This window comes from Bos indicus, chromosome 25, assembly GCF_029378745.1.
Source record: "Bos indicus isolate NIAB-ARS_2022 breed Sahiwal x Tharparkar chromosome 25, NIAB-ARS_B.indTharparkar_mat_pri_1.0, whole genome shotgun sequence".
Lineage (NCBI taxonomy): Eukaryota > Metazoa > Chordata > Mammalia > Artiodactyla > Bovidae > Bos > Bos indicus.
Genome location: NC_091784.1, coordinates 19,032,311 through 19,299,209, shown reverse-complemented (window position 1 = coordinate 19,299,209; position 266,899 = coordinate 19,032,311). Strand labels below are relative to the sequence as shown.

At 42.8% G+C, this 266,899-nt stretch overlaps 5 protein-coding genes across 15 annotated transcripts; 3 read left to right on the top strand and 2 right to left on the bottom strand.

Moving 5' to 3' along the window:
- Positions 1–22,292: 22,292 nt before the first annotated feature.
- LOC109578666 (acyl-CoA synthetase medium chain family member 2B) lies at positions 22,293–71,147 on the bottom strand. Of its 5 annotated transcripts, XM_070779755.1 has the most exons (15): positions 70,998–71,147; positions 69,398–69,582; positions 65,722–65,932; positions 62,888–63,095; positions 61,282–61,425; positions 58,446–58,602; positions 53,018–53,097; positions 52,680–52,803; positions 50,745–50,825; positions 49,492–49,593; positions 47,888–48,015; positions 47,666–47,765; positions 46,549–46,668; positions 31,456–31,503; positions 22,293–23,333 (listed from the first exon to the last, which is right to left on the bottom strand). In XM_070779755.1, the coding sequence occupies exons 2-15, from the start codon at positions 69,572–69,574 to the stop codon at positions 23,232–23,234; spliced, it is 1,782 nt and encodes a 593-aa protein (XP_070635856.1). In that variant the 5' UTR covers positions 69,575–69,582; positions 70,998–71,147; the 3' UTR covers positions 22,293–23,231. The 5 variants fall into 5 exon arrangements, with proteins under 5 accessions (XP_070635856.1, XP_019843639.2, XP_070635855.1 ...); XM_019988080.2 differs by lacking the exon at positions 31,456–31,503; XM_070779754.1 differs by lacking the exon at positions 22,293–23,333 and having other exon boundaries at positions 30,374–31,503.
- Positions 71,148–113,625: 42,478 nt separating this feature from the next.
- ACSM5 (acyl-CoA synthetase medium chain family member 5) lies at positions 113,626–142,617 on the bottom strand. Of its 6 annotated transcripts, none has more exons than XM_070779750.1 (14): positions 142,500–142,617; positions 138,918–139,133; positions 134,916–135,126; positions 131,804–132,059; positions 129,131–129,274; positions 127,541–127,694; positions 124,050–124,129; positions 122,566–122,689; positions 121,623–121,703; positions 121,383–121,484; positions 117,378–117,505; positions 117,193–117,292; positions 114,756–114,875; positions 113,626–114,345 (listed from the first exon to the last, which is right to left on the bottom strand). In XM_070779750.1, exons 2-14 carry the CDS (start codon positions 139,119–139,121, stop codon positions 114,229–114,231), a joined length of 1,821 nt encoding a protein of 606 aa, XP_070635851.1. In that variant the 5' UTR covers positions 139,122–139,133; positions 142,500–142,617; the 3' UTR covers positions 113,626–114,228. The 6 variants fall into 6 exon arrangements, with proteins under 6 accessions (XP_070635851.1, XP_070635849.1, XP_070635852.1 ...); XM_070779748.1 differs by lacking the exon at positions 142,500–142,617 and adding an exon at positions 141,730–141,883; XM_070779751.1 differs by lacking the exon at positions 142,500–142,617 and adding an exon at positions 141,730–141,883 and having other exon boundaries at positions 131,804–132,011.
- Positions 142,618–149,278: 6,661 nt separating this feature from the next.
- Positions 149,279–200,521, top strand: PDILT (protein disulfide isomerase like, testis expressed). The gene is made up of 12 exons (XM_019987378.2): positions 149,279–149,517; positions 155,827–156,035; positions 168,095–168,301; positions 179,064–179,197; positions 180,686–180,823; positions 184,095–184,205; positions 184,287–184,412; positions 189,821–190,018; positions 193,316–193,436; positions 195,922–196,100; positions 199,242–199,331; positions 200,165–200,521. Exons 2-12 carry the CDS (start codon positions 155,834–155,836, stop codon positions 200,393–200,395), a joined length of 1,737 nt encoding a protein of 578 aa, XP_019842937.2. The 5' UTR covers positions 149,279–149,517; positions 155,827–155,833; the 3' UTR covers positions 200,396–200,521.
- Positions 200,522–206,270: 5,749 nt separating this feature from the next.
- UMOD (uromodulin) lies at positions 206,271–223,320 on the top strand. The gene is made up of 10 exons (XM_019987293.2): positions 206,271–206,403; positions 207,539–208,315; positions 208,415–208,522; positions 209,992–210,200; positions 214,114–214,262; positions 216,542–216,787; positions 219,870–220,032; positions 220,620–220,701; positions 221,871–221,912; positions 222,990–223,320. Exons 1-10 carry the CDS (start codon positions 206,310–206,312, stop codon positions 223,049–223,051), a joined length of 1,932 nt encoding a protein of 643 aa, XP_019842852.1. The 5' UTR covers positions 206,271–206,309; the 3' UTR covers positions 223,052–223,320.
- Positions 223,321–228,386: 5,066 nt separating this feature from the next.
- Positions 228,387–244,938, top strand: GP2 (glycoprotein 2). Of its 2 annotated transcripts, none has more exons than XM_019988377.2 (11): positions 228,387–228,534; positions 229,686–229,861; positions 232,388–232,828; positions 233,298–233,408; positions 234,589–234,806; positions 235,302–235,450; positions 236,603–236,848; positions 237,719–237,881; positions 239,514–239,598; positions 241,072–241,116; positions 244,450–244,938. In XM_019988377.2, exons 2-11 carry the CDS (start codon positions 229,774–229,776, stop codon positions 244,506–244,508), a joined length of 1,605 nt encoding a protein of 534 aa, XP_019843936.1. In that variant the 5' UTR covers positions 228,387–228,534; positions 229,686–229,773; the 3' UTR covers positions 244,509–244,938. The 2 variants fall into 2 exon arrangements, with proteins under 2 accessions (XP_019843936.1, XP_019843937.1); XM_019988378.2 differs by having other exon boundaries at positions 228,402–228,534; positions 229,666–229,861.
- Positions 244,939–266,899: the final 21,961 nt, after the last annotated feature.

The window sequence follows — 266,899 nt, the reverse complement described above, 5'->3', positions numbered from 1 at the left end:
TGATTTGCATTGATGTATGGCAGAAACCATGACAACATTGTAAAGCAATTATCCTCCAATAAAAGATAAATACATTTTAAGAAAGCCTGTGCTTGGAGGCGGAGAGATTGGCTTAAGGGTTGGGTCTGCCTCTTACCCTTTCTCTTACCTTTTTGGACATCCTTTTCCTACACTTCGGTTTCCTTATCTATGAAATGGGAGTGCTAACGGTGACCCCTGTCTCCTATGGTTTCTCTTTGTGGTTGTCATTATTAGTATTAGGTGAAATAATTCATGAAATGTACATAGCACAGTGCTTGGCATAATCAATGTTGGCTGTTCTTATGAACTTAGGACTCTGACAGAAATAGCTTAGTGTGCTAGCAAGATGTAAGGTCTTTGGAACCCCAAAGTCTTGAGCTTAAATCCTGGCACAGCCACTTTTAAGATGGTCCATGGCAGCACTTTATCTCTAACCTCTCAAAGGTAGAGGAGTCAGGGGTTGTCAGTAAGATTTATCCCACGAAATCTTCAAAAGTTTTGCACAATGTAAAGTGTGTAGAGTGCCTGGTCCAGGGATGTAGACCGTGGGTTGATACTGATGTTGCACTAGATAAGCATGGATTGTCACAGGTAGTGTCTTGTTCTGTTAGTTTTCCTCTAGAGCCATTTTGCGGTGTCATTAGGGAACAAGGGATGTCTAATATCCTGGCCCAAATTTCCCAGCACTTTTTCCCTCCCAACCTCCATTGAACCAGGGGGGGAAAACCTCTGCTCAAAGCCACCGCCAAAGACTGCCAGAGACAGCTAGAACACCCTGATAGGCCTGAGGGGAAAGCCTGGCTTCTGTGAGGTGGGTCTTGCTCTTCCTGGCCGATGCATTGATGATGAATCCTTGCTCAGGATTAACTCTTATTTTATGGAGAGGAGGAAATAACTCTGGCCATAGTAAGCTAAATATTATGAAATAAAAAATACCCTATTACTCAAGCAGAAGAGGCAGTCACTTTTGAGGATAGAATGGGGACAGGAGGATCAGTGCACAAGGCAATCTCTGGATCTCAGTACATCTCCCTTGTGAAACTATAACACTAGTGTTGTGGTCAAAAAGACAGGTTCTGGGGCCAGGCAGTCTCAGTTTGCATCTAGCTTTTACCAGTTACCAGCTCTGGGAAACTGAGTGGGTTTATTAATCCCTTTGTACCTCAGTTTTCTCATCCTAACAATGGGTGAGTGGCAGAAACAGTAGAATTCTCAAAAGATTCCATGTGCACATCTGTCCTTCTCAAGTTTCCTCTGTAGTTAGGGTGAGGTGATTGAATTCCACTTTAGGACAATGAACTCCAAGTGGAAGTGACAAAAGTCACTTCTGGTCTAGGGCATTTAAGAACTGGTTTGAGTTCTCTTCTCTGTAAGCGTCTCCTGACTCAGTAGTCCTGGGAACCATGTGGGGAGATAGTATTAACAGCATCAAAATATGGCAGAAATTCTATCAGCCTAGTTCTCTGTAAGGTTCTTTCTGCATTACAGGTTTCAGATATCACATTCTCTCATTGCTTTTGTGGGGCTTTTTCTGGGCTATCTGGACCTCCCAAATCAATTGTGGGCCAGGCTCTAGATCCAGTTCACAGCCTCAGGGTCTGCCACTTACCCTCTTACTTACTTGCCTATTTCTCTTCTCTCAGGACCCTCTTGCTTTCAGAGTACCTGGGCCCTGGAGGGACATGGACAGTAGAAGAGTACTCATGAGTGGGTAGAGAAGAATGACTGAAAAAAATCATGACTTCATCAAAAAGCTAGATGTTAGATTCAGAAAATAGTTTTGCTCTTCTGAGCAAGTGCCCTTTCTCTGCTCTCTTCTTCCCTCTCTCTCTTCTTCTGTAGGCAGACTGGTTCTTTTGGTGGACTGAAGATTTAGTTGCTGTTTAGTTGTGAAATCGTGTCTGAATCGGTGTCCCCATGGGGTTGCTAGGCTCCTCTGGCCATGGGATTGTCCTGGCAAGAATACTGCAGTGCGTTGACATTTTCTCTAGGGCATCTTTCTGACCCAGAGATCAAACTCATGTCTCCTGCATTGCAGGCTGATTTTTTACCACTGAGCCGCCTGGGAAGCCCAAAGATTTAGTTAAAGATAGTTAAAATTAAACACTAATGCTAATCAGTTCTTGCATTACTCTCTTCTAACTTTTGTTATCATATCCTACCTTTTCTGAGTCTTCTTTCTCAATATTGATCATAGGATTCTCTCCCTTTTCTTCTCTTAATATATTATTGTTCTCCAAGGACTCATCCACAGCTAATAGCTCTTCTCATTCCATTTATTCTCTCTCTGTCTCGCTGTCTCTCAATAATTTCCTAAACACATTAAAAATGCTTACTTCCCTCTAGTTCAAATTTACATATCCAGCTGATTACTAAAATATGTCGTAACCCCCGTATTTCATAGATAGCATGGATAAATTAATATGACCACAACTGAATTCTGTGTCCCCACCTTCAAACCATTCCTCTCAGAAAACCTTACAATCACCTACCCCAGTTTACTTAATCAAAAGCTTAGACATCATCCTTCTGTGCTCCCTTACCCTTAACCTGATCTGCCTTATTTAGTCACTACGTTACCAAGTTCCGTGAAGAAGGAACTTTTTTCCTAAGCATGTCTCAAATTCTCCTTTGATACACTTACCATTCAGCTACCAAGGTAATCATTTAGAAATAAATTGCTGACTGAGTTCATTACTGGCAAGATAAAGTCCAAACTTTTTATCATGTGATATAATGACCATCCCTTCTGATATTTTGCAACCTGAACCTGATGTTGAAATAATATTGAATTTAAGTGATGTGACCCTGTCCTTTTTCAGGTAAGTTCTTTCTTCTATCCACAGAACAGATAATTGCCACAATCTGGGGGCAACTTATGCCATCAACACATACACAAGAATACTCTGTGTATTCTCTAAGGCTAATGATTGTCCAGGAAAGTTATGCACAAGCTGTACTGGGTAACAGGGACTTGACAGTCATTACTTCTTGGTTCTGAGGGTTACTGGGGCATCTAAGGACTTTGACTAGACAAAGACATGAAGGATGAGGTAGTGTATTTTTATCTCATCTTGAACAAAACAAAAGACAGTGATGTCCTTGTGCAGGCACATCTTGAAGATATTGCAAGTTCAGTTCCAGACTGCTGCAATAAAGTAAATATTGTGATAAAGTGAGTCACACAACTTTTTCTTGGTTTCCAAGTCCATATAAAAGTTACATTTATAATACACTGTAAGCTATTGTGTGCAGTATCAATATGTCTTTAAAAAGTACATAATTTATAAAAATGTGTGTGTGGGTATGTGTGTGCTCAGTTGTGTCCAACTGTTTGCAACCCCATGGACTGTTGCCCACTAGGCTCTTCTGCTAATGGAATTTTCCAGGCAAGAGTACTAGAGTGGATTACTATTTCCTCCTCCAGGGGATCATCCCAACTCAGGGATCAAACCCGCATCTTTTGTGTCTCCTGCATTGACAGGTGGATTCTTTACCACTATGCCACCAGGGAAGATCCAGTTTAAAAATACTTTATTGCTAAAACAGCTAACCATCATCTGACAATTCAGAGTTGCCCAATCCCCTCAATTTTAAAAACCATAATATCTGTGAAGCACAGTGAAGTGAAACAATAAAATGAGATATGCTTGTAGTTACAGTGAGCCAATCTGAAAGTACTGGCTTAATATTGCGATTTCTATATACAAGCCAAATGGAGAAGATGATGTGGAAGGAAGAGAGGCAGATTCTGTACTTTGGGTAAGTCGTAGATTTTCCCTAAAAGTAGGAGATCTCAACATCACTTATTCCAGAGCCTGGAGAAGCATGGGACATGCACTGAGTAAGGAGATATGATCAAAATCATTCTCACAATAGGATAAAGAACAGCGAAAGTGTCAGAATGATCAATCTACCGGATTTAAAATTTTTGAAAGCTAAATGATATTCCCTTTTGCTCTTTGATTAGCAGGTTGTGTTTCTGTATTAGGGCAAACATAAAACTGGTGAATTTTGGGGCACTCTAGGAAAGGAGTAAGTCACAGTATATTCACATTCTGGTGAATGTTTTATTATTGAGTTGTAATTAAAATATAATATTATATTAGTTTCAGGTGTACAACAGTGAATTGATATTTTTATACATTATAAAATGATCAATGGAATAAGACCAGTTAACATCATCAACGTACCACACTGTTACAATATATTGACTCTGTTTCCTATATGTACATTACATCCTTGTGACTTATTTATTTTATACCTGGAAGTTTGTACCTATAATTCTCTTGACCTGTTTTATTCATCCCCCACCAATCCCCATCCCCTCTGGCAGCCATCATTTTCTTTGTATGTATGAGTCTGTTTCTGCTTTACTTTGTTTGTTCATTTGTTTTGTTTTCTAGTTTCCACATATAAGTGAGATCATGGGAAGTCTGTTTTTCTCTGATTTATTTCACTTAGCATAATACCCTCTAGATCCATCCATGTTGCCACAAATGGCATGCTTTTGTGCTTTTTATGGCAAGTAATATTCCATTGTGTATATATATGTATATATATATACACCACATCCACTTTATCTATTCATCTATCAGTGGATATTTAGGTTGCTTCCATATCTTGGCTATTGTAAATAATGCTGCAAAGAACATAGGGAGTACATATATCCAAGGAGCGGTGGCTGCGCGAGTACAGGAGGGCTGAGAGGAGCTACTCCATGTTCAAGGTCAGGAGGGGCAGCTGCAAAGAGATACCCCTCGTCCAAGGTAACGAGCAGTGGCTACGCTTTGCTGGAGCAGCCGTGAAGAGATACTCCACGTCCAAGGTAAGAGAAACCCAAGTAAGACGGTAGGTGTTGTGAGAGGCATCAGAGGGCAGACATACAAACCATAATCACAGAAAATGAGTCAGTCTAATCACATGGACCACAGACTTGTCTAACTCAATGAAACTAAGCCATGCCATGTGGGGCCACCCAAGACGGGTGGGTCATGGTGGAGAGGTCTGGCAGAATGTGGTTCCCTGGAGAAGGGAATGGCAAACCACTTCAGTGTTCTTGACTTGAGAACCCCATGAACAGTATGAAAAGGCAAAATGATAGGGTACTGAAAGAGGAACTCCCCAGGTCAGTAGGTGCCCAATATGCTACTTGAGATCAGTGGAGAAATACCTCCAAAAAGAATGAAGGGATGGATCCAAAGCAAAAACAATATGCAGTTGTGGATGTGATTGGTGACAGAAGCAAGGACTGATGCTGTAAAGAGCTATATTGCATAGGAACCTGGAATGTTAGGTCCACGAATCAAGGCAAATTGGAAGTGGTCAAACAGGAGACGGCAAGAGTGAACGTCGACATTCTAGGAATCAGCGAACTAAAATGCACTGGAATGGGTGAATTTAACTCAGATGACCGTTATATCTACTACTGTGGGCAGAAGAAATGGAGTAGCCATCATGGTCAACAAAAGAGTCCAAAATGCAGTACTTGGATGCAATCTCAAAAACGACAGAATGATCTCTGTTCGTTTCCAAGGCAAACCATTCAATGTCACAGTAGTCCAAGTCTATGCCCCAACCAGTAATGCTGAAGAAGATGAAGTTGAACGGTTCTATGAAGACCTACAAGACCTTTTAGAACTAACACCCAAAAAAGATGTCTTTTTCATTATAGGGGACTGGAATGCAAAAGTAGGAAGTCAAGAAACACCTAGGGTAACAGGCAAATTTGGCCTTGGAATACGGAATGAAGCAGGGCAAAGGCTAATTGAGTTTTGGCAAGAAAATGCACTGGTCATAGCAAATACCCTCTTCCAACAACACAAAAGAAGACTCTACACATGGACATCACCAGATGGTCAACACCGAAATCAGATTGATTATATTCTTTGCAGCCAAAGATGGAGAAGCTCTATACAGTCAGCAAAAACAAGAATGGGAGCTGACTGTGGCTCAGATCATGAGCTCCTTATTGCCAAGTCCAGACTTAAATTGAAGAAAGTAGGGAAACCACTAGACCATTCAGGTATGACTGAAATCAAATCCCTTATGATTATACAGTGGAAGTGAGAAATAGATTTAAGGGACTAGATCTGATAGATAGAGTGCCTGATGAACTATGGACAGGGGTTCGTGACATTGTACAGGAGACAGGGATCAAGACCATCCCCATGGAAAAGAAATGCAAAAAAGCAAAATGGCTGTCTGGGGAGGCCTTACAAATAGCTGTGAAAAGAAGAGAAGCAAAAAGCAAAGGAGAAAAGGAAAGATATAAGCATCTGAATGCAGAGTTCCAAAAAATAGCAAGGAGAGAAAAGAAAGCCTTCCTCAGCAATCAATGCAAAGAAATAGAGGAAAACAACAGAACGGGAAAGACTAGAGATCTCTTCAAGAAAATTAGAGATACCAAGGGGAGATTTCATGCAAAGATGGGCTCGATAAAGGACAGAAATGATATGGACCTAACAGAAGCAGAAGATATTAAGAAGAGGTGGCAAGAATACACAGAAGAACTGTACAAAAAAGATCTTCATGACCCAGATAATCACGATAGTGTGATCACTCAACTATAGCCAGACATCCTGGGATGTAAAGTCAAGTGGGCCTTAGAAAGCATCACTACGAACAAAGCTAGTGGAGGTGATGGAATTCCAGTGGAGTTTTTCAAATCCTGGAAGATGATGCTGTGAAAGTGCTGCACTCAAAATGCCAGCACATTTGGAAAACTCAGCAGTGGCCACAGGACTGGAAAAGGTCAGTTTTCATTCCAATCCCAAAGAAAGGCAATGCCAAAGAATGCTCAAACTACCGCACAATTGCACTCATCTCACACGCTAGTAAATAATGCTCAAAATTCTCCAAGCCAGGCTTCAGCAATACATGAACCATAAAATTCCAGATGTTCAAGCTGGTTTTAGAAAAGGCAGAGGAACCAGAGATCAAATTGCCAACATCCTCTGGATCATGGAAAAAGCAAGAGAGTTCCAGAAAAACATCGATTTCTGCTTTATTGACTATGCCAAAGCCTTTGACTGTGTGGATCACAATAAACTGTGGAAAATTCTGAAAGAGATGGGAATACCAGACCACCTGACCTGCCTATTGAGAAACCTATATGCAGGTCAGGAAGCAACAGTTAGAACTGGACATGGTACAACAGACTGGTTCCAAGTAGGAAAAGGAGTACGTTAAGGCTGTATATTGTCACCCTGCTTATTTAACTTCTATGCAGAGTACATCATGAGAAACGCTGGGTTGGAAGAAGCACAAACTGGAATCAAGATTGCTGGGGGAAATATCAATAACCTCAGATATGTGGATGACACCACCCTTATGGCAGAAAGTGAAGAGGAACTCAATAGCCTCTTGATGAAAGTGAAAGAGGAGCGTGATAAAGTTGGCTTAAAGCTCAACATTCAAAAAACGAAGATCATGGCATCCGGTCCCATCACTTCATGGGAAATAGATGGGGAAACAGTGGAAACAGTGTTCCATTATTTATATATAATAACAGTTTCTTTTTTTTTTGGCTCCGCTGCAGATGGTGATTGCAGCCATGAAATTAAAAGAGGCTTACTCCTTGGAAGGCAAGTTATGACCAACCTAGATAACATATTCAAAAGCAGAGACATTACTTTGCCAACAAAGGTCCATCTAGTCAAGGCTATGGTTTTTCCAGTGGTCATGTATGGATGTGAGAGTTGGACTGTGAAGAAAGCTGAGCACCAAAGAATTGATACTTTTGAACTGTGGTGTTGGAGAAGACTCTTGAGAGTCCCTTGGACTGCAAGGAGATGGAACCAGTCTATTCTAAAGGAGATCAGTCCTGGGTGTTCATTGGAAGGACTGGTGCTAAAGCTCAAATTCCAATACTTTGGCCACCTCATGCGAAGAGTTGCCTCATTGGAAAAGACTCTGATGCTGGGAGGGATTGGGGGCTGGAGGAGAAAGGGACGATAGAGGATGAGATGGCTGGATGGCATCACCGACTCAATGGACATGAGTTTGAGTGAACTCCAGGAGTTGGTGATGACAGGGAAGCCTGGCGTGCTGCACTTCATGGGTTGCAAAGAGTCAGACATGACTGAGCGACTGAATTGAACTAAACTGATATCTTTTAAAAAATGAATTAATGCACTTCAATTGGAAGATAATTATTTAACAATATTGTGATGGTTTTTGCCATACATCAACATGAGTCAGTCACAGGTATGCATGTGTCCTTTGCATCCTGAACCCCCTTTCCACCTCCCTCCAGACCCTATCCCTCTGGGTTGTCCTAGAGCATGGGCTTTGGGTGCCCTACTTCATGCATTGAATTTGCACTGGTCATCTATTTTATATGTGGTAATGCACATGTTTCAATGCTATTCTCTCAAATCATCCCACACTTGCATTCTCCTGATGAGTCCAAAAGTCTGTTCTTTACATCTGTGTCTCCTTTGCTGCCCTGTATGTAGTATCATCAGTACCATCTTTCTAAATTCCATATATATGGAGTTAATATACAGTATTTGTCTTTCTCTTTCTGACTTACTTCAGTCTATAAAAGAGGCTCCAGGTTCATCCACCTTATTGGAACTGACTCAAATATGTTCCTTTTTATAGCTGAGTAATATTCCATTGTGTCAACATCCTTGTCTATTCATCTGCTGGTGGACATCTAGGTTGCTTCCATGTCCTAGCTATTGTAAATAGCTGCAATGAACATTGGGGTACATGTGTCTTTCAATTCTGGTTTCTTCTGGGTGTATGCCCAACACTGGAGTTGCTGTGTCATATGGCAGTTCTATTCCCAGTTTCTTAAGGAATCACCACACTGTTCTCCATGCTGCTGCTGCTGCTAAGTCGCTTCAGTCGTGTCCGACTCTGTGCGACCCCATAGACGGCAGCCCACCAGGCTCCCCCATCCCTGGGATTCTCCAGGCAAGAACAATGGAGTGGGTTGCCATTTCCTTCTTCAATGCATGAAAGTGAAAAGTGAAAGTGAAGTCGCTCAGTCGTGTCTGACCCTCAGCGACCCCATGGACTGCAGCCCACCAGGCTCCTCCATCCATGGGATTTGCCGGGCAAGAGTACTTCTCCGTAGTGGCTGTACAAGTTTGCATTCCAACCAACAGTGTAAAACAGGGTTCCCTTTTCTCCATAACCTCTCCAGCATTTATTGTTTGTAGGCTTTTTGATGCTGGCCATTCTGGCTGGTGTGAGATGATACCTCATCATGGTTTTGATTTGCATTTCCCTAGTAATGAGTGATGTTAAGAATGTTTTTGAGTTTATTAGCCATCTGTATATCTTCTTTGGAGAAACGTCTGTTTAGATCTTTTACCCACTTTTTCATTGGGTTTGTTTTCTGATATTGAGTTGTATGAGCTGTTTGTATATTTTGGAGATTAAGTCTTTGTCCGTTGTTTCATTTGGTATTATTATTTTTTTTTCCATTCTGAGAGCTGTCTTTTCACCTTGCTTCTAGTTTCCTTCATTGTGCAAAAGCTTTTATGTTTAATTAGGCCCCATATGTTTATTTTTGTTTTTATTTCCAATCCTCTGGGAGTTGGGTCATAGAGGATCTTGCTGTGATTTATGTCAGAGATTGTTCTGCCTGTGTTTTCCTCTAAGAGTTTTATAGTTTCTGGTCTTACATGTAGGTCTTTAATCCATTTTGAGTTTATTTTTGTGTATGGTGTTAGAAAATGTTCTGATTTCATTCTTTTACATCTAGTTGACCAGTTTTCTCAGCACCACTTGTTGAAGACACTATCTTGTCTCCATTGTATATTTTTACTTCCTTTATCAAAGATAAGGTGTCCATAGGTGCATGGATTTATCTGTGAACATTCTGTTTTGTTCCATTGATCTATATTTCTGTCTTTGTAGCAGCACTATACTCTTGATGATTGTGGCTTTGTAGTATAGTCGGAAATCAGGAAGGTTGATTCCTCCAGTTCCATTCTTCTTTCTCAAGATTGCTTTGGCTATTTGGGGTCTTTTATGTTTCCATACAAATTGTGAAATTATTTGTTCTAATTGTGTGAAAAATACCGTTTGTTGTTTGGAAGGGATTGCATTTACTCTATAGATTGCTTTGGCTAGTATACTCATTTTCACTATATTGATTCTTCCAATCCAAGAACATAATATTTGTGTTCTCCATCGTTTCTCTATCTATTTGTGTCATCTTTGATTTCTTTCATCAGTGTTTTATAGTTTTCTGTATACAGTTCTTTAGTTTCTTTAGGCAAATTTATTCCTAAGTATTTTATTCTTTTCATTGCCATGGTGAATGGGATTGTTTCTTTAATCTTGCTTTCTGATTTTTTATTGTTGATGTATAAGAATGCAAGGAATTTCTGTGTATTAATTTTTATATCCTGCAACTTTACTATATTTATTGATCGATGAATATTCATTGATTAGTTCCAGCAATTTTCTGGTGGCATCTTTAGGGTTTTCTATATAAAGGATCATGCCATCTGCAGTGAGAGTGTTACTTCTTCTTTTCCAATCTGGATTCCTTTTATTTCTTTTTTTTCTCTGATTGCTGTGGCTAGGACTTCCAAAACTATGTTGAATAGTAGTGATAGGAGTGGGCATCCTTGTCTTGTTTTTGATTTTAGAGGAAATGTTTTCAATTTTTCACCATTGAGGATAATGTTTGTGTGGGTTTGTTGTAAATGATTTTTATTGTGTTGAGGCATGTTACTTCTATGCCCACTTTCTGGAATTATTGTCATAAATGGGTGTTGAAATTTGTCAATGGCTTTCTCTGCATCTATTGAAATAATCATATGGTTTTTATCTTTCAATTTGTTACTATGGTGTATCACATGGACTGATTTGCAAATATTGAGGAATCCTTGCATCCCTGGAATAAAGCTCACTTGATCATGCTGTATAATCTTTTTAATATGTTGTTGGATTAGGTTTGCTAGAATTTTGTTGAGGATTTTTGTATCCGTCTTCTTGAATCAGTGTTGTTTTCTTCAGATAAATACCCAGAAGTGGAATTGTTAGGTTGCATGGTCATTCTCCTGGCAATCTTGATTCTAGCTTGTGATTCACCAAGCCCAGCATTTTGCATGATGTACTATGCATATAAGTTAAATAAGTAGGGTGACAATATACAGCCTTGATGTACTCCTTTCCCAATTTTGAACAAGTCATTTGTTCTACAGCCAGTTCTAACTGTTGCTTCTTGACCTGCATACAGGTTTCTCAAAAAACAGGTAAGATGGTCTGGTATTCCTATCTCTTTAAGAATTTTCTACAGTTTGTTGTGATTCACACAAAGGCCTTAGCACAGTCAATGAAGTAGAAGTAGATGTTTTTCTGGAATTCCCTTGATTTTTCTATGACCCAATGAATGTTGGATGCCAGGCTGGATGAATCACAAGGTAGAATCAAGATTGCCAGGAGAAATATCAATAACCTCAGATATGTAGATGATACCACCTTTATGGCAGAAAGTGAACAGGAACTAAAGAGCTTCTTCATGGGGGTGAAAGAGAAGAGTTAAAAAGCTGGCTTAAAATTCAACATTCAAAAAATGAAGGTCGTGGCCTCTTGTCTCATCACTTCCTGGCAAACAGACGGGAAAACAAACAATGGAAACAGTGATAAACTTTATTTTCTTGGGCTCCAAAATCACTGTGAATGCTGGATGCTGCCATGAAATTAAAGGTCCTTGCTCCTTGGAGGAAAAGCTATGACCAACCTAGATAGCATCTTAAAAAGCAGAGACATTGCTTTGTTGGCAAAGGTCCATCTAGTCAAAGTTATAGTTTTTCCAGTAGTCATGTATGGATGTGAGAGTTGGACCATAAGATGTCTGAGCGCTAAAGAATTGATGCTTTCAAACTGTGGTGTTGGAGGAGACTTTAAGAGTCCCTTGGACTGCAAGGAGATCCTATCAGTACATCCTAAAGGAAATCAGTCCTGAATATGCATTGGAAGGACTGATGCTGAAGCTGAAGCTCCAGTACTTTGGCCACCTGATTCATAGAGCTGACTCATAAGAAAAAACCCTGAAGCTGGAAAAGATTGAAGCAGGAGAAAAAGGGGATGACAGCAGATGAGGTGGTTGGATGGCATCACCAACTCAATGGACATGAGTTTGAGCAAGCTCTGGGAGACAGTGAAGCACAGGGAAACCTAGTGGGCTTCAGTCCACGGGGTCCCAAAGAGTCAGACATAACTGAGAGACTGAACAATATCAACAGCAATGGTCTTTCTATTTTTGGCTCATTGGGGAACCACCATGTTGCTTTTCTGTAGTGGCTCTACCAATTTACTTTCCCACCAGCAGTTCCTGAACGTACACTTTTCTCCACATTTTTGTCTGTTTCTTGTTTATTTGAAAATAGCCATTGTGACAGGTGTTAGGTGATATTTCATTGGAGAACTGATTTTCATTTCCCTCATGATTAGTGATACTGAGTACCTATTCATGTGACTGTTGAACATCTTTAAGTCTTCTTTGAAAAGATGTATATTAAAGTCTTCATCCCATTTAAAATTCAGGTTTAAAGTTTTTTTATATTGAGTTTTATGAATTCTTTATATATTTTGTTTGTTAACCCTTTACTGCATATATCATTTGCAAATATTTTCTCCCATTCAGTAAATTACCTTTCTAATTTTCCTGGTGGTTTCCTTTTCTGTGCAGAAGTTTTATAGTTTGATGTAGTCCCAGTTATTTGTTTTTCCTTCTATTGCACTTGCCTGAGGAGACAGGTGCTAAAAATATTGCTAAGGCCAAAGTCAAAGAGGCTATTTCCTATGTTTTCTTCTAAGACTTTTATGGTTTCTGATCTTACATTTGAGACTTCAATATATTTTGAGTATATTTTTCTATTACGGTGTAGGAAAGCTATTGAGTTTATTCTTTTGTTCAGTCCAGCTTTCCCAATGTCATTTATTGAAGATTGTCTTTTCCTATATTGTATATTCTTGCCTCCTTTGTCATAAATTAATTGATCACATGATGGTGGCTTTATTTCTTGACTCTATGTCTCTTCCATTGACCTCTCTTTTTGTGCCAGTATCATACTGTCTTGATTACTGTAGCTCTGCAATAAAATTTCAAGTCTTGGAGTATAATGTCTGTAGCAACTTTTTTTCCTCAAGATTGCTCTGGCTAGTTGGGGTCTTTTGTGTTTCCATAAACATTTTAACTTATTTATTCTAGATCTGTGAAAAATGCCATTGGTATTTTGGTAAGGATTGTATTGAATCTGTTGATTGCTCTGGATAGCATAGACTTTTTAACAACAATGATACTTTCAATCAATGAGCACAGCATATCTTTCTATTTTTTCAGACATCTTTAATTTCTTTGTAAAACATAATAGTTTTCAGAAAACAGGTCTTTCACCTACTTTATGAAATTTATTAAATAAATTTAATATAATTTAATGAATTTATTATATTTATAAATATATAATATTATATTATAATATAAATTCATGAAATTATAAGCAAGATTGCTTTTTTTTTTGCTGAGACTTTGTTATTAGTGTATAGAAAATCAAGAGATTTTGGTGTATTGTTTGTATGTTGCAACCACTGAATTCATTTATTAGTTCTAATAGTTTTTTGATGGCATCTTTGAAGTTTTCTACATTCAGTTTCATCATCCACAAGTGGTTAAGTTTTATTTCTCCCTTTCCAGTTTGGATATTTTTATTCCTTTTATTTTCCTAATTGTTGCAGCTAGGACTTTCAATACTATGTTGAATACAAATGGTGGGTATATGTATGTTTGTCTTGTTCCTGATCTTAAGCTTTTCCTTTAAAGGAAACACTTTCAGATTTTCACCATTGCATCCTATATAGCTGTGTACCACATATGGCCTTTATTATGTTAAGGTATGCTCCTTCTGTTAGTTAGGAAGTTAGGCATGAGCAATGAAGGGTACCCTAGCTGAAAAGAATGCAAACGGATCTCTAAAACCCATTCCAGACACACCTGGGAGAGATCACAGATATGCTACAAAATAACCACAGAGACTTTTCCAAATCCTGCACATGTGCCCTTGGCACACAGTGGATACAAAATAACCACAGGGCCTTCTTCAAGTAACTTTAGGCATCTAGGAGCCCATTTCAGTTCAGTTCAGTTCAGTCCCTCAGCTGTGTCCGACTCTGTGACCCCATGGACTGCAGCATGCCAGGCCTCCTTATCCATCACCAGCTCCCGGTTTACTCAAACTCATGTCCGTTGAGTCGGTGATGCCATCCAACCATCTCATCTCCTGTTGTCCCCTTCTCCCGCCTTCAATCTTTCCCAGCATCAGGGTCTTTTCCAGTGAGTCAGTTCTTCACATCAGGTGGCCAAAGTATTGGAGTTTCAACTTTAGTATCAGCCCTTCCAATGAATATTCAGGACTGATTTCCTTTAGGGTGGACTGATTGGATCTCCTTGCTGTCTGAGGGACTCTCAAGAGTCTTCTCCAACACCACAGTTCAAAGGCATCAGTTTTTCAGCACTCAGCTTTCTTTACAATCCAACTCTCATATCCATACATGCCTACTGGAAAAACCATAGCTTTGACTAGATGGACCTTTATTTTAATGTCTCTGCTTTTTAAGATGCTGTCTAGGTTGGTCATATCTTTTTCCCAAGGAGCAAGGACCTTTTAATTTCATGGCTGCATTCACCATTCACAGTGATTTTGGAGCCCCCCAAAATAAAGTCTGTCATTGTTTCCACTGTTTCCCCATCTATTTGCCATGAAGTAATGGGACCAGATGCCATAATCTTAGTTTTCTGAACGTTGAGCTTTAAGCCAACTTTTTCACTCTCCTCTTTCACTTTCATCAAGAGGCTCTTTAGTTCTTCACTTTCTGCCATAAGGGTGGTGTCACCTACATATCTGAGATTATTGATATAATTTCTCCTGGCAATCTAGATTCCAGTTTGTGCTTCATCCAGCTCAGCATTTCTCATGATGTACTCTGCATATAAGTTAAATAAGCAGGGTGACAATATACAGCCTAAGTACTCCTTTCCTTATTTGAAACCAGTCTGTTGTTCCATGTCCAGTTCTATCTGTTGCTTCCTGACCTGCATACAGATTTCTCAGGAGGCAGGTCAGGTGGTCTGGTATTCCCATGTCTTTCAGAATTTTTCACAGTTTGTTGAGATCCACACAGTCAAAGGCTTTGGCATAGTCAATAAAGCAAAAGCAGATGTTTTTCTGGAACTCTCTTGCTTTTTTGATGATCCAACAGATGTTGGCAATTTGATCTCTGGCTCCTCTGCCTTTTCTAAATCTAGCTCAAACATCTGGAAGTTCACGATTCACATACTGTTGAAGCCTGGCTTGGAGAATTTTGAGCATTACTTTGCTAGCCTATGAGATGTGTGCAATTGTGTGGTAGTTTGAGTATTCTTTGGCATTGCCTTTCTTAGGGATTAGGACTTCCCTGGTGGCTCAGAGGGTAAAGCGTCTGTCTACAATGCGGGAGACCCTGGGTAGATCCCTGGGTCAGGAAGATCCCCTGGAGAAGGAAATAGCAATTCACTCCAGTACTATTGCCTGGAAAATCCCATGGACACAGGAGCCTGGTAGGCTACACCAGCCCCACCCATCAACAGAAAATTGAATTAGAGATTTACTGAGCATAGCCCCACCCATTAGAACAAGACCCAGTTTCCCCCTCAGTCAGTCTCTCCCATCTGGAAGCTTCCATAAACCTCTTATCCTTCTCCATCAGAGGATGCTGCTGCTGCTGCTAAGTCGCTTCAGTCATGTCCGACTCTGTGCGACCCCATAGACAGCAGCCCACCAGGCTCCCCTGTCCCTGGGATTCTCCAGGCAAGAACACCGAAGTGGGTTGCCATTTCCTTCTCCAATGCATGAAAGTGAAAAGTGAAAGTGAAGTCGCTCAGTCGTGTCCGACTCTTCGCGACCCCCTGGACTGCAGCATAGCAGGCTCCTTGGTCCATGGGATTTTCTAGGAAAGAGTACTGGAGTGGGGTGCCATCGCCTTCTCCGCTATCAGAGGATAGACAGACTGAAAAACCACAATCACAGGAGCCCATTAGGGGTTCACAAATATTCTAGATCTGATTATAACAGACTGAATTATGGGAAGACATAAACAACACAGCCTGCTGTTATATACAGAGAAGGCAATGGCACCCCACTCCAGTACTCTTGCCTGGAAAATCCCATGGACAGAGGAGCCTTGTGGGCTGCAGTCCATGGGGTCACGACTGAGCAACTTCATTTTCACTTTTCACTTTCATGCATTGGAGAAGGAAATGGCAACCCACTCCAGTGTTCTTGCCTGGAGAATCCCAGGGACGGGGGAGCCTGGTAGGCTGCTGTCTATGGGGTCGCACAGAGTCAGAAACGACTGAAGCAACTTAGCAGCAGCAGCAGCAGCAGCAGCAGCTGTTATATAACTTGTCAATCAGCCTTGAGCCTACGCCCATTTGCATTCTTTTTCATTGATTGGTGGTGGGTACAAGGCCTATTTTGCACAGGACACAACCAAAAGGAGGAGACTGGAAATATATAAACGTGGAAGGTAAGAGAGAGAGGGAGGACTTCTTTGGGGTCAGCCTGCTCCCATGTCTTGGCGGTATCAGTCTAATAAAAGATCTGTCTGCTTGAGCTGAGTTGAGCTGAGCTGAGCTGTATCTTGTCCATTGTTTTAAACCCTTTATTCCATCACTCCAATTTTTTATTGTGATGAGGCAAGAACTGAGAAGAGAAATAAACCAACCTGAGACTTCTATACCCATTTTCTGAAAAAATTTTTTATTATAAATGAATGTTGAATTTTGCTGGATGCCTTTTTTACATCTTTTGAGATAATTATATAATTTTTATTCTCAATTCATTAACATGTTTTATCACATGGATGGACTTATGCATGTTAAACTACCTTTGCATTGCGGAATGAATCTCCCTTGATCATGGGCTGTTGAATTCTGCCCACTAATATTTTGTTGAGGATTTTGTGTCTCTGTTTATCAGGGATTTGGGCCTGTAATTTTCTTTTTCTTTCTGATATATATATATGTATATTTCAAAAGAATTTCACTTGTTTATTTTTTGGCTGTGCTGGGGCTTCATTGTTGCATGGGCTTTTTTTCTAGTTGGGGCGAGAGTGGGGGCTACCCGTAGTTACAGTGCATGGGTTTCTTGTTGCGATGGCGTCTCTTGTACAGCATGGGCTGCAATGCTCATAGGCTTCTGTAGTTGTGGCATGGTGGTTCAGTAGTTGCAGCTCCCAGGCTCTTAGAGCACAGGTTCAATAGTTGTACAGTTGCATGCAGACTTAGTTGCTCCAGCATGTGGCATCTTCCCAGACCAGGGATTGAACCTGTGTTTCCTGCATTGGCAGATGGATTCTTTACCACTGAGCCACCGGCGAAATCCTCTTTGAGAGGTTTTTGTTTTAGGGTAATGTTGGCCTCATAAAATGAGCTTGGAATTATGCCTTCCTCTTCAATTTTTTGTAATAATATGAGAAAAGTAGGCTTTAACCCTTCTTTAAAGAGTTTATAAAATTCCCCTTGATGTCATCTACACCTGAACTTTTGTTTTTGGATTTTTATAAAATTACTGACTCAATTTTGTTATTAATAATCAGCCTAATCAGTTTTTCTATTTCATCATGATTTAATCTTGGAAAATTGAATGTTTCTAGGAATTTATACATTTCTTCTAGACTGTCTAATCTGTTGGCATATGATTATTTTAGCATTCTTTTATGATCCTTTGTATTTCTGTGGTGTCAGTTGTAATTTCTCCTCTTTCATTTCTAATATTATTTATTTGGGCTCTCTTTCTTTTTTTCTTAATAAGTCTGGCTAAAGATTTTTTGAGTTTGTTTATCTTTTCCAAGAATCAACTTGTAGTTTCATTGACCATTTCTATTGTGTTTTTAGTCTCTATTGCATTTATTACTATTCTAATCTTTCTTAGGAGAAGGCAATGGCACCCCACTCCAGTGTTCTTGCCTGGAGAATCCCATGGACAGAGGAGCCTGGTGGGCTGCTGTCTATGGGGTCACACAGAGTCAGACATGACTGAAGCGACTTAGCAGCAGCAGCAGCAGCAATCTTTCTTAATTCCTTCCTTCTACTGACTTTGGTCTTTGTTTCTTATTTTTCTATTCCTTCAAATGTATATTTACATTCCTTATTCAGCATTTTTATTTCTTGAAGCAGTCCAGTATCACTGTGAACTTCTTTTACTGTTTCTATTTTCATTTATCTCCAGGTTTTTTTGGTTCATTTAGATCTCTTCATTAACACATTGATTGTTTATAAGCATGTCATTTATTGTGGTTATTTTTTTCCCCCCAATATTTTCTGTAGTTGATATCTAGTTTCATACATTTATAGCCAACAAATATGCTTGATATGATTTCAATCTTCTTAAAAATAGTGGGTTTTTGTGTGTGTGTGTGTCTGTGTGGTCTATCATGTCCTTGAGAATGTTCCATGTGCACTTGAATATGTATTTTTCTAATTTTAGAAGGAATGTTTTATATATATATGTGTGTGTGTGTGTATACACACACACACACACACACACACAAAACAAGGTCCAATATGTCATTTAAAACCAGTATTTACTTACTTATTTTCTATATTACTATACACATTATTACTATATATAATGTGTATATATATATATATACACACACACAACAAGGTCTAATGTGTCATTTAAAACCAGTATTTACTTACTTATTTTCTGTATGAATGATCTACCCATTGATGTATGTTGGATATTAAAATCCCCACTATTATTGCATTGTTGTCTGTTTCTCCCTTATTGCTATTAATTTTTTTTATTTATTAATTACAATATTGTGATGGTTTTTGCCATACATCAACATGAGTTGGCCCTAGGCATACATGCATCCCTTCCCTTCTGAACATCCCTCCCCCTTCTTCCCCCCACCTCATTCCTCTAGATTGTCACAGGGCACCGGTTTTGGGCACCCTGTGTCATATACCAAACTCCCACTGGCTATCTATTTTACATACGGAAGTGTATATGCTTCAGTGCTATTCTCTCAAATCATCCCACCCTCTCCTTGTCCCACTGAGTCCAAAAGTCTGTTTATTATGTCTCAGTGTTCCCATGTTAGATGCATGAAGATTTATAAAGGTTACATCCTTTTGTTGGACTGACCTCTTTATCATCATTAATGCCCTTTCTTGTTCCTATTACAGTCTTGTTTTAAAGTCTATTTCATTTAACCTGAGTATTGTTATCCCAGTTTCCTTTTATTTTCCGTATACATAGAATATCTTTTTCTATACCTTCACTTTCAGTCTATGTGTATCTTTATATCTGAGAGGTGAGGTTCTCATAGTCAGTATATACATGGCTCTTATTTTTTGTTTTTGTTTTGTTTTTAATATCCTTCCAGCTACCCTATGTCTTTTGATTAGAGCATTTAGTCTATTTACATTTAAAGTAATTATTGATAGATATGTACTTATTGCAATTTTGCTAATTGTCTCTCAGTTGTTTAGTAATTTCTGTTTCCTTCTCTTGGTCTCTTCCTTGTGGTTTGATGGATTCCTTTAGTCTTCTGTTTGGATTCCTTTCTCTTTATTTTTGTATATCAATTGTAGGTTTTTTTGTTTGTGGTTACCATGAGATTCATCTGGATCAACCTGCATATTTAACCTTCTGTTTTAAGCTGACAGTTGGTTAAACTCAAAAGCGTTCTAAAAGCACTACATTTTTATCCCCCTCGCATACTTTATGTTTTTGATGTCATATTTTATATCTTTTTATTTTGTATATCCCTGAATTACTTACTGTAGTTATAGTTGATTGTACCACATTTTTGTCTTTTAAACTTCGTACTAGATTTTTAAGTGGCTGATACATTGCTTTTACTATATATTTGCCTTTACCAGCAATTTTTTCCTTTTATATATTTTCTTATTTCTAGTTGTGATCTTTCTTTTCTGTTTATAGAAAACCTTTTAACACTTTTATAAGGCCAGTTTAGTGGTAATAAACTCCTTTAGTTTTTGCTTCTCTGGAAAACTCTTTATCTCTCCTTTAATTTTTAGTGCCAACCTTGCCAGATAGAGTATGCTAGGTTGAGTTTTTCCCTTTCAGTACTTTAAATATATCTTGCCTATAAAGTTTCTTCTGAAGAATCCACTGATAGTCATGAGGTTTCCTTGTATGTGATTAGTTGTTTTTCTTTTACTGCCTTTTAGATTCTCTCTTTATGTTTGATTTTTGCCATTTTAATATGTCTTGCTATGGATCTCTTTGGATTCATTTTGTTTGGGACGCTCTGCTCTTCCTGTATCTGGATGTCTATTTCCTTCCCCAGGTTATGAAAACTTTCAGTCATTATCTCTTCACATAAGTTTTCTGTCCCTTTCTCTTTCTCTTCTTCTGGGACCCCTATAACACAAATGTTAGAATGCTTGAAGCTATCTCAGAGATCCCTTAAACTCTCATCATTTAAAAATTTTATTTCTCCTTTTTCATGTTCGAATTGAGGGATTTCTACTATTCCATCTTCCTGATTTTTCATTCATTCTTTTGTATTATCTACTTTGCTATAGATGATCTTTAGTATATTTTAAATTTCAGTTATTATATTCTTTGTTTCTGATTGGTTCTTTCTTATATTTTCTAAGTCTTTGTTGAAGTTCTCACTGAGGTTCTGCAATCTTTCCTAAGTTCAGTGAACATCTTCATGATGATTTCTTTGAACACTTTATCAGGTGAATAACTCATCTCTGTTTTATTTAAGTTTTTCTAGGGTTTTATTTTGTTCTTTCATCTGGGACATATTCCTGTCTCCTCATTTTGTTTGACTTTTGTTTCTGTGAATTAATCAAAAGACACACCTCTCTTTTTCTTTAAGGAGTGGCCTCATGTGGGAACATCTCTTGTGTGGACTACTTTCACCTGGCCCCTTTCACAGGTCCGCTGGAGCTATATTTGACCTAGGTCAGAAAAGTCACTGGGGAATGCTAAACCCAAGGGCACCTTGGTAAGGTGACTAGAGCTGCAGCAGAGCATGGTTAGGTATAGTTCCTGGGTCAAGGCTGCCTTGGCAAGTGGCTGGAGCTGGAACAAGCATGGGTTACAGGGAGTCATAGGAGCAGTGGTGCTTATCAGCACCTCTGACCCTGGAGAGGGCTCCAGCTATTTCCTGTCATTTTGGCTGGTGGCTCAGATGGTAAAGAATCCACCTGCAATAAAGGAGACTCAGGTTCAATCCCTGGATCAGGAAGATCCCCTGGAGAAGGGAATGGCTACCCACTCCAGTATTCTTGCCTGGAGAATTCCATGAACAGAGGAGCCTGGTGGGCTACATTCCATGGGGTCACTAAGAGTCAGACATGATTGAGATATTAACACTTTCACTTTTCACTAGGGTTAGCAAATGGGTTTCCTTCTTGTATGGTCTAGGAGGCCTTTAAACTATTTTCACTATGTCCCAGGGAGGATAAGTTTGCACTCGGACCCTTCAGCAATATTGCTTCCTACTGAAGATTGCTGTAATAGGGGTGGGATTCTCATGTATGCCATGTCTCCATCTCTCTTATCTATATCTATGTGGTCTGCCTATGTGCAGTAGTTATTCAATCCGTCCTGAAGTATTCTTCAAGAGGAATTGTTATATATGTAGGTATATATTTGGTGTGTCCCTGGGAGGATGTGAGCTCAAGATCTTCCTACACTGCTACCCCCTCTCTCTAGGGAATATTTAAAACATTACTTTAAGAGTAGTAAGGGTTAGAGAAGAAGGCAAGCAAAGGGATGCATAGACATTGTAAGCAGACAGGTCTGTGTTTGAACCTGATGCTGTCATTTACCAGCTACGTGACTTTGCAGAATATCACTGAATCTCTCCAAATCTTAGGTTTTTTCCACATAAAATGGGAAAAAATAATAGAACTTGAATTGAAAAGTGAGATTAATATATGTGTATCTTGCCATAGGGCCTGACACTTAGCAAGTACTTTATAAATAATTGATATTCTTATTAAAGCTGTTGTTATTATTACTAAGCATTCTTAAGAAGAAGAGTCATAGACTCTCAGAGACCCTTTGCTTTTTTCTTCAACTCACTTTAAACTTTAATCTGCTAGGAAGATTCACCTTCCATCTCTTAGTTATAGGTAAAGCCCTCATAGTCCTTACCCCTCTCCTGGATCCCTGGCTCTGGGATCCAGAAGTCTTAGGAACTGACTCTGTGGTTTATTCTTCAACAAAACTTCTTTGTTTTCCCCAAAGATAACCCTTAGGGTCTTAACTTTAAAATTATTTTATTATTGATACTAGGAAGAGTAGATAACAAAAAAATAGAAACAAAAGCCATGGGAGAAGGGCCACCCTTTTCAGGTGCCTGCACTATTCTCATAGCCATGATCTGAAATCTGTAGATGCCACGTTGAGATAAGACATAATAGTATTTGTGAAATGGCTTGCATGGACAGTGCTTTGCATGTGGCAAATGCTCAATAAATGGTGTTTCCCCTCCTCTGGTCATGATTTCCCCCAAATCTGAAGTTACTTGAGGGTGATTCTAATTTTCCAACCACACTCACAAGCCTCTCTGTATGGAGATTTTGTTCTAGGGGTGTGATGGGGTGTTATAGCCTTTTGTTTCCTAGATAAGATTCAGTTTTCTTCATGATTCTTGTCACTATCTATTTGTGGGAGAAAACTAAAAATTTCCTTCTCTCTTCCCTTTTTCCCCTTCTTCCTGTCTCCCATCATTTTTCTTTATCATTTTCTCTTACTATTGATATTTTATTGAGTTCTGTCTTTTCTTTTTCCCCCTTTCTACCTTCCCACCTTCTTTCTTTCCTTCATTTCTTCCTTTCTCCTCTTTCTTTTTTTCTTCTTCCCTCTAATTATTTCCATCTTTCCTCCTGGCCTCCATCTTATGTCCCTCCCTCCTTTTCTTATTTCTCAATTTCTTTTTATTGCTATTTTAATTTCTCTTTCTTCTTTCCCCACCTTTTTTTCTGTTTCCTTTCCTTTCCTCTCTTTCTAATTCCTCCTTTCTTTTTCTTTTTTCAATATCTAACATGGTAAGATTTTGAAATAATAACCAAGGAAAGACAAAAATCAGATCATGTTTTGTCATAAAGAATCTCATATCCCCAGAGGAAGGCAGATGACTCAAATGGATTTAAAGGGGAAGAAGGGCAGGATCTAAGGTAAAGCACGTTGCAGGTATCACTAGACTCCAACCTGCTCAGACTTTTTCCACTCCTTGTCTCGAAGCTTTGACCGCTGAATTTTCCCTGTGTTGGTCTTGGGCAGATCTAAGACGAACTCTATCTGTTGAGAAAAGATCAGTCCAAAGTGGGTTATTTGTGACCCCAATGGGTTGGATTTTTCAGAGGGATTGCTATAGAGTGAGAGGAAACTCTTGAGGCCAAACGTTCCAGGTGAGTGAGGACAGATCCTGGTAAGTCCCTTGGGAAACCCCTTGTGTGATACAAATCTTCAGAAAATGTTCTAGGATGAGGACAAGAGATTAAACATAAAGATTAATGAGCTGGTCTCTGACATTCTCTAGAAGAGTGAAGATGCAGCATGATGAATGCAACACGACACAGTAAACAGCCATCTGAGTTTTTACCTCAGACGCTCTGGGCTCCAGCCTTTCCTTTACCATGTGCCTGGCTTTGGTCAGGTCACTTAGTTTTTCTGAGACTCAGTATTCCCACTGAGCAGACTGAAGGATAACAACTTTGTTGAGTTGTTGTGATAAAAAAGTGCAATTACATAGACTAAATTCTTGCATGAGGTTATAGGGGAAGAAAATTTGCCAGCTCAAAATGTGCCTCTTGGGCGTGAGGATTAATTTAGGCTTATTATTTTTAAGAAATAGAAGACTCAGGATGCTTTTCTTGTTCCTTACTCCATAACTGCTTAAAATGTTTAAATAGTTTGTTCCTGAGATATCTCTGCAAAGAATATGGTCTAGGGTGTGGGGAAGATTCAACAGGGCCTAGACATCAATGTCCATCTGTGACCCATTGTATCTATACAGCTCAGAAAACATTTATTTACCAAATATTTGCTTTTCCATTTCCATTAGAATTGCCTAACACCCTTTTGAGGTTCCCTAAACCACTACTCCCAACATCATGTTTTGTCTTCAGCTGAATGTGGTATTTAAGGTTAGGGTTCTGACTCTTTTGGTGAGTTATTGAGTTTTCCTGAGTCTCTCCCAAGAATACATGACTAAATTTGTGTTTGATTTCTCCTATTAATCTGTCTCATACTGATTTAATACTTAGACCAGCAGGAAGAACCTAGAAAGGTAGAGGAAAATTTCTTCCTCTCCAACAGTGTAAACACTCAAAAATATTAGGTATGGCTATTAATGTAGAACAGATAGATAGATATCTAAGAGTTACAAGGTCTGGTTTTGAATTCCATCTCAATCATTTCCTATTTGTCTGTCCTTGAAAAAGCAAAATGGTTGTCTGAGGAGGGCTTACAAATAGCTGTGAATAGAAGAGAAGGCAAAGGAGAAAAGGAAAGACATAAGAGATAAGGCCATATGAGATAAGATGAAGATAAGAGATAGGAGATAAGAAAGCCTTCCTCAGTGATCAATGCAAAGAATAGAGGAAAACAATAGAATGGGAAAGTCGAGAGATCTCTTCAAGAAAATTAGAGATACCAAGGGAATATTTCATGCAAAGATGGGCACAAAAAAGGACAGAAATGATATGGAGCTAACAGAAGCAGAAGATATTAAGAAGAGGTGGCAAGACTACACAGGACTGTACAAAAAAGTTCTTCACAATCCAGATAATCATGATTGTATGATCACTCACCTCCTGGAATGTGAAGTCAAGTGGGCCTTTGAAGCATCACTATTAATAAAGCTAGTGGAGGTGATAGAACACCAGTTGAGCTATTTCAAATCCTAAAAGATGATGCTGTGAAGGTGCTGCACTCAATATGCCAGCAAATTTGAAAAACTCAGCAGTGGCCACAGGACTGGAAAAGGTCAGTTTTCATCCCAATGGCAATGCCAAAGAATGCTCAAGCTACTGCACAATTGCACTCATCTTACAGGCTAGTAAAGTAATGCTCAAAATTCTCCAAGCCAGGCTTCAACAGTACATGAACCGTGAACTTCCAGATGTTCAAGCTGGATTTAGAAAAGGCAGAGGAGCCAGAGATCAAATTGCCAACATCTGTTGGATCATCAAAAAAGCAAGAGAGTTCCAGAAAAACATCTACTTCTGCTTTATTGATTATGCCAAAGCTGTTGACTGTGTGGATTACAATAAACTGTGGAAAATTCTGAAAGAGATAGGAATACAAGACCATCTGACTTGCCTCCTGAGAAATCTGTATGCAGGTCAGGAGGCAACAGTAGACCCGGACATGGAACAACAGACTGGTTCCAAATAGGAAAAGGAGTACATCAAGGCTGTATATTGTCACTCTGTTTATTTAACTTATATGCAGAGCACATCATGAGAAATGCCAGGCTGGGTGAACAAAAAGCTGGAATCAGGATTGCCGGGAAAAATATCAATAACCTTAGATATGTAGGTGACATCACGATAATGGCAGAAAGAAAATAAGAACTAAAGAGCCTCTTGATGAAAGTGAAAGAGGCGAGTGAAAAAGTTGGCTTAAAACTCAACATTCAAAAAACAAAGATCATGGCATCCAATCCCATCACTTCATGGTAAATAGATGGGGAAACAATGGAAACTGTGAGAGACTTTATTTTCTTGGGCTCCAAAATCACTGGAGATGGTGACTGCAGCCATGAAATTAAAAGGTGCTTGCTCCTTAGAAGAAAAGTTATGACCAACCTATACAGCATATTCAAAAGCAGAGACATTACTTTGCCAACAAAGGTCCATCTAGTCAAAGCTGTGGTTTTTCCAGTAGTCATGTATGGATGTGAGAGTTGGACTATAAAGAAAACTGAGCAACGAAGAATTCATGCTTTTGAACTGTGGTGTTGGAGAAGACTCTTGAGAGTCCCTTGGACTGCAAAAAGATCAAACTATTCAACCCTAAAATAGATCATCCCTGAATATTCATTGGAAGGACTGATGCTGAAGCTGAAACTCCAACACTTTGGCCACCTGATGCGAAGAACTGACTCACTGGAAAAGACCCTGATTCTGGGAAAGATTGAAGGCTGGAGGAGAAGGGGATGACAGAGGATGAGATCATTGGATGGCATCACCAACTCTATGGACATGAGTTTGAGCAAGTTCCAGGAGCTGATGATGGACAGGAAGCCTGGCGTGCTGCAGTTCATGGGGTCTCAAAGGGTTGGACACGACTGAGAGACTGAACTGAACTGAACTGACCTCCCACTATATGGATCAGCTTGCCAGGGCTTTGGTCTAGGAGTTGAATGGTCTTGGGTTTAATGCAAAGAATAACAAAAGGGATTGGTGTTTAGTCTCTAAGTTGTGTCTAACTGTTTTGCAACCCCATGGACTGTAGCCCACCAGGCTCCTCTGTCCATGGAATTTCCCAGGCAAGGATACTGGAGTCGCTTGCCGTTTTCTTCTCCACGTGCTCTTTCTGACCCAGGGATGAACCCATCTCTTGCATTGGCGGGTGGATTCTTTACCACTGAGCCACCAGAGAAGCCCCAACAGCAGGGATACAGATAAAGAAAAAGTATCATAGAAGCTGGTATGGGAATCTTCCATAAAGTAAGACTGACTTTGTTGAAGGAGTTTGTTAAAATCACAATGGAATAGAGCAGGAGCTGGCAAACAATAGTCTTTGGGCAAAATTCAACCTTCCTCTGTTTTTGTAAATGAAGTTTTGTTTAAACACATCCCCACCCATTCATTGACAATCGTCTCTGGCTGCTTTCATAGTATCAGGGCAGAGTTGCAATAAAGACAGTATGACCTAAAATATTTAATGTTTGGCCACTTGGATGTAGATGGGGTAGAACGAAGTCTCAGGGGAGATCAGGGTTTAACGGTAAGAGGAAAACCACTCTGCATATCATGAAGAAGGAAGCAGAAAGATATAGTTACTGGAAGGAGGGAAGAAGTGGAAAAAGTCTACTGCCCAGGGCATTCTAGATGTGAAACTTGAAAAAGGAGACATATCTATTGAATAATATAGTGTTATACTGTGGGATAGTACCACCCCACCTGATCCTCCAAGATACTGTTACAATTCAAAATTTATATTATGATTGGATTTCTAATCTCCTTTTAAAAATACTTATGAAATGTTTACTAATGTGCTGGTCACTCTTCCAAATGCATTATGCCTTACAAATATTAATGTTAACTCATATTAACAACTGTGAAGGTGTAACGCCACTAGCCCACTTTACAGATAAGGAATTTGAAGCACAGAGTAATTGTTCAGAAATGTAATGGAGATGAATTTTGAATGGAACAGTCTGATTTCAGAGACTCGGCGTAATGCCTCACTATCAGTTTGAGGTTGAAATTCTGTGTGGTGGATTCTTTGATGTGCTACTCAGATCCCTTTGCCGGAATGAAAGACTTACTCCCCCACTGCCAAACCACCTTGGGGAGTGCAGCAGTAAAGGAGAGTTATCTCTTTCCAGGGCAGCCTGTATCCAAACCCAACCTACATGAGCATAGAGACCCTTCTCCCTGTCTTCCCCTGGGAAAAGTTGTCCTAGCTTCAGAACTCCTCATGGGGTTGGCTGAAGCCCTTATTAAGACTACATAACAGTGCATCTCACGGAGAAGGCGATGGCACCCCACTCTAGTACTCTTGCCTGGAAAATCCAATAGATGGAGGAGCCTGGTAGGCTGCAGTTCATGGGGTTGCTACGAGTCAGACACGACTGAGCGAATTCACTTTCATTTTTCACTTTCATGCATTGGAGAAGGAAATGGCAACCCACTCCAGTGTTCTTGCCTGGAGAATCCCAGGGATGGGGGAGCCTGGTGGGCTGCCGTCTATGGGGTCACACAGAGTCGGACAAGACTGAAGCGACTTAGCAGCTGCAGCAGCAACAGTGCATCTCCACATTCTGCCCTGGAGTTTGAGGATAAGTCTTTCTCTCAGGTTTGAGCTTCTACCCTCTTTGTGTTTTGAAGCTCCTCAGGTTTTATTCAGGTTCTACTTAAAGGTTTCATCCTTGCTAGTTAAGGCCTTGTTCTGTGTGTGGGTGCTCCATTGAAACTTTAGCCTGATACTAAAATCAGGCTGTCCCAGTTGGAACGTGCTAACCTTTGACATGATTCTCTTTGAAACCAGGACTGTTCCTCCTAGAACTGACTGGACTTGAGCCTAGTTCCTTGGGAACAGGGGTTAGTTAATCAGAATTGTACAGACTCAGCCTTTGACCCAATCCTTTTGGAATAGAGATTGTTCTATTGGAATTGCACTGAGCTGCTTTTGATGTACCTCCTCTGGGACCAGATAATTCAGTTCGGGGGCCAAACTGTTCCTTAAAACTGGCTGGCATTAGGCCTCCGGGCAATTAAGATTGCTTGAGTTGTTCCAACTGTTTGAAAATTATTCTTTCTTAGAGAAAAACCTCTGGGAAATAGAATTCCCAGTTATCTAAGTATTTCCACCTTGCCCCTCCCACACATCAAGGACCCTGGTCTAGTTTATGTTTGAAAACCACAGTCTTCATTCATGCCAATTTCTAACTATATAAATTGACTTGATCAAAGACAATTTAGAATATCAATGGTTATTATGGGGAACTTTTGAAAACCCCAAACTTATTTTTCTTTAAACCAAATTGGACAAATACAGCTTTAAAATTTCCAAAACTGAATGGAACATCTCTTTCAACTGGTGTTTTAAGACTTTCAAATGTTATCAGGAGTCTCAAATTGCCTCTTTGCAAAATCTGATTTTAAAATTAACTGAAGCAAGTAAACAAAGAAAGACAAAGTCCCCTTTGAAGCCTAAGGCTCTTCTTCCTTGGCTTTTTGCCTCAGTCTCAGTCTCTGGGACTGTCTTATTGCTCTAACACAGCCCCTCCTCCTCTGGCCCCACTTACAGCACCATCTTCCTCTTTCCCTTCTATGCCTCCCACACCTTCTCCATATCCTCAGTTCCTCCTTGCTAATTCTCTCACCAAACTTTCCTTTCCCCCTAAAATTCTCCCCACCCTATTTTCCTCTGAATAAATCAATATCTGCTCCTTCAAAATTAAGCCTTCTGAGGATCCAGAAGCTAAACCCTTAATTTTTTATATTCCTTGAACTAAAGCAGAACTATAAGCCATAGTCAAAGATTTTCCCAAAATAACCAAAGATCCTCACAAATTCGCTGAGTAATTTAATATAGTCACTCAAACTTAATGTGGTTTCTCCAACTTATATCAGCTCATCACTAAATGCCAAGCTCAGTATTGGATGAAAACTGTTAATAGGGAAAAGCTTGAATGATCTCTGGGTTGGGAAGATCCCCTGGAGAAGGGAGCTGCTACTCACTCCAGTATTCTGGCCTGGAGAATTCCATAGACAGTGGAGCCTGGCAGGCTAAAATCCATGGGGTTGCAAAGAGTTGGACATGACTGAGCGACTAACACTTCCAGTCCTAACTGACACAGGAGCCATACTCTCAGTGCTCAATCACACTACTATAAAGCGTCCCCTGTCTTGGAGTATTAAAAGGGATCTCTAATGAATGTCAAGAGATTATTCTCTCTGAATCCATTTCCTTTTGTTCAGGCTGGTTGAGAAATAACATACACTTTTCCCCTTAGTGCCTCTGCCCCTACCCATTTATTAGGCTGATACTTCTTAGAAAACTATCATGTCAGAATTTCTTTCTCAAAAAAGGGAACCAATAATTCTAGAATTTAACAGTAGTCATCAAAGCAGCCAACTATGTGAATGATTTATTTGCTCTGTGTCTCATGGTACTACAGCTAATTCTAGAAACACAGATCATCTCTCCCTGTTGCATTGGTTCCCAACTTCCTAATGAGCAAAATCTCCACCTGATATTGGCAAAATTCACAGTGCACCTCCCATCAAGATTCTAATAGATCCTTCAAATCCTCTTCTCAGAAGTAATCAATATCTAAAAGTAAAGAAGCTCTGCAAGACATAACGTCTGAATAGAAGATTAAAAGGTTCAAAGTCACATTATCCTTGGACTGCTGCTGCTGCTGCTGCTAAGTCACTTCAGTCGTGTCCAACTCTGCACCACCCCATAGATGGCAGCCCACCAGGCTTCCCTGGGATTCTCAGGGGATTCCCTGAGATTCTCCAGGCAAGAACACTAGAGTGGGTTGCCATTTCCTTCTCCATATACTTGGACTAACCCTTGCATATTTCTATTTTACCAGTGGAAAAACCTGAAAGTGGAGGGCAGAGATTTGTCCAGGACCTCTGAATAATAAACAATCATTATCCCAATACTTTATTGTCCTTAACCCTCATCACTACTAATATCCATTCCCACTGGAAGCAAATTCTTCAATATTTCTTCAATATTTATGCAGTCCATTCTTTAGTATTCTGGTTGATGAAGCCAGCCAACACCTTTTGCCTTACCTGGGAATAAAAGCAATTTACCTGGACCATAATGACTCAGGGTTTTACTTAGGATTTGTCACAAATCCTGAAGGCTGATGTGGATGATATCAAGTTCTCTAGATGTTCTGCTGTTGTGGTTTAACAGTCTTGTCCAACTTTTTGTGACCCCATGGACTGCAGCATGCCAGGCTCCTCTGTCCTGCAGTATCTCCCAGAGTTTGCACAAATTCATGTCCCTTGAGTTGGTGATGCTATCTAACCATTTCATCCTCTGCCATCCCCTTCTCCTCTCGCCTTCAATCTTTTCCAGAATCAAGATCTTTTCCAATGAGTTGGCTCTTCATGTCAAATGGCCAAAGTACTGGAGCAGTCCTTCCAATGAACATTCAGTCCCTCCAATGATATCATTTAGGATTGACTGGTTTGATCTCCTTGAAGTCCAAAGGAGTCTCAAGTCTTCTCCAGAATCACAATTTGAAAGCATCAGTTCTTCACCATGCAACCTTCCTTGGGCTTCCCTTGTGGCACAGATGGTAAAGAATCTTCCTGTCATGCAGGAAACCTGGGTTTGATTCCTGGGTTAAGAAGATCCTCTGGAGAAGGGAATGGCAACCCACTCCAGTATTCTTGCCTGGAGAATTCCACAGAGGAGCCTGACTGGTTACAGTCCATGGGGTTGCAAAGAGTCAGACACGATTGAGCAACTTGCACACACATAGCCTTCTTTACGGTCCAACTCTCACATCCATACATGACTAAGGGAAAAACCATAGCTTGGACTATATGGACCTTTGTCAGTAAAGTGATGTCTCTGCTTATTAATATGCTATCTAGGTTTGTCATGGGCTTCCTGGGTAGCTCAGCTGATAAAGAATTTGCCTGCAATACAGGAGACCTTGGTTCAATTCCTGGGTTTGGAAGTTCCCCTGGAGAATGGATAGGCTACCCACTTCAGTATTCTTGGGCTTCCCTGGTGGCTCAGCTGGTGAAGAATCCACCTGCAATAAAGGAGACCCTGGTTCAATTTCTGGATTGGGAAGATCCCCTGGGGGAGGGCATAACCACCCATTCTAGTATTCTCACCTGGTGGACAGAGGAGCCTGGCAGGCTACAGTCCATGAGGTCTCAAAGAGTTGAACACAACTGAGTGACTAAGCACAGCACAGGTTTGTCACAATTTTTCTTCCAAGGAGCAGTCATCTTTTAATTTCATGGCTGCAGTCACTGTCTGCAGTGATTTTGGAGCCTAAGAAAATTAAATCTGTCACTATTTCCACTATCCCCCATCTATTTGCCATTAGGTGATGGGACTGGATGCCATGATCTTACTTTTTTGACTGTTGAGTTTTAAGCCAGCTTTTTCACACTCCTCAAGAGACTCTTTAGTTCCTCTTCCCTTTCCACCATTAGAGGGGTATCGTCTGCATATCTTAATTTGTTGCTATTGTTCCTAGCAACCTTTATTCCAGCTTATGATTCATCCAGCCCAGGATTTCACATGATGTATTTTGCATATAAGTTAAATAAGCTGGGTGACAATATACAGCCTTGGCATACTCCTTCCCCAGTTTTGAACCAGTCTATTGTTCCATGTCCAGTACTAACTGTTTCTGCTTGACTAGCAAACAAGTTTCTCAGGAGACAGGTGAGGTGGTCTGGTACTCCCATCTCTTTAAGAATTTTTCACAGTTTGTTGTGATCCACACAAAGTCTTTAGCATAGTCAATGAAGCAGAAGTAGTGTTTTTCTGGAACTCCCTTGTTTTCTCCATGTTCCAACAAATGTTGGCAATTTAATCTCTGGTTCTTCTGCTTTTTCTAAACCCAGATTGTACATTTGAAAGCTCTTGGTTCACGTACTGTTGAAGCCTTGTCTGAAGGTTTTTGAGCATAAACTTGCTAGGATGTGAAATGAGAGCAATCGTACAGTAGTTTAAACATTCTTTGGCATTGCGCTTCTTTGGGACTGGAATGAAAACTGAACTTTTCCAGTCCTGTGGCCACTGCTGAGTTTTCCAAATTTGTTGGCATATTGAGTGCAGCACTTTTGCAGCATCATCTTTTAGAATTTTAAATAGTTCAGCTGAAGTTCCATCACCTCCACTAGCTTTGTTTGTAGTGATGCTTCCTAAGGCCCACCCGACTTCACATTCGAGGGTGACTGGCTCTAGGTGAGTGACCATCATTGTGGTTATCTGGGTCATTATGACCTTTTTAGTATAGTTCTGTGTATTCTTGTCACCTTTTCTTAATCTCCTCTGCTGCTTCTGTTAAGTCCCTACCATTTCTGTCCTTTATCATGGACATCCTTGCATGAAATGTTCCCTTGATCTCTCCAATTTTCTTGAAGAGATCTCTAGTCTTTCCCATTCTGTTTTCCTCTGTTTCTTTGCATTGTTCACTTAAGAAGGCTTTCTTATCTCTCCTTGTTATTCTCCCAAAGTCTGCATTCAATCTACATTTGTCTTTCCCTTCTCCCTTGCCTTTCACTTCTCTTCTTTCCTCAGCTATTTGTAAAGCCTCCTCAGACAACCACTGTGCCTTCCTGCATTTCAATTGCTTTGGGATGCTTTTGGTCACTGCCTCCTGTACAATGTAACAAGCCTCTGTCCATAGTTCTTCAGGCATTCTGTGTATGAGATCTAGTCCCCTGAATCTATTCATCACCTCCACTTAGAATCATAAGGGATTTGATTTAGGTCACACCTGAATGGCCTAAATGTTCCCTACTTTCTTCAATTTAAGCCTGAATTTTGCAATAAGGAGCTCATGATCTGAGTCACAGTCAGCTTCAGGTCTTGTTTTTTGATTGTATAGAGCTTCTCCACTTTTGGATGCAAAGAATATTATTAATCTGATTTCAGTATTGGACATTAGGTGATATCTTTGTGCAGATTTGGCTCATGTGTTGGAAATTGGTATTTTCCATGACCAACATGTTTTCATGCTAAAACCCTGTTAACCTTTTCCCTGCTTCATTTTGTTCTCCAAGGCCATACTTGGCTGTTACTCCAGGTATCTCACAACTTCCTACTTTTGCATTCCAACCCCCTATGATGAAAAGGACATCTTTTTTGGTATCATTTCTAGAAGGTGTTGTAGGTATTCATAGAACTGTTCAACTTCAGCTTCTTTGGCATAGAGGTTGGGACATAAACTTGGTTACTGTGACGTTGAATGGTTTGCTTTGGAAATGAAAGAAGATCATTCTGTTGTTTTTTGAGACTGCACCCAAGTGCTGCATTTCGGGCTCTTCTGTTGACTATGAGTGCTACCCCATTTCTTCTAAGGGATTTTTGCCCACAGTGATAGATATAATGTTCATCTGATTTAAATTCATTCATTCCCATCTATTTTATTTCACTCATTCATAAGATGTCAATGTTCAATCTTACTGACTCCTGATTGACCATGTCCAATTTACCTTGATTCATGGACATAACATTCCAGTTTCTTATGTAATATTATCCTTTAAAGCATCAGACTTAACTTTCACCACCAGACACATCCAGAGCTGAGCATCATTTCTTTTTTTTGGACCAGTCATTTCTTTCTTACTGGAGCTACTAGTAATTGCCCTCTCCTCTTCCCCAGTAGCACATTGGACACCTTCCAATCTGGGGGTGCTCATCTTCTGGTGTCATATCTTTCTGCCTTTTCATACTGTTCATGGGGTTCTCCAGGCAAGAATATTGGAGTGAGTTGCCATTTCCTCTTCCAGTGGGCCACGTTTTGTTAGAACACTTCATTATGACCCGCCCATCTTGGTGTCCCCACATGGCTCATAGCTTCATTGAGTTACATAAGCCCCTTCACCATGACATGGCTGTCATGGTCCAAAGAGTATTTCCCCAAACGATAATTTAGAAAACTTGCTACAGAAACCAAATAATTGGCCTCATAAAAGGAAAATAAGATCAAAAATTCAAGAATTATTGGTTTGATAAATAGTGATAGCTCTGATTTGAACTAAATAACAACTCAGTCCTACCAGAGCCTCTAAAGCTCTCATAATAGCTTCCCTTTCTGGTCCTTCAATTCTATTTTAATTGAGGTTTCTGTTTATTAAATTCATATGTTGGGAGGCGGTCCTGAGATGGCAGAGGAATAGGATGGGGAGACCACTTTCTTCCTGACAAATTCATCAAAAGAGCATTTGAACGCTGAGCAAATTCCACAAAACAACTTCTGAATGCTGGCAGAGGACATCAGGCACCCAGAAAGGCAGCCCATTGTCATCAAAAGGAGGTAGGACAAAATATAAAAGATAAAAAGAGAGACAGAAGGGGTAGGGATGGAGATCCGTCCCAGGAAAGGAGTCTTAAAAGAGATGTTTCCAAACACCAGGAAACACTCTTAATGGTGGCTCGGTGGGGAATCTTGGAATCTCAGAGGGCAACATAACCAGAAGGAAAAATAAATAAATAAATAATTTAAACCCACAGATTATATGCCTAACGGCAACTTCCAGCACTTGCAGCTGCCACCAGCAAGAGGGGGCTGAACAGGGAGGCGAGGGCTGCATTGCTTAGGGTAAGGACCGGACTGGAATGCCCTGAGGGCAATCTGAGGGAACTAACGTGAGATAGCAACTCAAACTGTGGGATAGCCAGAGAGAGAAAAAAATAAAAAAAGAGAGAGAGAACTATCCTGTGAAAAGCCCTAACCTGAGGCACTGCCAGGTCCGCTCACAGAACAAAGGACTGAACAAATACCAGAGGAGAGCTAGCAGATTGTGGACCGGCCCATCCCTGCTGGAGACAAGCAGGTGGGTGGTGGTGGGGCAGCCAGAGCTGGAAAAGGGCAATCACAACCCCAGAGAGGCATACTTTACCAAACTGCAAACAGGCTCCATTGCTAACCAAGAGTTCTTGGGATTCTGAATGGTTGACATCTGCCCGGAGGGTCACAGCCAGAGATCAGCTCCCCAGAAGAGACACATGGCACACCTGAGAAGGCACACCCATTGTACACCCAGAAAACCTAGCGGCTGGGATGGGGGAGGCGATAAGACCCACTGCCCACCTGGGGGTGACTGTGCTCAGCAAGCACCTGGTCACCTGAGCTGCTCGGACCTGGGAAGGATACAAAATGCAGGCCCAACTGAATCTAAGCCTTTGGGGAGTACTCGAGAACCTGAACCTGAGTGGCTTAGACCTGGGAAATGCACACAACCCAGGGCCTGCCTCAGACAGTTTCTGGCAGAGCAACCTGGAGCCTGAGCAGTGTAGACTGGGAAAGCACACATGCCGTGAGTGGGGGCAACAGTGCAGCTGAAACACTGGGAGCACTCCCCACACACGCCAATGATATTTGTTTGCAGTGTTCCTCCCTCCCCACAGCGTGACTGAAAAAGTGAGCCTAAATAAGTGACCACCTTCACCCCCGTGTGTCAGGGTGGAAATTAAACACTGAAGAGACCAGCAAACAGAAGAAGCTAAAATAAAGAGGGAACCACTTTGGAAGTGACAGGTGCAACAGATTAAAACCCTGTAGTTAGCACTGACTACATTAGAAGGGGCCTATAGATCTTGAGACGGAAAAGGCAATGGCACCCCACTCCAGTACTCTTGCCTGGAAAATCCCATGGATGGAGGAGCCTGGTAGGCTGCAGTCCATGGGGTTGCTAAGAGTTGGACACGACTGAGCGTCTTCACTTTCACTTTTCATTTTCATGCATTGGAGAAGGAAATGGCAATCCACTCAGGTGTTCTTGCCTGGAGAATCCCAGGGACGGAGGAGCCTGGTGGGCTGCCATCTATGGGGTTGCACAGAGTTGAACATGACTGAAGCGACTTAGCAGCAGCAGCAGCAGCAGCATAAATCTTGAGAAGTATAAGCCAGATTAAGGAACTATCTGAAACTGAACTGACCCCACAATGTCCACAACAGCTCCAGAGAAATTCCTATATATATTTTTGCTACTGTCATTTTTTAAATTAAAATTTAAAAAAAATTTTTAAGTCCTCTATTACTCCTTTAATTTTCATTTTTATAATCTACCATTACCTTGCAAAAAAAGACCCTAATTTTTAAAGAAAACTTCATATATATATATATATATATATTTTATAATGTTTGTGACTTTGTTTTGTTTTTTTAATATTGTATTTTTGAGAGTCTAACCTCTACTCTAGATTTTTAATCTTTGCCTTTTGGCATTTGTTATCAATTTTGTACCTTTAAGAACCCAGTCTTCAGTACCCATTTTTACTTGGGAGTGTGATTACTGGCTTGATTGCTCTCTCCATGGGTCGCCTCCACCTCCTTCCTCCCCCTTCTCTTCTCTACCCAACTCTGTGAATCTCTTTGTGTGTTCCAGAATGTGGAAACACTTAGGGAACTGATTACTGGCTGGATCTGTCTCTCTCCTTTTGATTCCCCCTTTTTCTCCTCCTGGTCACCTCTATCTCCCTTCTCCCTCTTCTCTTCTCCATGTAACTCTGAATCTCTCCAGTGTCCCTCACTGTGGAGAAACTTTTCATCATTAACCTAGATGTTTTATCATCGGTGCTGTATAGATGGAGAAGTCTTGAGGCTACTGTAAGAATAAGACTGAAATCCAGAGGCAGGAGGCTTAAGTTCAAAACCTGAGACCACCAGAGAACTTCTGACTCCAGGGAACATTAATTGATAAGAGCTCATCCAAAAGCCTCCATACTTACACTGAAACCAAGCACCATCCAACAGCCAACAAGTTCCAGAGCAAGACATACCACACAAATTCACCAGCAACCCAGGAGCATAGACCTGAGCCTCAATATACAGGCTGCCCAAAGTCACACCAAATCCACTGACATGTCAAAACTCACTACTGGACACTTCATTGCACTCCAGAGAGAAGAAATCCAGCTCCACCCACCAGAACACCGACACAAGCTTCCCTAACCAGGAAACCTTGACAAGCCACCTGTTCAACCCCACCCACAATGAGGAACCTCCACAATAAAGAGGAACCACAAACTGCCAGAATATGGAAAGCCCCCCACCCCCAAACACAGCAATATAAACAAGATGAAAAGGCAGAGAAATACTCAGCAGGTAAAGGAACAGGATAAATGCCCACCAAACCAAACAAAAGAGGAAGAGATAGGGAATCTACCTGAAAAAGAATTCAGAATAATGGTAGTGAAAATGATCCAAAATCTTGAAAACAAAAATGGAGTTACAGATAAATAGCCTGGAGACAAGGATTGAGAAGATGCAAGAAATGTTTAACAAGGACCTAGAAGGAATAAAAAAGAGTCAATATATAATGAATAATGCAATAAATGAGATAAAAAACACTCTGGAGGGAACCAACAGTAGAATAACAGAGGCAGATAGGATAAGTGAGGTAGAAGATAGAATGGTAGAAATAAATGAGCAGAGAGGAAAAAATAAAAAAGAATTAAAAGAAATGAGGATCACCTCAGAGGCCTCTGGGACAATGTTAAATGCCTCAACATTCGAATCATAGGAGTCCCAGAAGAAGAAGACACAAAGAAAGACCATGAGAAAATACTTGAGGAGATAATAGTTGAAAACTTCCCTCAAATGGGGAAGGAAACAATCACCCAAGTCCAAGAAACCCAGAGACTCCCAAACAGGATAAACCCAAGGCAAAACACCCCAAAACACATATTAATCAAATTAACAAAGATCAAACACAAATAACAAATATTAAAAGCAGCAAGAGAAAAACAACAAATAACACACAAGGGGATTCCCATAAGGATAACAGCTGATCTTTCAATAGAATCTCTTCAGGCCAGAAGGGAATGGCAGGACATACTTAAAGTGATGAAAGATAAAAACCTACAATCCAGATTATTGTACCCATCAAGGATTTCATTCAAATATGAAGGAGAAATCAAAAGCTTTACAGACAAGCAAAAGCTGAGAGAATTCAACACCATCAAACCAGCTCTCCAACAAATGCTAAAGGATCTTCTCTAGACAGGAAAGGGTATACAAACTCAAACCCAAAACAAAAAAGCAAACAGCAATGGGATCATACTTATCAGTAATTACCTTAAATGTAAATGGGTTGAATGCCCCAACTAAAACACAAAGACTGGCTGAATGGATACAAAAACAAGACCCCTACATATGTTGCCTACAAGAGACCCACCTTGAAACAAAGGGCACATACAGACTGAAAGTGAAGGACTGGAAAAAGATATTCCATGCAAATAGAGACCAAAAAAAAGCAGGAGCAGCAATATTCATATCAGATAAAATAGACTTTAAAATAAAGGCTGTGAAAAGAGACAAAGAAGGACACTACCTAATGATCAAAGGATCAATCCAAGAAGAAGATATAACAATTATAAATATATATACACCCAACATAGGAGCACCATGATATGTAAGGCAAATGCTTACAAGTATGAAAGGGGAAATTAACAACAACACAATAATAGTGGGAGACTTTCATACCCCACTCACACCTTTGGATATATCAACTAAACAGAAAATTAACAAGGAAACACAAACTTTAAATGATACAATAGACCAGTTAGACCTAACTGATATCTATAGGACATTTCAGAGAAGGAAATAGCAACCCACTCCCGTATTCTTGCCTAGAGAATCCTGTGGACAGAGGAGCCTGGTAGGCTGCTGTCCATAGGGTCGCATAGAGTTGGACACAACTGAAGCGACTTAGCGTGCAAGCATGCATTGGAGAAGCAAATGGCAACCCAGTCCAGTATTCTTACTTGGAGAATCCCAGGGATGGTGGAACTTGGTGGGCTGCTGCCTATGTGGTCACACAGTCAGACACGACTAAAGTGACTTAGCAGCAGCAGCAGCATAGGACATTTCACTCCAAAACAATAAATTTCACCTCTTTCTCAAGTGCACATGAAACCTTCTCCAGGATAGATCACATCCTGGGCCATAAATCTAGCCTTGGTAAATTCAAAAACATTGAAATCATTCCAAGCATCTTTTCTGACCACAGTGCAGTAAGAATAGATGTCAATTACAGGAGAAAAACTATTAAAAATTTCAACATATGGAGGCTGAACAACAAGCTGCTGAATAACCAACAAATCACAGAAGAAATCAAAAAAGAAATCAAAATATGCATAGAAATGAATGAAAATGAAAACACAACAACCCAAAACCTATGGGACACTGTAAAAGTGACGCTAAAGGAAAGGTTCATAGCAATACAGGCTTACCTCAAGAAACAAGAAAAAAGTCAAATAAATAACCTAACTCTACACCTAAAGCAATTAGAAAAGGAAGAAATGAAGAACCCCAGGGTTAGTTCAGTTCAGTTCATTCGCTCAGTCGTGTCCAACTCTTTGCAACTTCACAAACCACAATACTCAAGGCATCCCTGTCCATCACCAACTCCCAGAGTCCACCCAAACCCATGTCCATTGTATCAGTGATGCCATCCAACCATCTCATCCTCTGTCGTCCCTTTCTCCTCCTGCCCTCAATCTTTCCCATCATCGGGGTCTTTTAAAATGAGTCAGCTCTCTACATCAAGTGGCCAAAGTATTGGAGTTTCAGCTTCAACATCAGTCCCTCCAATGAACACCCAGGAATGATTTCCTTTTGGATGGACTGGTTGGATTAGTAGAAGGAAAGAAATCTTAAAATTAGTGCAGAAATAAATGCAAAAGAAACAAAAGAGACCATAGCAAAAATCAACAAAGCTAAAAGCTGGTTCCTTGAGAAGATAAATAAAATTGACAAACCATTAGCCAGACTCATCAAGAAACAGAGAAGAATGAAATCAACAAAATTAGAAATGAAAATTGGGAGATCACAACAGACAACACAGAAATACATAGGATCATAAGAGACTACTATCAGCAACTATATGCCAATAAAATGCACAACTTGGAAGAAATGGACAAATTCTTAGAAAAGTACAACTTTCCAAAACTGAATGAAGACGAAATAGAAAATCATAACAGACACATCACAAGCACAGAAATTGAAACTGTAATCAGAAATCTTCCAGCAAACAAAAGCCCAGGACCAAACAGCTTCACAGCTGAATTCCACCAAAATTTTAGAGAAGGGCTAACACCTATCCTACTCAAACTCTTACAGGAAATTGCAGAGGAAGATAAACTTCCAAACTCAGTCTATGAGGCCACCATCACCCTAATACCAAAACCAGACAAAGATGCTACAAAAATAGAAAACTACAGGCCAATATCACTGATGAACATAGATGCAAAAATCCTTAACAAAATTCTAGCAAACAGAATCCAACAACATTTTAAAAAGATCATACATCATGTCCAAGTGGGCTTTATCCCAGGGATGCAAGGATTCTTCAATATCCACAAATCAATCAACACAGTACACCACACTAACAAATTGAAAGATAAAAACCATATGATTATCTCAATTGATGCAGAGAAAGCCTTTGACAAAATTCAATATCCATTTATGATTAAAAACAACAATAACAACAACAACAACCCGGAAAGCAGGAATAGAAGGAACTTACCTCAACATAATAAAAGCTATATATGACAAAACCACAGCAAACATTATCCTCAATGGTGAAAAATTGAAAGCATTTCCCCTAAAGCCAGGAATAAGACAAGGGTGCCCACTCTCACTACTACTATTCAACATAGTTTTGGAAGTTTTGGCCACAGCAATCAGAGCAGAAAAAGAAATAAAAGGAATCCAGATTGGAAAAGAAGAAGTAAAACTTTCACTGTTTGCAGATGACATGATCCTCTACATAGAAAACCCTAAAGACTCCACCAGAAAATTACTAGAGCTAATCAATGAATATAGTAAAGTTGCAGGATATAAAATTAACACACAGAAATCCCTTCCATTTATACACTAACAATGAGAAAACAGAAAGAGAAGTTAAGGAAACAATCCCATTCACCATTGCAATGAAAAGAATAAAATACTTAGGAATATATCTACCTAAAGAAACAAAATACCTATATATAGAAACTATAAAACACTGGTGAAAGAAAACAGGACACAAATAGATGGAGAAATATATCATGTTCATGGATTGGAAGAATCAATATAATGAAAATGAGTATACTACCCAAAGAAATCTATAGATTCAATACAATCCCTATCAAGCTACCAGCAGTATTTTTCACAGAACTAGAAAAATAATTTCAAAATTTGTATGGAAATACAAAAAACCTTGAATAGCCAAAGCAATCTTGAGAAAGAAGAATGGAACTGGAGAAATCAACCTGCCTGACTTCAGGCTCTACTACAAAGTTACAGTCATCAAGACAGTATGGTACTGGCACAAAGACAGAAATATAGATCAATGGAACAAAGTAGAAAGCCCAGAGATAAATCCACGCACCTATGGACACCTTATCTACGACAAAGGAGGCAAGAATATACAATGGAGAAAAGACTATCTCTTTAACAAGTGGTGCTGGGAAAACTGGTCAAGCACTTGTAAAAGAATGAAACTAAAATACTTTCTAACACCATACACAAAAATAAACTCAAAATGGATTAAAGATATAAACATAAGACCAGAAACTATAAAACTCCTAGAGGAAAACATAGGCAAAACACTCTCCGACATACACCACAGCAGGATCCTCTCTGACCCACCTCCCAGAATATTGGAAGTAAAAGCAAAAATAAACAAGTGGGACCTAATTAAACTTAAAAGCTTTTGCACAACAAAGGAAACTATAAGCCAGGTGAAAAGACAGACTTCAGAATGGGAGAAAATAATAGCAAATGAAGCAACTGACAAAGAATTAATCTCAAAAATATACAAGCAATTCCTGCAGCTCAATTCTAGAAAAATAAACGACCCAATCAAAAAATGGGCCAAAGAACTAAACAGACATTTCTCCAAAGAAGACATACAGATGGCTAACAACACATGAAAAGATGCTCAACCTCACTTATTATCAGAGAAATGCAAATCAAAACCACAGTGAGGTACCATTTCATGCCAGTCAGAATGGCTGCTATCTAAAAGTATACAAACAATAAATGCTGGATAGGGTGTGGAGATCTTCTTACACTGTTGGTGGGAATGCAAACTAGTACAGCCACTATGGAGAACAGTGTGGAGATTCCTTAAAAAACTGGAAATGGAACTGTCATACGACCTAGCAATCCCACTGCTGGACATACACACAGAGGAAACCAGAATTGAAAGAGAACATGTACCCCAATGCTCATCGCAGCACTGTTTATAATAGCCAGGACATGGAAGCAACCTAGATGTCCATCAGCAGACAATGGATAAGAAAGCTGTGGTACATATACACAATGGAGTATTACTCAGCCATTAAAAAGAATACATTTGAATCAGTTCTAATGAGGTAGATGAAACTGGAGCCTATTATACAGAGTGAAGTAAGTCAGAAAGAAAAACATCAATACAGTATACTAACACATATATATGGAGTTTAGAAAGATGGTAAGAATAACCCTATATGTGAGACAGCAAAAGAGACACAGATGTATAGAACAGTCTTTTAAACTCTGTGAGAGAGGGAGAGGGTGGGATGATTTGGGAGAATGGCATTGAAACATGTATATTATCATATGTGTAATGGATCGCCAGTTCAGGTTCAATGCATGGGACAGGGTGCTCGGGGCTGGTGCACTGGGATGACCCAGAGGGATGGGATGGGGAGGGAGGTGGGAGGGGGTTTCAGGATGGGGAACACATGTACACCCATGGCTGATTCATGGCAACATATGGCAAAACCACTACAATATTGTAAAGTAATTAGCCTCCAATTGAAATGAATAAATTTATAAAAATAAATAAATCCATATGTTATCAAGTTCATAGAAACTGAGGCTCATTTGAAATGATATGTCATCATCAAATATTTGGTGACAATCTTCTACCAGACCTGGTCCAAATATCTTGGGAAAGCTTTCTTATCAGATTGTCACAACTCAGCCAATGAAAAGACACTATACTTTGAACTTTCAGTTTCTCCCCTGGATACTCTGTTTACTATAGCCTTGCCAACTTCCCTTTCTTCTCTTCAAAAGAGACCTCCTTTCCTTACACATGGCTTGCCATAGTTCAAGACTCTGAATTTCAATCTTTGCTGCTGTCAAATAAACCCATTTTTGCTGGACAGTCTGGGGTAAAAAATGGGAAAAAGTAGAGATCTCTTCAAGAAAACCAGAGATGCCAAGGGAACATTTCTTGCCAGGGTTGACAAAATAAAGGACAGAAACAATATGGACCTAACAGAAGCAGAAGATATTAAGAAGAGGTGGCAAGAATACACAGAAGAACTATACAATAAAGATCTTCATGACCCAGATAGCCATGATGGTGTGATCACTCACCTAGAGCCAGAAATCCTGGAGTGTGAAGTCAAGTGGCCTTAGGAAGCATTAGTACAAACAAAGCTAGTCGAGGTGATGGAATTCTAGCCGAGCTATTTCAAATCTTAAAAGATGATGCTGTGAAAAGGCTGCACTCAATATTCCAGCAAATCAACACCTCAGCAGTAGCCACAGGACTGGAAAAGATCAGTTTTCATTTCAATCCCAAAGAAGGGCAATGCCAAGAAATGGTCAAACTATCACATGATTGCTCTTATTTCTCATGCCAGGAGGGTAATGCTCAAAAGCCTTCAAGCTAGGCTTCAGCAGTACGTGAGCTGAGATGTTCCAGACGTATAAGTTAAGTTTAGTAAGGGCAGAAGAACCAGAGGTCAAATTGGCAACATCTGTTGGATCATAGAAAAAGCAAGAGAATTCTGGAAAAAATCTACTTCTGCTTCATTAACTACACTAAAGACTTCGACTGTGTAGATCACAACAAACTCGAAAATCCTTAAAGAAACAGGAATACCAGACCACCCAACCTGCCTCCTGAGAAACCTGAATGTGGGTCAAGAAGCAACAGTTAGAACTGGACATGGAACAATGGACTGGTTCAAAATTGGGAAAGGAGTATGACAAGGCTGTGTATTGTCACCCTGTTTATTTCACTTATATGCAAAGTACATCATGTGAAATGCTGAGCTGGATGAAGCTCAAGCTGGAATCAAGATTGCCAGGAGAAATATCAATAATCTCAGATATGCAGATGACACCACCATAATGGCAGAAAGCAAAGAGGAACTAAGAGCCTCTTGATGAAGGTGGAAGAGGAGAGTGAAAAAGCTGGCTTAAAACTCAACATTCAAAAAGCAAAGATCATGGTATCTGGTCCCATCACTTCAGGGCAAATAGATGGAGGTAAAATGGAAACAGTAAGAGACTTTATTTACTTGGGCTCCAAAATCACTGCAGGTGGGGACCGCAGCCATGAAATTAAAAAAACACTTGCTCCTTGGAAGAAAAGCTATAACAAACTTAGCCAGTGTCTTAAAAAGCAGAGACATCACTTTGCCGACAAAGATCCATATAGTCAAAGCTATGATTTTTCCAGTAGTCATGTATGGATGTGAGAGTTGGACCATAAAGAAGGCTGAGTGAGTAAAAATTGAGGCTTTTGAATCGTGGTGCTAGAGAAGACTCTTGAGAGTCCCTTGGACAGCAAGGAGATCAAACCAGTCAATCCTAAAGGAAATAAATACTGAATATCCATTGGAAGGATTGATGCTGAAGCTAAAGTTCCAATACTTTGCCCACTTGATGTGAAGACTCATTGGACTCATTGGAAAAGACCCTGATTCTGGGAAAGATTGAAGGCAATGGAGAAGGGGATATCAGAGGATGAGGTGGTTGGATGGCATCACTGACTCGATGGACATGAGTTCGAGCAAACTCTGGGAGATGGTGAAGGACAGGGAAGCCTGGTGTGCTGCAGTCCATGGGATCATAAAGAGTCGGACATGGCTGAGCAAATGAACAACAACAGCAAACACCTCTCTCTTCCCTTCTGTTTCCTTCCCCTTGTGTTGATCCCAAAGCACTCCCTAATAAACCTCGGCATGTTAAGTTCCTTCCCAGAGTTTGCCTCTCAGAAAACCCACCCATGATAATTAGCCTGTGTTGACAAAGCATCATTAAAAATCTGGGTTACCTAAGTATCTGACATGTGTAAAGCTTACCACTTAAAAAGTATAGTGTGTGTGTGTGTGTGTGTGTGTGTGTGTGTCTACCCCAGACACAAAAATGTGTTTTTCATTTCCTCCAGCAAGCTTCTATCTTGTACCCACCTCCAAAACCTGGGATATCCATTTCTACATCAATCTCCAAGCCTTAGTTTCTTGCCCCAGTGTAAAAATAGCTGAAAACAGGGAGAGTGTTTTTATGTTATTTGTTATTGTTCTATGTTATTTACCTTTTCTGGTAAGAGCAGTTCCTTTTTATTGTGGTGAGCTCACTGAGTCCGTGTCAGGGGTGTAGGGCAGCCCTCTCTCCCATCCTTCTTGTACTTGCTCAGGTCTGATTACATAACTCAGAACTGGCAAATCAGAGTGCCCATTCCTCTGGTTACAAAGATTGGTTTAATCATGGGTACATAACCTAAACTGGTCCAATGAGAATGAACTTGAAGACTTTTGCTGGTGCCTTTGAGGGGAAAGATGATTTTTTTTTTTTTTTACTGAGATTATCTAAGCTGCTAAAACTGTTTTTTTTGGAGCTCCTGGGGACTATCTCACAGGGAGCACAATTCAAGAAATGAAGCCAATACAGAAAGAAGGAGAGTTAAGGGATGAAAAAAGACATCCCTGACCACACCATCTGAATGTTTGGTATCAGCCACAACAAAGCTTCCCCAACCTTGGACTTTACAACTGTGTGAGCAATACACTTCAGATTGAATTTCTGTCACTTGCAAATGAGAGAATCTTGAATAATATAGCAAGACCTCAATGCCAAGAGGGGGGATATGGGCCAGATATTGGCTAGAACTTGTTTCCATGGGAGAATCTGAGTTTCAGTTCAGAGTGAATTAAAGGCCAATTTTCAGGCATCTAGGCAGTTACTGGATTGTCCTTTTGGATTTTCTTGGTCATAATCAGGCAGAACTTTAGAGTAAAGGCTTGGTCCTCACCCTGAAAAAGAGAACTACAAGAGAAAAACCATATCTCCATCCCTGAGTAAAGGGGGAAGGACATGGGAATCCAGAGGCCTTACCTTCCTCGGGTACTTGTATGGTGCTGTCACCAGCTTCACATGCTGCTGCAGCTCCTTGGTGAGCTCGTCTGGGTCACGGGACAGAAAGTGTGGGGCCAAGACCACAAATGCCTTCACTACCTGCAGCAAGGATGAGGGCCCAGAGAAAGATCAGAGTGCATTGTCATGCCCTGGGATAATCAGTGTCAAGACTTCCACCACAGCCACCACCTTTATATCCCCTCATTTGCACCTCCAGATATCTGGGGCTAGGGAAAAGTAGGACCTGGGGACAATCATGGCCAAGATTCCAACTTTCTCTCAAGTTGTTTATTGATGAGCAGGTAGGACTGTAGATTGAGACCAGGATTACCTCATATCCCAGGGACAATAGAGTGTGATGGGAAAAAGTTAGTTAGAAGAGAGGAAAATAAAGGCTGGGAACAATAAACCTAAAAGATTTGTTTAACCTCTCCAAGCTAGTTTGCCAACCTATAAAATAGAGATCCAACTTCCATATTTAATTCATGGGAAATAAAAGGAAATCATATACAGTATGGCTTAGCTCAGTGCTTGGCACCCAGGGTTTTGAGCCTATGATATTTCCCACACCTGCCAGGTGTATGATATTATCAATTTTCACCCTGGACATCAACCCACGTCTTTCCACCTTAAATTTTCCTTCACATACACAAGCTCTTCTAGATTTCATCTGGGCTTATTTCATTAACCTTGGCATTACAGGGGCCTTTCTTCCTCTCTTCCTCTCACTAAAAACCACATGCCTCAAAGACTCTATCTTGGCTTAAATTCCTCCTCTGTTCTAGTCAGGGAATAGATTCTGATTCAAATGCCAAACAGGATAGAATATCTGCAGCCCCAAAAGACAGACTTTGTGTAGTACTTATTACAGGTCAGACTTTGTTTCAAGCACATTACAAATATTAACACATTTAATCCTCACAACAGCTTTGCATCTTGCATATGGTTAAACTGAGACAGAAAGGCTAAATAACTTGTCCAGGGACACACAGCTAGTAAGCAGCAGGACTAAGGTTTGGGCCCAGACTGTCTAGCCCCAGAGTTCATACTCTTAACTACCATCTGTACACCCCCCAGGCCACAGTTCCCCCATCACCTCTCCTCGAATGGGATCCGGGCTGCTTACTACAGCTGTCTCAACCACAGCAGGGTGCTCCATTAGTGCGTTCTCCACTTCTGAGGGCCCAATCCGGTACCTGTAGAAAAACCTGTCTTTCAGAGAAGACTGGACACTCAACCTCTAGCTCAGCTCAGAAGTCTAGAATTAGACAGAATAAAGAACTGGATTACCCTTTTCCTGCCCAGAAACCAAGCTTACCCACTGGAGTTAATGATATCATCTGTTCTTCCCATGAATCGGAAATATCCTTCTTGATCCTTGATTGCCCGGTCTCCCAGGACCCAAAAATCCCCTCTGATGTTGGCTTCTGTCTTCTCAAGATTGTCCTGGTGACCACAGAAAGAAAGTCATTATACCTGCAAAGCCTAAATCCTCTGCCCTAGGCCTGCCATCACCAGATGTGCAGATTGTTTACTTTACAACTTGAATTACTACACATGGTAGAACTTCCCTGAATAGGTGGAATTGGCACTTCCCCTTTTATTTATTCCACCCAGAGTCTCTCACTTACTCCTCTGGGGTCCAGTTTGATGGATAATATTAATGAATCCATTCGCCCATGCTCTCGGGCCTTTCCCCCATTGGATTCAACCTTTCCTTTACTGGTCAGCCTAACCCCTGCTCCACCCCATGACACTGTTCAAGGGCATCATGATTTATGAGACATTTTTCTTGGGTCCAGATTGTTAGATATGAAAGTTCTAGAGATACACCAGCAAGCTGTCTGGGGCTTGGGTCAATGTGCATATTTCTGTAATGGCTGAACCCCTCTGTTCAACTGAAGTGCCTGTTTATAAGCAGAATGATTGAGGTTTGCCCCTTGTCAGAGGATCTCTATCTCTATATTTTGTTCAAGGGTAGGGGTGTGAGCTTTAGAGTAGATGCTCCATCTCTGGGTTAAAAGGTGGCATAGGGAATTCATACCCTAGCTCCTTCATTTGGAAGTTAGGGGTATTGAAGATCTGAAAAAGCAAGAGGAATCTGAGGAAACTGAGGTGTGAGAGAGGAAACGGAGGTATGAGAGATCAGTAACTTGCCCAAGATCACACAGCAATTAGTAGAGCAGGATTTTAAACTCAAGTAATTTGGGCCCAAGGACTCAAGGGGTAATTGAAAGGATTAAACAAGTTTAAAGCATATAAACTGCTTTAGGAGAGTGCTTACCATGTGGTAAGCTTACAATAAATGGCAGCAACTGTAACTATTGGATTATTTACTTTATTCTTTAATCATCTTGGTGTCAGAGGTCCCAGCCCATTGTTCACTGTGGTGGACTTGAATGAGTCTTGTAAACTCTGACTTCACCATTCTCACCCATAGAGTGGGGCAGTTGGATCTGAGGGTCACCTATTTTTAATATTCCAAGATCTGAAGATAGGAATGCTTTTAACTTATGGTGAAGTCTTAGTGTAAAGCATCTTGCATGGCTCTAGAGGAGATCAGTGGCATAGAGCAGCGGCATGGTACTTGAGAGAGGGGGCAGTACTGCCCTTGGAAGAATGCTGCTCTATATAATTCGGGGGCAATAAACTTTCTGTCGTAAAACAGCTCTTGGAAGTGGAAAAGGGTTACTGTGAGAAAGACAATTAATCAACTGGAATCTTAACCATAGGCTAAGAAAAGCAGGAGTGAATAACCAGGCTTTTTGCAAGGCAAAGTGCCCGTTCCTAGACACTTTTTTCCTTTGTCCCTTTGTCCCTATTTCTTACCAATGCTTCTTGGGAGGTGGGAACTCCCCTCATGCCTCTCAGAACCCACTATTTCCACTAGGATACAGAGGGGGATAAGTAAGCTTTCCTCACCACATAGCCAGAAAAGATGCCTATAGGTCTGATGGGTTTGACTCGAATGCCCACATCTCCTTCTGTGCCAGGTGGCAGGACATTGCCCTTGTCATCTATTACCTGCAGAAAGAAGCAGATTGGAAGAATGGTCTGCATAACAGTAGACAGCTTGAATGGCAACATGAAAGAGCTGATCAAATAGAAGATCATCTTACTCTAGTGGTGACTGAAAAGAGTTGGAAACCAAGAGAAGCCAAGAGCTTTAAGTCCAAATTTTTAATCCATTTGTCTGAAATGGTTTAGGTGCAACCCCTTAGTGAGACTGGACCAGATGATCTTGGGAAGATACTTGTAGTTTTAGGAATTCATGAAGTATAATAGCACCCTATTATTTTTGAGGCTCACAGACTTGGACATCAGATAGATTAAAGTTCAAATTATGACTCTGATACTTTATTAGTTGACTTTGTGTTACCTAAGTTCTATGTCTCAGTGTCTTCATCTGTGAAACAGAGATAATAATAGCTTATTTCACCAAATTATGTGAGAATTAATTAATATACTAAAAATCAGTCTTCATAAATGATTATCATAGATATAAGGGATCAGGTAATTACACATAACACTGACTAGAATGTAAATTGTTATACTTTAAATACATATGCTTATATATATATATATATATATATATATATATAAACATAGACACATATAGATAAGTTCTATATCTTGGAATTTAGCCCAAAGAAATAATAAGGAATAGGAGCAAAATTTTAGCTATGGCATATTCATTGTAGTGTTGATTTTACTGGTGAAAATTTTAGAAATCATCTATTAACTAACAAAAGGCATAAAGAGTGGTGGAACCATACTATCTATTGCTATGTAGTAATTAAAAATTCTGCTGTAGATAGGTATTAATTGACCTGAAAAGATGGCCACCCAAGATTATACAGTGATAAAATTAAGTTACAGAATTGTATGTCAAAATTCACCCCATTTTTGTTTTAAAATGTGTATATTTATATAATTAACTAGCTAACCAATTTTCCATTAACTAGCTAACCAATTTTCCACCTATTCAAAGTGGTTTTTCCTGGATGATTAGAATATGAATAACGTTCTTTCTCCCCCATCCATCCCTCCTCCTACCCTCCTTTTTAAATATTATTTTAATATCTTTATTATTTTTGTACAATGTAATAAGTAAATTGCTGAAAAAAAAAATATATATATATATGTACCCTCACTCCTTAATACCCCTAACAAACCTGCACATCATAATGGGGAATTGCAGTTCCCAGGTACCCAGGTTTGATTTTCATTGTCTTGGAAACTCTGCAAGTGAGTCCCTGTGGAAAGTAGTAGACAGATTGGTAAAAAAGATTCAACAGAGCAGGTCCTGACACAGTCCTGTAGTTGGTTCATGTTTGGTAGCTCCGTCTCTCCTTTTTGCCTGGCTTGTTCCCTTTTCCTGGAACCTCCATCCTAGAGGTTTCACTAAAGTATTTGAAAAGCTTCTGATTGACCTTGCCCCAGGGAAGAGGAACTAACAACTCGTAATTAAAGCATTGCAATCGCTTTAGAGGGGCCAAACTTTAATAAGGGACTATGGATACCAAAAGTCCTTTAATACAGTGTGGGATTAAATTCTCTCCCATAAGAAGGAGAGCGCTGTTTGAATCCTGAGATGAATTCTCCTATGGAGATCTTGGTGTCCAAAGGAGCATCCCTAGACATGGTCTCCTGTGAATGGCTAGAAGCCCAGCCGTAATTCCATTGTCCTCACCCACACTTGCAATGTTCTTCCACATCACAGTGCTGCCATGAGCCCTCTCAGGAGCTCTAATGGGTCAGGGGACCAATTAACTATAAAAGGATGTGGATAGAAGTGTATAGAGGAGGAGGCAATAAGTACTGAGAGTCAAAGTAAGAACGCTGGGGAAAAGAGTTGGGGGGAGTATTCCCCAGGTTGTTTTGATAACATGAGTCCACATTGTGCTCAGTTCAGTTCAGTTCAGTTGCTCAGTCATGTCTGGCTCTTTGCGACCCCATGAATTGCAGCACGCCAGGCTTCCCTGTCCGTCACCAACTCCCACAGTTCACTCAGACTCACGTCCATCGAGTCGTGATGGACTCTAGCCATCTCATCCTCTGTCGTCCCCTTCTCCGCCTGCCCCCAATCCCTCCCAGCATCAGAGTCTTTTCCAATGAGTCAACTCTTCGCATGAGGTGGCCAAAGTACTGGAGTTTCAGCTTTAGCATCATTCCTTCCAAAGAACACCCAGGACTGATCTCCTTTAGAATGGACTGGTTGGATCTTCTTGCAGTCCAAGGGACTCTCAGGAGTCTTCTCCAACACCACAGTTCAAAAGCATCAATTCTTCGGCACTCAGCTTTCTTCACAGTCCAACTCTCACATGCATACATGACTACTGGAAAAACCATAGCCTTGACTAGATGGACCTTTGTTGGCAAAGTAATGTCTCTGCTCTTCAATATGCTATCTAGGTTGGTCATAGCTTTCCTTCCAAGGAGTAAACGTCTTTTAATTTCATGGCTGCAGTCACCATCTGCAGTGATTTTGAAGCCCAAAAAAATAAAGTCTGACACTGTTTCCCCTGTATCCCCATCTATTTCCCATGAAGTGATGGGACCAGATGCCATGATCTTAGTTTCAAGGGACCCCAAAAGTTCCAAGAAGATATCTCAGCAGATGAAGTGGTGGTGGTGGTGGTTGTGGGGGGGGGGGGTCTTAGTGGTTTCTCTTCTCCATCCCTTACTTCAATCTGAGCAGCTTGACATGTGCCCAATACATGTAATAAACTCAGATCTCTGGCAAAACATTCCCCCACTACAGAGGACTCTCCTGATGACACCACCTGAAATACTAGGCCATTATCCCACCTATCTTCACCTTATCTGCTTCACTTGTCTTTGTAGAACTTTTCACCATCTGGCATGTCATTTATTTGTTTATATGTTTCTCCCCCATGATGGCTAGAATGTAATCTCCATGAGAGCAGGATCTTTGTCTGTTTTAGTTCTGCTGAATTGCCAATATCTCCCCCATAGTAGGTGCTTAATAAATATTTATATTTATTGAATAAGTATATGATAAATGGTAACTCATATCTTTATTATCAAAGAGCCTTTGAAACCCACGAGTTTCACCAGCCCATGCTTTCCTAGAGCAAGTTTCCTACCGTTTCTGTCTGGCCATAGAATTCTAGGATGTCCAGTCCTGTTTGGGCCTTCCATTTTTCCAGAGTGTCTGGAAGGAGGGTCTCCCCACCACTGAAGCAACACTTTAGATGTGGGAACTTGTAACTGAGGAAGAGAAGAGAAATCAGTGTTCTCCTGGGCCTCTCTTGAACCAGACTCTGCTTAAGCCTAGAGCTGGATTCTAGGTGCTTTGACAATGAGGTTGACTTTATGGGGGCTATGCATGCTCAGAGGGCCACATAAATAAGCACATGTGTATGTCACAGAGGCAAGGTATGGCCAATAGACCAGAGGCTCTTAACCCCAAAATCCCCATCACCTGGAAAGGTCCTGTAGTAGCAACATCCGGTAAACAATGGGTGCGCCTACCATGTAGTTAATTGGATAGCTGGACAGAACCTGGAAGAAGAGAGTTGAACTTAATCAGTAGCACAGTGGTTATGGGTATGGGCTATGAAGCTGTAGACTTAAACCTTGGCTTCTTTACTGGGTCTACTTCAGGCCAAATGAGCCCAATTTTCATGAACCTTCAAACCAAAAATGACAGATGAATGATTGCAGTTTTTATTACGGAAAAACGTCGAGGACAGTTTTTTTTTTTTTCTTTTTGGTCAAATCAGGCTGCTTCTTCCTGCCAATTGACTGACTTGTCCCTATGAACTCACCTCTAGAATTACATAAACTTCCAGTCACCAATGGGAGATCAGCTGCTATTGCAAACCAACCGTGTGGTCTTAACTGGTGGAGGTTAAGTCTTTAACCTCCTTAGACCAGTTTTACAATAGGTTAATGATCTCTGTTTGTTTCCAAGGCAAACCATTCAATATCACAGTAATCCATGTCTATGCCCTGATCAGTAACGCTGAAGAAGCTGAAGTTGAACATTTCTATGAAGACCTACAAGACCGTCCAGAATTAACAACCCCAAAAGATGTCCTTTTCATTATAGGGGACTGGAATGCAAAAGTAGGAAGTCAAGAAACACCTGGAGTAACAGGCAAATTTGGCTTTGGAGTATAGAATGAAGCAAGGCAAAGGCTAATAGAGTGCTGCCAAGAGAACGCACTGGTCATAGCAAACACTCTTTTCCAACAACACAAGAGAAGACTCTACACATGGACATCACCAGATGGTCAACACTGAAATCAGATTGATTATATTCTTTGCAGCCAAAGATGGAGAAGCTCTATACAGTCAGCAAAAACAAGACAGGGAGCTGACTGTGGCTCAGATTATGAACTCCTTATTGTCAAATTCAGAATTAAAATGAAGAAAGTATGGAAAACCACTAGACCATTCAGGTATGGCCTAAATCAAATCCATTATACAGTGGAAGTGAGAAATAGATTTAAGTGACTAGATGTGATAGACAGAGTGCCTGATGAACTATGGACTGAGGTTCGTGACATTGTATAGAGACAGGGATCAAGACCATCCCCAGGAAAAAGAAATGTAAAAAAAGCAAAATGGCTGTCTGAGGAGGCCTTACAAATAGCTGTAAATAGAAAAGAAGCCAAAAGCAAAGAAGAAAAGGAAAGATATACCCATTTGAATGCAGAGTTCCAAAGAACAGCAAGGAGAGATAAGAAAGCCTTCCTCAGTGATCAGTGCAAAGAAATAGAAGAAAACAATAGAATGGGAAAGACTAGAGATCTCTTCAAGAAAATTGGAGATACCAAGGGAACATTTCATGCAAAAATGGGATCAATAAAGGACAGAAATGGTATGGACCTAACAGAAGCAGAAGAGATTAAGAAGAGGTGGCAAGAATACACAGAAGAACTGTACAAAAAAGGTCTTCAAAACCCAGATAATCATGATGGTGTGATCACTCACCTGGAGCCAGATATCCTGGAATGTGAAGTCAAGTGGGCCTTAGGAAGCATCACTATGAACAAAGCTAGTGGATGTAATGGAATACCAGTTGAGCTATTTCAAATCCTGAAAGATGATGCTGTGAAAGTGCTGCACTCAATATGCCAGCAAATTTGGAAAACTCAGCAGTGGCCACAGGACTGAAAAAGTCAGTTTTCATACTAATCCCAAAGAAAGGCAATGCCAAAGAATACACAAGCTACTGCACAATTTCATTCATCTCACACACTAGTAAAGTAATGCTCAAAATTCTTCAAGCCAGGCTTCAACAATATGTGAACCATGAACTTCCAGATGCTCAAAGTGGTTTTAGAAAAGGCAGAGGAACCAGAGATGAAATTGCTAACATCCGCTGGATCGTCAAAAAAGCAAGAGAGTTCAGAAACTTCTGCTTTATTGATTATGCCAAAGTAGATTTATTGATCTACTTCTGCTTTATTGATTATGCCAAAGCCTTTGACTGAGTGGATCACAATAAACTGTGGAAAATTCTGAAACAGATGGGAATACCAGACCACATGACCTGCCTCTTGAGAAACCTATATGCAGGTCAGGAAGCAACAGTTAGAACTGAACATGGAACAACAGACTGGTTCCAAATAGGAAAAGGAGTACGTCGAGGCTATATATTGTCACCCTGCTTATTTAGCTTATATGCAGAGTACATCATGAGAAAGCCTGGGCTGGAAGAAGCACAAGATGGAATCAAGATTGCCGGGAGAAATATCAATAACCTCAGATATGCAGATGACACCACCCTTATGGCAGAAAGTGAAGAATTAAAGAGCCTCTTGATGAAAGTGAAATAAGAGTGAAAAAGTTGGCTTAAAGCTCAACATTCAGAAAAGTAAAATCATGGCATCTGGTCCCATCACTTCATGGCAAATAGATGGAAAAATAGTAGACACAGTCCCAGACTTTATTTTTCTGGGCTCCAAAATCACTGCAGATGGTGACTGCAGCCATGAAATTAAAAGATGCTTACTCCTTGGAAGAAAAGTTATGACCAACCTAGACAGCACATTAAAAAGCAGAGACATTACTTTGTCAACAAAGGTCCATCTAGTCAAAGCTATGGTTTCTCCAGTAGTCATGTTTGGATGTGAGAGTTGGACAATAAAGAAAGCTGAGCGTGAGGAATTGATGCTTTTGAACTGTGGTGTTGGAGAAGACTCTTGAGAGTTCCTTGAACTGCAGGGAGGTATAACCAGTCCATCCTAAAGGAGATCAGTCCAGGGTATTCATTGGAAGGACTGATGCTAAAGCTGAAACTCCAATATTTTGGACACCTGATGTGAAGAGCTGACTCATTTGAAAATACCCTGATGCTGGGAAAGATTGAGGGCAGGAGGAGAAGGGGACGATAGAGGATGAGATGGTTGGATGGCATCACCGACTCAATGGACATGAGTTTAAGTAATCTCTGGGAGTTGGTAACGGACAGGGAAGCCTGGCTTGCTGCAGTCAGTGTAGTCGCAAAGAGTCGGACACGACTGAACAACTAAACTGCACTGAATCCCAACCGTATTTTCCCCAAAATATTTTTGGGACATAATTCAGGTAGAAAGTGCTTTTAAAAGTTAAAAGCACCTATAGACTTTACAGAAGTGCTACAAAAAATAAGGTACTACTGAGTACTTGCCAGGCTCTGTGCTCTCTCATTTAATTCCCACTATAACCTGATGGAGTTTGTATTATCATCCCCATTTTACAGAGGGTTGAGCAACTTGCCCGAAGTCACACAATCAGCAAATAGCAGCACTGTCATTTGCAGCCTATACTTTTTAGTAATACCACCTTCATGGACTTCCCTGGTGGCTTAATGGTAAAAAATCTACCTGCCAATGTAGGAGACACAGGTTTGATCCCTGGGTCTGGAAGATACCCTGAAGAAGGAAGTGTCAACCCACTCCAGAATACTTGTCTGGGAAATCCCATGGACAGAGGACCCTGGTAGGCTAGAGTCCGTGGGGTTGGAAAAGAGTTAGACACAACGGAGAGACTAAACAACAGCAATAATATCACCTTCATTCCATGCTTTGCTTTGTACAGAATTTACTACAAAGAATGGTTTAGACAGAACATCTAAAAAAATTACTAATGTTAACACACCATGTAATTATTTCCTCTGAGTGCTTTTGACATATTGGTATAAGAGATGAAAATTATCTCACTTCCCTTATTGCCTTGCCTTACAGGAAGCTCAACATGCAATTATCTACTTATTTGCTTTACCCACTTATTTGCAATTACCTACTTATTTGCTTCCTTTCCTTAGTCTTCCCACTCACTCACCCAAATCTTCAGCCTATATTTCCCTAATAGGCTTTATAATTTTACATTTGTTCCATACTTTTTTTCTATTTGTGACTCTTTACAAAAGCCACTTCAAATCTTTTTGTGGAAGGAGACAGAATAAGAATTTGTTTAAAACAGAAAATGACAGAATCATATAAAGAGAATCTCTTGAGAGACTGCAGAACTTGCCCTTGGAAGATGTCATCTATGCTTCAGTTTGCTCCTGGTATCTCTACTGCCAGCCAAACAGAAATCTGAGTCATTAACTGCTACAGAGATCTGGAGGCCCCAGGGTGTTAATTGCCCACTCTCTATCACAAATGAAGTACAAATTGGGTGTGCCTTTGCAAGCAAAATGAGCCTATTTCCATTGCTTTGTTGCTCCAGGATCCTGCAGTTTGTAGATTTTATTTAATGGTTACTCCATCAAGTTCCACAGGAAGAACTCTTATTTATTCTTCAAAATTCCTCATAGATGATAATCTCAGACTGAAAATGACCCTAATGTCCACCAACAATAGGATGGTAAGAGAAACTGTGATAGACCCACAGAATGGAACACTATACAGACTTCTAATATGTGCAGTAATATGGACAGTATTCACAGAGAATATATTGAATGAAAGAAGCCTGACACAAAAGATTACATGACGTTCAAGAAGAGGCAAAGTAAATCTATGGTGATAGAGGTTAACAATGAATAATCTATGGAGTGTGAACAATGACATGAGGGGTATGGCCTGTTTCTGCAATGCAAGTAACATTTTATATCTTGATCTGATGGTGATTACATGGCTATGTGTTGTGGACTGAATGTTGTGTCCCCCCACAATCCATACACTGAAGCCCTAAGCCCCAGTGTGATGGTATTTAGAAGTAAGTCCTTCAGAAGACAATTGGGTTTAGATGCAGTCATGAGGGCGGGTCCCTCATTGTGAGATTATTGTCCTTATAAGATAAAGAAGGAATACCAGGGCTCACTCTCTTTACTGTATGAGGATATAGCAAGAAGGCAGCCCAGAAGAGAGTTCTTACCAAGAACCCAACTATACCGGCAGCTTGAGCTCAGATTGCCAGGATAATGAGGAAATAATTGTTTGTTGTTTAAGCCACCCATTCTATGGAATTCTGTATAGCAGATGAGCGATTAATAAAAGGTCTAATGCAGGTAAATCATTTTCAAGCTACACACTTAAAATGGTTACACTATAGACACACACATACACACACATGCACAAGACAGCATCATCTCTAGTAGTCCATTCCTCTGTATTACACTCAGTTCACTGTCATCTATCTGATACTTGATACCAGAGCAAGGGCCCATTAAATGAAGGAATGTTAAATGAAGGAATGACCCATGATGCTTGTCTCCTGAATATAGTCCTTTTAATTGTGTATGTGTCTGTCTCCTTTCCCAGACCATGAATTGCATGAGGGCAGGAACCATTTCCATCTTGCTTACTGAACACTTTCTATCCGCATGGCTAAGCTTAGTAAAAATTAGATGAATTGAAAGAAACTTCAAGATGGGCTCCCTCTGACCATCCGGTGCAAACTGGATCTTCTCTTACCTTCAGAATGATCACTGGATCAAACTTTGGCAAGAGATGGATAAATGTGCATGCTCCTGACGTCCAGGGTTCCAGAAGTGAGCCCAAAATGTTCACTATCCAAGCTGTGTCTGATATAGGCCATATTATGTCAGAGGCTTGCAGGTCTGTCCATTTTCTGAGAACACAGAGGAAAAACATATATGAGTGCATGTGGGTGTGGATGGAGCATGAGTATGTGTATACGTGGGTAGAGGTAGGTATGTGTGCAGAGGAGTGTGTGTACCTGAATGTTTGCATATGTGTATAGGTATATTAAGGTATAAGCAAGCAGGGGGAAGGAGAGTTGTTCTATCCACATGTCCTATCTCAAGAGCAGGTGCCTGTTCAGAAGGTGTGACTCCAGCTCCCATGACTCAACAGCTAACTGGGTCTCATTTCCACTTTAACTCCAGTACTGAGTACAGCTTGTGGCCTGTGATAACCACTTAGGAAATGTTTACTAAAAAAAGACACCTAAGTGGATATTCTAAAAAGTGGCCTTGCCTGCAAGTTGAACTTTGGCTGCATAGACCTTGGTTGGTTCTCTTTTTTTTTTTTTTTGAGCATCATGAATTTCCTGAGCACAACTGAGGGTCTCATGCAGAGTGACACTTGTAACCTTTCTCTTTTTAGGCCAGAATTTAAAGTATTAAGCTTGTCTTAAAGCAAAAATACATGAACCATGAACTTCCAGATGCTCAAGCTGGATTTAGAAAAGGCAGAGGAACCAGATATCAAATTGCCAACATCCACTGGATCATTGAAAAAGCAAGAGAGTTCCAGAAAAACATCTATTTCTGCTTTATTGACTATTCCAAAGCCTTTGACTGTGTGGATCACAATAAACTGTGGAAAATTCTGAAAGAGATGGGCATACCAGACCATCTGACCTGCCTCTTGAGAAACCTATATGCAGGTCCGGAAGCAACAGTTAGAACTGTACGTGGAACAACACACTGGTTCAAAATAGGAAAAGGAGTATGTCAAGGCTGTATATTGTCACCCTGCTTATTTAACTTATATGCAGAGTACATCATGAGAAACACTGGGCTGGAAGAAGCACAAGCTGGAATGAAGACTGCTGGGAGAAATATCAATAACCTCAGATATGCAGATGACACCACCCTTATGGCAGAAAGTGAAGAGGAACTCAAAAGCCTCTTGATGAAAGTGAAAGTGGAGAGTGAAAAAGTTGGCTTAAAGCTCAATGTTCAGAAAACTAAGATCATGGCATCCGGTCCCATCACTTCATGGGAAATAGATGGGGAAACAGTGGAAACAGACTTTATTTTTCTGGGCTCCAAAATCACTGCAGATGGTGACTGCAGCCATGAAATTAAAAGATGCTTACTCCTTGGAAGGAAAGTTATGACCAACCTAGATAGCATATTCAAAAGCAGAGATATTACTTGACAACAAAGGTCCATCTAGTCGAGGCTATGATTTTTCCAGTGGTCATGTATGGATGTGAGAGTTGGACTGCGAAGAAAGCTGAGCGCCGAAAAATTGATGCTTTTGAACTGTGGTGTTGGAGAAGACTCTTGAGAGTCCTTTGGACTGCAAGGAGATCTAACCAGTCCACTCTAAAGGAGATCAGTCCTGGGTGTTCTTTGGAAGGATTGATGCTAAAGCTGAAACTCAAATACTTTGGCAACTTCATGCGAAGGGTTGACTCACTGGAAAAGACTCTGATGATGGGAGGGATTGGGGGCAGGAGGAGAAGGGGATGACAGAGGATGAGATGGTTGGATGGCATCACCGACTCAATGGACATGAGTTTGAGTAGACTCTGGGAGTTGGTGATGGACAGGGAGGCCTGGTGTGCTGCGATTCATGGGGTCACAAATAGTTGGACACGACTGAGCAACTGAACTGAACTGAACTGAAAGCAAAAATAATTTAAGCTGCATAGAAAGAACTTCCTTGTGGCTGGGAATTACCATAGAATATGTCCCGTCCTAAAGATGATTGCTACTTTCACCCACAGCCAGCTCTGTAGAGAAATTAGGTCATAGCCAAATGGAATCAAATTTTCGAGGGTGAGTGGGAATTTAATATATTAGCTACATTTATTTATCTTTCCATCTTTTGAAACTGTTTTTCTTACTGTAGCTCTTCTATTAAATAATTTCTATGAAATTTAATTTTCTGATGCCATAGGCTCATAGATAGGACATTTAAGTTTTTGAGGTCTTTTGCATTAAAGCATTTTCTAGTTCTAATAAAATTAGCATGGCAAGCAGGATCAACTGAAAAAATCAAGATCTCTTGTTATCATTGCATGACAATCTTAACACACTATTTTCTGACTCCACTGATGAGGTTGATGTAGAGTGAAAGAAAAGACTAAATTATGAGATCCAAGATACAGAAATTCTGAGATCTCAGTTCATATTATTAATCCAATTACAGATCCCTATTTAATGAATTTGAAAAGTAATTTGCTACTGACAAAAACAGCCTCTTGGAATGTGGACAGCATCAAAGAAAATTACTAACATTCCAAAGGACAAGCTACAGGTCAGTCTTGGGAAAAAATGCATATCAACCTTGTGCTAAGCACTCAAGCTAATAGATACACTGCTCAAAGCACTGAAGAGGTTTTGTGATCTCTTGTTATCGATGACAGAAATGTTCTACCACGGGTCACTGGATACCCAGCTTGCTAAGCCATGTTCCCCCTTGCCCTCCTTCCCAACTCTGTTTCTCAGAAGTGCCACATGGTAACCTATTTATTTCAAGAGAATTGAATTTGAGTTCAGAAACATCTCAAGGTCTAGTCACATAGTTTCCAGAGAGAAAGGACTCTTCTTACCCAGCATCCATCTTGGCCTTTATTCCTAGGCTTGAGTGGGAGTGTTCTGCCATCTTAGGAAGGCCACTTGTTCCACTGGTGAAGTAGATGGCAGCTGCTTCTTGGCTCCCAGTCTCCACAAAGCAATGGGTAGTAGATGCTTTCCTGACAACAGTGACAGATTGTCACCTAGTAAGATCTGCCCTGGACCCCAGATGTCTTGGTGACTCATGCCTTCCCATCTTCCCTCATACTGGAGAGGCAAGTCAGCTGACACACTCTAGAAGGGAGGCTTATGAGTGGATAAGATTTTGAGACTTTGAGTCAGTCAGACTTGGGTTTGAACACCACTCAAGTTTGATACTTTGTTAACCATGTCACTCTAGATTATTTATTTAACTTCTCGGAGTCTCATTTTCCATATCTGAAATATGGGATCAATATAACACCCAACTCAGAGCTATTGAGAAAGTTAACTTTAACACAAAGGAAATGGCAACTTGCTTTGAGAACTCAGTGAATGTTAATTTGCTTGTTGTTGGAAGCCACAGCATGACAGCAGGTGCACAGGAGATGCTCAGTTAGTGTAAATTTTCCCAATCTACCCTTTTGTAGTCCCTAGAAGCATTTACTCCTCTTTGGAGTCTCTCAAAGCTGCTGTTATGTTGTCTATTTCCCTGACAGTTATATTAAAGACTGTAACACTAGAAAGAAAAAGCTTACACCCTCCCTAGGAATTTCCTAAGGTATTGACTCTAGTGTGGAGATTTCAGACATATGAAAGGGAGACTTTTCTGGCCAATCATGTTATAGACGGCTGGCAGCCTCATTTAGGGATGCAGAAGATGGGAAAAGGAGTCTAGAAACCCTGTGTACCAGCCATCTCCTGTGTTTTACCACATACCCTCTCAGCTTTACCTCTTATTCAACACAGTCAAAAGCTCTGGGTGAGTTCCAACTTGCTGTTGCTTCTACTGCGAGCCACAGTGAGGTGAGGCACTCTGTGCCTCCGGCCTTCATTCTCTGTCACCACCATGGCATGGGACTCTGAGCCTATCCTGCACGCATGTATGTGCAGCCCGGAGTGTGGGGTAAATAACATCTCTGGGCAGCCCTCTATGAATGCAGGTTAAGGGCTGATGGGTCAGTGTTTGTCAGTCCTTCAGTAGATAATCCTGAGAGGCATTCTGTGTGCTCCTCAAAAGGTCCCTGCAGATCAAGGCCCACTTATGCTGTGCAGTGACTCAATAATAAAGATAATAAACTCTGTATTAACTCTTACTTCTTTCCTGCTTAACTCTCCCCCATCATACACACTGCTCCTCAGACTTCCCAAATAAAGAACCTGCACATAAGTGCAGGTTTCCATCTTTGGTAAAAGCTCAGGCTAAGACATGTTGATGGGCTTCCCTGGTGCCTCAGTGGTAAAGAATCCACCTGCCAATGCAGGAGACGTGGGTTCGATCCCTGGCCTGGGAAGATCCCCTGGAGAAGGAAATGGCAACCCACTGCTGTGTTTTTGCCTGGGAAATCCAATGGACAGAGGAACCTGATGGGCTATAGTCCATGGGGTCACAAAAGAATTGGACAAAACAGTGACTAAACAACAAGACACATAGATACTCACCACAGTAGTGTCTTGAAGTCCAGCCACCCATCCCGTTTTTTCTCAGACACCAATAGTTTCGTTTTCAGAGAAGGGCACTCAGGTGCCACAGTGTCCACTATCTCAGCCACCTCATCCCCAGCCACAATGGCCTTGGCCTTAGACACCTGCAGCCTATAGAGAATGTCTTTGGCTTTCATCTGGATGGTCCCAGGCATGAAGACAAGGCCTGGAAAAAGTCAAATGGCTTAAAGACAGAACTGGAAGGGATGCTTAATTTCTCCCCTAGAGAATCCTAATATGAACAGCCAGTGGGGAGCAGCTGGGTTAGGGGAGGTTGGGGTGGTGATAACCAATGGGGAGTATCAATAATAAAGGAACTGGGGACCAGAGAGTGATTTAAACACAGATGTCCCTGGGGTTGTCAGAGCTGTAAGGAGTCTACTGAGACTGAGAGAAACCGAATTGCCTGCTGTTACAACATTGGTAGTCTAAGGCCACTAACACACACATACACACACACACACACTGCCCTATAGAAGTTTGCTATATCCAAACAATCATATATAGTAACTAAAATATTAGAGCCTTAAAAGAACTTGCAATTGTCCATGCGATTCCACGGTGCTCAAGGTCCTGACTATCTCAAGCATGGGACACTGAATTTTCTTTGGGAAGAGCACTCCTAGGTTTTTGTTTTCTATCTTGATGAGACTTTTGTGACTTTGCTTTATTCTTCTGGATAATAATTAGACTGTTTCTCACCTGTCATAAAGCTGCTTTCACATGCTCTTCCTGGTTATTAGTCTCCACCTCTGGCTTGCTCTCTCCCGCTCTCAACACTTCAGGATCCACACTGCAGACCCATTACCACCTCAACTGTCCCTCCATCTCCTGCTCTGAGTTCTCCTTCCCTTCAGACCATTATCTCTCAGTGTGTCACTTTGGGTGACTTTTCTCTCATGGCCTGCTCACTCCTCCCATGGGCTACCTGCTTCTCTAGCTGTGTTCAGATTCCTCTGATAACTCTTACTTTCTTTTTTTTTTTTTTACCACACTCACATTTTCCTCCTTATTGATGAGAATGCTTGTTGTGTGTGAAGAAGACCAGGAAAGATAAGTTGTAAATGAGGGATACTGGTGTTTCTTGAGGCTCTTTCACTTCTCATCTCTTATATCTAAAAATTGATAATTTTTAAATTTTTGTCTGCATCTCAGATGTTATGCCCTTAAATCCCAGCTATTCACTTCTCATCACTTCCTTTTTATCCATATATTTAAAAAATTGAGATATAACTGACATACAATAATTTATTTATTTGAAGTATACAGATTAATTATTTGATATACCTATATACTAGAAATGAATACCACAATAAATAAATAAATATTAAATAAAAATAGATAATTAATAAATACTACCTTATGTCATCTATCACTATACATGACTACACTTATTTTTTATCTTGTGATGAGAATGTTTAGAATTTACTCTCTACAATACATATTGTTAACTATAGTGATCATGTTTTATATTATACACCTAGGACATGTTCATCTTATAACTAGACCGTCTCCCCCCTTCTTGAACATTACTTGGGTGCGCCTAACTCAACAGCTTCCAAATTGAAATCGTCATCTTTCCCTGATTTCCCATAGCTGCTTCTCACTGTGAAAAAGACTACTGCATCCACCCAGTTGCCTGAGTGACTCTGACTTCTCCATCTCACACGATTTCTTCCTCTACCTAATGTCATTCATCAAAAAAAATCTTGCGATCAGTTTTCTCAAATCCAACCACTTAACTTCATTTCTACTTCCCCATCCAAATTGAAATCACTATCATTCTTTGTCTCCTATTTGAATTCCTCAACCCCATTCTTTCCCTCCTCCATCCCATTCTCCATGCACCATCCAGAGTCACCATCTATACATAGAAAACAATCATGACATGTAATCAGTTTATGGTTTCCATTCCTCACTGCATAAGGACCCAGTACCCTTCCCTTGCCATGGCTTACAAGATTCTGCCAGTTTAGCACCTGTCCATCTTTCCAGACCCATTTGCCATTACTTTCTCTTTGCTGCCTGGGCTGTAGGCACACAAATCATCACTCCAGGTTCGTTCATGATTTTCAGGCTTCCCTCCCCTCTACTGTTCCCTCTGCTTGGAGCACTCCTCCTCTCTTCCTCCTTTCCTGGTTCAATCCAACTTGTCCTTCAGCTCTCAGACTAAATACTACTTCTACTAAGACTTTTGTAAACCTCTCAGATTAGTCTGTTTGGGTCTCCTTTTATAGCAAAGATCAGCAATTTTTTTCTACAAAAGGCCAAGCAAATGTCAAATATCTTAGGCTTTATGTGCCAGAGGCTCTCTGTCCAAATTATGTTAGTCTGTTATTATAGTTCAAAAGCAATCACAGATAATATACAAAAAGGGCATGACTGGGTTCTAATAAAACTTCTTATTTATGAAAACAAGCTGTGGGCTGGATTTGCCCTATAGGTAATAGTTTGACAAATATTTTGTATAGGTTCTTATAGAACCTCATGCCACTTATCAAAACTGTGATTCAATAGTTGTATATGCAATTAATAATTTAAAGCAGCTGTCTTTCTCCAGAGATCTGTGAGTCCCATAGACTCTGTTTTGTTTACTCTGTATTAGCAACCAATTAGTATAGTGCTTAGGGCATAGTTGGCTTAAATAAATGGGAGAACAGTGGTGTCTCTATATGACGAGGGACCACATGATAGGTGGAGGGGGCATCTTTTGGGAGGAATGATTGCATTTCTCTGCCACCACTTTCCTTCACAAGGGAGATGGTGCCCCGCTCAGATGGTCAATCACCAACCTGCCCGCATGCAGCCAAGGATCACCAGCCACCACTCAGGCACTCGGGGCAGCACCACTGTCACACGGTCCCCACGCTGCAGACCACATGGCCCTGCGAAGACGTTGGCTGTTTGTTGACTGAGTTCACTCAGTTGGCTGAAGTTCCACATTACCTCATCTCCGTTGCCATTCACCCACCACAGGGCTGGGCCAGGGGGTCGCTTGCCAGCCTGAAGAAAGAAAAGGCCTAATGATTAAGGTGGGCTGGTACACAAGCATGTGAAATAAATTCCCATCTTGGAACTGCCGCAGTGGTGCTTAATAAGCGTTTTGATCCCAGGACTCCTATACACTCTTAAGAAGTATTACAATCCTAAAAAGCTTTATTTATAAGCCTTTTATTAATATCTCTCAATGTTTGTTAGAAATTAAACTGAGAAATTATATACATGTGTGAATAAATCCATTATTGTTGTTGTTTTTGCTCAGTCGCTAAGTCATGTCCAACTCTTGGCGACCCCATGGACTGCAGCACGCCAGGCTTCCCTGTCCTTCATATCTCCTGAAGTTTGCTCAAAGTCATGTCCAGAGTTGGTGATGCCATCCAACCATCTCACCCGCTGTCATCCCCTTCTCCTTCTGCCCTCAATCTTTCCCTGTATCAAGATTTTTTCCAATGAATTGGCTCTTCACATTTGGTGGCCAAAATATTGAAACTTCAGCTTTTAAATATAACAGTAATAAGTCCATCATATATTAACACAAATAAGATATGTTTTATTGAAGAAGTAAGTATACTTTCTGAAACAAACAAAATATAATGAGAAGAGTGGCATTATTTTATATTTTTGCAAATCTTATTAATATCTTCCTTAATAGAAGACATTTGGATTCCTTTATTTTTCTGTATTTACTTCGTTGTAGCCTCTGGAAAATGACACAGTATACTTCCGAGAGAATAAGAATTAAAAAGGCAAATATTACCTTAGATTTATCTATCTATCTCTATGTATTTATTTTTTATTGTGGTAAAATATGCTGTGCTTAGTTGCTCAGTCATGTCCAACTCTTGCAACCCCATAGATTGTAGCCTGCCAGGATCTTCTGTCCATGGGGATTCTCCAGGCAAGAATACTAGAGTGAGTTGCCATGCCCTTCTCCAGGGGATCTTCCTGACCCAGGGATCCAACCAGGGTCTTCTACATTGCAGGTGGATTCTTTACCAACCAAGCTACCAGGGAAGCCCATGGTAAAATATACATCACATAAAATTTACCATTGTAGCCATTTATAAAGTACACGGTTTGGTGGCATGCATTTATACTGCTGTGTAATCACAACCATCATTTGTCTCCAGAACTTTTTCATTGTCTAAAACTGAATCTGTGTATTCATTATACAATGACTCCCCAGTCCCTCATCTCCCAAGTCCCTGGTAGCTACTATTCTACTTTTTGTCTCTGAATTTGACTACTCTGCTGCTGCTGCTGCTAAATCACTTCAGTCGTGTCCGACTCTGTGCGACCCCATAGACAGCAGCCCACCAGGTTCCCCCGTCCCTGGGATTCTCCAGGCAAGAACACTGGAGTGGGTTGCCATTTCCTTCTCCAATGCATGAAAGTGAAAAGTGAAAGTGAAGTCCCTCAGTCGTGTCCGACTCTTAGCGACCCCATGGACTGCAGTCTACCAGGCTCCTCCATCCATGGGATTTTCCAGTCAAGAGTACTGGAGTGGGGTGCCATTGCCTTCTCCATTGACTACTCTAGGTACCTCATATAAATGGACTCACACATTATTTTTCCTTCTGTATCTGGCTTATTTCACTTGTCTATAATGTTCATCTATGGTGTATCATATATCAGAATTTCGTTCTTTTTAAAAAATGTTGTGTAGATATGCCAATTTTATTTATCCACTAGTCCATTGATAGACATTGGATTGTTCCTACATTTTGGCTACTGTGACTAATACTACCATAAACATGGTGTATAAATATCTCTTCAAAACCCTGCTTCTGATTCTTTGGGGTACATACACAACAATGGAAAAACTGGATTATACAGTAACTATTTTTAATTTTTTGAGGAAATATATTGTTTTCCACAATGGCTGGACCATTTTACATTCCCACCAGTGTTGCAAAAGAGTTCCAATTCTTCTTAGTTTTGTTTTGAATTGTTTTCATTTTACATATTCCCCGGGGAAAAGTCTCAGGAATCCTCAGGGTCTCCATATCATAGTTTGAAAGCACTAATGTCAAGTCAAAGAGAAAAAATTTATTTGTAATTGTATTAGATATTTCAAAATTCCTCTTTATAAGGGTTGACTCATTTTGCACTTTGATCAGTACCTGTGTCTATTTCCTCATAGTTTTGTCAACAGAGTATGTTGACAAAATTTTTATGTAACTAGTAGGTAAGATATATTATTTCAGTGAAGTTTTCATTTGTGTAACTATTACTATGAGTGAAGTTGAGCATTTTTTCTTATATTTAAGGGCCTTGTGAGTTCACTTTTCTGTGAACTGTTTATATATTTGCCCATATCTATTTTTGATTGCATCTTTTTATTCTTGATTTCTAGGAGCTCTTTTTGCATTAGAGATATTAACTTTTGGCTCTTTTATGAGATGCATATCTTTACTCTGATTGTCATTATTTTAAATTTTGCTGACAGTGTTTGTCAATGGAAATTTGTTTTTTTGAAATGTACATATATTTAGTAAATCACTTATTTTATGAATTCAGGATTTTGAGTCATGGTAGTAAAGACCTCCTTCATTATTCTAAAGAAGTATAACTTCAAAATAAAAGCCAGAAATCTAAATTTTTATTTGAAAAGTTTCAACTTTAAAATGTTTACCAATTTTTTTTTTTTTTTTTTAGAGAGCCCTGCACCATGGGCTATGTTTAGCCTAGAGGCCTGGCATTTGCCATTTCTGTACTAAAGTTATGTCATGGTGTTGAGACATCACAACTATGATTCCTTCTGATCATCATTCTTTTAAGCCCATGCTAATAGAACCACCTCTTCTGCTACCCTAGCCAGAATGAATCCTTTCATCTTCCATAAAGGTCCACTGAACTCAGGTAAAGTCAATCATTGTGTCAGCAATGAATGGAGCAGAATTCTGGAAGTCCAGGCTAGGAAAGAAAATTTAGGAATTTTTGTATCACTCTCTTCTCTGATGCCTCATGTTGGAATCCTTTTGACACTCCCTGCCTAAAAATCATTCTACTTGTGTATCCCTAATGACAAGGACACATAGCTTTCTGAGAAAACTGACTCAGTCTTTCGTTGATGCTGGTTTAACAAGAGAATGCTGATTTTTCTTTTATTAAATACAAATTTACTTCCTCTATGACTCCAACTCGCTAGTCCTTGTTTCACCCTGGGAGGTCACAAGAGAGAATGTGGAGGAGTATGTTCAGGTCAGCTGTGCGTTTCAGCTGTCTGAGGTGTGGCAGTTCCCAGATTGCTCCACCCTGCATCAGTTTCCTGAACCCTTCTTTCAGCCAAGCTCATGTTCTCTTGTTCCTACCCTATGCACCTTAATGGAAGATGGACATCTTGTTCACAGCTCATTATAGTGCCTGACACATAATAAGTACTCAACAAATACTTATTGAATGAATGGATGAACTAGTGAACTCAGCCAAATTTTCCAACTGTGTGCCTCTTTTCCACCCCATTACCTTCTCCATGCCAGCCCAGTGATCTATCACATCAGTAGCAAAGTTAAATTTGGCAGGAACTTCCTGGTGTCCCCACTGCAGCGATGCCAGTTGCCTAGTATGAATGCGGATAGTGTGATTGGACATCTGAGACCTCCATAGGATGCAAAGTGCCTGGAGTTGCCGCCCCCAATGCATGTTCAAACCTATGAAGGAAAGAAAAGACAGAGGTGAGTCTGTAGAGTCAGCAGTTGCTTAAGGAGCCCCATTCCAACCTTACAGGATTCTTCCAGAAATTAATTTGCTGTGATTATAAGTGAACTGGAAGTCAGCATCTATCTTAGTCACCTTCTGATGTACCATTCTCTGAAAACACAGCACCTGCTCTAAATCCTATTTTTCCAGCACCTCTGACAGTTTTGTGAACACCCAATTCCACACAATAAATCCTTTTGTGCTTAAAACACAGTAGTGTGGTAGATTGAATTGTGATTACCAAAAACTCCGTGTGCATTCTGGAGAAGAGTGTGTATGCACCTCTCGTTGACTTTGGCTTGTCCATAGGACATGCTTTGGAGAATGAGATATGAGTGGATGTGCTTGTGTACTTGGTCAGAGACTCTTGCATTTATGCCCTCTGCCATGAAAATGGCCTCCCTGGTGGCTCAGATGGTAAAGAATCCTCCTGCCAATGCCGTGAGAACAGCATATCCCAAGTGAGCCGACCTCCAGCCTGGGTCCCAGAACGCATGTTGACTTGAGCTGAGCCTAGTAGAGCCACAGATAATTTCCAGACTCACAGGAAAATATTTTTGGATATAAGCATCTGAGATGTTCAGGATGATTGCTATCATGGCAAAAACTGACTAATACAAGCAGCATTTGTTTTCTTTAACTGATACTTGACTGAGATATCTTGAGTACTATGTATTCAGCACACAGGACCTGACAAATAGCATTACTTTAGAAATTATAACTGTTGGGATTTTCATTTCTGTCTCTGCATTGGCTTCAGGCAAAGTAGTTCAAAATCTACTGGTCTCTGATTTCCAACATGTGCACCTTGATGAGGATTGCAGAATTTAAGTGTAATGACCTTTGACGCAAGGAATCCAGCCAGTAGTTCCTCCAGCTGGTCAGATTCCCACTTCCTGTTGTTTGGGCAGTAGCGGTCAGAATGCTTAAGGTCTCTTAAAGACCTTCCTGTCTTTTCTAAATGAACAAAAAGTGAAGATTTCCTTACCAGCTCCCAGGCAGGAAATTCTTTTGCCTTTCTACATGCTGATTCCTCTCTCTTTCCATACCTGGCTCATTCTCATTCTTCCGGCCTCACCTTCTCTTAGAGCCCTCCTTCCCTGACTACCACCCAACTTCCATCCCAATTTGACCACCTTTCTCTCAGTCACCCCAGTCCTTCCCTTTTGCTGTGCTAAACACTCCCTTTTCCTTTGCCCACTGCTGCCTCCTCACTAAGACCTGGCAGACCTTTCTTGGTCCCTAGAGATTGCAGACTACTTTTCCCTGTGGATTGTCATTCTCCTCACCAGTCATGACTTCTAAAGATTGGATAGTGCCATCATGAAGCATGACTCCATCTGTTCATTCCTCACAACGTGCTTACCTGCCAAGTCCTTTCAAGGAAGTCTCTCTGGAGATCTCTTGGTCTCCGTCCTGAACAGACAGCACCAGAACCCCTGTCGCCTTGGAGGATGGCACAGCTAATCAGGCAGATAGCTCGAGAATCCCTACAGCATTCAAAGAGGGCACAGCTAATCATTAACTGAGGCTAACTCAGGATAACACCAGTCCTCCTAGTTATGTTTATGGATTTCACAGTCCTAGAGCCTTGGATCCAGCCAGGAACTAGTCTTTCAATCCAGGAGATCAAAAGGAGATTTATGCACAAGACTGACAGCAGGTTCATCCAACATGAACAGGAGCTCCTGACAGGAAGGCAGGAACAGAACTCACACAGAGTTGATGTACATCCTGTCCTCTCATTTCCTTCAGCCCTTTCCTTCACCTGATTTTCCTCTTATTCTTGGTGTCTATTAATAATTCCTCCTCATCTCCTTTATTCACACTTGGTGCATGATTCTATCCACTATCATAGCTTGAAACCCAATTGCCTCGCTGATGACCATTCATGTGTCTCCAGCCTAGATCTCTCTCCTGCACACTAATCAGCTTGACCTCTCTCCCCAGATGTCTAACAGGCCTGTCAAACATGCTTTGTTCAGAGCTGAGCACCTCATCTTCTCTGTTTCAGTGAAGTATCCCACTCTGCCTGCCACCTTGTCCATCTCAGTGAATGTTAGTGCTTATGCAGCTGTGTTCAAGTCAGAGGGTCAGAAAAACAAAGACCTTTCCACATCATTGAGTAGATAATATAAAAACTCGGAATGGAACAGTAACTTGCTTAAAGCTATGCAGAAAATCAGTCTCGGGCACAGGTAGAACCCTAAACTCAAACACACCCAGGCTGCTGACTCCCAGTGAATCCTCAGGGCCCGAGATTAGACCTGGAAAATGGGGGGCTCTGAGATGCTGAGACAGTCTGTTTTCCAGGAATACCCTCCGAAGGAAAATATCTCCAGCCACCTTGGCTTCTGTATCTTCTCGGATCTTCCCTGATGCCACAGAGCTTTCTCATCTGCTCCCCTGTATCCTATGCCCACTCTGAGTTATTTCTCCAATGTGCTGGCCACCCGCCACCCATCTACTAAAAGAGCCCCATGATAGGCAGGGATGGGAGTTCCCTGAACATAGATGTCTCTGTTGGAGGCTAACAGGCCAGGGGCAAGACTAGGGTGCCAGTTACCTGGCAATGGTGAGGGCACAAGTGACAGAGACCCAAATCAGGGGACAACTAGGGGAGCCAGAGGGGCTTAAATACCCTTGAAGCTAGGGTATAGGATCTGGGGAGCCTTGTGTGCTGTGCTTAGTTGCTTAGTCATGTCCAACTCTTTACCACTTTACAGACTATAGCCCACCAGGCTCCTCTGTCCATGGGGATTCTCCAGACAAGAATGCTGGAGTGGGTTGTCATGCCCTCCTCCAGGGGATCTTCCCAACATAGGGATCGAACCCAGGTCTCCCACATTGAAGGCAGATTCTTTACTCTCTGAGCCACCAGGGGAGTGTTAGGGAAATCAAATTGAAGTAGTCTTATTCAGGCTTCAGAGGCAAAACAGCAGAGCAGGCCTCTGACCTTGCTTCTGACTAACCTGGCCACGGCCCTGACTACTGCTGTGGGTGTCAGCCACACCTGCTGTGAGTGTCAGAAGAGAGGCACAATAGAGAGATAGGAAGCGGATCATGCAATTTGTTTAGTTCCTGCTGGAGGTCTGGACAACCATTCCTTGGATTTAGCAACATTCCAAGATTTACAGAACAAAACAAACAACATTAACATGAAACTAGAGCTGCAATTTGCTCACAGATTGATGATGATACCAGTTGGCATCCTGGGATTATACGTGGGAAGCCAGAACTACAATCTTTGAGATCTCACCCAGGGAGCAGACACGCTGCCTAGGACCTTTGCTCAACTGGGATTCCAGATGTGCTGTGACACGGGATTTCCCGGTGCTGTTTGAGTCTGAATGTTGTCAAAACCCAATTTGGTGATGTGTCCTCTGCTGTTTCTGTTTCTCTTTTCTTTTAATGCTAGTAATATTGAAAGTAAGCTAGATAAGTCTCTAATAAATATTGGTATTATTTGTCTATAACAAATGGCTTATTTTGTTAACAAATTTTTTTATGAATGTGAAATGTGATGAATGTGATGATGAATGTGAAAACTTTTAGCAAAACAGGGAGAGAAGAGGAGATATACCTTGAGAGGATACCCAAAGCACTTTGCTTTTCTCTGGGAAAGCCTAGAAATAATTCACATAGAAAAACCTTCTAATGTAGAGAAGCAGCTGTGTCCTGGGAAGAGATACATTTTTTGGAAAAATTCATAGAATTGCACCACCTAGCCCCCAAACCCAGTCCTGAAAGTGTCAACCCTTTCTTAAATACCCTGCAAAACGTATTTCTGAATGTCTCAGCATCACAGTCATGAGACTCAGTTCTCTTCCAGGAATTCTCATCACTGTATGCCCTAAATCCCTCTTACTGTCACTGTTCTGTGTCCTCTCACTACCTACCAACAGAGAAGTTTCACAGCACCAAGACTATGAGGACAGCTGTGCATGTCCTTCCTTTCTTTCCAGTCACTCCCTTTATTTTGACTTATTTGCTATAAAGAGTAGGAAAATACTTGGAGTGGAGACCTAGGTCTTGCAGAGTAAGACACCTGAGTTGCTGTCCCTGCTTAGGCTCTGTAAAGCAATAAGTGAATCTGCTTAGAAAGGGAGATAAGGCTTTCTGAAGGAATTTGATGGCAAGACATACAAATTACCTTGTCATCAGTGCTGGAAGTCTTCTGAGAATGTCAGGCTCTCTCTAGCCACCCAGAGTCTCAAAATTATCAGCTATTTCTCCTGTTGTCTTCTCTCTTTTTAAAGGCTCCCCACTCTGTCTTAAGTGTCTATCAGAGACATCGAGGCCTCTCACCTCTGCCTCATTTACTTCCAAGGATTGGGAAGGGGATGCAGACTTCACTGTAGTCCCAGTCCATTCCTGCTCACTGCTGCTTTCAGTGCCTTAAATTCCTCTCTTCCTGAGACCAGATTCGTGCTTTCTTCTGTACCAGTCAAACTTTCTTCTGTGTGCAAATACTCTCTGGCTCTTTATCTCCAGTGGTTGGTAATCTTTTCATTCATGACTATACAGTAAGATTCAAGATTAGGGATCAGGGGCCTAAAGTATGTCTAGATTAGGCCCAATTCCTGAACTGTGTGCTCTTGAAGAAGTTATGTTACCCTTGCCTCACCACAAGACTCAGTCTTCTCATCTGAAAACTGGGGATAAGGCTAAAGTACCTTTAAGGATTGAACTTGATAATGCACATCAAGCACCTAGCACATGACCATGTTTACAAAACTTCTAGTACCAGAAACTGCTAGCCTGAGCTGCTTCTGGAGAGGAGAGCTAGTCTGATTTGAAACAGGTCTAAGAGGGCCTTTAAAAAAATTATTCAAATTTGAGTTTTTATTAAAATGTTCCAACAGCTAAAAAATGAACCAAATGCATAGCACATAGTATGCACTTAGTAAATCACAATGGGAGTAATTTGAAGAGGTCTTTAAATTCACACAGCAGCCTGGGCAGGGGACCTGGGTGCCTTAACTTTCCTGCTGAACACATGGATGCAGCACAATTGAAGAATGAGAGTTGTGATCCTGGGAACAATGATTGTTTTTGTTCAGTCCCTGAGTCATATCTGCCTTTTTGTGATCTCATGGATTGCAGCATGCCAGGCTTCTCTGTCCTTCCCTATCTCCTAAAGTTTGTTCAAACTCATGCCCATTGAATTGGTGATGCCATCCAACCATCTCGTCCTCTGTCATCCCCTTCTCTTCTTGCCTTCAATCTTTCCCATAATCAGGGTCTTTTCCAATGAATCAGCTCTTCACATCAGGTGGCCAAAGTATTGGAGCTTCAGCTTCAGCACCAGTCCTTCCAATGTATATTTGGGGTTGATCTCCTTTAGAATTGACTGGTTTGATCTCCCTGAAGTCCAAGGGACTCTCAAGAGTCTTCTCCAGCACCACAGTTCAAAAGTATCAATTTTTTGATGCTCAGCCTTCTTTTATGGTACAACTCTCATATCTGTACATGACGACTGGAAAAACCATTGCTTTGACTATATAAACTTTTATCAGTAAAGTAATGTCTCTGCTCTTTAATATGGTGTCTAGTTTTGTCATAGGTTTTCTTCTAAGGAGCAAGCTTCTTTTAATTTCATGGCTGTAGTCACCGTCTGCAGTGATTTTGGAGGCTAAGAAAATAAAATCTGTCACTATTTCCACTTTTCCCCCTTTTATTTGCCATGAAATGATGGGAATGGATGCCATGATTTTAGTTTTTTGAATGTTGAGTTTTAAGCCAGCTTTTTCACTCTCTTCTTTCACCTTCATCAAGAGGCTCTTTATTTCGTCCTCACTTTTTGCCATAAGAGTGATATCATTGGCATGTTTGATGTTATTGATATTTCTGCTGGCAATCCTGATTCCAGCTTGAGCTTCCTCTAGCCTGGCAGTTCACACGATGTACTCTGCCTCAAGTTAAAATAAACAGGGTGATAATATACAGCCTTGATGTACTCCTTTTCCTATTATGAATCAGTCCATTGTTCTATGCCTGGTTCTAACTGCTGCTTCTTGACCTGCATACAGATTTCTCAGGAACTGTAAGAAAAGTCATTTGTCTTCCCAGAAATAGAGGCAAAAGGGCCTATAGGATCATTTGGTTTAGACATTTGTGAAACCAAATTACCCAAGATAAGCCATTCAAACCCTGTCTTCCCCAGAAATATCTGTCCCTGTCAATTAATCAACAAATATTTATTAACTGCTGCTCTCAGATGGACACAGAGTAACCTAGACAGATCCCTCCCAGTGTGGATGTTAAACAACTAACAACATGTAAAATGATTAGGTTCATTTTAAATACTGTTAAAGGTAGGTCAGAAGTCAGATAAGCCACAGGTCTACTCAGCACTTGCCAGTGATTTCCGATTTCATGCAGAAGAAATTCATGTCAGTATTTACTACACCATCCATCAGGAAACCCTCCCCCTCTGCCTGATGATTAAACTAAAGTGCTTTTGCTCAGCTCACAAAGAGGCAATTTGACCCTGCCCACTTGTGAATGCAGAAAAGAAGAAATTAACACATCCGCATTCCCAGTGCTAACTAAGCAATGAAATATTTTGCAAGATAAATGGTCTTTCCATTTTCTCATTGCTTCTCCCTCTCTGATTCTATGAAAGAAACTGACATCCAGACCCCAATGAAATGGTTATTTTTAGACACTAGTCTGCCATCTTCTCAGTCAGCCAGCTTTCTGAATAGTTGGTATGAAACCATTCACCTCAGATTGGTACTTGAACCCATGTACCAGGATGCAAACCTGGTCAAAATCCAGCTTGGGACTCTAACCCATGTAGCTGGTCTTGAACCCAGCCAAAACCCATGATCTTCCAACTGAGCTTGAGTCTAGTTCAGTTCAGTCACTCCATCATGTCCGACTCTCTATGATCCCATGAATTGCAGCACGCAAGGCCTCCCTGTCCATCACCAACTCCCAGAGTTCACTCAGACTCATGTCCATCGAGTCAGTGATGCATTCCAGCCATCTCATCCTCTGTCGTCCCCTTCTCCTCCTGCCCTCAATCCCTCCCAGCATCAGAGTCTTTTCCAATGGTCAACTCTTCGCATGAGGTGGCCAAAGTACTGGAGTTTCAGCTTTAGCATCATTCCTTCCAAAGAAATCCCAGGGCTGATCTCCTTCAGAATGGACTGGTTGGATCTCCTTGCAGTCCAAGGGACTCTCAAGAGTCTTCTCCAACACTACAGTTCAAAAGCATCAATTCTTCAGCACTCAGCTTTCTTCATAGTTCAACTCTCACATCCATACATGACCACTGGAAAAACCATATCCTTGACTAGACCTTTGTTGGCAAAGTAATGTCTCTGCTTTTGAATATGCTATCTAGGTTGGTCATAACTTTCCTTCCAAGGAGTAAGCGTCTTTTAACTTCATGGCTGCAGTCACCCTCTGCAGTGATTTTGGAGCCCCCCAAAATAAAGGCTGACACTGTTTCCACTGTTTCCCCATTTATTTCCCACACATATCTGTTATTAAAAGCAATCTTTCAATAAAACTCTGGAAGGAAGCAAATCTAGTCTTATTTCAGCCCAGTCCCAACAAAATCCCTTTACCCAAATAAATTTAACCCAATCTTAGAAAATCCTGATCATTTACAACTTTTTTTTTTTTTTGGTATTTTTTAGAATTCCTCCCACCTTCATTTATTGAAAACATACATCTTACTGAGGTAGACTTTATTAGGCAGTTACTGTAGGAACTCGGCCTGTTTCAATAAAAATCCTACTCCATTAACCTAAAATCAATACCCTTTGTCCCAATTTTCTGTCTCTCAGAGGAATGTGTCCATGATCTGATAAATCAACAGCATTCAAATCCTGGAATGGGTAGTAATTAACTCTGTTCCATACGCCTGCGGGAAAAACAACTAGTGATCTTTAATCTTTACCCCATACATCTGGTCCATTGTAAAATGGCTGGGGGGGGGGGGGGCGGTCATGAGAAAAGGTCATGGGATGGTCACTTAATGTCTAAGAAAACTAAGAATCCAAGGATTAGAAGAAGCTGTAAAAATGTCTAGTTAAATACTGTGACTTTTAAGCTGATTGGTTACAAATGACGTATGTTGAAAGTAAGAACAAAACAAAAGTATACTAATCATTACTAGTAAGGATATAAACTGCTGCAACTCCCACCTTTTTGGGCACTTCACCCTCTCTCAGTGTCTATGCTGAGAGTTTTGTACATTTCTCTGTCTGAAATAAACTCTGTTTGCTGGCTACCATGAGTGTTTGTGTATTTGTGAAGTTTATTCTTCAGCTCTGTAAACAAGAACTCAGATGCCAATTTCATCACTTTTCTAAAGAGCTTATTTTTTTCATTTCAAATTACTTTTCTTGCCAACAGTTTTTCAATGGACATAATAAAGTATTATTTGACTTCTAGAAAACCTAGGTACTGTGGAAGTAACTTAACATTAGTGAATCCATATTAACCAAACCAGTAAGCTTAAGCCACCTTCAACATCAGATATTAGTTTAATGTTGAATATCTCCTAGTTCTGGTTGACTGTAAACTTATACTGGCTAGTATTATATTTCTGAGTATTTATATAAGTATTTGGCAGTAAGGAGTTCATGATCTGAGCCACAGTCAGCTCCTGGTCTTGTTTTTGCTGACTGTATAGAGCTTCTCCATCTTTGCCTGCAAGGAATATAATCAATCTGATTTCAGTGTTAACCATCTGGTGATGTCCATGTGTAGAGTCTTCTCTTGTGTTGTTGTAAGAGGGTGTTTGCTATGACCAGTGCATTTTCTTGGCAAAACTCTATTAGTCTTTGTCTGCTTCATTCCGTATTCCAAGGCCAAATTTGCCTGTTACTCCAGGTGTTTCTTGACTTCCTACTTTTGCATTGCAGTCCCCTATAATGAAAAGGACATCTTTTTTGGGTGTTAGTTCTAAAAGGTCTTGTAGGTCTTCATAGAACCGTTCAACTTCAGCTTTTTCAGCATTACTGGTTGGGGCATAGACTTGGATTACTGTGATATTGAATGGTTTGCCTTGGAAACGAATAGAGATTATTCTGTCGTTTTTGAGATTGCATCCAAGTACTGCATTTTGGGCTCTTTTGTTGACCATGATGGCTACTCCATTTCTTCTAAGGGATTCCTGCCCACAGTAATAGATATAATGGTAATCTGAGTTAAATTCACCCATTCCCGTCCATTTTAGTTCGCTTATTCCTAGAATGTCTATGTTCACTCTTGCCGTCTCTTGTTTGACCACTTCCAATTTGACTTGATTCATGGACCTGACATTCCAGGTTCCTATGCAATATTTCTCTTACAGCATCGGATCTTGCTTCTATCACCAGTCACATCCACAGCTGGGTATTGTTTTTGCTTTGGCTCCATCCCTTCATTCTTTCTGGAGTTATTTCTCCACTGATCTCCAGTAGCATATTGGGCACTTACTGACCTGGGGAGTTCCTATTTCAGTATCCTATCATTTTGCCTTTTCATAGTGTTCATGGGTTTCTCAAGGCAAGAATACTGAAGTGGTTTGCCATTCCCTCCTCCACTGGACCACATTCTGTCAGATGTCTCCACCATGACCCGCTCATCTTGGGTTGCCCCACAGGCATGGTTTAGTTTCATTGAGTTAGACAAGGCTGTGGTCCTAGTGTGATTAGATTGACTAGTTTTCTGTGAGTATGGTTTCAGTGTGTCTGCCCTCTGATGCCCTCTTGCAACACCTACCATCTTACTTGGGTTTCTCTTACCTTGGACGTGGGGTATCTCTTCACGGCTGCTCCAGCAACGTGCAGCTGCTGCTCCTTACCTTGGACGAGGGGTACCACGACTGGTCCCTATGAAATGTCCAGTCCAAGTCCCAAGATTTTCTGTGCTCTGGTGCTTGCAGCAAGCTTCCAAATGTTCCATTGTTCAGGCCCACTCTGTTTATCAAGGATGATCCTAGGACGAGGTGGGGCTAACCCACCATCAAGCCACTCAAGAAGTCCTTTGTCATAGTAATGTTCCATCGTAGTGTCAGTTACCTTCCATATCACACAGTGTTGTTAATATCATCTGAGCAGTCAGATAACCACATATCATGGGATCCCCAATCAACAGTTGTATGATTAGCCACAAACATTGATTTTCTTGATTTGGTTTGACATTTGTCCCAACGAACAGGAATATAAGTAAAGTTTTTATAAGTAAACCCTTTGCATAATGTTTTTTTGTTCTTTCCCTAACTCTTTCCCTAAAGTCTCAGTAGTATAAACATGGTTTACAGACAAAGAAAGGGCAGTAAATAATCCTAGCAATGTCTGAAAGTCTTCTTTTGGAGGCAGGACGAAAGCCCAAGTTTGTCAGCTGACGTTTATACACAATTTTGTTGGACCCATGCACAAGGTAAGGACTTCATAGCCTAAAGAAATGTTAATTAGTTTTCTTTCCTGCCCAGGGTGTGAGGGCCCTTTCGTGTACTAGGGAGAAGGCATATGTATAGAGTCATTAGTTGAAACGATTGGTCTTCTCTCTGTCCATTCGACCACCTGTAATAGAGGGGGTTGGATATTAGTCTGAGCTCGAGCGGGGGAAGGTACAGGCCAAAAGACTGAGCATTGCCAGGAGAATGTATTCAGGATTCGGAGGCGATCCCTGTTGACAGACCAAATTTTCAGCTTGATTAGTAAGGGTTTTTATTTGTCCCCAAGTGGGGAGATCATCGGGGTGATGCCGCCAAGGGCGGTGCTTTCTGGAGATCTTTAGAGCAGACATAGCCTGTATTGGAATTTCTTCTTCCTGGGGTTCTTGTTTCATCTCCATTTTGAATGCTGGGGGCCCCCTTGGGTTGAATCTTAAGAAGAGGTTAAAAAATTTAAAACAAATAAAGCTGTATTAATAGTTATAGGTTTAGAAAATACGTTGGAATCTAGTAAAGTCTGCTTTAGATAAGAAAGACAGTAGTGTACCTGTGTATTCCCCCTTTTTTAATCTTTTTATTTGTAACTTTAGTGTGTGATGTGTTTGTCTGACTATGTCTTGTGTAAAGTGTCTAGAAATATAGGCAGGGTATAACGTGTTGTGTGGCTTCACCAGGAAGAGGTGTGGCCCAGATAAAAGAGGAATTTATGCCTATATAAATGTGTAGGAAAGAAAATGGAGAAAGTTCAGGGCAATGAGTTACATCCATTTGTCATCGTTCATTAGGTTGTAAACCGTGAGGATTGATACCTTGTGCGATGGGTTGAAGATGTAGGGGTCTACAAGTAGAGCAATTACTAATAATTTCTTTAGCCTGGCGGTATGGGATTTTCCCTAGCTGGTGTAGGGAGCCAGCATAGTTATGCAACAGAGCATGCTGTTCCTCTGGAGTAGCAAAGGAAACCAGTTTATCAGCTTGCTCATTACCATAGCCATCGGGCCTGGAAGACAAGAATGTACTCGAATATGTGTAATATAAATGGGAGAATTGCGGTTGCTAACAACAGGTTGTAGTTTGAAAAAGAGTTGTTGAATAATAGGTTGATTGGAGTTTATGGTGGAGGTGTCTATACTTTTTAATACAAAAACAGAATATATAGAGTCAGAGACTATATTAATGGGGTAAGGATGTAGGCAAATAACTTGAATAAGAGCATATAATTTATTTTGTTGAGCAGAATTAAATTTAGTATAAAAGACTTGATATTCTTTAAGAGACCAGAATGAAGCTTTGGTGTTTTTAGTCCCATCTATATAAAAATCCTTGGCCTGTGGTATAGGCTGTGAGCTGATAATGTGAGAAATAATAAATTCAGTATTTTTGAAGAAATTTCAGAGCTTACCAGTTGGATAATGAAATGAAAAATTTCCAAAATATTTCAAAAAAGCTATTTGAAAATCAGGAGAAGTTTGTAAAGCATTCTCAAATTGAGATTTTTTTGATAGGTATTACAATTTTATGAGGATCAGAGCCAATTAGAGTTTTATTCCTATTTCTTTTATTGATAATGATTAGAGCAATTAAATCAAGGTAGGATGTAAATGACTTTAATTCCCTAAAATGGGTATAGATCCATTCTACTGGGTGTTTTTGTTGGGCAAGAAGTCCTGTGGGAGAATGAGGAGAGGGGAGTATAAAAAATTCTAGAGGTAAATCTAGTTTGATGTGAGTAAGAAATTGTTTTTGTAATTTATTTTGCACCAAAGAGAGTTCCTCTCGTGCCTCTTGAGAAAGTGAACGAGGGTTATTTAAATCAGGATCACCTTTTAAAGTATTAAATAGGTTATTCAGTTGATAATTAGCAATGCCTAAAGAAGGTCTCGGAGAAGGCAATGGCACCCCACTCCAGTACTCTTGCCTGGAAAATTCCATGGACAGAGGAGCCTGCTGCGCTGCAGTCCGTGGGGTCGCTAGGAGTTGGACACGACTGAGCGACTTCACTTTCACTTTTAACTTTCACGCATTGGAGAAGGAAATGGCAACCCACTCCAGTGTTCTTGCCTGGAATCTCAGGGACAGGGGAGCCTGGTGGGCGGCCGTCTATGGGGTCGCACAGAGTCGGACACGACAGAAGCGACTTAGCAGCAGCAGCAAAGAAGGTCTAATCCAATTAATATCACCTAAGAGCTTTTGAAAATCATTTAAAGTTGATAAATACAACCTGTACAGGACTGGTTGAGTACAGATCTGAGTTGGCTGGGAAGTAATGCGTTGCCTATTAACAACAAACCCCAAGTAATGGTAAGGTGTAGAGGTTTGAATTTTTTCAGGGGCAATGATTAGAGTTTTTAAAGCATCAGTTCAGTTCAGCTGCTCAGTCATCTCCGACTCTTTAGGACCCCATGAATCGCAGCACGCCAGGCCTCCCTGTCCATCACCAACTCCCAGAGTTCACTCAGACTCATGTCCATCGAGTCAGTGATGCCATCCAGCCATCTCATCCTCTGTCGTCCCTTTCTCCTCCTGCCCCCAATCCCTCCCAGCCTCAGAGTCTTTTCCAATGAGTCAACTCTTCGCATGAGGTGGCCAAAGTACTGGAGTTTCAGCTTTAGCATCGTTCCTTCTAAAGAAATCCCAGGGCTGATCTCCTTCAGAATGGACTGGTTGGATCTCCTTGCAGTCCAAGGGACTCTCAAGAGTCTTCTCCAACACCACAGTTTAAAAGCATCAATTCTTTGGCACTCAGCCTTCTTCACAGTCCAACTCTCACATCCATACATGACCACAGGAAAAACCATAGCCTTGAGTAGACGAACCTTTGTTGGCAAAGTAATGTCTCTGCTTTTGAATAATGCTATCTAGGTTGGTCGTAACTTTCCTTCCAAGGAGTAAGCGTCTTTTAATGTCATGGCTGAAGTCACCCTCTGCAGTGATTTTGGAGCCCCCCAAAATAAAGTCTGACATGGTTTCCACTGTTTCCCCATCTATTTCCCATGAAGTGATGGGACCAGATGCCATGATCTTCGTTTTCTGAATGTTGAGCTTTAAGCCAACTTTTTCACTCTCCACTTTCACTTTCATCAAGAGGCTTTATAGTTTCTCTTCACTTTCTGCCATAAGGGTGGTGTCATCTGCATATCTGAGGTTATTGATATTTCTCCTGGCAATCTTGATTCCAGCTTGTGTTTTAAAGCATAGTTGAGTTATATCAAACATGTGTTCAGTTTTTAAGCCAGATGGAGCCGAAAACAATATACCATCTATATAGTGAATAACAAGAAAGTTAGGAAACTGCTTTCTCACAGGCTCAAGGGCTTTGACTATGTAGTACTGACACATGGTGGGAGAATTCATCATCTCTTGTGGCAGTACAGTCTATTGGTACCATTTATAAGGTCCAATATGATTAGGATAAGGGAGAGAGAAAGTTGAATCTCTCTCGGTCTAAAGGGTGTAAAGGTATATTAAAAAAAATCTTGTAAATCAATAATAATAATATGCCCGTTTTAAGGAATAGTGGTAGGTGATAGGATTTCTGGTTGTAATGTACCCATAGGTTTTATAGATGCATTAACTTTTCTAAAGTCTGTTAGGAGACGCCATTTGTTAGATTTTTTTTTTTAATGACAAAAATAGGAGAGTTCCAAGGAGAACAAGATTCCTCAATATGCTTTAATTTTAGTTGTGTATCTATAAGTTTTTTAGCCACCTGTAATTTCTCTTTTGTGAGAGGCCACTGCTCTGTCCAAATAGGCTTGTCATATTTCCAGGTTATTTTAATAATTGTATTGTTTGTTAAATGAGCAGTGGCCCCCAGGAAAAATGTGGAATGTATATCTGAGTTTGTCATATCTTATATCTTTTTATTAAAAGCATATATCTTACTTTTCCTTAGCAACTATGAAGTCTCTTGTATATTAGCATTTTATAGATTGGTGAATATATTCATTATATCATATTATAATATATAATTTATTATATATATAAATATATGTTTATATTTATATATATCAATATATTATACATTATATATTTATTAATAGTTTAAAATCTCTTTAGTTTTTCTGCAAGAAAAACTTTTTGTAAGAGGAAGTTAATGTTTAGTAATTAATGTTTTAAAATCTTATTTTATTTGAAAATGACCTAGCTATTTAATAAACTTTTATTATTTAGTTTAGTACAACTCTAGAAATTTAAGTTATCCCAATCTTAAGAGATTATTTTAGATTATAATAACAGATTATAATAATAGATTATTCTATTAAAAATATAATTATTTTTAATAGAGTTTATCTAAAAGTTTTTATCTCATTTATATATTTCTATATATATATATAAGGAGTTACCTTTTTGTTGACAAATTTAGTTTACCTTAAACCTAGGCATAATAAAAGTATTATATAATGTTGATGACTTAAGACATGTCTTAATTAGATTAGCAATTATATTTAAATTATATTTATATTTAAATAAACATTATACATATATTTAATATTTTTCAGTTCATGTGAATTTGATTTTAAATAGACCTCATTAACTTCATATTATCTAAAAACAAAGCTGGTATATCGATGGCAGCACTGCCAGATGTTGAGAGTTTTAGGTAAAAGATGGAATTTGCCCCAGGTTTTTGTTGAAGGGGACCTGGGTGGGGGTGGGGGGGGTCCCTGCTTGGAGTTTTCTGGAATAGGTTTTCTTTCAACGTCAAATTTAGACTTACAATCTTTGGCCCAATGCATTCCTCTATGGCAGCGAGGGCAGATTTTTGGAGGTTTTTTATTTTTATATATTTTTTTCTTTTTTTTTTAGCTTTCTTAGGGCCACCCCTTTTTAAATGATTCTTATTTCCACATGTAAAGCATTCTTTATTTCCCTTTCTTAAGGCAGCAGCTATTGTTTCAGCTACCATTTGCATCTTTTGAGTTTCTAATCCTAGATTGTGACAAGCCTTCAAATAATCAATAACAGTCCCTGTCTCACGAATTGGAGCTATAGCTTTTTGACATTCCTGAATTGCATTTTCATAAGCAAGTAATTTCTCTAGTTGCCTTTTGGCTTCTTCTCCAATTACAGTACAGGAAATAGCAGTTTCTAATCTAGCTAAAAAATCAGCATACATTTCATTAGATCCCTGAACTTTAAATAAGTGATGAAGTAAAGTAGAAAAGTGATGAGGCTTTCCAGCTGTTTTACCCATGTCTTAGTACTTACCGGCCTCAATAGGCCCTGGGGTCACTCCGTCCAAGAATCTGCCTATGTGTACCAAGTCCTGTTCTGGGCGCCACTTGTTGAGGTCCTTTAATGGACCAGAACCTGGTGGTCTGGAGTCGATGATAAGAAAGTAAAGGAGAGAAAGAGGCTGATATTCCTTAGTTTACACAGAAAGCCAATAAAGCCCCTGGCACAGGGCTTGCTCTGTTCACGGAGGCCTCAGGCACCTTCTTGATGGGGTGAAGGTGCAGAGTGCCTTCTCAAGAGGGTCTTAGAAGCCCGGGCAGGAAAGTGCACTCAGAGGGCCTCTGCACTCCAGGGGATCAGCCTGAAAAAGAGAGAGGGAGAGAGAGAGACAGAGAGAAAGAGAAAGAAAGACATGGGGACCTGAGTTCTGATGGAGCAAAGGTGTTTTAATCAACATGGTGTGGGCATATATACTGTCTTACAAGGTAGTTACTCTCAGCAAAGATAAAGATTAAAATTCCGGACTTACAAAACATAGGCGATCCATATTAAAGAGAGAGAGAGTTGTAAACAATCACTTTTACCGTATGGTTCACAAGAAGGAAGAGGGTACTTATCACCATATAGAAACACTAATGAAGGAAATGCCTGGATTCCTCAGTCCCGGGAGAGGCTTGCCTCTCCTCTTAATTCCTGAACATTCAGGAATTAATAAGGAACAGAGAATTCCTGACAGATCCAAAACAGCACACAGGAAGCCTCCTGTTAAATGCTTCCTGACACTCTTAGTTGAAAACTACAAAATAAATTACCAATAAAATACGTGCTCAGCCTGAGTTCTCGTGGAGTTGCTTCTCTGGGAGCTTTCCCTGTGCTGTCCGTCATAATCCTGTGTTTGTGAGAATTATTCAGTGTCAAACGGCCACAATTGGTGCCCAAACAGGGACCTGAACAGGGACCACCTGAAGGTTTGCTTCTCACCTGTCCCTCAAGCCCGAGCAAGGGAGAAAAAGGACATCCGCTCATCCAGGTAGGAACTATGGTCTTTAAAGCTAGCAACAGAAGAAGCCTTCTAGATGGCACAGTACTTTCACTTTCTCTTTCTGTTATGGTTAATTCTCTTTTTCCTCAACAGCTTGCACGTAAGTATCAGCTTTCCTTTCTGCTTACTCCTGCTGGGTGTAAGGTTTCTGACTCAGACTTAACTAAACTTCTTAAGGTGATTTATACTTGTTGTCCTTGGTATCCACAAGAAGGTTTTTTGAAAATGTCTGATTGGAAACTAGTAGATCATTGGTTAAGAATTGGTGTGGGTATTGTAAATGTACTGCATGTAAACACTTGGAATTTATGCTGTTTCTGCCACAGAAGAGCGAGAAACTCCTTCAGTTCAGTTCAGTTCAATTGCTCAGTCGTGTCCACTCTTGTGACCCCATGAATCACAGCACACCAGGCCTCCTTGTCCATCACCAACTTCCAGAGTTCACTCAAACTCATGTCCATTGAGTCGATGATGGCATCCAGCCATTTCATCCTCTGTCGTCCCCCTCTCCTCCTTCCCCCAATCCCTTCCATCATCAGGGTCTTTTCCAATGAGTCAACTCTTCGCATGAGGTGGCCAAAATATTGGAGTTTCAGCATCAGTCCTTCTAAAGAACACCCAGGACTGATCTCCTTTAGGATGGACTGGTTGGCTCTCCTTGCAGTCCAAGGGACTCTCAAGAGTCTTCTCCAACACCACAGTTCAAAAGCATCAATTCTTAAGCACTCAGCTTTCTTCACAGTCCAACTCTCACATGACTACTGGAAAAACCATAGCCTTGACTAGACGGACATTTGTTGCCAAAGTAATATCTCTGCTTTTCAATATACTGTCTAGGTTGGTCATGACTTTCCTTCCAAGGAGTAAGCGTCTTTAAATATTATGGCTGCAGCCACCATCTGCAGTGATTTTGGAGCCCCACAAAAATAAAGTCTGACACTGTTTCCCCATCTATTTCCCATGAAGTAATGGGACCAGATGCCATGATTTCAGTTTTCTGAATATTGGGCTTTAAGCCAACTTTTTCACTCTCCTCTTTCACTTTCATCAAGAGGCTTTTTAGTTCCTCTTCCCTTTCTGCCATAAGAGTGGTGTCATCTGCATATCTGAGGTTATTGATATTTCTCCTGGCAGTCTTGATTCCAGCTTGTGCTTCTTCCAGCTCTTGGGCTGATCTTATTCCTCTGCCAGAGGCATCTCCACCACCTCCTCATATTATGTCTAAACCTAACTCTATAGAATCAACAAAGACTACTTTACCAGTTCATGAATTTACTCAAGGACTTGCTTGATGACTTCCTAACCTTTCCCAATGTTCTCTGGTAGAAAACGTGGTTAGCAAAGGTGTAGAGATGTAAGGGACTATTGATGCTTTCCCTGTCCTTATCAGGACAGGGCAACCTCCTCATCATGAATCTCTTCCCTTTACTGTTTTTAAGGAACTGAAATGCAGTATTCATGACAATGGTATCTCTAGTTCATTTACTAAGGGATTATAGAAAGTACAGGTGGTGGATACCAAATGACTCCCTGGGATTGGTAGGCACTTGTAAAAATGACTTTACCTACTGCTCAATGCTCCTTATAATTACAAGGATATAGAGATTATTGTACTACTCTTGTTTTAAATAATCTTCAAAATGGCATCCCTATTAATGTAGATATGCTTATGGGAGAAGGACAATACAGTGACTGTGGCTATGAAATCCCATGAGCTGAGGAGCCTGGTAGGCTACAATCCATGGAGTCACAAAGAGTCAGACATAACTAAACAGAAGCAGCAGTGATAAAGAGGAAAAGAAACAGAAAAACAGATTTTGAGGCTATTATGTGGACCTAGCATATTCAATGGAGAAGGCAATGGCACCCCACTCCAGTACTTTTGCCTAGAAAATCCCATGGAAGGAGGAGCCTGGTAGGCTGAAGTCCATGGGGTCGCTAGAGTCGGACATGACTGAGCGACTTCACTTTCACTTTTCACTTTCATGCATTGGAGAGAAAATGGCCACCCACTCCAGTGTTCTTGCCTAGAGAATTCCAAGGACGGGGAAGCCTGGTGGGCTGCTGTCTATGGGGTCGCACAGAGTTGGACATGACTGAAGCGACTTAGCAGCAGCAGCATATTGAAAAGCAGAGACATTACTTTGCCAACAAAGGTCCGTCTAATCAAAGCTATGGTTTTTCCTGTGGTCATGTATGGATGTGAGAGTTGGACTGTGAAGAAGGCTGAGCGCTGAAGAATTGATGCTTTTGAACTGTGGTGTTGGAGAAGACTCTTGAGAGTCCCTTGGACTGCAAGGAGATCCAAACAGTCCATTCTGAAGGAGATCAGCCCTGGGATTTCTTTGGAAGGAATGATGCTAAAGCTGAAACTCCAGTACTTTGGCCACCTCATGCGAAGAGTTGACTCATTGGAAAAGACTCTGATGCTGGGAGGGATTGGGGGCAGGAGGAGAAGGGGGCGCCAGAGGAGGAGATGGCTGGATGGCATCACTGACTTGACAGACATGAGTCTGAGTGAACTCCGGGAGTTGGTGATGGACAGGGAGGCCTGGTGTGCTGCGATTCATGGGGTCGCAAAGAGTCGGACATGACTGAGCGACTGAACTGAACTACTGTTAACCATTCTCATCTGTTTTTTTCTAATAAAAGTGGAACTTTATTTGCAGGAAGGTCTGCCCTCTTCCCCAGTAACTCAGTTGGTAAAGAATCCACCTGCCATGCAGGAGATCCCGGTTAGGTTCCTTGGTCAGGAAGATCCCCTGGAAAAGGGATAGGCTACCTACTCCAGTACTCTTGGGCTTCCCTTGTGGCTCAGTGGGTAAAGAATCTGCCTGCAATGCGGGAGTCTTGGGTTCAATCCCAGGGTTGGAAAGATCCTTCCTGGAGAAGGGAATGGCTACCCACCCCAGTATTCTGGCCTGGAGAATTCTATAGACTGTATATAGTCCATGGGGTCGCAAAGAGACTGTATATAGTCCATGGGGTCGTAAAGACTGAGCGACTTTCACTTTCACTTTTCAAGCTAATTGCAGTGTTAATACATTCTGAGCCTCCAAATTTTCAATTTGTCAGTCAATAGCATTTTGTAATTTTCCTACAAAGTTCATGTAAGGTTCATTTGCTCCTTGTTTTATAGTAGAAAAGGATCTCTGTGGGACGGTAAGATTGGGTAAACAAAGCCAAGCTTTATGAGCAGCTTCAGAGGTTTGTGTAAAAGTTGGAGCATCCACATTAGTTTGAACAGCCACAGTCATGTATTGTCCTCCCATAAGCATATCTACATTAACAGGTATGTCATTTTGAAGATTATTTAAAGCAAGAGTAGTACAATTAGCTTATGAGATTGCAAATGAAGATTGTAAATGAGACTTTCAGCCCATTTGTAATTTGCCAACAACTAATATAGCAGAAATGTTAAAAGCTTGTGAAAATATAGGAACAGAATCCCATAAAGCTTCTATGCTGGCCACTGCATTAATTTCTCAAAAATGTTTTAACTGTGGCAAACCTAGACATATGCAAAAAAACTGCCATTCTGGTCCAAAAAAAACCTTCTCAAAAATGTCCTCATTGCAATAAGGGTTTCCATTAGGCTAATCAATGCCATTCCACATAATAAGGGGCAGCCTTTGTCGGGAAACTACTGGATGTGGCCAACCCTGTGCCCACAGCAAAAACAGGGGACAAACAAAGAAGAGACTTGAAACATGAATGCCCCAGAATGGAATCCCAACAATCCCTTTCTGAACACCAAGATGGCTCAAAACAAAAACTAATCTCAGATTTAAATGCTGCCACAACTGGCAGTACAGAATTGGACCTTGTTATTACTGAAAGTTGTCTTTTTGATATTATCGATGAAGTTAAATGTATTCCTACAGAAGCTAAAGGTATAGTTGAAATTATTTTAGGCTGCTCCAGCATAACTATGAAAGATATTCATATTTTGCCAGGAGTTTGATTCTGATTACACAGGCAATAGGCAAATTATGGCTCTCTCACATACTTATCAGACAGTAGAGAAAGGGGCAAAACTTGCACAATTATTATTCTTGCCTTGTTTTGTGCCCTCAACAGAAAAGAAGTCCTTTCCTGGATGTTTTAAATCTATGAATGTGGCTTACTGGACTATGCTAATTGACTCAAACCACCTCATATTAACTCTAAAAATTCAAGACCTTTCTTTCAAGGGTTTAATAGACACAGGAGCTGATGTAACTATCATCACAAGACAGGAATGGCCCTCCCACTGGCCTTTAAAAAAGGTCCATGGACAAATGTTAGGTATTGGGGGATTCCAAGAAGATTATCAAAGCACCTTTCCAAAAATCTGTACAGATCCAGAAGGGCATGTTGTTATTAACCATCCTTATGTCATGAATATTCTTACAACTTTATGGGGATGAGATATATTACAAGAGTATCAACTGAAACTGCAAACAAATTTATCCTAAGGGCCACTGCTATTATACCACATTACTCATTATCTGGACTGATGGCCCCTCTGTCTGGATAGAGCAGTGGCCCATGACTAAAGAAAAAAATAGGCATATAGAACAATTGGTTAAAGAACAGTTAGATGCAGGACATATAGAGCCTTTCATGAGTCCATGGAATACTCCCATCTTTATTATCCCCCCAAATCAGGAAAATGGCTTTTAATTCATGATTTAAGAGCAATTAATGCTCAGATGCAACCGATGGGCTCATTACAACCAGGTATTCTAAATCCCTCTCTAATTCCAGAAGATCATGCTATAATAATTATAGATTTTAAGGACTGCTTTTTTTTTTTTTTTTTACCATATCCTTATTTCTTGAAGATAAACAGAAATTTGCATTTTCAGTTCCTAATATAAAGGTAATATATATATATAATATATATATATTATATATATATATATATATATAATATAATAATATAAATGTAAAGGTATCAATGGAAATACTTGCCTTTAGGTATGGTGAATAGCCCCATAATGTGTCAAAGATTTGTAGATCTAATTCTTCAACCATTACAACAACAATTTCTTGATGCCTATACTTATCATTATCTGGAGGACATTCTTTTAGCTCACTCTTCACCACAAAAATTAACAGAAATTCTTTCTTCATTACAGACATATTTGAATTCACAGGAATTAATTATAGCTCCAGAGAAAATCCAAAGTCTGCCCCCATGGAAATATCTTGGCTTTCAAATGTTACAGAAAACAATTACTCCTTTATAATTTTCTTTCATGGTTCCAGAAGCATTAACAGTTTATTCTTTACAGCAATTCTTGGGTCACTTAAATTGGGTACAACCTAGCTCAGGCATCCCAGCATATGCAATGTTTCCTTTATTTCAATTATCTCAGGGGAATGAAGACCCTACTTCACCCTGCTGTTTTTCTCCTCAACATTATGCTTATTACAGTTCAGCACTGCTTATGCCAAACATTTTCTTGACAGGTGTGTTCCTTCACATCCTTTTTCACAGATTCTTCTTTCACAAAACATACTCTTACAGCAATACTTGCTCAAATCTTACCTAAAGAGATAAACATCATTGAATGGATACATTAATCAACCAAAATACTGTATCCTTCCTTATCTGCAGGCAAGACTACATCTATTACAGCAAAGATGCTTACATCTCCGTCGCCTTACTGGCTCAGATCCACAATTTATATGGGATTATCTAGAGAAAATGTGGAATCATTACATCAAACTAACGAACAATTTCAAATTTCCATATCAGATTTTACAGGGGAAGTTATTTACAACTTGCTGATGGATAAAATAATTTCTATTTTATCATTAGTCCCCTTTTCTTTACATCCTATTATTTCTAAGCATCCTATTCCTAACACTCTATACAAATGGTGGTCAAACTCACTTACCCTCTATACAGATGGCAATCAAGCTCGAGGAACAGTAACCTGGAAGGAAACCTCAGGATGAAAAAAGATCTTTACCAGCCCCCAAGCTTCCCCACAACCTTCTGAATTAGTGGCTGTCTTGCTTGTTTTACAAACCTTGCAAACTTCCTTTAATCTCTCAACAGATTCCTTTTATGTTGTCAATATCATTCGACAAGATGCCCAATTCTATTTTAAATACTTCAATAGATAAACCATTACTCTCCCTCTTTGTTTCTGTTCAAACTCTTTTAACTAAATGACAACATCCTTTCTTTACAGCTTATATTGAGGACATACACAATTTCCTGGAGTTCTTGTTTGGGAGATCAGCAAGCCGATTCTTCTCTTCACCTTGTAGAATCATTGTTTACTGAGGCCTTTCAATCACATCAATTCTTCCACTAGGGTGCCAAGGCACTACATAAACCATTTGCTCTAACCCTAATGCTGCTGCTGCTGCTAAGTCGCATCAGTTGTGTCCGACTCTGTGCAGCCCCATAGACGGCAGCCCACCAGGCTCCTCCGTCCCTGGGATTTTCCAGGCAAGAGTACTGGAGTGGGTTGCCATTGCCTTCTCCAATGCATGAAAGTGAAAAGTTAAAGTGAAGTCTCTCAGTCATGTCCGATTCTTCCAGACCCATGGACTGCAGCCTACCAGGCTCCTCCATCCATGGGATTTTCCAGGCAAGAGTACTGGAGTCGGGTACCATTGCCTTCTCCACTCTAACCCTACAGGAAGCCAAAGAGAGAAGAGAAGCCTGTCCCACATGTCAATTATTAACTCGTTCTCTCCATGAAGCTGGCATTAACCCTCACGGTCTTTCTTCTAATGAGTTATGGCAAATGGATGTAACTCATTATCTTCCATTTAAACCATTTCACTTTGTCTGTGTAACTGCTGATAACATTTTCAGGCTTTTTGTGGGCTACTGTACATCGAGGAGAACAAGCACATCATGTGCGAGCTCACCTTCTTGAATGTTTTGCTATTCTAGGACATCCTCAAACCATTAAAACTGATATGCTCCATCATATACATCTCATAAACTTCAGGATTTCTTTTGTCTGTGGGATATTAAACACATCACAGGTATTCCTCACAACTCTATTGGGCAAACCATTATTGAACGTGTAAATGGACTACTGAAATTATCTTTAAATAAACAGAAAAGGAAAGAATTAACTCCTCCTAGGGAATGATTATATTTGCCTTATTCGCTCAATCACTTGTCAGTATCCAAAAATTCTTCATAATCAGCTGCTGCTAGACATTTTGCTCCTCCACATTCTCAAGAATACCCTCTGATACTTTCTAAACAACTACCCTCTCCTATTTGGCAAGGACCTGTTAAGTTACTAACATGGGGAAAAGGATATGCTGCTGTTTTGTCTTCATTAAGTTCACTTTGGATCCCTGTCTGTTGTGTGAAATCCTATCATGAGTTGGTGCCAAGGACTTCAAGATCCATTACCAGAGTTTTGTCTATTGACACCCAGATGACTCCTTCTGGCATGCCTCCTCTGAAAAGACTGAGGGATAATCATCCACCAGCCGCTGACATTACTTAGGGGTGATATTAAACATCTTACTTAAAGAGCTGAAATAGCTCTTGTTAATACTGGCACACCTATTATTCCTGAAAATACGTTGCTTTCCCTTCTAGCCACTATAGCTGCTCACTCTGCCCACAAGGTATGGCTGTTTTGGGTTAGTTTTTTACTTCTGTTTTTCACTAGATTTCCTGCTCATATACTACCTAATAATAACTATACATACTGGGCTCACTTAATGAACCCCCCTTTAATTCTCTATTGTCACATGGGAAGATCCAGAAATTCCTATTTCTAACAATGACTCCACCATTACTGGGGGAGAATGGCTTTCTCCCACATCTCCTTTACCTATGCACACCTTAGATTCTCCTTGGACCATCAATGCATCACATCTACCCTTAGGCATAACTAATTCAACAAATGCACAGATGTGTGCTTACGCCAGCACTCAACAGTATATGAATAATATGATAAGACCCCCCAAAACAGGATCTCAAATCCTTACCATTAAACATGAGACATTTATGTTTACTGCTGGCTTCTTAGGAAACTTAACATCTGGAATGTCTCACCCTAAACCATCAATCCCATTATGTACTCAAGCCTGGGTTGATATGGGACAGTTTGACAGATTTAACTGGTACGTCTGCCGATCTAGCAATATTTCCACACAGCTCCTCCTGACTGATAGTTATACTATAGAAAATTGGGGTCCACAAGGATTATTAGTTTGAGATAGTAGCAGAACTTGGCATGGTCAGATTTGGAATTGTTTCTTCCCTTTTACTATAACAAATCTGATCCTTCATGGAAAGAAGGAAGGAAAGAAAGAAAGCGAGCAGGAATGAACAACAATGCAAGAATGTAAGAGAAAAATCTGAGAGTCAAGTAGAAGAGTATAGAAAGTAACAGTTGTGTCCTGGACATGCTGTTGGATATGCATAAGCATATGGAGTTGACCCACTGGTCAAAAGTGAGCAGACACTGGCAGAGTGTCCCCCCCCAGTACACCTGGTTCATGGCATCCCACAGGCCTGTTAAGGACCGAGACCTAACTCTACACCTTTGCTAACCTTATCAAGTCCCTTTGTGGTCATCAGCTGAAACTGTTCACCTCAGATTGGAACTTGAACCCACTTGACAGGGACTCAAACTCAGCTAAGACCATCTTTCAACTGAGATCACACACTTGGTTTAAGGACTTAATGAAGCTCAGATTCTTGATGTCTCATCACTGAAAGAATTCAGACACTCCACAGACAGAATGTGGGCCATCTCAGAAGGTAAGAGTGGCCTTGAAATATGGCATGATTAACTTTTATGGGCTGGGTAACTTATAGGCTAATGTGTGAGAGAATTATTCCAGTTATTTTGGGGAGAGGATGGAGATTTCCAGGAATTGGGCCACCCACTGCCTGTTTTGGGTCTTTGATAGCCTTGGAAATGTCATGGTGCAGATGGCTGTGTCACTTAGCTTGCTGATGTTTATGATGAGAGTATACTGAGATTCAAAGTGTAGTGGAAGTAGACTAATTGTCGCCTTTGACTGATTTGGTTCTAGTCACTTTATGTCATGTCCTCAGGCTCTGTCATTCTTGTAAAGTGTGTCCGCTGCCTTCTTCCCTCCTGTTTCAGTTATTTCTTGCCTCAAAATCTTATCTCCAAATTTATTGGCCTGTTGTGTGGCAAGCAGAGCAAGCTTGGACTTGATCATAATTTCTGCCACCATCAGGTTAGGTAGGGTCCTCTGGGATGCCCAGAAGATTCCTACAGGGGCTGGTCCAGGGGAGCTTTTCAAAAGGAATGACTTTAAAAGCTGAACCACATGTTCAGTTGAGCTCTCAGTAGAGGGAGAGGAAAAGTGGAGAACAAAGGGAATTTTAGTAGGAAAAAGGCAGGGGCAGACTCTGAGAGGGAGGAAGAGGCTGTTAAAGGGAAAAACCACAGGCCCCAAATGGCATCACTTGTTTTAAATCCATGATGCCAAACCTAAATTTAATACCTGGGTTAATTATAGTTTCAGCCTTTACCAGAAATGTAATCTTAACCAATGAGTTTTGAATTTTTTTATCAGCACCAATGAGATAATTTGATGGGCCTTCTATACCTGTCAGAGAAAGAAGAGCCTCTACAGATAAAACTGAAAGGTTGCTGCCACAAGCCATGAACACTTGGATTCGTGGCCTAAGGAGGAGAGGAATTCAATCTGGGGCCAGAGACAAGGCTCGATTACTCAAAACTTTTTGTGTAATAAAGTTTTATTAAAGTATAAAAGAGATGGTGAAAACTTCTGACGTAGACATCAGAAGGGGACAGAAAGAGTGCCCCCTTGCTAATTTTTAGCAAGGAGTTATATACCTATTAGCAAGCTGCTACTTAGAGAAAAGAAATGCCTCAAAACTGAGAGACTGGCACCGGGCCTCTCACCTCCAACATGCATTTTAAGATAGCATTGACTCACTCAAGGTGAGTCATCCGGAGCCAAAAAGCCATTGATGTGAATCTTGAAGAAAGGCAGATTTCCAAGCAAACACATAGTTCATTAACAGAGCTTAAGGAAGACATTTCCATCAGAAAAATGCATTGGTTAGCTCAAGGTTTGAGATAAAGTTAAGTTCAGGTGGACCAGGTGTCACCATGACAACACAGGATTAGAAAAGAGAAAAAAAAAGAAGTCTTCCACTTGCAGTTTATTTCCTCCTGTCACTTGGGGACCTCTGTCTGGCCTTCCTACTGAGGCTATTAACACTCTCAAAACCCTTGCTCTTGCCTTTCCTTCTCCACTAAAAGCTGTCCTGGTCTAAAAATAATCCTTTCTTTTCTTTCGCTAATAGCTCCCTTGCTCCTCCATTTTTCCTATAAAAACCTGTTTCGTGCTACCCTGGGAGCACCTTCCAGATTGCTAGATGAGATTGTGCCCTGTTCATGAATCATTGAATAAAGCCAATTAGATCTTCAAATGTATCTGGTTAAACTTTGTATTTTAACAAGAATCTTAAAAAGTTTTGTTTTCCCGCTGGAAAGTTTTGAAGGGATCTTGGCAGGGTTTCCCAATTCCTTACAGGAAAAGGGGTGGGAACAGTGAGGGGCTGCTATGCAACTACAGGTTGCAATCCCTGATGCTGGGAAAGGTTGAGGGCTTGAGGAGGAGAGGGTGAAAGAGGATGAGATGGTTGGATGGCATCACCAACTCAATGGACATGAGTTTGGGCAAACTCTGGGAGATAACGAAAGACAGGGAAGCCTGGCATGCTGAAGTCCATGGGGGTGGCAAAGAGTTGGACACGACTGAGTCACTGAACAACTGGGTTCTGGTGGCTCAGCTGGTAAAGAATCCCCCCACAGTGCAGGAGACCTGTGTTCAACCCCTGGGTTGGGAAGATCCTATGGAGAAGGGGAAGGCTACCCACTCCAGTATTCGGGCCTGGAGAATTTCACGCACTGTATAGTCCATGGGGTCACAGAGTCAGACACGACTGAACAACTTTCACTTTTACATTTTGGTCTCTTTACCTGTTAAATGGAGATTATAATACTTTCTTCTTAGGAGATTATAATACTTTTCTTTCTTTCTTCTTATAATAGTTCAAATTGGATTGGATCAGTTTTCTCAAAAGTGGGTTTCACAATGGGATTTTAGATGAGCAATTTTCATGGTCATGATTATTTTGTTGTTATTGTCAACTAGCGACAAATTGGCACTTGCTAAGGGCATTTGCCATCTGCCCCTGTGGAGATTGAACCCTGTGCTCTTGCAGCTATTGACCTTCAACAAGACCTAGAGGGAGTTCAAAGTGGAGAATGAGGCAACTAATCCTTTTGTCTTCTTACATCTAGAAAGGTTGCAGAAACCAGTAATCGAGAAACCAAGCACCACACTCAGAGAGTTGGAGAACTCAGGTTTATTATGCCGGTGGGCCCAGAGGAGTTAACACTCCAAGCTCTGAGCCCTGAGCAAAGGAGTTACAGAGTTTTTATAGACAGACTCTAGTGGGCCACACTAGTTGCTAATAGGCTGGTTTAAATTCAGGGGTTTTGAGCGCAGGAGCAGCAGTCAAGATGGGGAGGGGGATGCCTGAGCTTTACACAGACAGGTATGATCAAGCATGTTTGCAGGGGCCAGGCAATTGCAAAGAGCAGGACAAGGGTAAGTGAGATAAGCTCCAGTTCCTAGTATTGTAAGTCCCCACTTTCTGAGACTATTTGACCTACCTATGTGATCCAGACCTTGCAAGGAGCAGGCTGAGTTACAGAGGCAGAACGAGCAGGAGGTTATGTAAAATTTTAACTTTTCCTCTGCATTTCCCTCTCTTGATGCTTCTATCACTCTTTGTAGAAAACATCATCTCATGTTTTGGTAGGACGTTCAGAGTGCCCCATTATTTCGGGGTCTATTGAGGTATTACCATTTGTAACTTTATGGATTCAATCTGAGAGGTTATGAACTGGGTAATAGCATTGAGAATACAAGGGCCAAACAAGAGCGTCGCAAAGAGCATGAAGAGAGGACCTGTTAAAGGGAGAAATCACGATGCCCAGCTCCAGACATTGTTCCAGTCACCCCAGGAATTAGCTAGTTTCTCTCTCTTTTTTATGATTTGTTCCCTTAGCTGTTGGACCATGTCCCTGACTATTTCTGATTGGTTTACATAAAAGCAGCATTCTTCATTCAAGAAGAGGCAGAGTCCTCTCCTGTCAGCTGTCAGTAGGTCTACTAGTAGGTTGACTAGTCAACTTCTGGAGTGACTAGAGTAGGGCTCAACATCCTTTGTGTATGAGGGCCATTGTCTTTGGAACCGGAACTTGAGGAGGTTTTGGGGGTCCCAAACTGCTTTCCAGGTGTCCTCATCACAGGAAGTAGCTGCCTTCTTGACTCTGACATGGTGGATCCCAGGGATGACACCTATAACTTTAACAGCAGTAGGGGTTGCCAGGATGGCCATGTGAGAGCCTGTTCAAACTTGCTGAAGTGTTTTTTTTTTTCCCCTAATCTTTAACCCTCATCAGACCTTTAACCCTCTCATCAGACCTCATCTCCTGGCTGATAGGGATGAACCCAATTGCCCAAAGGACTGGGTGTCCTTTCTAAGTTTTCTCAGGTGATATGGCAGAAGACTTTTCCAGGGCCTGGAGATGTTGGGACACCTCCAGTTCAGCTGGTTGTTGGTGGTCTCCCTTGAGCATTTTTATCATTAGGGGTGGTCTCCCATGTAAGATCTCAAAGGGACAAATAGCCTGAGGACCTTGGGGTGCATTTACAGAAGGAGATGAGAGTCCACAGAATAAGGCAGCTTGTCCTAGCACTGTCTGGGTGTTGGCCAGGGGTACTCTTGTCGTACTGCTACTTGGAGAAACATAAGAAAGATTAATAGAAGTAGTAAAGCTGCTAGGGGGGTTAGCCAGGAGAACCAGGTCCAGACATTGGTTTGTGACATTCGTGTTTCTCTATATACGGGAAGATGCAAGAATTTGGACTCATAAAAATCTTTACCTGAAAACATCTGACTATCTGAAGGCCTGTTTTTCCAGGGTTTTCCCAGAGCACAGAGTGCCTTATTTTTTGTCTTCACCCTGAACTCCTTTCAAGGGGGTGTTGAAGGTCAGCATCTTATAGTGGTCCTATTTAATCTTTGTAGAGGCAGCTGGCAAGGGCCAACTTCCAGTCAGAAGGGCCCCTTCATAGCTACATATTTGACCATGTTTTGGGGCATTTCATAGTCATTGTGTCCCATGGTGCTGGGAAGGCTCATTCCCAGGTCTAAGAAAGATTCCATTGACAGGCCACTCAATGTCTTGTCACTAGACCAGGCCTTGTAAGCAGCAAAAGTCTCTGGACCATACCTGTCTTAAACTAGCCTCTTGGAGTAAGAAAATATTTCCTCTCGTTGTTTCTTCCCATATCTAGAGATACATTATTATAATTATTGGTCCCATATGGAACTTCATATCAACATTTTATCACAGGCTCAGTCACACATTTGGTAACATAAGAAATAATCTTTGGAAGCAAGCTACATAGAAAATAATATAGCTAGCATTTATTAGTAAAGTCAAAAGCAAGAATTTAAGTCAAGAACTTTCACTGGATATAGCCCAGTATGCCCCAGGTCATCTGACTCAGTTAAATGATTATAGACAAGTGTCAAACACCTGGCTGTACATCATGGAACATCTGACCTTTATCCAAAGATTGGTTACTGAGATAAGCTTTAGAAAAAAATCTGATTGTCCTTTTTAATAACTTAATTAAGCCTTTTAGCAATATAACATAACAAAGAACTATCTCAGAAGTGAGTCTTAGTAAGTACAGGCCTTAATTAACAAAACTAGAATTTAATATTCAGTGAAACATAATTTTTTCTTTTCTTGGAGAGTTCATTGTGAGGCCATTAACACTGTAGCCAGGTAAGGCTTTAACCCATCAAATAAAAATGCAGTCTGTCAGGGAGCCAGGAAAAGCCAAGCAGTTGTCTTGGATTTCCCATAGCCCTGGCTCTTTGATTTTCAGCTGTTGTTCATCCATTTTTAATTTCCTGATATAGGACCAGACTATTGCCATGTTTTAAGGACACCAGGATAGCAAAAGTCTAACTGTGACGGGTTATTTTTGTTGTTGTTGAAGCAGAATGGGCTTTGTCTACATGTACCATAATCTTATATAATGTTTATTTACTTTGCCAACATAACAAAAAGATTTTAAAAACAAATATAGCTCACTTAAAGGCAAAGAAATTCATAATCTGTTATTGAAAGCTGTATTTTAAGAAAACTTTGTTTTCTAAACAGAAAGAAGACCAAATCTCAGTCTGGTACACTTACTATTAATAACAAAATTTGTTTATCTGCTTAATCTTAGAAAGTATTTTTCATAAATCTTGAAGAACTAACAGTATTTTTCTAAAGGCATGAGAGTAAAACCATAGAAGGCATGTTTAAAACCTGATTCTATTGCAATTGGCAGAGAAACCTGGTCACAACCCTTTAACATGATAACTAGAATTATAATTGACCATACTTTATCAGGGCATATCAGATCTATATGAATTTCACATAATTTTAGGATATCTATATTAGTAACATCAACCATACAGTATAACATGAAAAGATTTATCACCCATTTAACAGTACTTACCATGTAATTTAACATGTCCAGTGAACCAAGCTAGCTTAATAGCTCTTTGGGATGTCTCAGGGGCCCCCTGAAGCATCCCAAAGCTAGCTAGAAGTCAAGTTATTTAGGAAGTTTTGTCAATAAATGTCAAAAGGGTTTATAACAGTCAGGTTGGATCATATAAGTTACTGCAAAATAATAGTTATTTACTTAACCAAAGTTAACAAAAGATTTTAAAGGTAAATATAGAACAGATCAATTAAGAGATAAAGAAACTTAAATCTATTATTAAAAGCTGTTCAACATCTGAAGAAAGTATATCTTTTTAACAGAGACAGGCCAAATTAAAGTTTTGCACCCACTTACTTTAAACTCATTTAGGTAAACTTAATTAAATTTATTTTAAACTTAGTTAGTCCTAACCACGCACAAACTTTTTTAGGGTCCATTTTCCACAAACATTTTAATTACTTTCTGTAACACCCACCTGTAAGTCAGACCTACTTTCTTTTCCCTTTATAAAATGTAATTTTGTTTTTTATATCTTTATTAAAAACATGCATCTTATTTCCTTATTAGATTAGCAAACAAACATTAATACTAGATATTTAATATTGAATATTTCCCAGTTTACTTTAGCCTGAAATTTATTTAGGTTAATTATTTGTGTATTTAGAATTGTTCGATTTGTAAGCGCTTACTTTTCTTTAGGCCAATTAAATTAGAACTCATTTACAACTTCAACAATATTATCAGAAAAAAAAAAAAAAAAACATACACTGAGACATACATAAATACAGACAGACAGACAGAGATCTTATAGTTTTCTGTTTGAAATTTAAAATATCTCTTTGACTCCTTTTTTTTCTTTGCTTGAAGTTCTCCTTTGCCCAAGGCTGAGGTCTCAGGCAAAGCGGGCTGTGTATTTCAAGGATACGGAAAGGGTTAACTTCAAGCTTTTTCCTAGGCAGGCCTTTTAACAAGCTAGTTGTTTTTAATTGCATATGCAAAAAGAATTGGTTTTGCAGTTTACAAAAGGAAAAATTTCTCTCACTCTGTTCAATCAGCAATCGTGCACTCACAATCATTCAGTGGCTATCACAATGCCTCCCTTCTCCCAAGTCCCCAGGTTTCCTTAACTGTTGCTCCCTTCCTGGGAGCTCCACGGAGGTTATCAGTCACAATGCCTCCCTTCTCCTGAGCCCCCAGGTTTCTTTAACTGTTGCTCCTTTCCTGGGAGCTCCAAAGAGGTTATCAGTCACAATGCCTCCCTTCTCCTGAGCCCCCAGGTTTCTTTAACTGTTGCTCCTTTCCTGGGAGCTCCACGGAGGTTATCAGTCACAATGCCTCCCTTCTCCTCAGCCCCTAGGTTTCCTTAACTGTTGCTCCTTTCCTGGGAGCTCCAAAGAAGTTATCAGTCACAGTGCCTCCCTTGTCCTGAGTCCTCAGTTCTCCCTATCTGATGCCCCTTTCCTGGGAGCTCAGTCTCTCTGGGAGGTACCTCCTGGGAGGTATCAGTCTCCTCTTCTACCCGTTGAGGTAGGACCTAACTGGGAACTGGCCCCGGGGCCTTACCTGATCCTGTGGCCATTCCTGGTGAGTTGGTCTGCCCCTCCAACGAGTCCAGTCAGGGCTCAGCCTTCTAGAGAGTCAGAACACCGACCCGAAAGAGAACCCAGAATACTGTCAGGTGGTGGGTCTCCTTGTTTGTCTCGGGTTCCTTCGCTGCAGCCTGGCCGAGCGACCAATTTGGCGGCTCAAGGGGCTGGCGTGGTTGTAATCTCACTGGGGCCTCCAGAAATGTTGCAGAAACCAGTAATCGAGAAACCAAGCACCACACTTGGAGAGTTGGAGAACTCGGATTTATTATGCTGGTGGGCCCAGAGGAGTTAACACTCCAAGCTCTGAGCCCTGAACCAAGCGTTTTTATAGACAGACTATAGTGGGCAACACTAGCTGCTAATAGGCTGGTTTAAACTAAGGGGTTTCTCCCACAGTCAAGATGGGGAGAGGGATGCCTGACCTTTACACAGACAGGGATGATTACACAGGTTTGCAGGGGCCAGCAATTGCAAAGAGCAAGACAAGGGTGAAGAAGATAAGCTTCAGTTCCTAGTATTCTAAGTCCCCACTTTCTGAGACTGTGACCTGTGTGATCCAGACAGGAGCAAGCTGAGTTACAGAGGCAGAACAAGTGGGAAGTTATGTAAAATTTTAACTTTTCCTCTTCAGAAAAGCACTAAATCATTTCACGGTGACACCAGCTCCTCTTGACTAACATAAAAGTTTTTGTAAAAGAAACACTTGATTGCATGGAACTCCCTCACCTCTTTGTGTTACAGAGTCCAAGCTCACTCTTTTCACCACATTGTAGGCCAATAAATCTGAGGGATGAGAGGTTGAGGCAAGGAAGAGACTTTATTCAGGGAGTCACTGACTGAGAAATAGCAGGCTAGTGCCTCAAAATACCCATCTTGCTGGGGTCTGGATGCCAAGTCCTTTGGTAGAGTCAGAGAGAAAGAAGCAGTATGGAACTAAAGTCCAAAGGCAGAAGAGAGAGGGAGAGGCAGTGGGGAAGTAAAGTGAAAGGGTCTTCAGTCTTGCAAAACATCTCCAAGGGAATGGCCCGTCTTTGGAAGGGGTGTGTTAAGTTCCTATATTCAAAGTTTGTTTGGCAGGGTCACTTTATCTCCCTATAAGGTGAACATAAGCACTTTAGTTTACACATAGGCAGAGGGGTAAGGTCCTTTTAAGCAAGCCTCTATGTATGATTATCCACTCCAGTACTATTGCCTGGAAAACCCCATGGACAGAGGAGCCTGGTAGGCTACAGTTCATGGGGTTGCGAAGAGTCGGACACGACTGAGCAACTTCACTTCACTTCACATGTATGATTATAAAACCACAAAAGCAACAAAAAGCAAGCCAAAGAAACAGGTTCCAACATGAAGTCATAATTGGCTTCTTCTCTGCAACATTTGGAACAGTTTCTCAGACAGCTCTGAGAAACTGCTCCAAAGAGGTAAGCATGGAAAGGTCGATATATATATGTGATTTTGGTGAAGAAGAAGTTCATGTAATCAAGCACACATTTTTGCAAAAGATTTAGTTAGTCCTGAGGAGCTGATGTCACCATGGAAGTGCTACCAAGTCCAAGCTCACTCTGCTTGCCGCATGAATCTGAGACACAAGGTATTGGGGCAAGGAAGATGACTTTGGAAAGCCCCTGAATGAGAAGATTGAAGAGTGGTATCTCAAAATCGCCATCTTACTAGAGGCTGGATACCAGATTCTGTTATAGAACAGAGATGGGGGGAGGTGAGAAAATAAAGCAAAAAGGCAAAATAGAGAGACAATGAGAAAGTAAAAAGGGTCGTGTGTGTGTGTGAAGTCGCTCAGTTTTGTCTCACTCTGCGACCCCGTGGACTGTAGCCCGCCAGGCTCCTCTGTCCATGGGATTCTCCAGGCAAGAATACTGGAGTGGGTTGCCATTTCCTTCTCCAGGGGATCTTCTCAACCCAGGGATCAAACCCTGGTCTTGTGGATTGCAGGCAGACGCTTTATCCTCTGAGCCACCAGGGAAGTCAATAAGTCTCGTGAAACGTGTCTGGGAACAGCCGGCCTCAGGGAAGGGATGTGTTAATCTCTTCTTTCTTGCAGCTATTCACAGGTGGCAGGGTCAGATTATTTCTCTGTGAGCTGAAAAAAGGCACTTTAGTTCCACAGTCAGGCAGAGGGGCAGGATTCTCTGAGGCAGGACATTTTGTATGATTATAATAACAAAAGCAAAGGAAAACAAGTCAATGAAACAGTTCCAACATGGAGCCAGAATGGGGTTTTCCCTGCAACAAAGGAATTTAGTGCTTTTCCAGATAAGAGGAGATGCAAGAATTGGGCTCATTAAAATCTCCTAAAAATATCAAACTATCTGAAGGCCTATTCTGTCAGTTTTCCAAAGCACAGAGTGTCTCAGTCTTCATCTCCACTCTAAACTCCCTCCTGGGCTTGTTGAAGGTCATCAGCCACAGCAGCACATGATTTAACCCTTGTAGAAGTAGACAGCAAATGCCAATTTGTAGTTGACAATCCGCATTAGAAAAAAAGCTAACAGAACTACAGACTCCTCTTTTAATGCATAGTATATTGCTTAGGGTTTAGATGTGGGCATTGAAAGGTGAGTTTCTTTCCAGCACAGACGGTGTGTGGCTAAAGCTACAATCCTGATGGTAGAATAGGAATGAGTAAAGATTGAGGTGAGGATTTCAGCAGAGCCTCTAGCACAATGCTCAGCAAGGAATAAATTGCTGATAAAGTGATAAAATTTGCTATTGCGTCACTACCAATGATTTCTGAGTCAGTGTGCTGGTGGCTCCCTATGTAAGGCAGTTGAGAGCTTTGCTTCTTATTTTTTGGAGCTGAACTGGGCTGAGGCTACTGTGAGAGAATTAACTGAGGGGCTCATTGTGTTGGAGGAGGGGGAGGGCAAGTGGTCCTAAGGGGAAGGGAAGGGAACTGGGTTTCCTCCACCCTTTATTATCTTTGCCTAGTTAAGACTGAAGTCTGAAAAAGGGCCGTGGGTGGAGAGCTTTGAATACAAGTGAAGAACACATTGCTTCAGCCCAGGGTGTAGGGAAGTGGAGCCCAGAGAACATCAGCCCGGAATGCAAGGCAGCTGAGGCTTAGAGAAGAAAGCCGTGTAACTACAGTGACAGAAATGATAGGTGCTGCCTCCCCAGGTGTGATTCCCAGGCTTTCAGGGAACTGACATTTTGGAGCTTATTAGGAATTCCAGGAGCACCCAACCAAGACCACAAGCCTCAGTACTAGAGCACTGGTGATGTGAGTTGGACATGCATGTTTTCTTTGCCTCTGGTGACCCCTCCTGTTAGCTGTTGTGCAAATTGCCAGTCCTCTGAACTTCCACCTTCATACAATAATAAAGCAAATTTGCCCAGTTCAGGAATGTCATAAAGAAAAGATATAAAAACAAGTTTTTTCTTTTTTAAGGACTACTGAAATGGTGGGAGGTATGTTTCTCTGATGTAAACCTTCAGTGTCTCCCTAGCACTCATAGAAGAACAAAATTCCTAAACCAGGCTATCCCGAATCAATAGTGAATCAGTAACTGAGATATTTTTCCCTCATGACTAGCAGCAATCTTATGCTGACATGTGCACTTGTGTGCACATACCCTTTCACAAAAATCGTATATATACTGACTCGCCCCCTACCTCTTCTGAGCAGTTCCTCAGAACAATCTGAGAGACTGCCCCTGAGCTATAGTCCTCAGTAAGCCTCCAAATAAAACTGAAATTTACACTTTTACATGTATTTTTATTTCAATTGACATATCTATAAAATGAGAGTATTAACAATACCTGCCCGACAGGATGGTTGAGAATTTAAAAATTTAGAATTGAGCTGAGTGTGAGCTGTTATTAGAAACACGAAACCTGTCTTTTCCAAACCAAGCTCTTTGCACATGCTGTATCCTGTGTTCAGAAAGCTTGTTCCTAATTTTCTTAGTTTACTTCCACTTTTCCTTTGATACCAGCTCACTGGGAACTTCCTTATGGAAATTCATCTCAGAACCCTGAGTCCTCTCTATCCTTGATCAGTCTCCCAATCTGTGTTTTAACAGTACTCTTTGCTTCATGACATTTTTCACATCCATGCCTTATTTGCATTATTCTTCGATGGGTAACATCAACCTCACCATTAGACTGTAAACTCCACAAGGGTAGTGTTGAAGAGGGAAACAGAACAGGCTCCATCTTGAAAGCACGACTCCATCTTGGGCCAGACAGTGGACTTTGAGCTGTATGTCCAGTATCTAGGGAAAGGACATACCAACTGGAAAACCAGAGCCCCCTGGATGGAAGAGCCCCAGGGCTCGTACCTAGACTCTCTGTCGCCTTAAAGAATACCCTAATTGTCTGTGTAACCGAATAGAATCATAAATTCTATTATGTTTTTTTGGGTATGACCACAGGCCTATTGATAATTGTCCACTGTTAACCACCTAGGCCTAAGGCATATGAATCACGGGTTATCTTTGACTGTATCTTTCTTTTCCTTTGTTCAGACTAGTTTCAGGGACTTTGGGGAGGTGGGTTTGGACAGGTACACTTAGAGTATATAAGGTTTTCAGAAAAACTGGTCGAGGTCCTTGGCTAGGAAGAGACTCTGGCTTGGGCCCGCCGGTGTAATAAACTGCACTCCACTATCCACATTGTCCTTCTGAGTGAGTGTTTCCCAGAAGGTGTGGCTACAACATTTGGTGCACTGGCTGGGAAATTCCTCACTTTGAGGAGACAACTCCCATTTGGGAGTACTCCGAGGCCTTGTGGCTCGAATCTTCTAGAAGGGGGATGGCGCCTCGTCCCTCTGGAAGGATTCTGCTTCTCAACGCCCAGACCTTTCATGTTAGCAGGTAGTGGATGGCAGCAGGGGAACTGAGCGCTCAGGTGAGGAGGAACCCACCCATCAAGGAGGAAGAGGGGGCCTGATCACCCCCCTGGGAGGAACTAGAAGGGGCACAGACCCACAGGAGACTGGAAGAGGCAGGTGGCGGCAATTGCTTGGTACACAGGTTGATGAGTTGGTTAGGGCTTAGGAAGGAAATTTGTGAATGTCATTTAGGAGGCGGTATCCATGCCGTCTTAGGAAAAATTATTACCAAGCGATCACCAGGGGATTGTTAGGGGGAGAAACTTGGTCTTTGTGTGTTTGTATTCTGCCCTCCCTCAGGAGGTGTCCCATCTGCTGTGAAACTCTTCACCCCCTCGGAATCGTCAGGCTAGAAGGTGGGGGATACATAAGTGAGTACGAATTGGCTTTTCTGGACATGGCCTGGGATGTGGGATATTTAACCCATCTATGTTTTCATCCGCACCTGATCAAACCTACCAAGGCAGAACAGACTTTAAAAGTTAAGGGAGAAACAGTCTTGGACCACGTGGTGTTCTGGTTCGGCTGTGCCAACTGGAAGGTGAAGACATGCCAATCCCCCTTCGCCCTCTGGGATCTGGCAGGTAAGGCTCTTCTCACCCCAGTCACCGCCCAGTGCTCCACCAGGACTGGAGGCCACCTTAATGCCCGATCCAGGGCCAGGTGAAGTTCCTGCAGCAGCTGCTGCTCCTCCACCAGCTCTCCCAGAGACTGTAGACCCACCATTTCAGCAGGCTCTGAGCCCAGCGATGGAGACCTCTGGTCAACACCCCTAGGATTCCACCTCAGCCAGACCTCCTAGATTGTATCCATCTCTCCCGGTGAGTATTGATGGGAAGGGGGAAGAAAACACAGGAATTAGACAGAGGCTGCACTCCACCAAGGAAAAGGGGGAAAGAACCCCACTACAGATGTCCCTCGGAGATCTACAGCAGCTCCAGTTCAGGATGCATGTGGGGCACTACCATCAGCCCCCTGTAGCCTATTATTGCCAGCATTTTCCTCTACGGATGTATTAAACTGGCAGACACATACTCCACCATACTCGGGGGAGCCACAAGCCATGATTAGACTAATGCAGACTATTTTTCGAACCCACCGCCCTACATGGGATGATATAATCCAACTACTAGTCTCCCTTTTCAGCACTGAGGAAAGATACAGGATCCTAACTGAGGCCAGAAAATGGTTAAGAGAAATGGCATCAGGGGTACTGTGAACCCACAGTGGTGGGCAGAACTAGCCACCCCCAATGAGAGGCCTAATTGGGATTGTAAAACAGAGGAAGGGAGGGACCACCTGGAGAGATAACAGGCGGTTATTTTACAAGGCCTCAAGAGGGGGGCCCGAAAACCTATGAATATGGCAAAACCCTCTGAAGTGATTCAAAGGGAAACTGAATCACCCTCTGAATTCTACGAAAGACTGTGCAAGGCCTATAGACTTTATATGCCAATAGATCCAGAGGCCGCTGGGTCTCAGATGGTGAAAATGTAGCCTTTGTGTTTCAAGCCTACCCCAAAAATGTCAGATGGGGGGACACCAAGTGACTTATGAATTTTTATACATCCCTGAATGTCCAGTACCTTTGTTGGGAAGAGACTTGCTGTCTAAACTGGGGGGGCACAAGTGACCTCCCCCCACCCAGTGAAACATCCACTCTTCGAGGGGGCTCTACCACCTATTTACTCTCCCTCTCAGTAGCCCCTCAAGATGAATGGAGGTTGCACAATCTCCCGGAAGGGAAACCGGACTGGCTAAACAGTTGAGAAAGAGAGAGGGAGAGTTAACTCAACAATTCCCTGAGGTCAGGGTGGAAAACAACCCCCCTGGGCTTGCAGAACAACAAGTCCCAGTGGTACTAGAACTCAAGCCCAGTACAATTGCATCAGTACTTGCCTTGGGCCTGCCAGAACTTGCTAAGCCATTTACTGTTTATGTGACTGAAAAGGACAAGGTGGCTATGGGAATGTTGTCGCAGACTATGGGGACATGGGACAGACCCATGGCTTATCTGTCAAATAGGCTGGACAATGTTGCCACTGGGTGGCCAGGATGGTGGGCAGTTGCTGTGGTTGCCTTACTGGTCCGGGAGGCAACCAAGCTGACTTTGGGCCAAGATTTGATTGTAAAAATCCTGCATGAGGTCAACACTCCCTTGTGAGGGGACCCTCCCTAAATGGCTGTTGACATCCTGGATTACTCAATACCAGGGACTGTTATGTGAGAACCCCCACGTTACTATTGAGCCTTGTCAGGCCCTGAAGCTGGCCACTCTCCTTCCTGTGGAAGGCCCTCACATGATTGCAAGGAAATCCTAGAAGTTTATGCCAGCAGACCTGACTTGAGAGACCAGCCAATCCAAGACCCAGATTTGGTCCTGTGCACCAATGGCACCAGCCTGGTGAAACAAGAACAGTGACTGTCAGGATATGCTGTAGTCATGGAAGAAACCATCGTTGAGGCTAGCTCTCTGCCATCACACTGGTCTGCTCAATGGGCCGAACTATATGCTCTAATCTGGGCCCTCCAGCTGTCAAAAGGTAAGAAGACAAACATTTACACAGACTCCAGATATGCTTTTGCCACTCTATATGTACATGGGGCTCTGTGTAAGGAGAGAAGCCTTTTGACATCTACTGAAAAAAGATATTAAAAACAAAGAAGAAATCTTGACTCTGTTAGATGCTGTATGGGAACCTGTAAAGGTAGCAGTGATGCATTCATTGTTGGGGTCACCAAAAGGAAGACACCCCACAAACACGGGGAAACTGACTAGCAGATAAAGCTGCAAAACATACGGTTGAGAAATTTGGGGCTTCTAGTGGGAGATCTATTAGAACCTTTGTACTCTCAACAATGCCTGAGTTAATTCTGACTCTCCCACAGTATACCCCGGCCCAAGACCAGCTGGCTGAAGCAGAAAGGGCCACCAAAAATGAAAAATGTTGGTGGGAACTGCCGGATGGCAGGTTACTGGTACCCAAGGCATTAGCCCCCACACTGGTATCTCAGGTACACCAGGAAACTCACTTGGGACATGAAAGAATGGAAGAATTAATTTAAAAATATTTCTTAATTCTACGACGTTCCTCCTTATGTAGAATTGAATCCTGGAGCTGTTCTGCTGTCCAGGTCAATGCTGCCCCTGGACATAAACAAAAGCCTCCAGGAATACAGTTAAAAGGCACTCTCCCCTTTGAACATTTAGAAGTGGACTTTACTGAGATGAAACCCTGCAGACACTATCGTTATTTACTGGTCATGGTATTTACCTTCTCAGGATGGATGGAGGCCTTCCCCACCTGAACTGAAAAAGCAAATGAAGTGGCTCGCTGTCTGCTTCAAGAAATAATCCCCAAATTCGGGTTCCCAACCAGTATGCTGCTAAGTCGCTTCAGTCGTGTCCGACTCTGTGCGACCCCATAGACGGCAGCCCACCAGGCTGCCCCATCCCTGGGATTCTCCAGGCAAGAACACTGGAGAGGGTTGCCATTTCCTTCTCCAATGCATGAAAGTGAAAAGTGAAAGTGAAGTCGCTCAGTCGTGTCTGACTCTTAGCGACCCCATGGACTGCAGCCTACCAGGCTGTTCCATCCATGGGATTTTCCAGGCAAGAGTACTGGAGTGGGGTGCCATTGCCTTCTCCACCCAACCAGTATAGGAGAGCGTCTCTTTAAGTGTCTGGTTGGTTCATTCCACCATCCCAGAACTCTGGGGCCTATATGCAGTGTGTAGTTTCCATTTGATATTTAGAGTTTACATACCTGTTGAATTAAGTCAGCAACTAAGGCAGGGCCATTGTCTGGTCCCAACAGTAGCTGACTTAATTCAACAGGTATGTAAACTCTAAATATCAAATGGAAACTACACATTGCATATAGGCCCCAGAGTTCTGGGATGGTGGAATGAACCAACCCGACACTTAAAGAGACGCTCTCCAAATGTATCATAGAGACTGCTACTAGGTGGACTTGCTTCCAATGGCTCTGCTTAGACTCAGGATGACCCCATGGTCCCATGGCTATTCTCCATACGAAATTGTGTATGGGAGATCCCCTCCCATAATAAAAGAGGTGTCAACAAATTTGCCTCAGGTAAGGGGGGATGAGATTTCACAGCAGATGGAACAACTGGGTAAGGTAATAAATCAGGTAACTAAGTTTGTACAAGAAAATGTGCCATTCCCCCTTGGGGAACAGATTCATGAATTTGTGCCTGGTGAGCAGGTGGCCCAAAATGGAAGGGTCCATATACTGTTGTTCTAACCACCCCTACAGCAAGTAAAGTTGCAGGTGTCACTCCCTGGATCCACCACGTGAGGGTGTAGAGAGAGCATACCATGCAGACACAGAGGATGCCAAGTGGACTATACAAAAGGACCCCACTGACCCCTGTGAAACCAAGATCATCTTAAAGAAGAAAAAGAGATGAAGCTCTACAATCAACTGCTGCTACAAGGACTTGCCGGTATCATCTTGAGACTAACCATAGTTTTGGCACAAGGAAGGACCTGTGCTATAATTAAAGTTGAATGTTGTGTATATATTCCTGATTTATCTGGCAATATATCAGCCACCCTAGATGACATGAAAGGTCAGGTAAAAGCTACGTCTGATGATAATATTCCTTTTTGAACTTCGGTCCTATCTTGGGTGAAGGGTGATGTGGAAAACTATATTTACCATTGTTATAGTTGCCTTGATAGTTTCTGCTTTGTGGACCCTGCATTTTACGATGTATTATGAACTTTGTAATCCAAAGGTTGGTATCATTCTCCCAAATTGGCGGTTGAAGAGCTAGGGTGCAGTATATACCTATGAATGATGCTCATACTATGAGTTAAGAGCATCAAGAGAGGGGAATGAAGGAGGAAACAGACAGAACAGGCTCTGTCTTGAAAGCAGGACTCCATCTTGGGCTGGACTATGGACTTTGATCTTTATGCTCAGTATCTATGGAAATGACATACCAACTGGAAAACCAGACCCCCGGATGGAAGAGCCCCAGGGCTCATACCTAGACTCCCCATCACTTAAAAGAATACCCTAATTATCTGTGTAACCAAATAGAATCATAAAGTCTATTATGCTTATTGGGATATGACCACAGGCCTATTGATAATTGTCCACTATTAACCACCTAGGCCTAAGGCATATGAATCACGGGTTATCTTTGACTGTATCTTTCTTTTCCTTTGTTCAGACTAGTTTCAGGGACTTTGGGGGAGGTGGGTTTGGGCATGTACACTTAGGGTATATAAGGTTTTCACAAAAACTGGTCAGGGTCCTTGGCTAAGAGGAGACTCTGCCTTGGGCCCACCAGTGTAATAAACTGCACTCCACTATCTGCATTGTCCTTCTGACTGAGTTTGTTTCCTGGAACGTGTGGCTACAACAGTGTCATGGGCCAAATTATATCCCCTTAAAATTTATAGGCTGAAGTCCTAACCCCCAGACCTCTGAAGGTAGTTGTATTCACAGATGGGGGCCTAAAAAGGTGATTAAGCTAAAATGAAGTCGTAAATTTGGGTCCTTAATCCAATACAACTATTGTTCTTACAAGAAGAGATTGGGATACACATGAACAAAGAAGGGGCTATGTGAAGACCCATGAGAAGGTAGCCATCTACAAACCAAGGAGAGAGGCCTCAGACTGAAACCAGTCCTACCAACACCTTGATCTGGGATTTACAGGATGAAGAACTGAGGAAATAAATCTCTTTCATTAAAGCTGCCCAGCTCATGGTACTTTGTTATTAAAGCCCAAGCAGACTAATACAGATGACGACCAGTTGGCTTTGCTTATCCTTGTGTGTCCCCAGTCCAGGACTGAGTAGGCACTCAATAAACATTGGTCAATGAGTGAATGAAAGTGCTGAGAGTCAGGCAGCAGCACTAGGATCAGTTTCCACCTGCTTATTCTCTGCATGGTTGGTTTCAGCTGCCCAGAGCCACGCTTTTCATTTCTGGGCTTCTGAGACATGACTTAAGGTCCCTGTATTTTTCCTGGATGAGACAGCATGCTAGCACTTGGAATTGATGTGTTTGTATATGGAGGAAGAACAAGATATGAGGCAGAGTGTGATATTCAGTGATCATTTCTGTAAAATAATTTTTTTTCATTAAAAGATTTAAATATACTCACTGAAAAACTTGGAAAATAAAGAAATGTAGGGAAAGGAAAAATCTATCACCCATTATTTTCAATACTGAAGAAAATTTCTGTTAACATTTAGTGTATCTTCCTCCAGACTTTTTTCTTCTGTAGATTTTCCTTTATCATAGAAAGTTGTGGTTCCCCACTATACATATATTATTTTTATTGACAAAATGAATGTAGCCCAAGTTTTTCCCAACACATATTTTTAATGGCCAGCTATAAAACATGTTATTGAGTTAATCTACCACAATTTAGTTAATCATTACCCTATTACTTAGGCATTAATTACCCCCCCCCAATTTGTCACTGTCTTAAACAATTCTACAGTAACTATCTCTTGAATATTTTGTTTTGTAGTGATTTCCAAAGATGGAGTTTCTGAACTAAAGGTATGATTAAATTTTGTGGCCCTGGATATGATTACCAAATAGCTTTATCAAAAGGTTCAAGTGGTTACACTGCCCCTGGCAGTAAGGTCACAAGTGCTCCCAATACTCTGGTGACCTGTCCTTTGGAGGGCTAGCTAAAAGCTTATTAGGAAGTAAGACCAGTGGGCAGCTACTGAGGATACCTCCAGACAGATGAGGAAGTTAAGCCACTGAACAGTTGCTAGACAGGGCAGTGGCTCTGAATTGGTGGTTAATGATGTTCTTTGCTTTCTTCCAGGGTCATCCAATGATGCTAAGGATGCCCACTTGGAGACTGCAAGCCTTTGATTTCAGTAGGGTTGAAAGGATGTTGCTCCAAGTGGGGTTTAACCAGTGATCCCACCACTTCCTCTTGGAAGTTTCAGTGACTTATGGGGCCTTTCTGGGGTTGCTTCTCATTTTTCCACTCTTGACTTCTCAATTTACTCCTTTGAATCTTTCCAGAAACCGTCTTTGGAAGTTCGGAAACGAAGGCCATCTAGTGACCATAAAAAAAAAAAAACAAAAAAAAAAACTCTTTACAGTTATCATTTCACAGCAAGACTTTTGTCCTGAAAGAATCATTACCCTCTGACATGTCATTGGAAAGCATCCATGATTCTTGGTTTTCCCCAAATGGCAACAATAAAAACAGCTGGCCTGGAATACAGGCACTTTCCAGAAGCATTTCAGTACCACCCATTGAATCTTGTTTATGCCAATTTTTAGGGCGGCCACACAGTGTGCTAAAAGGAAGGCCCAGTGAAGAAACAGGGAGAAATGGATGAAGCAGCAGCTAGAGTTACTCAGTCTTCACACTCCTAGTGCCTGGCCCTGAGTAGGAGTGCATGGAGCACATACCCATTTGATTTCCCAGCTTTTCAAGTCCTAGAACTTCCAGATGTTTACCTTCCTGGGGTACTTGTATGGAGCAGTCACCCTTTTCACATGCTCCTGGAGTTCTTGGGTTAGTTTCTCTGGGTCATGCGAGGAATAGGCTGGAGAAAGAACTATAAATGCCTTTACCACCTGTTGAAAAAACCAAAACCAAACAAACGAAAAAACAAAGAATCAGTCCCCATATAACAACTCTTTTCTGTTTAACCTAGCTTTGTGAATAAGTGCTTACATTTACCAGCTCAACATGAAACTTTTACCAGTGCCTTGGAGTGGGCCAGCAAATTGGACACCAATTTTTTTCTGTTGTCTGCCTTTTTAGGATCAATTATTGGGAGTAATTATTGGGAATTATGGCTTTTATAGAGTGATTTAGAATCCTATTTACAAAACTCTTCCCCATACATGAAATGACACTGTTAGAAGCCAACATGCTTCTCTTAAGATGACAATACTTTGGAGAGAGGAGTTTCACAGACTCCTTAGGGCTCATAGTGCACCTGTGTGTGCTTAGTTACTCAGTTATGGCTGACTCTTTGTGACTCCGTGGACTGTAGTCCACCAGGATACTCTGTCCCTGGAATTTTCCAGGCAAGGGTCCTGGAGTGGATAGCCATTCCCCTTTCCAGGAATCTTTCCAACTCAGGGATTGAACCCATGTCTCTTGCATTGCAGGCAGATTTGTTTTACCATCTGAGCCACCAGGGAAGTCTTTTCCTAACTAGGAAGGCAGCTAGGAATAGGGTTGGAGAGGCAGGACTGGGGGAAAATTTATACCATTTTCAAGGGGTGGTGGGTCTTTCTGAGACTGCATGTATGAGTATTTGCAATCAGCAAGCATTTTGCTGCACAGCTGTTTCAGGCATCCTGAAACATCCTGGACATTCTGCACCTTGGCTCTCTCTGCCCATATCTTTCTTGCAGGTTGCCTCTTGCTAAGGACAAGAAACAGTCCCAGACTCAGACACAACAGAACATGGTTTCTGATGGAAACCATGGAAGAGTTCATGGAAGAGTTCAAAGGCCAGCATACAACTCTGCCAACAATACCCTCAGCAGTGGTTCATTGTCTTTATACACATTCCAGTGGTGGGCATCTCATACCATTTCAGGTGCAGATAGATCTGGCTTTTAGGAAGGGCCTTCTCTTACTGTTAAAACTACCCAGCATTTATCAAACAGTTTCTATGTGCCAGGTTCTAGTCTGAGCACTATTCTTGGCTTAACTTTGAACATACAGGGATTTGTCACAGCTCCAGTTAATTTGGGGCATGCAGGACTAGGCATACTTTTCCAGGTACAATTTCTGTACCTCATAGATGGGACTCTCATCTCCTTCACTGTTTATTAGTGGTCTCAGATTTTGGTGGGTATCAGAATCACTTGGCTAGGGGCTTCTGGTCAAAATGAAGACTCCTTAAGGTTGCATCCCCAATCACTTTGATTCAGCAAGTCTCACTTTAAGTCTAGAAATCTGTATTTTAAACAAAACTCCCAGAAGATGCAGCTGTGAGCAGTCCAGGGTCCAGACTTTGCAAATCACTCCTCTCTCCTGAGGCTTCTGAGGATGTAGCTTGATCTTGTACCAACTTTCATAAAGTAACTACATTATACTTTAGGATTATGCTGGATTTATAGCCACTGAAAAGTTCATAGGTCTGCCTATGAGTTTATTTCTCTCATACTGTCCCTTCTTCTGGCACCCATTGGAAGGTATTTGCATATTTCCTGAGAAAGGCCAGCTTATTAAAATTGGCTCATCTTTCTGATATATCATGGACTTCCCAGATGGTACTACTGGTAAAGAATCTGCTTGCCAATGCAGGAGACACAAGAAATGCAGGTTTGGTCCCTGGGTTGGGACGATCTCTTGAAGTAGGAAAGGGTGCCCCACTCCAGTGTTCTTGCCTGGAAAATTCCATTGTCAGAGGAATCTGACAGGCTACAGTCTATGGGGCTGCAAAGAGTTGGACATGACTGAGTGACTGAGCACATCTGACATATCAAGGTCACTTGGGATACTTAGTTTGTCATCCCTCAAGTTGGCTATCCCTACCAGGTCACAGCCAGCAGTGACCATGTTTGGCATGCTCACTATACTCTCATCTGCAAATAGAAAAGGACCTTTTATTGGACAGGGTGAATGACAAAGCCCACACCTGCCACCAACATCTCCATCTAATAGCCCCTTTTGGATCCAGTTCCATGTCCAGTTGACACCAAAGTGTTTATATTTTCCCATGGTGTCCCTCTGGAGAGTATTTGTATCCTCAAAGACATGAAGGCAATGCTTAGCCAAAAGACATGTGTATTTGTCTGATAATGGGATTTCAGGCTTTGTGGTACCTGGATGGAGTGAGATATGGGGGAACCTGGGCCTTCCAGGTTACTCTGCTGGGTGCTGGTAGGTACAGAACCAGGAGGGAATGCTCTTGGTTGGACTAGTTACCTCCCCTCTAATGGGGTCCGGGCTGCTGACCACAGCAGACTCCAGGACAGCTGGGTGCTCAGCAAGTGCACTCTCCACCTCAACAGGCCCAATCCGGTAGCTGGAAGAGAAAAACAAACTCTTTCAAGGGTCCTCCTCTGTCCTATGAAGCTTCAAAGGAAGAAGGAAAGTATAGACAACTTGACCTTGAGGAATTGATCACGTCATCATTTCTTCCCATGAACCAAAAGTAGCCATCCTTATCCATGTAGGCTCGGTCCCCTGTGATGTAGAAGTCTCCTCGTTCTGATGCTGCTGTCTTCTCAGGGTTGTCCTGAAAGACACAGTGAGTCCATTAAGGGCCATCTGAACACAGTCATTCAGTACATAAGGCCTAAGCAGTCCCTTGCAGATGTCTGAGGACCCCTCAACAGGAAATCCAGTGACCAGATCCCCACTGGACAAGGAGCTGTGAATCTGTGGGTTTTCCCTTTTTTAACTGAAAGGAAGCTGCCAGAAAATGATTAAGGACAGATACTCACTACCATCCTTAGAAGTGTCTAGGCAGCATACTTGTGGGCAGGGGGGTGGGCACAGGGTTGTTAGCTCTTTTTTTTTTTTGTAATGAATTAATTTTTTAATTGAAGGATAACTGCCTTACAGAATTTTGTTGGTTTCTGTCAAACATCGACATGAATCAGCCATAGGTATACATATGTCCCCTTCCTCTTGAATCTCCTTCCCACCTTCCTCCCCATTCCACTCCTCTAGGTTGTTTCAAAGCCCTGGTTTGAGCTCCGTGTTTTTCAGGATAAAAGAGCACACTGATACTCTTTGTGCTCAGCAATCACTGAAAATAGAAAGGGGATGGTTGGCAAAAGCAAGGGTAGAGGAAAGAAATAAAACATCAGATTCTGATTCTCAAAGCTTTAAAGTAAAAGCTACTGCTCAGCAGGAAAAAGGAACAAGTTATTGACACATGCAGATGAATCTCAAAAACATGTGCTGAAAAAAAGAAAGCAGACACACACAAATTAATACTTTGATTCTATTTACATAAAGTTCTTTTTTTAAAAAAGGGGAAAATTATTCTTCAATGATGACAAGCAATTTAGCAATTGCCTGGATTCTAGGAGTCGACTGCAAAAGGGCACAACAGAACTTTTGGGGGAAATAAACAATGTTCTGTATCTTAATTGCCATGGTGGTTATACAGGTGAATACACGTGTCAAAAGTCATTGAATACACATGTCAAAATTCATTGATCTGTACATGTAACACAGGGACATTTCATTGTATGTAAATTATACTTTAATTTAAAAAATGCATTCTGAAAAATAAAGAAAAGCTAAACTATCAATACCTAAAACTGAATCTAACACAAAATCTGTAAGAAGCATATACAGAAAAGATAAAACTCTATAGAACATCAAAGAAGATATGCATAACTAGAAAGATACACTTAATATCATAAAGATGTTAATTATCCACAGATTAATCTATAAACAATGCAACTCCAACTAAAATGCTAACAGTTTACAGAGAAACTGACAAGTTGATTCTAAACTGACCATGAAAGAAAAGAGAAATAAGAGTAAGTAGGTAAAACATTTCTAAAGAAATTAAGTAAGAAGGAGAAATTTATTCTATTAGATATTGAGACTTATGATAATGTTTTTGTGAATAAGTCTCTTTCTCAGGGTAATGATGCTTGTTGTCAGGCTGGGCATAGAGATGTATTCAATGTGCTGCCGTCAGAGCCAAGGCCCTCAGGAGGGAATGTGCTACACAAAGCTTAATAATCATATTACTCCCAAAGTGGGGGACCTCTAAATAGTCATTAAAAAAATGAATTTTTCCAAAAATATTGAGTGCCACAAAAAAGGCTCATGACATAATGTTAAAAAGTACATAGTACAAAGTTGTGGTATGGTGTGGTACCAATTATATGTGAAACTGTACTTGAGGACCCTTTCATTTAAAAAAATTTATCATTTCTATATTAATAATCATATATTTCTTATAGAATAAATACAAAATAAAGATGAAGGATGACAAAAGATCAGTCTCACTATTCAGATAACTAAGGCTAAAAATTTGATCTTGTGTATGGGACCTTTTCATGGCTTATCTGTGATTCTATGCATATACACGTTTGTGTGAATACAAAACATTCTGTTCTATGTATTTCTAAAATCCAATTTTACTTTAGTTAACAATATATCATGAATATCTCCTCAGAAGAATAAAAAGTCAAATATAAATATGAAATATAAAATAGTTGCATAATATTCCCGTGTGACTGCAATATTAATTATTTAAACAATTTCATGTTATTAGAAATTGGATTCATTTTCTTTTTAGTCCTTTCCCTTTCTTTTTTCTTCTTTTTCTTTCTTTCTATCTCTTCTTCTTTTTTTAATATGGAGGGCTATAATATCATTTATGTAACTAATTTCCCACTGTTAGAAATTCAGATAGTACGTCCACATTTTTTTGTCTGTTATAAACAACTCTCTAATGAACATCTGGCATTTGACAGTTTGCTTACCCATAGGAAAATAAGTAAATTCCTTACCCTGGGCATAAAATTGATGTGGGCACATTGGTTTAATTGACAAGTACAATCTCAGCTATTTGGAATGTACGCACTAATGAAGGGGGATGAGCTTACCTGGTCAGTCCTACTGACAACTCAGCATTCACAGAGCAACTCTGGCCTGACAACCTCTATTAATTTTCAATGCTCCATGATTCTCATGAAGAGATTAAATGCCTTAAGAATTTTCTTTGCTAAAAATCACCCAGAAACAAAACTAACAGCTAGTGCCAGGATGAAATGAAAAAGTTGAAGAAAGGAAATGTTCTTGTTAGGAAAAACTTTACATTGACTCTCAATGGCATGATCACAGACTCACAAAGGTCCTATATGGAAGCCCTATGAGGACAAGGGTCTTATCTTTCCTGTCCAGTGCTGAATGCTTAGTGGCATGAAGTCGGTACTCAGTGAATACAGAATAAATTCTTCAGGAAAGTCAAGGATTTACTTTTGTTTACAAAAGTGATTAGAAGGAAATACATTTAAATTTTCACATCATCTCTGCTTGATGGAATTACTATCTTGTTGTTGTTGTTATGTAGGTAGCTTGTGTGGCCTCCTGGTGGCTCAGAGGTTAAAGCGTCTGCCTGCAATGTGGGTAGACCTGGGTTCGATCCCTGGGTTGGGAAGACCCCCTGGAGAACGAAATGGCAGCCCACTCCAGTATTCTTGCCTGGAGAATCCCATGGACGGAGGAGCCTGGTAGGCTGCAGTCCATGGGGTTGCAAAGAGTCGGACACGACTGAGCAACTTCATTTTCTATGACTTTAAATGGAATATCATGAAAGATTTTCCTCTTGTAATCACAGAAAAGTCACAAAATACATGTACAGCATTTCAAAAACAAATGGACTGTTTTTCATCTGCTTCTTCCAATATTGCTGCTGACTGAGGCCTAGTATACACAGCAGATGGAGTTCCTATAAATTTGGGCCACACATATGGATCACCTGGGAGCTGAGGCCCATTCTCAGAAAAGTTGCCTCTCACTGACTTGGAAGTTGAGTATCAGTAATGGATGAAGCTTCCAAGCTGCTACTAATGAGCATCCAGGATTGAGAACCAGGTCAGCAGAGTTTTGTAGAGAAGAGTTTGGAGAAAACAATCCATTATAAATACCACCCAAGGTAGGTATAAGGGAGAATTTATTACTGGATTATCACATAAACTTGGACTGGAAACCCAGGACACAAGCCCTGACAGCAAACCCTTATCCACACAAGACTGAAGGCAACGAGTCCTGAAAACTAGGCTCTTATAAGAAATTTTAATTTGACCTTCGATAAGTCCCTTCCCTTCTCTGAACCTTGATTTTATCATCATTAAAATGATTGAGTTGCCCTTATCTCATCATTAAAATGATGGCATGTGCCCTTAGACACACCACATTTAAATCCCATGTACTGTACATATTAATAGTAAGTGATTGATATTGGATAAGTCACTTCATCTTTCTATAACAGCTTCCTTATTGATAATAACATCTTATCAATATTAGTGCCAACTCATGCAGTTATTGCAAAAGTTAAACAAATAAATACTTATAAAGCATGGAGCACCATGCTTGAGACAGTGCAATTGCTGTGAAAATGGCCATTCCCTGTTACTTACCAAATAGCAAGTGAAGAAACAGAAGGGTCTGGTGGGTCTGACACGGATGGCAACATTCCCTTCTTCTCCAGGAGGTAAGATATTGCCCTCCTCATCTACAACCTGGCAGAGAGATCACAGGAGGGTGTCTTGATGTCTGTACAGCCAGGCCACCCTGCCGGATGTCTGCTATTGCTAATACAGATATGTATGTTTGCTCTCTTCTTCAAGCCTTATCAACAGTTGGGAGAGGCTGCCTACCTGCACATCATATGGTGGGGACGCTTTCCCCATGGATCCTGACTTGATTTTCATCCCTTTTGGATTGGCACAGATTACAACCTGAAGAGAAACCAGAACCAATAAGGAGGAGGCTTTTCTCCTTAGTCTCCTTCCTGGTCCGTGCCTTTCCTTTCACCCTGCCTTCAAACTCTGTCTCCTTCTTTCTTCTTCTTCCTCTCTCCTTCCTTTCATCTTTCCTTTCTTCCTTCCCTCCCTTTGCTTCCTTTCTTCCTTCAATTCTTTCCATAGAGAACAAACCCTTATTGAACACTCAAATGGACACTCACACATAAAGAGCTTAAGCGGTCACGAAGCTAAATGACTCAATTAATCACCAAGTCTGTGCCCAGGTGGCTGTAGAGAATGCTGTTTAAGACTGGGCGCTGACCAGAGACTGACATGGGCTGTCCTGGTGGAGACAAATACCTCAGCCATGAGCGTTAGTTCGCTGGCTATGGTGTCATTGTGAAATTAAATTACCTTTAAAACAAAAGAGAAGAAAGGCCGATTGTGTTTCTAACAAAAGCTAGTGTTTTGTTACTAGCTTCTCCTCCTTGTGAATGGAGAATGGATTTCCCTGGTGGCTCAGATGGTAAAGCGTCTGCCTGCAATGTGGGAGACCCGGTTTCGATCTCTGGGTCGGGAAGATCCTCTGGAGAAGGCAATGGCAACCCGTTCCAGTACTCTTGCCTGGAAAATCCCATGGACGGAGGAGCCTGGTAGGCTACAGTCCATGGGGTCTCAAAGAGTTGAACATGACTAAGCGACTTCACTCTCTTCCTTGCGGACAGGGCAGTCCCTGAAGGTGTCACAGAGACAATAGCCAGAAATGCAGGAGGCCCTGCAGACCAGCTATCCCTATTGACTGGCAGAGGGCTCAAATGGAGGTGACCTGGGCAGGGACTGGCCTGGCAGCACTCACGGTTTCAGACTGGCCATAGCCTTCGTGCAGCTCCAGGCCCGTCTGGCTCTTCCACTTTTCCCTCACATCAGGAGTCAGGGCCTCCCCTCCGGTCACACAGTGTCTCAAGCTCTGAAACTGGTACCTTTCTCAACCAAAAAACAAGGCCACATGTGTCAGAATCCCCATGCCCAACCCCATACTCTAGCACTGCTGGAAGACACCTTGAGGCACTAAAGCATAGGCGCCCATACTTATAAAGATTTATAAATCTGCCCCAAGTGCCCTGACCTTGCACGCATGGACAGAAAAATTTTTTTTTAATCTTATCTGAGTTTAAAATAAAATCAGAACCTCACACAGTAGGTTTTGGCATAACAATGGTGAATTCCACATGAACTGGTCAAAATGATTTAGTTGCAAACAAACTGATTGATAATAAGTTGGTTAGGACAACCACCTGTGAAAAAGAGAAATCAATTAACAACTAAGAAGATAGAAAGTAGCCCTTTAGAAACCCCCAAATTCTGACAGATATTAAGTCTTTTGCAAAAGTATTCAACAAATTATTCAACATGTGAAAGATCAGAGACTGTAAATAAATTTATGATCATTTTCCCCTTTGGATTAAATTGGTTTGGCTATTACCTAATATCTTTCAATCACTTTCTGCTTAAACAAATCATTCTAAGCCTGCTTTTGATCAAATCATGCTGTGTAAATATTCACAATATATTGACAGATAGGAAGAATTCTTACATCATAGAAGAATTAACCTTGAGAATCATGGAAGAACTCACTCTCTTAGGCACTTTATGACCAGATATATGGGATTAGGGAAGATAAGGGGGTTGGGGCAACTCCCATTACTTGGGAGAGAATAGGCAAAGGGAGACAGAGATGAGGGTCAGTAGGTTACCAATGGGGATGGGCCTCTCTCTTCCTGACCCAGCAGTGAAACTTGCCCCATCAGAAGATGTTGCCTTGGATTCACCCGAGATGGGACCCATCTGCAAGGTCTTGTCACCCTCTGTTGGGTGGCATTCACTTGAGAATGGCTGGCTGGAGTTGGTATGGGATGGATGGAGCTTCTATTGTGGTGGACTTGTTAGTCCCACCAGACCTAAGGCTCTGGCCACAAACCTATTCCACAGGTGATTAACAATTATCCGTCATTTTTTCTAATCTCGTTGCTGAGGGAATGGCCTACGGGTATATGGGTGTAAGCACCAAAATTTCAGACTGTTTAGTTCTACTCGGTTCAGTTCCATTTGGTTGCAAATTCCTGGGGGCCAGAAGTTCATTCCTAAGAGGTGTCTACAAAGGATATGGGTATATATGCTTGTGAGTATGTGTGTACATGTGTGTGAGAGAGAGAGAAAGAGAGACACTGAGAGAAAGAAAATTGGAATAAGAGGGGACATGTGTTATAAGGGGTACCTGTGCTATATATTTAGATACTTGGGTATCTAAAAGCACTAAAGCACCAAAAAGATGGGCCATACCTGGTTAGGTCCTCCTGCACAAGCAGACGGAACATGGTGGGGACACAACAGAGGGTGGTGATCGGGAACCTGGACAGAGTCTAAACAAAAACAAAGTGTGGAGATCTTCTTAGAGTGACGAGGGTGGGATTTCATGGAGGGGGAGTGGGTGAATCAGGTCTTTATATTCCCATTACCAGAGGAGAAAAGTTGAGAACGCCATGTGGTACCCGGCGTCCGAGATGGCCTGGAATGATTTCCACCTACCAGTATTCAAACTCAGTCCCCTCCCACAATGTACCACATTTGGTCTATGTGACCAGTAGGCTAACCCAGATGTGGCAGTAGGACTACAGCTTCCGCCTTGGGCACTTTCACTGTCTCTCTGTCTCTTGGTTCCCTCACTCTGGGAAAAACAAGCTGCTGTGTTGTGAGAACACTCCGGTCATCCAATGGACAAGTTCTTGTAGTGAGCAACTGAAGCTTCTGGCTAAGAACCAGTGAGGAATTGGCATTTTCTAAAACCTACATAAGTGCAGTTTAAAACATAATCTCCAATCCCAGTCAAATCTCAAGATAGCTGCAGTCCTAGCTGACATCTTTTGTCTTATTATTGTGATAAATATAACGGAAAATTTACCATTTTAACTATTTTTAAGTACAGTCCAGTGCTATTAAATAAATTCATGCTCTTTTGCAATCATCACCACCACTCACCTCTAGAACTTTTTGTAATCTTCCCAAACTAAAACTCTCTACCTGTTACATGGTAACTCCTTATTTCCCCTCCCCCCATCCTCTGACCATCTACTTTGTTTCCATGAATTTGATTACTCTAGGTATTTATATATTATCTGTCTTTCTGTCCTATATATTATTTCACTTAACCTAATGTTTTCAACATGATGTAGTATGTAGCAGGATTTCCTTTTTTTTAAAGGCAGAATAATAATCCGTTGTAAGTATGTGTCACATTCTATCTGGGTTGATAGAACTTGGATTGCTTCCACCTTTTGACAATTATGAATAATGCCACTATCAACATGAGTATAGCTTTCTGACCTCTTGACTGCAATGCTTTGAGAAACCCAGATCCAGAACCACCTGGAAGCTGATCCCAGATTCCCGATCATCAGAAACTGTGAGATAATAAATATTTGTGCTTTAAATTTATATGTTGTTTTAGTCACTAAGTCATGTCTGACTCTTTTGAGCCAAGAATACTGGAGTGGGTTACCATTTCCTTCTCCAGGTGATCTTCCCAACTCGGGGATTGAACCTGTGTCTCCTGCATTGGAAGGTGGATTCTTTACCACTGAGCCACCAGGGAAACTCCTTTTTAATTCATATATTTTGGAGTAATTTACTACACAGCAGTAGATGACTAATACACTACTTCAGAGTTGGGGGAAGGGGAGGGAGAAGGCACACATTGGTCTATCAAGCCCTGGATGAGTAATAATGATGGTGAGTTTGATGATGATGACTCAAAATTCTCCAAGCCAGGCTTCAGCAATATGTGAACCGTGAACTTCTTGATGTTCAAGCTGGTTTTAGAAAAGGCAGAGGAACCAGAGATCAAATTGCCAACATCTGCTGGATCATCGAAAAAGCAAGAGAGTTCCAGAAAAACATTGATTTTTGCTTTATTGACTATGCCAAAGCCTTTGACTGTGTGGATCACAATCAACTGTGGAAAATTCTGAAAGACATGGGAATACCAGAACACCTGATCTGCCTCTTGAGAAATTTGTATGCAGGTCAGGAAGCAACAGTTAGAACTGGACATGGAACAACAGACTGGTTCCAAATAGGAAAAGGAGTTCGTCAAGGTTGTATATTGTCACCCTGTTTATTTAACTTATATGCAGAGTACATCATGAGAAACGCTGGACTGGAAGAAACACAAGCTGGAATCAAGATTGCAGGGAGAAATATAAGTAACCTCAGATATGCAGATGACACCACCCTTATGGCAGAAAGTGAAGAGGAACTCAAAAGCCTCTTGATGAAAGTGAAAGTGGAGAGTGAAAAAGTTGGCTTAAAGCTCAACATTCAGAAAACGAAGATCATGGCATCCGGTCCCACCACTTCATGGGAAATAGATGGGGAAACAGTGGAAACAGTGTCAGACTTTATTTTTCTGGGCTCCAAAATCACTACAGATGGTGATTGTAGCCATAAAATTAAAAGACCCTTACTCCTTGGAAGGAAAGTTATGACCAACCTAGATAACATATTCAAAAGCAGAGACATTACTTTGCCAACAAAGGTTCGTCTAGTCAGGGCTATGGTTTTTCCTGTGGTCATGTATGGATGCGAGAGTTGGACTGTGAAGAAGGCTGAGCACTGAAGAACTGATGCTTTTGAACTGTGGTGTTGGAGAAGACTCTTGAGAGTCCCTTGGACTGCAAGGAGATCCAACCAGTCCATTCTGAAGGAGATCAGCCCTGGGATTTCTTTGGAAGGACTGATGCTAAAGCTGAAACTCCAGTACTTTGGCCACCTCATGTGGAGAGTTGAATCATTGGAAAAGACTCTGATGCTGGGAGGGATTGGAGGCAGGAGGAGAAGGGGACGACAGAAGATGAGATGGCTGGATGGCATCACTGACTCGATGGACGTGAGTCTGAGTGAACTCTGGGAGTTGGTGATGGACAGGGAGGCCTGGCGTGCTGCAATTCATGGGGTTGCAAAGAGTCGGACATGACTGAGGGACTGATCTGATCTAATCTGAAGAACCTACTATGTGCCAGGCCATATGCCTAATATTATTTAATTCTCATAACAGCTCTCTAGAACCATATTATCCCTTTCTTCCCTTCCAATGAGAAACATGAGGCTCAAGGAGATTATGTGACTTTCCCAAGAAAACACAGTGGAAGATGTAGGATCAAAGACCAGGTCTGACTAATGGCCCAGCCTGTTGTATTAACCACCATGTTATACAGCTTGCCTCAATGCAAAGAGCATGGGCAGATGGTTCCTCTGATGTTTTAAAAAACTGTGGTTAGGATGTGGAGGGCAGCAGAAAGATGCCCTATATCTTCACTGGGGACATTGATTATGAGAAAACCCTGGCAGGATGGCTGGAGAGTCAGGGTGGGGTGAACTATCTATGCTAGGCACCAAGGACAGCAGCACACACTGTTGAGGAGCAGGTTATAATTTTCCACCAAGGTTTTGATAAATAACTCTGCTTTTGACAAGAGTACAAGGAAGAAAGTAGTACCAGAAAAGGCACTCCACAAAAAAACAAATAGAACATGCAAAGGTTTGGAGATGTTAAGTGGTCTTATGTCTAGGAATATAGCTAGAGGATAGGCAATGATTCAAGACAACCAGGAGGGCATGAACCAGATTATGGAAGGTCCTGGGAGCCTTTGGGATTAATGTCAACATCGAAGAAACTTTATAGTCACTGATTCATGCCTTTTATCCTGTACACTCAAAACCTATATCCCACTCAACTAATTTATACCCAACACAGAAGAGGTGTTTTTGTCTCTTACATTTAGGATAAATTTGGCATCAAACCGGGACAACTCATGCACAAAAATGCAAGATCCATTAGGCCAGGCAGAGAAGAGCGTCCAGGCTGCCTTCACCCAGCCAGTATCAGTTGTGTTCCAGAAGATGTCTGATTCGGTCAAGGCCACCCACCTCCTGCCAAAAATGGGAGGAAATCAGAACCCTCAGCAAAGTTTCTACCTTTAAAAAGAATTACATTAGTCTGTTCTCCTATTTGGAACCCTACTCACTCACTTACACTTGTCATATCTGTATAAGAACCATAAAACCAGACTGCCTCCAAAGCATTTATTGAGCATCTTCTAAATTCCTATGTCCTAGGCTAGACTCAAAAAGACAAATGTGCCGCTTCCAAAGACTTCACAATCTACTGAGAGTGATATATAAGGGAACAAGTAATCTCGAAATAATGTGGAAGGGCACTTTATTTATTCAGTCAATATGTATTTAGTATTTATCCTGCCCTTACCATTGGAGGTAGAAAAATGAATGATTTGTCTTTTTTGGAGGGGCTTATAGTTTAGTAAGCATAAGCATAAACTTGCCTCATCCTTGAGGTTTGTCTCTTACCTCTCATCAAATCTTATAGGTCTACATTCAAAACACTTTCAGGATCATACTTCCGGTTGCTCCTTCCACTGCTATTCCCCCAGGCAAGCCTCCACCTTTGCCTCTCAATGCACTGGCCTCTCAAGTGGCCATCTGCTTCACCTTTGCCTCCTACAGTTTATTCTTAACCCAATATTCTGAGTTATCCTTTTAAAAAAAAGCAAATCAGATCTTGTCACGCCTCTGCTCAGAATACTCCAATGTTCCTCAAAAAATTACATAGGCTCACCATATTATCCAGCAATTCTACTTCTGATTATATATCCAGAAGAATTGAACAGATATTTGTACACCCGTGTTTATAGCAGCACTATTGACAACAATAAAACGTGGGAGCAATCCAAGTGTCCATCAGTGGATAAGCAATGGATAAGCAATATTAGTATAGACACCATGTTACATTATTCAGTTCTAAAAAGGAAGAAGATTCTTACATAGGCTACAACATGAATGAACCTTGAAGGTATCATGCTTAGTAGAATAAGTAAGACACAAAAAGAAAAATATTGTATGATTCTACTTTTATGAGGTTCCCAGAGGAGTCAAATTCTTTATGACAGAAAGTAGAATGGTTGTTTCAGGGCTGGGGATAGGAGGCATTAGGGGGCTTTTGTACAATGGTACAGGCTTTCAGATTTGCAAGATGAAAAAGTTTTGCAGTTGAACGGTGGGGACGATTGCACAAAAATGTGCATTTATTTAATGACACTGAACTATATACTTAAAATGGTTAAAATAGTAAATTTAATGGTACATGTAGTTTACCAGACTTAAAAAAAAAAAAAAAAAACAGGAACACCTCACTCAAAGTAAAGCCCAAAGCCTTCTGATCCTTACCTGATTTGCCCCCATGTTAGCTCCTAACTTCGACTCCTGCCACTTTCCCCCTCACCCACACTCCTCCAGCTCACCCACCTACTTTTCAGTTCCTTGGACCCACCAGGCAAGCTAACCCCTGGTACCTCCCACTGGCCACAAAACCCAGTCCGTAGCTGGCCTGGGTGTGCTCGACCATCTTGGGGGTCCCAGTTGTGCCACTTGTGAAGTAGATGGCCACTGGGTCTTGACCCCTGGTCCTGGCACAGTTGTGTTCTGTGGCTGCCTCCCTGTAAAATATAAAAAAATATTATAGGGGTACTGCTAGCAGCACCAGCAGTAATATCTATAACAAGTAATATCTATGACAGTCACAGTAATATCTATAACAACAGTCACAGTAATATCTATAACAACAAGACAGGCTACATTTGATAAATACCATGCGTGAGGTACCTGCTGGAAGCTCCAGCTTGAGTTATCTCTGACCCCTACAATCATGTCATGGGGTTATAACCATTTGCACATAAGGAAATTGAGGCTCAGAATAATTAAATGACTCACTCAAAAGAAACCTGTGCTTTTATCAAGGCATGAGACCTTCTGGTGAAACCAGCATTTATGAGTTCTACCTCAGTTCCTGGTAATTTAGAGTTGTTTTCCTAAGTGTTCCCTAAATTTGGAATTTTGAGATGTGGGTAATTCCTAAAAGTTTTGTGATCTGGAGAATGCTCTAACTCACCATTTCTCATCCTGGCTGCGTCTTAGGATCACTCGATAGGTTTTTTGAAAGAAATACTATTCCCTGGGCTCCAAGCTGAAGAAAATGGAATCAGAATCTTTGTTGGTGGGCCTGGGCACTGGTTTTTTTTTTTTAAATTTTCTAAGTTCCTTACGTAATTCTAATGACCGCCAAAATTGAGAGCCTGCTGATTCAGACCAACCTGACATCTCATCAAAATCACGTGGGCAGATCACTGAACATAAGGATCTGGGCCCTTGTTCAGATATGTCTGGTTAAGTAGGTCAGATGTGGGACCTTAAAATCTGTATTTCGAACTTCACTCTAAAATAAATAAATGGGGCTTCCCAGGTGGCGCTAGTGGTAAAGAACCTGCCTGCCAATGCAGGAGACATGAGAGATGAGAGTTTGATCCCTGGGTCAGGAAGATTCCCTGGAAGAGGGCATGGCAACCCACTCCAGTATTCTTGCCTGGAGAATACCATGGACAGAGGAGCCTGGTGGGCTCCAGTCCATAGGGTCACAAAGAGTCAGACACAGTGGAAGTGACTAAGCACACACTCAAATAAATAAATAAATAAATTCCCATAATTTTATGGTGGAAAGTTTGTATTCTAGCGTAGGAAAGGACATTCAAAAAACCATTTACCATGTCCTCAAACTTGAAAATATATTTTTGTATCTAACCGTATTTCTTACATATATTGATGATTTGCCGTTAAACTTTCAGCTGCTTATGATTATATTGGAATATAAGGAAAGTACAGACAATGCCACATGTTGGAAATATAATATTTTATAAAATACAGGATACACTATTTATAACCTATGCGTGTGAGTCTTATAGTCCTAAAAATGATAATACAATTAAATGCAAGTGACACAAAGTTTTCTTTTAAGCTAGGGACAAGACACAAATACTGAGATTAGCTAAAAAAAAAAAAAAAAAAAAGTGAAATAGCAGGTGAATCTAATGCCCCTGATCTATGAAGACAAACATTTGTGACTTAACAGTGCAGGCCCGGGTGAGGGACCCATTTTAGTTCTGGCCTCCAGTCAAGACAAAGTCTCAAATGCCCAGTTAGATTTCCATGAGTCCTTACTGAAAGGCAAATGGCTTTGGTTCTGTCTCAACCTTGACTTCATTACTTATCATCATCTCAAACATGTCATTTTATCTTTCCAGGTCTCAGTTTCATCATCTGAAAAACTAGGGTAAAGTGCACTTTATAGGGTTTTTCAAGGATTAAATAAGACAATGCTGATTCATTATTGTCCGAGTATCAAGTACCATGCTTGTCACAAAACAGGTGTTCGCTAAAGTTTTGTTGCAAGATTGAATGAAGGTGAATGCTAACCCAGTACAACACCTGGAATACATTTCAATTCAGTTCAGTCCAGTCGCTCAGTTGTGTCTGACTCTTTGCGACCCCATGGACTGCAGCACACCAGGCCTCCCTGTTCATCACCAACTCCTAGAGTTTACTTAAACTCAGGTCCATTGAGTCGTTGATGCCATCCAACCATCTCATCCTCTGTCGTCCCCTTCTCCTCCTGCCTTCAATCTTTCCCAGCATCAGGGTCTTTTCTAATGAGTCAGTTCTTCGCATCAGGTGGCCAAAGTATTGGAGTTTCAGCTTCAATATCAGTCCTTCCAATGAATATTTAGGACTGATTTCCTTTAGGATGGACTGGTTGGATCTCCCTGCAGTCCAAGGGACTCTCAAGAGTCTTCTCCAACACCACAGTTCAAAATACATTTAGCACTCAATACATGGAAGAAATTAGATTATTAATTTTGCATCATGTAAATCATCTCATTTACTCCAGCTGATAATCTGTATTTATTACCACATCATAGAGGCAAATGCACAAAAATATCTAGTGACAATTCCAGTCCTGACTAAGTGAGTAACACTGAAGGAACTTCAGGTAGTCACCGGGATTAGGTCTTAGGTCTGTCTGGCTTCCAAAGTGATTCACTCTTTCCATGGGCAATTAGAAATGCATTCTTTTTACGCAGGGGGAAATGCCTTGGCCTTATTTTTATGCTCTCCTCTGGAGAGTTCCAACTTACCAGAGGAGTTCCCTGAAGTTCATCCAGCCTGGCCGATAGCTGTCTGACACAAGCAGCTTGGTTTGAAGGGAAGGGCAGTCGGCGCTAATGGCATCCACCCGTGGAGCCAAGGAGTCACTGGTGATAATGGCCTTGGCTCTGGATGCCTGCAGCCGAAATTTGAGGTCTTTTTCTGTCAGCTGAGAGATGCCAGGAATCATGATGGCCCCTGATACCACACAGAGAGGGGATGTTGACTGGGAGACAGGGAAGACCCCTGTGAACAGGTCCAGACCGGATATTCCCAGATAGAAGCAGGAAAGGGCCAGAGATACTTAGAATGCCTGAACTGGAAAAGGCACTATTAATGATAAAATATTGAAATTCAGAGAATATTTACAGAACATTTACACATGCTAAGAACTTTGCATGCATTATTTCATTTAATTCTTACAACCCTGGAAAGTAGATGTTATCATTAAACCCGTTTGGCAGATTCAAAACACTAAGACCTAGACCCTTAGGCCTTAAATAAATTAACTAGCCCAGGATCACACAGCTAAAATGCTGTAGAGCTGTGACTGTGAACCCAGGCAGTTAAGGTTAAGTTATTAACCTTAACTCTCCATGATCTTGAACACTGTATTACATTGTCCTAGAAATTACCTGGAGAAAAAATGGCAACCCACTCCATTATACTTGCCTAGAGAATCCCATGGAAAGAGCAGCCTGGCAGGCTACAGTCTATAGGGTCTTAAAGAGTCGGACATGACTGAAGCAACTTAGCAAGCACACAAGCAGAGATTACCTAGTTCCATGCTTTTTCAGGCCTTTCAAACAAAAGGCTATAGTGAATCTTAGCGTTGGGTGTGGATCACTTGGGGTGGGGGCAAGGGTATAGCAGTGGGGGCTCCATGACCTCATATTACTTCAAACAAAACCACTCTCTAGTAGTTGAGTTCATTTACTCTTAAGGGGAAGTGATAAGGAAGCAGAAAGCAGACAAATTTTAATCAGACACTTGAAAAACCACTTGAACATCTCAGAATGCAGGCTGTAAACACTCCACACTCCACCGAGTCCAACATTCTCATTTCACAGATGAGAAGAAAGAGATCCTAAAATAATCGGCCACCCAGTGAGTGAGGATAGAAGACAGAGGAAAGGGCCAATCCCAAATAGGGTGGAGTCCAAGCAAAACCTTCATTTCCCTTCTCTCTATCTTCCAAACTTTACAGGACTTAAAGCCCAGCATGAACACTTTGGGAGCTGAGCAGTTTGGCTCTTCACTCCACCTCTCTGTTTTAGCTGTTTCTAATATAAGTCTGTTCTATCCGGAGCTTTGGCAGCCCAGGCAGATGGTGGACAGCCGGAGCTGTCAGCAAGAGAAACGAGGTGAATACCATAGCCTGGAAGAAAAGTGACAAGTGCTTATCAGGAGAACGTGGGGATGTGAGAAAGTGAGGTCATTCAGGTTGTGTAGCCTTGGAAATCAACAGGATGCTAGACTTGATGTGGTGATGGAGAACATGGTCTTGAGCTACTTGGACATCAAAGAAATAGGGTATGTGTATAACTGGGGACACTGGAGACATTTTCCAGTTATCATTCCAGAAAAAAATGATAATAATAATGCAAAGAGAAGTTTTGATCATGCAAGGCGCCTAACACAGTGCCTGGAACACAGCAGGTCCTCAGGAGCTCCCTTACCTCAGTCCCCATTTCAATGGATTTTATATTCATGGCAGAATATGGAGAAGTCCCCAAACCTGTGTGCCTGTTTCTTTTCTTCAGAGCTGGATACTCTGAAATGCTGCTCACTTTTATTTATTGTTCAAAAATATGTAAAAATAAAATTTGGGGGAGGACAACCTATTCACAAAATGGTTGGATTAAGTTTGATCATATGGGAAGGTTAATTTTCTGACATGAGTTTGTATTGATTTGCAAACATTTTTGACAACAAATTTCATGTAGATTGTTCTACAGATATGACTGGAAGGGAGTGGATGACATTCTAAGTGGTATAAAGTTCCTAGGGGATGGAGAAACTAGCACTCCACCAAAAGCAGATGTCTTGCTTTTGAAAAATCAGCCTAAAAACTCCAGCCCTTTCAACATGTGCATAACACAGAGCCAGCAGAGGCTTCTGGGACTCTGAGGGCTATATCCTTTGGCCTCCCCTCCTTTGCGGAAAGAATCATCTGAAGATCAATATGTTCAAAATAGCAGTCATCTCTGATGGGTGAGGCATGTGAGCTCCAGTTCACCACAGTCCTCAGCACTCCCTGCTGCCTCACACTGTTAGGGAAATTAAATGAATAGTCTTGTTTAGGCTTCAGAGACAAAGCAGAGCAGTCCTCTGACCTTGCGTCTAACCTTCTGGGACACTGCACTGACTGGGAGTGACTGCCTGCTGTGACTTGCAGCACCAAAGATAAGACGGGGGACAAATCTTGAGATTGTTGAGCCCCTAGAGGGGGTCTGGCCAAACAAACCCCAGGCTTAGCAACATTCTAAGTTTTACAAGACAAAACAAACAGCTTTAACATGAAACCAGGCTTGCGATTTGGTCACAGATTGATGATGATATCAGTTTTCATAGTCCTGGGATTATAAGCAGAACACTGAACTGCAATCTTCGAAGTCTCACCCATGGAGTCAACACACTGCCTGGGACCCTTTCCCAACTGGGACTCCAAATGTGCTGTGACATGGCGCTTCCCAGTGCTGTTTAAGTCTGGATGTTGGTCAAACCCCAATTTGGTGATGTATTCTCTGCTCTTTCTATTTTTCTTTTCTTTTAATGTTGGTATGTTGAAAGTAAGCTAGAAAATTCTCTAATACATATCTGTATTCTTTATTTGCATTTAACAACTGGCTTATTTTGTTAGCAAATCCTTTGAACCTGAGACAAAAGTGAAATGTGTTCAGCAAAACACATACCCCTTTGATCAATTACGGTGCTGTCTGGCCCCTGCACACAATCATGGTGTGATTGGTGGGTAAAGGGGAAGTAAACCAAACTCCACAGGAGGTTCGACTTGCTCCATCTCCCAGACATTGTGGATGCTGCTGAAACTCGGGCAGGTTGTATCAGCCCCAACTGGGAGTCTCAGCCTTGCTCACTGACCTGTCCGCATACAAGCCACACTGACCAGCCACCACTCCGGGAGCCGCGGGAGCACCAGCATCATTCTGTCTCCAGGCTGCAGGCCACAGGCACCCTCCAGCACATTAGCTGCCTTCCTGGATTGCTCTCCCAGCTCTTCAAAGCTCCACTTGACCTCTGCTCCTGTACCATCAACCCACCAGAAGGCAGGGATTGGGGGCCGGTGCCCAGCCTAGAGAGTTGCATAGGCAAAAAAGAAAAAATCCTCACCATGGGTGAGGAATTTTGTTTGCTTGCTCTTCTTTTTTAAAATTTATTTGTTTTATAATAGTTATTAAATTCACAGGGTTAAAAAATCAAAATGATATGAAAAGATATGCGTTGAGAAGGCTTCTTCCACACTGTGCCTATCCTAAGATTCACGCTATACTGTGTCCTCCCCTTTTTAAAATTGAGATGTAATTCTCCTACCATAAATTTACCATTTTGAAGCACACAATTCAAGGGTTTTTGGTATATTCACAAAGTTATGTAACCATCACTACCATCTAACTCCAGAAAAATTTCATTATCCTAAAAATAACGTTTTACAGATTAGTAGTCACACCCTATTCTCTCCTTACCAAGCCCCTGGCAACCACTAATCTATTTTCTGTATGGATTTGCCTATTCTGGATATTTGACATGAGTGGAATTATACAGTATGCAGCCTTTAGTGTCTGCTTTCTTTCACTTAGCATGTTTTTAAGGTTTATCCATGTTGTAGCATGTATTGGTGTTACCTTCCTTTTAATGGCTGAATAGTATTCGACTGCGCGGATAGACCATATTTTGTGTATCCATTCATCAGCTGATGGACGTTAGGGTGGCTTCCACTTCCATAATGTTATGAACATTTGTACATACGCTTTTGTGTGAACATGTGCTTTCTCTTCTCTGGGATATACACCTATGAGAGTAGTGTAGGTCATATGATAACTCTATGAGGAATTACACACTGTTTTCCACAGCATCTGTACCATTTTACATTCCCAGCAGTAATGTATAAGGTTTCTAATTTCTCTATATCTTTGTTAACACTTCTTAGCAAACACTTTTTGTTTTTGGTTTTTTTCCTACTTTTTCTGTTTATTTCTTCTTGCCCAACACTTGTTTGTCTATTTTTGTTTTTAGCCATGTCACTCTGTGTGAAATTGTATCACTTTGTGGTTGGGATTGCATTCCCCTAACGAATAAAGATGTTGAGCATTTTACCATGTGTCTGTTGGCGATTTGTTTATATTCTTTAGATAAATCCCTATTTGAATACTTAGCCAATATTTAATTGGGTTCTTTATACATTGCAGATATGTGTTCTCTCTCTCTCTCTCTCTATATATATATATATATAAACACACACGTATATACACTAATTATATATCTCAGATATGTGATTTTGTGGGTTGTCTTTTCATTTTGACCTACAAATGCTAGAAATTTTCATGAAATTCAATTTATCTACTTTCTTTCATTGCTTATACTTTAGAAACCATTACCTAATCCAGGATATGCACCTATATTTTCTTCTAAGAATTTTATAGTTTTTTTCTCCTTCATTTAGGTCTTTGATGTGGTGTGAGGTAGGGATCACCTTCTTTTTTTGCATGTGAATATTCAGTTGTGCCAGCACCATTAATTGGAAGGACAATTCTTTCCCCATTTAATGTTCTTGACACCTTTGTTGAAAACTGATTGATCATAGATTTATGGGTATATTTCTGATTCTTAGGTTTATTCCATTCATTTATGCCTATCCTTATGCCAGTATCAGATTGTCTTCTTCTTTTTTTCCCACACAGTCTTGATTACTGTAACTTTGTAGTAGGTTTTGAAATAAGAAAGTGTCCACCAGGTTTGTGCTTCTTTTTCAAGATTGTTTTGGTTATTATGGGTCCCTTGCATTTCCACATGACTGGACAAGACTGTACATTTTTGCAAAGAAGTCTACTGGAATTTTGATAAAGCTTACATGGAGTATGTAGATCAATTTGGTATATATTGTCATTTTTTTTGCAACTTTATAATTTCTGCCTTAATAACAATTTAGTTTTTAAAACATACGGATCAACTTATTCATACTATTCTTTTATAAAAGAGACTTCAGGTAAGCTTTTAAATGTATGCATAATGTAATACATAATTATTTTCTGGTAGTTCTTGGCTGCCGAAAGTTAAATTTCATCAAATGTATTTTAACATTTTCAGAGTCATCATAGAGAATATGTAATTTTTACGTAATGAGGTAATATCTCTGGGGCATTCTCATTGAGATACACCCAGATGTTAACCAGAGTGTCTTTAGTATACATTCCCTGGATTACTCTAATCTTTAGTTAGTTTCTAGAGTTCTGAAAAGTTGATTATGACTAAGGTTTTTGTTTTGCTTTTATGGAGAATAAAATTTCAGAAAGTCCTTATTCCTTCATTTTTGCTGACTTAACCCTCTTTGTTTGATTTTTTCATTAGGAGAAGTCTTCTAAGGATGAGCTTGCATGCATGCATGCTAAATCGCTTCAGTCCCATCTGACTCTTTGCAACCCCATAGACTGTAGCCCACCAGGCTCCTCTGTCCATGGGATTCTCCAGGCAAGAATACTGGAGTGGGTTGCCATTGCCTTCTCCAAGGCAGGAGGAAGCTGCTGTCATCCCCACCTTACAGGCAAGGAGCTGGGGCCACTCTAGCTGTTCACATAGCTTGTGGGCTTATGAAATCCAGGGCACTGTAGAGCCTGGGAGGAAGGTCATTTCAGGGAAGCACTGGATGAGCTTAGAGTGGTTTTATTTTTTAAAAAATCTTACACTTTGTAGATAGTAAAGGAGCACTCTGACCCCATCTCTTCTCATTTAATTCTCACAGCTCCAGTTGGCATACTGTATGACTCCATTTTTATAGATGAGACAACTGAGATCCAAGGAACCTAGCGATTCGCTCAAGGTCATGCTTCAAGCAGATAAAGCACATCTATCTGACAGCAAAACTTACTTTTATATCTCAGTCATTCTCATACCACCCCCATACATTTGACCATATCCACTATTACTACATCTACTCACAATATTACTTATTTCATCTTTTTTCTTTAAACAAGCTCTTCTTAAAATTAACATAAATAAATTTCTTTGAGACAAAGCTTATATTCTCCTATAAACAAAAGGTATCTTTGACATAGAGTACAAAGAGAGGCACAACAGACACAAGGAAGGGAGGATAAAGAAAGAAGCAAATGCACTGAGATACACAAGGAAACCAAGATCATCTGAATTCAATCCTATGTATTTGCTGTGATCTGTGAAAAGCTTTGGAGAAGGCAATTGCACCCCACTCCAGTACTCTTGCCTGGAAAATCCCATGGGCGGAGGAGCCTGGTAGGTTGCAGTCAATGGGGTCGCTAAGAGTCGGAAATGACTGAGCGACTTCACTTTCACTTTTCACTTTCCTGCATTGGAGAAGGAAATGGCAACCCACTCCAGTGTTCTTGCCTGGAGAATCCCAGGGACGGGGCAGCCTAGCGGGCTGCCACCGTCTATGGGGTCGCACAGAGTCAGACACGACTGAAGTGACTTAGCAGCAGCAGCAGCAGCAGTGAAAAGCTTTGAGCCTGAGCCAAGCTCTCTCCTTATTTAAAAGGGACAGGCCCAATGTGAGGAAGATACTAAAAACAGATTAGTAGTAATACAAAACTTTCCCCTTCTCTTGCTCAGAATGATTTGAAGGAAATCAAATCATTGATTTAATTGGGGCGTAACTCTCTTCCTGTGTAATTTGGAATGTGAAAATACTAGGGATTAGGTAGGGGTATCTAAGGCTCAAAACCTTGGTCATAATAACTTTTTTAAGGCTTAAATGCTCACAGTTTACATTTTAAGACTTTCAAAACTCTCAAGCCAAAATGTACACATGTCTTATAGCCTCAAGTCTCAGTGGGGTTTTGTGAAGGTGGAATCTGATGCCCAAGTTGGACCCTAGGACACCGTGAGCTTCACCTTTTCCAGCTGACTCCACACGTCCAGCACATCATGGGCAAAGTTGAAATACTCAGGCACTGGCTGCCTGCCCAGGCTGATGGCTTCCCAGGTGGCCACAATCTTCTGAGGGACAGGAAGAGGCGGTGGCTGCCCATGAGACCCACAGATACCCCGGGCATTTCTCAGTGCCTGGAGGACCAGTTCTCTTAGCCATAGCCTCATCTTGCCTCCTGCCTGTCATCAAAGAAGAGAGAGAATGTCATCATGAATTTTGGGCTTTAGGGAGACACTGAGGTTGGAGAGAAACCTGTGGTCAGCCATAGGATGAATGCAGCACATATTAGCTTGTAGAGCAGAGTCTTGGGCTTTAATCTGAGTTCCATGGTGTGATTTTGATAATTTCTCCTCCCTGGGCCTGTGATTCATCTCTTCCACCATTCACAGCCTGTTGGATCTCTGTGGAGGGCAGGAACTCAGAGCCCACCTCCTAAGGCTCAGTCCTTCAAACTGAATCCCTCAAAAAGCCTTTGGCAAATCCTGAACTGGCCTGACAAGTCTGAAGAAAGCTCCAGGGCAGCACCTTCCAAAAGAAATGTGATATGAACCACACCTCCTCCTGTAATACACAATTCTCTGGCAGTTTCATTAAAATAAATAAATAAAAAGAAACAGGTGAATACATTTTATTTAACTATTGTGGAATGGAATGGAATGAAGTGAAGTGAAAGTTGCTCATTCGTGTCTGACTCTTTGCTATCCCATGGACTATACGGTTCATGGAATTCTCCAGGCCAGAATACTGGAGTGGGTAGCCGTTCCCTTCTCCAAGGGATCTTCCCAACCCAGGGATTGAACCCAGGTCTCCCACATTGCAGGCAGATTCTTTACCAGCTAGCCACAAGGGAAGCCCTTGTGGAATGGAATACTTCCTGCGATATCAGTGGGCAAGAAATGTAACAGCTATCAGTGATTTTGGGCTTCTAAATGTGAATGAGGGCTCCCCAAAGGGAATGCAATGCCTGCTATCCAGCAGATTCGATGCTCCCTATGGTGATTGCTGAGGAGCTGGGGGAGGGGTGGGAAGTGCAAGAAGCAACCGTCCACTACCTCTGCCATTCCTTATGGTGAACAAGAAATTAAGGATGTAAACAATCAAGAAACAGGGTTTGGCCCCAGATAGCTGAGGGGCATATGAGTCAGAGAATGAGAGTTGCTCAGTCATGCCTGACTCTTTGCAACCTCATGGACTGTAGCCTGCCAGGCTCCTCTGTTCATGGAATTCTTCAGGCAAGATTACTGGAGTGGGTTGCCATTTCCTCCAGAGGGGCATATGAAAGGATGAATTATCTGGTTTTCCATACTTAATAATCTTCGATGTTCAGATTGCCTGCCCGCTTTGTTCCAAACTTGTATATAGCCTGACTCCCTTTCCTGCCTCCTCAGAGCAATTTCCTCAGGGCTCCTGAGATGCTGCCTCCTGGGCTGGGAGTCCTTAACATTCCCAACAAATAAAATAATTCTCTACTTTCAGGTTGTGACTAATTTTTCAGTTGACACTAGCTATATCCCATAATTTCAAACATGTAATCAATATCAGAAGACATTATTAGAGATATTTTATGTTCTGTTGCTCTTAAGTCTTTGAAATCCAATGTGCATTTTCCATTTACAGGCACACTTCGGTTTAGACCAGCCACATTCAAATGCTGCAAAAGCTACACGTGGCTAGTCTCTACTGTATTGGACCAGAATAGTTTTAGTATCTGGATATTCAGAGTGTGGTCTATGGACCACTGACATCAGCATTACTTGGGAACAGGTTACAAAGGCAGAACCTTAGACCTCACCCAAGACCTGTGGAATTAGAATCTGCACTTCAGCATGAACCCCAGGCCAGCTGAGCACATTAAAGTTTAAGAAGTGAAGCAGTGGGCACAGGACTATATCCCCAGATTCATTTCCTTTCTGCCAAGTTCCTCTTAGTAGTAATAATAATAGAATGCAGTAATAATAACTGCCATAGACTAAATGTTTGTGCTCCCCCAATGTGTAATTTAATCCTAACCTCGAATGTAATGGTGTGAGGAGGTGAGGCTGCTGATTGGTGATTAGGTCATGAGGGTGGAGCCCTTATAAAAGAGATCCCAGAGAACTCCTTCCTTCCTTCTGCTTGCGGAGGCTAGAACTATGAACCAGGAAACAGGCCCTCACACCAATCTGCCCATGGTGCCTTGATCTTGTACTATCCAGCCTCTAGAACTATGACAAACAAATGTTGTTTAAACCACAAAGTATGTGGTATTTTTGTATAGCAGCCAAAATGACTAAGACAACAATAATAATGTGCCAGGATAACAGAAAAGCAATAATAACTGTCATCTTCTTGAGCATTTGAAAAGTGCTTTATAAATGTTAATTCCTTAAATCCTTGTAACTGTGTAATGTGCTATGTTCTCTATTTTACAGATAAAGAAAGTGAGGCGTGGAGAGGAAAAGTGACTTCCAAGTCTCACCTCCCAGGAAGCTAGACCTCAGCCCCTGTGTGGCCACCAGCCCCCCTGGGGGCCAGGCTGCAGGTGGTGGCTGCAGCTTCAGGACTCCCTTTCCCTCACCTCCCTCCCTTACTCCTTACCTCTCCAGAACTGTCCCAAGCCCTTTCCTCTGCCTTTCTCTCCTGGATTCCTGGGGTCCCTTGATAGCAGATAGTTAGAATCTCAGGCTTTCTTCCTAAGTGTACAAATCCCCATTTCCGGCCCTGCCCCCTTTAGGATTAATCAGTAAAGGCCTAGGGCAGCTTACACCTCCTGCCAAGCGTTTCTCTTCACTGTACCTTGTTCCTGAACCCAGGAAATGCGAAGACTTCCAGGTTTTACTTCAGCAGAATGCAGGCCTTTGTGCCTGTAAACATTCAGGCTCCCAGGAACGCTGGTAAAGGCAATCTGCTAACTCAGCCTCCCGTGGGAACTTTGGCCCCAAATGCAGCCAAGAGAGAGCAGAGCCTGAAGCCAGCAGAGGACGCATGGCGTCAGCTGGTCAGCACACTTGAGCCAGCGAGAGTGGCCCTGCAACCTTTTTTCACAGCTGGGAGATGCAATTCTAACCCCAGTGCCTGAAAATTCAGGTCACCATCTAATCCAGAAAGAGAACAGGAACTTTATTATATTCTTGCAGAAAGGAGAAAATAGTGACAATAATATAAATCAAATCATGTCCCTTTTCTGTGCAAAACCCTCCAGAGACAGGAAATAGACAAGAAGTAGCTTGGCAATTGCCTAGAGGAACTGGACACAAGGGATCTCTTTGTTGGATATGTTCTAAACTTGGAGCGTGGCCATGACTGCACATCTCTACAAACTTCAGTTCAATTCAGTTGTCGCCCAGTCATGTCCAACTCTTTGTGACCCCATGGACTCTGTGACCCCATGGACTCTATAAACTTACCAAAAGAAATTAACAGTAATACAAATAATTGCACATTTGAAATGAGTTAATTTTTTGGTATGTGAATTATACCAAATAAAGCTACTAAAAATAACTAAGCCCCCTCTGTTGCCTTGTGTCACTTAGAGTCAAAGGCAAAGTCTCGGAAACAGTTCTCACCGGGCTTATTGGGTGGCAGCCACTGTGGTCTCCTTGTGGGACTGAAGTTCTGGCGTGGGGTGGGGCTGCTGGTAAACTGGTTCTCTGAGAACAAAAACCACACAAGTGACTTACAGTGTTTGCTAGTACCTGTGGTTAAAAATTCCCACCATGGCCAGTTTCGATTCCCACAAGTTCCAACCAACCAGAGTTGCAAAATTTCTAAATATTAACAAGCCCTCAGGCTGGCTCTGGCCAGTGCTGCTTCAGGTCTTCCTTCACATGGCTCAGCTCATGGAGCTTTCAACCCACTCCCTCATCGAAAGTGGAATCCTCTCCTTTCTGATGCTTCCTATCCACTGTTCTCTGCTTGATCTTCCTCCCCAGGATTTATCACTTTAATCCAACTCTATGCCCCAACCAGTAATGCTGAAGAAGCTGAAGTTGAACGGTTCTATGAAGACCTACAAGACCTTTTAGAACTAACACCCAAAAAAGATGTCCGTTTCATTATAGGGGAGTGAAATGCAAAAGTAGGAAGTCAAGAAACACCTGGAGTAACAGGCAAGTTTGGCCTTGGAATACGGAATGAAGCAGGGCAAAGACTGATAGAGTTTTGCCAAGAAAACGCACTGGTCATAGCAAACACCCTCTTCCAACAACACAAGAGAAGACTCTACACATGGACATCACCAGATGGTCAACACCGAAATCAGATTAATTATATTCTTTGCAGCCAAAGATGGAGAAGCTCTATACAGTCAGCAAAAACAAGACCAGGAGCTGACTGTGGCTCAGATCATGAACTCCTTATTGCCAAATTCAGACTTAAATTGAATAAAGTAGGGAAAACCACTAGACAATTCAGGTATGACCTAAATCAAATCCCTTATGATTATACAGTGGAAGTGAGAAATAGATTTAAGGGCCTAGATCTGATAGAGTGCCTGAAGAACTATGGAATGAGGTTTTCATGGCATTGTACAGGACACAGGGATCAAGACCATCCCCATGGAAAAGAAATGCAAAAAAGAAAAATGGCTGTCTGGGGAGGCCTTACAAATAGTTGTGAAAAGAAGAGAAGTGAAAAGCAAGAGTTCCAAAGAATAGCAAGAAGAGATAAGAAAGCCTTTCTCAGTGATCAATGCAAAGAAATAGAGGAAAACAACAGAATGGGAAAGACTAGAGATCTCTTCAAGAAAATTAGAGACACCAAGGGAACATTTCATGCAAAGATGGGCTCGATAAAGGACAGAAATGGTAGGGAGCTAACAGAAGCAGAAGATATTAAGAAGAGGTGGCAAGAATACACAGAAGAACTGTACAAAAAAGGTCTTCAAGACCCAGATAATCACGATGGTGTGATCACTCACCTGGAGCCAGATATCCTGGAATGTGAAGTCAAGTGGGCCTTAGAAAGAATCACAACGAAGAAAGCTAGTGGAGGTGATGGAATTCCAGTTGAGCTATTTCAAATCCTGAAAGATGATGCTGTGAAAGTGCTGCACTCAATATGCCAGCAAATTTGGAAAACACAGCAGTGGCCACAGGACTGGAAAAGGTCAGTTTTCATTCCAATCCCAAAGAAAGGTAATGCCAAAGAATGCTCAAACTACTGCACAATTGCACTCATCTCACACGCGAGTAAAGTAATGCTCAAAATTCTCCAAGCCAGGCTTCAGCAATACGTGAACCGTGAACATCCAGATGTTCAAGCTGGTATTAGAAAAGACAGAGGAACAAGAGACCAAATTGCCAACATCTGCTGGATCATGGAAAAAGCAAGAGAGTTCCAGAAAAACATCGATTTCTGCTTTATTGACTATGCCAAAGCCTTTGACTGTGTGGATCACAATCAACTGAAGAATTCTGAAAGACATGGGAATACCAGACCACCTGACCTGCCTCTTGAGAAATTTGTATGCAGGTCAGGAAGCAACAGTTAGAACTGGACATGGAACAACAGACTGGTTCCAAATAGGAAAAGGAGTACATCAAGGTTGTATATTGTCACCCTGCCTATTTAACTTCTATGCAGAGTACATCATGAGAAATGCTGGACTGGAAGAAGCACAAGCTGAATCAAGATTGCCGGGAGAAATATCAATAACCTCAGATATGCAGATGACACCACCCTTATGGCAGAAAGTGAAGAGGAACTCAAAAGCCTCTTGATGAAGGTGAAAGAGGAGAGTGAAAAAGTTGGTTTAAAGCTCAACATTCAGAAAACGAAGATCATGGCATCTGGTCCCATCACTTCATGGGAAATAGATGGGGAAACAGTGGAAACAGTGTCAGGCTTTATTTTTCTGGGCTCCAAAATCACTGCACATGGTGACTGCAGCCATGAAATGAAAAGATGCTTACTCCTTGGAAGGAAAGTTATGACCAACCTAGATAGCATATTGAAAAGCAGAGACATTACTTTGCCAACAAAGATCTCTCTAGTCAAGGCTATGGTTTTTCCAGTGGTCATGCATGGATGTGAGAGTTGGACTGTCAAGAAAGCTGAGCACCGAAGAATTGATGCTTTTGAATTTTGGTGTTGGAGAAGACTCTTGAGAGTCCTTGGACTGCAAGGAGATTCAACCAGTCCATTCTGAAGGAGATCAGCCCTGGGATTTCTTTGGAAGGAATGATGCTAAAGCTGAAACTCCAGTACTTTGGCACCTCATGCGAAGAGTTGACTCATTGGAAAAGACGCTGATGTTGGGAGAGATTGGGGGCAGGAGGAGAAGGGGACAACAGAGGATGAGATGGCTGGATGGCATCACTAACTCGATGGACGTGAGTCTGAGTGAAGTCCAGGAGTTGGTGATGGACAGGGAGGCCTTGCGACCCCCCTGATTCATGGGGTCGCAAAGAGTCGGACACGACTGAGCGACTGAACTGAACTGAACAGTTGATATATGTTAAAATATGTTTTTATTTTTATTTTTCTCCAACTTCACAGAGGTATTGATTCTGGACACTTGCAGCAGGAAGTGGCAGCTTGCAGCAAGCAGCAGCAAGTGGTAGCTGGAAGCAGGGTCTTAGTTTCCCAGACTGGAGTCCTAACCACTGAACCACAGGGGCCTGCCTAGTCAAGAACGAATTCAGGTGAGGTAAAGAGAAGGTTTAGAGTAAACCTTACTCAGAAGGTAAAGAGTAAAGTAAATAGTTTATTGAAAGGAAAAGTACATGCAGAAAGGCTCATGGGTGAGCTCAGAGAGAGAGTCAAGCCTCTGGGAAGTTTAAATCCTTTATAAGGGGCATTTCTCCAGGTCTGTCTTCCCTCAGGTCAATCACCTTGCTTTGTTCCACACTGGTTAATTTGTCTCAGGACATTCCCCTGGGGTGCACATGTACACTTTATCCATTAAGGTGTGGCTAATCTCATGCACACCATTTGAATCTCAAAGTGAAGTCTTCTGGGAGGAGCAAGACTCATTATGGCCTGGAATTACCCTCTAACTTTTGACTCCAAGGAGCCTTTCTGTATGTGTATAGGTTCAGTTCAGTACAGTTGCTCAGTCGTGTTCAACTCTTTGCAACCCCATGGACTGTAGAACACCAGGCCTCCCTGACCATCACCGACTCCCAGAGTTTACTCAAACTCATGTCCATTGAGTTGGTGATGACATCCAACCATCTCATCCTCTGTTGTCCCCTTCTCCTCCCTCCTTCAATCCTTCCCAGCATCAGTATCTTTTCAAATGAGTCAGCTCTTCGCATCAGGTGGCCAAAGTATTGGAATTTCAGCTTCAGCATCAGTCCTTCCAATGAATATTCAGGACTGATTTCTTTTCAGATTGACTGGTTTGATCTCTTTGCAGTCCAAGGACTCTCAAGAGTCTTCTCCAACACCAAAGTTCAAAAGCATCAATTCCTCAGCGCTCAGCTTTATTTATAGTCCAATTCTCACATCCATACATGACCACTGGAAAAACCATAACCTTTACTAGATGGACCTTTGTTGGCAAAGTAATGTCTCTGCTTTTTAATATGCTGTCTAGGCTCGTCATAACTTTTCTTCTAAGGAGTAAGCATCTTTTAATTTCATGGCTGCAGTCACCATCTGCAGTGATTTTGGAGCCCCAAAAAATAAAGTCTGACACTGTTTCCACTGTTTCCCCATCTATTTCCCATGAAGTGATGGGACCGGATGCCATGATCTTCGTTTTCTGAATGTTGAGCTTTAAGCCAACTTTTTCACTCTCCTCTTTCACTTTCATCAAGAGGCTCTTTAGTTCTTCTTCACTTTCTGCCATAAGGGTGGTGTCGTCTGCATATCTGAGGTTATTGATATTTCTCCCAGCAATCTCGATTCCAGCTTGTGCTTCAACCAGCCCAGCATTTCTCATGATGTACTCTGCATATCAGTTAAATAAGCAGCGTGACAATGTAAGCCTTGATGTACTCCTTTACCTATTTGGAACCAGTCTGTTTTTCCATGTCCAGTTCTAACTGTTGCTTCCTGACCTGCATACAGATTTCTCAGGTCAGGTGGTCTGGTATTTCCATCTCTTTAAGAATTTTCCACAGTCTGTGGTGATCCACAAAGTCAAAGGCTTTGTGGTAGTCAATAAAGCAGAAAAGAAGTTTTTCTGAAACTCTCTTGCTTTTTTGATAATCCAACAGATGTTGGTCTCCCTTATTTTTCACTCAGACACGGTTTTTTCCTTCTCTTTGTCTTTGCCATGATTATTCCCTTGAGGTGTTTACAAGAGACTCCAGTTCAGTTCAGTCACTTAGTCATATCTGACTCTTTGTGACCCCATGGACTGTAGCATTCCAGGCTTCCCTGTCCATCATCAACTCCTGGAGCTTGCTCAAATTCATGACCATTGAGTCCATGATGCCATCCAACCATCTCATCCTCTGTCATCCCCTTCTCCTGCCTTCAATCTTTCTCAGCATTGGGGTCTTTTCCAATGAGTCAGTTCTTTGCAACAGATGGCCAAAGTATTGGAGTTTCAGCTTCAGCATCAGCCCTTCCAATGAATATTCAGGACTGATTTCCTTTAGGATGGACTGGTTGGATCTTCTTGAGTCCAAGGGATTCTTAAGACTCTTCTCCAACACCACAGTTCAAAAGCATCAATTCTTCACTGCTCAGCTTTCTTTATGGTCCAACTCTCATATCCATACACTGGAAAAACCATAGCTTTGACTAGATGGAACTTTGTTGGCAAATAATGTCTCTGCTTTTTAATATAGCTCTACAAGGCATGTTGGATGTTAGCTCCCTGTGTGTTAGTTGCTCAGTTGTGTCTGACTTTTTGCAACCCCACGGACTGTAGCCCACCAGATTCCTCTGTCTATGGGATTCTCCAGGCAAGAGTACTGGAGTGGATTGCCATTCCCTTCACCAGAGGATCTTCCCGACCCAGATATGAAACCCTGGTCTCCTTCATTGCAGGCAGATTCTTTACCATTTGAGCTACAGGGAAGTCTCTTGTTACAAGAGACAAAGACTGGCTATTTACCAGTCAACAGGGGGCTGGTTATGAATGCCTCAGCTGGACCCCACCTGTTTCTTATCTCAGGAGGCTGACTGATTGTAAAGCTCCAGCCTGGAGCTTTCAGTATGACTGACAAATAAAGTTGTATATACTTAGGCATACAATGTGATGACTTGATACACATGTACACGATTACCAAGGGCAGGGTTTCCTGCCTTCCAGGTGCTACCTGTAGGTATCATCTCATCTAACACTTACAACCCTTCTAGGTGTTGTACGTCATTTTGAAATGAGAAGAAAGGGGGCAGGGCACAACTTTTGAAAGAATGACATAGCCCACGGATATAACATAAACCAATTAGAATCCAATGGGCCCCAGATGGCAGACAAGTCAACTTCGACTAGACTTTGATCCTCAATCAGCAAGCTAAATGACACACCCAGAGGTGCCATGACAGTTCTACTGCTAAGTCACTTCAGTCGTGTCTGACTCTGTGCGACCCCATAGACAGCAGCCCACCAGGCTCCTCTGTCCCTGGGATTCTCCAGGCAAGAACACTGGAGTGGGTTGCCATTTCCTTCTCCAAAGCAAGAAAGTGAAAGTGAAGTCGCTCAGTCATATCCAACTCTTAGTGACCCCATGGACTGCAGCCTACCAGGCTCCTCCGTCCGTGGGATTTTCCAGGCAAGAGTACTGGAGTGGGGTGCCATTGCCTTCTCCATGACAGTTCTAAGCCACCATCAAAACCAAAAAGTGATCAGTGGCCCAACTCCTGGAAATCTCCACCCCCTCCCAAAAATAGTTAGAATAATCCTCCCACTCATTAGCCTATGAAATTGCCCAGCCCATAAAAGCTAACCACACCACATTTTGGGGCCCCTGTTTTCACCCTCTGCAATGGCCCCACACTTTGTCTATGGAGTATGTTTCTCTCTGAATGAAGCCACTTCTTAACTATCACTTTGTCTCTCACTGAATTCTTTCTGTGATGAGACATCAAGAACCTGAGCTTCGTTACTGTGGGATTTGGCTGGGATCGAGTGCTGGTCATGTGAGTTCAAGTCCCAATCTAAGGTAAACGGTTTCAATTTTACCAGTGAGCAAACTGAGCCTCAGAAAGCCTAAGTGACACTCCTGAGATCACACAGATGCTTAGGAACAGAGCTGGGATCCAAATTCCAATCTATAGGCACCTTTGATGGGGACACCCAGTACCCCGTAGTGTGTTTTGTTTCTGGCCCTTCTTGTGACCTTCAGCCCCCCTCCCCCAACTCAGCATGGGCAGGGGAGGCCCCTGCTCTTACTCAACAATGGCCTATTCTTCTCCCGGGCCACCCCTGGTCCTCCAGAACTCCAGAACTCAGAACACTGTGGCTACAGTTACTGCGGCCTCAGTGTGTCCAGGAAGGGACTCCATTTCTACCTCTGGATTTGTTTAGGACACTCAGCTGCTTTTGGGTCCTGCTCTGGTCACAAAGAGAAGTCAGGAACCTACTGTTCAGCCCACGACTGTCCTCCTCAAGGGCCAGAAGAGTTCATTGCCCGAGCCCTGGCTCAGCCCCAGTAGGCCTGAGAGAAACCAGGCTTCTTGCAGGTATGAACTTGAGTGAAAACAGCAATTCTGACTAAAGGGCCCTGCCTTGACAGCCTTCCTTCTGCCAAGGTGGTTACGAATTTAAGTGTGAATTTCAGCATAAATGGTTACACATTAAGATGACCAAGAGGGCTTAAAAAGAAAAGATACCCAGACTCACCCCACCCCAGATTAATGGAATTGAATCCAGTGCGTTTGAGTTCAAGCATCAGTATTCGGCTGAGAACCACTGAAACAGACTTGTGGAGTTTGCATGAGAATTAAATTAGCATATTTATTCATTCATTAATTCAAATTCCTTGAGCTCCAAATCTTGGCCGGACACCATTCCAGGAGGAGGGGAAACAGCCACAGCCATGAACAAGGGCACTTACATTAAAAAGTTAGAAATATAAACAAGATGCAGTAGGAAGTAAAAATACAAAATTTGAAGCAAACTGTTGTGATGTGACCAAGAGCACTCAAAGTTGGGGTTTGGGGAGACAGAGTGGCCTGCGGAGACCCTTCTGAGTTGGTGGTGCTTGTACCCGGACCCTTCAGAAAAGGCTGAATGAAGAGCAGGATGAGGGATTCCAGGCCAAGGCAAAGGCCGGGAAGCAGGATGTGTTTGAGGAGAGGAAAGGAAAGCAATGTGGCTGGTGCCCTGTGAATGGGGGTGGAGAATGGAGGGCTGGTGTCAGAGGGAAAAGGAGCTACAGAGGCCAGAGTTGGCCTGAGGGGCCTGAGAGGACAGACGTGAGGTGGGATTGTCCGGACAGCAAGCCATGGACCTTTTTGTAAGACAGCAATGTGATCTACATTATGTTTAGAGAGAAAATTGATAACTGAGGGCAAGTAAAGAGAATAAGGAGAGGGATCAGACAGGAGGCCACCGCTCCAACTGGACGAAGGCCGACAGTACAGGGACGAGGGGCCTCTCTGGGAATGCGGGTGGAGACAACACACACACCGCACTCAGCGCACTGGCTGGTGGGTAGGAAGCCCCTCTGTGGCAGCTATTCTTGTTCTTAATAATAAAAATTTCTTATCACGGCACAGTTCTCCAGAGTGAGTGAGGTGAGACCACTGGCCCAGGCTTCCCTTCCCTCTGACAAGAGCCATCCGGATCTCTCAGAGAGAGCCTGCTACTGCTACTGCTGCTAAGTCACTTCAGTCGTGTCCGACTCTGTGCGACCCCATAGACGGCAGCCCACCAGGCTGCCCCATCCCTGGGATTCTCCAGGCAAGAACACTGGAGTGGGTTGCCATTTCCTTCTCCAATGCATGAAAGTGAAAAGTGAAAGTGAAGTCTCTCAGTCGTGTCTGACTCTTAGCGACCCCATGGACTGCAGCCCACCAGGCTCCTCTGTCCATGGGACTTTCCAGGCAAGAGTACTGGAGTGGGGTGCCATTGCCTTCTCCACAGAGAGAGCCTAGCAACCTCAAATCTTGAGATTTCTTTCCAAAGACCCATTGGTACTTTGGCAAATCCCTCCCACCCCTGCCAAACAAGAGATTTTGGGTGCCAAGGGGTTTGAAAGGGGTCACCAATGGTCAGTCACCCAGAAAGGCTCTGGGTGGCTCTCACTGTCTTATGCTTGCATAATAGATAAGGGGTTATTCTGGTGATTGTCTGTAAAATAAAAGTTAACTCTCTAGCACTTTAATGTCTCCATCTAGACAAAGAAATTTAGATGAGAGTTTTTCTTGCAAGTAAATTAATCAATGAACAAACAAGCAAACAGGTGCCAATGAAAGAATAGAGCTCACCACCTGGTTGTATAAGAATTAAGTCATTAGTCATTGCACTCGCTGACCTTCAATACACCCTGAAAGGAGTTCAGGGCAAAGATGAAGAATGAAGTACTCTGTGCTCTGGGAAAACTGGCAGCATAGGTCTTCAAAATAGTTAGATATTTTTAGGAGAAATTTTTATGAACCCAGTTTCTTGTATTTTCTCATGTTTAGAAAAGCACTAAAACCAATAACTAGGACATTGGTTCCTTGTGATCAATAGCAACCTTCTACTGAGATGTGTGTTTGATTACATGTACCCCTTAACCAGAATTATATATACACTGACCTCCTCCCTTACATCTTCTGAGCAGTTTCTCAGAGCCATCTGAGAGGCTGTCTCCCCAGGCTATAGTCTTCAACAAGACACTCAGTTCAACTCACAGCTCTTACATTGTGTGTTTTTTCCCAAGTCGACAAAGGTGAATTAATACTGAAAACAAAAGCTCCATCTAGTAGTCATCATCCTGTACCAGACTTCCCCAGGACTAACAAGTGGCATGTTATCTGTGGGTCCTGGGATTCTGGGGATTATTAAGCACCCTTCAGGCTGGGTGGTAGTAATGAGCCCTTTGGTTGAAATGTAGATTTGAATAATATGCATCACAGCTTTCCAGAAAACCAGGCTCTCCACTGTGCCTTCATCCTTATCTCAACTCTCCTTTATTGATTTTATTTGACCATGTAGTTCTCAACCTACAGGCTGCAGGACAGAATCACCTGGAAGGCTTAAGAGATCCAACAGTCAATGACAATACACAAATCTCAGTTGGATTCTGACTCAAACAAACCTAAAACTTATGAAATAATCAGAGTAGTTTATTGTCTAGGTATTTGATGATATGAGGGATTACAGTGAATTTTGTTGTAGCTATGTTTTATTATCAGATTTTCATCTTTTAGAGATTCACAATGAAATACCTATGGATAAAATAATATGATGCATGGGACTGGCTTCAAAATAATCCAGGGTGGGGAGTTGACAGGAGTATAAAAGATATGATTGGGAGTGACAACTGAGGTTGAGTGATGAGTTACCTTGGGGGTATGTTGTACCATACCATTCTGTTTTTATGTTCAAAATTTTCTAAATAGAAAGTTAAAATAATCACCTGGAGAGCTTTTAAAACATACATATATCTGGACCCCACCTTGAGCAATTTTGAAATAATAAAGGGTCAGAGGAGCATCAATATCACCTTAAAAACTCCCTAGAGAATTTTAATGTGAATCCAGATTCTTAGTTCATGTTAGTCGGTCAGGCATGTCCAACTTGTTGCGACTTGTGGACTGTAGCCTGCCAGGTTCCTCCGTCCATGGGATTCTCCAGGCAAGAATACTGGAGTGGAGGTGCCATTTCCTCCTCCAAGGAATTTTCTCAACCCAGGGATAGAAACCGATCTCCTGCATTGTGCTAATCAAGCACAAGTTCTTTATGAATCTTCACAACTATTCTGGGATGAAAGGCCACTCACGCATTCTGCAGAGGGAGGTGCTGTGCTCTGATAGTGGATTTGCAAATCTGAGAATCTGTGACCACTTCCCAAGTACAAAATCTGAGGTATGGACATGAGAGCAGTATGATATGGTGATTTAGACCCGAGGTTAGCAAACTTTTCCTGAAGAGAGCCAGATAATAAATATTTTTGGCTTTGCTGGCCACATAGGGTCTCTATTACAACTACTTAACTGAGTAGTTACGGTAATGGCTGCTGCTGCTAAGTCGCTTCTGTCGTGTCCGACTCTGTGTGGACCCCATAGACAGCAGCCCACCAGGCTCCCCCCGTCCCTGGGATTCTCCAGGCAAGAACCCTGGAGTGGGTTGCCATTTCCTTCTCCAATGCATGAAAGTGAAAAGTGAAAGTGAAGCCGCTCAGTCATGTCCGACTCTTTGAGACCCTATGGACTGCAGCCTACCAGGCTCCTCTGTCCATGGGATTTTCCAGGCAAGAGTACTGGAGTGGGGTGCCATTGCCTTCTCCGGTAGTAAAGGCAACTGTAGACAATAGTGATGGGATGGGTATAGCTGTGAATCCTCTAACACGGTATTTGCAAGAAAGGCAGAGGGCTGTAGATTGCGAGTCCTCGTTTAGACCCATATGCATTAGGCTTAGATATACCTGAGCTTAAGTCTTGCTCCTTCTTCTAGGGTGGGTCTCCACTTTTGTAAGTTGGGCTTATAATTGTACCTACCTCACAGACATGCTGTGAGGGTTAATGAGATGATGTGTGTAAAGCTCAAATGCTAGCTTAATACATGGTGATTGACTTATTACTGTGACCAGAGTGTGACTGGGGATGGGGACTGCAGTGGTGAGCAAAAAGAGAAGGGACAGAGGGTCAGAACCCTTTCTCAGGACCCTAGAAGCATCAAAGCTCTTGCCATTCCTCCCTGCCCTCCTGATAAGAAGGCACACTTTTATCTCCTTTGGGGAAGGTAGATGTTCCTTCTGTCAACATGTTCTTCCTTACCTAGAGTTTATAGCAGAAACCTTTGAGTAGTCAAAAACCCTTTTATATTTTCCTGAAAAGCTTAATTCTTGCAATTAGAACCTTGACTTGCAAGCCCCTCCTGAGTTTTAAAGGCCTGTTTTGTAACCCCAAACCAAAAATTTGATTCTGTTCTGTTGCCAGCCTCAGTCCTCCCCTTCTGAGACACAGCATGATTAGATGGTGGATACCAGAGATGGTGCTTGGAGTCAGGGAGCCTCAGTTACTGTCTCAAGACACTGTTCACTGCACCAGTTTTACAGGGGGCATTAGAGAGACAGTACATCATTCTGGTTAAGGACATGGATTCTGTAGCTAGATATCCTTGTTTGAAATCCTGTCTCTGTCACATGTTAGTTGTATGGCCTTGGACAAATCATTTAACTTTTATGTGCCTCATTTTATACTCACTAAATATAGAATTGTCATAGGAGAGATGATGGCATGGAATGCATAGAGCAGCCATACATGACAAGTATATTTAGCTACAGGTATTTATAAAATTTAACACTTGATACATAATTTAACAAGTATGTTTAGCTATAGTAAAGTGAAGTCGCTCAGTCATGTCCAACACTTCACGACCCCATGGACTGTAGCCTACCAGGTTCCACCATCCATGGGGTTTTCCAGGCAAGAATATTGGAGTGGGTTGCCATTTCCTTCTCCAGGAGATCTTCCCGACCCAGGGATTGAACCCGGGTCTCCCACATGGTAGGCATTGTAGGTAGATGCTTTAGGCATTTATAAAATTTAACACTTGTGACCAATTATCTAATCCCAATTATTTTGGTATTAGACCAAAAAATTACATCAGAAGATCTACTTTTAAAAAATCCTCAGTGTGCCAAACATATTTACCAGGTACATATCAAATATCCACTCATTCATTCATGTTTATTTGCCTATCATAAATACCAAATGCTAGGAATACAGCACTCAAAGAAATTGAGGTCCTTATAAATTTAATCTGGACCAGCTATTTGCCATGTTCAAAACACTTGAGTAGTCTGTACGCTGCATAGGAAAATGGCTCTGTGCTTAAGGACAACATGCAAAGATCTGTGACAGTGATCCTATGCTCTAGATTATTAGGGGAAACATTACTGGGGAGAGTGGCACTTAAGGAGAGACAACTGCTGACCCAAACCATCTGAACAGAAAAGAATTGTAAAAGAAAAAAAGGAAAAGAAAAAAAAAATGAGGGGAAAAAAAAGAGGAAAGGAAATCATGTTATAGACCTAGTATGTACTGTTATCAAAAAGGTATCTGGATTATATTTTACATCATTGAGTAAGACAGTTGGACAATGAACAGTATTGCCTATCTAATTCCATTTATTATATACATTTAAATATATATTCATACTGGCATTTTCAACATTGGTAAAGATTCATTCCAAACTGAGTCACTTTCTCAGAGGTGGGGTTATGGGAGAAATTTTTGTTTTCTACTTAACATTTTTTTATTGTGTTTCTTGAAATTTTTACATGTGTGCATTATGGTGATTACTTTTGAAAGAAATATTTACATTTGAGAAAATTTGCTCAAAAATCAAATGGGTTACACTGCCAGCAGTAAGCTTCCCATCAAAAGAGGTATTCAAGCAGGAGTTGGGGGAGCATGAGCAGAGGCTGTGATAGGGATTGGATTAGTCATCTCTGAGACCCAGAGGCTCACCTTGGGATTCTGGACTGAGTTTCATATCTAAAAATATTCTTACCTATTGTCTGGGGAGCCAGTGGGCTTGAGTGTTGGTTTGTGATTTGGCTTTCTGTTGCTCCGAGTGGGACCCTGCTGCCCTGAGCTAATCCCATGCAGTTTCAATGGGCCCCAAGGTTAACCTCTCTGGCAAAGTTTGCCTCTCCTTTACCAGCTTGCTTTGCTGAGCTCTGGGCACTGCTAGGAAGCCAGTGGGGGCATGCTGAGGTAATATTCTCCACATCAGGACTGACCTTTTAGGAAAGGAGATGGGGAGGGAGTGATGACGTGGGTCCCCACTACCCGTGTTGGTAAGAGTTCTTGTTCTTTCTCCTGCCCTTGAAGGACAGCCATGGAGCTGCTCTGTATGTCTCTACTGCTGGTAGCCTCTTGTGTCGGCACTGTCCAGGGCTCACCAGAGATGAATGGCAAGAAGGAGAGCATCAACATGTCCCAGCCCTTGCATATCCTTGTGGAGGAAAACTTGATGGTGCTAACACCTGCTGGCCTGACTCAGATGCTGAACGAGACGCGCTTCCTGATGGTGCTCTTCCGTGAGTGTCTCCCACTCCTGGGCAATGGGTGATGGGTGGGCTGAGACCTGCCCCCTTTCTTCTGGTAGCCAGAGGAATTTTAAGTATTGTTAAACAGGTGGCGCTAGTGGAAAAGAACCTGCCTGCCTGTGTAGGAGATGTAAGAGACGTGGGTTCGATCCCTGGGTTGGGAAGATCCCCTGGATAAGGAAATGGCACCCCACTCCAGTATTCTTGCCTGAAAAATCCCATGGGCAGAGGAGCCTGGCAGGCTACAGTCCATGGGGTCTGCAAAGCGTTGGACACAACGGAAGCAACTTAGCATAAATATATGAGAACACATTTCAATAATAATTAAAAAAAAAAAATAGCATCATCCTTAATTCCCAGATGAGAGTACTGAGGTCCAGGGAAACTAAATCATTTGCAAGATACTATGTCGCCTCTTTGGTCTTGATTTGTATGGGGTCACACAGGGTCGAACACGACTGAAGCGACTTAGCAGCAGCAGCAGCAGCAGCAGCCTCTGTTTCACTGAAGGCAAGAAGCCAGGATTTACCTTCAGGTGTCTTTACCATTCTGAACCTTAGTTTTCTTCTCTGTAAAATGGGTATAAACAGAAGTGCTATACTGGATTATTGTGAAGACAAAATAAGTTGTTAAGTTGCTAAATAATATTGTAAGTTGCTGGGACACAGTTATGGGCATTGTCTCAAGGAAGATTTTTTTTTTTTTTTCAAGGAAGATTTTTAGATCATCAGGTTTTTCATCTGAATTTTGCATGCCCACTTTTATTCTTCAGATTTTGCATCAGCAGGCATTTTGATGGAGGAAACGGACTCCTTTTTCCTGAGACACTGACACAGACTCATGTCTATGCTTTGAGACCGGATGGAAGGGATGTTCATAACAACTTTCACATAGCGGGCACCTACTGCGTGCCGGGAACTGTCCTTATAGCCCCACTAAATGTTCTCACACACTCCTCATAATCACCCAGTGTACTGCCACTATTTGTCTCCCTATTTGGGGACATTTCATAATTGAAATTCAATTTACATCTGCTCTTGAAAAACCAAGAGATCTGGAAGCCCTGGCTTACATTCCTATAATGTGACAGTTGGCTGGAACTAAGTGACAGTTTCCCCTTGTGATCAGGAAACAGCACACTAGTCAGTTTGCCACATTCCTAGTCAGCCAGCCCCACATAGTCACACCCCTGCCTCACCCCTCTAGCATTTGAGTCTGTGTCTTCTGCCTGAAATTCAGGCCTCCCAGCTCCTTCCTCAATTCTTGTCTCTTCTCATTTGATACATTCTCTCTGAGTTGCACCACTTCAGTGAGGTGGTCTTTGCATCAGCGGGCATTTTGTGACAGTGACATAGCATCAGTAGCTCAGTTACCATGGATCCCATTGCTTCCTCAGCTGACTTGTGCAGCCACTTCATAGCAACATACGACAACCTTAACCTTAACCTTGCCCTTAACCTTGGTAGTTCCCAGGAGAGAAAATCTAACTGGGTCATTTTGCCTCCTTCCAACTTTCACCCTTACGGCGGAAAGTGAAGAAGAACTAAAGAGCCTCTTGATGAAAGTGAAAGAGGAGAGTAAAAAAGTTGGCTTAAAGCTCAACATACAGAAAACTAAGATTATGGCATCAGTTCCCATCACTTCATGGCAAATAGATGGGGAAACAGTGGAAACAGTGGCTGACTTTATTTTTGGGACTCCAAAATCACTGCAGATGGTGATTGCAGCCATGAAATTAAAAGACACTTACTCCTTGGAAGGAAATTATGACCAACCTAGACAGCATATTTCTTTTCCATGGGGATGGTCTTGATCCCTGTCTCCTGTACAATGTCATGAACCTCAGTCCATAGTTCATCAGGCACTCTATCTATCAGATCTAGGCCCTTAAATCTATTTCTCACTTCCACTCTATAACCATAAGGGATTCGATTTAGGTCATACCTGAATGGTCTGGTGGTTTTCCCTACTTTCTTCAATTTAAGTCTGAATTTGGCAATAAGGAGCTCATAATCTGAGCCATAGTCAGCTCCTGGTCTTGTTTTTGCTGACTGTATAGAGCTTCTCCACCTTTGGCTGCAAAGAATATAATCAATCTGATTTTGGTGTTGACCATCTGGTGATGTCCATGTGTAGAGTCTTCTCTTATGTTGTTGGAAGAGGGTGTTTGCTATGACCAGTGCGTTCTCTTGGCAAAACTCTGTTAGCCTTTGCCCTGTTTCATTCCGTACTCCAAGGCCAAACTTGCCTGTTACTCCAGTTGTTTCTTGAGTTCCTACTTTTGCATTCCAGTCCCCTATAATGAAAAGGACATCTTTTTTGGGTGTTAGTTCTAAAAGGTCTTTTGTAGGTCTTCATAGAACCGTTCAACTTCAGCTTCTTCAGCATTACTGGTTGGGGCATAGAATGGTTTACTGTGATATTGAGTGGTTTGCCTTGGAAATGAACAGAGATCATTTTGTCATTTTTGAGATTGCATCCAAGGACTGCATTTCGGACTCTTGTTGACCATGATGGCTACTCCATTTCTTCTAAGGGATTCCTGCCCACAGTAGTAGATATAATGGTCATCTGAGTTAAATTCACCCATTCCAGTCCATTTTAGTTTGCTGATTCCTAGAATGTCGATGTTCAACATATTAAAAATCAGAGACATTACTTTGTCAACAAAGGTCTGTCTAGTCAAGGCTATGGTTTTTCCAGTAGTCATGTGTGGATGTGTGAGTTGGACTATAAAGAAATCTGAGTGCAGAAGAATTGATGCTTTTGAATTGTGGTATTGGAGAAGACTTTCGAGAGTCCCTTGGACTGCAAGGAGACCCAACCAGTCCATCCTAAAGGAAATCAGTCCTGGGTGTTCATTGGAAGGACTGATGTTGAAGCTGAAACTCCAGTATTTTGGCCACCTGATATGAAGGGCTGACTCATTTGAAAAGACCCTGATGTTGGGAAAGATTGAAGGCAGGAGGAGAAGGGGACGACAGAGGATGAGATGGTTGGATGGCATCACTGACTCAGTGGACATGAGTTTGGGTAAATTCTGGGAGATGGTGATGGACAGGGAGGCCTGGTGTGCTGCAGTTCATGGGGTCGCAAAGAGTTGGACACGACTGATGAACTGAACTGAACATGAAGTGTGCCTATTGTGTAAAGTTCTATCAAAATAATTCCAAGCCTCTGACCTCCATCTAGTTCAGGCTCTTAATGGTTTGTTTCCTTCAAAGTGTCAGAATGCACACCTGATTTTGCTTCAAGCCCATGGAGCAAAACTTGGTGAGATCCAGTTTGGGTCATTTTCTTTATAGGAGCCTGTGAGCAGGGCATAATTTCCACCTTACTGAACTACTCCTCCAGCTGGTTCCCTACCTCCCTCATTCACATCAAGACTTGGGTCACTACTTGAACATTTGGTTCATGGTTTTTTTTCTCAGGGAAGAATTGAGAACTCTACAGCTGCTGTGGCATGTGAGTTAATGGTTTGCACAGGTCAGCCATCTAAGCCGTCTTCTCTTTTTTGCTGCAGCCTTAATCCCTGAATCCTGGACCCTCAGTGGAAATATTGAAGGATTTAGAGCCACACACTTTGCATGACACAACACACACCACAACACTCATTTATGCTTCCAAAATGACACGGCAGGTGGGCAAACCTGGGTAACCTATCCAATCTGGGTGAGAATGTAAGACTCTGTCCACAACTACTCTGCTTTAATCAGGGCAGAAGGGCAAGTTCATGGTTCTTTGGGACGTTGATGTTTTATAACTTAGGGATTGACACTGAACCTGGGGCTATGAAGGGAGCTAATCGATTTTATATTCTTTAATTATACCTGATAACAACCAATTTGAATACTTTAAAGTCTTCCCACCAGCAGGTATTTAAATTCGGTGAACACTGGCAGAGATGCTATCTAAAAGACACTCAAACTCATTTCATTTGAAAATTTGATTTCTTCAAATATGCAGCTTAAATAAAAATGAATTCTCAAAAGCTTGCAGACCCTTTAAAATGACCTTTGGAAAAACGAATCACTTAGGACGAGCATTATAAAAGTACCCGCCACCCCGCCGCCAGGAGTAAATGGCTCTTTACAAAAAGGTCTTTCCAATATTGTCCCAGGGAAATACTGTCCTGGTAACTATCAAATCCTTAGCTGCTCCCCAGTTTCTCATTTCTCCAAGGACTCCAGATTCAAGAACCAACACTCAGAGGCATCTTTTCTCTTGGATATCTCACACATCTCAATGCCACATGTGTCCAAAATAGACCTCAGCATCTTTACTTGATTTGCTTTTTCTCACATCCTGTCTTGATTGACAGCATGGCTATCTTTATAATGTCAAAGTCAGAAATCCTAGATCATTCTTGACTCCTTTCTAGTCTCATCTCTAATCTCTCACTGAGTCCTATTGAAACTACCTCCTGAAGCCCTCTGCAATCTCCAGTCCTCCCCATCCCCCCCGCCACTGCCATAGTTATGGCCTCATCATTCTCTCCCTGAACCACTGCAGTATCTTCTAGATCAGGGGTAAGAACTGGGCCACACAGCAGGAGGTGAGTGGTGGGTAAGCAAGCAAAGCTTCATCTGTATTTACAGCCACCCCTCGTTATTTGCATTACTGCCTGAGCTCTGCCTTCTGTCATGTCACTGACGGCGTTAGATTCTCATAGGAGCACAAACCTTACTGTGAATTGCACATACAAGGGGTCTAGGTGGTGTGTTCCTTCTGAGAATCTAATGCCTGATGATCTGATGTGGAGCTGAGGCAGAGATCATAATAAATCAATTGCTTGCAGACTCATCAAAAAGCTGCATCTGGGGGCGGACTTTATAGGGGCAAGAGAGGTGAATTTCTTCAATTGTACAGTTGCATCTTGGTGGCAGGCTTTAAGTTAGAATCCAGCACTTATTTCAGTCCATGCATGGCCTGCCCGTGTTTTATTTACCACTTCTGTCTCTGCTTCTTTTCCACACTGTGCACTTGTCTCAGTCACAGTTTTGGCAAACTCACAAGCTAACTCTAGCCAAAATGAGTAAAAAATGAGTGTCACTGGGGAGCTTCTTTGAAAAGAGGGTAAGACTAAATTATGAGATAGCAGAATATTCTAAGACTGCCAACAAAAAGAAAGCCACAGTTACAAGAAAATATCAAGAGACTTAAGTTACAGGCTCATTGCAACAGGTGATTTATATTCTCTAAGCTCACTTGCTATGGTGACCAGCTATCCAACAAAGCCATGAAATCTTCAAATCTGCTTTGCCACATGGAGACCTAGCACCCTGCATTAAAAGACAAGCCTTTGGAGCTTTTCAAAAGAAAAAATGTGAACAGGAAGAACAGAAGCAATTATTGAAGGCCACCACACCATCAAGCATTTCTGCACTAACAGCATCATTCTTAGAGGCTAAATTAGCACATCTGCTTGGATCACTTTCTGATTGAAAATCCCAAAGTTTCCAAACTCCTTAACATAGCTACAATGTCCTTGGCTTGATTTAACCCAGGCCTACTTTTCCATTCCACTTGAAGTCTGTGCTCTACACCCTGAGTGTGGCTACCAGGTAGGTCACACTGGCACTAGCCTCCTGGCCTTTACACTTGAGGTTCCCTCTACCTGTAGTGTCCTTCCTGAACTTCTTAAGCTGGATTATGAAGTTTAAGTTCATGAAGTTGCCTTGTCAAGAGGCTGTGTTCACCTCCCTCCCACCTAGGCTCTGGCATGCTCACTCAGCCCTCTGCACCCTGCTTTTTATAACATTTGCCACACTGCTTTGAAACTGCATTTAAACTTGTGAGTTCCACAGGGGACAGGGGTCAAAACTGATTCATCTCTTGATTGCTAACATCTAGGATTGTGCCTGGAGCACAGTAGTCATTTGGAGATGTTGGTAAATAAATGAGCTTTCCTTTGGCCCACAGTGTTCTTCATAAATGAGACAAGAGAAAAGGAAAAGCTACATTTAGTGGAGGAGGCCAAAATGAGACTTAAAAGGAGCAGTTTCTAGGTTGACTAATTAGTAATCATCCGTAAGGCAGAGGTGGCAAGAGTCTGCCTTGGGAGCAGATTAGATGATGTAAATGGTATAGTAGATGAGGATGGTGATGACGCGGACAATCGTCATGATGAAAATGAGGAAGACCATTTACTCAGACCTGTATTCCAGGCACTGGGCTTGTTCTCTTTGTTCCTGTCTTATATTATGAGGCAAATAAAGTCTCAGAAAGGTTTAGGATTTGCCCAAAATTATACAACTGGTAAGTGATGAGGATTTCAGACCAGGTCTAACACTCAATTCTTCTTAAACTGTGCTGATAATTGAAACATTCATTCATTAAACACTTATTGAATATTTATTATATGCCAGATCTCTTCTAGGCACTGAGTGGTAAGCAAAACAGACAGACCCTTGCTTTACATATCTTTTATCCTGGAGAGGTGAGTGAAAATGAAAGTGAAAGTTGCTCAGTCATGTCCAACTCTGGGACTCCATGGACTATACAGTTCATGGAATTCTCCAGGCCAGAACAGTGGAATGGGTAGCCTTTTCCTTCTCCAGGAGATCTTTCCAACCCAGGGATTGAACCCAGGTCTCCCACATTGCAGGCGGATTCTTTACCAGCTGAACCACAAGGGAAGCTTTGAGAGAGGAGACTCAAGATAAAATGATGCAGAAGTCAAAAATGTAGCATATCTTAAGGATAGAAGTACTTGGAGTATGGAGAAAAACAGAGCAGGGCCCTTAGGAAGTACTAGGAGTGGTGCAAGTGGGTTAAGTACAGGGTAGCCAGAGAAGGCTTTCCTGTGAAGATGGAAACTGAACAAAGACCTGAAGGCAGTAAAACAGCAACTTGAGAAAATTTCAGGCGGAAGGAACAGCAAGTGCAAAGGCCCTGAGGTGGGAATGGGCAGGGTGGCTAAGCTGAGTTGCCGAAGAGAAAAGTAGTGGGATATAAGATCAGAAGGGTAAGGAGCAGATTTTTAGAGTTTTGTAGGCCTTTTCAATGGTCAAAGAAACTTGTTGGCTGGACCCTGAGGAACTGGGAGTTGGAGATCATCCTGAAGTCCTTATCACCTATGAGCACTATAAAGCATCCTATGGAATGGTGAGAGTATTATACTCATAAGCTTTTTCCATGCTTGATCTTGAACTTGGTCTAAAGTGGGGTTTCTCATCTTTAGCACTGTTGACATTTCTGCTGGCTAATTCTTAGCACAGTCTCTCTATGTATGTGTGTGTGCGCGCGCGCGCGCATGTGTGTGTGTGTGTGTGAGATGGGGAGGAGGGTGTCTTGTGCACTGTGGGATATTTATTAGCATCCCTTGCTTTCACCAACTAGATACCAGTAGCATTCCAGATGTGACAACCAGTAATGACTCCAGATAGGGCCAAATGTGCCCTATTGAGAACCACAATCTAAAGAAAGGCAGACTCCAGCTCCCTGTGCTGGGAGCGAATCTCCATTTCCTACACTCACACCTCTCCCATCCATCAGCCCCATGGGGTTACCTACTAAAGACCCAGGCAAACATTGATTCTAGGTCCACTAGCCATTAACACATTTACACACTAGGCACACTGTCGAGAGCCACTGCCAACTCTAATGGGACCCTGGGTGCCATTTGCTTAACCCCAAAACCCATGAGAGAGCCACAGAATAGGCCTCAGCCTTATTTTGGATGGCTTGTCACCCTTGTCTTCCTTTCCCCAGGAATAAGAAGATTTGCTGAAGATCCTGATAACTACATAGGATCCTTCCTCCCCAGAGAACATCTGGTCAGAGCAAGACCATGAATTTCCCCCATATTATCATAATGCTCAATGTTTATTGGGCACTTCTGTATCAGAGCTTTGCATACCTTGGCTTACTATGTAGGCTTATTCTAAGGTATGGAAACTTATCACTATCCCCATTCTATAGGTGATGAAGCTAAGGTTCAGAGATGTTTAAAAAAACTCCTTTTCTGGACCACAGGTGCTGTAAGCCACCATAACTGTCTCTGGTTTATGAAACAACCTAAGGAAATGATGTTCATTGAGTATCTAGTACGTGCCAGACAATGGACCCTAGTTAGAACCTGAGGAGGGCTAAAACTGAAGGAGCTCCCAGCAAAGGGCTCCCTGCCCATCCACAGTCCACTGGGCACTGCTTTGCCCAGGTTCCAATGTACAGCTGAATTGACTCCATGCCCCATAAGACATAGTCACCAAGATCTGAGGGTGTATGCATTCATTTTACCTTTACACGCTTGGCATTCAAGGCGCCAGAGGTAAACACTGATTTGCAAATTTTAAAAAGATAGAAACTAGCAAACAGGACTGGACATAAAAAGTAGATTTGGTTCTCCACAGTCTATTTGCTCTGATATGAACCACCCAGAGCAGGGTAGGTTGGAAACTCACCCCTCCAGGGAAAAAGAGCATTTTTTCAGTCTGGCTTGCCTACAAGGTCAGTTAGAGCATGGAGTTTGGAGTCAGCCAGCCTTGGAGCTGGAGAAGGCAATGGCACCCCAATTCAGTACTCTTGCCTGGAAAATCCCATGGACGGAGGAGCCTGGTAGGCTACAGTCCATGGGGTTGCACAGAGTCAGACACGACTGAAGTGACTTAGCAGCAGCCTTGGAGCTGAGTCTTGGCCTAATGCTTACTAGCTGTGAGACTTCTGGGTTTCTGTTTCCTTGTCTAACACTCCTCACCTGTAATAGTAGATGACTGTCTACAACAGTAGATGACTCCTAGGCTTTTTCTGAGGACTAATCAAGATAATGCACGTAACACTTAGCAAAGTACTTGGCATAGTAAGTGTTCAATAAATGCTGTTATCTTGTTATCAATACTATGATCATCATCACAATCATTACCATCATCATCACTATCATCATCCTTCTGGTTGCTCAGGTCAAAATGTCAGAGTCATCCTTGATTTCTTTCATTTACATTCCACCTCCAATCCATCAATAAACCTTGTCAATTCCTCCTTCAAGACCCCTCGAGGCTCTGACCACTTCTCACCCTCTCCATTGCCACTCCCCTGATTCAAGCCGTTAACATTTCTTACCTGGATTATTACAGTGGCCTCCAGCTGGCCTCCTTTTTCCTCTGTGGTCTAATCTCAAAACAATCCAGTAAAAATGTATATCATCACATCTAACACTGCTCCAAACCCTCTAGTACATTTCCACAAGCTTCAGAGGAAAGACCAAAGTCTATTCAGTGGTCTACAAGGCCTGTGTCTCCAGACCCAATGGACTTCTTGTCATCCCTCAGACATGTTGCTGCTACTGCTACTAAGTTGCTTCAGTTGTGTCCGACTCTGTGCAACCCCACTGACGTCAGCCCACCAGGCTCCCCCGTCCCTGGGATTCTCCAGGCAAGAACACTAGAGTGGGTTGCCATTTCCTTTTCCAGTGCATGAAAGTGAAAAGTGAAAGTGAAGTCGCTCAGTCGTATCCGACTCCTAGCGACCCCATGGACTGCAGCCCACCAGGCCCTTCTGTCCATGGGATTTTACAGGCATGTTGCATGTGTTCTTACTTCAAGGCCTTTGCTCATATGGCTCCTTTGCCTGGAACTCTCTCCCTCCTGTGAGTGAGCACACAGCTGGTTCCCTCATCATCTTCAGTCTTCATTAAAATGTTCCATTCTCTTCTCAGTGAGACCTCCGTTTACCTCCCTACTTAAAATCCATTCGCAGACACACTCCCAACTTCCATGTCTGCTTCTTTTTTCTCCATAGCACTTAGCGTCTAGCATAGAATACAGCCTGTTTCTTTACTTTATTCTTTACTTTATTTTCTGGGTTTTCCAATGAGAGCAGTGATTTTTATCAGTCTGTTCATTGTTAAGTCCTCAATACCTAAAATACTTCCTGGCACATGGGAGATTCTAAAAAAGATTTGTCAGATAAGTGAATGAATGAATCCCATTACTGTAACTATTAGGTCCCATCCATCCAACTCTCAGGCCCCAGTTGTCACAGTCTCTTTCTCTCACTTCCATGTTAGACACCAAAAAGCACTGGGCTATGTGTGGAACCTCAAAAACTCCACTGTTTGGACAATCATTCCAAGTGTTTCTCTTGTCCCAAGCTTAGAAACTCAGATTTGAATGCTATGTCAATCAGCAGCCCTGAGCCAGGCATGGCCAAATCCGTGAGGAAGTCAGAGGAGAGGCCTGCAGGCCAGAGCTTCTGGCAACAGGCCAACCCCTGCTGATGGTGAGGGATGGGGTATCGAAGGCAATGCTGGTGACGAAGCAGGCAGTGGAGAGGCACTGATCAACAAGGGAGGCGAAAAGTCACACTTCATGTCCATTGATTGAGAGTTTAATGAAAGTGATCATTCACATTTGGGTTCCATCACTGGAGCAGTGTGCTGACTGGCAATGGGGTGTGTGCCAACTGTCCTAGGCCTGGCTTTCTGGGTTTTGCTTTACAAAAGCCCTTTCTCTTGTACTTGGAACTTGCCCATGGCAGTGGAAATGACTTGCACTGGTTTCAAGTGCTCCAGATGGACAAGGGAGTTTGAGAAAGATAAAGCACTCTGGCTTAAAAGGGAATCAATGACCCCCTACCCTGGCTCAACCCACCTGCTGCAGACACTGGGCTCTGAGAGCCAGTGAGGGGCCTACAGTCTCTCAACATTATCAGGAGGAAGGGAGACAAATGTGATTGCCTTTTAGCCCCTCCCATTTAGGCCAGGAAGTCTTATACTGCTGCTGGGATCGAATGCCAGTCCCGCAGGGCTCTTTCCAGAAAAAGGCCCCTGACTTCTACTTCCAGCCCACCACCCGGCAATGTGAGAGGCCAAGGAATCTTGATCAATAGTGCCAGGTCTCTTCAACACTCTGGACCAAGGAGATGAGCTGGGTGGGTAGGGGGTCATCATAACCTCCCCCCACCCCCTTATCCTTCTCACATCTGGCCTCCTTTTCACAAGCATGTCTCCTGCCATATTACATGTAGATACAGGGCAAATGAAGGTGCAGAACCTGTCCTGTTAGCTCCAGGAACTTCCACCAGATGGTGCTCATTCTCCCTCTCTCTCCATGCCCCGCCCACCCACTTCTCTTTTTCTCTCCTCTCACCTCCCTCCTTCTCAATCTCTCCCTCTACTATGATTTCTGATAGACATTTTAACCATAATAACAATATTAATAAGAAGGCATTATATACTGACCAAGTGCCAGGCCTGATGCTAAGGACAGGCCCAGTGGAGGTTAGAGAGCAAGCACCCAAGCCAGAGTGAGTGAGTCCCATCCAGCTACACCTCCTATTGCCATGAAACTTTGGGCAAATAAGTCATTTCAATTATGCAACAGTTTCCTCCTCTATCACAGTGAGATAATAATAGCCATACCTACTCCATAGAGGCTTCTCTGGTGGCTCAGATGGTAAAGAATCTGCCTGGAATGGGAGAGACCCAGGTTTGATCCCTGGGTTGGGAAGATCCTCTGGAGAAGGAAATGGCAACCCACCCCAGTATTCTTGCCTAGAGAATTACATGGACAGAGGGGGCTACAGTCCATGGGGTTGCAAAGAGTCAGACATGACTGAGAGCAACTAACACACACACACACACACACACACACACACACACACACACCCCCCATAGGGGTACTTGGAGGATTCAGTGGGTTAATCCACATAAACCTCTTTGAAAGTAATAAGCACTATATAATTGATTGTTAAATCTTTTGACTCAGCTTCACAAAGCAGCCACTATTTCCCCACTTTATTGATGAGGCACAGGAGTCTCTGACAAATTAAATTGCCCAAAGTTGTATTGTTTCCAGTGTTGCTGAACCTCTGAAAAACCTGATGCATATCTCCCAAACTGATCAGTTTCATGAACTGTGATATACTGTCACATTTCTGAATCTACCCGTAAGCAGTGGAACATGAGAAAAACCCAGGAGTTAAGCAGGCCTTAACTTTAAAAAAAAAAAAAAAAGCCTTAATAAAGGCTTAAACTTAACAAAGCCTCCTCCTTGGGAGATGGGATGGAGGAGAGGTTCTAGTGAGTTCTGTCTTTTTATTGGCTCTTTCAGATAACCCATCCTCAAAGCAATCCAGAAGCTTAGCTGAGGAGCTGGGCAAAGCCGTGGAGATCATGGGCAAAGGCAAGAATGGGATTGGATTTGGCAAAGTGGACGTCACAGTTGAGAAAGAACTTCAGAAGGAGTTTGATGTCAAGAAGGCCCCAGAGTTGAAGCTGTTTTTTGAGGGCAACAGATCACAGCCCATCAGCTGCGAAGGTAATGGTATTTGTGTGTCAATCAAAGGAATGCTAACTATGGAAACACAAAAATCTGCATTTCAGTGGCTTAACAGAATTACAAGTTTATGTCTTGCTTGCACCAAACCCAGTTGTAGCCAAGGTTGGGTGTGGGGCTTCTGGTCCACACAATCTTTCAAGGACCCAAGTCCCTGTCAGCCTGTGGCACTGTCCTCCCCTAGGACCTCTGATTCTCTGGCTGTTCCCTCTGTGTCTGGCCAGAAGTCGGTGCTGGGAGGCAGAGGAGTGCCCCCAGTGGAGTCCGTAGCCCAGACCTGGAGGTAGTGAATACCACTTCTATCCTCATCCTATTGACCTGGTTTCTGTTATGTGGCTCCACCCAACTGAAAGGCTGGGAAATATGGCCCTGCTCTATGACCATAAGGAAAAAAATGGATTTTGGTGCACATGTAGTTACCTCCACCATATCTGAGCTGGTGGGCCCTGGAGGCACACGAGATGGCACAGTGAGGTACATGGTTTCTAAACTAAAAAGACCAGAGAGTGAGTTCCCGGCTTACCTAACTGCCCACTCCCACTGCACCCTTCCACTTTAGAATGATCTTGACGGGGTCTCGGACCAAGGAAGCACTGACTGATCAAAAGGGAGACCGGGAGGTGCTAGAACAAGATGCGCATAGGACTGGGTGATTACTAAACTAAAGCTAAAGCTTCTGTCACCATCCATTTCATTAACTCATTCACCCACTTATTCCACACCTTTTTATTAAGAACCTAACATGTGTCAAGCCCCATCTTTCAAAAATATTCATTTATTTTTATTTATTTGGCTGCACTGGGTCTTAGTTATGGCATGTGGAATCTAGTTCCCTAACCAGGGATCGAACCCAAGCTCCCTGTATTAGGAGCACAGACTCTTAGCCCCTGGAACATCTGGGAAATCCCTCAAGTTCTATCTTAATGCTGGGGAATTTGAAGAATTTTGTGCCTCAGTGTGACTAGGTCTTAATTTTTAAAAAGTGTTAAATATATGGAGAAGCTAAAGGTAAAGGGGAAAAAGGAAAGATATATCCATTTGAATGCAGAGTTCCAAAGAATAGCAAGGAGAAACAAGAAAGCCTTCCTCAGTGAAAAAAGCAAAGAAACAGAGGAAAAAAACAGAATGGGAAAGACTAGAAATCTCTTCAAGAAAATTAGAGGCACCAGGGGAACATTTCATGCAAAGACGGGCACAATAAAGGACAGAAACTATATTGATCTAACAGAAGCAGAAGTTAGTAAGAAGTGGCAAGAATACACAGAAGAACTATACAAAAAAGGTCTTCTTGACTCAGATAACCACTGTGGAGTGATCACTCACCTAGAGCCAGACATCCTGGAATGCAAAGTCAAGTGGGCTTTAATAAGCATCACTATGAACAAAGCTAGGGGAAGTGATGGAATTCCAGCTGAGCTATTTCCAAATCCTAAAAGATGATGCTGTGAAAGTGCTGCACTCAACATGCCAGCAAATTTGGAAAACTCAGCAGTGGCCACAGGACTGGAAAAGGTCAGTTTTCATCCCAATCTCAAAGAAAGGCAATGCCAAAGAATGTTCAGACTACCACACAATTGCACTCATCTCACACACTAGCAAAGTAATGCTGAAAATTCTCCAAGCCAGGTTTCAACAATACATGAACCGTGAACTTCCAGATGTTCAAGTTGGTTTTAGAAAAGGCAGAGGAACCAGAGATCAAATTGCCAACATCTGTTAGATCATGAAAAGGCAAGAGAATTCCAGAAAAACATCTACTTTGACTGTGTGGATCACAATAAACTGGAAAATTCTTAGAGATGGGAGTAACAGATCATGTTACCTGCCTCCTGAGAAATCTATATGCAGGTCAAGAAGCAAAAGTTAGAACCAGACATGGAACAACAGACTGGTTCCAAATTGGGAGAAGAGTACGTCAATGGTGTATATAGTCACCTTGCTTATTTAACTTATATGCAGAGTTCAGTTCAGTTCAGTCGCTCAATCGTGTCCAAGTCTTTGCAACCCCATGAATCGCAGCACGCCAGGCCTCCCTGTCCATCACCAACTCCCAGATTTTACTCAAACTCATGTCCATCAACTCGGTGATGCCATACAGCCATCTCATCCTCTGTCGTCCCCTTCTTCTCCTGCCCCCAACCCCTCCCAGCATCAGGGTCTTTTCCAAGAGTCAATTCTTCTCATGAGATGGCCAAAGTATTGGAGTTTCAGCTAACCATCATTCCTTCCAAAGAACACTCAGGGCTGATCTCCTTTAGGATGGACTGGTTGGATCTCCTTGCAGTCCAAGAGACTCCTAAGAGTCTTCTTCAACACCACAGTTCAAAAGCATCAATTCTTCAGCACTCAGCCTTCTTCACAGTCCAACTCTCACATCCATACATGACCACAGGAAAAACCATAGCCTTGACTAGACAGACCTTTGTTGGCAAAGTAATGTCTCTGCTTTTGAATATGCTATCTAGGTTGGTCATAACGTTCCTTCCAAGGAGTAAGCATCTTTTAATTTCATGGCTGCAGTCACCATCTGCAGTGATTTTGAAGCCCCAAAAAATAAAGTCTGACACTGTTTCCACTGTTTCCTCATCTATTTCCCATGAAGTGATGGGACCAGATGCCATGATCTTAGTTTTCTGAATGTTGAGCTTTAAGCCAACTTTTTCACTCTCCACTTTCACTTTCATCAAGAGGCTTTTTAGTTCCTCTTCACTTTCTGCCATAAGGGTGGTGTCGTCTGCATATCTGAGGTTATTGATATTTCTCCCAGCAGAGTACATCATGTGAAATGTCAGGCTGGATGAAGCACAAGCTGGAATCAATATTGCCAGGAGAAATATCAATAACCTCAGATACACAGATGATACCACCATAATGGCAGAAAGCGAAGAAGAACTAAAGAGCTTCTTGATGAAAGTGAAAGAAGAGAGTGAAAAAGTTGGCTTAAAACTCAACATTCAACAAACTAAGATCATGGCATCCAGTCCCATCACTTCATGGCAAATAGATGGGGAAACAATGGAAATAGTGACAGACTTTATTTTGTTGTGCTCCAAAATCACTGCAGATGGCGACTGCAGCTGTGAAATTAAAAGAGACTTGCTCCTTGGAAGAAAAGCTGTGATTAACCTAGACAACATCTTTGATAACAGAGGTGTTACTTTATGAACAAAGGTCAGTCTAGTCAAAGCTATGGTTTTTCCAGTAGTCATGTATGGATGTGAGAGTTGGACTATAAGGAAAGCTGGGAGTGCCTAAGAATTGATGCTTTTGAACTGTGGTGTTGGAGAAGACTCTTGAGAGTCTCTTGGACTGCAAGGAGATCCAACCAGTCAATCCTACAGGAAATCAGTCCTGAATATTCACTGGAAAGACTGATGCTGAAGCTGAACCTCCAATACTTTGGCCATCTGATGCGAAGAATTGATTCATTAGAAAAGATCCTGATGCTGGGAAAGATTGAAAGTAGAAGGAGAAGGGGATGACAGAGGATGAAATGGTTGGATGGCATGACTGACTTGATGGACATGAGTTTGAGCAAGCTCCAGGAGATGGTGACAGATGGGGAAGCCTGGTGTAGTGCAATTCATGGGGTCTCAAAGATTAGGACATGACTCACCAACTGAACTGAACTGAAATATATGGATGCAAAAATGTATGCACAATGTGTAGAAACAGTGGCTGACTTTATTTTTTGGGGCTCCAAAATCACTGCAGATGGTGATTGCAGTCATGAAATTAAAAGACGCTTACTCCTTGGAAGGAAAGTTATGACCAAACTAGACAGCATATTAAAAAGCAGAGACATTACTTTGTCAACAAAGATCCATCTAGTCAAGGCTATGGTTTTTCCAGTGGTCATGTATGGATGTGAGAGTTGGACTATAAAGAGGACTGAGCACAGAAGAATTGATGCTTTTGAACTGTGGTGTTGGAGAAGACTCTTGAGAGTCCCTTAGACTGCAAGGATATCCAACCAATCCATCCTAAGAGAAATCGGTCCTGGGTGTTCACTGGAAGGACTGATGTTGAAGCTGAAGCTCCAATACTTTGGCCACTGATGTGAAGAGTTGACTCATTGTAAAGGACCCTGATGCTGGGAAAGATTGAGGGTGGGAGGAGAAGGGGATGACAGAGGATGAGATGGCTGGATGGTATCATCGACTTGATGGACATGGGTTTGGGTGGGCTCCAGGAGTTGGTGATGGACAGGGAGGCCTGGCGTGCTGGGGTTCATGGGGTTGCAAAGAGTCAGACATGACTGATCGACTGAACTGAACTGAACTGATGTTGGGAAAGATTTCGGGCAGGAGGAGAAGGGGACGACAGAGGATGAGATGGTTGGATGGCATCACTGACTCAACGGTCATGAGTTTGGGTAGATTCCAGGAGTTGATGTTGGACAGGGAGGCCTGGTGTGCTGTGGTTCATGGGGTTGCAAGGAGTTGGACACGACTGAGCGACTGAACTGATCTGAACGTGTAGAGGAATAGATAGATGGATGGAATAAAACTGATGAACACAGAAATGCTCAACACAACCCTTCCTTTACTAGTAGAATGTCCCCATTGTGTATCTTGAATGATTCAATCACAGAAAACTGAGCCTGTCTTTTAGCAGGGCTCAACATTTAGCAGGAGAAGGCAATGGCACCCCATTCCAGTACTCTTGCCTGGAAAATCCCATGGAAGGCGGAGCCTGGTAGGCTGCAGTCCATGGGGTTGCTAAGAGTCGGACACGACTGAGCGACTTCACTTTCACTTTTCACTTTCATGCATTGGAGAAGGAAATGGCAACCCACTCCAGTGTTCTTGCCTGGAGAATCCCAGGGACGGGGGAGCCTGGTGGGCTTCCGTCTATGGGGTCGCACAGAGTTGGACAGGACTGAAGGGACTTAGCAGCAGCAGCAGCAGCATTTAGCATGTTTGCAAAAATCCTATTCAAGAGTGGTTGCAAGAACCAAAGGGGTAGAGTGGAGAGGGCTACCATGTGCAGGGGCTGCAGGCTGCCTTGAAGCTCTCAGAAGGGACACAAAGAGAGTATGAGATACACAGGCCAGACTTGCAGAAGAGCCTGCCTCAGGGCAGATTGCATAAAAGACTTGGAGCCTCCTCCTAGCTGGTTTGTAGGAGGGTAGTGTGTGAGGGAGTAAGAAGAGAAAGAGATGAGGAGAGAGGATAGGAGTGAGAGAAAGAATAAAGACTGCTGCTTCCTGTGCGCTGAGTGATACCCTCAGTGGCTACACACTGACCTAAGCGAGGAGTCCTTTGTGATGTGTTGGTTTAGGGGAGGGCTGTGAAAAAAATAAAAGCCTGAAGTTACTTTGTTAAAGTACATATCTGCTCATGGAGTTACTCGGGCTCTTGGGATACCCTCACTTCCTAAAGGACAGGTGAGGTCCAACTGCACTTAAGGGTAAAAGGGTTGCAGCATAAAGAGGACTGTCTGAGCCCTCTTTGTGCTGGGAGCCAGTGCCTGAAATCTCCTCATCATTCAGGAAGCGTCACCATCACCTCCTCTAGGAAGTCTCCCCTGATTGCCTGGGTCATGGTGCCTGCCCTGTTTCTGTGGTCCCACAGTACCTGTCCTTCCTCCTCAAAGATCTCACCTCTCACCTGAGAGCACAGGACAGAATCCAATCTCACCTTCTTTTCTGCGATCTCTGAAAAGGCTACCAGAACTGGTGGACACTGTGACTTCAAATCCTCACTATGTACCTGAGGAGCAGCCACTTCCTCCCATAGAATTCTGATTTCTTCATCTGTAAAGTGTGAAGGGCAAAGATATCTACCTCTGAGGGTTCCTGGGAAGAAAGATAAGTGGACATGTCTGAAGCATTTACTGTGTTACAGATACTGTTCTAGGCCCTTCTCAGACATTACGACACAGGGTAGGAGGTGCTTTTACAGGTGGGGAAACTGAGGTGCAGAGAGTGGAATAACTCTTAAGGCTCCCCAGCTAATAAGCAGTGAGATTCACAAACATTTTCTCTAAAGGACCAGAAAGTAAATATTTCAAGCTTTACAGGCCAATCTCTGTTGAAACAATTTAACTCTGCTGATGCTCTGAAAAAGGAGCCATACACAAACAGATGTGGCTCTGTCCCAATAAAAATAACTTATAAAATTAGATGGCTGGTCAGATTTGGCCCATGGGCTATAGTTGATGGATCTTTCCTGCACATTGTTCTGTCCTCTAAGTAAATGGCAGATGTGGTTATTATTGTTGTTCACTCAGTCATGTCCAATTCTGTGACCCCATGGACTGCAGCACACCCAGGCTCCCCTGTCCATCACCAACTCCCGGAGCTTGCTCAAACTCATGTCCATTAAGTCAGCGATGCCATCCAACTATCTCCTCCTTGGTCATCTCCTTCTCGTCCTGCTTTCAATCTTCCCACATCAGGGTCTTTTCTAATAACTTGGCTCTTCGCATCAGGTGGCCAAAGTAATGGAGCTTCAACTTCAGCATCAGTCCTTCCAATGAATATTCAGGGCTGTTTTCCTTTATGATTGACTGGTTTGATCTCCTTGTGGTCCAATGGACTCTCAAGAGTCTTCTCAAAAACCACAGTTTAAAGCATCAATGTGGTTATTATTATCCTCAAATTATTACTTTTCTGACCCTAGACCAGGGCCTGGAATGCTTAGGTTTTTAATGCATATTTTGTGTTTGAATGGGGTGGTATTAGAAGGTCCCCACTGCAGCAGGCTTGGAGTAAAGAAGCCAGCTGTTATTTGTACTAGGCTTAACCATCTCCTTCTTCCTCAGTATGACCCTCAACCATGGAAAGAGACTATGGAATACTGGGATGGAGTCAGGGCCCAGATTTTAGGATGAGCACTAGCTGTGAGAACTTGAGGCAGCCTTGATCTATCACTTCCTAAAAAGAATGACTTGTGCCAATTCTGCCACTTGATAGGACTTCCCTGAGCCAAGCAGGTGATGGTACTTTACTGGCCTCCTACACTGTGACTTGTATGAAAATTTTCCTCAGATGCAGGTTGGGTTTAGTTCTTGTTGAGTCAAGTTCAGGTTCTCCTCTGGTCTCCAAGGACTGATGGTGGGAGACTTGGCTTTGACCATCTCCGTTGAGGGAGGGAGACTCAGGCTGCCTCCAGGCCCTCAATTAATGATGCATTCACACCTTGTGCCTGGAAATATGCAGCAGGGTGACGGCCCCAGTTAATTATTGGCACGACATTCACACCTCAGTTGTCACTGTGTCCTCTGGTTCAGAGCCGAGGAACAGGACAGGCACCTGCATAGTGGGGACAGTGCCCAACACTCAGAAACAAACTGTTTACCAGACTCAGAGCTGTCTCAGTCCCATGGGGCCCAGGGGGCCAAGTGGAGTCCATCCATCCCAGAGAGGAGGGTTCAAGATCAAGTTCCCTCACAGTTATCTAATGATTCATTAACCTCGTTCATTCATCCCATGATTTCCTGAACACCTACTATGAACCAGACATTACAAGATGTAGGGGAGGAAAACTTTTCCTTTCTTCCCTTCTAGGTTCTTTGAGGGGTCTAATAATTAAATGGACATAAGAGAGATTAATGAAAGAAAAATTAATTTCATATGTACAGGAGTCCCAAAGATATGAGGCTAAAAAGAAGTGATCAAAGCAGGCAGATTTTATACCTTTTAGACAAAGAAACAATAAAGTTGTGAAGAATTGACAAGAAAAAAGGGGTTGGGGCTTGGGGTAGAAAATTAGTGAGGAAGTAACCAGGTTTGTTTATATAGCCTTCTTGACCTTAAAACCCTATGAGTCGTAATAAGGATGTCATTACCCTGCTAGTGTTGGGAGGGTACCGCCACATGGGAGATTTATTTCCTGCTTTCAGAGGGATAAAGAAGAATCAGAACATCTTTTTTGCACAGGCTATTTCTCAAGTACCTTTAATTCAAAATAATATGCCAAAGTAGTAGAATTTGAGGTGGCATATTCTATTATCCTTCAGGAGCTACTGAGAAAGTTAGCAAAAACTCATAACTTCAGAAACAGAGTCAATGAGGAAAATACAACAGGTCATAATATAGAGAATGATTGAAAGGAGAGTAGGAAAAGACCAAACTGAGGATTAAATAAGCAGGATGAGATGCACTTGAGGGCTGAGAGGAAAGGACAGCCTAGGCGGAGGGACTGGTGGATGCCACAGCCAGTGTGCTGGAAGACAAGGGTGTGACTGGAGAGTGGCCACAGGGAGAGGGAAATCAGGGCAATGGTCCTGATGACCTGATATGCAAACTCGTTTGAAGGGATTTTATTCACCTTTTTTGACATTTTCAGAATGTCTAAGCTAATTTCTTTCAGGTCACTTAGAAAAAAATAATTTTTTCAGGCAAAGCCTTTAGGAGAAAGGGTTTGTTTTCATGATGTGTGCCTCTTTCTTCCTAAAAGATGGCTTGGACCACCGTGAAAATAGAATCTCAACATTAGGCTGGTATCTGGGTTGGAGGGGTGGGGATGACTGCTGTGAGTGGAACCATGGTCTGAGGATGGCATGATGCCTCCCCACCCACTCTGACCCTTGAGACCACCACATCATCCTCTTATGAACCTTCAGAGGCTTGACTCACCGTGACTTTTTTAATGGCCTAATCTGTATCTACTGAAGCTGGACATTGTGTACCCATGACCAGAAATTCTTGTCTTGGGCATGTACCCAACAGAAGTGCATATAATGTGCCCCTAGAGACATGCCCAAGAATTAATTCTTAATAGCCCCAAACTGTAAACAAACAAAATGCCCATTAATAAGGAATGGATAAATAAGTCATGGAAATCTCACACAACAGTGGGAATGAATCTGAAAATGCAACATGGAGGACTCTCACATGTGTAATGAAGCCAGATCCTCAATCACATACTGTATGACTGTTTACATGCAGTTCAAGAACAAGCTGTTAGAAGCTAGGGTAATTGTTACTTCTAGTTACCTCTAGGTGAGAGCAGGGTAGAGGCTGGGAGGGGGCACATGGGGACTTCTAAGGGGCTGATAATTTTCTATTTATTTATCTGGGTGGTATTTACACATGTTTGTTCGTTTTATGAAAATTCATCAAACTGTATATTATAATTTGTGTACCTTTCTCCACGTTGCTGCTGCTGCTGCTAAGTTGCTTCAGTCGTGTCCGACTCTGTGCGACCCCCATAGATGGCAGCCCACCAGGCTCCTCTGTCCCTGGGATTTTCCAGGCAAGAACACTGGAGTGGGTTGCCATGTTCTCCTCCAATGCATGAAAGTGAAAAGTGAAAGTGAAGTCACCCAGTCGTGTCCGACTCTTAGCGACCCCATGGACTGCAGCCTACCAGGCTCCTCCATCTATGGGATTTTCCAGGCAAGGGTACTGGAGTGGGGTGCCATTGCCTTCTCCATTTCTCCATGTAAACATACTTAATTAGAACATTTTTAAAGGCCTAATGTTCTTAGGAAAGGTAAGTAAAGACACTTGGTGCCCTTTCCAGTCAATTTAACAATAATGTCCTTTTCAGACAGTTGAACAACACTGTGTGCATTCCTCAAGCCCCAGGCTGCAATTTGTCCTACCACAGGGGCTTTGCACAACCTGTTTTCTCTGCCTTTCCTTCTCTAGCTACTTCCTGTTAACTCTTACGTATCCTTCAGTTTTCAGCTCATAAGTGATTTCCTCCAGGATTTCCTCCTCAACTTCACAGTGTAGGTCATGTATCTACTGGTCCACAGAATTTTGCTTCTTAATGCTAACTTTGGGTGTGACTACATACTTGTTTGTGCAGTTATTTGACAATTATCTTCCTCAACAGAATGAGAGGTGCATAGCAGAGGCAAGGTCTTATTTCTATTCACCATTTTATCCCCAGGACCAAACACAGCACTTTAACACGGCACTCCAGTGCATATTTATCAAATGAATGAATGAGTGAAGGAATGAATCATGAGAGAAGGAATACAGGCTTTTTTATGTCATACAAAGCTACTCACAACTAACATTGCTCTAGCTCATAAATTCGTTTTAAATGATCCATTCTATTCTATAACAGTCTTTGACAGAAAATATTTTCATTATCTGCCATCATATAACATCGATGATCCTAGCAAGCACAGTCCATTTGTAGCCTTGTGTACATTTTGGCACACTATTATGTCTCCCAGATATGGTCGATGTGTCTCAATTTTAGAAGCTTTCTGCATGCTTGGCATTTCCTATATGATAGCTGAGAAATGGAAGTCAGGATAGATGACCTTAGAGGACATCCATGTCTCAGCTAACGAATGGGAGACACACGGAGATAATGGAATTTTCCTAAGGGTGCAGAAAAATTCTGCTGGTCTTTACCTTTTAAATTTTTATATTTAAAAAAATAAATCCATCTTCCTTTTACTTTGAACGGTGAATAAGAAAACACGGCTGGGCATGCTTCCTCCTCTGTTTGATTCCCAGGTTCACTAGTGGGGTGGCCGCTAGCAAGTTGAAACCTCAATATGTATCCCATAGGGCTACTATGGAGATGTAATACATGCAAAATGCTCAGCACAGTGCCTGGTCCTTGGTAAGTGTTCGGTAAAGTTTAGTTGTTATTAAAGTTTACATCCTTGGGGCTCAGGTTGAGGAAGAGAGGGAAAATTGACCTTGGCTTTCAAGGGGTGGGAATCTAAGGCAAGAGGTTTTTACTCATTTAACTTGGGGAAGATAGGCCTTGTTCCAGTTCAAGAGGAAACTTCTGTGCGATCCATTTAATTGTACCTCTCTCTCTAGGAGTGGTTGAATCTACTGCTTTGGTTGTTTGGTTGAGAAGACAAATTAGCCAGAAAGCATTTCTGTTCTCTAACAGCAATGAGATAGCAGAGTTTGTGAATTCCAGGCCCTTGGTCATCATCGGTTTCTTCCAGGTACTGCATTCAAGAGGTGGGAGGTGGCTTCTCAGTTTCTAAGGATTCCTATGTCTGGGAAGGTGCGTGGGGTGAAGAGAGGTCTTCCATTTAGGTTAATTCCATGCCCATTTTTCCTTTTTCAATGAGTGGTTTTCTGGGAAAACTGGAAGGATAAAAAAGAAAAAGTGGAAGCTGAAATGGCAGGAGGAGCTAACTACAAAGGCAGATAGTAATGGGGAGAAAGGAGAGGAGATTAGTATACTTTGAACTGGTTTTGATAGTATCAGATCAGATCAGTCGCTCAGTCGTATCCGACTCTTTGCGACCCCATGAATCGCAGCATGCCAGGCTGATCTTTTTGAGGTCCACTTAGAACATCAATGAATAATAAATGATTTTCAAATGGCCCCTGCTTTTGGAGAATGAGTTTTTTATACATCTTTGCTCATTTCCTGTAACTTTGATGACTCCTCCCTTTTTCTGAGCAGAAATCAGAACTTTGGGGTTATATTTATACATGGGGAGAATTTGTACTTTTTTCTCTCCCATATTACATTTTGACATTGTTTTGGGCCACAGTTTTCTTTCAAGCTAAAGAATGAAGGCTGAAACTACAGTTATATCTTAATATGAAGTTCATATTTGTTACTACATGTGATCAAATCAATGGCCTCTTCTGAAAGCAATTAAGGACTGTGTGTGCATGTGTGCTTAGTCACTCAGTTGTGTCCAACTCTGCAACCCCACTGACTGTAGGCTGCCAGGCTCTTCTGTCCATGGGGTTTCTCCAGGCAAGAATATTGGAGTAGGTTGCCATACCCTCCTCCAGGGGATCTTCCCAACCCAGGGATTGAAACCAGGTCTCCCACCTTGCAGGCAGATTCTTTACCATCTGAGCCACCAGGGAAGTCCATTTAAGGACTAAATGTTATTAATAAAAAGTCTCAACAACTGTGTTCAGACTTCACACTCATACTTGGAAAAGGTCAAGTTTATCAATTCTCTCTGTTTATCTCTGTGGATTTGCCTATTTTGACCTTAGTCATAGCCATAGAGGAGAAGGCAATGACAACCCACTCAAGTACTCTTGCCTGGAAAATCCCATGGATGGAGGAGCTTGGTGGGCTGCAGTCCATGGGGTCGTGAAGCGTTGGACACAACTGAGCGGCTTCACTTTCACTTTTTACTTTCATGCATTGGAGAAGGAAATGGAAACCCATTCCAGTATTCTTGCCTGGAGAATCCCAGGGACAGAGGAGCATGGTGGGCTGCCATCTATGGGGTTGCACAGAGTCAGACACGACTAATGTGACTTGGCAGCAGCAGCATAGCCATAGAAGTATTCTGGGTGTGAAACATCCATGAAGGTGGATTTAGGTAGCCTACCAAAACCACAGAACTTGGAAAGGTGAAGAGTTGAGTTAGTCACCATTTTCACCCTGTCCTTAAAATTGCTAGGCATTTTGCTTTCTGTCGAAGCCTCATCAAACATCTCTCTCCAAATAGGACTTGGAGGAAGAAGTAGCAGAGTTGTTCTATGATATGATTAAAGACTTTCCAGAACTAACGTTTGGAGCGATATCGATTAGACATGCCATTGGGCGTTACCATGTCACCCATGACAGTGTTATAGTGTTCAAAAAGGTAAGACTTGAATTTTATTGCTAGTGACGGGTCTCTAGTTCAAAATAATGAACCATGCATGGGCTTTGGGTATAAATTCTGGTTCTGTACTTGTGAACTAAGTGGTATTGACTAGTTGGTTTCTGGGAAACCAGTCTCTAGACGTCTGTCTGACCTTTCCATCCATTTCCCATCGGGAGCTCTTCCTTTCCTTAACCAGTAAATGCCATTAATTAAGGCTCAGTCTTCTGCCCTGCATTTTCTTCTGGTCCATCCATATACCCATGATTTACAAATCTCCATCTCCAGCCAGACTCCTCTAATCTCCAGACCTTTAAATCCATCACCAGACGTCTCAACATGGTCAAGCCTAAAGTCATGACCTCCCTTCCAAACCCTCTTCTAGTATTCTCTCTCTCTTTTTGTGAATAGCAGAAACATTTATTCCACCCAGCAGCCACTGAAGAAAAGCAAAGTTCAAAAACCTTTCTTTGATTATCTTCTCAGTTATAAATAGAAATAGGCATTTTTGTCAAAGAAGACATACACATGGCACATGAACACAACACAAATGTTCAACATCATGAATCATAGGGAAATGCGATCCTCTCACAGTGCGATGTCACCATCACTCCCAGCTCCTCTGTAAACAAAATCAGAACACCTAGGCATCATTCTAACACCTCTCTCTTTTCCATCCCTGCTAACCGATCCATCAGCCCAATCCCATTGATTTTTAAATTTAAAATGTTCCATGAATCTATCCACTTCTTTCTATTGCTACCATCATAGATCAAGTTGACCATTCATATCCCACAGCCTAGTGCAACATACATTCAACTGGTCTACCACATTTTATCTTGTCCTCTAAAGAGATATCTTTTCAAAATTAAAATCTGATGGTTATTTTCCTTCTTCTCATTGAAAGCCCTTTAACAGTGTCCTATAATTTTTAGGATAAATATGAGTCTTTGATGAGACCCACAAGGCTTTCCACAGTCTAACCTCTATTACAAACTGCCCTCCTCTCCCTCTCTGGGATCTAGATCTGAGCTGTTCAATACAGCAACCACTAGTCACATGTGACTATTTACTGTAACATTGAAATGTTAGTTCTTCAATCAAACTAGCTATTAGTAGATAGTGGCTACTATATTTAATATCATTGATTTACAGAGCAAATCCATCATCTCAGAGAATTCTACTGAAGTGTTACTTTAGACTCTGTAGTTTGGTTCCTAGAATATGCATTATTCCTTCCCTACACAAAGCTAAATCCTTACAATAACCATGTTACTTAAAGACACGGCTCAGAGAGGTTAGGTTACTTGCTCAAGGCCACACAGGAAGTAGATGAAATGATCCAGATGCTGGTTGACTTCTCATAGGGAAGACTGTGAGCCATTGTGTTTTACTTAGGCCCATGAAAGTCTGAAAGATTTCAAGCTAGAGAATAAAATAACCTGATTTGTGTTTTTGAATGGACAACATAGAGTCCAGAAGTAGATCCATATGCATACTGAAATTTAGTATTTAATAAAGATGCTGTTTTAGACTAGTAGGCAGACTATGTTATTCAGTGACTAGCATTGAGAGAATTGGGTAGCCGTTTGAAAAAAGCTAAAGCTAAATCCATAAGTCATTCCTGCCACCAAATTAAATTTCAGCTTGATCCCTGATTTAAAAATATAATAAAACTGTGGAAAGACTGAAAGACGCCATAGGAGAATTTGCTTTCTAACCTTGGAGGGAGGGGAAAAGTCCCTTTATGAAGCATGACAGAAACCATAGAGAATATGAAAAGAAACCACTATTAAATTTGGACCATACAAAAAAACATTAAATTCTGAAGAATAAGTGAAGGTCACTCAGCCGTGTCCAGCTGTTTGCAACCCCATGGACTGTACAGTCCATGGAATTTTCCAGGCCAGAATACTGGAGTGGGTAGCCATTCCCTTCTCCAGGGGATCTTCCCAACCCAGGGATCAAACCCAGTTCTCCTGCATTGCAGGCAGATTCTTTACAAGCTGAGCTACCAAGGAAGCCCTCTGCAGAACAAACCCAGTCACAAAATAAAAAACGAAACAGCAAACTTGGCATTGCATTTAGGAGAGATTTGGTTTATGTTAATGGTTAAGAACATGGGCACTAGAGTCAGATTGCCTGAGCTGGAATTTTGGCTCCATGTCTTAGCTTAGCTTAGTTTAGCTTAGCTTAGCAACTCTGGGCAAGTCACTTCACTCCTCTGTGCCTCAATTTTCTCAACTGTAAAATGGGCAAAATAATAGTATATGGCTCAGTGAGATGTTATGAGGATTAAATGAGTTAATACATACATGTTTAGAACTGTGGCTGGTACAACTTGATCTCTCCATAAGTTTAATTAGTATTATTAAACTATTATTATGACCAGACAAGCGTGTAGGCTTTATCAAGAGGACAATATGGCTTATGTTTAAGAAAGAGTCGCATTTTAACATCACTCTGGCTGAAGTTTAGGGGACAGATTGAAGGGAAGCAGGGGGATAAGTTGGAAGACTATTAGGAAACTATTGTAGGAGCCCAGGAAATACGTTTGGATTAGAGGTTGGAATTGGTATAGATGTAGAGAAGGAGATGGAGTGGAGAGAAATAAGGAGATAGCTACTTTTTTCTCCTTCTCCCACAGACTTTGATCCTGTGCTACAGATAATTTATATCATTTTCTGTGTTAATCCAGTTCCTTCTGAGAAGCAGTCATCAAGCAGGATTAGTCATGCAAAAATTAGAGGAAATGCCTGTGAAGGAAAACAGAAAGGGGGGTGGGGAAACTTATCAGACCATGATGCAGATTCGACCCTTGGAAGGAAGGAAGGTGAAGTGGAAGTCTTTGATTGCAGTGTAGTCCTAAGAAAGTTCATCAAAGTCCTCCATAAGAGAAGTCCTGCATCTTCCAGAAATGGGCTTGCCTTAGTATCCTTGAAAAATTCATTGGTTAGGAGCAGTGTGTGAAAAACTGCTCAGCATCAGCACAAATACATTGACGAGATTTCAGAGCAAGGCAGATAGGGCTGTCAGTCAACTATACTCCCTGCTCTGTAGACCAGAGATTTTCATGGCTTCCCTATATCCATATTCCACCCTCAGGTTAGTCTGCTCAGATGTCTGTATTTATTAAGTATCTAGATTATATGTCACACCTGTTACCATGGTGTTTCCCTTTTATCCTAGGGGAAAATCGTACTATTTACATTTATTAAATGGTTATGTCATGGATGCTACTGCCGTCTAATTTTTTCTTCTATTGTCCAAGGGAAGAATTGTGAACCGCCAGGAGCTTATTAATGACAATGTCAACAAACAAATCCTCAATAAACTCATAAAAGAACAACTCACAGATCTTGTTATTGAATACAACACTGAGGTCAGTGAGCAAAGGGTCTCAGGAGGAGGGTAGCTGCGGTAGCTGTGTGCACAAAATGACTTGTTTTCTTTTGAATTTCAGAGTAGGGATCTGATTTACGAATTGAACATCCTGAATCACATGTTGCTCTTTGTCTCCAAAAGCTCTGAGTCATTTCGTATAATAATGCAGCATTACAAGTTGGCATCGAAGATATTCCAAAACAAGGTTTGTGGAAATTGCCATTGCTTTTTAGGGTTCTTTGGATAGGAATCAAAGCCCTGTAGACCCTGATGCCATCCATCTGCTTTGCTGATTGTAAATGAATCTAAGAAGAATTGGCATATTCATTTGTATACCTCCTGATTTGCAGTCTTCTTCCTGCCCAGTGTCTCTTTCTTTCTCACCAAAGCTTTGCTTTTCCTTCCCTCATCTTTTTGAGAAGCCTACTATGGTAACATGATTGTTTTGGCTGCTTTTTTGATGGACCAGGCTCTGCTAAGAGTGGGTGACTGCACTGTGGCTAGAATCTGGCCTGGAAGAGAGGGGAAAGCAAGACCTGAGGTCAGGGACTGTGAAAAGCCTGAAGATGTGAAGCAGTACAGACAGCAGTTGCTGGGGTTCTAGGATTCAGCATCAATAGGCTTTGGTGCAAATTCTCTTCCTCTTACAAATGATTTTGTCTTAGATGAGTTTAATCTCTCAGTCTCAGTCACTTTCAGTGAAAAACGGATAATTAGAGCAAGAATTAGAAGTGCTTTATGTAAAGGAATGAGCAAATGTACAATAAACAGTGCTTACTTTTATTATTATCATTAGAAACACATCAGTGTTTCCGAAGTATTATATCCATATATATGTAGTTACCACCGTCTGGAGTATGGAGGCTATTTACTTCCTTTTTCTCTTTATTTTTATAAGAAGTAAGGTAATAAAATTATTCTGAAATTTAAACAAAACAATTAAAAACTTTGAAGACTTAAATGAACACATAATAAAGCCACTATGCACCAACATATTTAAGACCATGCTACATCCCACATCATTATTCACCAGGAAAGCTGTTCTAATTACAGAAACATCTGTTGTAAATGCATTCCTGTGTGTGTGTGTATGTGTGTGTGTGTGTGTGTGTGTGTATGTGTGTGTGTGTGTGTGTGTACGAGCTCAGTAGTGTCCTACTCATTGTGACCCCATGGACTGCAGCCCTCCAGGCTCCTCTGTCCATGGAATTTCCCAGGCAAGAATACTAGACTGGCTTGCCAGTTCCTTCTCCAGGGAATCTTTCCAACCCAGGGATCCAATCTGCTCGTCTTATGTCTCCTGAATTGGCAGGTGGGTTCTTTATCCCTAGCACAACCTGGGAAGCAATAGTTCCTGGTTTATTCAATTTTAACCTAGATTTTTGATGTAATTAAATTGATTACAATCTGATTGCTTTCCCGCTATTTTTGTTATAATGGTCAATTTGTTGTTGCTTAGTCACTAAGAGACGGAGAAGGCAATGGCACCCCCACTCCAGTACTGTTGCCCGGAAAATCCCATGGATGGAGGAGCCTTGTAGGCTGCAGTCCATGGGGTCGCTAAGAGTCGGACACGACTGAGCAACTTCACTTTCACTTTCCACTTTCATGCATTGGAGAAGGAAATGGCAACCCACTCCAGTGTTCTTGCCTGGGGAATCCCATGGACAGAGAAGCCTGGTGGGCTGCAGTCCATGGGGTCCCACAGAGTCGGACACAACTGAAGCGACTTAGCAGCAGCAGCAGCAGTCACTAAGAGAAGTGAAAGACAAAGCAGAAAAAGAAAATATACCCCTCTGAATGCAGAGTTTCAGAAAATAGTAAGGAGAGAGAAGAAAGCTTTCTTAAGTGAACAATGCAAAAAAAAAAAAAAGAGGAAAACAATAGAATGGGAAAGACTAGAGATCTCTTTAAGAATAGAGATACCAAAGGAACATTTCATGCAAAGATAGACACAATAAAGGACAGAAATGATATGGACCTAACAGAAGCAGAAGACAGTAAGAAGAGGTGGCAAGAATACACAGAAGAATTGTGCAAAAAAGATCTTCACGACCCAGATAATCACGATGGTGTGATCACTCACCTAGAGCCAGACATGCTGGAGTGCGAAGTCAAGTGGGCCTTAGGAAGCATCTCTGTGAACAAAGCTAGAGGAGGTGATGGAATTCCAGTTGAGTTATTTCAAATCCTAAAAGATGATGCTGTGAAAGTGCTGTACTCAACATGCCAGCAAATCTGGAAAACTCAGCAGTGGCCACAGGACTGGAAAAGGTCAGTTTTCATTCCAATCCCAAAGAAGGGCAATACCAAAGAATGTTCAAACTGTTGCATAATGGCACTCATTTCACATACTAGCAAAGTAATGCTCAAAATCCTTCAAGGTAGGCTTCAACAATATGTGAACCGAGAACTGCCAGATGTTCAAGCTGGATTTAGAAAAGGCAGACATACCAGAGATCAAACTGCCAGCATCCTCTGGATCATAGAAAAAGCAAGTTCAGTTTAGTTCAGTCCCTCAGTCATGTCCGACTCTTTGCAATCCCATGAATCACAGCATACCAGGCCTCCCTGTCCATCACCAACTCCTGAAAAAGCAAGAGAGTTCCAGAAAAAATCTATCCCTGATTAATTAACTATGCTAAAGCTTTTGACTGTGTAGATATCAATAAACAGTGGAAAATTCTTAAAGAGATGGGAATACCAGACCACCTGACCTACCTCCTGAGATACTTGTATGTAGGTCAAGGAGCAACAGTTAGAACTGTACATGGAACAACTGACCAGTTCAAAATCGGGAAAGGGATATATCAAGGCTGTATATTGTCACCCTGCTTATTTAACTTATATGCAGAGAGAGTACATCATGAGAAATGCCAGGCTGGATGAAGCACAAGCTGGAATCAAGATTGCCAGGAGAAATATCAATAACCTCAGATACGCAGATGACACCACCCTTATGGAAGAAAGTGAAGAGGAATTAAAGAGCCTCTTGGTGAAGGTTGAAAGAGGAGAATGGAAAAGCTAGCTTACAACTCAACATTCAGAAAACTAAGATCATGGCATCCAGCCCCATCACTTCATGGCAAATAGATGGGGAAACAATGGAAACAGTGACAGACTTTATTTTCTGGGCTCCAAAATCACTGTGGATAGTGACTGCAGCCATGAAACTAAAAGACACTTCTTGGAAGAAAAGCAATGACAAACCTAGAAAGTGGATTAAAAAGTAGAGACATCACTTTGCTGACAAATGTCCATATAGTCAAAGCTATGGTTTTTCCTGTAGTCATGTATGGATGTGAGAGCTGGACAGTAAAAAAGGCTGAGCACTGAAGAATTGATACTTTTGAACTGTGGTGCTGGAGAAGACTCTTGAGAGTCCCTTGAACAGCAAGGAGATCCAACCAGTCAATCCTAAAGGAACTCAACCCTAAATATTCATTGGAAGGACTGATGCTGAAACTGAAGCTCCAATACTCTGGCCACCTGATGCAAAGAGCTGATTCATAGATCCATTGACAAGACCCTGATGCTGGGAATGATTGAAGGCAGGAGGAGAAGGCAATGACAGAGGATGAGATGGTTGAATGGCATGACTGACTAAATGGATATGAGTTTGAGCAAACTCCAGGTGATGGTGAAGGACAGGGAAGTCTGGTGTGCTGCAGTCCATGGGGTGGCAAAGACTTGTACATGACTGAGCTACTGAACAACAAGTTGCTAAGTCATGTCCGACTCTTTTCTGACCCCATGGACTGTAGCCCTCCAGGCTTTTCTGTCCATGAGCTCTCCCAGCAAGAATACTGGGGTAGGTTGCCATTTTCTTCTCTAGAGGAATCTTCCTGACCCAGGGATTGTATGCACATCTCCTGAATCATCATGTGGATTCTTTACCACTGAGCCACCAGGGAAGCATAATTGCTTAGCCATAATTCTTCTAGATTGATTTTTTAATTTATCTCTTTAATCTAGATGGAATTTATTTTGGCATATATCAAAAGACTGAGGTTGTTGATTGCCTTTATCCCATTTAGCAAGCTTGTTGAATGTCATTTATGATTGTGCTCCATTTTTGAGGCAAAGTTATACAGTTGGATAAATATTATTCCAACAGGTCATGCCCCTTATCTTGTTCTCCTCTAACAAATGTTTACTGAAAATATACATGGTTTTAATATGTCTACTTTGTTTTTCACTCTCTCCCCAGCACCTGGAAGACTGTCTGATACACAGTAGACTCTTAATATTTTGAATCATGAATGACCTGAGAGTGTCCAAATCCAGAGTCTTCAAGAGCCTCTAAATGGTCTCCTTTCACATTTTCTTCTTATCTACAACCAGAGTGGCCTTTTTAAATTATCACCATGTCACACTCTGGCTTATTATTCTCAGAAACTTCTCATCTCTTTCATATCAACTCTCGGCTCCTCACTGTAGATCTGACCTTATCTCTCACCATCTCCCATGACTCTATCCCTCATGGTGTTGTAGCCACACTGGGCTGCCTCTCTGTTCTAGAACACTCTAAGTGTTCCCCATCCCTCCACCCAGGCCTTTTCAGTGACAGTCTTCACTGCTTAAATAAGTGATCCCCTGACTAGTTACTCATCACTCAGGTCCAAGCTCAAATGTCATCTCCTCAAATATGCTTTCTGACCTTCTATTGAGCCCCTATGTCACCCTATCTGTGCAGTCACTCTCTCACAATGCCCTGTCTCATTATCCAGTTGGCACTCACTCATTGCTATCTAGTTGATTAATTTCTTTACTCATTTCTTGCCTGTCTTCTCCACTAGAACGTGAGCTCCATGAAGGCATGAATTTTGTCTACCTTGTATCCCCAGTACTTGGTAAAATTCCTAGTAGCCACTCCACAAATAGGTGTAGAATGCATGGTTGAATGAGTTATGAGTTTCCTAGATGGAAGAATAATTTAGAATAATGAGTTGACATGTAGTGAGCAATTTTCTACCTCCCAGTCACTGAACTAAGCCTTTTATATACAGTATCCTGTTTCATTCTCACAGCAACCCTGTAATGTGGATACTATTGTAATTATCACTTTACAGATAAGAAAACTGTAGCACATAGAGGGGACATTACTGTTTTGCCCAAGGAACTGAGATGAAAGCTTAGGATCTCCTGACTTCCTGCAGTTGTATGTCTTGCACAAGGATGATGAAACCAGGATGACAGCTAGTGCCTGTCTATGCAGTGGTGTTCAGGACTGCACCTGATGAAAAGGAGCCTTTACAGAGATGCTGCATAGATGCTGCTATTTGCATTTCATTAAGTGCCTTGCCGGGCTTCCCTGGGGGCTCAGACAGTTAAGAATCTCCCTGCAATGCAGGAGACTCGGATTCCATCTCTGGGTCAGGAAGATCCCCCAGAGAAGGGAATGGCTACCCACTCCAGTACTCTTCCTGGAGAATTCCATGGACAGAGGAACCTGATGGGCTACAGTCCATGGGGTTACAAAGAGTCAGACATGACTGAGCAGCTCAAACTACTACCACTACAAGTGCCCTCCCGTAGCTTCCCACAGTTTCTCTCCCTCGCCTTCTCCATAACTCCAGTCCAGACAGACATGGGTTTCATTTGATTTTGCAGATCCTTTTCATCCTTGTGGATACAGATGTGCCCAGAAATAGACGTGTCTTCAAATACTTCCAGATCAGAGAGGTCGATGTCCCATGTATCCAAATCATAAACTTAAGCTCCGATGCAAGGTACAAAATGCCTTTCGAGGAAATAACCTACGAAAACCTCCGGAACTTCGGCCAGAGCTTCCTGAATAGAAAGGCTAAGGTAAGCCCGTCCTTGGATAATGATTATTCAGAACCTCAAAATAATTCTTTTTTGGCTGTGCTGGGTCTTCACTGCTTCGCTTAGGCTTTCTCTGGTTGCAGTGAGCGGTGGCTACTCTTCGTTGTGATGCTCGGGCTTCTCATTGTGTTGGCTTCTCTTATTTCCCAACATAGGTTCTAGGCAAGCTTGGATTCAGTAGTTGTGGTATACAACCTTAGTTGCCCTGAAGCATGTGGAATCTTCCTTGACTAGGGATTGAACCCACGCCCCCTGCATTGGCAGGCAGAATCTTATCCACTGTGCCACCAGGGAGGTCCTCAAAATAATTTTTTTCTGTCATTCTGCTGGCTTTGGGCATCTGAATGGAAAAGTCAGTCTTACGTTTCTTGTGATGAAATACCCGCATCTCCCCATCTCAAATCTATTCAACGTTTGATATGTCCTGACCTTATAATTCCACCATTAATTCATTATTCTTAATTTTAAGACATTTTCTCTATAGGAATCTCCAATTGAAATGAGCACTCCCAGCCTGGCATTGTCTCAAAGTAGGTTCTTATTCTTCTTTCAGACTCTAAAGTGAAAGATTTACTTGGGCACAGGGTAGATGCTTGCTTGGGGGAGAAGATGGGGTGGCATATATGGAGCAATCAGGACTTAACCTCAAAGACTTTAGGGACTAAGGAGGAGAGGCTTCAAAAAGAGGGCTACAAACACTATGTTGCCCCATTACATAACCACCTGCTGTTTATTTAGCTCTTGCTGTATCCTCAACCACCTTTCTGAGTTACTTCCTGCTGAGTTAGGTGATCATATTGTTTATTTTTCCAAATGTGGACACTTTTGAGAGTAATGGGAGCATTCTTTGGAAGTATTTTAAATGGCAGGAATAAACTGGGGTACTCCAGGCAAACAGGAATGTATGATCACCTTATTTTGGAGGGCTCCCTCTACTTCTGTCCATCCCCCCACAGACACTGCTTCCTCTGAAGCCTTCTCAAATGAAAGCTGATTTTTATTTTATGTACAGCATTATCACACACCAGTTGGTAAGGCTGGTGTCCTCCATGCCACTTCTAAACCATTTCTCTTCCTCTTGGCTTTTAAAAACTCCAAATTCTTTAGATTCCATGCCTTTGGACTTTAGACCACCAGCTCCTGCCTCCCATGGCTGTCCTGGTCACTTCCCTTTCACTTTCTGAGGATGCAGACATGCCCTCTACCCCTATTCTGTCCTTATTTACAGAGATGTCAATATCCAAAACCCTCATCTCTTCTCCAGTAATGGTATGTCCATGCCTTCTCAGCCACTTGCCCTTAGGGCCATACTCTAGAGATGGCAGCCCCTCTGAAAGCCTGATTTCACCCTTCCTGTCCCCTCAGTTCCCTTCCCTAGTAGCCACATGGCTACAACCCCTTACCCTTTTCTCGTGGCTCCAGTCTCCTGATCTTATTTCATAATCCCTTTAATGCCCTCCTTTGTTAACTTGGATTCCATGTCCATCACCCTGATGATGATTCCCTTAACTCCTCCGTCCCTTCCACCTTCTACCTCCTCTACATCCCCTAGCATTTCCCAGGCAAAATCACAACTCCAGTTGAACCCACTTAACTTTCCTATAGATTCTAGGCCAATTCTGGAAAAAAAGAACATCACCCTGAGGCAGGCTGGCTTCATGGAGTCACAAACCAAACCCCCTGTGGGCTCTTAGAAATGTTCTGACATTTATAGAAATTTCACTTAATGTGTTCATTCTCTTAATCTTGGAGTCTATTTCTCCTCAACCTCATTCCTACTTTCAGTCTGAGCTGAGTATTCTAATATATCCCTAAGAAAATAGAAGGTTTCAGACAGGGTCCCCTCATTTTCTATCACCACATCTGCAGATCTAAGATGGAGTTCTGCCTGTCCTCTTTTTCTCATTCTGGTTATATCTCAGGAGGTGTTTGTCTTCCTCTCAAGGACCAGCACATCCTCTTGTGTTCTTGGGACAAAGAAGAGCATCTTTCATCTGACCTATAAGATGTCACGAGTCTGATCTGGCCCATTACTAATTCTCCATCATTTTCTCCATTTCCCATCCCTCACATCCAGTCCCCTCACAAAGAATCTTCAGGTCCTTTCCAGAGGTGGGGGTAGGGATGAGGGAAGCTATTGTAGGTGACAAGGCTGGTGAGTTGGACAAAGACCACACAGCAAGGACTTGTAAGAATATTAAGGACTTGGTATTCTAAAAGCAATGGGAAGCCACATTTGCCTGGTGAAAGTAGAACCTGCTTTTAGAATAAAGGTGTGAAGAGGATTAGGAGGAGATAAAGAGAGGACACTGTAATAACAGTGACCTAGATGAGAGATGAAAGCTACCTGGCCAAAGTAGTAGCAGTGCAGACAGAAAGGTGTGAATTCAAGAGATATTCAGAAAACAATGGTTGCAAAGAAAAATACATGTTCTGAGATTTTTCATCGCCTCCTTTAAAGAGAAGCAAGAACTGAGTTCATTTTTTTCATTTGTTCACAATATTGACTGAGGTCTCATGATGTACCAGTACTCAGTGGTACTCAATGATAAGGGAAGAAAAGTCCTTTGTGAGGACTCAGATAGGGACACATTAATCACATAACCATAAAATAAATATAAATGATAAATAAGTGATACAGGAAAAGTACCAAGTATTATGAGAATTTATGAAAGCAGGGCTGTGACCTAGTCTGGGGGAGAGTCAGGGAAATCTTCCTCTGAGATCATTCTGAAAGACAAATCTAAGTTAGAGATAATTCTGATAGAGAAGGGAGCATGGGAATGAGGAAGTGGGCAGAAGGCTAGTCCTTTGAGTGAATAGACCAGTGTGGCTGAAGAAAGCGAGGAAACAATGATGAATGTGGAAAAGGTGGCGGAAAACAAAGTATAATATATATTTTATAGGTGACATAAGTGATCCTAGTTTGATTCTTGGAATAATTGAGGACAGCTATATTTTTGGGAGAAGGGACATAGTCTAGTTTAGATGTTAATGATATGAAACCCACTCTCATCTAAGAATTCTAAGAATCATGTATTTGGAATTCTGGAATCCACCCTGGTTTGGGACTCTGCTGCCTTCTCAGCCCTCTGACTCCAGTGCCCTGGACAATCCAGGTTACACATTTAGCTCATGACCTTTCTTAACATTTCAAATGCTTTCCCAAGGCTGCTATAAAAACAAGAGAAAATTTTCTATTGTTTCCAGCCGTGGTGGGGACCCCAACTGCCAACCCATTTCTGGAGGCTGTTAAAATGTCTCAAATTTATTTCCTAGAAACATCTATCCAGTGAAGAAATTCCAAATTATTGGGACCAGGGGCTGGTTAAGCAGCTTGTTGGGAAGAACTTCAATGTCGTCGTGTTTGACAAGGAAAGGGACGTGTTTGTGATGTTCTGTGAGTATCTCTGCAGGGGCCTCTGGAGGCCGTGCCTCTAACGTTACTTTTTCAAGTGGAGGTTCCTGAATTCTTGGGTACCAAAATCTCCAAAACCTACCAAAGCATCATGCCAAGAATGGTCTTCAGATATCCATAGTTTGGCTCAAGATGCTATCAGCTACAAAGCAACTCTCCCCCCAGATCAAATTCTTGAAGCGTGTGGAATACCTTTCACGTAATCGAAGCCTGTGGCTATTTGTAACAACAGTAATACTGATGGCTAACGCTGATTGGATGCTAGAGCCGCCAGGCCTGCACCATCACACTACACTAGCTCACTCAATCCTCACACCTTACTTTTGAAAGTAGCTACTTTATTGCTCTCACCTTACAGGTGAGTATACAGAGTCCCAGGGAAGTGAAACTTTACTGAAGTTAGGCAGCTAGTGGGTGACCTTAAGTGAGTAAGGGATTGGAACCTAGTCAGCCTGAATCCAGTGGCTGCACGGGTAACTGCTGTACCAGCATAAGTTAAGTAACATCAAATAGCCCATATTTAACATACCTGAGCTGGGGCAACCAAAATGAAGACTCACATCATACATGTAAAAGACCTGGAACAGTGTCTGGCATGTTGTAAGCACAGATAAAAGGCAGGTACTATTTATTGCCATTGTTTCCCTTGTTATGACTGTTTCCAGTGTTCACCCAGGGACTGTTGCTCTTCCTCCATTGTTTCTGATTTGCATGTGAAACCAAAGCGAAGGGACCTTCTCTTTTACCCTGAGACACAGAGAAGGGTGGCAATGCAGTGACTTCAGATACCTCTTTTACTTAACAGGAGGAGCTGATATTTATTGAGCACTGATGAGTTTGCTGTTTATACACCTGCTCTCATTCCTCCTCCAACCAAGCCTCTTAGGAAGGTACAGTGGATTTCCCCATGACACAGATCAGGGAACCTAGCCTCAGAGAGAAGAATTACTTTACCCCAGATCCCATAGCAAGTAAACTGCAAGACAAAAAGTTCAAATCCAGGTCTGATGCCATCATTTCCTAGAGGGTGAAACAAGGACTGGGTTACATTATGCAGGCCTTTAAAACTCTCATTAAAATGGACATTCATCCACGGAGCCAGGTGTTTATAAGTCTGCATGGCTGAATAACCATGATCTTTTGCCTTTAAGTGAGAGCCTGGGGAGGCCTTTCTTTGCTCGTCTGACACTGGGAGTCTTGAGAATGCTCACTTGGTTCTGGTAAAAAACCAGTGGTCTCATTTTTTTGGAATCAGGGTTGTCAGATTAGCCTCACGACCATAGCCATTAGGCCCCCTTGGGTTCCCACCCAGGGCCTGTTGATCTCCAGGGAAGCTGCCAGGATGCAGCCAGGAGAGTAGATGATCACAGAGGCACTCAGTCTGTAAATGGAGGGATAATCATCCAAATGTAATACCCAGGGACTTTGAGCCACTCCTCCAACAAAGCCAGAATCTTTAATGGAACGAATAAGGCAAGGTTGTTTCCCTTCCATGGTTGGAGCTGGTCCCAATTCTCCCCACAGTTCCAGGTGTCTGGACTGTCCACAGAGCTTAGGGAACTATCTGGAGGGAAGTCCAGTGTCTCTTTCCCAGGGATAGTTGTACTTAGCTCAACCTCATGTTCACTTCCTAGGTGGACTCTCCTCCGTGGGACTGAAAGGAGTGTGATACAATGGTCACAAGTCAAAGCAGCCTGTCTGCTAATCCCACTTCCTCTGCTTAAATCACTAAGTGACCTTGAGTTGTAAGCTTAACCACTGTTGGAAAACTCTTGTGCTCTCTCTCACATACACAAATACACATACTTTTTGGCAGAACATAAATATTTTTTTCTTGGTTTGGTTTTCCTCTTCAGCTGGATAGAAGGAAATGTTAAAGGGAAATCAGAGAATAGAAGAAAATGTCCCAACATGTTAATGTCTGAGTGGAAAGGGGACTAGGTTATTTTTTTTTTTTTTCTAGTTTATGTAGTGATGATCAGATACTATAGCTGAAATGTAAGATAACCTAAGTGAAGTAAGTGAAAGTGAAAGTTGCTCAGTTGTGTCTGACTCTATAGTCCATGGAATTCTCCAGGCCAGAATACTGGAGTGGGCAGCCATTCCCTTCTCCAGGGGATCTTCCCAACCCAGGGGTCAAACCCTGGTCTCCCACATTGCAGGTGGGTTCTTTACCAGCTGAGCCAGGAGGGAAGCCCAAGAATACTGGGGTTGGTAGCCTATCCCGTCTCCAGCAGATCTTCCTGACCCAGGAATCGAACTGGGGTCTCCTGCATTGCAGGCGGTTTCTTTACCAACTGAGCTATCAGGGAAGCCCAAGATAACCTAACATACTATTAAAAGAGACAGGGAGTGCAATTTGCATGGCAGCAGACCATTAGTGGAGCACAGTGATGGTGTCTACGGGGGAGTGTGGCTTTCAGGGTCTTTATGAGTGTGAGCTTGAGTGATGGCCCTTCTTTTCCAGATGCACCCTGGTCCCAGAAGTGCATGGTGTTATTCCCAGTGTTGGAAGAACTGGGCAGAAAGTATCAAAACCACTCCACAGTCACCATCGCCAAGATTGACATCACAGCAAATGACATTGAGCTGACGTACCAGGACCGGTACCCCTTCTTCAGACTCTTCCCCACTGACTCTCAAAAAGTGAGGGGCTCTTGGGATTCACATAACTGGAAATGTTATATTATTGTCAAGGACTCTGTTTCTCTCAGTCTCCCTCTACCTTTTACAAAATCAACTTCATTCTCAGCTCCAACTCTTATATCTTTTCATATTCAAGTTAGAGAAAAATTTCCACTAGCTTTCAGAAAATTCCCAACTCAGTCTGATTGGGTCCCCCTAACCCAATCATTGTGGCAAAGGGGATGTTGGTGTTTTGATAGTCAGGCCTAGGTCAAATGGTTCCCTCTGGTATTAAAGCTGAGCTTCACTCAGACTATATGGAATAAGGTAAGGGGAGTCACCATGTGAATATTGGGGGTGGGGTGGTACCAGAAGAAGGAAGACTGCATGATGGAGACAATTAAGTACTTTACACTTTGGTTATAGAGCCATTGAACATCACCAGTGTTCATGGAATACATACTTCATGCTACTTTGGTATGTGGGGAAGGACGTCAAAGAATCACAAGCCAAGGTCCCTGATCCCAGGAAGAGTACGATTAAGTGTTGGGTAAAGTCATGGAATGTGAAGTCAAGTGGGCCTTAGGAAGTATCACTGCGAACAAAGCTAGTGCAGATAATAGAATTCCAGTTGAGCTGGAATTCCAGTTGAGCTATTTCAAATCCTAAAAGATGATGCTGTGAAAATGCTGCACTCAATATGTCAGCAAATTTGGAAAACTCAGCAGTGGCCACAGGACTGGAAAAGTTTTCATTCCAATCCCAAAGAAAGGAAATGCCAAAGAATGCTCAAGCTACTGCACAATTTCACTCATCTCACATGCTAGTAAAGGAATGCTCAAAATTCCCCAAGTCAGGCTTCAGCAATATGTGAACAGTGAACTTCCAGATGTTCAAGCTGGTTTTAGAAAAGGCAGAGGAACCAGAGATCAAATTGCCAACATTTGCTGGATCATCGGAAAAGCAAGAGAGTTCCAGAAAAACATCTATTTCTGCTGTATTGACTATGCCAAAGCCTTTGATTGCGTGGATCACAATAAACTGTGGAAAATTCTGAAAGAGATGGGAATACCAGACCACCTGACCTGCCTCTTGAGAAACCTGTATACAGATCAGGAAGCAACAGTTAGAACTGAACATGGAACAACAGACTGGTTCCAAATAGGAAAAGGAGTACGTCAAGGCTGTATATTGTCACCCTGCTTTATTTAACGTCTATGCAGAGTACATCATGAGAAATGCTGGGCTGGAAAAAGCACAAGCTGGAATCAATATTGCCAGGAGAAATATCAATAACCTCAGATATGCATATGACACCACCCTTATGGGAGAAAGTGAAGAAGAATTAAAGAGCCTCTTGATGAAAGTGAAAGAGGAGAGTAAAGATGTTGGCTTAAAGCTCAACATTCAGAACACTAAGATCATGCCATCTGGTCCCATCACTTCATGGAAAATAGATGAGGAAGCAGGGTAAACAGTGGTTGGCTTTATTTTGCTGGGATCCAAAATCACTGCAGATGGTGATTGCAGCCATGAATGCCATGCAGGCATTCCAAGCTTACTCCTTGGAAGGAACGTTATGACCAACCTAGACAGCATATTCAAAAGCAGAGACATTACTTTGCCAACAAAAGTCCATCTAGTCAAGGCTATGGTTTTTCCAGTGATCATGTATGGATGTGAGAGTTGGACTGTGAAGAAAGCTGAGTGCCAAAGAATTGATGCTTTTGAACTGTGGTGTTGAAGAAGACTCTTGAAAGTCCCTTGGACTGCAAGAAGATCCAACCAGTCCATCCTAAAGGAGATCAGTCTTGGGTGTTCATTGGAAGGACTGATGTTGAAGCTGAAACTCCAGTATTTTGGCCACCTGATGCGAAGAGCTGACTCATTTGAAAAGACCCTGATGCTGGGAAAGATTGAAGATGGGAGGAGAAGGGGATGACAGAGGATGAGATGGTTGGACGGTATCACCAACTCAATGGACGTGAGTTTGGGTAAACTCCAGGAGTTGGTGATGGACAGAGAGGCCTGGCGTGCTGCGGTTCATGGAGTCGCAAAAAGTTGGACACGACTGAGTGACTGATTTGAACTGAACTGAAGGTCATGGTATAGCCTCATCTCCAAATGCAATTGACATTAAATAGGGCAGATTCTGGAGGGCTTATATGGCTGGAAGTCTTCATGAAAATATGACACTTTGAAGAATGGTAGGGATTTAAATCAGAAGTGTGTGAATTATAAGTAGGGAGTATAATATAAACAAGGGGGTAGGCGGAGGGCTAACCACAGAACTGTGAAAGAGATGTCATCCTCCTGGTGTAGAAGATGCACATGGAAAATGAGGCTAGATTGAAAGGGTGGATGGACCTGGTTCAGATCTTCAGTTATCTGAAAAGGAGTTTAGACAGCCAGAGGGCAGTAAACAGTTTCCTAATCTTCTTAAAGACTGAAAAAGGAAAGGAAGCTAGTGATAGCTGAGCAAGAACATACGCCAGACCTTTTGTAAAACAAATATTCTCATTCTTTAGTGATAAAATAGCATATATATCTAGATGTAGATATATATAGTGCTCCTATGAGTCAAGCGTTGTTTTAACTGCCTTTTGCACGCTGTTTGCGACCCCATGGACTGTTAGCCCACCAGGCTTCTCTGTCCATGAGATTTCCTAGGCAAGAGTATGGGAGTGGATTGCCTTTTTTTTTTCTCCAGGGGCTCTTCCCAGCCCAGGAATAGAACCCAGGTCTCCTGCATTGCAGGCAGGTTTACCTCTGAGCAACCAGGGAAGCCTCCTTTTCACATAGTAACTCGTTAAATCCAAAGAACAACACCATGAGCAAGGGACTGTTATTATCTTCATCTTACAGTTAAGGAAACTGAGTCATAGAGTGGTTAAGCTTCCAGACAACACTGCAAAGTGATGAAGCCAGGGATTGAGCCCCAACAGTGTGGCCCCATAGTTCTTGCTCTGAACAACTACATCACAGCCCTATGATGGAGGATATTTCATTATTCTTATGGTAATGAAAGCTCAGAGAAGTTAAGGAACTTGCTCACTGCACTCAGGTTGTTAGGAATTTGACTCCGGATTTGTCTGTGGAGCAATCCCTGAGTATCCTGCAGGAAGAGGCTACCATTTCATCTCTGCGCCATTTTCTTCCTAGGCTGTACTGTACAATGGTGAACATACCCTGAAAGGCTTTTCTGACTTCCTGGAAAGTCAAATCAAGATTCAGATTGAGGATGAAGATGAGGTAAGGTGAAACAGCAGTAGCCTAGACCATTCTGTCCCACACAGAACCATCAAGAGCTCAACAGATTAGGAAAGAGGGTGCCAAGAGTTCTATAATCTTGTGGGAGAGAATGGAGGAGGGATCCAGGTTGGATGACTTTATTTCAAGGACACATGCTATTAGAAAGGCAGAGTTGAGAAACACATAAAATTAATAAATTTATATTAAAAAAAAAAAGGACAAGGTCTCACACAGCTCCTAGGCTGCTTCCCTAGGTCCACTATTCTTGAGTGCTTAACCACATGTCCTGATTGGCTCCTGTGCCCTGGCATTGTTCTACAATTTCCATTCCCTCCTAATTCTGTCCATGCCTCAGTAAGCTGAAAGGGGTCATCTGTATTAGTTAGGACCCTTTCAGTTGCAAATGTCAGAAACTATAGCACTGTTTGGCTTAAGCAGCAATGGGAATTTATTCCCTATAACCAGGAGAACATCAAAGGTGGGTGGATTCTGAAGCTCAGAGTCATTTTCTGTCTCCCCATCTCTGTTTTCCTCTGTTTGCTTCATTCCCAAGCAGGCACTTCCCCACGGAGGGGCAGTGACTGCTCCACAGCTCTCAGCTAACATCTTCTCAGCTTGCAAAGAAAGTATTATTAATAATACCAGGTCTTTAGTAGTCCTAGCACATGTCCTGGAACGAATCTCAGCAGCCAGGCCTGGGGCAGCAGCACCTCTGAGCTTAGAGCAGTGAAAGGCTGCTTGGCAATACAATGGCAATTACTGCATAATTCTTGCCTCTATTTATCTTTCCTCCTCCAACCCTTTCTCCCTCCCTCTCTTCTTTTCTTAAATAGCTACTCTCTGTTGAGCAAAGTGAAGAGATAGAAAAGAAGGTATTAGCGGAGGAAAAGGAGGAACATTTTATGAAGAAAGAGCTACCAGAACAGAATTTGCCTGAGCTGGAGAATGTGACCAAGCTCGAAGGGCCAACTGAGCAGAAAGAAAAGGCTGAGGAGGAGAAGGTAGCTGAGCCAAAGGAACCTCCAACACAGGCGGAGAAACCAAGAGTGAAGGAAGAACTGTAAGGCTCTCCAAAGCCAGGAAGAGAGGGTGCCCATTTTCCAGATCCTGGCATCATTTTCTGAGTTTATCCACTCCAAATAAAATTCTATATAATTGTGGTAGGTGGGTGGAGGCTGGATAATAAAAGCCCCTGAATGTCTTTGGCCCCGTGTTACTCATTACCTTTTTTCTGCTGGTGTTGCTTTAGAAGAGCTCTTTGGCCTCGAATTCAGATAGGGCTGCAAGGGAAGCCATAATAGTAACATTTAATGAGTGTTTACAACATACTGGGCATTCGCCTAGTTCTCACAGCCTCACTGAGAGCTAGGTTTCATCATCCCCATTTTACAGATGAGGAAACTGAGGCAAAGAGAGGTTGAGCAACCAGGCAGGATCACAAGGCTAGAAAGCCCTTGAAATATGATTCTGGGCAATCTCACTCCACAGGTGGTGCACACATCACCATCACCACTACCACACTGGGATCCCCAGAGAGGGTGGCTGACGCTTTCAAAGAGGTGGACTGATCTTTTTTTTTGCTTCATTTTAGCACGGTAAGAAAGAGATTTGACCCAAAATCTCTCCCTAGTCTTTCACTCAAAATGACCCATTCTCGTAAGCAACCATATGCTAGGCTAACGCTCAAGTCCCTTCTTTCCTTTTATTACCATAAAAGTAACTCCACCAAAATACATGACTCCTCCTACTTCCTTCCATGTGACTCCATCCACTATTCCCCATCTCCAACCACCAGTCTCAGCCACAGAAGTCTTCTAATTGGTCCCTCTACTGCGGCTCTGTACCTCCAAGCCCCCAACACATACATGCACACAATCCGTATTCCCTAAAGCTGTTAAAGTGATCTTTTTAAAAGCCGTTTCATGAGAGCTCACGGTACTACCCTGTTTTTCTAGTTTCTAGTGGCTACCTGCCATTCATGGTTTCCTCTTCAAAGAACTCTGACCATTTGTTTCCATCCTCACTTGTCCTGCTTCCTCTGACTCTAATTCTGCCTGCATCTCTCTCATAAGCACCACTGTAATTGCACTGGGCCTGCCCAGATAACCTCATCTCAAGACGCTGATCTTAATTATACCCACAAAGTCCCTTTTGCCATGTAAGGTAACATTCACACGGAGAAGGAAATGGCAACCCACTCCAGTGTTCTTGCCTGGAGAGTCCCAGGGACCGGGGAGCCTGGTGGGCTGCCGTCTATGGGGTCGAACAGTCAGACACGACTGAAGTGACTTAGCAGCAGCAGCAGCAGCATATTTATGCTGCTGGTTTGTGACATTCACTTAATTCGGGTATAATAGACCTTCTCAGTAAAAGGAGGGCATACTATTTTAGAAACTAAGGTCTACACAAACCACCTGGGCCTCTCCACAGCCTTCCTATTATGTAACGCAAAGGCTGATTGTACTTAATCAGGTCTCAATAGCCTGTGCCCCAGTCTCTCCTTTCCCAAACCCGGGCCTGTCCACATCCAGACTAAGCAGGGAACAGCCTGCGGCCCTGGAACTCACCGGAACCAGTTGCCCTGGCAGGAGCAGGTGTTAGTATTCAAGACACGATTCCAAGCTCACCTGCTTCAAAGCCATGTGGCTGCCAGTTGAAGGAGGGGTCCCCGGGGGCTTCTAGGAAATCACGTGGAACTAAATCACATGGAACAGAGCTCCTTACTGGCCATGAGCCAGAAAATGGGTGTGCTACTTGCCTGTCCCCCAGATGCAACTGGGGCCTTAGGAAGTGGGGGCTCATATTGGTGAATACAGTATGGGTAGGTGGGGCAGGTGATGACTCTCTGTTGGGGGGTCATTAGAGCATACAGGGAGAGAAAAACCTTTTACGGAAGGATACTGTCTCAATGAAAGGACGGGATGTGGAAGATGAGTCCAGAGGCAGGTAGATGGAGAAGATGTGGGAGGCATGGCTTAATGACTCCAATGAAGTTGCCATGTCGTCATTAAGTGTGTGGGGCTGGTGGGGGCAGGGAAGGGTGCGAAGAACAAAGAGTGGAAAAATAGCCAATTAGAGAAATATACCACAAGATGATCTAGCTGTGTTGAATGAAGGTGGTAATTACTGTTCTAAAATACAGATTTTATTATAATTCAAGTCTGACAAAGGCAACAGAACAGGAGATAACTGTCATCAAAAGATAGTTTATTATACTCTCAGATCCTAAGAGGAGGGAATATATCATGCCATGAGGGTGGCATACAGGAAAGTGCTAGGGTTGGTCGGAAGGCAGAGGAAGCAAGGGAGAAATCTGACTATAACCTGAAAATGTAGGCTTTATTGTGGTTCCCACAGGAAGGGACAGAAGAGGCAAGGTAAGCAGGTTTAGGATTGGCTAGTTGGAATAATGTCAGTAGGCTCTGGGACTTGGAAATTGTCCCTAGTTATCTGGTACCTGGTCCTGAGTGTGAGCCTGACAGAGGAGAGCTTGGGTGATGGGCTCTAGACTGGCTGTTTTGCATGTGAAAGGCATGCTCTCAGGAATATGATATTCTTAGAGATAGCAAGGTGTATCTCCAATGCTACCTATCTCCAAGGCATAGTTCACCCTCAGTGGGGCAGTCCCTCCAGAATCACCAAAGTTTCAAGATGTAAAAGCATCAAACACAAAAACTTGAATAATGTGGTTGGTTATTAGACTTAAGAATAGTCTCAGCCCAAACTCCCTATTTTCCTACCCAAGATCTCTGCCCAGACAACTTCAGGAGCTACCTGGAGCTCCATCTTTAATCCTTTAAAGACACCCAGACTTAGGTTTTGACAGAGCCTCAGAAGGAAATGGCAACCCAGGGACGGGGGAGCCTGGTGGGTTGCCGTCTCTGGGGTTGCACAGAGTCGGACACAACTGAAGCGACTTAGCAGCAGCAGCAGCAGCATGTCACCAACCAGAAATGACACTCACCACCTAGGATTGAGAAAAAAAATATTAAGAACTTTTATTTTCTTCTGAAGTTATAGCAAAGAAAGGGAAAAAAACATTCTTACGGGGGGTGGGGAGGAAATGGGCAAAGGATACAAACAGTTCAGAAAAGAATAAATAGTAAGCAAATGAAAAGATAACTTCCTTTTTCATTAAAGAACTGCAAAAGGAAATAACGATGAGATATTTCTCACTTTTCCACAAAGATGAAAGTTAATGCCCAGGGTGGCTGAGTACTGTGCTGGGATTGTAAACTAATTGTTATAGATCTCTCTGGGGTGCTGTTTGGGAAGAAATATCGCTGAAAACTGTGCTACCTCTTTTCCTATGAAATTCCCCTGAGGAGGTGAGTGAGCCTCTGCTGATAGTCACCCGACCACTAGGCCAGACAGAAGGAGAAAGCCCTCAAAGAGGCAATGCTGTGGATCACTGTCATACTTCCTGCTCAGCCTGAGTTCACACGTACCTGATTTTTCTCAATATGGCATTGCCATTAATGTGGAATTAGGTCAGGAGACCTAAGGCTGAACCAAGCCCTGTCATTCTCTACCCCATGATTGCACATCACCAAAGCAGCATCGGCAGTGACTTCCACAGTTGGTACCATTGCTATATGCCTTAACTTGCATCATCTTCTTTAATGGCCATAACAATTCTAGGACACGGGTATTCTTGTTTTATAGATGATGAAAATTACCTCTGGAAGGAAAGAAATAAGCCCACTGGCACACAAAAAACGCTGACCAGGATTCAGATAGACTGACTCCAAAGTCAGTCTGTTCATTTACAAAATTATCTACTTCTCAAGGACCTTCCTTCATGGGAATTCAAATTTCTTGATTCACAGAGCATCTGGTCCAATGATGTCTGAATTGCCTTCTGTCTCTGACCTTCAGGCATTCTCAGCTCCTTTCCTGCTCACATCGGGACCCCAGGGAAGCTGGTTGAACCCATGAGGATGGAACTTGCTTTGGAACTGAGTGGCCACAAGTATACATCCCAGTGGGGACAGTGAGCACCCCTTTTCTCCTGGAGCAGCCTGGCTTCAGATTCTGGCCTCTGCTTGGCTCCACTTTGTGCTTTTCAATGACCAAGAAAAGCCCAGGCACTTGGAATTTTTTACCCAGTTAATTTCTAACTAAAGAACCTCTCGTTGCCAAAAGATATAAAACAGAGCCCTTGTAACTCTGGGCACAACTGTGACCCCCAGTGTCAATCATTTGGGGTCTCTACCTATTAGGGAAAAGAACAACAACCACCTCACAGCCTAGAAAAGGAAAACACTGTGTCAAAAGGGAAAAATATTCCACCCCCATTAAAATAATTAAGAAACAGAACCAGAGGATCATTGGAGGAAAGACTGCCAGTGGGGGACAGATGAATATATATAGATATGATAGTCACCTACTTGTAAAAGGATTAATTCTACCTTTCTGGTTTCAGGTAAGGCTATCTGCAGCTCTCACTTCTCCTAGCCACTTCTCCCATCTAGTCTTTGCTGACTCCCATTCTGTTTGAGGGATGGGGGTCTGGAAATGAAGAGATTGGACACTTGAATCAAAGCTAGGATAAGTCATTACTCTGCTGACTATTGACTTTAAGGGCTTTGATAAATCAACTCCCCTCTCTTTAATCTTGTGCTTCCCTAACAACAATGACTACAATTTTTCCATTTGTTCAATCCATATTAGTGAAGTTCCTATTATATACTAGGCATGGGGATGGAGAGAGCAGTGAACAAGAGCATCTGCTCTGAACCTGCTTTGCACATATCATTTTTGTTAATACCGGGATGGTAATATGCAGTCTGATATTAGCCAAACTATAGTTCTCAGCCCATTAGTGGATTATGGAATCATCTGTGGGTTACATTCAGAATTTTCTCTTAATTAGATACAATAGGATATATCAGCAAGGAATGCACGTAGTAATGGTAAGAATTGTTTTATAAAACATTTATTTCATGTGTACATGTGTGTGTGTGTGTGTGTATTAGCAACTGTACTGGGTCATGGCATAAAATATTTTCCTTATAGCAGATCATGGTCACTAAGGTTTGTAAAACACTTTCCTATGAAGCAGGTTCTTTACTAAAAGGAGACTTCACACTGAGCCTGATGCATTATAGCCACTCAGTTTGTGCAAGCAATAATCTCTATTTCATAGATGAGGAAACTGAGTCTCAGTGAATTGAAATACCTTGCCCAATGTCACATGTGAGTTTACCAATCATAGTGATTGGTAAAATAGAGGTTCAAATCCTTGTTGCAGCCTCCAGGTCCTATACCTTTAACTGCCATGCTACCTTATGCTGCTATAAAAACTGGGGTATTAGTAGATTATTTTACCAGGTGAGTGAAATAATATCTGAGCACTCTGGAAACATTAAAATACATTATGAAGATTAATCACTTCTCAAACTGCTTATCTCAAGCCACTTCTTTACAATATGTGAATTGCATGAAGTCAGGGACCTTGTCTGTCATTTGGTGCTTAGCTTCCTGTTTGGCTACTCAATAAATTTCTGTTGAATGAGTAAATGCATCTAGGAAAGTTTAGAGTTTTCCATGAGGGAATCATGAGGGTGCCTCCAATAAAATGGTGAGTGCAGAACACCCAACCCCCACGTCTTGCAGGTTCCTGCTCCAGATGAGAGACTCAGCTCTTTCAAATGCACTGAGACTTGGGGAACTGAGACTGGGATGTGGTGGGAATTAAGAGTAAGGCCACAGAGGGGAAAGCTCTACCAAAGCAAGGACCACAGCACTACACACTTTTTGTGGTTCACATAAATGGCATCTCCTGGACTTGCACAGAGCACAACCAAAGCACTTTTCCCAACTGTGGGGAAGGGAGTTCCATCATGTATTTATCTCATCTGACTCTGTTCACAGGACTTCAGGGATCAGGGACAGAAGGAAATCTCAAGAGGCCAGCCTTTCCTTGCCTTTGGGAAAGTCTTCCCAGACCAGAAGAAGCTGTGAGGAGCAGAAAGGATGAAGTGTCTTTTCTCTCCGAACTTCATGTGGATGGCAGCGGTGGTGACCTCTTGGGTCATCATACCTGCAGCAACTGACACCTCATCAGCAAGTAAGTGCTGTGTGTGTAGAGAGCAGTGCCCCGTTAGCAGAAGAGGTCTCAGTCCCTCTCCTTTTATGCTTGGGATTTGCATAGTCTTTATTCTAAATTCATTTCTTATACTTTAAGGTACATAGGACTCACCCAGGAATTTTACTAAAATGTAGATTCTGATTCAGTAGGCCTGGGGTGGGGCCTGAGACTCTGCATTCTAATGAGCTCCCAGATGATGCTGATGGTGTGATCCTTGGATCACATATTGAGAGACAAAAGTTTAGAACATCACTAAGCCCGCCCCCCCGCCCCCGGCACTTTACTGGAAGGTCAAGAACATATTCAACCACACAAGAGATGTGAACATACCTGGGTGGGACCCAAAGACATCCCCTTTCACACATAAGTGACCTTCCATTGGGTTGCACATTGCTGTTAGCTTTTTGTTGGAGAAGAGACACCTCTCCACAACCCCCAACTGGAGTTCTCTGGAGCAGAGTAAATACCATTGTGTCATTGTGGAGCACACACACTGCGGTCCTGCAACCTCCATTTGTGTCCTGGCTCTGCTGCTTACCAATGAAGCAAGTAGCTTAAACCCTCTGAATCTCAAGTTTCCTCACCTTTAAAATATGGCTAAATACAAAAGTAATTGCCCAGGGCCACTGGAGAGGATTCTATTAGCTAATGGATAGAAAATGCCTATCCCAGTGCCTGGCATATCCTAAGCACTTAATACATGAGAGCTCACCATCTTTACTGTTGTTATTGTCGTAGAGGAACACACAAAATGTCAGTGCCACTGCTAGGTAGAGAGGGGAGGCAGGGAAGGAGATCTGAGCAAAAGGCATAGAATATATCAAGTTGGGGAAGGGGTGACAGGGTTCCCCAAATCCTTACCGAAGTGTCAAGTATTATTACCTGCATTATTCCTCTGGTGGTGGAAAGGTGGATGTTTGAAAAGATGACACAGCTTGAATGCAATGCTTAACACAAGAATGCAGGTGGGTGTTTAGACATCGGGGGAGGTTTATTTGTTTCTTTCAAAGGGAGTCTGCTATGTCTTAAAGAACCCTAAGGACCATGGAAAGAGTCTCTTGGTGAACAGTGGCCTAGTGGCCCCTACTCTGAATCTGGGCTTTTCTGCCTGCAGAAAGCTGCTCTGAATGTCACAGCAATGCCACTTGTACGGTGGACGGGGCTGCCACGACCTGCGCCTGCCAGGAGGGCTTCACTGGCGACGGCCTCGAGTGTGTGGATCTGGACGAATGCGCCGTTCTGGGGGCGCACAACTGCTCCGCCACCAAGAGCTGCGTGAATACGCTGGGCTCTTACACGTGCGTCTGCCCTGAAGGTTTCCTCCTGAGCTCGGAGCTCGGCTGCGAGGATGTGGACGAGTGTGCAGAGCCAGGGCTCAGCCGCTGCCACGCCCTGGCCACTTGCATCAATGGCGAGGGCAACTACTCGTGCGTGTGTCCTGCGGGCTACCTGGGGGACGGGAGGCACTGTGAGTGTTCCCCGGGCTCCTGTGGGCCTGGGCTAGACTGCGTGTGGGAGGGCGACGCGCTCGTGTGCGTGGACCCGTGCCAGGTGCACCGCATCCTGGACGAATACTGGCGCAGCACAGAGTACGGCTCCGGCTACATCTGTGATGTCAGTCTGGGCGGCTGGTACCGCTTCGTGGGCCAGGCCGGCGTGCGCCTGCCCGAGACCTGCGTGCCGGTCCTGCACTGCAACACGGCCGCGCCTATGTGGCTCAACGGCACGCACCCATCGAGCGACGAGGGCATCGTGAACCGCGTGGCCTGTGCACACTGGAGCGGTAACTGCTGCCTGTGGGACGCGCCCATCCAAGTGAAGGCCTGTGCCGGCGGCTACTACGTGTACAACCTGACGGCGCCCCCTGAGTGCCATCTGGCTTACTGCACAGGTGAGCGGGTGTCTCCCAGCAACCCCCCCCCCCCCGGGCCCTGTGGGCGCCCCGAGAGACTGGAACTCATCCTTGTTGACTGTGTCTGTGACCCTGCAGACCCCAGCTCTGTGGAGGGGACGTGTGAGGAGTGCCGTGTGGATGAGGACTGCAAATCGGATAATGGTGAATGGCACTGCCAATGCAAACAGGACTTCAACGTCACCGGTGAGGCCGATGGGGAGGTGGGGTGGTACTCAGAAATGCCAGGGACCTGAGGAGGGACATATTCCTGTGTGTGAATTGGGGGCCTGTGGGGATGACCCAGGGTGTGCATATTATCCAATCGGAGTGGAAAGTCAGTCCAGTAATACCTATTAAAATCAGCCAGAAGCCCTCTGGATTCCTGGAGTCACCCCTTAGTTGACCCATAAGCTCCCAGAGCTTGAGGAACAACCCCACTCCCAGGCTTCTTTCGGAGGCCCCCAAAATCCTGATGGATAAGCAGGAGGCTGCCACCTATTGGCCAAAGGCTAACCTGAGCTGTATTCCCACAGTACAAGAACACAGCCCTGGCCAGCAGTCTGTGGTTTCTTGGACTGGGCCCTCCGCTGACCGGCTGAGGACCCTGAGCAGGGCCCTGGCCATCTCTAAACCTGTTTCCCTGTATACATAATGATTGAAGCAGGCTGCTGCTGCTGCTAAGTCGCTTCAGTCATGTCCGACTCTGTGCGACCCCAGAGACGGCAGCCCACCAGGCTCCCCCGTCCCTGGGATTCTCCAGGCAAGAACACTGGAGTGGGTTGCCATTTCCTTCTCCAATGCATGAAGTGAAAAGTGAAAGTGAAGTCACTCAGTCGTGTCTGACTCTTAGGGACTCCGTAGACGGCAGCCTACCAGGCTCCTCTGCCCATGGGATTTTCCAGGCAAGAGTACTGGAGTGGGTTGCCTTGGCTAGTGTTTCCCAAATTCCAGTCTTGGTTTTAGTCACAACCTTCTTTTAAGTAAACTTGGGCCGTTGAAGTTCACTAATGAGTCTTATCTGTGGGCTGTAGCAGTAATAATGAATACAATGAAAGAAAGTTGTTAAATTTCAGCAACTATGTAAAACTTTAATTAAAAAAATCTAACTGGATCTCTTTATATGCTGCAAATACTTAAGCAGAGGTCTGTTCTCTGTGGTTTCAAGGAAAATTAGCAAGTGTATGGTGTTAATAATAAAAACATTAGCAAATCTTGAGGATTGTCCCCTTGATACAGAAAGGATGGAAAGAAATTACCATTAACTTACTAGCTTTGTTTGCTTGCTATTTGTTTTGTTTTATTAGGATTCAATGATATTTAGTGCTGGGGCTGTGGAGTCTGGCAGGCTACAGTCTGTCCATAGAGTTGCAAAGAGTTGGACATGTCTGAGCACACAGAGAGAGCAGCAAATGACCCAAATGTGTTTTCTTTGCGTACAGCCTAGGCTTAGGGTGACATGGGCTGGTGGTTAGTCACATGGATCCATCCAGTGATACTTGGAACCCAGGCTCATGTCTCCACCTCCCTGAGAGGGGAGACCACAGCATGACTCTGAGTACTCCCAGCTGGTTGGCTGCTGGCCAACCCAGCTAGCTGGACCTGGGCCCTGGGGATGTGCTAAACCTTGAACTGTGGTCACAGGCCTCCAATCCTGCCTTCCCTGACCATTTCAGATCTCTCCCTCCTGGAGCGCAGGCTGGAATGTGGGGTTGATGACATTAAGTTGTCCCTGAGCAAGTGCCAGCTGAAGAGTCTGGGCTTTGAGAAGGTCTTCATGTACCTGCATGACAGCCAGTGCTCAGGCTTCACTGAGAGGGGCGACCGGGACTGGATGTCTGTGGTGACCCCAGCCAGGGATGGCCCCTGTGGGACAGTGATGACGGTACGTTCTGGCCGGTGTGGGACAGGGTCGGAGCACAGCCCCACCACTTACTAGTTGTGTGAACTGGGTGAGTTATTTAACCTGGATGTGGCTCAGCTTCCTCCACTGAAAATGGAGTAATAGTAACTCCTTCATAGGGTTCAGATCAGATCAGATCAGATCAGTCGCTCAGTCGTGTCTGACTCTTTGCAACCCCATGAATTGCAGCATGCCAGGCCTCCCTGTCCATCACCAACTCCCGGAGTTCACTGAGACTCACATCAATCGAGTCAGTGATGCCATCCAGCCATCTCATCCTCTGTTGTCTCCTTCTCCTCTTGCCCCCAATCCCTCCCAGCATCAGAGTCTTTTCCAATGAGTCAACTCTTCACATCAGGTGGCCAAAGTACTGGAGTTTCAGCTTTAGCATCAGTCCTTCCAATGAATACCCAGGACTGATCTCCTTTAGAATGGACTGGTTGGATCTCCTTGCACTCCAAGGGACTCTCAAGAGTCTTCTCCAACACCACAGTTCAAAAGCATCAATTCTTCGGCACTCAGCTTTCTTCACAGTCCAACTCTCACATCCATACATGACCACAGGAAAAACCATAGCCTTGACTAGACGGACCTTTGTTGGCAAAGTAATGTCTCTGCTTTTGAATATGCTATCTAGGTTGGTCATAACTTTCCTTCCAAGGAGTAAGCGTCTTTTAATGTCATGGCTGCAGTCACCATCTGTAGTGATTTTGGAGCCCAGAAAAATAAAGTCTGACACTGTTTCCACTGTTTCCCCATCTATTTCCCATGAAGTGATGGGACCAGATGCCATAATCTTTGTTTTCTGAATGTTGAGCTTTAAGCCAACTTTTTCACTCTCCACTTTCACTTTCATCAAGAAGCTTTTGAGTTCCTCTTCACTTTCTGCCATAAGGGTGGTGTCATCTGTATATCTGAGGTTATTGATATTTCTCCCAGCAATCTTGATTCCAGCTTGTGTTTCTTCCAGTCCAGCATTTCTCATGATGTACTCTGCATATAAGTTAAATAAGCAGGGTGACAATATACAGCCTTGATGTACTCCTTTTCCTATTTGGAACCAGTCTGTTGTTCCATGTCCAGTTCTAACTGTTGCTTCCTGACCTGCATACAAATTTCTCAAGAGGCAGATCAGGTGGTCTGGTATTCCCATCTCTTTCAGAATTTTCCACAGTTTATTGTGATCCACACAGTCAAAGGCTTTGGCATAGTCAATAAAGCAAAAATCGATGTTTTTCTGGAACTCTCTTGCTTTTTCCATGATCCAGCGTATGTTGGCAATTTAATCTCTGGTTCCTCTGCCTTTTCTAAAACCAGCTTGAACATCAGGAAGTTCATGGTTCACATGTTGCTGAAGCCTGGCTTGGAGAATTTTGAGCATTACTTTAGTAGCGTGTGAGATGAATGCAATTGTGCGGTAGTTTGAGCATTCTTTGGCATTGTCTTTCTTTGGGATTGGAATGAAAACTGACCTTTTCCAGTCCTGTGACCACTGATGAGTTTTCCAAATTTGCTGGCCTATTGAGTGCAGCATCATCTTTCAGGATTTGGAATAGCTCAACTGGAATTCCATCACCTCCACCAGCTTTGTTCATAGTGATGCTTTCTAAGGCCCACTTGACTTCACATTCCAGGATGCCTGGCTCTAGGTCAGTGATCACACCATCATGATTATCTGGGTCGTGAAGATCTTTTTTGTACAGTTCTTCTGTGTATTCTTGCCATCTCTCCTTAATATCTTCTGCTTCTGTTAGGTCCATACCATTTCTATCCTTTATCGAGCCCATCTTTGCATGAAATGTTTCTTTGGTATCTCTGATTTTCTTGAAGAGATCTCTAGTCTTTCCCATTCTGTTGTTTTCCTCTATTTCTTTGCATTGATCACTGAAGAAGGCTTTCTTATCTCTCCTTGCTATTCTTTGGAACTCTGCATTCAGATGCTTATATCTTTCCTTTTCTCCTTTGCTTTTTGCTTCTCTTCTTTTCACAGCTATTTGTAAGGCCTCCGCAGACAGCCATTTTGCTTTTTTGCATTTCTTTTCCATGGGGATGGTCTTGATCCCTGTCTCCTGTACAATGTCATGAACCTCATTCCATAGTTCATCAGGCACTCTATCTATCAGATCTAGGCCCTTAAATCTATTTCTCACTTCCACTATATAATCATAAGGGATTTGATTTAGGTCATACCTGAATGGTCTAGTGGTTTTCCCTACTTTATTCAATTTAAGTCTGAATTTTGCAATAAGGAGTTCATGGTCTGAGCCACAGTCAGCTCCTGGTCTTGTTTTTACTGACTGTATAGAGCTTCTCCATCTTTGGCTGCAAAGAATATAATCAATCTGATTTCGGTGTTGACCATCTAGTGATGTCCATGTGTAGAGTCTTCTCTTGTGTTGTTGGAAGAGGGTGTTTGTTATGACCAGTGCATTTTCTTTGCAAAACCCTATTAGTCTTTGCCCTGCTTCATTCCATATTCCAAGGCCAAATTTGCCTGTTACTCCAGGTGTTTCTTGACTTCCTACTTTTGCTTTCCAGTCCCCTATAATGAAAAGGACATCTGTTTTGGGTGTTAGTTCTAAAAGATCTTGTAGGTCTTCATAGAACCGTTCAACTTCAGCTTTTTCAGCATTACTCATTGGGGCATAGACTTGGATTACTGTGATATTGAATGGTTTGCCTTGGAAACAAACAGAGATCATTCTGTTGTTTTTGAGATTGCATCCAAGTACTGCATTTCTGACTCTTTTGTTGACCATGATGGCTACTGTATTTCTTCTGAGGGATTCCTGTCTGCAGTAGTAGATATAATGGTCATCTGAGTTAAATTCACCCATTCCAGTCCATTTCAGTTTGCTGATTCCTCGAATGTCAACATTCACTCTTGCCATCTCTTGTATGACCACTTCCAATTTGCCTTGATTCATGGACCTGACATTCCAGGCTGCTATGCAGTATTGCTCTTTACAGCATCAGACCTTGCTTCTGTCACCAGTCACATCCACAGCTGGGTATTCTTTTTGCTTTGGCTCCATCCCTTCATTCTTTCTGGAGTTATTTCTCCACTGATCTCCAGTAGCATATTGGGCACCTACTGACTTCATAGGGTTAGGAGAGTTAAAGGAGTTACTGTATGCAAAGTGGTTAGTACAAGTGACTGGCACAAAGTAAGTGCTCGATAAATGTCAGTTTCAAATGAAGAGGACAATCCATAGTGATAGTTCCCCATTTGACAGATGGGAAAGGTAGTACCCCAACAGAGCAATGACTATTCTAAGCCAGTAGGTATCAGCACTGAGTTCAGAAGCAGATCTGTTTGTCTCTGATGGTTCCTGGGAGGCAGAGTCTGCACTTTGAGTGTTCAGAGAGCCAGGGCCTCAGCTACAGAAGCCTCCTCCAAAGGGACCCAGAGGTAAACATTTGTGTGAGTGGGTTCTGCTTCCTCGCATCTCCCTCATCCCCCATAGAGAAAAAAAAAAAGACATAAGAAACAAGGAAATAATTGTCATTTGCCAAATATGACTTTTTGACAATCTGCCATTAATGATGACTCAGTATGTGATTTTTAGTCTTTTGGCATGCACGAGAGGAGGCATGAGGTGATGGGAAGAGTCCAGGCTTCTTAGACCCCCTGTACCATGGATAAGTTACCCAGTTCCCATGAACTTCCATCTATATTAAGGAGGTGGTCATCCTGCCTGTCAGGGTCATTGAAGGATCCGTGCAAAGATGCAGTAGGGACATTCAGCTTGGGAGGGGGGTGCCTAGCTCATGACTCATGCTAATGGAAACTGGGAGGGCAGTTTCAGCAGTTTCAATGCCTTTGGTTTTGAATCCTACTCAGATTCTATTCCTTTTCCGCCCTTCCTCCCCCCACCTTCCTACCCCAATACAGAGGAATGAGACCCACGCCACATACAGCAACACTCTCTACCTGGCAGATGAGATCATCATCCGTGACCTCAACATCAGAATTAACTTTGCGTGCTCCTATCCCCTGGACATGAAAGTCAGCCTGAAGACCTCCCTGCAGCCAATGGTCAGGTGCGGCCAGAGAGGGTCCCCAGTGTCCCTGGCCAACTCCACCCCACAAACCCTTGGCCGCCAGGACCTCAGCTTCTCTGTCAGCTGCCACCAATAAGGAGTTGATTGGAGGCGGTCAGCTGGGAGGCAGTGTTGGACTCCAAAAAGAGTCCATGAGGAACCCAGCTAGGAAATCTGGAGCCCACTTTCAAATCCTGGCTCTATCTCACAAATGGCTTTGGGAAATTGATAACCCTATTCTAGGCGTCAGTCTTCTCATATGTTAAATGGATTTAGCAGTAAAGTACTGTCTTTCTTAGAAGCACAAAAGTGCTCTGCAGTGGTGAAACCCATATTAGGGTCCCTGGTTTATCTGAGGGGTAGAGTGGTTGGCCCAAAAGAAAGAAGGTTGGAGTCTCAGTTCAGACCTGCTATGGGACTGGGCAAATTGTACCCCATATTTGGATCTCAGTTTCTTTCTCTGTAAATAGGAGAAATTTGAATAAAGAGAGGTTTACAAATTATGCTTCTTGGAGTGTGAAGGTCTTTAAGGAGGTGATTTGGGGATGTGAACCAGAGAACTTTTTAAATTTTATTTTTTCAATTGAAGTATAGTTGATTTACAATGTTGTGTTAATGTCTATGCATTCTTTTTTAATATTCTTTTCCATTATGGTTTGTCATAGGTTATTGATTCTAGGTTCCAGTGCTATACAGTAGGACCTTGCTGTTTATCCATTCTGTGTATAATAGCTTAAATCTGCTAATCCCAACCCCCTACACCAGCCCCCCTTCCCCTGACAGCCACAGATCTGTTCTATAAATCTGTGAGTCTATTTCTATTTCATAGATTGCTTCGGTTGTGCCATATTTTAGATTCTACATGTAAGTGATATCATATGATATTTATCTTTCTCTTTCTGACTTTACTTAGTATGATAATCTCTAGTTTCTTCCATGTTGCTGCAAATGGCATTATTTCATCCTTTTTTATAGCTGAGTAGTATCCCATCATGTATATGTACCACATCTTCTTTATCAATTTTATTACTTAGAAAATAAAAGGATCCTGTTGCTAAATAAACTTGAACACTTCTGAATAGGATGAATCACAAGCCAATGATGCAGATACTTGGAAAAAAATAATAGTTGTGATAATAACAAGTGTTTAGCAAGAGCTGACCATATGTCAGGCATTGTGCTAAGTGCTCTAGATGGAACACCTCACTGAAATCTTAGCATGGCCTAGAAGGTTTAAATATTATTATTATTGAAATTGAAGTTCAAAGAAAATTTAGTAATTTGTCCAAAGTGGTAGAGGACAGTAAGTTACAGAACTGGGATTCAAACCCAGGCCATCCGGCATAGAGCCTCCACTCTACCATGACCTTTTTTTTGAAGCTTGTCCATGGTCACATGTTTTCTGGGCCAACCAGACTTGGGAAGGGCATCTGCCACTGATGAAGGTGCTTGGCTGACTTGAAGGAAGCCAGTTGCTCCTTGTCTGCCTCTGTGTGGAACATCACCTGGCCAAGAAGTGCTCTGGAGCCATGTGGCCATGCCCCAGACCTGCTAGGTTCCAGGGAACAAAACAGCTGTATGCAGATCTCTCTCTGGCTTAAGCTAGAAATCTCATCCCAGTCGAACACCAAGTCCAAACAAATAACCCAGTACTCACCTCTAAAATGGACTTCCGCATTACTATTTCTCATGTACCCCTTTCCTGGGGCATCAGTCTTTCAGTGTCCTTTGTAGGATAATCCCCATGGAGTTGCCATCAGTGTGGCTGTTTTTAATGTGATTTAAAATAATGCATTTTAAAAATCCTAATCTTCTGCTGTAGGTGGAACCAGAACTCTGACTAAGGCCTGTAGGACTCATAGCCCATCTTTTAAAACTGTTCTATATTAAGATCAAAAAAGGAATCTAGATGATTCCCTTGAGAATGTTTTTGCCACACTTAAATGCAAGGGCCACCATGTGAAGGGGTAGACGTGTTACAGAAAAATATGATCTCTGGAGCAGAAGCAGCAGCGTCACCTGGGAGCTTATTAGAAATGCAGAACCTTTAGCCCTATCCCAAAGCTACAGATCCAGAATTTGCACTTCAACAAGATCCCTAAGTGACCTGTGTGTGATTATTGTATTTTGCAGAGCAGTGATTGGTGGATTCCAGTCCTGTTGCTGGATAAAATTCCAAATAACTGCCAGGGATGGCCCAGGAATGCAGATCAGAAAGAGTGACCTATCTGTTGCTGTTCTTGGTTCTGGTTGTCTCACCAGCCTCTCTCCCCCTGCAGTGCCCTCAACATCAGCATGGGCGGGACCGGCACATTCACCGTGCGAATGGCACTCTTCCAGAGCCCTGCCTACACACAGCCCTACCAAGGCTCCTCTGTGACCCTGTCCACAGAAGCGTTTCTCTACGTCGGCACCATGCTGGATGGGGGTGACTTGTCCCGGTTTGTACTGCTCATGACCAACTGCTATGCCACACCCAGCAGCAATGCCACAGACCCCTTGAAATACTTCATCATCCAGGACAGGTAAGGCCTGTTGGATGGAATTTGGGGCTGGGGAGGGACTTTAGACTTGGATGGGTACAAAGTACATCTTCACATTCATTCACCTCTAGCTGAAATTTAGCACTGTCATTCATTATGATATAGGCAACAAACCAGAGAAGTATTAGCAGGACATTTGAAGACATTTAAACAAGTCAGTATTTTTACTGATTTTACTATATTGTAGTATTAGAATTTCAACTAGATCTCATTATTTGATATATACCAAATACTTGTACTTGTAAATATATAGTTATATCCAGATATGTAAATACATGATGTATTAAGTTTAATATTTTAAGAATTATATTTAATTTTTTTTATTATCTTATGTAATTTAGTGTATGCATTTAAAGCATTACTTTTGACGAGGAGTGCATAGGCTTCACCAGATGGCAGAGGGGGTCTAGGATTCAGAAAAGGATGAGGAACGTGATGGAAAGGCAGGCCCTGGACAGGAGCAGGCTGGCACTTGGCTGGGAGGAATACAGCAGAGGCATGGTTAGAAAAGGGTCAGTGGAAACAGGGAGGACACAGATGGACTGCTTTTAACTCAAACACATTAGAGAAACATGAACCACACTGTGAGAAAGTGGTTCACATTTTCATTCATAAATTGAACAGATATTTTTGGAAGCTTATTGTGTGCCAGGCTATGTGGATAACAGTGAATAGAAGAGACAAAAGTCTGCACCCTTATCGCTGATATTCTAAGTGGGGAGATCAACAATTAAACGAAAGTGCCATCCATGGCATGTGAATGATGACGGTGCTATAGAGAAAAAAATGAAGCAGGAAAAAGGGAGGGGAGTTGCTGTCTTAATAGTGCAGTCAGAGAAAGTGCTCCCAGGAGACCCTGACCTATTTCTGTCTCACTTCTCTTAAAATCTGCCTGGTCACGTCAATTGGGTGCTCATCTGGTGTTCACACTTCCGTTATTTGCTAATCTCCCTTTACAACAAAAAGAAAGGAGAGCAGAAGTCTTTTGGGGGTCTTTTACAATCAACAGTGTTGAAGTAAAATGCAACAGTAGTGTCTGACTGTGTTTGTATGGTCGTGTTTTATATATGGCAAGCAATGTGCTATGTTCTCAGTCGTTCAATTCTTTGTGACCCCACAGACTGTAGCCTGCCAGGTTCCTCTGTCCATGTAAGTCTGCAGGCAAGAGTACTGAAGTGGGTTGCCATTTCCTACTCCAGGGGATCTCCCTGACCTCAGGATGGAACCCTCATCTCTTGCATCTCCTGTATTGGCAGGTGGAGATTCTTTATTTTGCCACCTGGGAAGCCCTTGGTATGCTATTTGTGGTCATGATCTTTTTTAAAAAAAACGTTTGTAGATTTAAAGAAAAATAGTAATAATAATAATAATAAAATAATGTAAAATAATAGTGCAGGTGTTGGCAAACAGGAAAACATTCAGGGAGGTGGTTTCTGTATTAGGCAAAAAAGAACTGAAATTTGAAAAATATTGACATGACCTTGACTGGGACATCATGGAGACTTGGGCTCATAGCATGGGTTTGCTGTTTCTTAGTTCAAGAAACAGCAAACAGTTCTTAGTTCTTAGTTTGCTGTTTCTTAGTTCAAGAAACAGCAAACAGTTCTTAGTTCAGCTCATCTGTCTGGATATTCATGTTCTCATATGTGAAACAGGCATGAAGAAAATCTACTGTGCAGGGATTTTTAAGCTTGTGTGTGTGTGTATACATATATATATATATTTATCTGAGTATACAGGTAGAGCAGGTATATTGTGAAAAGCTTAAAAAGTCTTGAAAACGAAGCATGAAGAAATGCTGGCTGTGGCCTGTGTTTCTGCCATGGCATGAGTGGGAGCTGGGCTGAGGACTGCCAGTCTGTGAGTTGTTCAGAATATCACAGGGGTGTAAGGAGGAGATGAGTTGAGGAGGTGCTTAGGCGCTGGGGGAGACACGTGGGCGCCTTACTTGGGTTGACTGCCTGGGGCTGCCAAGGGCAGTGCTGGCTGCCTCTTACTCTGCTTTTTGTAAGGTGGGTCTCCTTAACCACAGGGCTTTTCTTTTGTCAAGTAGAGTCAGATTTGAATTGTGGGGGACACAGAACAAAATGAACATCATTCCGAGAAGTTTCTTTCTCGGTCCTCCAATGCAGTCAGCCTTCAGCCCCTTTTCTAAGTCCATTTTGAGCGGATAGTGTCAAAAAGCAGACGGGGTGCCCAATTTGCCTGCTCAGAGTGCCTGTGTACCCTGATCCAGCCCAGCACTCACGTGAGTCTCTGGATGTGCAGTTTTGAGTTTCTGCGTGTTTGGGTGCGCTGGGTAATAATGTGTGCTGATGAGCACACATACACACCCCAACTTGGCCAGCAGCCTTCAGTGCTCAGAGGTTTCCAATGTTAGAATTAACACCAGGCACTAGTAGATAGCCAATAAATGGTAGGTAATGACTCCTGCCTGGAAAATCCCACGGACAGAGGAGCCTGGCAGGTTTCGGTCCATGGGGTCGCTAAGAGTCGGACACGACTGAGCGACTTCACTTTCACGTTTCACTTCCATGCCTTGGAGAAGGAAATGGCAACCCACTCCAGTACTCTTTCCGGGAGAATCCCAGGGTTGGCGGAGCCTGGTGGGCTGCTGTCTATGGGATCGCACAGAGTCGGATACGACTGAAGCGACTTAGCAGCAGCAGCAGCAGCAATAACTCCTGAATGCCATTTCCTGAGAAATCAAAAAGTGCTTACTTAAGGATACACTTACTTAAGTGCTTACTTACTATCCTTAAGTAACTGTCCTTAAGCTCTGAACTGATTACATTTGTATTTTAGAGTCACATACATGTAGCACCCATTGTACGCCATATACTGTTTACTTTGTAATTTTAACTCATTTAATTATCGCAACTGTCTTACGATGTAAGCTAAAATTATTATTCCTGGCACATAGGTAGGGCAACGGGCTCAGAGAGATTGAGTAAATTGCCCATAGTCACACAGCTAATAAGTGATAGAGTGAGATCTGAACCCAGGAAGTCTGGCCCCAGAGTGTTTGCATAACCAACCATGTTATGTGATGTCCCCTTCCCAGATGTCCACGTGCTGCGGACTCAACCATCCAAGTGGAGGAGAATGGGGAGTCCCCTCAGGGCCGGTTTTCTGTCCAGATGTTCCGTTTTGCTGGAAACTACGACCTGGTGTACCTGCATTGTGAAGTGTATCTCTGTGACACCGTGAATGAAAAGTGCAGACCTGTGAGTCAGTCTGCTTGCCACACCCTCACACCCAACTCCCGTAACCCAAGACACTTGGCCACAAGGTGAAAAGAAAACAAAACATCTCTGCCATATTTCCATTTTAGTACGGGGCTAGTCAGAGCTACAAGACGAGGCTGCCATGGCCAGACAGGAGACTAGGCTGTGCAGAAGCTGGGTGAGATCAGGGCACTGCAGTAGGCTGGTGAACCTCTCATTTATCTGCAAGCTTGTGTTCTAATAGCAGAAACTGACATTTTTAAGCACTGTGTGCAATTTGCACGTGTTAACTTTTTGATACTTCACAGCAACTCTATAAGGGAGGTATTTTATTAGCCCCTTTTTCCATATGGGGAGAGAGGCTTAGAAAATGTAAGTGACTTGCCTAAGATCATACACCTAACAAACGGCAGAGCTGGGACATGAACGCATGTATACAGATCTCCTAACAACCCCTGCCTCTACCATCCTCAAGTTCCAGCCTGAGGCAAGAGGTTGCTCTTATGAAGGGTGCACCCAGCTCCCCATGGCAGGGCCTCATTCAGTCTCTCTTGTGGAAAGGTTTCTTTGTCACCCTCTCCCTGCAGACCTGCCCTGAGACCAGATTCCGCAGTGGGAGCATCATAGACCAAACCCGTGTCCTGAACTTGGGTCCCATCACACGGAAGGGTAAGAAGGCCACTCCTCTCTCCATGTTCTTGGTGAGAAATGTTCTCTGGAGATGAGGTGAGGTGAGAGAACCTGGCACTTGGGATCTTCCTGGGGTCCGAAGAGCTGGAGCAAGTAAATCCTGTGAGACGAGGTAGACTATAAGCTGCCTTCCTCCTGCAGGTTCTCATTCATTGCACGGCTGTCTTCTCATGCCTGCCTTGTGGCAGGCCTTGTGTTAGTGGCTGGGGGTTCAGGATGAGCAGCAATGGGTACAAGCCTGGCTCGTGTGCCACTTATGGACTGGTAGAGGAGACATCATTTAAATAATCATGTGTCTCTGGAGTTGTGATAAGTGCAGGCATGAACATGGATCAGGAACTCTGAGCTCTTGCCACAGGGGAAGCAGACCTAGTCTAGAGGATTAGGGAAGAAAGGAAGTGAGGTTTGGAAACTGAGAAAGGATTAAGTAACTGGGGTCAGGAGAAATGGAAAAGAGGGAGGAATCCCAAGGAGAGAGTAGAGAATGAGCAAAAGGCCTGTGCGGGAGGGAACCCAGGGTGCTAGAGGAACTGGCCAGGCAGGCTGAAAGGAGGAGGGGAGGTTGGTGTGGGTGAGCTGATGGAGGTGCGGGACCAGACCACGTGAGGCCTTATCAGTTCAGTTCAGTTGCTCAGTCGTGTCTGACTCTTTGCAACCCCATGAACCGCAGCACGCCAGGCCTCCCTGTCCATCACCAATTCCCGGAGTTTACCCAAACTCATGTCCATTGAGTCGGTGATGCCATCCAACCATCTCATCCTCTGTCATCCCCTTCTCCTCCTGCCCTCAATCTTTCCCAGCATCAGTATCTTTTAAGATGAGTCAGCTCTTCACATCAGGTGGCCAAAGTATTGGAGTTTCAGCTTCAACATCAGTCCTTCCAATGATAGTACTTCTCTTTTTTCTTCTTCTCCTTCCCCTTCCCTTTCTCCTTCTTCTAATTGAAATATAAATAACATGTAGTTCTTGCTAAGGTTTTGGGCCCTTTCTCTTGAAAGTAGACAGCAGCCCCCGAGGGATCCAAAGCAGGGGAGTGAGATGACCAGATTGGGGTTTTTTAAAGACCACACTCTGGCTGCAAGGAAGAGCAGATGGAAGGGGCTTCTTCCAGGCTTCCCGTGCACTGATCCTTCTGTTTCCTCCCACAGGGGGCCAGGCTGCAATGTCAAGGGCTGCTCCCAGTAGCTTGGGTAAGTTCAGATCCTCTTTGCACAGGGACTTGACCAAAACCTTCATCTGGGGCTTTTATCTGTTGGCCTAGGGCGTGCTGGAGTGCCTGGTCTGCTTGGCCTGAGCTCTGAAGAGGTGACTGCGTGTGTGGAAAGTGCTGGACCTGGGGCTGCACATGCACGCACATACCTGTGCTGTCCCACGACAGTGCACATAGACGCAGGCACACACAAGAGTGGGCACACACAAGGTGCACAAGAGCGAACATCACCTAGACTTTTTCACACACACCCACGAGGTCACATGCACATATTCATACTCACACACAAAACGTCATTACAGCTGCAGCTGCTTGTGTGTGGATCTGCATATGCCGACATATGCATGCTTGTCACACACCTGTAAGCAGTGGACACGCACACTGCGTTGTGATCTGCACCTTGAGCATTTCCTGAAGCTTCAAGATGTATCTCTAACACCTTTGTCAGGATGTTTGGAGCCAGGATGAACATGGCAGACAAACAAAAAACTCTGTTTTCTGCTTTTCTGCTCCTCTGACCACAAAGACCAGAGACCGGCAGCATTTTAATGGCCCTTGACTTTTATGGCTGCTAAATTGTCTGAAAATCTGGATTAAAAAGTGAATCTGTGTAATTGTTGCTCTGCTTGGCTCTTGGCACCTAGATCTGAGTGGGTTGTTACACCAACCTAGTGTTTGACATAAGCTAGTTCATTCCAGTATCAGTGAGCTCAGTCCTGGAGAGGCAAGGTGCCCCCAAGAGGCTTGCCCTTTGTGACTATCCCTCAAGGTCACCGAGGTTGAGTAGGTTGGTCACTTCACAGGAGTACCCTTTTGAGTGGCTATCAGCTAGTGCCTGCAGAAAGGCTGCCTTTTTCAGATTGGCCCATCTGGGAGGGCACCTTTTTCTAACTGGTTTTCAGGGCAGGTAAAGAAAAAATTTCCTTTTTCTAACTGATCCAGTCAGATAACATGTTCTTTCCTAATTGGTCAATTTAGAGGAGGCATTTTATGTTAGTTTTGCCATAAAATGTGCACATCAGTGCTAGCAGCAACCCTGTAATCTCTTTCTTTTCAGGGCTTCTGCAGGTCTGGCTGCCTCTGCTTCTGTCGGCCACTTTGACCCTGATGTCTCCGTGATCCGTGGCCGGAAATCCTGTACTCTGTGGCTACCAAACTCACTTTCTACTGACTGGCGAGGCCATGCAGGCTAGCACTCCACCCATAGAGAAAGGAGCCCACACTTCAGTCACTCTGCTCCTATTTTTCTCCCCTTTAATCCTTGTTACCAAAAAATAGCCTGTGTCTTTAAATGCTGCTTTCTCTCAAAATGGGTCTTGTGATATGTCTGTTCATGAGGCCCCTATCTCCTTAAAGGGTATTGCAAAATAATAATTAAAAAAAGCTCAGTCTATGAGTCATTCATTCATTCAATAAGTATTTATTGAGCACCTGCTCCGTGTAGGCACTGTCTGTGGTGCTAAGGATCTGACTGTGAGAAAAAGCAGACTCTATTCCTGCCCTAATGGACTTCACGGTCTGGTCACAGACTGGGTTCAACTCTGGTTTTATGAGCTTAAATAAAATGCACACTGTCTCTGAACTTTATCCATCCATCTATCCTTTCAGTCAGTCAAGAAATATTTGCTGGTAACCTACTATGATTCAGGCAATGTGCTGGGGATACATCAGTAAACAACCTCTGCCTTCCCAGAGCTTAAGGTCTGGAAGGGGAAAAGACAAGTAATTATAAGTCTGTCAAGCATTGCAGAAATGGAGGGTATAACAGGACTGCTGCTTCTATCATATGGGGATAATTATGATACCCTCACAGGGTTCGTTCAGCTTTCCAGAAACATCTATTTGAGCACCCAGTACGTGCCAGGCACAATGCTAGGTGCTGGGAAAAGATAGTCCTGAATAGGATAGACACAGCCCCAGGCTCTGGAGCATCACAATCCTTATATAAGGGACTTAGATGGCATGTCCCGCCATCCTTTGTACTTCTCTCCCTGCCCAATGCAGGAGATGCAGACCTGTTTACAAGGACTTGGCAGCAGAAACAGAAAGCAGACCATTAACTCCATTGAGAGAGGATGTTTTGCAAGGGAGACCTCTAGGAGGTTCCTTGGAGGCACAGCTGGAGACCACCCAGGAGACCCAGATGTCTCAAGGGGCTCTGAACTTCTTTGACAAGCGGACCAAAGGCAGTTGATGTTCATGAGAAATGTCCACCTCGATGCCAGCTGCTTCCCTGGACCCCAGCTGTGGCTTTCAGAAGAGACCAAGGCCCTGACCCATTTTTAGAATCTCTGATCCCAGGGAAAACCACACGTGTGTAACAGCAAACAGCGGGCTGTGAGGTCAGCATATCTCGAGTTAAGGAACCTCTTATCACACACAGACCTGCACTGAATCCCCATGCCTGCTGCCTTTGTGTCAGAGCTATGGGAGACGTCCATGGTCAGATGGGCCAGCTAGATGTGTGCACAATCTATACTTTGACTCAGGTACAAGAGAACATAAAAAAATTAAAACAAGGGTCAAAGGCCAGGAGGAAAAAAAAATATATCAGAATTTATCCCTTTATTCCTCTGTTCCTTTTTTCCCCCTTCCCTTTACATTTTACTTTTGTTTGCTATCAGATAGTTGCTCAACTCAATATTCAACAAATATTTTGAGCATAAATTCAAGACTTGAAACTTTTATAGGCAGCAGGGAAATTGCCAGTGATCAGAACAGAGCCCTTGCTGATAAGGACCTTATGTTTAAAGGGGGGATACGTTTAAACAATAGCTATGTGATAAGCCACCTGGGGCTTTCCAGGTGGCGCTAGTGGTAAACAACCTGCGTGCCAGTGCAGGAGACATAAAGAGACGTGGGTTGGATCCCTGGGTCGGGAAGGTCCTCTGGAGGAGGGGATGGCAACCCACTCTAGTATTCTTGCTTGGAGAATCCCCGTGGGCAGAGGAGCCTGGTGGGCCACAGTCCATAGGATCATAAAGAGTCAGACATCACTGAAGCAACTGACAAGGGGGCAGGGGGAAACAGCAGTAACAAGGCAATGAAGGTGTTAGTTTACCTAGGATGACTGGGGAAAGGTCTCACTGAGATGTAGAAACTGAGAGAAGAAAATGAATATCTGAGGAAGACTACTGGTGGTGGGCCAGCAAGTGCAAATGCCTTGAGGCCTTGTGTCTTTCTACCCAACTTTCACTAAGACTTGGACACCTAAAGTTTGAGGCATCACTCACAGGAAAGGGTCTTAAGCATACATACTGTCATTTTTGTCCATTTGTTAACTCAACTAGTACTTACTAGGTGCTCATTAGAACTGCAAAGATAAGATTGATGTCTGCAAAGATCTTACAACCTTCAGAGGGAGACAGATATGCTAGTGGGTAATTGAGTGCGACTGCAATCAGCCCTGAGAGGTGAAGGAGCACAGAAGAGCAGCACCAGCAAGCCTGTGGAATTTAGGAAAGACTTCCTGGAAGAGGCAAGCCTGAATGGTAAACAGTAGGAAGAGGCTGGGCACAGAGTGATCCAAGCAAGCATATTGTATGTCGGGAGAAGCTGTAGATGAGGTGGGAGCTGTGAATAGGGGTCAGATCCCAGGATACTTTGCATGTAAGTGGTGGGGAATAATGCAGAGAGGTGATGCTGTGACATCTGGCTGCAGGGAGATAACAGAATCAAAGGAGACAAGAACAAAAGAGATCCACTAGGTAGCTGTTAAAATCACTATTCTAAGAGATGGTGGTGGCCTGACTTAAGGTTGATGAAATGGGCATGAAGAAGGAAAGACAGGTTCACAAATATTTGAGATATTAGTGATTACTGGAAATGTTAGACTGAGGGGTAAAGGAAGGAAACAGTTTTCCAGCTCAGGTGACCAGGTGAACAGTGGTGCCAATGATTAAGATAGATGATTCAATGAGGAAAGTAAAAGTGAAGTTGCTCAGTTGTGTCCGACTCTTTGCGACCCCATGAACTGTGTAGCCCACCAGGCTCCTCTCTCCATGGAATTTTCCAGGAAAGAATACTGGAGTGGGTTGCCATTTCCTTCTCCCGGGGATCTTCCCAACCCAGGGATCGAACCTGGGTCTCCGCATTGCAGGCAAACACTTTAAACATCTTAGCCACCAGGGAAGCCCAGTGAGGGATCCCCAAACAGGGATGCAATGAGGAGGGAGGGATATAGGGGAAATCATGAATTAGGATTTGGACCTGCTCAAAAGCAGAGACATTACTTTGCCAACAAAGGTCCGTCTAGTCAAGGCTATGGTTTTTCCAGTGGTCATGTATGGATGTGAGAGTTGGACTGTGAAGAAAGCTGAGCGCCAAAGAATTGATGCTTTTGAACTATGGTGTTGGAGAAGACTCTTGAGAGTCCCCTGGACTGCAAGGAGATCCAACCAGTCCATTCTAAAGGAGATCTGTCCTGGGTGTTCTTTGGAAGGACTGATGCTAAAGCTGAAACTCCAGTACTTTGGTCATCTCATGCGAAGAGTTGACTCATTGGAAAAAACTCTGATGCTGGGAGGGATTGGGGGCAGGAGGAGAAGGGGACGACAGAGGATGAGATGGCTGGATGGCATCACTGACTCGATGGACATGAGTTTGAGTAAACTCCAAGAGTTGGTGATGGACAGGGAGGCCTGGTGTGCAGCAATTCATGGGGTCGCAAAGAGTCGGACACAACTGAGTGACTGAACTGAACTGAACTGAAGGTTCAAGGTGCCTTGAGCATCTCAGTCCAAGTAAAGTCCAGCAGGCACCTGGGAAGGTGGATCTGAAATTAAAGAAGTAGTTGGGTATGGAGGTACAGATTTGGAACTCATCAGCCTGTGAATGGTACTTGAAACCATGAGATAATTTGACACCTCCTAGGGAGAGTCCATGGAGTAACAAAGAAAGATAAGACCTAGCAGCCCTCTCAAGGACAACTGGAGGAAGAAGGTAATTATCATGACAATGATCATGATAATTTCAGAGCACAAGTATCCAGATAGAGGAGAATAAAGAAAGTAATTAGTGCAGGGGAGTCAAGGAAATGCAGAGTGCCTAAAGGAAGCAGCAAAAAAATCCATTGACAAGAAGCCAGAAAAAATGCCCAGTGGACTTGCATAAGAGGGGACGTTTGCAAGGCAGTCTTAGCCATATGCCTCAGATTGGAATGGAGAAGTCAGAGACAGGTGGTGGAACTGACTTTGAAAAAAGGAAAGATCACCTTATCAGAAGCTAGGGAGGAAGTGGAAAGTGGAGGTAGATGTTTATGTTTCTAGAGGAAGGGGACACAAAGTTGAGCGAGGTCAAGTGTGATGGCCTAAACTTTCTTGAGGTGGAATGTAAGACGCCTGCTGAGAAAGGAGGCAGTGGGAGAGAGAAGTGAGTAGTAATGGCTGCAGAGACTTGAAAGGAAAAGGTTGAGAGTGGCCACTGGGGAGACTAGGGTGGGTAGGAACGGACACATGGGCTGTTTTGTGGGCTCAGATGGATTTCTGAATCCAGCATTTGTAGTTGCTATAAATTCCACATTTAGGGGATTCTTCTCCAAATGCAGTATGGTTAAGAAGGTGGCTTGTACCACCTCTTCTTTGTCCATGTTGAGTTTTTGCTGGAAGGTGTTATCAAGGCAGGACCTCCAGGCTCCCTGACCCTGTAGCCTTGGCTCCTTGAAGAGTCCCAGTGTAACACAGAAAGGCAATGGCCATTTATTCTGCTGAAGCTTTGACTCTTTTGTTAATTCTGTAATATCCACTTTGCCACAAAGCCAGGTTCAAGCCTGAAATTTAAAAGTCCAAGATCTTCAAGGTCCTCTCAGTTCTCTACCTTACAGTCTCTGGGGTAGCCCACATATCGACAGGCTCTTCAGACGCTTATTTTGTCCAAAGGTCTAGGCTATCCTTTGCTGGTCTGTGATTCACATGTCCCCAGATTGGCCTTTCCCAGACTGCTCAACATGGAGCATCTGAAGTTGGGTAGATTCTATGGGCCAAAAATGAGAAATATCCATCTGCCCTTCCTTATTTAGTCCCTTGTCCTAACTGACTCCAAGTTGACTGGCTTCCAGACAGAAGCAGAAGTGTTCTAAGGTAATTAGCCAGGAACGCAAGAAACAATTGGAAATCTATTGTGCAAACAAGTGTCTGTTTGATTTCTCTCCACTTCCCTTTGGATATTAAGCTTCCGTTTGATTAGTGTTTGGTTTCCAGTAATAAATATGGTGCTACTTCATGCGTTCATTGTGAGGATTAAAAGTGAGAAATAATGGGTGCAAAGCAGTGCCCAGTTATGTTCAGAATTCAGTACATGCTGCTCTTGTTTGTAGAGAAGCATTTGCGCGAAGGAGAGACTGCTGGAAGGGTTACATGCAAGGGCGTGGTGGGCAGGTGGTGTGGGAACAAAGGGGCCTTCCTTTCACCACCATTTCCGGTAAATTGTTTATCTTACCTGCACCCAACCAACCCAGTGTATGCCTGGGAGGCTAACTTCAGTCTCATCTCTGCACCAATCCCAGACAGCCACATTGGTGGGAAACGGCAATAAAAGGACGGTCCACAGCAGACGTGCATTTCCACAGCCAGAGAAGGAAGAACATTCCGTGTTCTCGCCACCAGGTAAGTCCTACTTCAAGCCCCAGAAGGCTTTCTCCTGAGCCTGGGGGCCTCCTCTGATACTTGGCCCTTTCAGAACCCAACAAGGAGTTTAGACCCTGACCTTTATTGAAGACTCCATATATCACTGTATTTCCAGTTCAACCGTGACTCCAGCTACTCCAGGGCAAAAAGTGCCCCCTTCCCTTGTCTCTGGACACTGTCCCCCCCAGCCCTCCAGGAAGACAGGCGTCTACTTAGGATTTCACTTCTACGGATTACCAGTCCTGGGCACTCTCTCATAACATAGCCACGATATCTCTTCCGGAAACAAACTTCTGTCTTCAACTGAAGTCTTTCAGAGGCTGTAGAATATTATCCAAAGATTTTCCCTTTTGAGAAAAGAGTTTCCCAGAAGAGGAGGTGTTATTTATTTGAATGTTGGCAGGCTCTTCACAGTTCCTTATTCCTATCCACTCCCTCCTTGCTCGTTATTCACAGATCCCCCAAATGTCTCCTAAGCACCTCTTGTGCTCTGGGCACTGTGTGAGGAGCCCGTGATGGCCTCAGTCTGACATGGTCTAACTCTCACAGATATCTGCATACACAGAGGACACTTCGGGCTCTCTCGGCACAGTACAATATGCACAGAACCGAGAAAGGGAAAGCTGCTACTTTTGTCTGTAGACATTCATAGCTCTGTCACCCTCCCTTCCATCCATTCTCCAAGAGCCTCTACCTTGACCCAAGTAGGACTTGTCCTGAGACCTTTGAGGACATTCAGTAGTCTTGCTTGCCTTTGGTTCTCTTGCTGTCAACCTCACCCACTTAACAAATCTGCTCCTGTTATAACATCTCTTTTCTGTAAGTCACAGATAGGACTTCAAAGCAATACAGCCTTCATGAAAGAAACCATCAGAACATTTCTGAGAAAATGGGCCTAAGCAAGCTATTTCACTTCCAGCATAGTACTTGCACATAGAAGGGATTCAATAAATATTTCTGGGATTAATGTACTCTGAGTCTCAGCTATTTCATCTATAAAATGGGAACGATAAATATACCTTCCCTGGAGGGTGGTTTGGTGTCTTAAATGAGCTAAGGTATGCAAAGTGCTTGGTACAAGGCATGTGCTAACTGATGTGAGTTCCCTAGTTCTCTTCTTACCCCTGCAGTCAGGGGAGCAATCTCTGTCTCCCCAATCGTATCTGGGTCTCCCCACGACCACTGCATGGAGAGTCTGCAGGTTGCTGAGTGACCCACATGTCTCAGCTCCTGGAAAGGATGACTTCTGTCCTGTGGCTGGCCCTGGCCTCCTACATTCTGACCCTGTCATCTACAGAACAGCAAGGTGAGTACTCTGCTCACCTGGCATCTCAGATGACCCGTGATACCTGGAGAGGCAGCAGGGGAGAACAGAAAATTGGTTCAGGGTCAGCGAGGAGACAGGGGCATGATAAAAACTCGAGGGAAACAAGATGCGAGAGACCGGAATCTAGTCACAATCTCTCGAAGAGCCAAATCAGAAATTCCCCCTCAAGGGCAGTGGGAGCCAGTTAAAACCTCCTATGCCTGGATATGGTGGCAAGCAGAGGGCTGGGGATTCATGAGGACATGAAGCTCCCAGTCGCTCTGTGCCTTGTTTTGGCAAGCATCCTCTTTCCTCCAGATCAGTTTACTCATCTGTAAAATGAAGAGACCAGGCTTAGTGATCTCTCTGTGGTCCTTCCAAAGATCCATGGATTGGGCATCTTAGATGCTTGTAGGAAGGATTCTCAGGCTTTGCACAAGGGTGAAAATTTCTGCCTACGTCCCTGTGGAGGGGGCTGGAGGCACTTAGCTCATGGCCTGCCTTGGCAAAATAGTGTGTGCAATAACCAGTCCAAGAATAATAAGTGCAGTGACTCCTTTCCTTAAAATAAGCATGTACAAAAGCAAGGCTTGAAAATCTCTTTCCTAAAAAGTTCCTCTAATGTGATCCTGCTTTGTGGGGATGGACTGAGCCCCAGTAATCAGTGCATCAGTGCTGGGCACACGATCACCCATTAAATAGTTTAATACATCAAAAGAAAAAAAAGGAATGTGATCTTGGTAGAATATACTTAATTCATCATTGGGGAATTTATACTATTCAGCATGTCAGAACTAGGGGAGAGAACTAGCTTGAACTACTAGGCTCCAGGTGCTGTGCATGCCATTTTGCACCTAGTACCTCATTTAACCTTCTAACAGTCCTTTAAAGGTTTATTCTCCCAAATGGGGCATGCATATCCCGAAATGAGGTTGCATGGCAAACTCTTAACTGCAGGGGCAAGAGTTCACTCCTTGGTTGGGAAACTAAGATCCCACATGCTTCAGGGAACAGCCAAAATAAAAAAAGAGAGAGAGAATTTTTGGTAGCTATGTTATATGTACTTTTCTTCACGGGTATTAAACCATATAACTAATATATCATACCTATGGTATCACAGATACTATTCCTTAGGATGAAATGAATCTATAAAGAGAATCACTGAAAGAAACATATGAAATATATAATGACCTTGTTAATCACTCCACACAAAATAAAATACAAAATAAAAGGTTTTTAAAAAATTTAAAGAGTAAACTACAGGCATCCGTGCACTTTATCTGTAAATATTTCAGCATGCAAATGATTAGTCTGAGTTCAATATTGCTTTCAGTTGTTGTTGTTTTTTTTTTTTTTGAGATAAACTTAAATACAATAAATGTACAAAATTTAAGTGTATAAATAAAGAGAAAAACACATGAGATAAATGCAAGGACAGATGGACACCTGTGTGGCAACCGTGACCTGAAGTACAGGAATGGATGATATTTGTATTAGCTTACACGTGGTATTTTGCAGAAGAGTCTCAGGGGAATTAAACCATCTGCCAAGGTCAGCCAGTCAGCAGGTGCAGAGCTGGATTTAAACCCAGACTGTCTGGCCTGTGACTTCCTCTACCCTCCACCCCACCCCTGATTTACTTCTCCATATCTTCACACATCACAGTCCTTGAATCTGTTAAAAACCATGAGACCAGCAATAGGAAATGGCCCTATTAGACGCAGTGGTTCCCAATGTGGGGGGAGTGATTTTGCTTTTCAGGGGGCAATTGGCAGTGTCTGGAAAAAACTTCAGGGAGGAGTACTCTTGGCATTTAGTAAGAAAACTCAAGGAAGCTGCTAAGCATCCTACAGTGCACAGGACAGAGCCCGTCCCCCCATATAATTATCCAGCCCAAATATCAGTAGTGCTGAGGCTCAGAAATCGTCATCTACTGATAAAGGAAAAATCTCTATGATATACTAAATAATAAATGCAAGTGGAAAGAAAGCTGTACAGCATTAAACCCATTTTTATTAAAAAAAAAAAAAACTATTTTAAACAGATGCACAGGAAGGGTCTGAAAACTGTACGACAAATTTATGGTTACGTCTGGGAATGGAACGCGCTATGACAGGTGTCATTTGTACTTTATTCACTTTAATAACCTTTGAGTTTTCTCCCATGAGCCTATCCTACATTTACAATGAGAAAAACAAATACTGGCAGGCAGAACCACAGTGTGCGGTGGCTCAGGGGAGCCCTGCAACAACTCCAGAGCCCGCATCACCACTCAGGCTCAGTATGAATGACACCCTCTGGGGCTACGCAGAGAGTGTGGGGACTCTGATGTTCTTAATGCCTACAATATACCACACAAAGCCCTCATTATTATTCTGACCCCAAGGTGATGAAGGCTGATGTGCAACTAACCGATTGTGTGCCTCTTGCCCTCACTGGGTTCCCTAGCATTCCCAAAACAGAGTGTGTAGGGCACGAAAACCCTGTAGGCCCCAGGGTCTGCTCCATAAACCCATTATTCTCCAGGTTACAGAAACTCCACCAACACTGGTTCCTATGAAAAGGACTTGGATTGCGGAGCCCCTGGCACCCCAGAGGCCCAGCTCTGTTTTGACCCCTGCCAGAATTACACCCTCCTGAATGAACCCTTTCGAAGCACAGAGAATACAGAAGACATCCAAGGCTGTGACAGTGACAAACACGGCTGGTACCGATTTGTGGGGGACGGAGGAGTGAGGATGCCAGAGGACTGTGTCCCCACGTTCCGATGCCAGACGTCTGCACCCCTGTGGCTGAATGGCACCCATCCTGGCCTTGGGGAGGGCATCGTCAACCGCACTGCCTGTGCCCACTGGAGTGGCAACTGCTGCCTCTGGAAGACAGAGGTGCTGGTGAAAGCCTGCCCGGGCCCATACTACGTGTACCGGTTGGAGGGCACCCCTCAATGTAGTCTGAGATACTGCACAGGTGAGTGGGGCAGGGCAACCCAGGGGCAGTAGAGTGGGTGCAGGAGGAGACTGAACAGAACAGCCTTGGTTCAGTGCCTGCAGTGGGCACAGACAGGTTAAGCCATTCTCCCAACATCACAGAGTTGGAATGTAGCAGAGCCAATTTGAACCTAGCATCCCAGCTCCAGGATCCAAATGCCACCCCCACCCCCACGAGGTCTACATGTGAACTGAAAGAGTTAAGGCATGGAAAGTTCTGGAAATAGCATCTGCCCTGTAGTAAAAGCACCAAGATGGCAGCCCCAGGGTTCTCACCGCACCGGATCAGGAGTTGGGAAATTCAAGTTCGAGGCTTGACACTTCCACCAAATATGGCACAACCCTTATCAAACATGGCAAATCTTCTGTAGAATGACAAGGTTGGCCTTGGTGGCCTCAAGTCCCCCCTGCTGTGCACCCTGATCCTCTTCCTCCACGCCTCACCCCAGACCCTGCCACCGCGGAGGACAAGTGTGACAGGACCTGCCGCCCCGAGGAGGAGTGTCGCCTCGTCAGTGGCACCTGGGGCTGCTTCTGCAGACAGGACCTCAACGTCTCCGGTGAGCACTGGGACTGTGCTGACCCAGTGGGCAGGGCAGGAGGGAGGGAGCTCCAGAGGGTCAGGACTATGTGTGGACCACAGTCAGTGGCGATGGAACCAAGGTCAGCGGATGAGAAGTGCCAAGCCAGAGAGCTTGCAAGGATGGGGCCAGGGGTCGGACACATTTCCAGGTCAGCCACTGGACGGTGGCCTTGGGAATGGGTGGGCTTGACTCATGAGGGACCAAGATACCGAGGATGAGGACTCTGCCGGTGTTGGAAGCTGTGTTCAGGTATCAGCATGGTCTCCACGTGAGGAACAGGGGCAGACTCCTGCGTCAGTCTTGGATTTGTCGGGTGGGGTCTGGGACCTGGGGCCAGCTGCTTACCCTCTCTGAACCTTAACATTCTCATCTGTAAAATGCGGTTGAGATAATAATAATGATTTTTAAAACCCACCAAGCAGGGCTTTGATGAGAATTCAATAAGAACAGTCCAAATGGGTAGGCTCTGAAGGTGATGTTCTTATCATCCCAGCAGGTAAGCAAGCACAGGCACATGGCTACAGATGAGCCCTAAGCCCTGGATGGGAGTTGGAGGAGCTTTCCAGCGAGAAGATCTCCTTCCCTCCTAGACTCTAACGAGAGCCTTTGATTCTTGCTTTGGGCACAAGCCTGCTTTCCTCTGTGTGTACTCCTCACCCCAGTGGAGGAGAGAGTGTTCAATATTGAGGGACAAGAGGGAGCTTGAGGTCCCTATCTGTGGTGGCAAGCGTGTCCTTCTACTCCACATGCAGGGAGAGCACCTTTCACATGGGAGAATCATTTCCTGTTTTCAGGGAAACAGAGGTGTGTCAGAGCATGACTCTTGCATTAGCTGCAACTGAAGTAATTTTAATTCAAAATAATCAATACACCATTTGGCATATTTGGGGATGATCTGCTCTGGGTCCCAGGAGAGACCAGACATGAGAGCCTTCGCCAAGCCTGCACACAGCATGCTTGGAAATCTTGGACTGGGGCATCTTGGCCAGCCTCACCTATCACAACCTGAGTGTAAATCCCACGTGGGCCTTGGGCCCCTCTAGCCTCCCCAGCCTCCTAGTAGGCAAGGTGGTTTGCCAAAGGGCACAGTATGTGAGCTCTGCCCACTCCTTCCAGACCCCTACCCATCCCACCTGCCTTCCTCTCGACTTTCCAGATGTGCACAGTTTGCAGCCTCAGCTGGACTGTGGGGACACAGAGATCAAAGTGTCACTGGACAAGTGTCTGCTGGGAAGTCTGGGTTTCGGAGATGAGGTCCATGCCTACCTGCGGGACGGGAACTGGAACTGCAGCAGCCTCAGGCAGAGTGAAGAGGAGAACTGGATATCTGTGACCAATCCCACCCAGGCTGGTGCCTGCGGAAACATTCTGGAGGTGAGAGATGTTTATACCCCTGCTGCAAGAGTGCAGGAGCTGGGCAGGCAAGGTCTATGTCAGTAACTGTGAGTCCTTGGACAAGTAACTTAGCCTCCATGGACCTCTAAAGGCATGTGAGATTACATGTGTTGGTCCAGGAGGCAGCTTAGAATAGGCATGATGCTTAAGCTCAGTAAATGAAAGCTATGATTATGATTCTTTCACTTAGGGATAATGTGGGAGGGGTTCGCAAAGGAGCAAATGTGGCAGTTCCTGACTGTTCCCGAGAGTCAACAGTTTATTGTTCTAGTTTTCGATCTGGGATCTTCATTCCCCTTCCAATAAAGAGCCAGTGCCACTGGGGGAGGAGGCCCATTGCCTCCGTGAGATCAGAGGACAGGGTTGTCCGCTTGACTGACAGCATCAACTCTGGAGTCACACAGACCTGAATCCCAGATACATTTGTACCTGCATCCATGTCGACATATATGTGGTCTTGTTTTTATGCCAAAGAGAAACCAGACCCATGCCATCTACATAAACACGCTCTCCTTAGTCAACGATTTCATCATCAGAGACACCATCCTCAGCATCAACTTCCAGTGTGCCTACCCACTGGACATGAAAGTGAGCCTTCAAATGGCCCTGCAGCCCATCGTAAGGTATGGCATGATCTTTACTCTTTGACCTCTAACCCTGACTGACTTCAAGCACATTTTATCATGTCCACAGGATGCTACCCGCCTCCCTCAGGAACTTTCATTCATTCCAAAAATATTTGTTGATTATATATTAGGATGTTCAGCATGAACAAAGCAGGCATAGAATATTTTGTGGATATTGAAGATTATTACTATGGAGCAATGCAACGACATGAAACAGTGTTAATTAAATAAGCTGAGGAACAGAAGAGCATGACAATTTCATTTATCTTGAGGTAGAAAGGCATTAAACAACTCATTATATCAAAAATTATTTACAAGTGTGATGCAGGCAACATAGGGGAGGCACAGGGTGCTGTGGGAGCAGGAACAAGGGTCCCTGACCTAATCTTGGTTGGGGAGGAAAGCTGGGGGCAGGAAAGCTTCCTTGCACATGTGGGATTTAAGCCAGACTAGCTTTGATTGGATAAACTCATCAGATGTAGAACCAAATAGCAACTTGGGTAGAATTCAATTTGGACAGGGGGTCTTGTCATTTGTTCACTGCTCTCTAACTGTGCCTGGAATGGTCCCTGCCGAAGGAATTCCTCGGCATTCCTAGATGTGCTTAGGAGACTTTCTGGGGTATTCGAAATCCAGAGTACCTGTCCCCATTACCTTTTTGCTTCCTGGTCTCTCAGAATGGCAGAATCAGGGTTAGAAATTTTATAGTTCCATTTCTAGTTTTCAGTCTATAATGTGTTGGGGCCCAAGGTTCATAAAAAAATAAATATTAAAGCTATTTTATTTATCTTGTTAAAATTGATGTTTCACTGAAAATTATGGGATAGAGGGAAGAGATGTGCTGCTAAAAATTGTGAGCCCACAGAACGGGTTCCAAGCCCAGTTCTGCAGGTGAGAAGCCAGAGGTGCTCTTTGAGTGAAGGAGGTATACGTGCTCTCTGATGCAGGGAGGACTGGTAGGAAACCTGAAGTCAGACATCTGTTTGTTGAGTTTAGTGCCTAGAAGATGGTAGATACTTGATATAAGTAAATGACTAGTTCATTTAGGAATCAAAGATGTGCCTCTGGCTTCATAATCTTACACAGGTGTGGGACTTGATTTTGTTCTCACTGTTCAAAACCTCACTCTTGTGGACTTTGTGTTCTCAGTTCCCTGAACATCACTGTGGATGGGGAGGGAGAGTTCACTGTCAGGATGGCCCTCTTTCAAGACCAGGACTACACGTCTCCTTATGAAGGGACTGCAGTCATGCTGTCTGTTGAATCCATGCTCTATGTGGGCACCATCTTGGAGAGAGGGGACACGTCCCGATTTAACCTGGTGTTGAAGAACTGCTACGCCACGCCCACTGAAGACAAGACTGACCCTGTGAAGTACTTCATCATCAGGAACAGGTGCTGGACAATCTGGGGTTATCTTTCGGCCTAAATGAGGTTTGGGGTAGAGAACAATGATCAGCTCATCCCTGCCTGGCAGTTGTGTCGATTGGCTTGCCTCTTTTGGAAAACAATTTGGTATGACATGACCATACCCTTTGACTCAGAAATATCACTCCTGAAATTGTGGCCTTAAAAGATTAATGCAAAACAGATGGGCAAGGTAAAGAAATGCCAGTTATTTTTCATTTCAGTATCTTTTATCATTTTGGCAGTAGGTTCAAAGGGGACTTTATACTGATGTTAACACTGACTAAACAACATGGAAACAGTGTGTTATGGGACAAAATATTATTGAATATTGTTAACTGGCAAAAACAAAGGAAAATGCATATCTATAGATCACGATTCACACTGTAGTGAAAATACTAGTTAATATTTAGCATAGAGTTTAGGTGTGTACCAAGCACTGTGCTAAGCAGAATACAAGGATTATCTCATTAAATGCTCACATCAACCCTAGGAAGTACATATTCCTGTCCCTACTTTACAGATAATAAAACTGAGGTTCAGTAAAGTTAAGTAATCAGCTCACAATCATTTAGTTAGGAAGTGGGTTGGGTTGGAATTTGAAATCAGTCTGTCTCATTCTGGGGACTATAGGCCCCCAAATTTAAGCCATATGTGTTTATTGGTCACATTGTGGAGAAAACCTGGAGGAATAAAAATCTATGCTATAGGTTGGAATAAACCTTGGTGGGGGGTGAGGAGGCTCTTTAATTCTCTCCAGTGCTGTTTTTACGCTGGATGCAGATTAGAAATGCAGAAAGAGCCTCAGACCCCCTGAGTTTTTCTAGAAGCTAGATCCTTGTCCCTGTCACCCTCCAGCTGCCCAAATCAACGTGATTCCACCATCTCCGTGGAAGAGAATGGGGTGTCAGCAGAAAGCCGGTTCTCAGTTCAGATGTTCAAGTTTGCTGGAAATTATGACCTAGTTTTCCTGCATTGTGAGGTTTCTCTCTGTGATTTCATTAAAGAAGAGTGCCAACCGGTGAGTATCTCTTTGGACTGAACTATTCAGTGCCTGACACGGGGCCTGGTGCCTCCATTCATGTTTATTGGAATTATGTATGGACTGAAAGAAGGGAGGGTGGGAAGGAGAGAAGAAGGGAGAAAGGGAGAGAAAGAAAATCAGATAGATGATGAGATGGAAAGATGGATGGATGGATGAATTAATGGAAGGGAGGGAAGGAGAAACAGAGAAAGAGAGGGAAGAAAGGATGGATCGATGTAACTTAAGTCTCCAAAAGCCCATGCGTAAGCAATTATAGTATCCCCAGGAAGCATATTAGATGAAAGAGCCTGTCTACTATGTTTCCTTGGTACAGAACATTTTAAATTATTTTAATAGTAGTTGACTTCTTTGAGTGCTTACTCTGTGTCAGTTCAGTTCAGTTCAGTTGCTCAGTCGTGTCTGACTCTTTGCGACTCCATGGACTGCAGCACACCAGGCTTCCCTGTCCATCACCTACACCCAGAGCTTGCTCAAACTCATGTTCATCGAGTTGGTGATGCCATACAACCATCTCATCCTCTGTGATCCCCTTCTCCTCCCACCTTCAATCTTTCCCAGCATCGGGGTCTTTTCCAATGAGTCAGTTTTTCGCATCAGGTGGCCAAAGTATTGGGGTTTCAGCTTCAGCATCAGTCCTTCCAATGAATATTCAGGACTGATTTCCTTTAGGATGGACTGGTTGGAACTCCTTGTAGTCCAAGGGACTCTCAAGAGTCTTCTCCAACACCACAGTTCAAAAGCATCAGTTCTTCTGTGCTCAGCTTTCATTATAGTCCAACTCTCACATCCATACATGACTACTGGAAAAACCATAGCTTTGACTAGATGGACCTTTATTGGTAAAATAATCTAGGTTTGTCATAACTTTTATTCTAAGGAACAAATGCCTTTTAATTTCATGGCTGCAGTCACCATCTGCAGTGATTTTGGAGGCCAAAAAAATAAAGTCTGTCACTCTTTCCATTGTTTCCCCATCTATTTGCCATGAAGTGATGGGACCAGATGCCATGATCTTGGTTTTTTGAATGTTGAGTTTTAAGCCTGTGTCAAGCACCATTCTAAAACTTTTATATGCCTTATCCAATTTAATTCTCACAGCACACTTTTAAGTAGATTCTTTTATCAACTGCATCTTACAGATGAAGAAACTGAGCTCAGAGAGGTTACTTGCCTAAGGGCCTCAGAGCTAGAAAGTACCAGGGCTGACTATGCCCTGGCTGAGGTGTGACTTACATGCCCATGCTCTTAACCCAGATTCAACACTGCCTACTAAGAGTTGGCATTTCTTGAGTGCTTGCTGTGTGCCTGCATATTGCACACATATTTCCTTTTAACCTTCACAGCTGAGAAGATATGATTTAATAATAGTAGACAGGTGTAGTCATTTATTCCAAGTTAGACAACTGAAAGAAAAGAGAGGAGATTCAAACCCAGGTTCATTTGACATGACAGTGAGAATTCTCTAGATTGAGAAAACCACAGCGTCAGAGTCAGGATCATATCGTGGGTGGGAGCCCATTCCTGGGCCAGAGCTGCTCATGGAAGGAGCAATTTGGATAGGAACATGCCTTTCCATTTTGATATAATGAGATTTCTCCATCCCCACAGTCTTGCTCAAGAAGTCAACTCCGCAGTGAAGGGGTGGCTATTGATCCAGCCCGAGTTCTAGATCTGGGACCCATCACTCGCAAAGGTAAGAAGTAGCCAAGTCCTGGTGATAGCTCCAGCTGGCCAAGTGCTGACAGTTAACCTCAGATGCCTGAGGTCACCAACTTAACAGCCCAGGTCCTTTTCTGCTTCCTCAGGAAACCCAGTGGTAAATGCATCTTTCCAGGAGATGTTTTGGGTAATGATAATAGCATTTGCCACTTGTGCTGGGCTTCCTGTGTGCTAGAGATCAGGCTGAGCTCTCAGAATTCACTGACTCAATCCTCTCCAACTGCATCCATTTCACAGATGAGAAACTGAAGCTCAGAGAGATTAAGTGACTCACCCAAGATCACCCACTCATGAGCAGCTGGAGTTAGCATTGAACCCAGCTCAGGCTGATTCCCAAGCATGTGTCTTTTGTCTTTTCCCTCCTGCCAGGTGCCCATAACTCGATCTCTTTGAGATGAGGTCTAAGTACTAAACCAACTTAGGTTTCTGGAGAATGACCATATTTCTCAAAATCCAGTTATGGTGTTCTGGGGCATGACATAGGAGAAGCTTTCCAAATGCTCCTTAAATTTTCATCTGTCTATCCCGCAGGTTAACAGTACTCTCATGGCTTTTACTTGCACTGAATTGACAGAATCAAGAAATCCAAAAAACTGAAAGCATTTTTTCTGTCCTAGAGAAATTAAGGTGCAGTAACATTAATAATGGGGTTCCCAGGTGGCCCTAGTGGGAAAGAACCCACCTGCCAATACAGGAGACATAAAAGACTCTGGTTCCATTCCTATAACAGGAAAATCCCCTGGAGGAGGGCACGGCAACCCACTCCAGTATTCTTGCCTGGAGAATCCCATGGACAGAGGAGCTTGGTGGGCTACAGTCCATAGGGTCATAAAAAGTCAGACATGACTGAAGCGACTTAGCATGCATGCAACATTAATAATATTAATAACAGTAACATTAATAATAATACCTCCTGCCTGGCAGCATATTTATATGCATTATCACATGAAATGTTCACAACAGTCTAGAGACATAAGCACCATTACCACTGCCATTCTCCAGATAAGTAAACTGAGGCTGTCTCATGAAGAAGACTCTGCCTCTAGTTATCTTGTTCTTCTATTGAATCTTCGTCTAGAAGTTCATGTGTTGTCACAGGGTAGACTGGGGAGGAGGGAGAAGGGATTGAGAACTTCTACTTTGCAATCAGGTAGACTGGGGTTTGAATCCAAACTCTTCCACTTATTGGCAGACATTGCTGAGCCTCAGTCTTCTCATCTGTCAAATGGGGATGAGAACACTCTTCACAAATCTCTCAGGAGGATTAACTTTCTAATGCATGAAATGTGTTTAGAAAGGTACTTGCTAAATAGTAGATGTTTCCACAATGTGGATTGCCAGTGACTGTGATGACCAGATCCGGGAGGTCTTGGAGCAGCTATGGCTACAGTGCCACAGCCAGTGGAGCATGACTGTGGAAATCCTCACCTTCTGATCTTGTCTCCAGGTGCCCAGTCTCTTGGTGTCATGAGTGGAACACCCAACACTGCAGGTACATTATTTTCTTTTGCCTTTCCCACAGCCCTCCCAACTCTTCTTTGTTTTAATTCAGTGCATATTTATTTAGTCTCTTCTATGTGAGAGGCCCCAAGAACTGTGCCAAGAGCTGTGAACCCTGAAATGAATCAAACCCCAGACTGGCTCTAAAGATGCTCATAGTGCAGCAGGAGAGCCATCATTAGACAAAAAATGTTTATTGAGCACCAACTGTGTGTTAGGCATTGTTACTGGCACTAAAGTTATAATGGTGAATGGTACAGGTCAGGTGCCTGCCCTAATGGAGATTGTGTTCCAGTTTCAAAATAGACAGTAAAAAAGCTAACAAGGCAATTTAGAAATAGAAGAGAATGATGTGATAGAAAGTTACCAGCATGGGTAATACTGCCTTTAATAACACAGAAGTTTATTTCTCTCACACATAAATGAAGTCAATAAGGCAAGCAATCCAGGACTAACGGGCCAGCATCATGAGGTCATCAAGAATCCAGACTCTCTTCTTGGGTAGGGGAAGGCTAGCTCCTAATAAAGACAGCGAGGCTCTGAAGGCATTGGTTCAAGGCTATCAGAAGAATCACAATCCTTAGGAGCCTCTATCCAGATGATCCCATCCCATGTTCCTCAGTTCCCAGGTTTTTCCAACCAGGGCTCTGACATTGTTGCAAAGCTGCCCAGACAGAGCATTCAACCACCTTTTAAACCTGGCAACTACAATGAGTCCAAATTTGCTCCTCAGGGGTATCCACTCTCCTAATGCTGGAGATAAGGGCCTCTTACAAGTTACCTACCAAAGAGACACTCCGGCTCTTTCACTTGGCCCTAACTATTAAAACCCGTCCATTTCTCATCTTTCTGCAATAGGGCATTACTATAAAGCAGTAATAGTTAACCAAGTCCATTTCCCCTGTACTTAAAGGCCTGAATCATTGCACTTGACAGAAAATTCCCCTCCTCAATAGGAACTTTCTCTTGGGTCACTAACTGATGAAATTTTTTAGCAATTATTTGGCTACCTTATGATGGGAACTACTCATGCCACACATATTAGTTGGGATTGCATTCTAAAAAAAAAAAAAGAATCCAGGCTCCTTCCATCTCACCCCTCTACCATGTTTAGGATGTTGCCATCATACTCATGGGCCAAGATGGCAGACAGAACACCAATCTTTATATCTAGGCCAGGATGGAGGGAACTTGGAAGAAGTCAATGACTTTTAAGGAACAATCCTGGAAGCTGACACCTTATATCTTCACTTACATCTCATTGATCAGTGCTGAGTCCCATGGCCACATCTGGCTGCAAAGGAAATTGGGAAACACAGTCTTTATCCTGGATGGTCACACACCCAACCAATGTTTGATGGATCTGTTAAACAAGATAGGAAGGAAGAATGAATATCAGAATGGATAAATAGTCAGAAAAATGTTTGAAGGAGGTAATGTTTGAACTAAATGAGAAAAAGGAGCCAGGTATGCACATATTAGCAGAACAAGCCCTATAGGAAAAATGAACAACAGTTGCAAAATTAAATACTCATATAAGCAAATAAATCACAAGCAAGTAGATAGTGCAGAAGAGTAATTAATTGTATTGGATAAGATCAGAGAGAATTTCAGCTGAGGTTAACATCTGAATGTGGTTTTGATGAATGAATTGGAGTCCAGTAGGGAGACAAATCTAAGAAATATATTTTGATCCAAAGGCAGAGCAATGCTATTAAGATTTCACTATCCCCCAAAATGGCCTATACTCATCAACCCAGACATTAAAAAATTCTACCCATCCTCAAATCTCCAACTAGATAACAGTCCAAATGTTTCCAAATAACTTCAGTGCTAACATTCAGACAATGCTCAGAAAAGTAGTACTCATCAGAGAGGGTGGTTAGAGCTCAGACTGCAAACAGCTTGAGAGCAGGGACCTCAGTCTCATTCATTTCTTCCAGTCCTTCGGGTTAGCATAGTGCCTGGAACAGCCTGGCTTCGCAATGGACTTTGCTAAATTGACTAATTTCTTGGTGGGTACTGGTTTCTGGAGACTTTTGAAAACAGAGGAATCACTCCAACATGATGCGGTGGCAGACTACCGCAAGAGTGCACCTATGGGTTTCACAGTTTGCTCTCTCCCACAGCCATTTATGACGTTTTTAAAATTAATTGAACATCAACCTACATTTCATTGTCATATAATGATATGTTTCTGAAAATTGTGATATTCGTCTCCCTCTCCCTCCTAAGGACATCAGCAAGTTATTTTGAAATTTAAGGCTTGGGGAGCCACTGTAATCTGGTATTCGGTGGAAGGGGCTTGCACCCAATAGAGATATCCTCTAATAAGGGGCTTGCACCCAATTAGAGATATCCTCTAATATGATAGCTATGATCCAGGAGACAAGCCTTTCTTTAACCCTGAGTATACAGTAACGTTCAGAAGAGATATGATCCCAACGTCCCAGATCTTAGAGTCCGATTTTCAAAACCAATACTTACATGGTGTTTACCATGTGTCAGGCACTGCTCTAAATGCTTGCTATGAGTTCACTCACTCGCCTTACAAAAATCTCATGCAGTAATAGCTGTTAGTAATGATCCTATTTTGCACACAGGGACATTCAGGCACAGAGAGATTCAATAACTCGCCTCGGCCTGCATAGCTAGTTGCAGAGTTAGAATTCTAAACTACGCAGTCAGGTTTCAGAGGTAATGCTTTTTTAACCTCTATTTCTGCCTTCAGTGTCTTTCTGCCTCTTCACTATCAGAGTGAGTAATACTAGCTACTGTGACAAGCGATCCACAACTTTCTGTGCTTTTATGCAACAGTTTATTTCCCATAAAATCACTGGAAGATGCAGCTCAGTGCCCTTTACAGTCATTAGGAACTGGGGCTCTTACCTTCTGGTAAATTCTGGCAACTCTGCTGTCCCCTGAAAGTCCTCTCTTGGAGCCTCTGCATCTGGTCCCTAGATGCTGGATGAGGGAGCATGGAAAATTATATAGGAGGCTTTAAGAACCAAGCCTAAAAGTGGCACATGTGACTTCTACCCACATTCTACTGGTCAGATCCACTCATATGGTCCTACCTACTGCAATGCATGTGGGAAAAAGTAACTTCCTGTGTGCCCACAGGGAACTGAAGTGTTTGGTGGTGGTGAGTCAGCTTTGCCTCTATGACATGGCCCTTTGCCACCTCCCAGGGGCAGAAATCTAAAATAGATATTAAGGATACTCTGTGTTTGTCATCCTTGTCCAGCAGAAGATAGGGATGCCACCTCACGTTGGCTGCTGAGTTCCAGAGCCCAGCACCCGACAGTCCTCTCTTGTGTTTCAGGGTTCCTGGTGGCCTGGCCCCTGGTTCTCCTGCCTGTCCTCCTGGCTGGGCTGTTCTGAGAGCTCAGCTGGGCATCTGGCCTTGAAGCTTGTGTTCTTCCCTCTGGCGATGGCTTCCAGTCACCCTGCAGCTCTGCTGGTTCTGTCTTCAAACAAATCACGTAGTCTCCAGGCCTGACTAGTTTTGGAGAAAAAGAAGAGCTTTGCCTTGTTTAACACTCTCAGTCCTTTGTATTCCTCTTTTTCTCATGGTGGGGGCTCTGACACCTGGCCTGGACTGACTTTCCTCATTCATTAGCAGGCTCTTGAAAGCAAACTTGCCAGGTGCTTGCGTGTCTACAAGTATCTCACATGTTCATAGCTTCAGGGAAGAGGGGCTATGTCAGTGAGGGGAAGGAGCAGGGGCAGAGCTTGTAAAAGAGGTACCCTCCACGATCTTCCAAAGTACCTCCATTCTGACTGCCAATAAATTGAACAGACTGATGTTTGCTTTCAGCCTACTTCCTCTGGTGTATTTCCATCATGGTTTCAACAGTTTCCATGAAACATATTGTAATGTGGCCAGTTTTGGAGACCTTACACCAGAGAAGACTAGTCCTCATTGCTCCCCTGGCCCCGCCACACTGCAGACCTGCTTTACATACCTAGCAATATACAAACTCCTACCCTGGGGCCTGGATGCTAGAAGAACTGCTCAGTTTGGGCGCAGAGATGTTGTCTCCCAAGAGCACACCTCTAGTGGTAAATAGTGATGCCCTTGCTCTGAAGGGCTCAGCAGGGAGTCCCAGTATAAAATAATGCATCAATTCTGCCCTGAGGATGTAGCAGCAGAGCCTGGAGGGTGAGTAAAATCCCTTTCTGGAAACCTTGAATGAATCTTCACGAAGACTGCACAAAGATGCCTCAGATAGAGAATGCTATGCATGAGGCCCCTCCAAGCTGGCTTCAGGGAAACTGACAGGATCAAGGCTAGGAGATCAGCAGGAGTGTGTGCACAGTCATGTCCGACTCTTTGAGACCCCATGATTGTAGCTGCCATGTTTCTCTGTCCATGGAATTGAAAGGTTGTTGTTGAATCACGCGAAGACCCCGGGATTCTTGGCCCCCGGAGGAGAAGAATTCAATCCAGGGCCAGAGACGAGGCTTGATCGCTCAGAGCTTTTGTGTAATAAAGTTTTATTAAAGTATAAAGGAGATAGGGAAAGCTTCTGACATAGGCATCAGAAGGGGGAAGAAAGAGTACCCACTTGCTAGTGTTAGCAATGAAGTTATATACTCTCCAATGAATCCAAAGAACGTATGGAGGTTGTAAAGACCTCACCAGACCTACTCCCATAACATACATTTTAAGATAACAGAATTAGCCAGAAGGTTTAATCCAGAGACTGTCCTCAGGCAGGATACATCTTTGTAAAGACCAGGTCTACTTCCATAATTTACATTTTAAGATAACAGAATTAGCCAGAAGGTTTAATCCAGAGACTGTCCTCAGGCAGGATACATTATTGTTATATAATCCTAAGGAATGTAGAGAAGGAAAAAAAGTTTGTCCTTTCTTCCTCCTTGAGAATTCCAGACCCCTCTCTCCTTGGGGACCCCTAGACTCCTTGGGGACCCCTAGACTCCTTATCAACCTGCCTAGGAAATGACTGTCTCAGAATTTTCCAGGCAAGAACACTAGAGTGAGTTGCCATTCTTCTATGGGGTCACACAGAGTCGAACATGACTGAAGCGATTTAGCAGCAGCAGCAGCAGCAGTCCAGAGGATCTTCCCAACCGAGGACCAAACCTGCATCTCTTGCATCTCCTGCATTGGCAGGTGGATTCTTTACCACCTGGGAAGCCTGTAAGTGACTAGGGGCAGAGCCTATTCATCTGCCAGGAGGAGACTTTGCAAAGTGCCACATTGGTCAGATATGGTGTGCTTGCAAGAAACAAAACCCCACTCCAATGGCCTCAGACCAAAGGGGAATTAATTGTAAGAATATAGGAGCACAAAGACCAAGGGCAAAAGATACAGCCTGACTGCACAAGGAGAACCGTGAGAAACAGGCTTGTCTCTTTCACCTGTCAGTCTTCCCGAAAGCACACAGCCTTTACATCTGCTTATTTTTGTGTGTCCCCTTCATTTTCCCCTCTCTGTGAAATTAACTTTGCCCATCCATTCATCATCCTTGACTGAATATGGACACTGCAGCTTCACATCACTTCAGGGACCACAGAGACCAACTGGCATTTTGGTATCCCACATCCAAACTGTACCCAGGGAGTATGAGCTCCCTGTGTAGGTCTAAGTGCTTCTCCTGGTCCAGTTGTTGAGGTCATGTGAGTGGGCTCATCTAGCACAAACAGAGCCACTAGGGCTGACCTGAGGGGGCAAGTCTCAGATAAATGGGGGTGTTGCTTGGACAGATATACCAAAAGACCACTGTGATTGTGGCTTTTTTGAAAGGGGGATTCTTGGGAGAAATTGCTTTCTTTTTCCCAGTGAGTTGGAGGATTTACAACTACCACATTCCAAGGAAGGTGGCATGCTAGCAATGGAACTCAAAGGAGGTCAGAGGTCCTAATTTTTCCCCTCTCTGAGGCTCATCTTCTCCCTTCTGTAGGGAAAGGGGGCTTGGCTATAACAAGATTCACAACATTTATAGGGGAGCCATTTTTTTTAAATACAAGTCTGCCTGAGCATCCAATATAGAGAAGTTGATAGACTGATGCCAGGGTTTACCTCTTCCGTTCTGTGCTTGCCTCCTCAACCCCTCAAAGAAACTCCATGATAACCCACAGGGTTACCAGGGGCAAAATTTTGGAATTCCCTGGAACATACAACCTCTAATATCTCTTCCAATATAAATTACATGGGATTCTACTTAACTAGACTCAATTCTATCTGTCTGTCTCCTGTCTATCTATCTATCTATCAATCTATCTATCTATCCATCTAGATCCTATTCTTTCTTTCCCTCTCCGTCTGTCTACCAATCACTGATGTACTTACAACCTTTCATTTTCTATGAATGGGCATGCTGAACAAGTAATAGCCGCTGAATATTCAGTCTATGTCATTCATTCAATCAACACTAGTCTGCTGAGCAATTGCTATGTTCCAGGTCTAAGGGCCTGGGTAAAATAATGAAGAAACACAGTCCCTGCCCGTAAAACATTCAAAAGCTGGTGGAATGCAAACATTCACGGAGGCACATGCATGCGTATCACACTCACACACACTTACCACTGACCCTCAGGCCTAGTCCTCACACCCATGCCAACGTGCACTTGAAATTGATACACATGTCAACTTTTTGTGCTCAAAGATGCATCTCATACACAGAGATCCTGACCTGGGCCCTCAAGCTCAATCACTTACATATTTATTGCCATGAATAACGTAGTAACAGCTAACATTTTTCTGTATCCTGTGCATCATTCTGGGTGCACTGTGGACACTGTATTATCCCACTCTCACATTAGATACTGAAGATACATACTTTTATTACCACTATTTTAGAGATGAGTAAACCAAGGAATAAGGAATTACTCACTCAAGAGCTTATAGCTGTTAAATGCTGTATTCAGGGCTTGAACCCAGGTAGCCTGAATTTGGAGCATTTGCTTTTAACTAGACACTCTATGCTGACACTATACACAGAGCACACACACACGCACACACACACACACATGCATACACAGACAGACTCATATACCTACATGTGTATCACCATATATATACATGCACTCACATACAGACACATGGGAACACATACATACACAGCAACACTCACATGTGGACAGACACATACATTTGCTTACACAGAGACACTCACACATACACAGGCATGAATATTAATGAACGCACAGATGCTAAGGTGCACACTGACTTACGTGTGGCCATGTAGATGCAGACACATACACCTTAGTACAGAAAAATAAATAAAACCAGAAACAGATCTTATGCTATATACATGCCCATACAAACACTTACAGATACATAAGCATATGCATGCATACCTACAGCACGCAGGACCTGAATCCAGCTCCCCCGCAGCCAGGATTCCAACCACGTCTCCTCTCTCATTCATTTTCCTCTCCTCCATCCCCAGTCCTGCCCAAGTGGACACTGAGATAAAAAGTCTATCCCAAGACACAGTGAAAATAGACTCCAGACTCAGCATCTGGAAGTTCTGGAGTAGAAGGATGACAGACGGTGAGAAGGAACTTGACCTGTATCAGGAACACCAGTGTCTCCATCCTTGAGGGTGGGAGCATCTCCTCATAGCAGCGATTGAGGATGCAGAGAACAGGGCAGCCCTGCCCTCTAGGACCTTGGAGTCAACCTGGGGAAGCCGGGCATGCAAACTACAGGCTAAAGCCAAGCAGTGTGAGACTGACACAGACACTGCTGCAGCATCGAGAGAAAGGAAAACTCGACTCACCCTGGGAGAAGAGGGAAGGAGTCCATCTCAGAAGATTTGTAGTTCCTTTATTTTCCGGGTGGAAACTGAGGTCCCCAAAAGAGGAAGGAGCACATCCATTCTTAATCCTATAAGGGATCCTAGAAGATACATTGTAACCAGCTGGGTGTGAGGCGGCAGGGAGAAAGTGGTCCTCTGAAAATGGGTCACCTGAAGGAAATTGGAATGAAGACCCTAAAGGATAAATTCCACCCAACCTAAGCCATTTAATAATCTCTTCTCACCCTCTCCTTCTACTTCCACCTCCTTCTCTTACAATGGACTGGAAACCAGCCTTTTCTTTTCCTTCCTCATCACGGTAGATTCTCCCTTCTAAAACACTATTACATTCAGTCACTTTTCTTCAGCTCCTTTGACACAGATCTTCTCTAAGTTACGTCCTCTTTCACCTTTATTAACAGTTCCTCAAGTGGTCTGTCTCCAGTCTAACCCCTCCCCATCCACTCTGTACTCTGCAGTGAGCCAGCATTTAAAGCAACTTTACTTCTCTCTTGAAATCCCTTCACCAGCTCTTTACCTTCTATGGGAAGGGATCGGCCTCCTAGCTGGAAAAGTCCTCCACAGTCTGAACCCTGCGTGTCTCTTCAGCCTTAGATCTTACATGCATCTGCTTTTTACCCTTGTTCTGCCTGCTCTGAATTTCCCAGTTCTCTGACCTATTTCACTTCACCTGTGCTGCCTTCGCATGTGCTGGTCTCACTGCCTGGAAGACCCCTCCCATTGTGGGAATGTGATCCTGTGATCCTAATCAGCTTTAGGGTCATTTCTTCTGAGAAGCCTTCCTGACCCTGCTTCCCAGTCTAGATCTGATCACACTCCACTCTGCGAGTCCTTCTCTACAGAACCTCCTGCTCATGTGGGTTATCTGCCTCTAAAGTGATCTATTTACATTTATCACCCACATCCCCCACCCTGGACTGCTGGTTTTTTGAAGGCAGAGGCTTTGCCATATCCGTACATTACTGGCTGGATAAATGAAGACACAGGCTGCATCATGCTGTCATCTTCCAGGAGGGGAAGAAATAGCTTATATCAAAAATAAAGAAGAACTTCTCACTTGGATAATTATGATGAAAGAACCAACTCAGAATGTGAATAGGAATTCTGGGTTCAACTCCAAACATGCACTCCCATCCCAGGGTCAGCCAGTTTCACTGAAGATCCATTTTCTCTCCCTTTAGTTCCCATCTTCTCTGGCTTCAAGGGAGGTTGATTGGAAATCTGAGTATTTTCTTCCTCTTTTTCTGATTGAGAGGGGTTATAATGAAACTGATAAAGTGGTTATTGGTGGAGAGCAAATTGAGAGAGCTGAAGAGTGATTACTAATTAGCAGCAGCGGGGTAAATACACACAAAACCCCACAAAAACCAAGCCCATAAATGCTAGGGAGACTAAGCCCAGAACTGAATGCACACAGCAGTTGGGTAGAAAAATAGCATTCCCTCTACCCTCACGGGGCTTCCTTTGTAGCTCAGTCAGTAAAGAATCTGCCTGCAATTTAGGAGACCTGGGTTCTATTCCTGGATCAGGAAGATCCCCTGGAGAAGGAAATGGTAACCCACTCCAGTATTCTGGCCTGGAGAATCCCATGGACAGAGGACCCTGGCAGGCTACAGTCCATCGGGTTGCAAGAGTCAGACATGACTTAGTGACTAAACCACCACCTCTACCCCTACAGGTGGAGGTTGAGACACATCCTCCATGCACACACACACACACACACACACATACACACACACTGTAATAAAAGGAGAAGAGAAAACAGAAACGTAATAACGTGTCTATCTCCTATATACATGAGAGATGCCCAGGAAAAGTGTGTAACTCTCTGAAATGGTCCAAGCCATCACCTCAAATACCATCTCCAGCTAAAGGTGAAAGACAATTTGGGGGAGCTGAGTGGGGAGGAGGCCAGTTACGGGCAGTCAGCAGGTAAATAAGGGTCAAGTTGTTTTGCAAAGTACAGACAGATTTAAGTCTTTGCCTCTCCTTTGTTAGAGGTTTCTAGAGGTTTAGAGTCATCTTTCTCTTCCTGGTACAGAGGAGACACCCTTACAGATGGAATTTTCCCTCATAGATGTGAATGTCTCTTGTAAGACGTTAGATAACTTCTAACATCTTATTAGAAGTTATTAGGTAACTTCTAAAGATAACTTCTACTCAGGTTTCAGAGTGTCTCCTGTGTCTGCCATTTCTTAAAAATAACAGCTCAAAATGATCCTTATGTCCAAGAATCATATTTTGGAGTGGTGAATTCTGTCCCCCTTAGCAGCCAATCAGCAAACAAATCTTAGAAAATCACAGACAGGGAGTTTCAAACAGACAAGTGTTAGAGAAAGAGTCCATTGTGTGCTCCAGCCACAATGCCAGATTCTGGGAGCCCTTGTCTTCAAGAAAAATTAGCCTTGTTTCATACAATACTTTGTGTGTGAATTGAGTTGGCAAGGAGGCAGAGGGGCCTGGTTTGTACATACTTTATTTCAGTGCCTAAACCTGGCTCCAAGCTCACTGAGAAGAGCTACGATTTTAAAGGGCAGCACAAAATAAATAAATAAATAAAGGGCAGCACACTCAGACTCTGGGTCCCAAACAACCCATGCAAGTGCTCCCACTCCTTAAATGTAAAAATGGGATTTGCAAGGTTGCCAGAGAAGCAAAGAAGATACAAGCCATGAAGTCACTGTGCAACCATGCAGATGATGGCTGCAGCACTACCAACACGACTGATTATCCTCACCATGGCTATTTCCCCATTGTTATAATAAGCTGAATCTCATGTCTCTGTTTGTACTCCTAGCTTCTAGATGGGACCAAAAGAGATTGTTTTTCATAATCTTTGTGCTTGCCAGAAATAGGACTCTTGGGAGCATGTGGAAGGGAGTAGCCCCTCCCTCAGACATGGGGTAATACTTTATGAGAACTTAATACGTACAAGATCGCTTCAAGAAAATTAGAGATACCAAGGGAACACTTCATGCAAAGATGAGCACAATAAAGGGCAGAAATGGTATGGACCGAACAGAAGCAGAAGATATTAAGAAGAGGTGGCAAGAATACACAGAAGAATTATACAAAAAAGATCATTATGACCCAGATAACCATGATGGTGTGATCACTCACCTAGAGCCAGACGTCCTGGAATGTGAAGTCAAGTGGGCTTTCAGTTCAGTTCAGTTCAGTCACTCAGTCGTGTCCGACTCTTTGCGACCCCGTTAATCGCAGCACGCCAGGCCTCCCTGTCCATCACCAACTCCCGGAGTTCACTCAAACTCACGTCCATCAAGTTGGTGATGCCATCCAGCCATCTCATCCTCTGTCGTCCCCTTTTCCTCCTGCCCCCAATCCCTCCCAGCATCAGAGTCTTTTCCAATGTGTCAACTCTTTACATGAGGTGGCCAAAGTACTGGTATTTCAGCTTTAGCATCATTCCTTCCAAAGAACACCCAGGGCTGATCTCCTTTAAATGGACTGGTTGGATCTCCTTGAAGTCCAAGGGACTCTCAAGAGTCTTCTCCAAAACCACAGTTCAAAAGCATCAATTCTTCAGCACTCAGCCTTCTTCACAGTCCAACTCTCACATCCATACATGACCACTGGAAAAACCATAGCCTTGACTAGACGGACCTTTGTTGGCAAAGTAATGTCTCTGCTTTTTAATATGCTATCTAGGTTGGTCATAACTTTCCTTCCAAGGAGTAAGCATCTTTTAATTTCATGACTGCAGTCACCATCTGCAGTGATTTTGGAGCCCCCAAAAATAAAGTCTGACACTGTTTCCACTGTTTCCCCATCTATTTCCCATGAAGTGATGGGACTGGATGCCATGATCTTTGTTTTCTGAATGTTGAGCTTTAAGCCAACTTTTTCACTCTCCTCTTTCACTTTCATCAAGAGGCTTTTGAGTTCCTCTTCACTTTCTGCCATAAGGGTGGTGTCATCTGCATATCTGAGGTTATTGATATTTCTCCCGGCAATCTTGATTCCAGCTTGTGCTTCTTCCAGCCCAGCATTTCTCATGATGTACTCTGCATAGAAGTTAAATAAGCGGGTGACAATATAGAGCCTTGATGTACTCCTTTTCCAATTTGGAACCAGTCTGTTGTTCCATGTCCAGTTCTGACTGTTGCTTCCTGACCTGCATATAGGTTTCTCAAGAGGCAGGTCAGGTGGTCTGGTATTCCCATCTCTTTCAGAATTTTCCACAGTTTATTGTGATCCACACAGTCAAAGCCTTTGGCATAGTCAATAAAGCAGTTAGGAAGCATCATTACAAACAAAGTGAGTGGAGGTAATGGAACTCCAGTTGAGCTATTTCAAATCCTAGGAGATGATGCTGTGAAAGTGCTGCATTCAATATGCTAACAAATCTGGAAAACTCAGCAGTGACCTGGAAACAGTACAGGAAAAGGTCAGTTTTCATTCCAATCCCAAAGAAAGGCAATGGCAAAAAATGTTCAAACTACTGCACAATTGCCCTCATGCTAACTAAATAATGCTTAAAATTCTCTAAGCCAGGCTTCAACTTCCAGATGTTCAAGCTGGATTTAGAAAAGGCAGAGGAACCAGAGATCAAATTGCCAACATCTGCTGGATCATGGAAAAAGCAAGAGAGTTCCAGAAAAACACCTACTTTTGCTTTATTGACTATGCCAAAGCCTTTGACTGTGTGGGTCACCACAAACTGGAAAATTCTTCAAGAGATGGGAATACCAGACCACCTAACCTGCCTACTGAGAAATCTGTATGCAGGTTAAGAAGCAACTGTTAGAACCATACATGGAACAACAGACTGGTTCCAAATTGGGAAAGGAGTACGTCAAGGCTGTATACTGTCACCCTGCTTATTTAACTTCTATGCAGAGTGCATTGTGTGAAATGCCGGGTTGGGTGAAGCACAAGCTGTAATCAAGATTGCCGGGAGAAATATCAATAACCTCAGATATGCAGATGACACCACCCTTATGGCAGAAAGTAAAGAACTAAAGAGCCTCTTGATGAAAGTGAAAGAGGAGAGTGAAAAAGTTGGCTTAAAACTCAACATTCAGAACACTAAGATCATGGCCTCTGGATCATGGCAAATGGATGGGGAAACAATGAAAACAGTGACAGATTTTATTTTCTTGGTCTCCAAAATCACTGCAGATGGTGATTGCAGCCATGAAATTATAAAGTGCTTGTTTCTTGAAAGAAAAGTTATGACCAAACTAGACAGCATATTAAAAAGCAGAGACATTATTTTACCAACAAAGATCCATCTAGTCAAAGCTATGGTTTTTCCAGTAGTCATGTATGGATGTGAGAGTTTGACTATAAAGAAAGCTGAGCACTGGAGAATTGATGCATTTGAACTATGGTATTGGAGAAGACTCTTGAGAGTCCCTTGGACTGCAAGGAGATCCAATCAGTCAATCCTTCAGGAAATCAGTCCTGAATATTCATTGGAAAGACTGATGCTGAAGCTGAACCTCCAATACTTCGGCCATCTATGCGAAAAACTGACTCATTGGAAAAGACCCTGACGCTGGGAAAGATTGAAAGTTGGATGAGAAGGGTATGACAGAGGATGAGATGATTGGATGGCATCACTGATGGGATAGACATGAGTTTGAGTAGACTCCGGGATTTGCTGATGGGCAGAGAAGCCTGGTGTGCTATAGTCCATGGGGTCACAAAGCATTGGACACGACTGAGTGACTGAACTGAACTGAATATGTACAAACTGTTGAAGCAGTCTGAGCACAGGTGGAAAAAGAATTTCCTGACACAGAGAATTTCAGAAGGGAGTGAGTTTATTAAGGGCAGGAGCAGACATAATGAAGTCACTGCAAACGCAGTGGGCCAGCCTCCTGACAGACCGGGGAGAGCGGATGCTTTTCAAGGGTTAGTAGCTAATTGTTATAGCCTCAAGACAAAGAACACTCCTGCTGGCAGGCTGGTATTAGGTGAATGGTTAGAGCACTACAGAGAGTACCAGGGTGGGCATTTTTGCCTAATTTGGGGTCAGGAAGCTTGCTGGTGATGATCGAGGGGGCTTTTGACAATGGTTACAGTGGGGTTCAGTCAGCTTCAAAAGTGACCTTGATTCTGGGCTCTGCTTCTGTGGCCTCAGGGCAGGACTCCACACACACCAGTGTGCTGCACATTTTACACTTAGTACCTAACTTAATCCTCACAGTAATCCTTTGCGATATGTGCTGTTATGCCCACTTGACAGAGGAAGAAATGGAGGTATCGGGAGATTTAAGGGACTCATCATCACATGGATGGCAGACACCCGTCATTTTTGTGTGTGTGCTCGATGGGTCAGCAGTTCAAATTTTACCTATTACAGAGGAGGAAGCTGAGGTTCTGAAACACTGGTAACTTGTTCAAGGTTGCACAGTGAGGAAATGACAGACTCCAAGGCTGGAACTCAGGGTTGCTGAAATTTAAAATATGAGCTCTCGCTTCCATGCCACACTGGCCTCCCCACATGAACCTTGATGCTCTGCAATGACAGTTAAAAACCTACCTCAGAACTATGGCAAAACGTGCACATGCATATGTGTATATGTGTATGCAAGTACGCGGGCTTCCCAGGTGGCTCAGTGGGTAAATAATCTGCCTGCAATGCAGGAGACACAAGGGACGTGAGTTCGATCCCTGGGTCGGGAAGATCCATTGGCAAAGGGCATGGCAACCCACTGGAGAATCACAAAGACAGAGGAGCCTGGCGGGTTACAGTCCAGAGGGTTGCTAAGAGTCAGACATGACTGAAGCGACTAGCACAGACACACACATGCACAGGCTTTCTCGTGTATTTGTATGTGTATGCACGCATGTGTGTGGGCATGTGCATTTTGGCAGCCACTAGATAGCTAACTGTAAGCTGAATGATATAAAAACCACTTTTCCTGAGACATCCTTGAAATCCTTTCCCACTCAGTAGGAATTCAGAAGGCTCTTTGGACCTGGGAGACCTGAGGAGATTTACAGACAATCTAATCCTACCCCTTCTTGTGTCCACAATGAACGTTGACACCCAAAATGCATTGGGGCAAGAATCAAGAAATTCAGATTTTAGACTGATATCTGCTGATGTGAGTTCAAGAATGCCACGTAACTTCCCTCAGGCCATCAGTAAGTGAAAATAATGATATCTCCTTTGCTGCACTTAATGATCTTTGACTTGGCCATCGACAGGCCGTGGCTGTCACACATTCTTGTCCCAGCACAGTAGTCTCTGTCCAGCCTGGGGCTGACTCAAGACGCATTCTCAGTGGTAAACTTGTCCTTGGTCTCTATTTGCCTCAGAACCTGGGAGAAGACTTCTCTGGTCCTGAAATGCTAGGGGGAGGGCGGTTCAGAACTCAGAGATTGTTCCCTGCCTTGACTCCTTCGAGCTCTTTCTGAAGAGTCCAGTAGGCCAGGTCTTGCGTTAGTCTTTCTTTGCTCTTAGGAGACTCACTGGAACTGGTTTACTTTGCCAAGTGTCCCTTCCAGCTGAAACTTCGCAGGTGGAAAAATGGCACATAAAGCCTTTTTTTGTCCTCAAAATAGTTGTGGCTGTGTTGCATTGTGAACGACAGTAATGCAACTGTGATTGAATAGGTAATGTCACTTTGTAGCCACAGAATGCTTTTACTGGTGTATAATACACATAACTAAGATCATGGCATCCGGTCCGATCACTTCATGGCAAATAGATGGGGAAACAATGGAAACAGTGACAGACTTTATTTTCTTGGGCTCCAAAATCACTGCAGATGGTGACTGCAGTCATGAAATTAAAAGGCTCTTGCTCCTTGGAAGAAATGAAGAAGGGAAAGGCAACCCACTCCAGTATTCTTGCCTGGAGAATTCCATGGACGGGGGAGCCTGGTGGGCTACAGTCCTTGGGGTTGCATAGAGTCAGACACAACTGAGCAACTAACACTTACCTTGGAAGAAAAGTTATGACAAACCTAGACAGTATATTAAAAAGCAGAGACATCACTTTGCCAACAAAGGTCCATATAGTCAAAGCTATGGTTTTTCCAGTGGTCATGTATGGATGTGAAAGTTGGACCATAAAGAAGGCTGAGTGCCAAAGAACTGATGCTTTTGAACTGTGGTGTTGGAGAAGATTCTTGAGAGTCCCTTGGACTGCAAGGAGATCAAAACAGTCAATCCTAAAGGAAATCAATCCTGAATATTCATTGGGAGGACTGATGCTGAAGCTGAATCTCCAATACTTTGGCCACCTGATGCGAAGATATGACCCATTAGAAAAGACCCCGATGCTGGGAAAGGCTGAAGGCAGAAGGAGAAGGGGATGACAGAGGACGAGATGGTTGGATGGCATCACCGACTCAATGGCCATGAGTTTGAGCAATCTCCAGGAGATGGTGAAGGATAGGGAGGTCTGGCATGCTGGAGTCCACAGGGTCCCAAAGAGTTGGACATGACTGAGCGACTGAACAATACCCATATCGTGTGCATATCTCATGCATATGGCTTGATGAATTTTAACAAAATGAGCACTCCAGTGTAAGCACTACCCAGTTCAAAATTAGAAGCCCCCTTCCTGCCCCTCTGGTTATTGCATCTCCCAAATGCAGCACCTGTCCCAGCTTCCAGCACCACAGAGTAGCTCTGTCTGATTTTTAACTTTATCTAAGAGGAGTCCTACAATGACTCTTTTGAGCCTGGCTTCTTATAGTCGGTGTTATCTTCGTGAACTTGATCCATGTGGTTGTGTTTAGTTATAGTTTGACTGACGTTATTCTATTGAAAGAATGCAACCTAAATTATTCATCACTTCTACTATTGACAAGCTTGTCAGTTGTTTCCGGTTTTCAGCTGTCATGAAGTGTGCTGCTTCTTGGTCATGGCTTTTGGTGAACACAGGTACCCATTTTTGATGAAGTGTGTATATTCAACTACAGTATTAACAACTAGGGCCATTTTTCAAGGTGACTGTACTTATATCTTACATGCTTCTTTTTAATTTTTTTAAACATCCCAAGATTCTTTATCCTCTAGTATCTAGTGACTATTGACTCTATTTTCTTTCATTCCTTGAGCACAGCAAGGCCCTTGCCTCCCTCAGGGCCTTTGCACATGTATCCTCTTGGCCTGTCATAATCTTTCCAGGTGAAGGACGGACAAGTGCTCACCCTGTAGGTCTCATTACTGATGAGCCCCCTTTCAAGCCTGTGACTGTTACGCTCACCACTTCATGCACTGCAACCAGCCTGGCCTGGTAAATAGCCAGCAGTAAGCAAATATTAGTTAATAATGCTGTTGTTGCAACAGTCTCCTTGCAAAAAGAAAAAAACGACCACATTTCTTTCTCCGAAATTCTGATTCCAGGAAGTCAGATTTCCTGACTCTTATTCCGATGTGCCAATCCATATGTACCCGCTAAGGATTCTAAATCCTCCGGGGGGGTTGAGGGGTGGGCATTTAGCACGGGGAGATCTCCACAGGCCCAGGGGTAGCTCCTATCTTCCGGGGGCTGCGCAGTGCCTGTTCTCTACAGAACGGCCAGTAGAGGGCACTGTGGGAACATGTCCAAAGAAGGAGGGAGGCGGTCAGAATTAGAGCCGGAAGGGATCTTCATTCTGCAGACCCAAACCATCATTTTACAGCTGAGCAAACAGATGCCTAGATAGGAGACGTGACTGACCCAAGGTCACCCTGCTTCTGCTCGGCGAGCAGAGGTGACTCTTCACCAGTTGGCGTTCTCCGCTCTGCTCTGGAGCTGCCAGCACCGAATCAGCCGGCCACCGGTGGGCACTGCAGCCTTCAGCCGCCGAGGCCCCTTTTGCCAAGCCCCTCCCAGCCCCTTCCTTGCTTCCGCTTTCCCCTTCCTCGCCCCTGTTGCATCAGAAAAAGGATCTAGATTTTGGAAGCAGGACAAAGCACACAACGCCCTTTTGATTCCACAATGATCTCTGTGGAAGTATTCTACTTTTCTTAATAATAGCTACCAATTACTGGGAACTTCCTGGGTGCCAAATACTATGCATTTCAGATTTAACCCTCAATCCAGGAATGCTTTGCAGGTTCAATTTTTCCGTCTCTTCTGGGAGTCCTTTCCTGATCATCACCCGACTGAAAGAGATCTCTTCCCACACCCATTTCCTCCCCATCGCAGCGCCTGGTTTATTCCTTTACAGTTGTAACAATTAGGTTTATAACAATTCTGGTTATTTGCTTATCTACTTATTTATTGTCTGTATCAACTCCTCTCCTCCTCCCAGTAGACTCTGAATTTAGTGAAAGAAGAAATCTGGAGCTAGACAGGCCTGAATTCAAGTTTCAACTCATTAATTTACAAGCATTATGACAACCTTGCATTAGTCATTTAAACTGAGGCCCTTATTTCCTTTTGTAAAATAGGAATTCATGTTTGTATTGTACAAATATATGGGTGGCTGTGCCAGTCATTTGTTGATTAGATCTCCTCTCCAATATTGATATCGTGGTCATCCACCCTGTATTTGGGGGGCTTCCCAGGTGGCTCAGTAGTAAAGAATCTGCCTGCCAATAAAGGAGACGCAGCAGACATGGGTTCAATCCCTGGATCCAGAAGATCCCCTGGAGTAGGAAATGGCAACCCACTCGTTTTCCTGCCTGGAAAATTCCATGGAAAGAGGAGCCTGGTGGGCTACAGTCTATGGGGTTGCAAAGAGTCAGACATGACTGAGTGACTGAGTGTGCAGCATGCACCCTATATTTGATTGCCTTTGGTGATGGAGAATGCAATAAAAGGCAGCCCAAATAAGACAACATATTTTGGCATCCCAAGGTCATTCATAGCTATGTAACTTTGGAAAAGCCAGAAAACTTTTCTGAGCCTCAATTTCTTATTCTGTAAAGTGGAGATGCTGATGATAATAGCCATTTCCCAGGGTTGCTATAAGGAGGCAGCGAGATTGCATATTGTGTATAAGGGGATGGCATCCGGCAGGGGCTTACTAAATGTTAGTTTCCTCACCTTGTTACTTAGATAGGGGGAAGTGACTCTAAAAAGCACATCTTATGATATCTGAAGTTTCTATAATTGATGGCATGACATAGTTTCTAGGTACTATTCTTTCATTCTTGGTGATACATACAATAGTGGTGTCTTTTATAATCAAAGTAATCTTAGATTCATTGATATCTGATAGTAAGTCCCAGAGACAATATTCAAATTCAGGTTTGCCTGACTCCCAAGGTCTGTTTCTGGGGAGAAGAGGCAGGTGATGGAGGACAGAGTTGAGAATAAAACAGACAGTAGAAGTGTGTTCCAACTAAGGTTTATCTGAGCCCAGCTGTCCAGAATGTCCCCACTGCTCAGCTGATATTTGAATTTGGAAATATTTTACCCTGTAGATCTGTTTGAATAAGACTCTCATAACCACTGGCTCCTCTGCAACCCCAGCCCTATCTGCAGTCAAGCCAAACAAAAACTTAAAACTGTTAAAGGTCATATTAAAATGCTATGCTTATGTGTCTGGGGCAAGGAGAATCTGGGGCTGAATTAAACAAAGATGTCCATCATTTGGTATTGTCAATAGATAAGTCTGGAGATTGTACCTGTGGTTGCTTGAAAGGACATGACATTTATTGAGTTTCTACTGAGTTCAAGGCATTGGGCTTTGCATTTCGACAAAGGCAAACAAATCAGTTCCTCACCACAACCCTGCGAGGTAGGTGTTATGAATTAAGATCATTTACATATAGGGTTAAGAGACTTGTCAACAATCATGCAACTAGAAAGTGGCAGAGCACGGACTGGAGTCCAGGGTTACTTGGGCACAGAACAGCAAGGAAATTGGTTGAAATCGCTAGTTATAAATCTTGAATGATCCAACATATCCTGTTTCTTGGATCACAGGGATCCCCAAATTCTGACTGTGTTACCTTTGCAACATGTACCGTGTATTCAAGAAAAATTAGACAAAGGGATGAAAACCCCCATATATAAGCATTCATCTACTCCTCACTCTTTCAAGACTGGGTCTCTTTTTTGGGTGGACTTTGTAGCAGAATGCACCAGGTTGGCCCAAGTTCCATGTTACTCTTTTAGGCCTCAGTAACCACATCTAAGAGAGGGTGCTAACCCTTCCTCTGTTGTGGGACAAGAGCCTAAAAAGATGCTCTGAAGGTTCCGGAGCAATGATCAAAGGAGAAAGTGTCAGTGTTGACCCAGCTGGGGAGCCAAAACTTTGGGCACAGGGATTTCCAGACCCAAATGAAACAGAAAAGAAAATTAGAAGATTTGAACCCAAGGAGGTAATATTCCAGGGTCCATCCCATCAGTCGTTATGTTATTTGCCTTTCTGATCCTCACTGCTCCGTCCTCTCAGGTTCTCTGCTCCACTAACTATGAAGTGAAGTGAAGTCGCTCAGTCGTGTCCAACTCTGCAACCCCATGGACTGTAGCTTACCAGGCTTCTCCATCCATGGGATTCTCCAGGCAAGAATACTGGAGTGGGTTACCATTTCCTTCTCCGGGGGATCTTCCCAACCCAGGGATCGAACCCGGGTCTCCCATATTGGAGGCAGACACTTTAACCTCTGAGCCACCAGGGAAGCCCACTAACTACAGGCCAGTCATTAAACTTCAACTACCTTATTCCAGGATCTCTCAAGCTCAGCACTCTTGACCATTTTGAAGTTAAACCAACTGAAGCTCCGAGAGGTTAAATTACTTGCACAGAGCTGAGCAGTTTGAAACAAGTCTGACTCCCAAACCCAAGTTTGTTCCACTACAGTTTATTTTCTGCCCACTGAAGCATGGTTCAGGCAGATGGACAGTCATGGGCATGAGTGACAAGCTATTAGAAACGAGAAATAATGTCATTGGGACAACCATTTCGAAGGATGTATATTTCCCCCCAGACACAATACAACACTTGGTAATCAGCACATTCTATGGTTACGTCCTGGTATGCAGTTCCCAGGTCTCAGCCCCATAGTCTAACCCTAAACTGAAAAAGACAGGGACAGTCTCCTTAACAACAAACATGCAGTGTTTATCGTGTTGCAGGCACTGCCCCTAGCATCATCGCAATATTAAGTCCTTTAATCCTAGCAAGCAAAGTACAATTGTATTTCCTGTGAGATGGGAAACTAAGTCACAGACATTAAACAACTGCCAAGTCACACAGCCAGCAGACTGCAGTGGTAAGATTTGAATCCAGGCAGTTGGGTGGTAAAGCCTGCGTCATTCAACCATTGTGCCTGTCTGAACCCATATGTTTTCAGCCCCAAGGCTTCTCTGCTCCCAGAGCCTTGGCATCCTGGTGTGAAGGATTTGTTTTGTGCCTGGAGCAGAGACAGCCAGTCCTGCTCTCACTGACAGCCGCTGGAGTCCAGCCAATAAATTACCAATGGGTTGTCAACAAGGAGGCGTCAAACGCGTGCAGAAAGACCCCATAGGATAGATTCTTGGGATGGCGCCATACTTCCTGGGTGGGTACACTTCCAAGTAGCCTCTGGGGTTTTTATCTATCCCCTAAACTTCCCCTTGTCTTGCTGTTGCCCCCATATATGTTTATTTTACTCTGGCCTAGAAAAGTCTTCGCTCTCAGCAGCCAGAGGGGTGAATCAAACCATGGCTTTTCACCTCCTATCGGCAGCAGGAAACAGATCACCACTGATAAGAGTTTCTTCCTACACTTCTTGGAGCTCACTGTTGTTATGGCCTGTTCCAAACTGTGATGGTTTGTTCATGTGTCTGTCTCTACTCCTCTAACTTGTGAGCTCCTACAGAGAATGAACCATCTTATCCACCCAAGAACCATCTTCCACTCCCTTAGTGTAGAACCTGACACTTAAAAGAAACTTTATAAATATTGGCTGAATACATAGGTGGGTGGATGGGTCGGTGGAGGGATGGATGGAAGGATGGATGGATGGAAGGATGGATGATGGATGAATATACCAGATAACTCTCAGTGAGACCACTTTTCATCACTACCCTCATCAGTTCCTATTCAGATAGATATAGTAGCTTTCCAGAAGTCTCTTCACTTCCACTTTGCACCCCCCTCAATCCATTATTCATACAACAGCCAAAGGAATGCTGTAAAGATGCATATCTGATCAGCCTTGACTCAACCTCTATCTAAAATATGCTAATGACTTCCCATTGCCCTTAGAATAAAATCCAAATTCCTTCCCAGGGCCTATGTGGACCTATAAGCTGTGGTTCTGCTGACCACTCCATCTTCATTCTGTGTCAGCCTCCTCCTCACGGATGACGTTTGGACACCCTGACCATCTTTCATTTCCTAGAATGAGCCCAGCTCTTTCCTGCCTCAGGGGTTGTGTCTGAACTTGCTGTTCACTGTGTCTGGGATGCCCTTCCTCTGACTTTTTGCATTGCTGGCTCCTTTTCTTTAAGGTTTCACTTTCAAAATAAACTCTTGGGGAAATTTTCTTTGCCTCCCCCATTGAAGTCGCACCGCCTGCATCTTCTTTAAGGCACTCGTGTGTTACGCCCACTTTCTTTATAGTACTCTGCTGAACATTTTCAGCGTTATTTGTTAATATCTATCTTCTTAGCTCGGAGAAGGCAATGGCACCCCACTCCAGTACTCTTGCCTGGAAAATCCCATGGATGGAAGAGCCTGGTAGGCTGCAGTCCATGGGGTCGCTAAGAGTTGGACACGACTGAGCGACTTCACTTTTACTTTTCACTTTCCTGCATTGGAGAAGGAAATGGCAACCCACTCCAGTGTTCTTGCCTGGAGAATCCCAGGGACAGGGGAGCCTGGTGGACTATGGGGTCGCACAGAGTCGAACACGACTGAAGTGACTTAGCAGCATCTTCTTAGCTGGGGGCTTCCCTGGTGGCTCAGATGATAAAGAATCTGCCTGCAACACAGGAGACCTGGATTTGAACACTGTGTCAGGAAGATCCCCTGGAGAAGGAAATGGCAACCCACTCTAGTATTCTTGCTTGAAGAATTCTATGGACAGAGCAGCCTGGCAGGCTACAGTCCATGGGTTTGCAAAGAGTTGGACATGACTGAGTGACTAACACTTTCATAGACATCTTCTTAGCCAAGCTGTACACTCTAAGAGGATAAGGAGGGCAGGGACCACCTGTCTTATTCACTGCTGTACCCTTAGTACTAAGCAAATGGTAGGTACCTGAAAATACTTTTAATAGGTATTGTAGGTGAATGGATGGACAGGCACAGGATATGTTCTGACATTTCATCAGACTGAGGACACTTGGAGGACTTCATCAGGGTAATACCTGGGCCTCTTTCCTTTCCCCTGAACATCACTGATAAGTATTAATAAGTTTAGGTGGTTCAGAATCATGAAATTCAATAACCTTGGAGTTGAAATGAATTTCTTTGATCATTTTGAATCATTAAGATGATAAATGAAATAGCAATCTCATTTTAAATTTACAGAGATGGAGCCCAAAAGTGAAAGTCACTTGCCAGGGGTTACTGTAGTTGGAATTGCTAGTTACCTGAGCAATATCAGGTATTGCTTCTTTGTCCTTATAAGCAGAACCCAGATTCTGGTGGCAATGGTGATAAGCCCAGAAATGAATAAATAAGCAAATTAATACTATATTTATCAGCCTCATTTTCAGGGAGAGATGGTCATGTAATGGTTCTGACCAATGCAATGTAAGTGGACATTGTTGATATGGCTTCTAGAACATCTTCTTAAAAAAGGGTCTGACAACAGATATCCCCTTTGTCTTTTCCCCTTTCTTCTTCTGTAACACAAGGATGAAGGCCAGAGTGGAGAGGACTATTTTGTGTCCAAGAGGCAATCTTAGTGACTGAAGCCAAAAGTAAGAGTAGAGCAGAAAGTTAGGGGTCTGGAATATTGATGACATCTAGAACCTAGCCCTGGATCACTTTGCATTTTATGTCACTTGAGGCAAAAATAGACCCCCATTTTGTACAAGCCATTGTTATTTGGATTTTCCATTATACAGAGCTAACTTAATCCATAATGGATACGGGATATGGTCACTGACAGAGCTAGTGGCACAGCCAGGATTTGAAGCCAGGGATCCTAACTCCATACTAGATGCCACATATATAGGGATAGTCCAGTGCATCTAACCACATGCACATAATAAGCAAATGCCATCCTAGAGATATTACTATAGCCATTCTCAACTGGCCCCTAGACAAGCAGTATCAACATCACCTGGGAACTTGAAACTGCAACTTCTCAGACCCCACCCCAGATCTACTGAATCAGAAACTCTGGGATGAGGCCCATTGAGCTGTATTTTCACAGGTCTTCCAAATGAGTCTATAAAATTCTAAAGATTGGGAACCACTACCAGGGTAATGGAGAAGGCAATGGCACCCCACTCCAGTACTTTTGCCTGGAAAATCCCATGGACGGAGGAGCCTGGTGGGCTGCAGTCCATGGGGTCGCTAAGAGTCGGACATGACTGAGTGACTTCACTTTCACTTTTCACTTTCATTCATTGCAGAAGGAAATGGCAACCCACTCCAGTGTTCTTGCCTGGAGAATCCCAGGGATGGGGAAGCCTGGTGGGCTGCCGTCTCTGGGGTCGCACAGCGTCCGACATGACTGAAGTGACTTAGCAGCAGCAGCAGCAGCAGCAGGGTAATAATGTGTATTACTTATGGGAAGTACAAGTAAAGCAAATAATATCTCAGTCTGGGGAGGATTCTGTGGGATTGGGGCAGGGGGGTGGTGCAGAAGTCACTCCTAGCACAGAAAGGAGAGAGCTCTCTCCAAGTTCAGGGGTACATGGACTCTCACAGACAGAACAGGCAGTTATACTTGCTTTTTTATCCACTTGCTATGCAGAGTGTGGTCTGCAGATCAGCAGCACTTGCTTTACCAGGGACTTTGTTGGAACTGTAGAATCTCAGGCTTCACCAGACCTAGTGAATGAAAACGCACACTTTAATAATATTCCCCCATGGTGGTATGTACAGAGGTTAAAATTTGAGTGCCCAACTCACGCAGAGAGGGCTAGGTGGAATGAGGTGGCCCAGGCCTTGATCCCTAGAAATACATGCAGATGTTTGTGGGAAGATGGTACCCCACCTGATGCCAAAGGAGATGGGGACACAAAGCTGACAATTAGCATAGCTGCCACACAGCACTATTACCCACCCATCCACCCACCAGCCCCTCCAATTCTGCTGTCTCCACTTCCCCCTAACATCCCCCTAATACTTCCTCTCCATCCTCAGCCTAATGTTTATGAGAGTCCTAGAGTCAGATCTGCCTTGACTTAACTTTACAACTTTGAGCTGTTTCATATCTCTGAGTCTTGGTACCAACTTAATGGAGCTGTCGTGGAGATTAAATTTCTAAAACACCTAGACCAGAGCTTCACAATCCTAGATCACCTGAGGAGCTTTTAAAGCGTGCTGATAGCTGGGCACCCGAGACTATTTAAATAAAAGTCTTCAGAAAAAAGGGCCCAGCGTTCATATTAAAATAGATCAAGCACAAGCTTCCATAGGTCTTTCTAATGTGCAGCCAGGAGAAAGAATCACTGACGGGTAAAGCAGCAGCAGGCACACAGTAGATACTCCATAAATGCTGCTGTTGTTACTCTCACCGTTCACCTTTCCTCACACACCCCTAGACTGTCATCAGCCCAAGGCTTAATCCTTTGCCTCAAATGACCTGCCCCTCCAGGACTACCTGGCACACAGCTGTTCCTCCAAGATTCTGCAAATCTCACCACCTTCAGGAAGACTTTCCTGATTCCTCCAGAGTATGGACCACCTCCTCCTCCAGGATCCGGTGTAACTGAGTTGATAATAGACATACTGACTTAACCCTTTTATGGGTTTGAATTTATCCTAAGTATTGTGCTGAGTCGAGTGTACCTTCTCTTTCGTGTCTCATAAATCTAGGAAGGTTCCATCGAAAGCCCCATCGTATGAGTCAGGAGATAAGGATCCAGAAAGGTGTAGTCACAAGCTTGGAGTGCCTGCTGATACCTTTGACAGGTCGTATTTGCACTCAGGCTTAGCGGCTCCA

Excerpts from the sequence above, each read along its gene's own strand:
- LOC109578666 (XM_070779754.1), bottom strand. The coding sequence starts at position 69,574 with ATGCATTGGGGGCGGCAACTCCAGGCACTTTGCATCCTATGGAGGTCT. Across the intron at positions 61,426-62,887 it reads GACTTCAAGACACTACTGTG|GAAAGCATCTACTACCCATT; the intron begins GTGAGTATCTAT and ends CACTGTTGTCAG. Across the intron at positions 47,766-47,887 it reads GATATCATTAACTCCAGTGG|GTACCGGATTGGGCCCTCAG; the intron begins GTAAGCTTGGTT and ends GTTTTTCTACAG.
- ACSM5 (XM_070779750.1), bottom strand. The coding sequence starts at position 139,121 with ATGAGGCTATGGCTAAGAGAACTGGTCCTCCAGGCACTGAGAAATGCC. Across the intron at positions 127,695-129,130 it reads GGTTTTGTGGCCAGTGGGAG|GAGGTGGGTGGCCTTGACCG; the intron begins GTACCAGGGGTT and ends CATTTTTGGCAG. Across the intron at positions 114,876-117,192 it reads CGGACCCCATTAGAGGGGAG|GTGGTAAAGGCATTTATAGT; the intron begins GTAACTAGTCCA and ends TTTTTTCAACAG.
- PDILT (XM_019987378.2), top strand. The coding sequence starts at position 155,834 with ATGGAGCTGCTCTGTATGTCTCTACTGCTGGTAGCCTCTTGTGTCGGC. Across the intron at positions 184,413-189,820 it reads CGAAGATATTCCAAAACAAG|ATCCTTTTCATCCTTGTGGA; the intron begins GTTTGTGGAAAT and ends TTGATTTTGCAG. Across the intron at positions 196,101-199,241 it reads TCCCCACTGACTCTCAAAAA|GCTGTACTGTACAATGGTGA; the intron begins GTGAGGGGCTCT and ends TTTTCTTCCTAG.
- UMOD (XM_019987293.2), top strand. The coding sequence starts at position 206,310 with ATGAAGTGTCTTTTCTCTCCGAACTTCATGTGGATGGCAGCGGTGGTG. Across the intron at positions 210,201-214,113 it reads CCTGTGGGACAGTGATGACG|AGGAATGAGACCCACGCCAC; the intron begins GTACGTTCTGGC and ends ACCCCAATACAG. Across the intron at positions 220,702-221,870 it reads GGGTCCCATCACACGGAAGG|GGGGCCAGGCTGCAATGTCA; the intron begins GTAAGAAGGCCA and ends TTCCTCCCACAG.
- GP2 (XM_019988377.2), top strand. The coding sequence starts at position 229,774 with ATGTCTCAGCTCCTGGAAAGGATGACTTCTGTCCTGTGGCTGGCCCTG. Across the intron at positions 233,409-234,588 it reads ACAGGACCTCAACGTCTCCG|ATGTGCACAGTTTGCAGCCT; the intron begins GTGAGCACTGGG and ends TCGACTTTCCAG. Across the intron at positions 237,882-239,513 it reads TTAAAGAAGAGTGCCAACCG|TCTTGCTCAAGAAGTCAACT; the intron begins GTGAGTATCTCT and ends CCATCCCCACAG.